Source organism: Coloeus monedula (genome assembly GCF_965178545.1).
Source record: "Coloeus monedula genome assembly, chromosome: 3".
Lineage (NCBI taxonomy): Eukaryota > Metazoa > Chordata > Aves > Passeriformes > Corvidae > Coloeus > Coloeus monedula.
The window spans coordinates 42,106,907-42,395,264 of record NC_138783.1 but is presented as its reverse complement, the minus strand read 5'-3'; the positions used below and the strand labels follow the sequence as shown (position 1 = coordinate 42,395,264).

At 40.0% G+C, this 288,358-nt stretch overlaps 1 protein-coding gene across 4 annotated transcripts; it reads left to right on the top strand.

Moving 5' to 3' along the window:
- Window positions 1-116,241: 116,241 nt before the first annotated feature.
- Window positions 116,242-260,424, top strand: PDGFD (platelet derived growth factor D). 4 transcript variants are annotated; one of them, XM_082277508.1, is made up of 8 exons: window positions 116,242-116,759; window positions 198,175-198,361; window positions 202,125-202,305; window positions 202,973-203,014; window positions 227,130-227,189; window positions 232,459-232,660; window positions 245,402-245,616; window positions 256,939-260,424. In XM_082277508.1, exons 1-8 carry the CDS (start codon window positions 116,630-116,632, stop codon window positions 257,071-257,073), a joined length of 1,152 nt encoding a protein of 383 aa, XP_082133634.1. In that variant the 5' UTR covers window positions 116,242-116,629; the 3' UTR covers window positions 257,074-260,424. The 4 variants fall into 4 exon arrangements, with proteins under 4 accessions (XP_082133634.1, XP_082133633.1, XP_082133636.1 ...); XM_082277507.1 differs by having other exon boundaries at window positions 198,157-198,361; XM_082277510.1 differs by lacking the exon at window positions 202,973-203,014.
- Window positions 260,425-288,358: the final 27,934 nt, after the last annotated feature.

Below are 288,358 nucleotides of genomic sequence, written 5' to 3'. Positions count from 1 at the left end.
AAACATTGCCTTGAGGTTCTTGAAAATAGACGGCTTCTTTAAACCAAGATAGAACAGATGGAAACTTCATTGCTTAAACAAATGGCTACAATTTTCTTCAGGGCACAAAATAGTATTATGAACTTGACTGAGAACTTAGGAAGCTTCCAGAAGCTTTTAGTCTTTCTTTGCTGGCAGAGGATAGAATTCACAAATTCTGTTCAAGATACATTTTACAAAAATCCCCTTGTGTCTTTCCATTTTCTTTTTTTCCTTTTTTTCTCCTGCTTTGAAGGAGAGCACTGGCATTCCTGATTCAGATGACCTTTTGGATTAAATTGTTATGGGATAGATTTTGCATGACAATACAATTTTCTTGTTAGCTGTAGAAATTAGAGTGCAGGTGCAGCAACCTAGACTATTTTAACAGACTTCACATTACTCAGTTACCAATTCTTGCAATTTAATCTAGCAAAAAAGTGCTGTGAAGTACTGATATGAACTGCCAAATAAATGTATCTTTGTAGCATTTTTCATCCTTGAAAGAATGCATAGAACTTATTCTTGCATAGCCTACACCAGGCAGAAGCAGGACTATCATTTTCCCATAATACACATTAACGTAAATCGCAACACATCCTCTGAGTCAGGGTCTTTATTGATCGTGGTTCAGAACATGCTTGTATCTTTGCGTGAAAGGGAGAATAATCCTAGTGCTTTTACAGCTGTTTTAATTTAAACTCCACTGATAAAACACATCTATAATAAGGTCTGCTGGAAGAGTTCCCAGCCCTGACAGTTATCTATAAATTAATGGGAGTCATATACTTGTGCTTGTTTGGAAAATATGTACAACAGCCTAAAGCAGATAACAGAAGTCACATCTGCTGGAGGATGCTTGCAACAAAGGTAAGCCCTTGTTACAAGTCTCTTATTCTGGCAACACAGTCACGGTGCTACTAATACAGTCAAGAATATGGTATGGAATTTAGTCAGAAAATCAAGCTCAATATATTTCTGTGAATCAAACATAATGAAGCTAATTACCTATCTTTATGATACTGTATTAACTTGATTTTGGCAAAGGTCCACACTAGAATTCCTTGAACCCTCAAAACATTTGCTAAGGGTCTGTACATTCCACGTTCTCTTGTCATTGCTTCAGCACCTGCAAATTAGTAAAAATAGATGAATCCTTGGCATCACATAGAACAGATTTCCCAGGTGAGACTTAAACACCAAAGGTTTTTACCTCTGTTAATAAGTTTTGAGGGTGGGGAGTGTGACATGGCAGCTAGATATACCACCTGTGTTTGGATCCTGCAGGCTCATTTCTTAGAAGTGACAAAGCCAAGACAAGCTGTGCTTATAAACCAGGAGCAAAGTGTGAAGTGAAAACTGAACAAGGTGACTCTGACTACAAGTGTTTACACAGAAGACAACAGGAAGGCACAAAGGGAGTGTGGAGTAGTGCTGGGAGAGTGCTGGTGAGCAAGGTGGGAACTCATCATAACATGGTTGCAATCTAGTAAAATATATGGGTTTTGTAAGCATCTCTACAGGGTTTTGGGGAGGGACTGGAAGAAAGATAATGAGGCAACTTTGTTTAAAGGAAGTTGCTTACAAGAATGAAAGGCAAAATTGGAGGAAAAGCTACATAAATTTGTTTGGAAATTAACCAGTGCATAAGGGAGACTGATAGCATAAACTGACTGAAAATGGCAATGTGGCTTCCCAAACCCTTTAGGATTAGGGAGAACATAGTCTGTGAAAAACTGTGAATATGAGGGTAAGTTACATATACTTAATGACGTAGTTGTGTGCTAGTGGAAGGGCTATATAGCCAAATATCAGGCTGTCACTGCAATGGCATTCTGCAGGGATAACAGGAGGACAAACTTCATTTATTTAGGGCAAGAGAAAAGGATATAGTAAGAACTGAGTCATAAAATCATGTTAGTATAGACTAATTTTAGCTATGAAGATGAGACTGTAACCAGAATTTCAGAAAATAGATGAGCATGAACACTGAAAATCTGCAGATGAGTCTGACCCTGTGACAGTGCCTCAGCTTTGAGTCCAGGTGATGGGCAGGTTGATGATTTCCACACTGACAAAGAGGGCAGTAATAAAAGATATGTTGGATAAAGACAAATTAATATGAGTTGAGCAATTTTGAGATTTAGGCTTTGACTAGTCTCTCTGTCAGATGTGGGAAAGGGGCTGAGATTTTCCCTTCAGTAGATTTGTGCTTATTTATACTAGGGGATTATCTGACTCATTAAGATAAAAATTGTATAGTGTTAATCTTTCCTTTGAAGTGCCTACATGTAAGTTCTGTACCACATGAACAAGAGTTCAATCCAACCAAAACACATTGAAATACATTAATGTACACATGCTTGTTTATATAATGATTGAGATAAAAGGCTGTACTATGCAGAGCACCTTCAACAGTATCTCTGAGTATTCCTTTAAAATGCCCCACAGTAACAATTTTCATTAGCAGTTAATTTGATGTTTTCTTTAACTCAAAGAAGACCTATTTCCAGTCTTAGTTTGTATAACAGCTTATTAAACAATCCTGAATATAGTGACTCCCTGATTTTTGCCTCAGTTTCCCTTAGTATGTACGAAGAGAATAGCAGTGCTGACTTCACTTGTCAAACATTCTGAGAATAGCTGGAAAGCACTGTGTAAGATGTAGGCTCATCATTAGCAGCTTTTTCCACACATCACAGTTGTATTTGCACATAAGGGGAAATGTCAAAGAAGATGAGTTTGTTTCTCATCTATTTAAAAAGGTTATAATGGAGCACATAAAAGAGAGTTTGTATTGCAGTTTAGACATAGAAAGAAAAACAGAAAAAAAAAAAGAAGTCTTTTTCTAGTCCATGTGCTTATTTCCTGAAATGTAGCCAAGTCCTAACACTAAACTCTCTGGTTTATCAAAACCAAACCTCAGTCATTCAAAAAATATTCAGTAGTCAATGTTCTAGTGAAAAACTTCATTTACATTTTGAAATGTTATCTTTTTCTCTCTCATCTATCAAAATTTCCCATGATCTCAAGACCAGGCTTTCCATTGCCTGTGTGCACAATTTCTAGTCAAATAAGCATTTTGGGGTTCTCTAGGTTGTATGGCCTTACGGAATAAACATTTATCCTCCCAAAATCTAAACAAGTTAATTGTTTTGACAAATAGACTGAAATGGTATTCCAAAGAATACATAATAGTGGATGTTATATTCATTCTCTTTCAGTCTGCTGCCTGCATGAGAGAGCACTGGAAACTGAACTAGCAGGCTTGTGTATGTAGGTGGTGATGACAGAAGGAATAGAAAGGTGGCCAAGAAAAACTCACATTTTTTTTATTTTGAATAACAATTAGAATTTCAGTTTTAGTGAAAAATCACAATTTATTATACTGCCTATAATTTTGCAAAATGTGTCTCAGAGAGAATTATGGGGTTTATCCAAGATCCAGAAAGTCAATGAAAGGACAACTGGGGTGGGACATTTTTGCTTATTGGCAAAAAAAAAAAAAAAAGGAAAAAGAAAAAAAACCACTTCAGATACTGCGCAGATGGTAAAAAAGGTAATACTACCGATCCCCATGCTAGTTTGTAATTTTCATTACATTTGTACAAAACCTTGTCAATAACACGGTTATACAACCTTCAGAGCCTGTACCCATGTTACCTGCCTTGTACGCCATAATAAGACAAAGTCTTCACAATGCAAACGTCCTCATTTCCCCCTGAACCCATGCATAAACATAGAAAAAATAGAATTTTTACTCCTTAAGAACAGATTAGTTAGGAAAGCCAAAAGCCCATGATATCTCTAAGGCATGGAAGAATACTCTCAGCTGTATCCTGCTATCCACGTCCCTAGGTAACACTCGCAGACACTTTTTATCCAGAGGACACAGTAGCAATCACCTCAAGGGCATTTCTGACTCTTCCCTTTGTATTAAGTCATTATGTTTTTGAGAGACCTTCTTTAGAGAAAGAGGCCAATGGTATTTGCTCTGTGACTGCCAAGGGATAAGAATTCCTTCATTCTTCATGAAATGTGACTAATTTTGGCCCCTTCTTGTCTTCCACTATGGCACACAAAATGTTGGAAGCACAATGATTTGCTTCACCAGAGCAAAGAATGGAGGCATGTCTGGGACCTCTCTTTAGAATAACCATCACTTTTTCTCAGAGACAGGGAGTGAGTATCCAGTGTTTATCTTGTTATTACTGATCAGTGGTTTTTCTTTAAAGGATTAGAAATTGTGAATATAACGGTTTTCATTCCATGTTACATTTGTAATAATCCCCAGCATCATTCATCAGCCATCGAAGGGCTCAAGTTCATCAAAGAAGGAAGTAAATAATAACAATTATTTTGTCCAATGTTACTTAATAATAGCAAATCTACTCCATGGAGCTGGGAGTAATCGCCACTGAGTGTATTATACAGCAGCTGAGAAAAACTGATTTATAGACCCAGATGCCAGGCTGCAACCTAATGGTGGAGGCATCATGCTGTAGAAAGCTTCAGTAATTTGGGATATGACCCCACTGAATATTTTGAAAGAGAGCTTGCTGTTATCAGTAGCTACATCTACACTACTCTGTATATCACTCTCAAGAGCTGCCCCCAGCCCTGGCTTATGCTCTTAATTTCTGTTTCAAACATGTACTCCAAATGAAATGTCCTTGGGGCTGTCAGCTCTTCTGCAAGATTTTGCCTGCTACCTTTTTGCTGCACAGGACCTTTATCTGCCACAGTATCTCTGGTAAATATCACTGTCTTTGTTCCAGACCTACCTACAGAAAAAGGGCATCTTTTGGCATCCTGTCAAACATGGCATTAAAACACCTGCACTGGAATGGTCCAGGTTGCTCAAAATTTTGAAACCTTAAGGCACAGTAGAAATGCCACTCTGTCCTTGGTCTATGACAGTAGGAATCCCTTTCTCTAGAGCAAGACTATCATTCAAAGTCCAGAAGAGAGTGAATAGTGTCACTTTTGAAAATTAGCTATGCTACACCCTTAGATGATGAGGTATTAATATTGGATGATCCCTCTCTGCCTTTACTCATCCTTATCGCTGTTTTATCTTCTATCCTTCCTTCCAACCCCTCTTTTCCCACAACTCCATTTGTGGACAATAGTATAAAGCTGTAACCTCCTCTGAGCTAGGTGATAATTTGGGTTCTTTGGCCAGCTGAAGGTCCCTGAGTATTCCTGGCTGCTCTCACAGGTAGCAGCTCTTATTTTTGATCACAGTCACTTTGCCTTGTCACCTTCTTCAGCTCCCTTTAAACAGACTGGAGATTCTCCCATCTGGAGTGTCACTCCGTCCCTGGAAGGGCAATCCACTCAGGGCACAAGCACTATCACCCACATTTTCTTTACCGTCTTTGCAACACTTTCAGGTCAGAATGTACTTCCTTTGGAGAGAGGCTAAAGGTCTGCCAAGGAAATGGCAGGTCTGTGTCTCTGTGTCTACCCAGACAGATCTTTCCTGGCCAGCACACTCTGGGCACCCATCTACAGCTCCTGGAGGCCAGCAGGGGATAGAGCAAACCATACCCTGAATGGCACAGGTATATGGAGACCTGCTGTCCTGTGTACCTTGTCTATGGCAAAGACCAAGGTCTGACAGCTGAGCCTCGACTGGAAGAGGTCCTTTGGGTAGCAGCAGTCTCCCATCAGCTTCAGGACAGAGGAACCCCTTCAGTCTCCTCAAACAGCAGTCTGTGGCCTGGCCTAGGCCATCCATATTTCTGTCTGAGCTATCTTTACCAGCAAGTGGTGTCCTGAGGGCATGAGGCTTGGCCTCCCGGTACAAAGAGGTCACATAGAGTTATTGTCATAAATGTAGCCTCCCTGTACCGGGTCTCCAGAAGATGGGTGTCCAAATAGGATTGGCTGGCCATAAGGGGGATTGGGACATTTTTTAACAGTGTGACTGCAATCTTGTAGGCTCATCACAGTGCAAATCAGTTCATCATTTTTACGGTCATGGATGAGCAGGCCACAACCACTCTGTCATCCATCCAGAGTGGTCAGGTCTTCAGTGTCACAGCTGACATCTTTCCTGGCTGCTGGGAAACAGTATATGAGTGATACAAAACAGCTTCTGAGGAGCCAAAAAGTGTAATTTGACATTATTTCCTGGTTAGGTGGACTGCAAAATCCATGAGCGTCTCTCTGGGAGCTCCTTATGAGAAAGCCAGGCCAGGGACACTCAGGGTGAGCATGGGAACAGACCTTTGGAGGGTACTCCTGTGGCTGATCAGCTTGAGCAGTTGGCAAACTTGAGGTTGTTTCTACAAAGCAATTTGAATGTTTTCCGTTTGAAGGTAATATTACAAGCAAATTATAAGGGACTATAATGTCATTTTTAATGACTAAAAATAGCAAAGCATAGATCTCTTAGTTTGTGGAGACAGAACATGCAGAAAGACATTGCAGTCATTGCAATGTGACTCATTTGTGGTAACAAGGAAAAGAATAACATACTTTTCAGACGAACCAAAGTTATTGCTGCTGTTCTCAAACAGAAGCAAACTTTCTTAGGACTTATTTGGGAAAGAAGGAAGCTTCTCACTTTGTGATGCATCATTAGGAAAATGTTGGACTTTTTGGAGATCTCTCAGCCTAAATGGACAGTATGACATTTTTCATTGTGACTGTTTTGCAAAGATCTCATTGGCTATTTCGCCTAAGTGTTTTTTGGTGCCTTCAGTTGTTTGTTGTTAATGGTGCCTTTTGCTCCAGTTCAAACCCATTTTTACCCCACTGAAATATCTGTGCTGAAGCCCATGCCATCTAAGGCAGCAGGGTATGATACATCAGCAGGAAGTTAGAAGACCTCATTTCCATTCCTACTTCTGCCAATACCAGCTACATGACCCAAAACACCAGCTCCCAAATTCCCTCACACAGTCCTTCTTTAAGGGAAAGTTTACAGTGTTAGATGTAGTGTTTTTCTCTCTCTAGAATTTGCAAGTATTTTACATACTACTAACATAATATAATTTGGGATAGGGTTAAAGGTTGCCTTCCCTGAGCATCCTCATTTTTTCCATGCCAACCAAGTGACATCATATATGTTCAAATCCCCTAGTGTTCTGTGTATGATTTCTTTTGTGAGAATAAGAGTAGTATATGTATGTCTATTGATGCTACCTATCTCTTATCAATTGCTCCCTCATGTGGGGATCTGTTAATATTATGTATAGTTCATATAAACCTTTTTTTACATACCATGCAAAATCAAGAGCTTACTAGCTGAGGATCCATTTTAAATGCAAATATTTGAGTAATTGGGTGTCATAAATGTTATTGCTCATTCCCCTCAAGTGGGCCACCCTGTTCCACAGCAGAAGAGATGCTTTGCAATACTGATCAGTCTGGGAAGTCTGCAAACCAAGCAGTTACCAGAGTGTTAATGTCACTGCATACTGTATTTGGCATCACAGTGTGGCTACTCCTGCTGTGTTTACAAATGCATGTTTCCTGTAGATGTGGCACCGAATTGTGGATGCCACAATAAAAGTTCCTGGTCTCATCATTCCATCCCATGCACATATCTGATAATGAACAATAGCTGGCATTCCTTTTTGTATTCCAGGTTTGTTATCTCAGTATATATGAGAGAGATAGTCAAATTTCAAAGGAAAAAAATGCCATGACTGTAAAACTTGCTGCAGGCTATAACAGCATGTCTTGCGAGCAGTTAGGATAAAACACACAGCTGGTACGACAGGCCAGGAGATGAGTATAATTTAGTCATTATTTCTGACCAGTGTTGCCCTGGGCCCACCACATCAACTCCTCCCAGAGGCACCTCTGATTGCTAGCACAGATCTACCCTGCATCATAACCCTGTATCCTAAGCATGAAAAATGGGCTAATTCTGCCAATGCTGATGTCTCAGAAGGCTTATCATATCATAGAATCATAGAATGGTTTGTGTTGGAAGGCACCTTAGAAATCATCTCATTCCAACTCCCCTGCCATGGGCAGGGATGCCACCCACTAGACCAGGTTGCTTAAAACCCTCCCTGTCAACCTGTTCTTAAACATATCTAGCAATGGGGCATCCACAATTTCTCTGGGCAACCTGTGCCGGTGCTTCACCACCCTCACACTAGAGAATTTTTCAATAATATCAAATTTAAATCTAACCTTTCTCAGTTTAAAGCCATTCTAAAATTTCCCTTTACTACGTGCCCTTGTAAAAAGGCCCTCTCCAGCTTTTCCCTCAACTACCAGTGCTGTAGCGCCATCCTGGAACATAAATTTTTTCAGGCATAATTTTCCCTTAGTAAAGTCATGTTGGCTGTCACCAATCACTTTCTTATTTTCCAAGTGCCTTTGTATAGTTTCCAGAAATACGATCTTTTCCCTTTTTAAAAATGGGGATTATGTTTCCATATTTCCAGTTTGTGGGAACTTCATTGCCACAACTTCTCAATTATTATGAATAGTAGCTTCAGCACTTCACGTGCCAGTCCTTACAGGACCCATGGACATATTTCATCATGTCCCATGGATTTCTACACCTTGAAGTTCCTTAGATGGTTCCACTTCTGCAATTTCAAAAGATTTGGCTTCAGTCTTGCCTAACGGGCCAAAACTTTTGCTTTGAATAAAAATAGGCAATATGATGGTTTCAAGCATACTTTTAAAAGGCCATATATTTGTTTGCTTTTTACTCCTTTTAAATGTCTTTACATTTGTATTTTTATTTTAGTGTCTAGGTAAATCTCTAATTTGTAGATTCAGTCTCTCTGGGATTTTACTTTTCTATAAGTGGTATTTATTTACAGAATATTTGACAAAAATTAATGAAGGCATTTTATGCACAGCTTCATCTCATTGCTTTAGTAAGGCAAGTCTGGTGAGAGATTAGATAAGAAAACCTTGAGTATTGAGGTGAACTCCCATGACTACAGAAAACATACAAAATTTGGCTCATATTTAAGGTTATTGAGAGGAGACTGTGTCCTATACAAGGATATATTTGATACAGCTGTATTTCTAAATGTCTCAGTGTCTTGTATGCACTGCCATACAATCAGTAACTTATACATATTGGTAATTTATATATATTACCTTACATATAAAGACATAAACTAGACATTTTTGTTATACTAAATAACCTTGATTCTGCAATTTGTAAATGTTTCAACAAAATAAAAAAAAAATCAGATCTTTACTTTTTCCACCTGGCAAGATATGTAACATTGACACGCTGCATGGGACATTTCAGCTTTATTTATGTGATGGACAGCTTGTATGAAAATTTCTCTCACCGATTCAATCTGAACGTTTTATTGCTCAAGTAGGAAGGAGAAAACTCAGAATGACCTTTGAGTATCACATCTTCTTTTAAAGTCAGATTGATGGCTTCCCTTCTTTTCACTCTCCTGTGCCTTTTTCTCAGTGATGCATAAAAGCCTGGAATAAAATCTCCAGTGTGTAACGCATAACTAATTTTATTTTTTTACACCAAACCCTAGCAATTCAAAGCCAAGTAAACACCAGCAGGCTGCATTCACTTACACTATGCATGTTGATGCTAATTGCAGTTCCCTAAGCATTTTACATTGTTTGCACAAAATAGCATTGCTCTGCCTTCAAACAGTCAGTTCAGCGACAGCTGGAATGAGTTTATCTCATACTGCTTAGTGTCAGGTGCATTCTTACAGCTTTCCTGTCTCCTTTTGAGGGCTAATTAAGGCATTCTTCTCTCTTGTTTAACATTTACATTTAAACAGCTGCATCTCATTTGGATATAATGCAAAGATGGCACCTGGCTTTCTTTCCCCGAGTTAATTCTGGGAGCATTTTTTTTGCTCCCCCTCCCTTCACCAAAGCTCCAAAATGGTTATTTTTGTGCTTATGTAGGGAAACGAACCGAAGCTGCTGTAAATGGAAAGAACTGTTCTTCATTCACAAACAGGGTGCATCTTCCCAGGATCCTTCACACCTAGTCTCCTTAGGATACTCGGGATGAGATCAGAATGCAAAGCAGAGTCCTTGAGCCTTTCATCAGTCTGCTGCCTTTGTCAGGCTCTGGTCACCTCAGGGGCTTCTTTGTTGTTCCAGTCCCTTTTGCATCTTGGGTTGTTTGGTTGTTTTTTTCCCACATGAACAAAGAGTTTACAGGAAAAAGAATAAAAGAAACAAATCCTAAACCTTATTCCAGCAGAAAAGCATGGCAAATGTAACCATAGCAGTTCCATAAAACCTCTTGTTAAATGTTAGTAGGAAACGGTGCAGAGGCGCAGCTCACTGTGCCTTCAGAGGTCCACACAGGTCCAAGTTCTTCCAGGAGCACACCTTTATACAGAGAAGTGGCCAGGACTGCAGCCCAGCCTTCAGGCACTAAACATTTTAGAAGATTCAGCAGCACCTTTCACAACAAACTTGGTGCAAGGTACAAGCCTGTCAAATGTAGCACCTTTTGTGGTACTCTCCATATTTGCAGATCTCCATCTTCAATAAGGTGACTTCTTAAGATTATGAAAAAAATAAAGAAATAATATTTCCAAGTAGTTATGGAAGATCCAAGGGCAAAGATAGATCTCCATACATCTCTGTGGGACAAACATCATCATCTTTGCTAAACTTTTTATGATTTTTTTTTGCCAGTAAAAAATTACTAGGGACATTAGATATTAATTCTGTGCTTTAAAGAAATAGTGTATTAGATGCAATAATCCAGATAATAATGATGGTAAACGTACACGAGAGAATTAATGAAGTAGGAAAACTAGACTGTGATCATAAGTTTAAAGGCCATATGTTTATTGATACAAGTTAAAAATGTCATGGTTTTATTTCTGTGCAATTGATCTTCATTTCTCAAAAGGAAGGGGGAAAGAAAAGCCTTTTGTCCTTGGAAAACATTATAATGGGAAGACAAGGAATGCAGGAGGTCTGTGCTACCTGTGCTGCCATGGGCCAGCAGGACTGCAGTGATGATGCTGCAGCCTTGCCCACCTGGGGACCTCGGATAACTGAGGGCAGCAACAGGCCGTGACTCCAGCTGCCAGCTGAAGGAGAGCAAGGCACACTCCCTGCCAAGGAGCTTCACAGATACTTGGTGACAACAGGAGGCTGGGGGGATTGGTGCTGTTCCTGGGGATTACTTCTTTTCCTGCCTGGAAGTGACCAGCCGTCAGCTTGGTCCTGCTCTGTTGTGCCCGAGGCCTGTCTCTGCCCTCTGTCTTTGCCCTGAAGGAACCAGAATTGATGCCCCCTTTCTATTCTTCTCCTATTCTTACATTTCTTGCCCTGATACCCCATCCTGCTTCATTAACTCTAATTTTCCTAACCTAATGTGATGACTCCTTGGAAAGCTTCTTTTGCCATCCTACCAGCTTCCACTTGACGGCTTGACTTTGCCAGTCAAGAATTTCCTTTCTTCATCCCTCAGCCAAACTACAGCCTGCTTGCACTGGTATGCTCTTCCTAATCACACCTTGTTGTCTTCTAATTTTAATGAAATAATTGACATAATGTCTCTCTTTTTTTTTTTTTTTTTTTTTTTTTGCCAGGGATTGGTTTGGAGAACTTCAGGAGACTCTTGGCATAGGGACTCAAGAAGGACTGGAACAATAACAAAAATTGAAGAAAAAAACGGAAGTCCCAAATAACACTCAGTATAGGACTGCAAACAGACAGAACTTTTCAGAAGACTTAATTGTGAAGCTATAGCAATTCTCAGTGTGTGTAAATTGTATTTTTTCCCAAAAGCTTTATACCTGGGCAGGTTTTCAAAAATGACAAATGGCACATCTGGTTGGGAGGCTAGACCCCTCCAATAAAATTTTCAAGTTTGTATATGAAATTATGGGACACTAGAGCATCTAAAGATGAAGAGTAGCAAGTGAACATTCCTCTGACTATGTATGAATGTCTTTATCTGAGCTTGCAGGCACTGAACATTAAAACTACTAAAGAAAGAAATAGGCACTTCTATGACAGACTATTAAAATAGTCCAAGCTTTCATTATAAAGGTGTCCTAGGAGGATTATGTCACATACAAACCTCTAAAGGTTTGTATCTGAAATAAGGTGAAATTGATATCAAAATTCAACTTGAGCAGCCTCCTTTCCAACCTTCTACTTAAAAACACCCAATGGATATTTACTGAACCACTCTGTGCAGAGCAATGTGAGTCTTGAATATAAAACATTGCTGGAGCAATGCATATGGAATGCGCCAAGCAATCCTGAGAAGACAAGCTGCTTCTTACAACACAGAATTTTATTATTCATTCCTTCACCTAAAAAACATCAACCTTTTATGTTACAGCAGAAGTATACTGCCTCTGAGGAACAGGAACGCACTGAAGACAGATTGTTGCTTCTCATAACCCATTTCTGCATACATTAAGTTTTCTGTTCCTGAAATATATTAATGGTAACCCCACAGGGGAACTATCTACATTGATCATTGTGTAAAAACTGAGGCTTTTTAAACAGTCTATCCTTGCACAAAGGCTTATTATCAACTTGGACAGTAGTGCAACGTTTGGAACAAGAAGTTGGGTTTATTGCCAGATTTTATCATGAGAAAAAAAGAAGACTAGATGAGGTGGTTTTCATTTTGTTCTGGTTTTAATGGAATATTTTTCCTCTGGAAGAGTCGGCTCCTTCAGAACCTAAATGTGCCTCAGGAACTTATTGATTTTAACAAACAAGTATCAAAAGGCAGTCTTTAAATCTCTCAATTTAATTCAAGTGATGTTAAAGTACTTCATGGAGACTAAATGAATAATTTCATTGAATTTGAGTACTTGCATTCAATAAATGTTTCTCTGAGAGTGTAAAAGTATTTTACTTGGGTTTGTAATTTTTTTTTCCCATTCAAGTTCTAAATTACAGCTTTCATACTGTGGCTGTACTTTACATTTTCCTCTATCCAGCCTGGCTGACATCTTTCACTGTAAGTCTTTTTTTCATTATTAATAATGGATCTTGACCTTTTCTCTTTTTGAAAAACATCTTAAGATGCCTTAAGAGGCCTCCTCGACACAGAGACTAGACAGGAGTAAGGGAATAAAGGTAGGTATTTATTTGAAAGGCCTTCAAAGCTACACTCTGGGGAGCCAGAGGCTACTGCCAAGATGGACCCCAAGATGGACAACAGGTCACGAGTTTGTCATACTTAGGTTTGGTTCATTTGCATATCAGGGTTAATTCTCCAATTAAAGCTTCAGTTTAATGATGTAATTCCCCTCAGCTTACCCCCCCTTAGAGGCTCTTTGGTTTATACTTTTTGACCTATTACAGTCTGGGTGTCCTTGGAGAGCAGGCCTGGGGAGGCTTTGTTACCTAGCACAAGAGAGCTGAAGTTAACAGGCTACAAGAAACTTCAGAGTTACACACTAAGCAGTACAGAATTTGAAAAATATAAAAGTTAAAACCTAAGTTATCAAGTTCAACCTGCACTAAGGTTAAAGCTGGGAGAAATAATACATGATCTCATCCACGTTACAAGATCATGGTGGTGTTTTCTTTGAGCAGCAGTAAAGCTATTCTATAGGGCAAGAGCTTACATCCCAATTAAAATTTAACCAAAAAGAACTTTTAAAAATTGTTCTTCTCACACACTAAAAGATACATTCTTGCATGTTTCAGCTCCTGATGCTGTCTGAGCCATATATCACTTCCCCACCCAGCAAAATTGTTCATTCGTCTCACCAGTATAGGGCAAAGGGATGTTAGTGCTATGACCAGAGATCAGATGAGCACCATGCAGTACCAGAAAGAAACTGGCACTGAGTTTGAGAGATATTTTGTCCTTTCTGTGAATGTCTTTCAGGCACTAGAGTTCTTCAGAAGGAGAAGCAGGTTTTGAGAATATAGAAGAGCAAAAGCAAGACGGGGAAAAAGGAAGAATGGGAGGATATTCAAGTGTGAAGAGAAACAGTGACTTGGGCAGAAAAGAAATTACTTTTAGGTGTTAAGAGGAGAGGAAATTGGACAGAGGGAGGAAGAATAAATATTGGATATGCAAACTGGGACTAAAACCATTGGAGTGATTCTACTGCCAGCAGCTGATGAAGGTAACAGGTTATATATGTAGTAGGGAGAGACAGGGCTAAAATCCCTGACCGTTCATGCCCTCTCATAAAATACATGGGCAAATGGTCCGAAAGTGCCAAGGAAGTCAATAAAGACACAAAGAAACAAGAGAGAAGATGAAGCGAGTGTGATGGAGTAAGACAAATACAGGGTTTGGGCTGTGTGAAGAGAAGGTCAGTAATCACACTGACAAGAGCAGCCTGAGAGCACCATGAAGGTTGCTTGAGCCAGGAGATTTATGCAGAGATTAGGAACTTCTGTGGGGTTATATGATGGTGGCCTCTAAGGATGATAGAATCTATGGAGGCAAGTCCCTTATCTGAAGTTGTGTGCTGAGTTCTGGTTTTCCTGCAGCAAAAACAATACAACAGCAAAAAGTTAGTCCCAAAGAAAATGGTTTTCAGGAACCAAGAAAAAATGAAAAAATAAATGCGACTATTCTACTGGAAGATAAAGAAAAGATAAATAAGAAGGTCCAAAATAGAGACATGCAAACTAATGAGGAGCATTCAGGTGGTAAATTGAACACTGCTCTGTACTTTGTCTGTTACTTCATTGTAATAGGGGGACACCTATGGAAAGGCAGAAGATGTAAAACCAGTAAAAGGAAGTGTGTTTTTCCTGCTTGGGCTCTAGAACACCTTTTCATGAGGCAGTAACACAGCCAGGAGCTCAGTACGACTGAAAAAGGGATTGAATATTTGCATGGAAAAGGCCATGCAAAGTTGCAGGCTTATAAACTGTAAAAAGATTAAAAAAATTTGGAAAGGATAGAAGCCCCCTGCCTCAGGCTATTTCCCAGCTTTTAAAAAAAACAATGAGAAATATGTTTCTTCCTTAGGAGCAGTTTATGAGATTTCCAGTCTCATATAACTCAACTTTATCATATAACAACATTAAATTACTCTTTTCTCTTTTTGGTGATTCTCTATATTTACTGTCAATAATTATAGACTCTTTTAGATGGCTGTCAGTCATGTGCACATTTCTGGCTATGTTTGGACAGTCCCTGTGGTGTGCCAGTCACCAACTGATAACTCTTGTCTAAATGTGAGTTTACAGAGTCTGCTGGCCCATGGTCACTCTTCCTAGTGAGGGCCTTTAACACACCATTAAACTGGCTTGTACCCAAAGGTAGAACTGCTATTGCTAGCACTCTGGAATAGGTGTTAGTCATGCATTGGTTGAAAATCTGACCTCCCTCACTTAAATTAGGACTGGCGATCCCATGCTGGGGGCAGACTCTTACACAGCTATCTACTGCATGGGGTGCCTCTGCCTTACCCTGGGGAAAGCTTAACACTGCTGCAGGCAGCACATTGGCCTAGCAGGCTCCCTGTTGGTATCCATATCTCAACATACAGCCAAATTCACAGTAGGGATAGATAAGTGAGGACTACCACAGAAAAGCATTATTGTAGATGCCCTAGCCTTTAAAAGTCTGAACTATCACGGACTCAGATTCAGTAAAGAACTAAATAATGTAAGCTCTAGGAATTGTGCATCCTTAGGTACATTCTTAAATCAGTGTCTTTCATTCCAGCTCTCCCACCTCTATTTCTAGCTGCTGCTTGCAAACCATAATGAAATAAGAATATTCCTTGCCGCTAAAAAACAAGTCATTCAGTGCTTCAAAATGATATATGAGCTCCTCAGTGTGTGCCAGTACAGGAACTTCTGTTAAGTTAGAAACAGCTCATTCCACCCAAGTCCCAGAGGGGTGCCGATGTTGGTGTTTCAATTTAAAGGAAGATAGAGATTTTGAAACAAATTGCCTATTGTCTCTTTTTGCTATGCTTTGATTTGCATCACAAAATGGTCTCGGAGTGCATGACCTGGATTCCTTCTGGATGAAACTAAACTGGAAGATGTGCTCTTGGGATTGTACTTAATGCACTCCAGCTGCAAAGGACACTCAGGTCATGGGACCAGTTTAGTCCTAATATAAACCTGCTGAAATGTGCATATCACAAATGTCAGGCCTAAACATCAACTGTTACTTTTATAGATCTTGTCCACATTACTTAATAATATAGACTTAGGAAAAGTCACGAAATGACCCAGACAAGTATAAGAGAAATAACTACATAAAAACTGTTGTCCTGTTCTTCAGATTCAATATTCATGCAAAATTACCACATACTGATGATCTACTTTTCCTCAGAGGTACCAAGGCATTTATCAACATAATATCTAAGCCCTGTAAAAGAGGAAAAAATGTTATGAGCACTATTTTAAGACTCTAGTTTTTCTTTTCCTCCTTTTTTCCCCTCTTTTTTTTTACCCTCTTCAGTTTGTAAATTTTTTTTTTTTTAATCTTACAAACATCTGCACTTATGATTTTTATAGCACTCCCTTAGCAGGTATACATGTCTAACTATTAAACAGGATCTTCAGTTTAGATATAGTGCTTGGGAGATGCAAAGCATTATGTGACTGCTAAGTATTATTAAGATGAAGAGAAGGCAGATTAATGAGGAAGGCATTCTGCTCTGACATGAAAGGGGCTGTATTAGCTTTTCATGCAAAACCTTGTAGGGAAATCCTGTTTTTGTCAACATCACAAACTCCTGATAATTTGTGTCTGCAATGCCATCGGAACCAAAACACCTTCCCTGTTCATCTTTAAGTGATTAAGCAGGTTACAGTAAGATGTTGAGGAAGATAGATGGTATAATACTTCATAAGACAAACAGAACAGGAAACACTGATTCTCGGGAAAATAAAGAGAAGAACTTTGACTTGACCTTATATCAATATTGATGACACTTAAGATTATCACTGAAGTTTTGAAGTTTTTGAAATTTTGAAATTTTTCTTAAATTTACCATTTTTCTATGTTCTACTCATACTAAGAACAAATTCTAATGTTCCAGGTTGCAAATGCAATTAGTTCAAAAGACTTAAAATATGAAAACCATATGAAAAGCATATGAAAACCAACCCACATTAAAAAAAACCACATTTCCTTTAATACTTTGTGAAGATGTTTTAGACCAAACTGCTTGTGAACAACACTGTACAGTCAGATGGGTATAAGAGAAGCATTTGAATTAACTTCTTGCCTTCTGACTTATCTTTGGATTTCTTTAAATCAAAGCTCTGCTGTAGCTCAATGCTCAGCCACTTCTCACAGCTTTATAAAGGTACAGCTGGGCACTGTCTCAAGTGGCAGGTCAGAACCAGACCCATGTGGTCCTGTTCCAATTTGACCCTAATATTCTCACGGGCACTGTGGAACCTGGCATAGACTGAAAATGCCAGAGAGAACCAGAGATGGGCTGCACTATACTTATAAATTATGGCTATTCTTCATTGAAAGCAGAGTCCTTTGGAGCATATGAATATGTGCCTAAAATATGTCAATATTTAGGGATAACTGCACAATATTAAACTGAAGCATTCTCCAGATGTATCTGCAAATAGAGTTTATTATTCATAGGTTTCCCCATGTGCAAACATGCTTATTCAGTATGGAATACACCACACTGATATTTTATTCCCAAATACCTTTACGTAGGCAAGAATTTCATGAAAACAAGATGGAAGCCTCAGTATCTGAAAGGCAGAAAATAGCAGTGTCTAAACTTAATGATGACTCAATTTCAAGTCAGTGGTACTGGGTTTGAAAAAAAGAACCAAACTATTTTTCTCTACAAAGATCAACAAAAATCTGTTAATTGAAATGGTGAGGGGGGTGGGAAAGAAAGAATAAATCACATATTGTAGAGACCAGAAAAGGCTTTTTTCACACAGTCTTGCAGTAGTAAACACCTCAATATTTTCCAAAGCTACCCTTGCACTGCACCTTTGACTTCAAATATTCTTCTATCCTTACCGCTAAGAAAGGATTAAATAATCTCACTCTGAGCTGATCTGACTTCACTCCAATGGAAACACTTAAATTCTGTTATCAAGTTACTCTTAAAATTTCTCTGAGGTTGGCCAAATTGGGTGAGTGTGTTATGACTCTGACTGTAAAAAGAGCCTCACTGGAATCACACTGCACGTCGTTCAGGGAGCCCATGACTTGGTGCATCTCCTTGCAGTTCTTGGCCACAAAATGGACCCTGGGCTCCCATTCCTCATGTTTTCCATACAGAGTAGCAGTACCAGATCTGTACTCCTCCTCAGTCATACTTTCTATGTGCATGTTAACTCCCTCAGCCGTAACTGACTGCTCCTTATTCAGCTGACTCTTTTTCCAGTCTGCTGCTTTCCACAGCACAGTCTCCCACACTGCAAGTACAGTCTGTGCTGCTTACAGATGTGTGATCTAGCACTAAACTGTTACAAGTTTTCAAAACTAATAAAAGTTAAAAATAAAAATAAATAAAACTAATAAAAGGCTTTTATATCATCTTCTGGAAAATATCTCTGTGAATATTTAATAGGTATTAATTTTAAAAAGAAATTTAATTTGCTTTTCCTGAAAAACATTCTGTGTGATCTCTGACCTAAAACTTTTTATTGTTATTGTAGAAATGAACTTGAAAGTAGGTAATTCATGGTAATATCCTGCTAGTGCTGCCAAGATATACATCCTTAAACAAATACAGTTTTCATTCCAAACCTTACTTTGGAATTTCAGACAGTCATGAGTCAGATTTTCCATACTGCTAACACCCAGGCTGTTCCAGTGGTTCAAACCTTGGATGCAGCTGTGCAGCCCAAGGACCAAGTCATTAAGTTTTCAGTTTTCAGTTGGGCCAGTGCTATACCATTTCCTATAATCACTGTCCATCTGACAGGCCTCCTACCTGCCATAATGCTGGTGTGGTCTTTGTATCATTGCTGAGATGCTTTCTCAAGAGTCTCGTTACACAGCATAGCTTCTGATTATTCAGGCTTGATAAAACTCGATATTCTGTACTACAAATGGCTGCTTCTGGCAGCTGCTGCTTAAAGTTCTTAAAAGTGCTGGCATTAGACGGGAAAACAGGCAATGGGAAAAAACATTTTCTCTCACCCACATTAACACAGCAATGTATTATAGCAGTGGGAAGTTCTTTTTGGCCTTCCAAGTGATAATACAGAAGAAATATTAGCAATTTTCTTTGAGCATTAATTGAATTGATCTAGTTCTGATTATCACAATCTACAAACACCTTCTCCAATGTACATAGGATCTAATTCCCAGAAGAAATGTCCTGTAAATCTGAGATATAGTAAGTATGTGAATAGATTAAGTATTCTTGCAGTTCATAACCCTGTAGGTATGTCTCTTTTTATATGGCAGAAGAGTAAGCAGAAACATCAGAGGCATAAGCAGAAAGAACAACTAAAAAAGGGTTGTACCTAGCAGACAAATGTACACCATGCAGCCCCATGTGCTTCTCTTTGAAATCTAAAGATGCTTGAGGTTTTCAGAGCGCTGCAATGAGAGTCAGAACAAGGACACCAGGGCACCTCACAAGGCTTCAGCAAAGAACAAATGGTTAAAAAAGAGGTTCCAGATTATCTCCTGCTTGACAAAGACAAGACTGTTTTATAAAGGCAGCATCTAATGCCATGTGACTGAGGATAAAAGAACAGCAAGAGTCATTACCACAAGTAGCAAGTCATCAGCTTTCTCAATATGCATGCCCAGTCCTGTAATAATTTACCACACACATGCATCTTAATGGGAATTCTGCCAAAGTATCAACTGTTAGATTAACTGATACAAAATCTTGAAAAATTAGAGCAAATGGTCTGTGCAGGAATGGTAATGCACAAACAATATCAATAACGTGCATTGGCAGCTGAGCCAGAAAAGCCATGAGCAAGAAAACAGTAGGAAAGCCACTTGATTGTGCCATTTAATATGCTCACTTTTGCATGGAATATTTTCTGAGATACTCCTACCATGTAACCTGATAAAAGAAACCCACCCTAAATGTCCTGGGCACAATATCAGGACTGAAAAGGAACAGTTTCCTGTACTTGTCACAATTAGATTAGTCAGACAAAATGATCTTTGTTTCGTGGTTTAATAGCACGCTACTGATGTTGTTTCTATAGTAGAGTTTATGTAAACCAGCATGGCATTTCTGAATTCTTTAGTGTACTCTGTAGTGCAGGAGTGACTACCATTGCTCACAAACCTCATTTCAAAACTTGAGGCATCTGGTATACACACCTCTCCAAGACCTGAGAGGAAGAGACATCAAGAGCAGCACTTGACAAGAGGGTTTAATTCCCAAACCCCCTGTTGCAGAATAAGAACTGGCTGAACATTGAGCTGAGATCCCATTAACATCCATTCCATCACATCTTCTAGCCTGCTATTTCCCATATTTGGACATTTAGATTTCCTTCCATGACAACAAGGCTCCAGACTGCTCCTAACTTAGTGAGCCTACAAAATGATAAACAAAACAATATTCCTATTTTAGGAGCTTCCCCACAGAGATTAAAACAAATTGTACTGATATTAATACTGCTGCTACTACTAAGTACCTTCCCAGGGGATTAGGATCTCACAGAATCTATAAAATGCCAAGAAGCAAAGTTGCTGTGAGCACACTCATCTGTGCTTTTGGATGGTAGATTACTAGTGATTACTAGTGATTACTAGTGATTGCTGTGATCCACAGCAAAGTGAACATTCCTGAGGCATGTGGAGGGAGAATCTAACCAAGGCAGTCTATTTCCAGACATCTGGCCTCCCCTCGTAAGCAGAGAAAGCCAATGAACAATTTTAGGGAGTAATTGGTAGAATTTAGGCTATTAGTATGGACCTAATGTATTTCACCATAGAGGTGGCTATTTCTATCTAGTGTCTTGACCTTGGAATAGTGCCCTGTAGCAGCACCTTGCCTTCCTTCCCTTATGCAATGATGGGCTGTTTTGAAACTGTCAAAAATCTCCCTCTCACTTCCAACAGATTTAGAAGAGGACATTAGATGTGCCTACTGCTGGGTGTCTTGGTAAGCTTGAAACACAGTCAGAGGCCAGTTTAGGGAACCTTTGCTCACAGCTGTAACTCCTTACAGCCTGCTCTCTCATGATCCAAAAATATCAGTCAAGTGTTTCCTTAGAGCTTAACAACTAACCTTAAAATAATCTATAGAAGGCATCACTGGCTGAGGAAAGGGCATAAAATAATTTCACTTAGGAGATTTTTGTAGCTTGTTATTCCATACAAAAGCAAAGTTTATAGTAAATGTAATTCATACTGAGTTTGATGTGTTGTATTCATAACAGTGACTGGTGTGCTTTTAGTTCAGTCTATATACATCATAGAAATCTCAATAAACACACAAACTATATAGAATTTCCTGTGCTGTACTGAAGTGTCTAGTTAGTTCTGTAAATAGGGACTTGTGGTAGTGATGACAATTATTTCAACAGGATTTCCTGTGAGAGCTTTCAGAACCATCTTTTATTGGTAAACCCATGACTTCAGTTTGGCTACCAATGATGACTTCCCACCCAATAATTCATAGGCCAACAGGAAGATACCATTTTTTTTTCTTTGCCTCCCCAGAGGCCAAAATATGGTCATGTGAGTTATTCTAAAAACTTTTTTAAATACAGTATATGAACACACTCTTCATTTGGGCAATAACACAGTAGTATGATTACTGCATGTTTTTCCATTTCTAAAGCTTTGCTTTTCATACACCTCCATCTCTGTGCTGTAGTCCCAGCCTTTCATAGGCTTCCAATAGGTAAATTTAAATTTAAATGGCTAAGTTATATATCTGATGGATGCAAAACCAACTTGGTATCATTATCTTCCAAAATACTTCTTCCTGAACAAAGACAATCAAGTTTAAAGAAAACCAAACAATTTTTTCCTTTCTAGGTGTTTGTCCCACATATTGCATAAACAAATTCAAATCAATGATTTCTTACAAGTATATATCCATAAAATTGGTAAAATAAATGTTACTTGTATTTTTTTTCCTGAAAACAGGGCAACTGGAATGAAAATCCAAGTCAAAATGGGACAAAATCAGGGTACTGAAACAGGTAGCCGGGATTTCATCCTTTTTGCATTGAAGTGAAAAAGCCAACTCATCCAGAAGAAGCAGGAAGAGAAGAGAGGATTGGAGGGGCAGACACTTGTGATTTGTGCCATTGTAAAAGAGACTCTGAAGTGTCTGATCCACTTATAGCACCACACATTAAATTTAAAGGGGACAAAGAATCCCTCCTGACATGTTCTCTCATCTCTCAAGAAAGCGGGAACAAAGATTTTGCAGAAAAATCTTACACCAGGTCCTGGCCAATAGAAAGAATCTGGGGCTAGATTTGCTCACATCTCAGCTGGAAACAGCCCACTGGGCTGGACAGATAGAACTGCTCTCACCTCTGATGGCCCAGGGACACCAGTTTTTCCCTCAGGCTTCTTGTCTCGAGTGCTTGCCTCCTTCCCTTGGAGAACTCTCCTATGTTCAGGGAGAGTATTTTCAGTATTTTCTTACCATCTGCCCCCCATTCTGCCTTGCTTTCCCTTCTGCAAGCTCTGCAGCACAGGTGTGGGTGGGAACACGGCCTCTGCCAGCAGCCCCAAGGAGGAGCAGTCCTGACTTCTTGCAAATAGGAAGTCAAAGACAATATCAAGGCCTTGTTCACAGCAGGAGACCTTTCTCACCCTAGAAGAGCACAAAGGCATTAGTTATATTATACACATATGGAACTCCTGCATGGGTTCAGCTTTTCTTCCTTTGCATCACTGAAAAAATCTACTTTTTCTGACATCATGCCCAGACAGTAACTGCCATTTGGCTCCCAGACAGATGTAGTCTCTCTAATTCTTAACATTCTCAACTTCTTCTTTCTGCAGTGGCAACAGTAAAGATCAGAAGATTAGCTCAAATTCTAAGAGTAACATAAAGAGCAGATGAATGCCCAGAGGTGCAAGGAGAGGCATGGGGAAAAAGAAAGGAGGAATATCTGGGTTCATGGCAGCATAGTTGAAGTGTTTCACTTTAAAGTGATCAAAAGAATATAATGGTGATCTAATTAAATGTCAGTCTTACCTTTCAAGTCCTCAAATATACCCTGAAGCAGAGTCAACTTTCTTTATTGTTAAAGTATCAAAAGACCTGTTGTGTGTTTTTGTTGGGGTTTTTTTTTTTGTTTGTTTGTTTTTTGGGTTTTTTTTCTGAAGTGAACATTAGTTTTCAGTGTACAAAAATTTTTCAGACTGGGCCTCACAACTGTGCTACTGAAAATTTTTTTAGACCTATGTTCTCCAGATTAATTTGCAAAGGTTGATTTGACCTTCAAAAGACTATGTTATCTGTCTTTTTTTTTTTTTTGTCATTTGATCAAAGAGGCTTTTCCTCTCTCTGGACAAACAGAAATCACATAAATGTTCCTTTCCCTTTTTTTTTTGGTGTCTTTTCTGAGAGGTTCCACCTTAAATTTTGCTTTCTTGCCTTGCTAGGCAAAAACTGGTGTATGTATTCTATCTGCTGACACCAGCTTTCACAACCCTCCTGAAATTTATTCAGCTAATCATGCCTTTTCAGTTAATACACTTACATGGAACTAATAACATAATCAAATTAAAACACTGAGAGGTTCCTTGTAATAAAATATACCCTGCTTCACTGTGTTTCTAGACTGACCTTGACAGTGAGCTTTTTTTGCTTAAAGTAATTAGTTAGATGGCTACTACTACTCTCGCCAGAAATTCTGTTCCCTTTTGTGATCTGAGGGGTGTGTGAAATATTGCTTCCGTGTTTTGTCAGTCTTTCAAATCATTTCCCAACTGGGCTTTTTCTTTTCTTCATGGACACTCTTGTAAAGAACTAATTTCTAATGCAGACGAGAGCTTCTGGGTGAGGTGAGCAAGATCCATGTCAGTGGTCATCAGTAAATAAATGTCATAAAAATCAGGACATTTGAACCCCAAAATGGCACAGATGCACCCAAATAACAAGAACCTGAGAGATGACTAAGAATGAAAAAGATAGAACTTTTTCCACGGAAATTTTCTTTTAGCCAAAAGTAAAAAAATATTATGTTGGTTAGAAAACCAAATGATACACATTAACTTATAAGGTTTTTTATGGCTACTCAAGACCATTACTGGGAAATGAGTCACAGTCTCATTTTATTCTACAGTCTGGACCTCCAAATTGGACCACACTTTCCATGAAGCACTATGAGGGAAGACAGTCCCTCAGAGCTTCAGAGCTGGTGAGACTGTCAGGGAATGCAGATAGGGATAACCAAACCTCTACCCTGAGGTTGTGTGACCACAAAATGTTTCAAATTATCTATGATCTTTTATCATATCTATGATCTTTTAAGTAAGAATTTTTACTTTTTTTCCCCAGAGGAAAAGAGTGATATTTCCATGGAAAATCTATCTAAAACTGTTTACTGTATAAACAGTTTCATCATATTTTTGTCTCCCTACCTTACTCCTTTTCCCCCTTCTCAAATTCCTCAGGGAAAAAGAGCCTTGAAAATGGAGAAGGTGAGCAAGACTCACTGATCATATTCTTTCTTTTTGGTGCAAGAAAATTTGAATTTTCTTTAGCAACTACTATTACTTCCAGCTGAGGGTCTTTTAGAAATATGTTAAGCGTCAAGGAAACTATATGTCCACATGTAAGTTAAACCTAGTATTTTACATCCTTGTAGAGAAATTTGCAAAATAAACTGAAATTGTCTGAAAAAACGTCCTCTAGAAAATCAGATTTATGAAGCATGAAGCTTCAAGCTAAAGCATCAAATATTTTAGATATTTTAGAAAATTTTGTCAGGTTGGACTAAGACAAAAGGTATCCTTAGCTTGCAAAACTTAGGGCCAGGAAAGTACATCTCATTCTTTTCTTTCTTCTTTATAAACCTTTTTAATTTTAGAGTGATTCCTAATATGTGACCCCATCATCTAATGTTACATAACCTGAAACTATCTCTTTTTTATATTGAACATCTCTAGCCAAAGACTTGAGGAATACTCTCCACTGTTGGATCTGCAATGTAAATGACCTTTTTTCTTTTCCTGTGCTAAATTTCTGATACAGCTGGTGCAAGTTCTGTGCAGACAGGAGAATAGAAATCTGTTCTTACAGAAAAAAAAATGCTGAGAAATGAAGAATATTTTCCTTAGCATTATTTTACATGAAAATGCTATGGTATTAACAACAGGATATGTTAACATGCACAAAGACTCCAACCCCTTTAAAATTTTCCCTTTACAAAAATATTTTTGAAAGATGTTTTCCACCACTGAGCCTTTTTTAAAAGGATCTTTAGAAAGGAAATCTAAAAGAGTTTGATCATGCATTTCAGAGAATATAAGGCTGAAAAAAATTCCATATGCTGCATTTTCAAAACAGCAATAAAATCCAGTTCACTTTCCATTTTTCACTAAAGATATATAGAAACGAATAACACTAGATAGTTATATAAAGGTTGTGCCAGTAAAGCTTTTTTTTCTGCTTTTCTCTATGACTTATTCTATATAGGTCATATAATTTACCAAAAAAACTCAACCCAACTTTCAAAATGTGTCATTTCCCAAAACATTTATCAGGTCTTTTCATATCCTTCTTCATTTACAGATCTAGCTAGTACCATAGGTCTGCCTAGGTACACCCCTGAGAGACAGAGAGAGAAAATCAAAATATAAGTTATATGCTTGAAAAATTGTGAACATCTATCTAAAACTTGGGTTATCCAAGTAACACATGCATTTAACTTTATTACAAGCTTTCATGAGATAATTGCAGCATTGGGAAGCTTTTGAGATGTTCCATTAAACAGAAAACAGTAACAGCTTTAAAATCTCTGATACGGGCTAATGTTGACTATTGTTACAGTGTTCACAACATGCAGCAATGCTCATGCTTCACATTTCTGTGGTTAATTTGGACCATGGTGACTGAACAAAGCAGCCTAAAACTAAAGCTAAGGATAATGCCATTGTGAGATCTCTGGAGAGGCCAACACGGAAAAAAAAAAAAAAAAAAAAAAAAAAAAAAAAATTAATGCTATAGAAGATACTCTGAAGACAAGCTGACACTTTTTTTTTTTATAGAGGATATTGCCTCTGCCCTAGCTGTAAGTTATCCATTTCTTGTGTTGTACATGATGTGTAACTATTTCTATTACAGACACATATAGTCCAAAAAGCAATTCTGGACTGAGCTAAGCATTCACCTATTCAAAAGGTACTCATGTTTCTCCCTCCAGCCCCCACCACCCCATTTCAGACTTTAATAATTAAACACTGACAGCTTGGTGAATCTGAAATACTATTCCAAGAAGGATTGAAGCTGAACTGAGTGAACAAAGTTAGGAGTCAAAATCATCTGTCTTCTAGCACAGGCTTGTTCCTGAATGACAAAGTTATCTTCCCTCTCTGACACCAGGTGTGAGGTGAAGTGGACTCTGCTTTGTTGCCAAGCTCTGATTAGCCTGTGAATTTTGCAATTCCAGAGGCTTGAGCATGTTTGTGTGATTTGCACATAGTATGTCTAGTAAATAGAGAGTATACTGAGCTCATGGACAGGCTCCTGTTATTGTTGCATAAAGCTATCTAAATAGAGGTTTTTTTTCAGCACAGAATTATTAATTCCTTCCCTGTTATTGTGTAATGTGAGGAACAGAATGCCTTTATCTCCTTTGTTGGCTGCAAGCTTTCAGCACAGTTTAAACACATGCTCTGTTCTGAAAGTACAATCTGGTTCAAAACTAAATGTAAACAAATTGAAAAGGTTGAAAAATGTTTTTAAAGAGAAACTTTCTCTAACAACCATCCTTCCTCATAACAATTAGTTCCTGATTAGGACTGACTAGTCTTCACTTTTCATTGTGGATGTTGGAGACTGATCTTCCTCTGCCTTAGTATTTTCTGTCTCTCTCTGCAGATATGCCAAGCTTTCCTTTTCAGACACATCCTAGTACTGTTCTCCTCCCACTGAAACTGGTGTAAGACATGCAGCAGCCCCATGCCCTCAGCCCTTCCCACCAACCCAGGCAGCTCTGGTCCCAGTGTCCCTGTCCCTGTCCCCAGCAGGTTGTCTCCATTACTGGAGAAGCAGTACTATGGATGAGGGCACTAGCAAGGCTCGAGTTCTTTGGGCACCCACCCAGCACTGGCCTCCCGCAGACGTGCAGACCTGAAGGAAACCCCTCTGGGTTGCTAAGAAAAGGATGAAAGGGAGTAATCCTGCCAGCACATCAAAACAAAAAGGGGGGAAGATGCAAAAATTGTTTAAGGGAATAAAAAACAGATAATAAAATATTTCCTCTTCCACAGAATCCCTTTCTGGAGGCTTTACTCTTGAACTTCTAGATTCAAAGCTGTGTTCCAGGTAGTTTTTTGGCCATTTGACCTTGATACATCTCACCCTGCATCTTGCTGGGTGCGGGCCCTTGTGTTTGTCTGATGGGTAAATAAAAGTAAGTGGCATTGGCATGAACCTGAAATAACTGCAGATACCACCAGTATATGTGAAAAACCACATTAAACTAATTTTAACCTGTGACCCTGCCCTTTCTCAATGGAAGTTCTCCCTCTGCTTAATGAGGTGTGTGTCTAGAGAAATCTGCAACAAACCACTTATCCAGTTAACCAGTCAAAAGGTATGGGAATTAAATACCAACAGTTATTTCTTCTCATGCCTCAAGCTTAAACATCCTACTCCCTACCCTGAAATATACACTTTAATTCTGTATTTGGTGAGAACAGATGACAGTCTCTGCAGTAAGACTGGGAATCTTGTTGGTAACATAATGCTTCCAAATAGCCAGGAAGCTGCCTTCTGTTCTGTACTGGTGAGGAAAGGACTCAGTGGGCTGACATACATTTCACAGCTCTGCATATTAAAACTTCAGATTTCAATTATCACTTCAGGTACACATGAATGAGAAAGAGGGCAGAACTGTAGTAGAAAGCTCTTGCAGGTATAATCTGTGCTTCTTAATGTGCTTGGTTATGAAAGGGAAGTACAGATGGCCTACACAATACTATTTAGCAAATAAGAGACTAAAAAGTAGGTGTGGTGATTAGCCCTTGGTTTCCTAGCAAAAAAAAATCTCCATTACTGTATCTTTGTATATTTTTTCCCTACACTTTCAGACCGTACAGGAGATTCAGATCAACAACCATAAACATGTCATGGATGACTACCAGATTTCACTTTGACAACCATCAAAATCAAAGCTCAGCATCTTGTGAAAGAAAAGTGAGTACAGAATGAGGCCCAAAGCATTTTCAGCATTACTTCCTTTAAATTAATAATACTCTGATTCTTACTAATACTCTGATCAGTGTAATCACTGATCAAAGTTTGTCAAACTTCACCTTTGAGATCAAGGGTATGGATTTTCAAGAGAGCTTACACTCAAAAAATTTTCATAAGTAAGATGTGTAATTATATGTATGTTTCAAAGGGAGGGAAAATTTGAAAATATCTTTTGAAAATTAGTAGTTTGCCTAATGGTGAGATTAGATTTCCCATTTGTTTCCATGTGATTGCTGGCATACCATAATACAAAGATTCTACACTAATTTTCTGTTCTTTGGTGTTTGTTACTAAAGTTAAATGAGATCTCATAAAAATTGATTTCTTTTTTCCCTTTGTTCCTACTTCATCCTACACATACTTTGAACTGAAATCCATAAAGAGACAACTGTTGAACAGTTTCAGCTTGCAATGTAGGCTGCCAGAGCAAATAAGCAAATCAAATGAGGAGAAAAAATAATATAAAACCCTACTGTTCATAAACGTTGGCATACCCCATTGTTTTCCATCAGTTTGACATAACTGTGTTGGTGCTACACATCTTCATTTTTCATGTGAACAGCAGTTACGCGTCTGGCTCCCCATCCTCCAGCAAATGCACTGAGAGCAGCTGTGATTTGCCTGACTCACTCTGGGTGTCCATGATGCAGGCAGGCACATCTGAACGGAAATCACGGATTTTTTACCATCAATAGAAATTGAGTTAATGCAGTCAGTGGAGTTTAAACGCAAATCATTGTCTGCCAAGCTAGTCAATAAAGTTTGTTTGATTAGACCTTCACTATAAAGCAGAACAGGATGATTACTTCAGATACAGATCTCCAGTGCACAAATTCACTTATGTAAGTATAGATGTCTCATGTCATGTTAAGTGTAATGGTACATCTCCTGGTGCCTCACACAGCCATTTCAGAGGGGAGCAGATCTATTGGAACTCTTGTCTCCAACATGCCATCTTTATTTGTAATTTCAGGACCGTGTAGAACAGCTTCAAACAGACCCAGATACTGCTGGTCATGCAACTGCATCTGGACCCTAAAGTCAAGCGAGATGAATCCCAACTGTCAGGGCAGGAGAACAAGTGAGAATACACAGGGCTTTTTCATCTTAGCTCCAAGCCCTGGAAAAGAGTCTTCATGTGTCACACAATGGTAATCAGACCTGAGCCCGTATCATACTAGTGGCTTTTGGGAATTTTCCTACAAAATGTAAAAGAAACCTTTTTGAACATATTTCTATCAGGTGCTGTTGTTGTTGCAGTTGTTGTTGTATTTTGATTCTGTCTAATCAAACTAGGCAGGCACTAGAGAAGAAATAGAGGCATCAAGACATCATGAATCCAAAAGCTAAGTGTTACATCAGCAGAAAGCAAAGAGCAGCATCTGGCTTTCTAAATCTAATCTGAAGCCCAGGCTCTGGGCCACATGGACTCTGTTCCTACTTCTTCCCACCAGTTTCCTATTCTTACTCTTTTCCTGAACACCACAGCAGTGAAACAGCAACAGAGAATTAGACCCATTCTTCTAACTTTCCTGACTTTCTTTCCTGACCCTAGATGAGTACCCTTCCTGTTTCTAGGTTGGGACACATTTTTTGAGAAGTCATCCAGCTCTTCCTCTCCACTGAGCCCTTCCTGGCTGCCTGCTGCTGTGTTTGCCTGTAAAACACACTCTCCCCTGCTGGGTGCCAGCAGGTTAACTGCTGGCACAGATTTTCACATTTTCTGTATTGGATAATTACAGGGAATTACTCCGCACAACAAAAATTACCCGTCTATAAAGATTCTCATTTTTGTGGGATGCTGAGGCTAAAGCTGGACTTCCATCTATGATCCCACAGACTGAATGTCAGGCTTTTTTCCAGTTCCTGCCCTTTTGTAATCCTGGCTTCTCTTGCTGTATGCAGGTTCTAGATCATTCCCTGGAACACTTGCTGAGGACAGCCTCAGACAGGCTCTGCTCCATTTCTACATCAAAAGAAACATTATTTCTTGAATGAAATTGACAAATTCACCCAAGCATCAAAAATATTAATTGTAAGTCCCCAAGAACACATACAGGGGAACTACACACGTCCCTCACTCCCAATTTAGATGTCACTCACTGTCATAACTGATCTCACTGCTACAGTTATGCACACAATTAGGATATCCTTGGAATTATGGTGGTAGAATATGGAAAACACTGAAGGACCGATAAAAAAATATCTTATTTGGTTTAATATTCCTAGATTTACCTGTGCCCCATAATCTGCACAGCCACTGTGATATACAGAAGGTTCATGGAAAATAAGGAGGAATAAATTTTGGGGTAGGGTTGCTCTGAAGAATTTCCAATTTCAGAAAGGAAGCTGAAGTATTTAGACACTAAATTAGGAGGAGCTCTTGACTCCCTTGAAGGCTGAGAGGCCCTGCAGAGGCACCTTGACAAATTAGGGAGCTGGGCAATCACCAGCCTCATGAAGTTTCACAAAGAGCCAGATTCTGCTTGTGGAACATGGCAACTCTGACTGTTTGTACAGACTGGGGAGGGAGATCCCGGAGAGCACGGCTGAACAAAGGGACCTGGGGGTCCTGGTCAGTGGCAAGTTGAACACAAGTCAGCAGTGCCCTGGCAGCCAGGAGGGCCAAGTGTGTCCTGGGGGCACCAGGCACAGCATCACCAGCCGGGCAAGGGAGGGGATTGTCCCACTCTGCTCTGCACTGGGGCGGCCTCACCTTGAGTGCTGGGGGCAGATTTGGGTGCCACAATGTAAGAAAGACATTAAACTATTGGAGAGCATCCAAAGGAGGGCAACGAAGATGGGGAAGGGCCTTGAGGGGAAGCCATACAAGGAGTGGCTGAGGTCACTTGGTGTGTTCAGCCTGGAGAAGAGGAGGCTGAGGAGAGACCTCATTGCAGTCTATAGCTTCCTCATGAGAGCAGAAGAGGAGTTCAAAGTGTTTGGACTATGCTCTCAGGCACATGGTGTGATTCTTGGGGTCCTGTGCAGGGCCAGGAGTTGGACTTTGATGATCCTTGTGGATCCCTTCTAACTCAGGATATTCGGTGATTCTGTGATTCTATTGACCCCACTATAAAGAAGAACAAAAATAGAAACCCCAGAAGTTTTTGTGAACTATGCTTCTGCACAGGCATGGAGCACACACCATGACATCCAAGCTATGGTAAAATCACAGAACAGTATATACAATTTTTGTAAGGAATTACTTTAGTACAAGATTGGGATAAGACGGAGACTTTAATATGAGATTTTGCTGTGGAATTTCTTGGTAGCTAAATATATTTTCCTCAGTGAACTATGACAGTATGACAAAGTTTCATCATTAGATTAAGAGCATTTTTAAGATGTGAATCTTTGAGTAGCTTTTGGGAGACTTGCTCTAAAGTGATAAGAATAATGAGCCCATCAGTTTTGTATGGGCTGAAAAACATTTCAATCTCAACATTAGTTCTCATAACAAAAGAATGTCATAGAATTTTCTGAACTGAGGGTAAAATTCTTTATGGGTTTTTTATCACTGGTCCAGGAGACTTCAAATTATGCAAGAGCAGGGCATGATATGTTGGGATGTTCAGAATTTGAATGTAGAATTGAATGTAGAATGTACAAGCCTTACAATGGAAATGACAATATCAATTTAAACAACAAATATTTTTTCAGTGAACATGATAGCAAACTAATAGAGTGCGGTTCACCTCACCTTACTTTAGACATGGCTGGAGCACCTCTCCTGTGAAAACAGACTGAGAGAGTTGGGGTTGTTCAACTTGGAGAAGCCTCTGGGGAGACCTCATTGCAGCCTTTCAACATACAAAGGGGCCTTATAAGAAATAAGGAATAAAACTTTATATCAAGGCCTGTAGCAATGAAACAAGGGGCAATAGTTTTAAACTGAGAGGATAGGTTTAGACTGGACATGAGGAAGAATTTTTTTTTTAGGATTAAGGTGGTGAGGCATTGGAACAGAGTGCCCAGAAAAGTCTTGGATTCCCCATCATTGAAAGTGTTCAGAACTGGGTTGGATGGAGCTTTGAGTGATTTGGTCTATTGAAAGAGGTCCCTGCCCACAGCATTGGGGGTTGGATTACAGGTGCCTTCCAATCCAAACCACTCTAAAATTCTAAGGGAAAAGATGAGAGTCCTATTTGTCTTCATAAATAACCTGAGTGCACTCTGGTAGTGCAAGGAGCTGCAGAGGAAAATACATAACTGTATCTGAAAGCAAAACAGGAACAAGAGACTGGAAGTTGTTGAAATATTTGGTGGCCAACTCTATTTTACATCTCAACCAAAATGTGACCTCTGGATGTGCACAACTTCCCCAGTAATGCACTAAATGAATCTGAGCCAAAAACTTTTGATCCCAGAGGCGGCAGGCTAAATGGTAAGTCATAGTGAAAGTTAAAGTCATAAAGAAAGTTAAAGTTTAAGGTCTAAAGCACTTTATTAGGACCCAGGATTTTAAAGGCAGGCTCTGTTCCCTTCTAAAGTACACTGCTCTCAATGTTTAAATACTTTCCATTATCTCAGTGCACAGTTTCCTATTATTTACTGAAAGTTTTGAGGACTCCTCAGTTTGGAGGGGTTTTTTCCATGCATTTCAGTGGATTTCTAACAAAGAGAATTTTGTTTGCCATAACAGAATATACACACAATCCAGGTTGTGCTCTGTGTTGCATAATCATGTTGAAAGGTCACTTGACTGACAGGTTTTTAAGATTATCCTGCTAAATAATCCTCCCTTGAGTTATCCTTAATAGAACAGATTTACACTTCATGTATGGAACAATGATATTAAGAAGGTGGCCATACAAAGTTTCAGGAGTATGCTGATATTTTTTATAACGAACATCAAATAAATCTGTCCACTTACCCTTCTCTTGAAATGCCTTGGATAACTACCTTCAATATGTCAATTGTTTAAAAGAAGTTGTATGACCTTGCAATAATCCAAGCATTCCACAATTTCATTCCACCCTCTCTCTCCCTGGTTTTTAAAACAGTGTTTGGTCATGCCTGGATGTCAGATCAGTGCAAGGCAGAAGGCCGTAGCTGAAGTTACCAAAGGCTGGAGCTCTTGGCTAGGGCTTTTCTACTTCAGTATTTCTTTCTGTACATGTTATATAGGCCCGTCACAAAAAACCAAATATACTGGATATCACAGTAATAGTAACTCTGACACAATGTGACATTAGGCACATTCAGAATCATGATATGCTGTCTGCTCTGACCACATTGCTCGGTGTCATATGAGGCTTTCACTCTCTACCTATTGAAGTATTAAATATTGATCAAGAAGCATCCCTGTTTGCCCCAAAGGCTCCACAGCCTCTGAATAGCGATACACTAGGATCTCTGCACTCCAACAGCTATTAGGCAAACTGAGAACATCAACACCAGCATCTCAGTCTTGTGAAAATTTCAATTACGGATCTGTTTTGTTTTGAGGGGGGTTTTAGGTGTTTTTTTTTAATCTTCTCCAGCTACTTTTTTCTTCATCCACCTTAAGGTAATTTCTGTATACAGTTTATGTTCATGGAAAAACAAATTTCAATTTCATGCATCTAAATTTGCTTCTGTAACTGTTTATTTGATAACTGCTCACATACTTATCCAATCAGAGAACAAATATAATTTCTTCTCAGTCTATGAAATTAAATGGTGAGGCCTAAATAACTAAAATGAGCTAGTTTCAGATCCCTGGTCCTGTTAGATCTTGAATGAGGTACACTAAAGTGAAATATTAATACAGTGAAATAAGATGTCCAGAGATGTTGGGAGGGAAAAAAATGGCTGTTTGCTAACATCATACAAATTGAGTGCAAATGACTTGGTACTTTTTAATAACAGGTACAGCTATTCACAGACACCACTGAATCACTGTGACACCATACAGGCCGGGCTGAACCCCTTATAGATGTTTCAGTCAATACAGATTACAGTACAGATGTCATGCAAAAGCAGTCCTTTACATATCAGCTGTTTGGTGACTTAAAAAACCGCACAAGAATTTGGGATCGGATGCCAAAACCACTGTTCTCCATCTTTTCCTTGATGTGATCATATTGGAAATTACAAAAAAAAAAAAAAAAAAAAAAAAAAAAAATCATTGGGATGTCAAACTACATCTTTATTAACTAATATTAATTAGACCAAGAACCAGATTTACAATTGGTATGCTAATTTCACACAAACTGCTAAAATTACTTTTTGAAAACTGTGCAAAAGATTTGATTTTAATTTGCTTATCTGTAAAGAGCTCACATTTTTCCTTTCTTACTGGCTTGCTCACTGTTGGAATGCCACTGTTTTGTAAACATCCATCTCCAGAATATGTTATTACCACCATCTCTTTCATTATCATCTCACAGCACAAGATCTTCTACTCCCAAATATACCTATAAAGAGTCCTTCCTGTTAGTGTATATTCAACAATAAAAGTTGCTGAAATAAGAGGATGTGTCCCAAGCAAATGGTTGTAACCGTATGGATCAGGTAAGCAATTCTAGTTACTACAGCAAAATACCAGCACAAAGTAAAAGCACATTTATATATCAGGGAACCAAATCTGACAAAGACAGAGCAATGTTAGATGTGCATAGCTCCAGTCTGTGCCAAAACTGTAGGAAACTGCTGTGCAAGTAGGGAGGAAAAGGCTTCACTGAAAAGTGTTATGAAGGTGACAAATTTTTATGAATTTACTAACATATACTCTTGCACATTCAAAGGCAACTCCTACCTTCAAAGTAATCTCAAAATCTATTGAGTATTCTTCCCTTGTGTTCTTTTAAGAAGCCTAATTTTGTTTCTGTCTGGCCTGTTTTTACTGTCCCAAAAGGCTCACACCTTGTGTTGCAAGTACTGGATGCAGGTAATACCTTAGCTCTACTAGTAATCTGTATCATTTACACTGATTTAAGACAGGCAAAATTAGAAGGGTTCATGTTTGTAGAAAACATTGTTTAGAGTCAGCTGGCCTTGATTTTCTTATTCAGAAGCTTCCATTTTCCCCTTATGCCTCCCTGAGCTTAGTGGGACAAATAGGATATAACTAAATTGTGTTATCAGGTCAAACAGACTAAACATTGCTATTCATGGGTCAGACAATTGTTCTGAGAAAATTTCATTGACATCTAAGCCTGGAAGCTTTTAAATTCCATTTTTTACTTCTGTTCTGCATAGAAGAGAATGAATATTACATACGGGCAGAATGAGCCATTAAAACACTGTGGCATAGATGTCTCTTTCACAGACCTGTCAGAAGAGACATGAGGTAACTGGTAGCCCTACCTACCGGAGGCATCATCTCTCTGAAGCCAGCAGGCTACATGTCAGGATGGAGTGCAACCTGGGGAGGCAGAAATGAGGTAAAACTGTCTTGCCCAACCCTGGAAGCTACTGCAGCAGGATGCAAACTGGAAGAAAGCAGAAAGTCCCTAAGCTTCATTGCATGTCCATGCCTAGTGGTGAAGCAGCTGAGAAGAAGGGAAAGAAAAACAATCTCTAAGTCTGCACAGTAAAAGAGGGAAGATCTCAAGCATCTCCACTCTTCTTCCTTCTGTACTTGGACACAAATGCATTGCTTGCTCATGTAAAGCCACAGTTCTTTGTACCCAGACCTCTCCCACAGTTCATCATTGTTCCTGAGCACAAATGTATTGTGTACACATCAGAAATTGCATTATCTTGAAATAGCTACACTTTTCATCATCCTCCCTTCTCCCATCTTGTGTCTGCCTTAATTGCTTCAATCAAAACTGCTCTTAGAAAGAAGCATCAGCTAGACTTAAGGTACTTAACAAGATTTAGGTCCTTCTGTTTCCTCCCACACAAGGTAAGCCGATGAAAATAGACAGCCTTCTACAAACAGATGATCCATGTATTACCTGACAACATATTCCACTTTGTGACCAAAATGCAGCTGTTTGGGGCTTTTTATTCCCAAAATTTTAAAGAATGCTAGTTTTTCCTGAATCTTGTATTTTATGAGCGAGTTACCATTCCCTTAGGTCAGAAAAAGGAAGCTTTGATAGCCAGAGACAGCTGCAACATAGCTGATATAGTATAACCATTATGAGTTTGGTTTAGTCACACATAAAAGTTCTGTTGATTTAAGTATTCATGTGTGTCTAATTCTGCTGCGTGAGACAGAGTTTTCAGGCATCTGTGTGCAATATCAATATATCTTTCTATTTACCTTCCATGTGAAATGAGGGAATAGTTTGTCAGTCTTGATCCTGATTTTTTTCCTCTGTAATGTTCTGCTTTGCCTTTTGCCATGTGCACATCCCTGCATCCCACTTTTCAAAGCCACTTTATTTTGGCAAGGAAATCACCTCAACTGTCATTTACAGATGGTAAGAGGACAACTGGCACTGAAATTTTTCAATTTGCACCACATGCAAAGCTCCTGGAAGCTTTACAATTCCAACTTAATTTGAATTACATTTCCTAGATATCAAGTAACATTGCACAGTAATTAAGGGAGGTTCCTGGCTCCTTCTAAGCTCATGCAACTCTGATAAAGTCAAACAAGCTTCCCTAAATTTAGATCAGCTGAAGCCTTGGTCCTGAATTTTTCTTCTACAAAAAGCTAAGAAATTGAATAAAAGACATAAAAAAACCAGATTTCTTGCACAAACAGATGGAATTTTTAGCCTTTAATCTGTCCAGGTGTTGAGTAAAACTTCCTTAACTCATATAATGCACCTATTTAAGTAGTAGAAGGGCCTGGAAGTAACAGCACTGGTCTGGCAAAGTACACTACAGGATTCACCACATCATCCAGCTGTATCTTGGGCCACTGCCACTTGAGAAAAAAATTAACTTATCCACATACCTAAGATTTCACACTAAATTTCATTATATTCCCCATGAAATCAGTGCAGTTACTGGCTTTGATAACTGCACAGTGGGCATTCATAGAAACAATGGTCGTAACTTGGTAGCACAAACAAAAACATAAGTCTATCAGACATCTGTTGCCTGAATTACACCTGTTGACATCCCAAAAATCGCTAATTAATTACAATATATTCAACACAGCATCTTACACAGCAATGGGTCAGAGGCATATAGGAAGGCTGTGGAAACTGAGCAATGAATTAAGCAAAACATTCATAAAATAATATTATATATAACTCCATACATGTTAGGGACGAGCTTCAGACAATAAGAGTAAATGTAAAAATATGAAAAAGACAAGGTAAAAAGAGAAAGCAGTAATTATCCTAAGTGACATGGGGTTTGTTAAAAATAAGATTTTTTGTATAGCAGGAATTGAAGAGAAAAAAAAATGGCACTGGATTTGATTTAGAACAGGCTATGAGGGAAAATCCTGTATGTTAGACATACAAAATGAAGTGAGAAGGAAGTAAAATGACAAAACAAGCGTATATGGCACCTGGTACTTCCTTCAGCTCATTGCAGTTGAACCCTCTCTAGCCAAAGTAATAATTTACCATGGATTCTAAATACAGACTTCAAAGAGGCAATCATGGTACAAGAGTTCTTCTCTTACACAGCCTTTACTTATTTTTAATAACATTTTAAATTAATTTTGACTTCGTATTGTCTGCAACTTCCATACTTTGGGTGATTTTTTCTAAAACTGGTTTAGCAAAAATATGCAATTTGTGAAAAACTATTTTAAAATCACAGAATGTCCTCCCAAGAATAACCATTACATGAAAACCTTAGTGCCTTTTTAAGGAGACAGTTCCTCCAACAGGGGCTTGATTTTTACTTCCCTTTTTCTCTTTTATGGAATGAAAATACTAAAGGACCACCAAAACTCATTCGCTGTATGAGAGCTGGCTGTTTTACACAATGTGAAATGGTGCTCAACTTAGTCATGAGATGTCTTGGATACTCTGCTAAAGCAATACATTAATACAGGACTGGTTCATATGATGCAACAGTCTGCAGAACTGTCTTGCTATACCACCATGGTCTGAAATTTATGGATACCACAGTCCACAGGGTTATTTCCAACATGAATTTCAAAAGCTTGAGAAAACTTTCCAAGTCAGAGGCTGTATTTTGATTGATAAAAACAAATAATAGCAGAGGTAAAAAAAATCAAAACTGTACCAGTACTACAAATGCACATTACACCTTAAAAAAAATTAAGTCTCTTTTAAAGTTACTGTAGGAAGTCTTTTCCCTTGTTCAAGAGAGAGTCATGTCAGCACAGCTGTGAGTGAATGGGATTGTACGTAGCTCAATCCTGTCAGCACAGTAACATAAAAGGATTGTTTTCCACATGCCACTTGGAAAGGGAATTATGGCTTCTGCCTTCGTATTCTCTTAAGAACTGCTGCACCAGAAGATAAAAACCTTGGGTCAGTTTTGTACAGGGGATAGATCTTCATCCCTTGACTGAATAAAGGACTTTAATGAATCAAGCTCTTGAGTGGAAATTTCAAAAAAGCATTAGACCTTCATTCATTTCTTAAAATGGTCATTTTCTGGCTGCCTGATTTCTCACATGCAAGACTGCAGAGAGATATATATGCAATCTGGTAACATGTTATAGTGCATTTATCTTATATAATGTTCTCCAACAGGTGCTCAGATTACGGCCTACTTCCAAATCATAAGGTCAATGTTTAAATCATGGGGTCACAGTGCGTATATAAATAAATAAATATATATATATATATTTTTTTTTTAATGAATGCAATTTATAGACTTTAAAGTTAAGATACATTTTAGTATGCACAGCTATTTGGTGTGGCCAGTAGAATTTTATGCATCCATCCACAAGAGCTGTAAATTGATTTTCTACTTGAACTCCCAAGGTTGTTCAGTAATTTCAAACTATTATAGAAAGATAATTTTCATTATATTTCCAAGGATCCCATTAAAGAAGAAATTTGGTTTTAACATCTTGCTCTTCATTTTTTCTAGGCATTTCTGTTATAATCTGCTATAGTATTTTTTTAAATGTAAATAATATGCACACTGATTTATAATTTTTGTGCATATTGTACCTATATATGCAACTGTGTGTGAAAAGGAAGAAATTAATTACTCCAAAGCTATAATTTATCAGTTAAACTTAAATGAGTTACATATGGATCACAGAACCAGGATCATAATTTTGTGTGAAACTTGTCTCAGTGCTTTGCAATCCGAGCAGGTGGCTGACATTGTTAACATTCTGTCAATTTGCATCTTCTGTTTTCAACACTCTTTTTTTTTTTATTACTATTTGTTACAATCAAAACAGCATCAGATGATCATTTACCTACCTTCCTTGCAGCCTCTCCAGGAAAACACACTGACTCCTGCACACTTACAAACAAAACTAGAGCAACATAATCAAACTGTTCCTTCAGATGAGAAAGCAGCAGAGATTGTCATGGCAAACGTGTTATTAAACTATTAAAAAGCCATGGGGAGAGCATGGTAAATTATACCAAGCCATTGTCTTTTAGATCAGAGAGTGGGCACAGATACCAAAGTAATCCTGAATGCAGGACTGCAATCCTGAATGCTGTTAGCAAACCACTCATTGCAGCACAGTTCTCTCTGCTTTTCACTGGTGTTAATCACCCTGGATAGACCCTTATGCTGCTTAGCCAGACTGCCTCCAGCTAGCCAGAGTTGTTTAGTCTGATGCTCAGGCACCTCTTGCCTCTGCAGCAGTGTGTGGTACAGTCTATCTTCAGAGGAACCAGAAAGAACGAAAATCAAGTGGAGTCACAAGATGAATTTATTTCTGTGATTTTTAAAAGCTTACCACAATTAAATCACTGTATAAATTTCTTCAGCATGTAAATGAAATGCAGCTATGCAACTGAGATTTTAGTCTTTAAACTTCCTAGGAAAAATGTTGTTTATATTCTCAGACATATGCAATTATTTTGGTGCTGAAATTATGGACCTATTATTAAAAAAAAAAAAAAGATAAATATCATTAGTAAACAAACTACAGCCTGTAATGATCATTTTGTCATTTAGATGACTCCAAAGTAAGATCTATACATTTTCTCCCCCTTCCCCCACATTTTTATATAATCCTTCTGTCAGGATGACTTTCCTTAAAGACTGAAATACACCTCAAGGTTTCATTTGCAAAGGTAGAAAAAAAAAATTTCTATGCACAGGAAAAATACCTTCATAGCATAAATTCACAGCTAATAAAAGTTTCTATTTAATATTTGTCTTCATATATATTAATCAGTATTTTCTATCTTTTCCCCTCCTCTTTCAATATAATTTTTTGTTTCTGATAAATGGTTTAAAATACTGTTCTGCATGCAAGCTTGTACATGTGAAGCATTGATTCTTCAACTGATAGCAAATAATTGAAATAATGTACTGCCAAAGTCCTGGGTAATTTGTATGCAATGTAAATCCATACAATCACTTGCAGGAGTCTGTCATGGGAAAAAGCAGAAGTCTAGAAGCTACTCAGAAGCCTTTTTGTCTAACCATCTACCTATCTGTTTCTACACTTTAGCTTACAGCAGTGCTCAAAATTATTGTAATGGTTAAGTCTGTATCGAAATTCCTAGTTTAAATCCCAGTGCTAAAAGGATGAGAACTCAGATAGAAAAATTCCCTCCAGGCTGGTTTGACATATGGTTTCTGACAATATTGCCAGTGCAGCATGGTGGAAGAAAGAACAGTTAAAATAACTTTCAGGATGAATCTTGTACATACCTAATCCCACCTAGGACTCCACCCGACAAGCTCAAGAACTGTGCTCATGGGAATCTTGCACAGTTTAAACAAGGCCAGCTACAAGGTGCAGCACCTGGGTCAGGGCATCCCCCAGTATGAGCAGAGGCTGAGGATGAGCAGATGGAGAGCAGCCCTGCTGAGAAGGACTTGGTGGTGCTGGCGGATGAGAGGCTGGACATGAATTGTCAATGTGCACTCACAGCCCAGAAAGCCAGAGGTGTCCTGGGCTGCATCCAAAGCAGCGTGGGCAGCAGGGCCAGGGAGGGGATTCTGCCCCTCTGCTCTGCTCTGGTGAGACCCCACCTGCAGTGCTGCATCCAGCTCTGGGGTCCCAGCACAGGGAGGACACGGAGCTGTTGGAGCGAGTACAGGGGAGGGACTGAGATGATCAGAGGGATTCAGCACCTCTTGTATGAGGAAAGGCTGAGATAGTTGGCGTTGTTCAGTCTGGAAAAGAGAAGGCTCTGGGGTGACCTAATTGCAGCCTTCCAGTACCTGAAGGGAGCCTACAAAAAAGATGGAGAGAGACTATTTACAGGGGAATGTAGTGATAGGACAATGGGGAATGGATTCAAAGTGAAAGAGACTAGATTATATTAGACATAATATTAGATAGTATATTTTAGTGTGAGGGTGGTGAGGCCCTGGAAAAAGCTGTGGATGCCCCATCCCTGGAAATGCTCAAGGTGAGGTTGGATTGGGCTCTGAGCAACCTGCTCTAGTGAAAATTGTCCCAGCCCATGGTAGTGGCATTGTAATTAAATGATCTTTAATGTACCTTCCAATCTAAGCCATTCTCTGCTTCTACTGGTATTGACTAAAGTAATTAGTCCTTTACTGCATGCTTTGCAGTGGATGTCCCTGTTGGAGTCTCAGACCTAGTCCAGGGTTTCACGATGGGAAAACTGCAAACCCAGGAGAGAGAGAAGTGAAAAAGTGAAGTCTTCATGCCCCTCGGGGTTTGCAGCTACGTCCCTTGGAATTTGATTTGAAGACTTCTTTCCAGATATAAACAAAGCTCCTTTTGGGGGGAATGGAGGGGGCAGGCAATAAATAAAAAAGGAGATAGTGGAAAGGCAGCAGCAGCATATCACAGAAAATAAGACAGTGTGTTTTTTGTACTTGTATCTTTACTGTACCTTGGCAGGACTAATTTTCAAAAGCACGTTGGTGTTTAAACAGGAAAGATGGGCAAGCACGTGGCTAGTCTGAGTAGGACCCGTACCTTTGCTGGGACACCTTCTCCCTGCCCACTTACAGGTTTGTTTCCTTTTCCTGAACCTCTATGGATCTCAGTTCTTGAGAATGGCGAGATACCTTCCTTCATGCAAATTTTGCACGTTCATATTCCTCCATATGGCTGGTCTTAGTAACCTTTCTCTCTACTGCATCAAACATTCTGTTTTCTTTTCCAGATGGTCCAAGACTCTTTCTTACTGTGTTTTCAGAGAAGCATTTTCATGCCTTCTCCATGACTGCTATTCCTTTTAGAAAGAGTTTCCTATGATTGTCAAAGCTACTTCCTTATCCTTCAAAGTTTTAAAATCATGTCTACGTGTCTTCTGACTCTATCACTGTAAAATGTCACTGCTTTCTTGCACCCTTGCATTTTGACTGTGTATTTACAATATTTTTAGATTGAGCTCTTTGGAGCAGGAGCCCTCTCCTGTGGTGGCACTGCAGTTGGGATCTAGAGCCATCAGCAGGTGTTTCAATAATACCATCAGCAAAAATATTATCACTGTGCTGAACCATTGTGGTGGAGTTTCTAAGGCTCCCAGAAATTAGCACAACATCCTCTAAGCCTTCACAGACACAGAAATGTCACTGAAAACGTAACTGCCAGTCCTGCTCAGGGCAAACATGCATTTTGCTCCCTGTATCTCACTGAGTTTACCTTGGTCTGAATACATGACTTACTCTGTGTACTTAAGGCATTAGGAACAGAAGCCTGGTTTAGTCAGAATAAACTACAGAAGGTTGAAATGCAACAGATAAATCATCAGTAATTACAACTTCATATCTCATTTCCCCTAGAATAACAAATGATTCCTCATTCTCATGTGGTCTAACAAGCCTTCAGGTTGACTCCTTATGAACTAAACTACAACTTTTCTTACCACTACAATTACTAATTTGTTCCTTTGTTGTTGCGGTCCCTTCCCCCCTGCCATGTGGCCCTGGGAGAGGGGCCCTGGGGGGAGGCACGGGGTGTCCCTGCCCCTGCTCAGCCTCGTTCCCCATGGGTTGTTTTGTGTTCCCCTGCGCGGGCAAGGACCCTCGGGTCCCGTGATTGCAGCAGTTCCTCGGCAGAGCCCCGGCCATGAGGCTGGAGAAATAAACATCTCTGAAAATATCTACCAAGAATCGGTCCATAGATATTTCTTTTCCACGGGCCTTGTTGTCTGATACACGTGTTGCAGTATCTGCACTGTAAAAAATGGTGGAAAAATTGCGGGCAGAATGATACCCGATCCCTAAGGACAGCGACTGATTTGTGAGTAAACTCTGGATTTCTCTTCTTGTTTTCATTTTGCTGTTCCATCTCTAAACTATGGAGGAACCGTAGAAAGACTTTTGGCTCTCTGAGCCGCATATGGACATTTATCTTAAACTTGAAAAGATTCTTGAGCAACTATTTGCAAATTTTAGCTTAATTCAAGCTCAAAAGGAACTGAAACACTTTCTGGCATGGTTGTTTAAGAACTTTTTCTACGTTTCTTGGGATTTGATTCTTACCAAACACTTTTGGAAGACAGTTTGGACACAGTTAATTTCTGAGTCAAAATATATGCCGATGGAAGAATATTTTCGTGAATATTATTTAATTACAGAGATTGTTGAGAAATGTCAGCTGTGTCTTGGCGAAGGGAAGCGTGCCTCAGACACTGTGTGGCCTCGGCCATGTGCACCGAGTGCTCTCCAAGCAGCAGCGAGGCAGGTCCCGCGTGCAGGCAGAGCAACGTGAGCTCCAGTGTTGGCAGCGGAGCCCGTCCGGCCCCACACAGCACGTGGTGGAGCGAGCCCCATGAGAGGAGTGGTGCGCGGGCGGAGGCTGGTGGTGGTGGCGGTGGAGTGGAGCTGCACCTAGCCAAAACGTGCTGGAGCAGGGCGTGGGGGGGTCGTCACTTGGGGCCCAGCCAAGACGTGGGCGCGGCCCCAGGCAGCGGCAGCGCAGCTGAGAGCAGAGGTGGCAGCACACAGGGAGCTGAGCGGCGCAGCCCGGCCCGCGCAGCCCCGAATGTGACTCCAGGAAGAGCGTGCAGGCACGAGCAGCCCTGACGGCTCCAGCAGCCCTGGCAGTTCCAACACAGAAGCGAGTGAAAGAGAAAGCAAAAATGCAGCAAGACAGAAAACAGCAGCCACTCAGAAAAAGGAAAAAATCATCGTAGCTAAGGTTTCAGGAATAGTAAAATGGTATAATGTTAAACAAAATTATGGTTTTATAACGAGATGTGACAACCAGGAAGACATATTTATTCATGGAACTGCTATTAAAAAGAATAACTCTGAAAAATACATCCCAAGTTTAGGAGATGGAGAAGTAGTAGAGTTCAAAATTGTGCAAGGTAGAAAAGGGTTACAAGCAGCAGAGGTCACTGGGCCTGATGGTGTTTCTGTAAAAGGCAGTATATATGCTAAAAATCGTAGTCATGTTAGACAATATCTCCATTATAAGCCACCCCTACAGTCTCCCTTTCCTAATCCCACCTTTCCCTTTCACCTGATATCCTATTACCCCGAGTGTATTCCCAATCCGTTTTTTCACCCATGGTTTCCCTCACAAAACCATGCCTTTCCCAATTGTTTCCCCAAAAATCCCTTTCCAATGCTGAGTGGGGGATGAAGAGGGGGAGGGAAGAAATTAACTATTGTTTAGAGTTCCAACAGGTACAAATGAAAGAAACCCTCTCCTGCCTCAGTTTCCCCACAAAGCATGCTCGGAGAGTCCTGTCTCCCTTCTGTCAGCCTTAAGATGTTCCAGAGAATCTGTTTGGACATTTAAAGACTCAGGAGGGTGGCTTGTTTTGTTTTGAAATTGTCCTTGTTATCTCATGTTTATCCAGTTGTTTTCAATGTTAAGTTTTAAATCTCTTTTTGTTAAAAATAAACGGGTGAAATGTCGGGGTCCCTTCCCCCCTGCCATGTGGTCCTGGCAGAGGGGCCCTGAGGGCACAGACACAGAGTTTCCCTGCCCGTGCTCAGCCTCGTTCCCCATTGGTTGGTTTGTGTTCCCCTGTGTGGGCAGGGACCCTCGGGTCCCGTGATTGAGCAGTTCCTCGGCAGAGCCCCGGCCATGCGGCTGGAGAAATAAACATCTCTGAAACATCTACCAAGAATCGGTTCATAGATATTTCTTTTCCACAGGCCTTGTTGTCTGATACACGTGTTTCAGTATTCCCAACACTTTGCATTGTACCATCACCAAAAAATGGTTATTCTTTCAGCAATCATAATACTGTAGTCATAAATATTTACTTACTACATCACCTTAAAATTTCATTGAAACACTGAGTCGTTACTACACTCTAAAATTAAGGAGATCCCCTCCCTGCCCTAAACAACTTTCAAGGAAATTTTCAGAAAGAAGACACCAGCTGCAGCAGAACAAATCAAACAAGAAAATATTAGGAGAAGCTCCCTTTCCCACTGTTTTGAACAACACATTTTAAAATGTTCACAAGACTTCACAGAGACAGATTAGGTCGGAAACTAAATAAAATACTGTTGGATATTTCACACCCAACCTTTTCTTAATTTTTTGAACTGTCATGGTTCAATACCAGCTGGCAACTAAGCACCAACCAGCCATTGACTCAATTCTCCCTCAGCTGGATGGGGCACAGAATTAGAAAAGTGAGAAAACTGGTGGGTTGATATAAAGACAGTTTAATAAGCAAAGCATGGTGCATAGCCATCCCCAGGAAAACAGGACTCCATCACACATAAATGTTGCTTAGGAAGACAAGTGCCATCACCCCAAACATCTTTCCATTCTTTCTTCACCCAGCTTTTTATTGCTAAGCATGACACCATATGGTCCTGAGTATCCTTTGGGTCAATTGAGGTCAGCTGTCCTGGCTGTGTCCCCTCCAAACTCCTTGTGCACCCCCAGCCCCCTCAATGGTAGGGAGGGGTGAGAGGGTGGAGAGTCCTTACCTCTGTGTAAGCCCTGCTCAGCAGCAATTAAAACATCCCTGTGTTATCAGCTCTGTTTTCAGCACAAATCAAAAATGCAGTCCTGTAGTAATACTATGAAGGTACCTGTAGGTACTATGAAGAAAACTAACTATTCCAGCCAAAACCAGCATATTAACCAAAGGAAATAATTTCCCTTTCTCCCCAAAAAGCCTGTCACACTTGGCAACCAGTAGGAAAAACTAGATAAAATTACAATTAACCCCCCACTCCTTTCCATATTTAACCATAAAAAAAATTAATGAAGTTGTAGCTATGGGAAGCCGTTCTACACAGCATAATGCTACTAAGTTGTTCTCCACGCATCAAAAACCAGCTCAGAATCACATGGGTCTGATTGCCACTTGCACAAAAGCCACTCATCGCCACTTTGGCAGTATAAAGGAGCTTTGAAGTGGGTACAAATTCTTGTTCTGCATTCTTATTAAGGTTCCTTTCATCTGTCAGAAACATCTAAAAAAAGACAATGATCACATCTCTAAAAACTTCCCATCTCATTGTAAAACACACTCAAACTCACAGTCACTGTTTATTGCAGTGTAAAATTCAGGGAACCTACAACTCAAGAAACTGCATCAAAGTAACTGCATCTTGTCTCCTCTAGCATTTTACACTGAACTGTCTGTCTATAAAAGCAGTGATAATCGAGTTTTCAGAGAAGGATATAAAATCCTGCATCTTATTAAATTCTATTAGATTTGAATAGGGTACCAAATCGTTATCCCTTGGTCTGGCAGTAATGATCACTTCACTATACAAAGGCAGGCTTTTTAATAGGGAAGGTCTCTGCATTTTAACCTTTATTTTAACCTTCCTGTCTGATTTCACAAAAGCAGGTATATGTTTTAAAGAGGAACATGTGATTAAATCTTTATGAAGCAGAATATTTATGAACCTTTATGAATGAGAAATATTAGTTGAGGGATTTTTGTTCTATAACAGATGTTGGTGAGGTGCATGTGTTGATATATCTGTAGATATGAGGCACACACCCATATATGTCAAAACACTTTCAAATTAAGTGGGGCATTAGGTGAATAACAGCTGATGTCACTGGAAAGAGTCTGAGTGTACAAGCACAAATAAATGCTCTTGCAAGAATCACAGGACTGACTATGCTCTAACTATTCTCTCATCTACCATCACAACCTTTCCTCAGCCTATGTTCTCTATTCATCCTGTAAAGTCTACAGGTCACAAAGCTCAGTGCTGCTTTCAAAGGTCTATTCATCCAGAGTAAGTTTTTCTAGTTGTACTGTAACCCTCTACCCCTGGTCGTTCACGGCTGAGACACCACCAAAAGATGAAAATAATAAACAGGAGGGAAAAATGGTTTATTTTCATTTGTCCTGTACTTCTGCAGTAAGACTGGCTTGGAAAACAATCTACAATGCACCAGCCTAACATTGTACCACGAGAACACATGGCAAATCCCACCTACCCAAAACAGCTTGAATTTCCTAGCATCACTTATCAAAGACAAAGAATCAATCCATTCATTAAAAAAAAAAAAAAAAAAAACCAACAAAGAAACAAACAAAAAAAGCCCCCAAAAACAACAAGAAAGTCCAGCCACCACAAAGCAGAACTGAAAGAAACCAGATGTAAACTTGAGCAGCAGTGATATTTGAATGAACTCTGACACCACTACAATGTTTGAGAGAGAGCTCTGTCTTTGTACTCTTGCATGATGAATGGTTTTAACAAGCCTGTTTCAGACAGTGCAGTGGGGTGTTCATAAAGTCTAACTGTAGCCTGGGGGGAATGCCACCAGCCAATAGTGTCCAGGGACAAAAAAAAATTACCCGAATGAGAACAATTCAGGAAATGAGTTTCTACATACTGGACTAGTCTGTCTTGCTGTGTTTCTCCCCCATCGTTAGCTAGAGTTCCTTTAGTATTAGCATTTTCAGATGATCTTTCCCTAAGCAAATATTGATTACTACTTTGAATATCATCTACTCATAGCTGGCTACTTGCTGTGTTTGCCAAGCTACTTGCTATTGCTTCTGTTTGTGCAATGGATGGGTTTGAATCCTAAGGTTTTTTAAGCTGATTTTTAGCTGTTACCAATACAAGGAGGGCATCTAGGCACACAAATGATATACTCCATTTATAGGAATACTCTGATATGAATATTCTATGAACTTGCTTGTCAAGGAAAGTGGTTTTGCATGAATCTTAATTTTAAGTGACTAAAGGGATCACAAATATTATCTTGGTTATTGGTTTTGTACCATTCTTGCAACTGTATTTCTAGTTATAGGTCCTTGGATAACAGTGAATAATTCATCTCCATCCAAGGAACATATGCTTCTCAAAAAATACCTGTAGATCATTATTAAAGGCATAGTAATTGTAATTTAACTAAGCAATATGTATAAAGTTATTTTAATCTTTTCTCATAAATCACTTATCCTAGACATTTAATCAATTGGGTAGAACTCCACTAAAGGTCTGCTAATTTGAGAAAAGTCTGCTGGTACAGAGATTTTCAGTACTTCAAAGTGTCCTCTAGACATTATCTTTGGAATGGCAGATTGAAAAAAGTCTTTCCCCCAAGTAAAAGTGCTGCTCTCTACTGCTTTCTAGAGAATTTGGTTGACTAGCTCACAGCTATCACAGCAAATGAAAGTGAGGGGAACTGGAACATTGTAAAACTACAAATTGTGGTCTTCCACTGCTGGCTAGTAACACAGACAATATATCCAAATAGTACCTCACTAGCCATATGCACTGCAAATTTCAGTTCCTGATCCCAAATGAGTTGAATGAGCTCTGACTATATATAAATATTTTTCCATTGGTTAGCAAGCATATAATCTTATTCTTGAAGAATACTTTGTCAAGATAGACTGAACAAAATTAAATGACTATTTAAACTTTTCAGTCATCTTTTCTAAATTTTGGCAGGCTATACTTTACTCAGAGATTTAGTAGTGTAACATGACAACTCTTATCACAATGAGGGTAACTTGCTTTTAACAGCAGTGTTGAGCTACTCAGGAGAGAAAACTTTAGTCCATAATTAGGGAAATAGAACTCTTTGCTGTCATAGCAGCACTGGAACATCTCACATCTCCAGTTTAAACAAATGCATGCCACTTATGTAATAGGAAATTTATCTTTATCCTTCTAGATATTTGCCAGCATGGAACTCGAGGGCTTGAAAAGTGAATCTTTTAGTGGTAGATAATCCTGGCACCTGGTGTCTTTAAAACCACTGCCTGTCAAACCAGCACAAACAGATGCTCCTGTCTGTTCGGCGTGCTGTTGCACACAGGTTAAACTATCTTTATAAGAGAGAAAATCTTTGTCATTTTTCTGATCATTATTTTTCTAAGAATCATTAATCTGCTCCGCAGTTTATATAATACAGAAAATACATGAGCCCTTCTCTTTGGCCATCCATATATTACGATGTAGATAAATTTGGTAAACATTCCTTACAGTAATTATCCAGGCTGCTTATAAGGAGAACTGACTTCAAATGATCTTCCACTCTTTTCCTTATTATCTTTCTTTTTTCTTTTTTCTTTTCTTTTCTTTTCTTTTCTTTTCTTTTCTTTTCTTTTCTTTTCTTTTCTTTTCTTTTCTTTTCTTTTCTTTTCTTTTCTTTTCTTTTCTTTTCTTTTCTTTTCTTTTCTTTTCTTTTCTTTTCTTTTCTTTCATGGTGTGGGCATGGATTTGTACACCTTGCCAGTTCAACCAAGGTTATCAGTCTAAACTATAGTCTCAATCAGTCAAGATGGTAAAATGCATAAATTTGCACAACTGGCTAATCAAAAGCAGCTGTCCTAAGAGGAGTATTAGCTATAACCATGGTGATCTACAAACACAATACCTGTACATTATCTTATAACTGTTGTATTAGAGTTATTCCCTTCTACATTTATATTTCATAGAAAAAGAAGCTTCAGCCACGAACTGCTGTTAGAGATGTCCCATTCCCCTGATCATACCAGTAACTTTTCCCAGCACATGGCACTATTGAATAAAGAGAATTGCACAGAGGCTGTGAGGGCAGCCAAGGCTTTAATGCTTCCCTGTCTTTACAAAAGCAACAGAACCAAACCTGTTCCACTATGTTCTAAATGCATGATTGCATTTTTGTAGTGTCTTCACTTAGGAATACAGACTCGTCCTGGTATCATCTTCTGAAATCCACTGACTCCAACAGCACTCAGCTGCTACTAAAGTGTTGTATCAAATGCGCATTCATTGGGGCTAATAAAATTAATTCTACAGCACCTAAAGAAATAGCTGAAGCAATATCAGAGCCCTTAATGTTTCTCTCTGAGAAATGAAGAAGTGAAAACACAGCAAAATCTTGGAATGTGGAAAAAAAGACTGAACATCATGCTGTTTTCAAAATAAGGAACCAAATAAGAGATGATGAACTATATTCTGACCATTTCAACTTAAATTCCCAGCAGATTATGTAATATATAAATAATCTAGACACTGGTAAACGGCTTGCAAATGACATGAAAAATGTCTATCATGGACTTTTCAAGAGCACCTTGTGTTAAATCAGTTTAACTGTCTTCTACAAGCAAGAATACACAGATAACAGATACTCAAGTCTGGATGTGAGCTATCTGATGTTTAAGAATTTTGACTCCAGGTAGCTCAAATGATGCTTTCACAATCAAGTTATGAGCACATGATCTAGATTTAAATATCATCCTCTTCTTTAAAAAAAAAATCTTATACCAGCAACCAAATAGAAGAATATCTAGCACGAAGTTTCACCTGGGTTTCTGTTTATGTTTCCTTTCATGACACAGATTATGGAATAGAGTTTATGCTTATGAAAACTGCAAGAAATGTGAAAGTGGGAGTGGAGGACAGGATTCAAAGTAATCTTGACAAATTTGACACAGGGAGTAGAAATAATAAACGAAATCCAAAGAGAGGTAAGGGGCAAGTTCTACACTTGTACAGGAATAATCCATTTAAACAGAATACAGAACAACTGTTTAGGAAACACAACTTCAGCGTAGGGTCTGAGATTACAGCAGATGACAGCTGACTATGAGTCAACAGTGCCACACTTGTGAAAAAAAGTAGCATCATCTCCAGGACATATTGAAAGAATAAGAATCTCAAATTCTTGAAGAAATTTCATGCTGAGGCAGCTGCAGCATTGGGATCAGTGTTGATCGAAACTTTCCAAATAAGAAAGTCCAAGAGAGAACTAGAAGAATGATGAGAGGACAGGAAAGTCACCCATCATTTGTTTAGTTCATGGTGTGAGCTAAAATCAAGAAGACTAAAAAAAAATTAAATTGTTTTGTCTAAAGAAAAGATTGAGGAGGTAGCTGATAACAAAGTATGGCTGCCAAACAGAGAGGGAATAAGCTGTCTTTCATGCCAATGACAGCTAGTACAACAGATAGGAATTTGAAATTGTACTAAGAAAAATTCAAGGAGGATTTTAAAGATATTTTTCCTTTGGTAAAGATAGTGAACTACTGAAATAAACTGCAAAGAGGAAAGGGACAAGCTGTTTAAGAATAAGCTAACTGAGCATTTGTCAAGATACATCTTTCTTAGAGGATACAGGGGACTACCTCTCCCCCTCCAACCACCAAAAATACTTTCTAGTCCTATTTTTGTTATACTTTTCCCTCATTCTATTGCATTTCCTCTGTCTGGATATGGATTAGACTATTTTTTCATTTGCCATATAAATGTTTTATGGTATTAGCTAAATCCCATTAAATCATCCCTTAGGATGAGTTATCGATAATAGTATCAGCTTCTAGAAAGTTAATAAAATGTCCATTTCTTTGAGATATGTCATTTCAGCTTTGCAGTTAACTATCCTGCATTTGAGCACTGCTGATCTGTTTACTGTTGTATCTTTGGGATTTGACAGTTTTTATTTGATAGATGGTGATTTATTCTTTCAGCATCTCAACATTATCCATTTAGCTAAATAAATAGTACTACAGATGAGTATTAAAATACCAATGCCTTACACTGCTGCGTGGATGAACCAATAGTTTTTAGCAGGTCACATTCTTGATATAAGAAGAATAAATTACTAACATCAATTCCAAAATTCCTAATAATTTACAGAATATATCCTGTGTTATCATTTATAGGGTGTAACTCTAACAAGGTTTCAGTATTTATGACCTGAAAGCAAGCAGTAAACTACTAAATATAGTTCATATTGTACAATGGAAATGTCAAGCTGGCAAAATACCTACCTCAAAGAAGAACATTCAAACCAAACCTCCCATTTGAGCAAGAGTATGTGATCTAGAATAATTAGAGACGTGGTATTGCTTCTTGTGCAGATCACTTCTTTTAGTATCAGTTATCTATTTTATTGGTACAATCACAAATCAGTGCAGAAAGGTAATGATGTCAACAGTTATTTACGCCTATAAAAACATTTCTGTAATAACTTTAAAAAGAGCAAAGTACTGGTCTATAGGGAAAGCTGTAGAGTCTGCAGTCCAGCAAGTAGAACACAGGCATGAGTGGCATTTAGATGACCCAAAAGGCTACTTGTTGGTGGTTGCATCACTTATGACATACAACATTAAACTCCCTTCTGAAGGCTCTCTTGAGATGGAAAAATTGTTCATGTGTGGAATTAATCTTAACTAATTAATTGATTAATCTAACACCCCAAAATGGGGTTGCCACAGCCAATTAAGCCAATGCTTACTGAGGGTGATCCCCAGCCCTTGCAAACTCCAAAATCATCCCTGCCCTGTCTGGCAGATTTCTGTTAGGCCTTGGCCCAGAGTATGATGGAGTCCAGACTGACAGACCTGGAACCGTGCCCTGTGACTGGCACTGGCAGCTTGCCTATTGCAGTCTTTACTCCATCTCCTGTGACACCACACGGGACTGGATTGGCCTCTGATTTCTGATCTCTGGACTGAATCTAGTTTAACTGAGGCATTCACTGAAAAACAGGAAATGGACAGAGATGCCTTATGCACAGCCATTTATGGTCACATATACTCCGGAACATGAGAGTCCAGACACCACTGTACTGCCATCACTTCCTTTTATTTACCTGAAGAAAGCCCCAAAACGCACATGGGGCTCCTCTGAAAACTTCCAGTGTTCACCACTGACAGCAAAAGAATGTTGGGATTGTAGTATAGATCCTCAATATCATCTTGCTATGCAGAGGCTGAGTTGGAGGTGCTTGAGAAAACACTTAAGGTCTTGCTTTAGAAAAATTATAAAAGAATAGTTATTCAATAGTTCTGAAGCAGCAGAGGAGAATTTGTGTTCAGGACTACTCTGGAGTTATGAGCCCTTTCCTGTGAGGCTGGTGCGACACTGGAACAGGTTTCCCAGAGAAGCTGTGGATACTGAGTTCCTGAAAGTGTTCAAGGCCAGGTTGGATGGGACTTTAAGGAACCTGATCTAGTGGAAGGTGTCCCTGCCCATGGCAGGGGGGTTTGAACTAAATGATCTTTAAGGTCCCTTCCAACCCAAACCATTCTAGTGATGCCTTAGGTTTTAACTTTCATATTTTTCAAATCCTGTACTGCTTAGTGTGTAAGTCTGAAGTTTCTTGTAGCCTGTTAATTTCTGCTTTCTCATGCTAGGTAGACATAACAAAGCCTCCCCAGGCCTGCTCTCCAAGGACACTCAGACCGTCCTAGGCCCAAAATGTGTAAATCAACATCTTTAGAAGGGGGGTAAGCTTGGGGAAATTACATCATTGACTGAAGCTTTAACTGGAGAATTAACCCTGATATGCAAATAAACCAAACATAAAAAGTGGGAAGAACTCGTGACCTGTCGTCCATCTTGGGGTCCATTTTGGAAGTAGCCTCTGGCTCCCCAGGGTGTACCTTTGAAGGCCCTTCAAATAAATACCTACCTTTATTCCCTGACTCCTGTCTAGTCTCTGTTTTTATGTGGCCACTTCAGGCATCAATATGACTCAATGATCCCACTTGATCAGAAGATACCTGAGAAATTGGAATAAACTTTCCCTGGGTATCGTTTTCTTTTTGTAATAACTACAGAAGGAGACTAAAACTTCACATATCTTTTAAATGACAATGTAAGGTTGTCATCTATCCAGTTTTAAGGAATAAAACAAATAAATTTAACCACTACATTAAGGCCTTGTTCTACCTATAGTTTCTCTGTACAAACCTCCTCTGCTATCCTCAGCAGATTTGTTATGGATTCAAAGAAATACAATGAACAGAGGTACAACCTGTTCTGAATCAGTGTAAAACCCCTGCATTAACACCATAGTTCCAGTTTTCCCTCAAAATACTGTGACTTTTCCCGATTGATTTCACTGAACTTATTCCTGATTACCTTCAGCACTTGAGAACCAAAGAGCCCTTTCTGAGCACTTCATAGTACTGCTTTCAGGGCTGCAAACCTCACATTTGCCATTCCAGCCTTACTTTACATGTTGATGAAGATCACATTTCATCACCCAGCTACTAATAATCCACAAAGGATTGCCTGCCATCACTTTGTTTTCAAAATTCTTTCAATAATAATTCTTTTAAATCTGGCCTTTCTTTGTATGCCTCCCCTTTAGTCAAGGCTCATATACAGGTGATATTAAAGCACACTATGCAATCCTTTCAGACTGCATTACCCATGGGTATGGACAAAGGAAAAGTACCTCAGTGTGAAAAATGAATGTAATATACAGTAGAAATAATCTGTGGATCTCAACTTGGCTTCTGAAGGATTACAGAGCAAAAATCAAATTTTATTTTATTTACTAATTTATTGCCTCCAGTTAGCATGTGCTGTTCCAAGATGCTTTGGAATTGCTGTCAATAAGAATTGAAAAATCTGTCTGTATAAGGTTCTATTAGGTAGCAGTGTACATGTTGGAGCAGACTGTTTTTCCAGAGTAGATTGTCACACTGGTAGCTTTTTTAGCTTTCTGAATGTTCATTCAGATAATAAAAAATATTTAAGAGAAACTGATAACCTGACAATATCCATTCATGTTCTTCCCATCCCTGACACTGCTGCAAGCCTGATTCCCACTTCTTCAGAAAGGCCATGAATCAGAGTGGCTCATGATCATATTTGCAGAAATCACACAATTACCCAGGTATAGATTTATTCAGGGAATGAAGCCCTCATTAAGAACATATAAGGCTCTAAAGCTACAACAGACAACATCCCTAGTAATCCAATGCACAGTGTCTATTTGATATGGCATGAAACAGCCTTGTAGAGAAGATGCACTTCTGACTGGCTTTAGCTATCTTTTTACCACCAGGTTTGAAAATAGGCCTGGATGCAGTACCAGCAACTTTTTGCTTTCATTCCTTGCATGATGAAGTCTAAAGATGACAGCAGTAAGTCTGAAATGCAAATTCATAAAAACCACATGGAAACAATATAAACTATATTATAATGTGTTAAAGATAACTCACGTAAGTGAATACTCTACCAAACTTCTGAAATACTGCTGGGAGTTGGAAGATCACATGATAAGCATTGCAGTATTCTTTTATTGCCCTGTCAATCCCTCCTCATCCTCACCATTAAGTCTTTCATTTATTCAGTTATCTCTGTTAGTCCCTGTATCCCTTTTCATAAAATGGAATCCAGGGATTTTTCAGGCTCTATTTATCATACGGTAGAGCTTGAGACATCATATCTTTCCCAGTAATTTATAGCTGTGTGACTAATAACTCTGTTTTCCAATGACAGTGCAAACTCAGCCAAGATAGAAATATCACTAAGTTATGGCCACTTGTCTGGGATACAAAACTTCACAAAAATGAGTTTATGGTTTCAGTAGACCACTGTTCTCAGCAAGACCCATTACAATAGACACTAATAACTCAAAGACCAGACTAGGCTAGCAAAATTATATTCCTTAGATAGTCTTCTTATGATTCCATGTCACAGACCTACCACACCAGTTCTATAGATCTGACAGAATAAATAATTCAGGCTTCATGGAAGTGCTATGAAGACGTGGTCTTTCATCATCTTACAAACACTTTTTCTTTAGGAGAAATAATTTTCAAAGATAAGAAGCTAAAGCAAATGCTGAATTAACGTTTTTAATACTGATGTTACTTGTATGTATAGAGGTAGAATTTTTCATGTATTTCTATGGCCATGCCAATAATCAGATATAATTTCCTTGACTAACTAGGTATGTAACATACTGAATATGTATACTGTATGTGCTTAACATCCACAGTATTGCATGTATTCTTACAGGTGGCATTGTGGTTTCACCTGCTAAACATTTGTTTTGTAGTATTCAGTGCTTGTACAGTCCTTCACTGAGTTGTGCCAAAAATCCTTTATGTTAACTATAAACACCAACCAGGATAATTAAACCTGATATGCAGCATACTGAATATCAACTTGCAATACAATTAGTAAACAGCACTTAGGTCTAGGTGACATTGGTTGTACTCCTGACTGCTCTCGATTCTGTTGTTCTGGACAATATCTCTTAATGTTTAGTCTTCCTGAGTGATATAATTACAGATTTATAACTGCCTACATAGGCCTTAAGTTTAAGGGGCAGTGGGTTCAGCTGGTTGCAAGTTCTTCTAGTCACAGATGCTCCCTGAGGTGGAATCATGTTACCCCAGAAACTCACTGTATCCCACTAGAGTTAAAGTAGTCAGTAAGAAAATTAAATTGCCTAAAGTTCCAAGGAGAAGTAGTGTAAGCAAAGGGGACTGGTAAACATAGAGGCAGTTCAGGTTTTTTATCCGTAATTCCAACCTTAAAAGTTATATTATTTAATCTAATTTAATAATTTCAGTGCACTTTCTATTATCTTTAGCTTTTAAAAAACTATTTCTATTTCTTTTGGAAAATTTTCAGTTTTATAGATGAAAACTTGCTTGACATACTTTTTTTTTCAAAAAACTAAGAATAGTCACTTTTTCCTACCTTCAGTCTCACTCACTGATAAATTGTGTTGCAGAAAACTAGCATGAAATCTAAAGAAGCACTAAGTTGTCCAAAGTGCAGGCATTAAGGGCTTATGTGCAAAAGAACTGGACAACTTTTCCCATGTCTCCTACGTACAGTTTATTTGTTTATGGCTTATCAGGAAACTAAGCTTCCTGAAGGTACTCGAAGTTGTGTTACTGAAGACAGGCAACAGCTGACAGCAAGCAAGCTGACAGATTCTTTGCTTAGAACGCAAGAGACAGCTTTTCAGCTGAATGATGGAGGTATCTGGTTCCAACATTAGCCTAGAATTCTCTCCAACTCAGCAAAATGCTTTAGTTTGACCCTCTACTGTGAAGTAGGAGGTTTAAATCCATCCAGGAAAATCAGGAATCTAACCTACATATATATTGCCAGAGAATGCTCTAATTGCAGAGCTCTTCTGCAAAAAGGCAGGCAGTGGCTTTTTCTCCTGCACAGTGAGCCTTTTACACACTTTTTACACTTATGTTCCCAGCTATAGTGGCAGGGAAGTCAAGGGGAAAGGTGGTTTACTGGATACAGCCACTTTGGCACTCCCTCTCTGTCAGTTTAGCCATTCCCGGTTTAGTCTACTAAACACTACCACAAATCTCACCTTTTGGCATCCACCTTTCCTCATTCACTCTCCTTCAGCTTTGTCTCAATTGTATTCTTGAAGCCAGGCGACTACATCTGTGTGTTGTGGCTGCTCTGGCAGGTAAGGCCCTTGGGGGCCTTCATGAAATTGCATTGTCCCTATTTGTATGTTTCTCCCTTTTCTCACCATTAGCTTTTCTGTTCACTGACTAGTTTCAAGCCTGTTTTATGGAAAGGTCAACACCCGAGAAACATCTGTACATACAACACTTGTAGCAGTGATCAAGCAGATCATCGAGCAGATGACAAAGCAGAGAAGAAAGAACCTATTAACATCCAAGTAAACAGTATGGTGATGCAGGAACTAAAGATGTCATCAGAGCTAGAAAAACTAAGGGGAATGAATTTCCTCTTTCTTCCTCTCCTTCCCCCACTTACTTACCATGAGAAAGCTTCACTTGGATCTCACAGAGAGAGACACCAAAATAGAACAGCCATGGGATACAAATCAGCGCAGAAGACAAGATCTTTTGGTTTCGTGTACTCAAAACACTACTTGGATCACTCTATTCCTGATAATAATTTCACACAAGAGTATCAGAAGCAGCCATCAGGCAGGCATAAGGACTAATTGTCAACAGATAATTTATGGGAAAGATTTTGATTAGTTCTGCTCACACATTGTCAATTCACAGCCAGATTCCTACTAAAGAAGTAATTCACCAGGTATTTTACACTCTTTAAGAGTGTACAGGATATTCACACTTTCACACTATAAGAGATTAAATGGTTGCTATCCCACAGTTAACTGTAGTGGCTCCTTTGGACAAAACAAAATCAATCAATCCCACACATTTTCACAGGAGGCATAAAAAGTTTCCTAACTTGTAGTAAATAATTTGAAAATGCCTCCCTGAATATTTTCACTTTTTCTGTTAGGGCTAGTGAAGCAGGATGTTCTGGCATACAGCTGGAAGGATGATGGCCAACACTTGTACTTTTGTGTTCTGGCCCCTTATAAACAGGTGTTCTAAAACAACAGATGGACTTTATAAACCCAGAGATTATCAGGGTTATCAGAAAGCAACAAATGTTAAGAAAAGTTGTATCTTATTTAGCAACAGCTTCAGTTTCCTATCTGGAAGAAAAAGAAGTAGACCTGTTAGGGAATTTAAGAACGAGATCAGAACAGGGGTTTCGACAGCAAAAACTGAAAGAATGCTACCTAGTTCCCACAGAAAAAATAAAAAATAGAAAGAAAAAGAAAAAAAGAAAATGAAGACATAAGAAGCAACTTTATGAAATACCAGAGAAAAAAGAGGTAGCATTTCAGTTTATTGCAGGCATAAAATCACAGAATCATAGAAAGGTTTGGGTTGGAAGGGACCTTAAATATCATCTCATTCCAACCCTCTTGCCATGGGCAGGGAATCTTCCACAAAACTAGGTTATTCAGAGCTTCATTCAGCCTTGGGATGGAAAGTCCACAAAATCTTTTGATGCATAAATTTTTTTGAGTCCAGATGTACAGTAGATGGTGAACAGGGAGGACACTGAGAAATCAAGGAGTTGTCTAAAAGCCAAGCAGCTATCACTAAATGTCCAGGGGCTTCACTAGACCTCTTCTTTTTAGGTTGGCCTGATGGATAAACTAATGAAAGGCAAAACTGAAGCAACAGATATACTTAATGTATACCCTAACAAGCTTGTTTACAAACAAACTGAAAATTTGCTTTCAGCTTTGAGCGGTGGAAAGCACAAATTTAGTAACGAATGATGCTTCATCATTGTCTTGCTTTGCTCATGAATGAGTGTAGGAATTACGTATTCTGCCTCAGATTGACATGGAATGTCTTCATTTCATTTTCTCAGCCATCATAATAAAAATATACTGAAAAGAAATATAATGTTTCTTTTCAGTACTTAGGTTTTTTCACCTTTATGCAATAATCGGTACCATGTAGAAAATCATCACTGTACCCCTGCTAAGACAGGAAACAAGGCCTTAAAACTCACTGTATTGAATTTTCTAAAAAACACCAGTGTAGCAGGTTGATTTTTCATTTAAGTGGAGTAGTATAAAAAACTAAGGAATTATTCACCCTGCTGAGGTTCTGCCCGTGCAGCGCAACAGTTGCCTGTAGTGCTTTGTTTCAAGATGCATCCTTGCAAAGGCTTCCAAGCATTCAAAACACAACCCCTTTTTCAATTATTTCAATTGCAGTAGGATCTGCTGTGCTACGTTTTCTTCCAAAGCCAGAGGAAAACATTGTTCTGCCTATAGGAAATCTACAAAAGTCAACAAGACAAGGTTCCTCTGATGTTGAATTACATTGAACTGGTGTAGTCATTACTCTTACTCTGAAGGACCAGGCAGATTCATTAGTGCATAATGTATGACCATTCATGATGCTCATACAGGGGGTTGAGGAAAAGCAGTAGCTTGGTCATTGGTGTGCTACTCTTGGAGGTCAGAGACCAGCTTTGGTCTGCTGCAGATTGAGATATAAGAAATCATTTAAAATCTGCCTGTATCTAGTGCCCATCTGAAAAGTTCTGGGCATTGGTTCAGACCATGGAGCCAGTGAGTCTAACCAGATCATCTGAACATCTCCTTAGGACCAGCCCTCTCCATTTACCTAGGAGCAAGGTAGCTGAAATGCCACCAAACTGGGCCATGGAAAAAACTGTTGAGCAGTACAGATGAGTGTCCCGGTGCTTCAAATAATGTTCTGGCTTTCTTGTTTAGTCTTTGAGTACATCGACAGACACATTGCCACAACAATTTGCTCTCCCTATCCCTGTAACCTCCTACAACTAAAGGAAAATTGGGAGATCCTACAGAACATTGATTATGAGCAGAGGCTGGGAACACAGGAGTCACGGTTCCATCAGCATTCATGCTGAGAACCACCAGTTCTTGCAAACCAGCAAGAGCAGATGTATAACTAAGTACTACTCCTTAATGCTGGGTTACTACTGAAAAAAAATGTTTGTTTTCCTCAAGGCTTCTTCTAAAGGAGTTAGGCCTGCCATATTTCCTGGAAGAAAAGGTTGCAGTTCTGTACAAGCCTTTGATAACTAAGTGGCCTACTGAGAGGATGGAAATAATAGAGAAGAACCTGGTTTCCATATCTCTTTTATCAATTTACAGAGACTATAAATATCGATTTGCAGCCACAGCTGCAGAATAAAAAGATGTCTGTTTTCTGTATCGGGCATCCTTCACCCATAAACTGTTCCAAAGCTAAACTCAGTGAAGACAAAATGAAAGGAAAGGTGTAACAAGAGGATTTCACACTAACGAATTTAAGGTGAAAAGTTTCAACCCCATTGCATTTATGGCCTGGTTTGGGGTCCCCAAAGCAAAGCTCTGCCAAGGGAAGAGCCCTTAACACAATATTGCTTCTTCTTGGGATCATCAGTACAACACTGAGGTAATTTTAGCTCTCCATCTAAAATAGCATAGGAATAATAGTACTACTGTAACTCATAAGGGCAGCAGAAAGAACAGGCACTCTGAAGCATCCAGATCCTATGTGATCAGACAGAGAAAGGAGGAGAATAAACTTTCAATTTTATTGTCAAAAAAACTAGAAGGGAGCAGAACTGGGTTTTCATTTTTTTTCCTTTCCTTTTTTTTTTGTTTTTGGTTTGGTTTGGTTTTGGGTTTGGGTTTCTCCTTTTTTTGAGAGTTTGTTGGGGTTTTTTTTGATGAAGCATGAAGCTTTTTCCAAGCTCTTCTTAGGAAAACAAAGCAAAGAAAACAAAGACAGTCCTTCCAATGCCACAGCTAGACAAGCTCAAACTTGGTAAAAATGCCAACCTATGTAAAAATCAACTGAGTCCTTTCTCTATTACAGTTTCGTGGTGAAGCAAATCATGTGCGCAGTGACCTCACTGAAAACGACATTTTTATATATATATATAGCCTTTGAGCTTTCAGTTTTAACTATCTTCTTACTGCTCTACCATGTTTTTTATCTTTTTTTTTTGGTGGGGGGGTGGGAGGAGGCACATATTTCCAAAAAACATTAGGGCTGAAGATGGCTGATTGGAGCCAAGAGTCAGGTGAGCTCAGCTGAATTTGTGGAAAAACAAAAAGTCCTCTTATGGTCACCACAAAGCGACTGAAAAACACCACTGGTCTTATAGCTCAAATAGAGCTCTCAGCAGGTCTTTGTCCCCATGCGTACTAAGGTTGCAGACCAATTTTTTTCATGCCAGAAGCCCATAACTCACCCAACAGCTATTTTTCTGCATGGGGCGAAGAAGGCGCATTGAAAACATGAGTTAATCATTGGAGGGGAAAGCAAAACAAAAAAAATGGAAGTGAGGTTTTGTTCAGAGTTTTAGGCTGAACAAAAAATGTTTGGGATTAATTATTTATAAATACTTTACAATTAGCGTCTTAGACAGTTTTCACTTTATGTGCTGTGCCACTGATTAGACATAACTTCACTGAAATAAAATCAAACCAGAAATTTAGCCCATTGTAACGGATCTTGTCATTCTCACAGGAGATTATCCAATGTTTCCAGTATATTTGATGTTCAAGTTTATTTTGTCATTCAATATAGGATGACCTTGGCTACCAGTTAACAAGCGACCTTGTCTACATAACAGAGCTGACAAATGGCACATAAAAGACACTGGAATATACATAGTACTTATTAACTATGACTAAATCCCACATGGCACAACTTTAAGAATGAGGACTCATGTTCTGTAATCTTTCATTATGACTGCAGGTTTTTATTTCTCATATAGTGTCACAAAAAACTGGAATGAGAAGCCTCTGCTGAAGTGTATAAATTTAAACGAAGTTTCCTTATGCACTGAGATTACAAGCTAGGAAAAAAATGGACAAAACAGCCAACTAACAAAATGGAAAATTAAAAGCTAGACAAGCTAGGAAAACGAAGAATGTGACTCTTGGCAGTATTTGTGACAACCACCCAAAAAGATGGTGTAGAAATTGGACGAACAGAAGAAACTCGGCTGCACCACAAATTCTGGCGTTGCAAAGGCAGGTATCACTTCTCAGTTCCACCATAATAAACAAAACAGTACACAACTGGATAAATGTGGTTTATACATATAAAAAGTTATTCAACAAGAGGGGAAATAATCTGCTTTGTGAAAGCAAGGGTTAAAGGATTTCTCTTCTCATTACTTCACATTATTTTTCCTGTGTGAAGAAGTGCATTTGAGTATTCCATGGATTACATTTATGAAGGGAAAAGAAATCTTTTGGATGTAACCCCAAATACAGAAGGAAAAAAGAATGTACAGCTGGCAGTATGTGACCTGGTTTCTGAGTGTAGAATGGGGGATAATAACTCAGAGACACCACTGGCTTCAAAACCCACATTGTTATAGCTGAAGATATAATTTCTGATAATTCAATTTTTGGTACAGCTTCTCTGGGCCCAGTGAAATCCAAAGAAGTCCCACTATGATATTTTATAACCTGAAGGGTATGTGTGAACTCCAGAGGTGCTGATGCCATTACCTGACAGAGTTGCAGAAGCTTGTTTTCCAAAAAGTGTGCATAATTTCACCAACTACTTTCCTGTGCTCTGTTTTCTACATGGAAGATTTTTCAAGCTTCAGACAAAAAGAGAACAAAAGTGTTTATTACACCTGAGACAGAAAAACCCTTTTCTACCAGATGACCTTTACACTTGTATGCATTTATTGCCCAAAAATTAAAGTGGGAAAATACAAATTATTTAAGATGCAGTATAACCAACATTTTTTTCCCTTCCCTAAGAGCTATTGTCAATACTACAGAAACTTGAAGCAGGTACAGAAATGAAGTTAATTTTAACAATGATTCCATGGTTCAAATGAGTGTGTTATCACATTGTTCTAGGCCCAAATTCTCCTCTTCTTAAACAGTATTTTCTGAACTCTGCTTCCAGTTCCATGAAGGCTGATGCATACATAAAAATTAAATAGTTGAACAATTAGCTGCATGACTGCAGCCCATATGAAGTTTGATATTACATTTAAAATGACATTGCAGTCAACATCTTTAAAATGCCTGTTTTCAACAACCTAGACTTTGAGAGTGTTTAAGATCTTCTAGTACAGCAAAAAGGGGCATTTTCCATGAGAAGCAGAGCTTTAACAAAAGCATTTTAAAAACTTTCATTCCTATGCAATCCTTACTTTTTAGCATACTTAGACATGCACATGAAAATATGCAACTTATTTTTTTCCAGCTTGCTCTTCAAGAGTGGCACAGTTACAGGTTTAACTTCCACTCTTACACTGAGACAAATTGCTCTGTCATTACTATTTTATTTTTACAGTCATTCCAACCTAAAATTTCCTCTCAGCAGTGTGGCTTTTTATTAGCCTTTTGAAAACATTGGGTAAGAAAATTCAAACTATAAAGCAGCCATTACTTGGTTATTGATGCTAACCCTTTGATAGGTCTGAGGAAGTCAGGTACATTATGTCTGGGCCTTTGAACATTTTTTTCCTTTTCATTTCAGCAAGCATTAACATCAGAGACATCAAGCTAATCCTTTCAGCTTCTAATCAGTGTTGTGGACACTTTTATTTCAGCTACTGAGCCTCTCTGCAGCTATTGGGAATTTCAAGTTGAAATGTTAATGATTATAAAAATGTCACTGAGATGACATAGTGCCCCTTTTTGCTGCCTACAGTTTTGTAGCAAAACAAAGTTACTGAAAGTAGCACTTGTTCATGCTGAGGAAGTACAACATTTCTGCAACCATCTTACATGTGTGCACTGACTTTTTAGAAAAGACACTATCTCAAAGTACTACTACTACTACTAATAGCATAGATCATGTCCTTCCATAGTGAGCTTCCCTTACGCAAGTGAGAATCCCAGACCTCAAGACTAGACTTTTGTTATGGTGTTATTTTTACCTCCTCTAGAAGATACCTGTGTTGTCCACCAGACAGATCCCACAGAGAAGTCAGAGTGAGAGAAATAAAATTTACTTTCTTACTGAACATGTTGAAAGTCAGTATTTGTTCTTAAATGATCAAGCTTAGCTTTGCCTTCTGTTCTTCCTCTCTTGTGACCAAACAGCATGAAATAAAAGTGAAGAAGGTGTTGAGCAACATGGAGCTGTTTGGGATCACACTTTAAACCCCCAGAAAAAACAAAAACAAACAAAAAATTCCTTTGGTACAAGCCAGGATTTTAATATAAGTCCCAAATTCCCAGATCTCAGAATCCAAAGAGAATATTAAATCTCATTATGATTAACCCCATAATAATTTACAAAATTAATAAAACTTGACAATACTGAAAAATTTAAAACTTTTGTCCATTGCAGAAGTAGACTAAAGAGCTTAAAAAGTTTTCTTATTTTTGCAGGGGAATAAACTCTTTCTCTTCCACCTGCAAGAAAACTTTGATTCGGGGTGAAGGGAGAGACAGTTAGGTACTTGAGATCTAAATGATACCAAGAACTCATTGTTCCTACTCATAAAGGCACAGGCACTGCTAGAAAGAATATCAAAATAATAATTGGTCAAGACTTCTAAAACCATTAACAAATTTCAACATGTTACTGTGTTCAAATATTGCTCAAATCTTTTTTGTTTACTAGTTGTTTTCTTATATTAACTCCAGAATACTTCAGTAGTGGTGGAATATTTTGACCAACCTGGCTGAAAGCATATATGCACAAAAATTTAATGCAGAATTATGCTTCCCAGAAAACATCATAAACTCCAGGATTCTCATCTCTTATCTGTGCTGCTAAAATATTTGCAAAAGGCTTTATCAATAATCTCTGCAGTCAACATCAGGAGCAAAACCATTTTTTCCAGTTCCAATACAAATTAATTGGTATAACATCTGCAAAGTCTTGCTAAGACTGAGCACTCATAAGCAACACCACTATCCCTCCATCACACTTTATATATAGAATGAATGTTTAGCAAAAACTGAATAAATAGTGAGGGTTATCTGCCATATTACAGCTCATTTTGATATATCATGATATGTTAAGCTCTTAAAATAGACCTCATGCATCTTAGTTTAGAAACCTCTAAAGTTTATGATAGCTTTAATTGATACACTTCTAAAGAACCAAGTCCTCATAATATCATTGACTTTATTATATGAACAGGTGGGGCTGAAACTCATTTCTGGAAGGACAAGTAAGGTACAGTTTTACTAAAACCAGTGGGTTTCCCTTCCACTCTACACTATGTATATTCTACAGCAGAAACTGTTTCCATTTTGTCTGCATCTTTCTAGATGGGTGATGATGTTTATTTAGTGACCAAATTTGGACTTTCCCATAATTTATGTACAAAGACTTCGGAGTTCTCAACTGAATGCTAATTTTTATTCCCAAGCCCTTCTTGCAGTAATTTCAAAGGAATATGGGTGCACAAATCACAGAATTATATTGATTCTTTCTGGTGACACTTGTCATTGGCCAAAGTGTGCTGCGGATTTATTCACAAGTTCCTCTCTAAGCAGGGGCAGGGCTGTTTTCACAAACCTCCTTGGCAAAACATAAGACACACAGACTGGATCCTTCTGGATTCATTCTTGAATTTTCTTGAATTGTCACTATTCTGACTTAAAGACAGATCTTGTATTTTTCCCAGGATGGATAATGTTGGATAGCTCTTTTCTGCCTTTTTTTTTAAAATGCACCTTGGTCCTCTGCTCATGAAACAGTCTATTTCAATTAGATAAATGTGTACATACAATGACCAGCTTTGTCTCCAGAGAATTTTGAGGATATTTTTTACAGACTTTCATTTTTCTAGCTTATGAATTCCAGCCTTTTAGAGCATTAGCATTTTTTTATTAATTTGAATTCCAGTATTAACACATGATTTATTGTTTTTTAAATAAGGAAAAAAATGCCTCAGCAATGTCTATGGACTAAAGTTTCCAAAATAATATTTACTTTCTCATCTTTGCAGTTAAATTAAAAGTCAGTAGTACTAACACAAGCGATAGTTTTCCAATAAATGCAAACTACTTTGGCCTTTCCTGGGTCCTTCTAAGACAGCTGACTCCTAGAATAAATGACAGTAGCATTTTCAAAGCTGCTAAATTATTCCAATCCTACTGAAGCAGATACTGTCTGGCATGAAGGATCCTAGGACTGGTGAATCTGAACAGACAGGAGTAACTGAGTGAGCAGAATTCACTGTGATAAAGAGCTTAAGATAAAAGGAGAGATTTATATTGAAATAGAAGCTTACAGTAGCAGATCACTTTAATTTTCTCTGCCATGTAGTAAGCAAAAAGCGTGTAAAAGGTGGGTAGACAGATTTGACTTGTGGATCAATATTCTGTTGATCTCTGGCCACAAAACAATTAATCTCTGCAGTGCAGAACAAAAGTGAAGGGGAATTTAATGTCAAATCAGTTAACCACAATCTGAAATTGAAAAAGGAGTATTGATAATGATGTTCCTCCTATTAAGTGATATCATCCAAAGCATTCATAGCAATGTAATAATTACACAGTGCAGTTAGCTTGATCTCCTAGGCTAACATCATAGCAATCAACTGCAGCAGCGTCTCCACCATTCTGTTAAGAGCTACATTTCCAAAGCCGAGTCTGAACTTCTTAGAGAAAAATTTAATTTCAGCTATCTGCCATAAGCTCTCTTTATCTACAAAGCTCACATTTTGGAGGGAACATAAATCTTTGGAAAATAAATGTAGACACAATACCATCATTATGTTAATATACGTGGAAATTCCATTTGGAAACCATCTCAATTTGTCAGGTCTCCAGACAACAATCAGTAGACTTTAAGAGACACAAATAGATTTAGTGTTTTTAAAAAAAGAAAGAAAAAACAAACATGAAGGGATTGATAGCGCAGGGGATGATAGTAAAAAAAGAGAAAAGGAGAGGAAACAGATAATTAAGCTCTTCCAAGAACAGGATATTTTTTAAGGAACAGACACAGCATGCCTATTAAATTCATAATGGCGATGATTAAAAAACCACTATGCAATGGTACTAAAATAATAACTGTTTGAAGTTACAGGAATATTCCAAAGACTAACATTCTTACTTCTGGGCATCCTCTCAAGTAGTTGAAAAATCATCCCTCATTTTAAAAAAGTCAGACCTCATCAGTTCTCTCCTGACCATTTGCAGTTTTACCATGAGTTGCTCACATGAATAGTTCAAACATTTTTTTCTTGTTCAAGATGAATCAAGATTTCTCAGTTTTCCTTATGAAAGAGGGGCAGACAAACAGACACACTGACCATGTTGGACTGAGATTTATCCAAGTTGATTTCAGTCAGCTATCTGAGCTACCTGAGCAAGAAGTATCACTGAGGTTCCAATACCACCATGGGACTCAGCATTGCACACAGCCAAAATCAGACTTCATGGCATCAGCTCAGTGCAACAGAGACCCTTGCTAGAGCCACATCAACTTGGGTGAATTTGGAACAGAACACCTTCCATTTATCACAGCCACTGCTCTAAAAGTAAGCCAGGTAACATCAAGACTCATGTGGTGGGACATCTCAGAGATGTCTGCTCTGAAACTAGTCACTCAAGGTGCTCCCTATAAACACATAGAAAAGGGTATTTTTTTAGGTTTGGTTCATCTGATCTATTTTAGCTGTCTAAAAGCTAAATCTCAGAAGCTCCTGTTCTTCTCCACTGACTACAAAACAAGGTTCAACAGCCAACTTAGGTGGAACTAACTATAAGAAATATGAATTTGGTCAGATAAATGCACTGCCTCCTTCTTTCACTGGCTCTCCATGTGTCATCCTGTATCCTACTGCAACTTCTCAATAAATGCATTCTTCCCTACCATGAACTCTTCTTTTTATTAAAGAACCAGTTATTTACTTGCAACCTCTCTTATTACTGATCCTTAACATCTCTTGACATGAACAGGACAGAAAAAAATATTATTTACGGAAGACTTTTTGCATGAGTTAAAATTATTTGTTTTGAAACGGCTTCATCAGTGACTGACATCATGACTGACTTATATCAGTCATCAGAGATTAATGAAAAGCTCTTAACTCACCGTAATTTATTGTCTGCATCTATAATCTACCCTGAGAAAGGAACATGAACCAGAGCTACAAATATTTGAAAGTTGTAGTGGAAGACCAACAGAGAGGGAAAAAAGATAATGTAAGTACATAAAGGGGCAGTACAGTCAATGAGAAGTAATTTTTCAATGAACTTTTTCAGCGTAAATAAAATATTCACAAGACATACAATATATGAGGCATTCTGCCTCAGCTATTAAAGAGAAAATGTACATATATGTAGCTTCACTGGGAGAGGTAGAGTGAAAGAATTGTTGAGCCTTCATCATAATCTGCCATTATTGACAGTACTAAAAATGAATTATGGCATTTTAAGATACTGATATTGGCAAAACGCTTCCTGACTGAATCACTGCACTAGAAATCAGGGGAGAACTATTTAACCAAGGCCACTGGTCCAAATGCAGGTAAAACCCAAATTAGTAATTTCTAAACTGAAGCATATTGGCAAGTCAAAAAATTAATTACTCCTGAATGAATTACAGGAGTAAAAATTTACCAAAATTAAAGTAATGCCACTGAGTACCTGCAAGATGTGAGCATTCTTAAGTACGTCTTGCTATCACAGCGATATTGTGAGCCTATTCCCACTTCAGAGGCACTTACAGCTTAGCTCTGCAGGGCATCTTTTTCCCCGCAGTTTCCTCAAAATGTCAAAGGAGGTGCCAAACGTACCAATACCTCCTCCAAAGTGCCAGAGGAAATGTTACTAGGGTGCCTCTAGAGCCAAACATTGACATCAGAGAAGTAACCAGGTTACTCAGTCAGCTCTCAGCAGAGACCAATGTCAAATAAACTTTTACCCTAGCCGTGTGTAGCCAGCGGTGATTAGCTCATCAGTGGTTACAGGCAATGTAGACTTTAAAACAGCTACACCCATACCTGTGCCAAAGGGACTTGAGTCAGATGCACACAGGGGATGCACATAGAAGAAACAGAGCAAACAGTTCAAATTCAAATCCATCTCCAACACTTCATTTTTAGACTAGATCTCACTGTTTATATTCCAAGTGTTTTCCCTTGTTGTCACAATGTGACCTGGAGACACCAGAAAACATGTGGACGGTTCAAATGTTCAATAAAATTAAGTGATGGATGTAGACTTCTATTCTCTGAACTGTGTATCAAACTATTAAACATTTGGTGTTACATTCTCTGCTGCTGTAAAGACAAGTAGCTCTACTTAATCCCAGAGAGTTGCACCCACTTAGACCTGTAAAACAATCTAACCCCCTTCAGTGATGAGTTTGCCTGCATATCACTCAGGTCAGAAGCACTTGTCTGTGTTTTCTTGGTTTCTACCTTTTAATGGCTGCACTTTGCCCTTTTCACCAAGAGGGAATTAGCAAGTGAACTCAGAGCAAGATTTTACTTTTGAGTATGAATAATGTTGGTGTCCCATCAGTCCAGCAACACTTCCTTTTACACTAATGAGCCATTAAAATCTGTGTAGATGATCACTAATCTTTCAGGAGGTTAACATGAAGCTCGTCCAATTCTAACACTTCCATCACGGAAGTGGGAATTTGGGAACAGATCACGTTTTATTAAAAAGAAAAGGAAACACATGGAAAGAGAAATGCATTGTCAAGACTTGGGAGTGCCTGTGTTATCTCAGATATTTATATTGGAATAAAAGCCTTCAGTCTAACCCCATTTTTTCCACTGTTTTGCCCTGCAGTGACATCAGCCTTCTGGCATGATTACAGCCTTAAAAATGCACAGTACTGTAAGTTCAAAGATGGGGCAGAGAAGCAAGCGTTAACAGCAGTGGCTCATCACAACAGCACCTCGTAAGAAGCATCTGCTGTGCATCTTCCAGACAATAAGCATGGACAGAGGGAGGCCCACTTTGGCACAATGGAGGTCACCAAGAGGCCCCCAAAAATGGGGGTTCACCAAAAGCCCAGGTCACCAAGATGCATGGTGCTCATACTCTGTAATCTGAGTTTTGGCAACCATGAAGAAAAATATCTCTAGTGCAAATATGAAACTCAGAGGGGTTATACAGTGCAACAAGCAGAGTGCATATGCTCTCAGCATTTATAGTAGTATGCAGTTCAAAAACCAAGTCCTCTGCAGAGATAAAGGTGGAATGTGCCCTTGTTTACAGCAGGAAAATGAGGGAAGGTTTGGTCTCCTGCCCTCTCCTTGTGTTAATACCTGTTTGTGCCCTTGGTGACCTCAGCAGACATATTTATCAACAGCCAGTGAAAAAATTGCCTCCAGGTCACAGCATCCCACACAAAGTCATATGCACTAAAACCTCCTTTCTCAAATGCAATCATTCCTACTTCAGTTACATCTCATCCTTTGAGACGGATCTTTACATTCTGATTCATCTGTGAAGCTGACTGGAATTATTCACAATCTACAAGAGAGTGCAGGATACCCAGTTATGCTGCACATAACAAAGGAAAATTGAAAATCAAATAGGCTTACCAACAGCTCTCTGCTCTCTACAGTAACCTGCCAGCACCGCTTCTCTGCAGCAAGTGAACAGCAACAGGAAATGATGGGATGCTGACTGCTCTGTGCACTGCTGGCACCCAATAATATAGTACTTCCTTTGTGGTACCAGAGGAGCTACCTAGACCTCAGAGATGAATTCTCTAAGGAACTTGCAAAATATTAGCAGCTTCTTTCTGAAACATTTGGAAAAACACTGAAAAAATAATTGAGTGATCTCCTGCTGCCTGTAGCTGATGCACAGTTTGGTGAGCCCTGCAGAACTATGCTAAACAGAAGCATCTGTACACTTCCTGCTTCTGCTATTCTAGCTTGGCTGTTTCACTGTAGCAACGTAACAAAACAGATACCAAATAGGAAAACTGACTGTGGCTGTTATGGAGATTGCTTTATTTTATACTACATTCCTGCATAAACTTTCAGTTTACAAATTATCCCTTAGCAGATCATGGAGTTTTTTCAGTGGTCCAGTTGCTACTCGAAGTTCTTTGTTAGATCATTTCCAATAATCTATTCTGAATGGCAATTAGGAGTGTTCAAAATAGGAATGGTTTTGGCTGGGTGGTGAGCACACATTCTCAGTTCCCAAACTACCTGATTTCAACTCATTGTAGGCACTCATCAGAAAAAATATGGATCTTTAACTTCTCAAAACTTTTACGGCACAGCCTGATTTATGCAGAAGAAAAACAAATCTCTTTATGTTGCAGAATAGAGAGGAAAAAGCATCAGTTAAAAAGCCTCTGCTTGTACTTTCCATATGGATATGGCAGTGAACAGTGTGGTAGAAAGAAGCCTCTGTTCTGCTGCCTTCTCCTGGTTTCTAGAAGTAAGGAGAGTTAAAACACAAGAAGAGCAACAGATCAAGGGGATGATAGTAAAACTCCCAGAAACTCATGAAGAAGGATGAGCAGATTTATCTCAGGGGGAAAAAGAAACAAGAGGCATTATAACAAAGCCATACAATCAAAGGCGGTTAAGATAGGGTGGATTACACTTTCCCATTCATGAACAAACCTGTGAACACCAAGTCTTTCCTTGTCGTGCTCAGCATCACCTGGGAGAACAAATCAGGGCTTCAGAAGCCCCTTTTGGTCCATGTGCAGGACATGGCAACAGCACCCTGCTCTTGCCTCTGCCTCCAAGTAAAACCACGTCATCGTTTCTGCAAATATCCTAGCAAAGGGCTATTGAATGAATACACATTAATATCTGGACTAGACCCTGTCCAATAGCTGCCCAGTTGCTCTGGCTACATTATTTTGCTGTTAAACAGCTCTAGTGAATCTTTGAGAGTTGCCCAAAACAATGAAAAGAATTTTTTAAAAGCACCAATAAAATAAACTAAACCCTCAACACTGAGCAGGTGACAAGGGTATTTTATATATTTATATATATATAAACAAGACTACTTTGTAGGCAGAAATACCTTCCGGTTCTCAGTTTCTTCTGAAATATTTTCCACAAAGCAAGCAGGAGTTTCAGCCATTTCTTATCAGTAACTGGAGCTGACTGAATCATTCAAAAAAGGTCTGTTTTAAAAACACTCTACATTACATTGTAGACTTCTGTGAAAAAATTATTTAAAAAATCACTTGCAACTGGATGTCTAAGAGATTATAAATCTAAGGAGAAACATACAAAGAGAGACAACTGTCTGTGGTTTAAGACTGTAGCTAATTTTGCCAAACCACCTGGCCATTTTGTTTGACACACACTCTACTAGTTACTGAGTTACAGCTTCCTCAGTATTTATTGATAAATAATCAAATGATTATTTAAGTTCACTCTAAGCAGCATTACTGTTGAAAGACTGTGAACTTCAGTGTGACTGAAACAATGATAAATTATTAAACTATTTTCTCCTTATTATGTAAAGGTTCAAATGTTATTCTTGCTCCTACACTTCAAAAATTTTGGGAAAAGAAAGCCAAAAAACCTTTAAAAATTGGATGGGGGGGTGGGGGGGGGGCAGGGGGAGGAAACCAAAGTGTAATCTGTCTAGAGTATCTAGAAAAAAGACAAATGCAGTGAGCTGGTAGCAGCTTACAGTGCAACTCCATAAACAGTTGGCATGAAGATAGCATAACAGTATCAGTAGTCAAGCATAAATCTATATGCACTATGTTCAAGACTGCAGCTAAGAAAATTTAACTATTAAGACTACATTGGAGAAACAAGAGTAGCTTTTACTGAAATATAAGCATCAAAACCTTATTCCTCCCCAAGAAGAAAGAAATCCTGGTCCTTATTTTACATTTGGTATGGTTTAGAATGGCTACAGTAGTTTTTCTGTGATTCCAGCAAATGCACTAAAGAAGACTCACAAGTGCTTCAAGCCCAGACACCTTGATTTACTCATCCACCTCACCTATTGGGACTGTTGAAGAGGAGACTGTCTCTGTATTCAATGTATTGGCAGAAAATATTCCAGTTTACAAAAAGTCATTAGCTGTTTATCAGAAGCACATGGTAAGCAGTCTTGAGAGGCATGCAGTGAATGAGCAGTCATTACATGTGAAGTAAGTAAAGCCAGAACAAGATATATGATCATCTATTCCAACCTTTTCCATAGCATATCCTATAATTCTGCTTCCCATTATTTACCTGAAATAAAGGATGCAGACTCTCAATATCCAAAAAGATGAAGAACCCATCACTCCTCATTGTAGTGTCCCCAGCCACTCACCACTTTTGCAGTCAGAAATGCAAACATTTAAAACAAAACTGTCTTTCCCTCATAACCTTTGGCTCTTACCTCTTCCCTGCATCACTTATACACATTAAACATGTCTCCCTGACACTGCTTCAAAACCGTAACAATCTGCCATCACCTGCTTAGCTCCTGCAACCTGACTGAAATTGTAATGTAACAGTAAGCACAGGTGCTGGGCTTTACTCAAGAGCAAGCCACAGGGAGGGAGGCAGGCAGACATTCAAAGCTCTGGCCACACAAACCAGCAGGCATCTCTAAGGAAAGGAACTCTGAAAGCACCAAGCTGTGACCCCCAGAGTCATAGGCTGTGCCTTCAGCAACCAACAGGCTGTGTTCGCCCTGGGATAACTTCCTGTAGACCCCTGGATTTTGCTGAAGAACAACCATCCCAGCTTCAAGGCATGATCACTCACCAGCTCACTATCAGAAACAGTACGAGATAAATGCAGCTTTGGGCAACACGACTACTTGGAAGTATGTAATTTTATCAAATTTTCCTGCTTTTCATGGAAAAGATACCAACAAGGTATCTGAAGAGATAATAGCAACTCTTCTGGACTTCAGAGAAGCTTTGAAAATGCCATACAGAGTCTGAACCAATCTACTTTCAAATTCATTACGTTTATACCTTCTTCAATAATAATTATTCTCACACTTCTCTAATATTCCTCCTAAAGCATCATTAAGTTATACTGGTTTTAATCTGGACACTCCAGGTACTTCATTCTACTGTAATTCTAATTCTTACATCTATGCTTTTTTTTTTTTAATAATAATTATTTTCTAAAAATGCATTGAGAACAGGTGTTTCTAGTTTACAAAATTCAGCAAATAACTGCATTTGGTAGGGGGAGGGAAGCAGGGGGAAAGACCCACCTAAAGGCATAGGAAGGGGGAAAAAATATTTATTTGTAGCAATCTTAAACAGCATTTACATGTTTTCAAACTTGTAATCTTGACAAGACTTGACAAGATAAAAAATGTAAATGGGTTCAAATGCAGTGAAGTTTTTAAATTTTTCTTGTGTTTTTTAAGGGGGTTGTCTATGTCAGGCAGAGTGGGTGTAGTCTAAAAAATGTCTGAGTAAAAATAGCAGCACCATTAAATTCAGTCTGAGATGCATTTAAAGAAACAAGATAAGGAGGGTTGATGCTTTTCTGTGTGGCTAGCAGTATTTTGATAACACAGCTTGTCTTTTCATAAGATGTGTCATGATCTCTTAACAGGCATAAATAGTCAAAGTCTCTTGCAGTCACTAAGGCAGACAGATTTGATTCAAGAGATATATCACAGCTTTCCTCAAGACAGCCCAGGAATACGGTGCTGGACACATGCAGCTGGCTGTGGAAAAGGAAAATCTTCCTTTGACCAAGGTAAAAGGAATATTTGTCATACTGTGTGTTCATTCCTAGTAAGAAAATAGCAGTCACTACATGAACAGTGCACAAAAAGCCTGACAGGAAGGCCATTAAGAAGTAATATGAAAATTTCATAAACAAGTTCCAGATCTCACCTAAAGTGCTTTTGAAGTCCTTGATGAGCCTCATCACTGGAATTCTTACATAAAGAGAATGACTGTAGATTTTATAAACATATATAAAAAAGCATAAGCCCTTCAAATTTTTTGCCAAAAATTTTGATTACTCTCTTGTACAAATTACAGTGTTCCCTTTCCAAAGTGCTTATGAAATACCAGAAATTCTATCAGAGTCATCTGATATTACATATTCCAAAGAAAAGCACCATTAATATAAACTGCAACTATACTGTCACTAGGAGCAGTCATTCTCCATACTCACATGATCCCTGAACTCCTCAAAGGTCATCAATAAAGAGACAAATAATGACATAATTCACAAAGGGAAGTCATGTAGTACATCCTGTCCCTGGGCACAATTATTTCTGCCTAAATCACTCCTGACCTATGTTTATTTACCCTGTTCTTAAAAATCCTAGTTATGGAGATTTCACAGTATCCCCAAACAATCTATTTCAGTGTTCAGGCTCCTTCACCATTATAATAATTTTCTTTCTCCTAGACTAAGCCTCTCATGTTTCTGTTTCTGCCCATCCATTTTCTTCTGCCCAAGTCCATTGTGACCATTTACTTCCAAGTGTTTGCTTCAATATGTACCATTTTAATAGTAATACATTTCCCCTCTAATTTAACTTCTCTCAACTAAAAGAATACACCTGATGGCCGTTTTTTCGATTTTTTTTTTAATGTCCATATCTAGACTACAAACTAATTCTAGCTGCTGGATAATAATTACCATACTTAGTTTTATTGGATTAATTAGCATGATATTCATATCATGCGTGTATTATCAATACCTTTTAGAAAAATCCAGCATCCATAAATATTTGAAGATCCATTTGTACTTTTGTACTACTAATAATTTTAAAAGAAAATCTCCCAGAAACAAAGAAACAGAAACATTATGGCATCAAAGACACATTTTTAAATTCTTTATAAGGTTTGTTTTGATGAAGTATTTTGAGTCATTGCTTTACAGCAGGAAAGAGACAAGGATGCCATACCACCACAAGCACACAGTCAATTTACCACTACATCAGTTTGGCATCAAATAAAGCCATAATAAATTAAGAGGAAGGATGAACTTGACCCAAAGCACACATGTATTTGGGATGGTAATAGGTCAAAAAGAAATCCCAAGCCTATAATTCAATTCAGTGCCAGACTACCACACAGTTGCGTGAATCAGGGCTGTTCTGTGCAACTCAGTGTTTCTACTGAAACCAGACAGCAGAAGGCTTCAGGCACGTGCCATGCTGTACAACTTGAAGCTTTTCTCCTTTGCCAGCATTTACTCAAAGCTTCTTGGCAGCAACCAAATTCAGTTTGGCATTTTCCCTGAAGATGAAAGACTGGAGCCAAACAAGGGTCAGAGAAGTGAAGGAAGGAGATTAAGAGAGAAGGGATGAAGATGAGACAGAAACCTGGAGAGCCAGACTCACTGCTCTGGATGTGGAGAGATGGACACAGTGATACCAGAAACTTTTCCATTCAGAAAGCATTACAACTCCAGGGCCTTTCAACAGTGCAAAAAGGAAGGTGGTTAGCCTGGTTTTCTTAGCACTGGCACAAGTTCAGTAGTTGTTCCACAGCTTATCTTACTCATGACTGGCAAGTGCTGTAAGCTACTACCAACTGTGACTGTACTCAGAGGCAACCAAAATGCAGACAGTATTGATGTTACTCCAATGGAGAAATGACACAGGGCTCAGAGCTGTGACTCACTTGAACATAAGGACAGGCTCTTGCCCTAGGAAACCTTCAAAGTCTAAAAAATAAAATAAATTAGTTATTTCCCAGATCTTCCCAAGCCTGAAAAGATACCCTGAGGTTATCAGATGCATCTCCTGATTAATATTTATAATATTTATAATATTGTATTTATAATACATTAATATTGCATATTACATAGTCATATGTGCCAGTTTGTCACCCCAAGACATCATATTACAAGACCAGAAAAACTCCTTTCATATTTGAGGACCATCTTTGGAACAAAAGCAGTCTGCCTTTTTCTTCTCTTCCCCCAGTATATTTATATACAGCACTTCCATATCCTCTAAGCTCTTGTTTCACTGGGCTAAAAGATTTTTCTGTCTCTGCTGAAGTGCTCCCCTCAATGATTTTTACCATCTTTTTTTCTTTATTCCAAGCTTACTCTGAGATCAGTTTACATATGCTAGCCAACCTCCTTCTCAGCTGCTTGAACCTGTGTTTCACTTTTGTAATACACCAGTAGTACATGATACTCTATAAAGCAAAAAGACACATTGCCCATGAGCACCATTCAATGTCATTCAGAGAGATATTACAAACAAATGAGAACCTACCTTCTCCACAGAATGAGAGTCTCATTTTAAATAATCTGGGATGAAGTTTCAGTCATGACAACTCAAGCACAGCCACATCTTCCAGTTTTGACTTTGCCAGCTAATTTTCATAGTGACTCTTTAAGTGCTGGGTCACTGCTAAGACTACAGTTATCTTGACTTAGTAGGTGTGCACACAGATGAAGTCCATAAGGGTACATCAACCCCAGTGAGGGATGTTAATAATAGTATACATTCCTACCAGGAGCACAAAGCATTGTGGTTCTCCAGGCTAATTTCTAAAGGCGCCACCTAATTGCAAAAACATCCAGAGCAGAAAGTCCTCCTTTAGATCTCACAAGAACTGACATCCTTCTCTTTCCTCTTTTGTGGATGAAATGAATGAAGTCATTACATGACAGTACATGTTTTTAAGAAGCAAAAAGATGTATACATGAATTTTTCAAAAGAAACTAGGATGTCTAAATTCCACATAATTTCAATTGAATCTATCTTCCTATTATTTTTTGAAAAATCCTACCTGTTATCAGTAGCTTTACAGCAAGGAAATAACTGTTCTCTAACTTATGTCACTTAATACAGTGAAGAGATGTAACGCTTCTAAGTTATCCAGCTTTACCATGAATTCTGTAGCTTTAGTAAGGATGTCAAACTCAGACAGTGACTATGTTCCTGTTGATGTCCCACAAGCCACACATTCACAGCTCTCTCTAGGTGACATTATCTCCAGTGTTACAAGGTCTATACACTATCTCAGTAACCTCTGTGCATAGGCACCCTGGTGGCTACAAAATAACAAAGAAAAGTACTAATTTTCTATTTTTAGAACATCTTGTTCAGTCTCACCTACATTCAAGAGCAAAGGCCCTTAGACTAAAGCCCAAGGAACTTTGTGCATGCTGCAGCCAGTCTATACCAGCTGGATACGTGCCTTGGACACCTTTTGTCTGGAGTGGGTTCTTGAACAGAGTTCAAGAGACACAGGATAGGGTTTCCTGGAAACTACACACACTTTCTGCACTCTTCAAGCTCCTTTTTCTTGCTAAGAATAAACAGAAAGTCTTGCTAAATTGCAGTAGTACAATGTTGCTAATTGTCATGAGTTAGCAAGCATAGTCCCAGAACTGATTTTCTTGCAAAGAGGTGCTTACAGCTTCCTCTATGACCTGACAGAACCTATCAACTGGCTAGTTTGAATACTGACAATTTTTTAAGCCACTTAAAATTTTCACCGCCTCTGTGGTCCACATTTAAGAATGAACAAACCCCAGGAAGCTCTCTCTTGCTTCCTACCTTGGGACAGGTAACTGGGCTCAGCCTGTCCGGGGCCCAGTGGACCTGGCCCAGGCCCTGCTCAGTCCGGGCCGGGTCCAGGCCGGGACCTGCTGGGCCGGATCCAGGCCACCCACGGCCTCCCCACAGCCCTGCTCTGTGCAGACGGCACGGCCCAGCTTTCATCCCCTCTCCAGTGCGGCCAAGATTCAGCTGAAGCTGCCCTGCTGCCCAGCAAAGATCGTGTGACCAACAGCGATAAGTGAATTCCAGCTGCAAGGCCTGGGTGAGATCAGCCCTTTTAGTGCTGTAAGTTTCCTCCAGAATAGATGAAGCCTGCAGACATTAAGTAAAGGACGAAGAGCTGAAATCCCGAGGGAGGAGAAAGAGGAGATGCTTAAAAGCTGAAATTCTGTTGTGAAGCTATGGTGGTGATAGACTATGATATATTAGAGTACCCGTTGTAATTTCATGGAAGCATGGGGGGTGGAGCATTCAAACTGTACTTCTGAGCAAAAGCACCTGCGCTGGAATAAGCAGCTGTAAGTTGATGAGAAGTTTGAACAGGGAGAGATGGAAGTGATGAGGACTCTTGCTCCAATCGGAAGGAGAAGACCTCTGTTCCTAGAGATGCTCCCAGAGATAGTCTTAGAGATGAAGATGATGAGGACCCTTTTTCTCCCAGGGAAGGGGGAGGGCCTCTATTCCTAGAGATGAAGATGCTCCCAGAGATGGGTGAAGAGAACCTTTGTTTCTGAACAGCTCAACCTTAAAATGGTACCCCAGTAGGTCAAAATTGGACCCTCGAAAGCAGTTGTGGGGAAAGCTGCAAGTCAGGGGAAGGGACTCTGGCATGCAAGCAGAGAACCAACCCAGGCAGCTGTCTTGTTGTGATACTGAGCCATGAGAGAACTTCTTGTGGAGATGTATCCATAGCATGAGCAAGAGAGACTCCTCTCCCTAAGTGAACTGAACAAGGTTATTATGGAAGTGGTGAACGGACTGAACATCTCAAGGGTTGTCTTTTTACATTGTCAGTGGGAGAAGGGAGAAAGGTAGGGGGAGGAGAAGTGTCCTGAAGGTGTGGTATGATTTTTTTTTTGGTTACGAACTGAACCCGCTACACTAATGAAAACCTGTTTGCTTCAAGTGGAAAAAAATACTTTATTGTCTGGATACTATGTGCTCTCATTTCTGCTGTGTTCTGGGCCAAAACAGTAACTGTGCCCAGATTTGAACACTATTATAGAAAGAATTCTGTCTTTTAAAATGACTCGTTTAATAAGACTGATTAAATCCTGAGAAGTAATTATTTTAAATTCTTTGGCCAGGAGGCAAAACTATGTGAGGCTAGGTCATGCTTTTGAGAAGCAGATGCCTGATGAAGTTGACTAAACCTCATTCATTTCTTCAACAAGAACTAGTGCAGGCAACACCTTTGTGCCACAGGCGTAGGAGGGGAAGAAAAACACAGGCTCAGCCTTGGCTGGAGCCATCCTGCTTCTTCAGTCAGGGAGAAAGCCCATGGGGAAGTCAGGCTCTCTGGGATGTGGATCACTTGGTGGGCGCTCAGCACCACATACAGAATGCCCTCCTTCAGAGTGCAGAAAAGTCAGCTGTGTCACATTAAAGCCTGGGATAACGCCAATACTTGTCTGGCACATCAAATCCTAAAATGAATCACGTGCTTCCAGTCACACAAAACGACTGGTATCTAATCTCCATTGAGACACCACAGTGTTCTATACCTTCTCTCCAAAAACTAAATCCAGGAGTGACAATTAAAACATACCAAGGAGCTTCCATTCAGAAAAGGAAATTAAATCTTGTGATTTCTATGAAAATAAATTGGGCAAGCTTCTGTCCATTTCACTACACTTCATGTCGTCCCATTCACTTTATTTTTTTCACTTGGTTTCACAATTTTCTCTCTTTTTTTTAGCATTTCATTTCTTCGTATTCGTCTTCTGTCTCTTTGTTTACCTTTCTTCCCTGATTTCAGGATTTCAATGGGAATAATTTTGGCAAGTTTTGGTCCTTTTCACTGCACCTCATTTCATCTCAGTCCATTTCGTTGTAGTGGCTCCATTTCCCAATTTCCTTTTTTTTCAATTGCATTTTATTTTATCATGTCTCCTTTCCAGAGTGTTTGTTCCACTTGGTTCTCTGATTTCAAGATTTCATTTCCTTTCTTGAAAGGAAGAATTTTAGTTTGTCATGTGTCATGGGTTAGCAAGCATAGTCCTGGAAGTGATGTTCTTGCAAAGGGGTGCTCACAGCTTCCTCTGTGACCTAACAGAACCTATCAGCTGGCCAGTGTGAATATGGACAATTCTTTAAGCCACTTAAAGTTGTGACCGCCTCTGTGATCCACACTTAAGAATAGGAAACTCTGAGGCAGAGCCTCTCTGTCTTGTTTCTGGTGCTGGGACAGGTGGCTGCGGGTCCCGTGTCGGGGCCAGAGGGCCCGGCCCAGCCCCTGCTCAGACCAGGCCAGGCTGGGCCAGGCCATCCTGGAGCCGATGGGCCCTGGTCCACCCACGGAACCCCCCCCTCCCCCCAGCTCTGCTATGGGCAGCCGGAGCGGCTCAGCTCCCCCTCTCCACTGCAGCCAAGATTCAGCTAAAGCTGCACCCGCTGTCCAGCAGAGATCATGTGACCAACAGCGATAAGCCACATTCCAGCTGCAAGGCTGAGGTGAGATTAACCCTTTTAGTGCTATGAAGAGCTGAAAACCTGAGGGAAGAGAAAAAGGAGATGATTAAAGCTGAAATTCTGTTGTGAAGCTATGATGTATCAGAGTACCTGTTGTAATTTCGTGAAGGCATGGGGGGTGGAGCGTTCAACTTGTACTTGTGAGCAAAAGCACCTGCACTGAGATAGGCAGATGTTGAAGCAGCTGTAATTTCATGAGAAGTTTGAACAGGGAGAGATGGAAGCTATGAGGACTTTTGCTCCAAATGGAAAAGGAGAAAACCTCAGTTCCCAGAGGTGCTCCCAGAGATAGTCCTAAAGATGAAGATGAGGAAGACCCTTTGCTCCCAGAGAAGAAGGGCCTCTGTTCTTAGAGATGAAATGCTCCCAGAGATGGGTGAAGATAACTTTTATTTCTGAATGGCTCAACCTTAAAATTGCACCCCAGTAATTTCAAGAGCAGACCCTCGAAAGCAGCTGTGGGAAAAGCTGCAAGTCGGGGGGAAAGGACTCACATGCGAGCAGAGAACCAACCTGGGCAGCTGTCTCGTGATAATGTTTTCATAGCATGGACAAGAGAGACTCCTATTCCTAAATGGACTGAACAAGGTTATTATGGAAGTGATAAGCAGATTGAACATCTCAAGGGTTGTCTTTTTACATTGTCAGTGGGAGAAGGGAGGAAGGTGGGGAGAAGAGCTCTGTAGTGTAGTGGTTATCACATTCACCTCACACACAAAAAGTCCCTGGTTACAAACCAAACCTGCTACATCATGTCAACAACTTTCAGAGTTACTGCAGGCACATTACACAGCTATATTCATAGCTATATCCAGAAAGTAAGGAGTTTGCTCCATTCTGATCTGATGCCTCTGAAATTCTCTCTGTGTGGCTGAGGATCAGTATGTGCCATGTCTGGTCCTGTCCTTTTCTGGGCATGGAGCTGTAAAAGGCAGAACAGACAACAGGGCACCCACACTCCCTGGCCATGGGCTACCCCAGCCCAGGGCTCTACAAGTCTCCCAATACCTTAACTTGGCATCAATGTCATAAGAGAAGGTAGTGAATCTCTGGCTGTGTGTCTAAGGACACATGGCTAGAGCCTTGTGTGGACCTCTGGCTCTGGAAAAGGAGGGGTAGCTGCCATCTGTCACACCATGGGCAACCCCTGCCTGCTGTGTGGGCTCAGCAAGCCTGGCCTCCCCTCCCTGCCCTCCTCCGTGCCCTCTCGCCTCATGCTCCGGCCTCTTCACCTCCGTTCTGGGCAGGCTCTCACACAGCCTTTTCTATACACACCCCGGGCCCCTGTGTCACAGCAACCACCAGCATTCTCCCTGCTGTGACACAGCCACCATATCAATGGAGGGAGCCAGAGGCAGAGAGAATGCCCAGGAGAAAAATGGCTGTTGCTGTTCAGCCTTGTTAAATGCAGTGAGATGGATAAACCCCACAGTTCAGGTCCAGGGAAAATGGCCAACAAAGAGAGCTGCTGTCACTCCTGTCTCTGTGGACAGCCTCTTAAGCCAGTGCTGTGGTCACCTCACAGTGGTTTAGCACTAGCGATGACCCTTTATTCTCTAAATAGAGTATTTCATCTCACAAGTCATAATTATATGAATGGGTGTTCAATCATTTATAACAATACTCCTATCTTTTAGTAAATCCTGAAAACACAATGACTGCCATGTTGGCAGCTACAGCACAGGATGAACTGTATTCAGTGGAAGAGTGATGACAAAGTGTTACTCAGTATACAGCTCGACATGTTTTTTCTTGGCAAGGTACTTCTTTCCTGATCCAAAGCTAGTGCACATATTTTCTTCTCTGGTCTTCCTGTGATGTTTGTCAAAATTATACAAATTTACAGTCTTTATAAACTCCTTCCAAGGTAAATCAGCACTAATTTTAGTCACAAGGATAGAGAGGATCTTTAGTAACAGAAAGTTGAAAGCGTCTGCAAATTTGGGATGCCCAGACTGAAAATCTTAAGGCCTGGTTTTACAGGTCTCCTAGCACAATATTTATCATTCATCCCATACTGACTTTGTTTTTGTAACATCTATGTGCCACCAAAATCCCTGGGGATTGGTATTCGTCTCCTTTCACCCCAGGAAAATATACTACTGACATCTATAGAGATGTCTGTCTCTATAGACACGTAGACAATTGAGTCAATGGAGAGTGATCAGTTAGTACTTCTACAGCGGATGACCCCTTTGATTAAGATGAATAGCAGCATTAAATGTTCCTGTTTCTCTCCACTGACTGTAACAAGAGTCTAATGCAATCAGTCCTAAGGACAAAGGATGCCTCTTCAGCATCATAGACTGTGGCTGTGGAGCAAGTCCTCCAACTGCATGAACTTTGCTGCTTCCCAAAGCCTTGATTCTGTACACCAATATTTTACATGCTCACACAAGAGGGGCAAGTTCTGGGTGTCACCAGGGCTATTTATGCAGTCTGCATGGCACATTTATTGGAAAATACATATAAACAGTAGCATCAAAAGCCTTTTTTTGAAAATATATTATTTATTATTCTACCCTAACGTGACTCAGGGTCCCAAACAGTAAGAAAATACTTCAGTACTATGTTTATAGTTCCCATGGGTATTTGTACCATGTAGCAACACCCTTTATTAGGGATAAAATCTGAGCAGGATGAGGATTTTATTATGAACAGATTTCCTCTCTTCATAATTCTGAAAAAATATTATTTCAGCAGTAAGGTGAATGCAAAGGTCAACAAAAATAAGCAATAGATTGCTTCTCAGACTTGCCAAATCTACTGTTCTCCCCTTATCATGCCCTCGCCTTAACAGCAAGAGAACCTATTCCAGGTTTTTGAAGCCAAATTCCACACAAAGAGGTTTAACAGAAAATAAAAGATGTATGCTAGCGTTTTTTGCTAGTAGTTTTGGTTCCAGAAAATTTGACTTTTATTTTCCTATGATCTCTTTTCAAACACCACCATTTAGATTACCCAAATCCAAGTTTCTTAGATTGTTCTACACATGTCAGCAAAAGGTGTTTCATTCTTCAGGCACCAAGCAATTCAATATCCCTTCTACCTTTTGCATGGCTCAAAGTATGTTACTGTGCGTGGTGCGGGTCTTATCTATTTCCACCTTTGCAAATCTTGGAAGACAGGTCCCTGCAGATTCTGTTTCTCTGCTGCTGGCATCCATCCCCTTGCACAAGAACATCAGCCTAGCAGTCATTGTCTGTAACCCCTACCAAAAAGAAGTCTGATCCCAAACAGCTTTGAAGATAAATACAAAGGATATTAAGAGATGGTGTGTGGGAAATTATATCACTCCCACTTTACAGAAGTCCACTTTTCTACTGTACTCTATTTGGCTGCAGTTTGACATAGGTCACAAAAATTTCTTGTCCTCTCACTCCCCATAGTTTTCCCTTCCCTTCAGGAAAAAGACAATGTGCTAGGAAATTCAAAAAGTCCATGGAACCCAATAGGTGTCATTGCCTTCTGACCTGGAGTAAGCCATTTCCCAGCACTTTTCCAATTCAGATCTTACCATTTAATTACTATACAACATCAGTAGCACAAAACAGTCCTCTTCACCATAATTACAAACACGTTGTGACCAGTTACTTGCAACTTATTTCATGCAAGCTTATGACAGGATGTCGGCAGATATATTTTGGTAGTAGTGGTCAACATGGAGGCTGAAGACACCAAAAATTACGAGAAGGAACAGAAGAAAGGAGAATATAGAGATAAGCATCAAGTGAGAAAGAAAGGTATCAAGATAGATAATATGTAAAACATGGAAGAATCACAGAACCATAGAATATGCTGAATTGGAAGGGACCCATCAGGATCATAGAGTCCAACTCCTGACCCTGCACAGAATACCCCAAGAATCACACCATGTGCCTTGAGAGCATTGTCCAAACACTCAGACAGGCTGGGTGCTATGACCACTTCCCAAGGGAGCCTGTTCCAGTGCTCAACTACCCTCTGTGTGAAAAACCTTTTCCCAATATCTAACTTAAACCTCCTCTAACTCAGCTTTATGCTGTTTCCTCAAGTCCTGTCACTGCTCATGAGTGAAGAGATCAGTGCCTATTCCCCTCGTCTTCCTCTCATGAGGAAGTTGAAGACTGCAAGGAGGTCTCCCCTCAGTCTCCTCCAGGCTGAACAGACCAAGTGACCTCAGCCACTCTTCATACGGCTTCTTCTCAAGGCCCTTCACCACCCACATGGCCCTCCTTTGGACACTCTCCAATAGTTTAATGTCTTTCTTACATTGTGGCACCCAAATCTGCCCCCAGCACTCGAGGTGAGGCCGCTCCAGTGCAGAGCAGAGTGGGACAATCCCCTCCCTTGCCCGGCTGGTGATGCTGTGCCCGGTGCCCCCAGCACAGGGTTGGCCCTCCTGGCTGCCAGGGCACTGCTGACTCGTGTACAACTTGTCATTGACCAGGATCCCCACGTCCCTTTGTGCAGCCCTGCTCTCCAGCATCTCATTCCCCAGTCTATACACACAACCAGCGTTGCCCTACCCCAGGTGCAGAATCTGGCTCTTGTCTTTGTGAAACTTCACATGGTTGGTGATTGCCCAGCTCCCTAATTTGTCAAGGTGTCTCTGCAGGGCCTCTCAGCCTTCAAGGGAGTCAAGAGCTCCTCCCAATTTAGTATCATTAGCAAACCTAGTACTCCTTCAAGTTCTGCATCCAAGTTGTTTATGAAGATGTTGAAGAGAACTGGGCTGAGGATGGAGCCTTGTGGAAACCCACTAGCAACTGGATACCAGCCTGATGTCACCCCATTCACTGTAACTCTTTGTGCCCTACCCGTGAGCCAGCTGCTCACCCATCACAGGAAATTAAAGTCATTCTTTTTCATACTCTTGCCCCTCATATGCATTTCCTCCTTTATAGACCAATATAAGACAGTCCATGAAAAGCTTCTAGCAATAGAAATAATTAATAATTTCTACTTCCCTAGTATATAATTCCCTCTTATTCACTATTCCTCCCTATTCCCTAGTGAGCTGGTACATCGCTGAAGGACAGAAGTATATAGGCAAACAGAAAGACTGTGTTCTTCCTCTATTTAAATTCTTTAGGCGTACTTATATTCCCTTTCATTCAGTTTCTTGCTCTTTCCCGATGGAAGATTCCAACTCATTAAGAGGAAACCAGGAAAAACTAAATGCTATTTCACTGCATTATTAACTGTCATCCAAAAATAATTTCATCTTTAACAATTGGTCTGTGCCCCTGGAATACTCTGAAAGTTTTTCTCTTGACTTTAATACAAGTAGTGCCCTGAAAAGCAGGCTGAGAGAGATGGGTATTTTCAGTCTGGAGAAGTCTCCAGGGTGATCTTATTGAGGCCCCTCAAAATGTAAAGGGAACTTAAAAGAAAGATGGACAGAGAATATTTAACAGGGCCTGTAGTGAGAGGACAAAGGGCAATGGTTTTAAAGAAGGTAGGTTTATATTGGCGATAAGGAAGGAATTTCCTATGATGACGGTGGTGAGACACTGGAACAGGCTGCAGAGAGAAGCTGTGCATGCCCCATCACTGCAAACATTAAAAGTCAGGTTGAATGCTGCTTTGAGCAACCTGACCTAGTTGAAGGCATCTCCTCCTATGGCAAGGGGGTTGAACTAAGTTATCTGTGGTAGTCCTCTCCAACCCAAACTATTCTACAAGTGTTAAGACATGAAATCTAGCACTCCATCACATATTTTATAGATTCACCTGTGTAATGCAAAGTACAGCACGTCAGTGCTAACTTGGCCTGTCTCTGAGAACATGAGATGCGACACATCCCCATCGGGAGACTAAAATTTACAAATTTTAGTACAAAAATTATACATAATGCTGTTTAGCTTCCCCTCAGAAGATGTAAATGTCACTACTGCCATGGTCAGCACAGATTTAGTCTTGAAAGTGCTAAACAACATTTTGGAGAAAGCCTGTGTTTTTTCAGATGCTCTAACTAGTTCTTCTGCTCATGTCACTATGAGGATTTAACCTGGCAGAAGTGGGAGGTCTTGAGGACACATTCTGAACCAAATTTCACAAAAAGTAAAAAAAAAGTCCTAGAATATTTAAGGGAAAGATTAGAGCTGTACCTACCACAACGATCTGGAAAACTGTCCATACTGTAATAATAACCTTCAGTAAAAAAATAAAACTCTAGCTCTTCTATTTATATTTGGCCTTTGTTACCACTATGGATATTCCAAGGCCTGCCCAGTATTTACCTGCCTGTCTCAGACAACAGGAAACAGCTTCACTAAAGTATCTGGCTGAGTACCCCATTCAGGAATATCTCTAATCTACATAGGTAAATCACTGTTACAATTCCCTCACATGGAGGAAAATAAACTGAAGCTGTAAGTGTTTTACACATGTTGGATGGGTACAATAATCTAAGAGTCATTGAATAAAGTATGTTGAGTAGTTCTTTAGCCATGTTTTGTGAAAGAAATTCGAATGAGGCACTTCATTTAATGAAATTTTTTATGATTATAAGTCTCTTTCTTCTGAATGAAGAAAGTTTCCTAAATCCTTGGGGAAGAAGAGTATAGTTTAAAGCAAACAGATCTGTTTAGGGAGGAAAATCACATTCTTGCTTTCCATAGGCAAGTTCCTGGTCAGATATGGACTTTTTCCAATCCCTTTCTGTTCCACCAATCACTACATCTGAGTACTGTTCTTCAGTGGTCATCTACGATCCTGAGAACTAAAATTCATAACTAATGGAGTCATAGACTGAATAGGGACATGGGTTCACAACCCTTTACAATCTTCCAGTCACTTCTTCCCTCTGCCCACAGATGGCACCAGTCTGTTTTTTGTCTGGTATAAAAATTATCAATTGTTCACAGTTGCACTTTAGTTTGATACTTACAGTGTTTCTCCTAGAGAAAAGCTTGTTCCTCTGAAAGCTTGTCTTCCTTTAGATACATATATATCCATACACATGTATATACACAAAAGCTAGACAAATACAAATATTCCTCATTCCCACAAACTTTTTACTAAGTGCTTTTCTCTCTTTCTGCTAGACAAATGAAACAAAGGCTTTATTACTCTACTCAGTGATTGTTTCAGATCATGGTTGTCAGCATGATTCATTTCCAAACTGACCCTGCACTAGGCTGTATTACCACAGTCCTGGGCCCTAGGGTATATCACCGTGCCCCGCATCCATAGGGAGGAGGAGGAGAGAAGATCCAGCAGGCAGGAATTGTGCAGCAAGATTGATTTATTTAATTATTTTACAAACTCTTTTATAGACTTTTTTCTTCATAGTCCAATTGGACAAAGGACCAGCCACCCCTTGGGGGTGATTGGCTAAAATCCTAAAACATCCATTGTCAAAATATTTTTCTACTCTACCATAAACAAGACTTTTCAAGGTTGCCGGTGGCTTGGTTGTTTACATTCCCTGCTACCTCTTCTGTGAGAGAGAAAAGTCTCTCATGGACTTAGAAAATAGCAAGAAAATCCTGGCTAGGAGCATTTTTGTACCTACAAGGCTGTAATTTTGTTTCCTTGGAGTGCTGGTTTCTGCACAAAATGGATACTGTTTGGTGTAGACAGGAATGCTCTTGCTCTGAATGCTCTGTGGATTCAGCATGAGGGTAACTCACAAATTTATACATTGATGTAGTTTTGGTTTCTGTTTTATCCCACGTAATTTCCTCATAAGGAATAATTTCTGGGACATGATCTGTTGATTTTGGTTTGGTGGGTTTTTCTGGTTTTTTTTTTATTTGTTGGTTGTTCTGTCGGGTACTAAATGCAATTTTTCCATGGATCTATCTCTCATAACCTCAAGTCTTACTTTCATAGCATTAATGATCACCTCAGACTGCATCATTTTATACAGGAAACTGAATGTCTTTCTCCTCACATGCATCAATTCACATTTATCTACACCAAATTTCAGCTTTCATTTTATTGCCCAGTCACTCAATCTCATAAGCTCCCTATGTAGTTCTTCATAGTGATCTCCTGTCTTTTTTATTTTGAATAGACTAATATCATCATCAGACTTTATGACCTCAGAGCTCACACACTCCTCCAGCTCATTTATGAATGTTGTCTGGAGAACAAATGTATGCTGTTCAGAGAACAGCTTTTAGTGGAAGGTACTGTGAACCTTCAACACTTTGGTACAAAAGCATCCACCTGAGAATTTTGTAGAAGTGACCATCAAATGCCAATGGATGGAGAATTGCACAAGTTGTCATTTGGATGTTCCCTGTGGAGACAGGTGTACTAGGATGCAGTGATAAAGGCAAGAGAAAGGTTTTCCACTCAGACACATCAGGGGAGGTAAGGAAATAGTAATTCCCAGATAACACGGGAAGGATTGCTCAATATGATGACTACATAGAGCTTTTTTAAAGTGCTGTAGTTATAATTTGTTAGAGGGAGGAAGGTGCTCTGGCCACTATTCAAAAGACCAGGGCCATATGCATTGCCATTTCATTTCATATAGTTGTTTGAAAGTAGACTTCTCCATTCTTTGAACTGCTTTCATTGAGAATTAGCTTGGGTTTGGTGTTTTTATTCTGCTATCCCATTGCTTTAAATCAAATAATACAAATTCAGAAGCAAAGAGCTTATATCATATTGAACTGAAGTTATTATTGGATAAATTATTGGATATATTATTATAAAAGGCATCTTCTTTATTATCAGAGAAATTAAATGTCTTTGAAAAACCATCAGTCATGAACTGAATGTACAATCCCAAAACGAAGCTGCAGCAGCTAACTGGGCAAATATAAACTTTGTCTCTCTAAGCAAGACAGTAACAAAGATGAAGGTGATTTTCCTTCTCTGTCTGGAGAAAAATTAATTTAATTTAAAAACATATGATTGAAAGTGAAAGGTATCAGAGATCACAAGAATGCAATCTATGCAATTCATGCAATCCTGCATTATACTAAAACTGAAACTCAGTATTTATGGAAAAAAATCTGAAAATTATAATAAGCAGAATCTGGGGGAAAAAAAAGTGAGAAACTCAGTGACTGGAAGCTCAAACAAGACAAAATCAAATAAAAACTAACCTTGATGCTTGAAGTGAAGTAATTGACTGTTGGGTCAAATGGACTGTATTACTTCATATATTTCAGTGGTGAGTTGGTATTCTTATACAACGATGATCTCACTGAAACAAGTTAAATTCTTGTTATGCAAGCTCGTTTGTAGTTGATATCGCCTTTGTCATGATTTAGGGCTTTAAAATAGACAAAGATACAGACTCAGTTTCAGACATGGGAGTAACTGTGTCTGAACTAATGTTTATGGAGAGGAGTTCAGAATATGTATATATATATACATATAAAATTATACTGGATACACATGCTTTATAAAGTGTCAGGGTGTTCACAGACCCTTATTTCTACATCTCTGTGGCCAAATTGCAAAGTCATCACAACTGCATGAACCTCTCTATCCATTTAATCACCTATTTGACAAGTAGATCCACATTAGAATGATCCTTCGTGCCAGAATTTTAATATCTAAGAATAATTTTATGCACAGTGTAAGGTCTCTGGTACACTCCAAGTCAGAAATATCTTGGATATAACAAAGCAATCATTAGTGGGGTTTCATTCTGCTCTCAGTTCTGGATCCAGTGTTTTCATCTTCTGAGCAGAAGGCAAGATACAGTTGTTGGTCATAGTGTGATGACTTATCTAAACAATAATTGAGAGCTTTATCTCTCATTATTCCTTAATTTTTCACAATTTCATAGACCTAAATAGTCCTCTTCCTGATGGATCAGTTTGTACCCAGCAGTCCCAGAACCAACACTGCAGTATCTTTCCCAGATGATCTCATTTAAAAGACTTGTTCCACTAAACTACTTAAACATTGCAGCATTATATGCTTTGGTACAGTTTCATAATTTCATAATTAGTCCATTCACTCTTGTGTTATATGATGTACTTCTCCTGTGAAAACTTTAGTCCTAAGGGACTGCAGTATTTGTATTAATATAATGGAAGTATGCACAATTTTGTCCTTATCTTTAGAATTCCACTGAAAAGTGCCATTTGGGAATGAATTTATTAGTTTTAATCACAGACTTGCATTACTAAATAATGTGTATCCAGCACAAACAATTATTTTGTTCCTTGGCTATTTTTTGCTGGTCATGGATAACGAATAATTCATCACTAAATAATATTTGTGGCACCAAAGGTAATGTATTTTTTACACAAAAACAACTTTTTTCATTGCTCTTATTAGTACCTGCAGCAACTTTTCAGTTCTAACTTTTGCTTGTGAGTTTAAATGTATGTAATATCTGCTGTGCTAGGCCTGCATGATGGCTCTCTTTTTGATCCAACAAATAATCCTGCACATGATTAAAGCTGTGTGCTTAATGCTTCAGGGCATCCAAGGGCTTTTTCTGTCACACTTAATCATGGCATTACTTTTCGGAGACTCCATTTCACTTGCAGGTCTAGGCATTGCCAAACCACAGCCTTTTTTCCTATGTGTATTATTGGCTTTCTAGACCTAGAACCAGTCGAGGTAAATTAGCATAGCTCTACTTTTATCAGTGGAAAACTTCTTTTTATTACCTAATCCATTCTTTCTTACTGTTAAAGCTTAGTAAAGTCATCCAGTGAAGAAGATCCCACATAGGAATCGATTCTCCAGCACAGTTATCAAACACTAGGGAAATTAAGCCCCAACCATGTAAAAGAACACTGGTAGACTCCAGCTGTTCAGAAAACCATTTGTTACAGTTAGATTATGTGTTATTCCCAGGTGACATTTATGAGCCTCGTGTTACTTTTTAATGTCTGTAAAAATCCAACAGAAGGTGCACTTGAAAAAATTCCACACTGCATTTTAGATGATGTTGCTTTCCTGCAAAAATTGTACCATACCTCATAGTTTACAAATATTTTTCTGATGTCTGACTTTTCCATTTTCTATTTCTAAACTAGTATCTGTGAACATTGCCCCTTTTTTTCCACCCACATATTTCCTCTGCTTCTTTTCTGCACTGGATCACAAAACCAGTGGTATAAAGATCAGGGCACTCTCACTTATGCTTTGGGAAGGCTGCCAACTGTCAGGTGCAATGATCAAATTCAAATATTCTTTCAAAAAGTCTTTTTTCCACCCACCTTATAGAATCCAGGCTACCTAGGATATGATTCAGTAATGGGTGGTGTTGCGGTCACAGAAAGGCTTTTTTTCTTCTTCCTTGGATGTGAATTGCTCTCCTGACATGTGTGTTCATTTTCCTGTGAATCCTAAATAGACATTCTTAAGGACACCTAAACCCATGTCTTGGTTCTCTAAGTCAAAGTAATTTTGGCTTGAAATATAAGAAAGTGAATGCTTGCTATGAAACATATAAATCACACTAATAAAAAAGAAGCAATTCAAAGGATACAGGGGAATTTGTCTATTTATCCATTGGTTTTTCAGGACTGTGTACCCTAAAAAAAAGTCTTTTAAATATTGAGATCCTCTAACAGTAATTCCCAATGTTATAATAAAATAATATAATAATAAAATATAATAATAATAATAATAATAATAATAAAATCCAAAATATGTATTACAGTGTGATTTCATGAGAATATATTGGTGTCTTAAAAAAAGCATTCAAGCTCAGTGTGCAACAATAATCAGAATGAAACTCCTAATGTGATTTGCCAGGAAGTAATTTACATGGATATTGTAACAACTTAGAATTGTTAGAGGTTGGTTTTTTTTTTTTTTTTTTTTTTTTTTATTATGAGAGTAAATCTGATTAAAGAAAGTAACTTTGTGATTTAAAACTGCTTAAAAATGAGTGACTGGATGTTTTGCCCCAAAATCTGTCCTGTGAGTGGTGTTTTAGTGAAGCATTAGGCATGAGGCTTGTTTTCTAGAGGTATTTGGTGCCATTTGAAATGCCTTCTGTATCCGGTTGGGCCTTCAGATGTTACTGCAGAAGGCACAGACTTCTACAAATCCTAAGTGGTACCAGTAAGGTGCAATGAATTCTCTAGAACATTTCTAATCTTACATACATTTTAGATAACTGAATCATATTATGCATGCTCCAAACAATTAAAAAGAATTGGTGTGACATCGAGAACAGCTTCTGCATCATTTCCATGTCTGTGCTGCCAAGCTGTTAAAAGCATGAGGTCAGCTGAGTCCTAAGGAGGGACTCAGACCACTTCAACAAACTTCTCCAGCCTCTGTATCCTTTCCTACTCTCAGGCATATAGAAGAGATGCTACAATGATTGCTCTGTCAGTGGGGCAAGCTGCAGCTTTGAGAGCTAAAAATTGCACAAAGTACTCCATAACACAGAGTCACAGAGTGGCTTGGGTTGGAAAGAACCTTAATGAACACCTAGTCCAACATACTTGCCATAGGCAGGGTCGTCTTTCACTGGATCATGCTGCTCAAAGCCTCATACAACCTGACTTTTGACATTTCCAGTGGTGAGGCATCCACAGTGTCTCTCAGGAAACTGTTTCAGTGTCTCACCACCCTCATGGTAAAAAAAAAAAAAAAAAAATCTTCCTTACATCCATTCTGAACAACCCTTCTTCTGTTTTAAAACCATTGCCCCTTGTCCTGTCAATAGGGGCCCTGTTAAAACGTCTCCATTTTTCTTATAAGACCCCTACACATATGGAAGGGCCACAATAAAATTCCCCCTGGAGCCTTCTCCAGGATGAATAATCCCTGGACACATTACTCCAGGTGGTGTCTCATGAGAAGAGAGATGATCATTAAAATTCTATACATACTCTGTTCTTCCCTTTCTGCAGTAGCAGCAATGAAGGAGTTGTTTTGTAAAATGCTTTCCACTACTTAAAAAAATTCTCTTTCACCCTTTACTTGATAACTTCTCCTTTCCTAAGAAATCTTGATTTTATGCTTGTAAAGGATGATAATTCAGAATTTTTCAAGCAATTAAAGCCCCAACCTCTCTGTTTTCTAAATCTTGTCCTATCTTTTTGTTTTAGGGGGAACAGTGTACCCTTTTAAATATAGCTAAGTCAGTGGATAAAACATTCTCAAGTCTTGTTGTATGACCACAGAGGTCATTTGTTCTGCTGTTGTGCTGATTCTGTAGATCCTCTGGAGGGAAGTTGAAGGCACCCCTGCTGGGCTGGGCTGCTTACGAGTAGAGACTGTGGGAATGCTTGCACTCTGGAAAGGGCTTGTTACTGAGTCAGGAGCCAAACATTTCAGCCCTCATTAAAGACTGACGTGTCTGGTCTTGCCCAGGACAGGAACACAAAGCATCTGCTGGATGTTACTGTTAGAGGGATGGGATTACTATCTGCATTTCTGCACTGGAATGTTTAAATTTCATGCAGCCTTGAGGAGGTGTCCCAGACTTCCATCAATATTTCCATATATCAGTTTCACCTGAAAAATACTCAGGTGCTTCTCTTAGAACCCCCATGTTCCAAAGTTGTACATGACATACAATACTGACCTGATGAAATTCATAAAAAAAGGTAACAGGGATGGATTTTTTCCTCTCATAGCAGTGAGACAGCCCAAAAACTTGGATCTTGACAGTGGTATCAATCAACCACAAAAAAAATGGAAGTTATCACTTTTTATCTCATAGCAAATTTTGTAAAAAATCTATAGGAAGACTAAAATGAAAAATAGCAGAGAGATACACTTGGCGCATCTAAAAGAGCACCTGGTAGATTTTCAGGGAAATTTGGAATTGGCTTAGCTCTTTGAAAATAATCCATTTTTAGTCACTACACCTTTTTTTGTTTTAATAGAACTTGAAATACATTTCCAATGCCTTCACATTCCTTAAGATAATTCTGTTTCACATAACATGTATCTGAAAAATATAAAATATTTGTTCATACGTATTTTTAATGTTTTTCATAGTAGCAACTGTGTAAATTTTTTTTATTTATTTTCTCCCCCAATTGTTTTCTGGGTGATTTTTTTGTTTTTGTTTTTTTTGGTGGGCTGGGGGAGTTTGTTGGTCTACACCCTTGGCGTTACAATACACTGAGAAGCCGGGGCACAGAGCAAAGCTCTGTTAAAAGCTTTCAGTAAGATTTCCCTCCCTACTACTTCTGTGGCTCATCAGCATTCCCATTCCACAAAATAATTAAGAGGGTGCTTATACTTAGGCTTGTAAAGTGGTTCAATTTGAAGATGGATGCCGCAAGGTTTAAAATAAGGCTCAAGACATTTTTCAGACTCAGGGACTCATTATTTTCCTTATATCTGAGGCATGCCATATCAAAGGGTCCCAGAAAATCGTCCAGCAGTAATGTAATCATAGCTGCCTGAGAATACAGGCATGGAGAAATCTGTAAATAATGGCAAAGCTTTTCTTTAGTCAAAATAGTACAGCTGGAAAAGCAGGAAAGATGAAGAAGGGCCTTTACATAGGGTCTTTTACAATTTTATGGCTTGCCAGTGCTGCACGATTTCTGCTTCCCTTGAGTGGATATGTAATGAGAGCACATGGGGTACTTAGATATCACTTACTGTAACGCAAGCTACTGCAGCTGAGCAATACATATGACCTTCTTCTAGAAACTACGTACGGCTTTTCTTTGCCTATACAGAAAGTTCAAAGAAAAATGCTTTACATGTGAAATTGTCTTATGCACCTTGTATAATATATATAGCTCTGAATGCCATTTAGCATTCAATGATAAGGTACTTGGCAATTTAGGTAATTTGTAGTATCTCTTATAGAGTGAAAAAATAGAATTTTGTATCTTTCCTATTTTATTTTGTATCAAATAAAGTAAATTTTGCCATGTCTAACCTCTGTCAGTGTCTTCCTGCTGTCATCCATAAAGCAAAGATAACTGCATAGAACAGCTCCATATTCTTTGGCAATAATGATTAACAAATCATTGCACAAAAGACTGAAAAATACCCCTGATAACTAAAAAGTCACAATAAACTCCGGCAGCAAGATGAACTTTGGAAAAATCCCATTTACTTATGCCTTGGGAACTCATACTGAAACTCATATTTATATTTCATTTGCCTTGGCTTCTAGGAAACCATCTATGTATTGAATCTCAAGTACAGGAGAATACTACAGAGAAATATACTAGAGATTAGAGAGTACATGAAATACTATTAAAGTGCAAATTTTTGGGGCTTTATATGATATACAGGCAACTTCATAAAGAAATTTTGAATGGAGAGGACTAGAATTTAAGTCTGATAGGTACTTGACACAGCTCTTCCACTGATGTGCCTCATCATTAATTTAGCTCCTTTGGACTTGCATGTGCTTGTCTTTAACACAGCTGCCCTAAACTCTGCCAAACTCACAGGGCCCTGAGAATTTAATAAATAATATTTACAAAATAGATACCTCTCTTAGTATAGGAAGTGTTTGCTACATTAATGTGACTTGATTAGGAAAGTCACTGGAGGACACAAGGGTAGGAATTTGTGGCCCAAATACTTTCTAAAATCTGTCCCCTGCACTATATGCACTATATGTGTATTTAAATGTAGATGTTTATATAGTGACTGAGACTGGGACAGTGATTGTTTTACCAAGTCTGACAATATAATTTCCCAGAAAAATAAGACATGCTAAACTGCACTGAAGGAGAGAGTAAGGAACTTCTACTTTATGAACAGCAGTTCATTTTTATTTCCTTACATTTTTCTACTTTTAATTATACAACCAATCTGATACTAAATCTGAGCTACTTCTAATTAGGAATATTTTCTGAAAGACCAGTTCTAACCACTAGCTTTATATCCCATTCCACAGCAAGAACTAATTTTATATAATAATTCAGTCTAACAGATCTTTTGCAGTCCTTTTCCACAATATTTTGGACACATCCTATCTTCACAGAATTTTCACTTCAGTTTTGCATAGTAATCACAGATTAATTGATTAATGAACTGAATCAACAATTTTTGACTTAAAAGAGAGCCAAATTCCTCACCCTTTTAAATCTTGAATAGAAAGCAAAGTGCAGAGCAAATTTCTTGATGGAAAATACTGTAAAAGCTATGTTGTGAGAAATAAATAACACTAATGCTCAGGGGGTGTTACAGAGCTTGCAATAAAAGCCTGTATGCTGGCTTGAGATGATATTATACATTCAACTTCATGGTGGATCACACTGCTTCTCTGTGACTTATCAGTCAAGAATTACAAAATCACAGATTAACTTAGGCTGGAAAAGATCTCTAAGATCATCCAGTCCAACCGTTAACCAAGCACTGCCAAGTTCTCCACTAAACCATGTCCCCAGTGCCACATCCAACCTGGCCTTGAACACTTCCAGGCATGGGGCATCCACAACTTCTCTGGACAACTTGCTCCAGTATCTCACCACCTTCACAGTAAAGAGTTTCTTCTAATATCGCCTCTTACCTTGACCTCTTTCAGTTTAAAGCTATTCCCCTATGTCCTCTCACTACATGTCCTTTTAAAAATTCCTCTCCACTTCCATCTAGGTCGTCTTCAGGTACTAGAAGACTGCTATATGCTTACTCATGAATCACCCAGTGTTTTCTGTTTCCTCCTGAATTCTTAGTTTCAGTACATTTTCTAGCAATGATTTACACTGGTGGATTGCTTGCTTATCTGCTTTTCTTTTTCTTTTTAATATCAGCTTTACTCATGTTCACATGTCTGCAACCACATTCACTTCAACATCTCTTCAAGTCCTGTGAATTTGGAGTCAAACTCTGAAAATTCTCCGCAGAGTATTACGTTAGGTTGGGAAAGAATAAATTATGCATAAAAGCATTATATTCTTCTCCTGTGCATAATAATGCTATCATGAGAGAAAAATTAGCTTATTCATGTCACATGAAGTCTAAGAGTTTTAAGAGATAGTCCAACCTGGTATCACATTCTATTCCTCCTTTATGCTGAAGAAATGGTGTTCTCTGATGTAATGCTGCCAATCTGCCCTTACCATTTTCTGTTACAGCCAGACTAATTTTTATGTATCTCATGCCCTTTGGGTCTAAAATCTGCTTAGTAGTACTTAGAAGCCAAGTTTCTAGGTGCCTTTGAAATGCTAGAGAAGAGAAAGCCAGAAAGATTGTCCAGGGTTCCATTTACCTTGTATCTATTTTAAAAGCACATTAAATCAAGAGCTTAAAGCACCCTTGCTAATTACTACTCACCATAGCTAATCATAGGACAAGATGGCAAAATAGCCTACTGAATCATTTGGACAGACTGCACAAGGATTTGATCTTCTGTAATGCTATGTCTTGAATTTCAAGTTGCTCAGAAAATTCAAATCCATGATCTAAATCAGCTAAACACTGCAGCCTCCGGGTTCAGGGCTAATACCTGTATACACAGGATTATAATCTCCTGCCTTCTAAGAATGTTTTGAACACTAACTGGAAAGTATAAATTGCTTCAGTTATAGGACAGAAAGCCAAATATCTACAATATTACTATGGGATATGGAAATAGAAAATTTAATTCCCTATTTTATCACATACCCCCTTGTGTGATACAAGGCAAGTCATGTAGCCTCAGTAATGGAGTCTTTACTGAACCTGAGCTGTCTGGTCCCAACAATGTCACATGCTCATATACTCATACTCTGGTTCCAGGTATCTACCTTGCCCCTATAAGCAGTCAAAATGAGGACTGACTGAAAATCCCACTCTCTCTTGCAAATGGTAAATCAGTACCTTCTAAGAATTTTGTTCTCTCTTGCATGCATGATATTAGTCCTGTGATGCCACGGCAAAGGCAGGCAAGAAATATGAAAACGGCCAGACACATTCTGCTGGGGTCGATCTGCTGTCACTGCAGATAACAGTGCCTTTGGGTGCACTTTACAATGTAGGAGGCACTAGAAATTTTCCTACTGTGTACAGCAGCTGGCTTACCCTAAACCTGGCCTTTGCATCACTCCTCATGAATAACATGGTCAATTAGTGAATCTACATTCAAAGAACAGTGTACACAGAATCTCTGTTTTCCAGTTCTTCTGTAAAATAATGTCAAGTTATAATTAATAATGCATAACAGAGGTATTATGGAGATTAACATATTTGGAAAATGGCTCAGATATTATTTTAGATGGGGACTGATTGTAACTGCATCAGTTCCACATAGTATATTACATAAATTGTATTAAAGACATGATAATTCATTATTATTTTTAGTACTACTAAAACAACCCATGCACAGTTACAAGGTGTTACCTGCAAATATTAAGTTTTGCATAATGACACAAGAGGAAATCTAATAATCCAGAAATGCATCCAAATGGTTGAATATACAAAGCATTCAGGCAACAATCCTTCTATTTGGGAGAATCAGATCTCAAACTTCTAAACGTATGTTCTCCAGTACTTACAACCCTAAAACCATAGACATGGAAATCATAATCTTGCTTACAAAAAGAATGTAATAAACTGACTTTTTCACTACTTGAATAGCTAGGGTCTGGATGGGTTCATTCATGAAAGCTTTTCCATATGCAATCACTGATTATGTCATGAACTGAACACAGCAGAAGATGGCTACAAGATCTTCATTAAGTTGGTGATAGGCATCTGGCTGATAATAAATCCAAAAAAAGAAAGTTTGTGAAGCCCTCTGCTCTAGCAAATTCTTCATTTATCAATGTCAACCTGGCATACAGGCCTATTAGTAATCATAGTAGTTCAACTGACTGAATTAGGCACACATTTTTGGCTAATGGAATGATAATGCACTGTGCTGAATAAGGCTGCTCTACTATCCAAGGTTGCATGGTCTGAAATGAGAAATGGTTTGCTGGAATTTGGATTAAAAACTAAAAAAATGTGTATTGAGGATATTGGTTATATGCGATTTTCTCCTGGCCCACAATTAAATTGAATTTTATATCTTTTTTCCTCTGTAGATCACTGCTGAAAATTCATAGCAAGATACCAAAGAACTAGTTTTCTTCTATGTTATCTAGAGCAGAGCTCCTTTTGCAACAGATGACACATGAAGAAAGAGCTGGACTATGTAAAAACAATCAAATACAAACAATGCAGAAATTCTCTGTTGTCTAGGAATAGCTTTTTTCCTTCAATCAAAAAGAAGTCATGCATATTATGAGCCTTGAAGTCATATATATTATGAGCCTTATAATGAAGGTGAAAACACAATGGTCCTCAGTATAAAACCAAGATGATTTTCCATTACATTAAAGCTAATTATAAAGTCATCTCTTTTAAAACATCTTTTACAGAAATCATAGAATTGTTCAGGTTGGAAATGGTCTCTAGGATCATCAAGTCTAACCCAGCACTGCCAAGTGCTCCACTAAACCATGTCCCTGTGTGCCACATCTACACATCTTTTAAATACCTCCAGGGATGGTGACTCAACCACTGCTGTGGGCAGCCTTTTTCAGTGCTTGGCATCCCTTTTGGTGAGGAATTTTTTTCCTAACATCCAACCTAAACCTACCCTGGCACAGTTTGAGGCCTGTCTTGTCCTGTCACTTGCTACCTGGGAGGAGAGACTGACCCACACCCCACACACTGAAAACTCCATCCAGCTCCATAGATTTATGTGTGTCTAAGGAGTGTAGCAGTTGCTGACCACTTCCCCTTGGGTTATAGGGAGTTTATGCTGCTCCTCATCCCTGTCTTCCAGCTCAGAGGACTGGGAAACCACCGATCTTAGTATTACAGACTGAGACAAAGAAGGCATGAAGTACCTCAGCCTTTTTTCTCGGCCTTTGTTGCTATGTGTTCCCCTGCATCCAATAAAGGATGGAAGTTCTTCTTAGACCTTCTCTTTTTGCCAATGTATTTGAAAAAGCATTCTTTGTTGTCTTTTATGGCAGTAGAGAGATTAAGTTCTGGTTGGGCTTTTGCTTTTCTAATTTTCCCCTTTATAACCTCACGACAGCCTCACAGTCCTTGTGAGCTGCCTGCCCCTTTTTCTGAAGTGTTTCATAAACTCTCCTTTTTCTTCTTGAGCTCCAGATAAAGCTCTCTGTTTAGCCAGCCCCTCTGGCTCATCTTTTGGCACATGGGGACAGCTTTCCCCTGTGGCTATTAGAAATTCTTGCAGGATGTCCAGCCTTCCTGCACTACTTTGCCCTCCAAGTCTGCCTCCCGAGGGACTCTATCAACTGAACTCCTAAGAAGTCTGTGCCCTATCATGTCAGGGCACATGGAGGGGTAGAGCAGTCACAGAGGAGCTGCCTCATGAGAAGCCTATATGGGACCATGATGAGAGTACAGTGTTCTGATTATGTATCACATCCTTTTCTTTAATAAATCAAATATAGTGTGGAAAATACAAAGTAAAATGCTGAGAAAAAAAAAAATAAGGCAATTAAATAAGTTCACCAAAGCACTAAATCAGAATAAAATGAATGAAACCTTTAAATGTCATTTTAGTAACTACATGCAACAATGGCCTTAACGAAAAAGAGTGGAGAAAATATTTGAAAGGCCAAGCATGGGGATCTCAGTATTTGGAAAGTTTGCCCTTTGTACCTTTTACGCTGGAAATTTGAGGGAAGAAGGGGCAACACTCAAAGGCTAAAAATATGGTCTCTCAGCACAAAAAGAGCAAAAGGATAAAGAGAATGCAAAAGATGACAGCTTTTGGATAAAAGCCAGCCATATAAAGATATCAGCACAGAATAATAGGAGAGACTGGCACACATCCCAAATCAATTATGGAAGATTAGTGCAGCATAGGCCAATATACTTGCCTTCAGAAAGCCTAAGATGTGCATAGCAAAGTTCAAGAATAGCTACAAAAAAAGGGAAGAAAATGTGAATTTTGGGAGATAGGAGGAAAATGAAGGCCATGCTAATTATAAATCAAAGGAAGGCACAAATGTATTATTATTTCACTACACCTGTTTGTGACCTCTGTATGACCACACAAGGTCTGAATTTACTGATTACAGACTCTACCTAAGACAGTTATTCAGTGGGTGTGGAACATTTGAGACACCTCATCCTGTTACCAGGTAGATTGTCACTTGATGTTCAGTACTTCTGAAAAGATACAAATTACTGTAAGCTCCCAAAAGCTTAATTTACTCAAAATGTGAGATATTCTTACCAAACCAAGCATGTCTAACATGATGGATTTCCATTTTTTAAATTAATAATATTTTATGGAGACTAACAAAAAACTTAAGTAAAGTACTGCTCATGAATCAGTTCTGGTTGTAAATGAGCCCAAGGCCATTTCCATCACTCCCTCAGAAAGGAAAAAATGATACCTTGGGTATCTTAAAACTCAGGGTGAAGGTAAAGTAGCACATAAATGCTATGCAGGGTAGTTCAATGTACATTAATAATTTGTTACTGGGACTACAACTAACAATTACTTACTTGGACTACAGCTCACAGCTGTCAATCTCATTGAGACTGTGTCTGAAAATACCGACAGGAAGTCAAGCATTAAAATCACCTACTGTTCAACTTTTATGAACAGCAAACTACCATTGCTGATTTACTTCTGTAAACTACAATTCCTTCCTCTGCAATTATGTACTGAATTCCAAGCTAAGAATGATCATCTTCCTTGGATTCATCTTTTCTTAAGTGCTTCTCAAACACCTAATATAAGAGCAATCCTTCTAATTTTTCTTCTAAATCTCTGTTTACACTATTTAAAGTGTAACAGACTTTGAAGGGCATTTTCAGAAAAACAGAAAATTGTCCCTTCCACCTCATTTGCTTTTTCTTCTGTGAGTTCAGCAACAGAATTTAGAAGAATTCATTATTGCTTCTGTAGAGAGTTATTATCCTTATTTTGTTATGAAATTGTTAAGAAAATGTGATATAAAAATAGCCAGACTGTAAATCTTAGACTGGTTACCTGCCTCACTGTCACAGAGCTACGTTACTAGAACTGAGGTCCTTTTCATTACTTACTAGATCCAATGAGGAGCATAAAATAGGATCTCTCTCATGCAAATATACGATTCTCTGTGTGTTTCTGCAGGTGTGTGCAGCGAATTAGTCCAACAAACAGTAAACAACCAGTACTGCATGAAGAGGTAAAAGTGTCAGCTCTAAGAATACAGTAAAAATAGGCACGTAACTGCCAATAAAAAATCTTACACAAACAATACTCTTTTCAATTACCTAATAAATTCCTTCTCTGTTAAAACTGTGAGAATTGATCAGAAAACATCGAATGCTTTTGTAAAATGTGCAGTAAACCTCTTTTATGTCTTTTAATCCAAGAAAGAGACCGATCATTTTTCCTTTTACAAATTGTCTTTTCAGATCTCAGTGACTCAGCTGATTTTGCTCCAGATTAGTTTACTTTGACACCTGACTGAAGACCAGAGCTGCAGATTCTGTAGTCCTGTGTTACAGTGGGGATTCTGTTACACGATGTATCAAACAACGAGTCCCGTGGAAAAGAGATATGTATGGACATATTCGTGGTAGATGTTTCAGAGATGTTTATTTCTCCAGCCGCATGGCCGGGATCTGCCGAGGAACTGCTCAATCACGGGACCCGAGGGTCCTTGCCCACACAGGGGAACCCAAACCAACCAATGGGGAACGAGGCTGACCAGGGGCAGGGAAACCCTGTGTCTGTTCCAGGGCCCCTCTGCCAGGGCTACATGGCAGGGGGAAGGGACCCCGACAGTCCTGAAGTTTTAAGCTGGGATATTTCTTTCATATGTAAATATCCGTAAATTTCTTTGTTGGAGTTTTTGCTTGGTGTCTTAGATCTGCACCAGCACCATGATATGCTCAGTCTAAAACACCTTTCTGTGTATAGCATCCCCGTGTGACTTTTTGTCATGCAAATTTGCATAGGGTAAATTCATATGTCAGATTGATAAATAAAATTCATTCCCAACTCCAGTGACTTTTGATATAAAGTAGCTGTCACTATAGCCACACAAATAGCAGTTCTCAAAAAAATCTTGGTTACTCAATGAGTCGTCCAATCGTTCTTATTTAACCTGAGTGTAGTATGGTAGTAATGCAAATACATCTAATCTTGTGCTGAATTGGTCAGTGTTAACAGAATGACTAAAAAGTTCATGGTCCATTTCTCTTCTTCCTTCCTAAATAAATCTGCAACTGCAATAGTGATAAAATTGTAATGCTTGGATATCTACTGTCGCTGAAGATGGTGCCCTCTTCTGAAAATCAGATTTCTAAAATTAGTAGGAAGCTTTGGAAATAAAGGTCAAAATCAGTTTTCTGGTGTCCTGTGGTAAACTAAATCAAGTTAGGCTCAGAACTGAGCCTCCAAAGCCTTTTCACAATATGCTAGATGTTTATGCCCTGCCTAGGAAGGTCACAAATTCTCATATACCGTTTAGTGAGTTAATAATGGCTAATAAGGAGCTCACATGGCCTAGCCCTGCTTAAAGTAAGTTTTCATTGCAATGCAGCCAGAGTGAGCCTACAGCAGAGCCTCTAATGCCTGATCTTACTGACTTCCCCCATCCAGAGCAGCTTCTAAGGAAGCAAAGTTCAGACAAAAGAAATTTAGGAAGTACATACAATGGTAGATAATGCTGTTTGGTGAGATCAAAAGACTTTTTCTTGCTCATAAAATATCCACAAGACTTACACCAGGAAGACACATGAAAGATGGCCTTGTAAGTTTAACATAAACTGTGTCTGAGGAACTGTGAAATAAGCAGTACAGTCATCTCCTGCCAAACACTGTTATCCCTGAGCTGTTTTAAGTGATCATATCACACAGTTTTCAGTGCTTAGTCAAGGTCCTTTTCCTTTTAGACAAGCCTGTAAAATCAGCATACAAAGTCATTGCCACATGCAATGGGACAGTGCAGCTTTGCCAGGAAGAAACAGAGAGAAAACTTTTTAGGAAATGTTAGCCTAATGAGTTAAACACTGACTTGTACTTCCATTTGTTACCTGCTAATTTTGTTCAATGTGACATTGACAAATAATTGCAGTTTATGTTTTCCCCATTTCTACAGTGTGAACATTACCAAACACCTAGATAGCTTCCAGAGAAAGGCTCTGAGGATTGGGCCATTTTTGTGAAAACTCTTGAAAATGAAATGCCCTTACTAACTCCAGAGGAATGCTGAAAAAGGTGCTAGAGCTGAGATATGCACAGGCTTACAGGGCTGCCCTGCAAGCTCTGTGGCATGCCACAGGACTGAGAAATGATGCAAGTTTCTCAGGGAGAGCTGGTAAAATACCTAATATTAACTTGCTCTCCTTTCCCACTATTCAACTCTCTTTTCAAACTTTAACTGTTTGAACTGAAATGCAACATTCCAAGCGTCTGCTTCAGGCTGATGTCTTTTCATTCCCACTGAATAACTATTATATTGCTATTAAGATTGCCATGCCAAACTTTCAAAAGACATTTTGTGCAACCTTAGTTTGGTCCTTTGCGCATAGCTATTATGAAGACAACTAACAAATAACATGACCAGAGACTATATTTTCTTACAGTCTGTGCCTCCTTCAGGGCCCAAAATGGAGGTCAGCATGGAAGGCAGGATTCACCTGCACTGCCTTCAGATGTCTGGAGCCCTGATGTCTGCAGCTGAAGTAATCAGTTTGTGTTTCCCTTAGTTTCACTGAAAACAACAAAAAAAAGGTACTTCCAGGGTGCAACTCAGCTTATTCTTAGATAGACACATTAACCCTGTTCAAAAACTGTCAATTTTTGTCTATGCTACAGACATATCTATGGTTAGATGCAGGATTTTATTTGGCAGATCATGTATCAGTCATTTAATTTGGTTGCTACAGTGTATTGTGAAGTACATCATCATCCCTTTTCTCAAATGGGATTGGGGTGCAGAAAGGTTAAGGTAAACAGTTTCCATTAGTTCTGGACACTAAGATTTGTAATGCTTGGTATTATATAGCTCTAAATATATTCAAGAAACAACGAACAATATCTGCTAACTCAAATATAGTTATACATGCTCTGAACTTCTTCTAATGAGACTTTACTGTCTCCAGCTGGGCATCCAGAAAATGAGAAACATAGAGCTGAAGACCAGCTGTGAGAAATCTGGTTTGCATCATCCCTGTAGCAACACGTGTGGGTGTAGAAACCTTTCCATGTCACTCAACTGCCTCAGGGATTCAGTTTTCTTTTCCATCTATCTCCTGCCCCAATCACTTCATAACTTTAAGCTCTGCAACAAATGAAGTAAAGGTTCTACAATCTCCCTTTTTACCGCAAAATCATGATTTATCTCCTTCATTAGGTGTATTTAATCCTCTGAAAAAGGTACTTTTCACACATAGTAATTGCAACATATGCCCTACATACATAAAAGGAGGCAGAATTAAGTGTCATAAAGTATTTTATTTCAGGAATGTTCTAATTCCTGATTGGTAACTTAGGTTTTCTTAAGTTAGACATCTAAGTCTAGGTTAATCATCCCTAGTTGTCTTACCGGGTAAAAAGAAAGCCATTGGAGGTAGGGGAAGGGCAAAGGGAACTCAACACTTCCTAAGTTAATTATGAAATTGGCATGCTAGATCAAACACCCTCTGGTGGCACCTGCTTCTCTCTCACACTCTAAAGGGAATCTAACATCTACATCAGATTTAGCCCTCAAAGTTTTTTTTACCCTTCTAAATTTTGGTTTTTAAATCTATGTTTAGAGCAGATTATTCCGACATTTGTTTATTGAGTACCTCAGTATTTCAAAATGTCCACAGTTGCTGTAGGTGTGCACAAATCTTTCTTTTCCTTGTCTTTTTCTACTGCATGTTTTTATCTTGTTCTGCCATTCCAGTGGTCTCTGGAGAGGCCTTGGTATTTAATTTAGAACGTACTTCTGAAATAAAATCGAGCCAGATAAATGGCAAAATATGTTTTACTGTACATGCTGCTTCCTAGGAATGCATCGAATTAGTATGCCTTGTTGGGTTCTCCCCCAGGAGATTGATTTAGTCTAATGATAGTGCAAGGTCATTAGCAGAGTATCAGCATAAATTCTGCTTAACCAATGCCAGGTGGTTAACTGGTTTGTGTTAATGTGTTGTGTGAATAAAACTGTGAACTCAACTCATCTGTATGACAATGTGATCTCAAAAAGATTTGGGCAGCCTGAATGTATTCCCACTAATCTGGAACCACAGACAAGTCATTTTCACTGGTGCCCCTAAAGTAAGTTGAAGACAGTCATGCATTGCATCCAAAGCAGATTCAAAAGATTTTTTTCTTAACAAGCTGATTTACAAACTGTATATATTTAAAAGAAAAACTTAAATATGCTTAATGTGCTTTCTCCAATTTTTATAAATAAATTCAATTTGAAAATCTTATATGCTTATATGTTTTACTCAATTGTATATGGGTTCTGTTTTTCCTTATGATCTAAAATTATCTTCGTTAAAAAAAAAAAAACAAACGGTAAGTTCAGAGTACATTTTACAACACGGCTGAGTGGAAGACTGCATGTGGGTCAGGACAATGCCCAGCATGAATATGGACTGGAGGAATGAATGGATTGAGAGAAACCCTGGGGAGAAAGACTTGGGGATAGCGGTGGATGGAAAACTGGACATGACCAGTCAATGTGCGCTCATGGCCCAAAAGCCAACCATATCCTGGGCTGCATCAAAAGACATGTGGCCAGCAAGGCAAGGGAGGTGTTTCCCCGCCTCAGTTTTACCTTTGTGAGACCCCACCTGAGGTGCTTCATCCAACTCTGGAGGTCCCAGTGCAAGAAAGACAGCAACCTGTTTGAGCAGGTCCAGACATGGACCCTGAAAATGGTCCAAGGGCTGGTACATCTGTCCTATAGATGAAGGCTAACAGAGCTGGGATTATTCAGCATGGAAAAGTCTCAGGGAGGACCTTATTGATGTCCTCTGATAGCTAAACAGGGTTTATAGGACAGATGGAGAGAGACTTTTTACCAGGACCTGTAATGACAGGACAAGGGGCAAAGATTATAAAGTGAAAGAGGGGAGGTTCAGATTGGATGTAAGGAATAATTGTTTTGGTTGTTTTCATTGTGAGGGTGGTGAGGTACTGGAACAGGGTGCTGATAGAAGTTGTGGTTGTCCCACTACTGGAAATGGTGAAAGTCATGTTGGATGGGGCTTTGAGCAACCTGATCTAGTGAAAGATGTCCCTGCCCACAGCAGGGGGGTTTGACTAAAAGATCATTACGGTTCTTTCCAACCCAAACCATTCTATGATTCTATGATAAAAGCTCTGTGCATTGAATTCTGACCCTCAGCGTTTTGGATTTTTGACCTTTCTGTTCTGGATTTTTCCATTTAATGATGTCAAATTGTTGATTTTGAAACAACTGAAAAGGCTTCATTTTGCTATATCTGTGAAATACAGGCATATCAAGAGGAAATATGACAAATTTACTTTCCAACAACATAACCACACACAGTACCAAGAGTGTCAGCAATGGATAAAGGGTTCACCATTCTGCATTGAACATTTCTCACTGCAAGCCAGAATCTTCCCTACGTATAAAGCAGTGTGGGAAAATTCTTGACAGAGGAAGAAAAACGGAAAAAATAAGGGCTGAAGTTTTTGGATGATCAGATTTAGGAAGTATCTCCATTGCATCTCAAAGAGGAATGAAATTACCCACAAAGGAATGACAAAAAAAAGCCCAGCATCATGGCTTGGCAGTTCTGAAACACTGTCAACAATATGAGTAAGTGGTGTTCTATTGAACTGAAGACAAAGGAATACAGGCAAGCTGTAACTCAGGAGGACAAGAAGAATTTTACATAACTAGAAGGTTCAGTCCCTATAAAATCCTTAAAATATTTCAATAAACTTCTGATCCTCTAGGTGGCTGAGTAGAGGAATTTACATGGGACCTGTATGTATGATGGCTGCTCAGAACTTCAGCCTTGGGAAATTGAGGGAAAATCTTCAATCAACAAGGGAAGATATTTGATCTCTTACATGTTTTCTGACCTGAATACAAACGGTAACACAGTGGATAGCAAGAAGTTCATGTGCCATCTTTGTGGTGCCAAGACATGAGTTATTGCTCCCAGGCTCCAGTATCGAGATGCATTTCAGTCTTTGCAACAATGCTCAGGTGGTATCTCCTAAGTTTTTTACAAGACAATAATTTACAGAATTTGAAAAATGTTCCCATGCTGAAAACGTGCTGAAGAAAACAAATGCTGACGTCAGAGACGGGAAATGCATCTTGCCCCAGAGGAGAGAACACAGAGTAGTCCAGAAGGAATGTCTGGGCAGTATTACACGCACAGGAACCTACACCACACTGTTTCTCTGTCTTACTTAAACTTGTTGCTTTTTTTGTAAACTAGTATCTGCAACATGCAGAGAGGAAGCATGAATTATCATGAAAAATTCTGTCTGAAACCTCAGATCCTAGCGATCTCACCTTACCAGTAGTAAAACATTCCCAGAATTTCTCTAAAATTTTAGATGACAGTTTTCTAACTCAAATGTATTGAAGGCAAACAAAATCTGACATAATTTTGACAGATGCAAAGAAATTGATCACAGAAATAACACAAGCAGTTAGGCAGTAGACACAAGGGTTTGAGGACAGACCTTTTACCAAGTCCAAACCAATAGTTTCAGATTACTTGCATCCAAATATTTAAAACTAAGCAGAGGATCCTGATAAACCATTGCTGTTCATTCACAGCACAAGATCCAGAGGGACAAAAAAAAAAAAAAAAAAAAAATCTTTAAAATCAGTCATTAATCACTTGAATTACCTAACATTGATGGTGGGTGATTCTCTGTCTCAAGATACTGTAAAATTGATTTCCTACTATTTTAAAATCAAGTTTTTATCTTTTCTTTTTCTAAAAGATACCATGCTTTTAAGCAGGAGGTCAGACAGCAAAATGGTTTTAGAAATGCAAGAAATCAAACTGTATCATGTCAGAAAGGTCTCTTTATCTTTAAATCTATAAACCTGGGAACTGGGCTACAGAAGAAATGCAGTCTTTCTGAAGCTATTACTTTCTTATTATGACAAACTTAGGAGAAAACATAGCACAGTATTTTTAAACCTGAATTTATGTCTAAATGCTGGCTCCACTGATACAAATGGGGGGTAAAAATCCTACTTAACTTCAGAAGGGCCACATTTCTTATTTCATTGTGGCTTATACCCATTTTTTGAAAGCATGAGTCTGAATATTGCACATGCACTATATGTCAATTGGTACTGTCACTAGGTACCAGTGAGACAGTCTGAATGATATAGTGGTTTCTCAAAATTTAATATATCAATGTGTTCAGCTTGGGATATTGTTTTTTCTTTCCCTCCCTATGTGCATGTTGGTGCAATATTTGTCTCTTAACATTTGCAGTGGAGAACTATCCAAAAGTTACATAAAGTCAGCAAAAGTCATGTAAGAGTTGGGAAGGGAGGAGGGTATACACTGAAAGGGAGAAGGGCACAGCATCCTGCAGCGGAGCAGGCACAAGAAGGAAAATCAGAAGACAGGATAAATCAAAGCTACCTGCAGCTGTTCTCAAGAATGGGCCAGACAAGTGACCTTGCACAGCTGGTTGCTGGAGGAGGACAAACAGCAGCACCACTTGCAGGTCTGTGGCTCATATCTAATATTCAGCATTCTAACATGAACATCCACAAATCAATGCTATGTTTGTATTGATACCAGGCAGCAGTACTTGTATTTTATAGGTCTGATCACCTAAAGCGATCAGTTTCACTGGGGATTTTCTATGTGTGTTGTTGAATCACTGCCTGTAGCTCAGGTAGTAAATCTGGCCACGGATCCCTGTGCTGCACTTTTTTTCTTGATGTCTCAAGAAAAATCGCCTGGGGTGATTTTCTTAGTAACACATAACTCTGCCTGTGTTTTCTAATTCCAGACATATAATTGCTTGGTCTAATTTTCCTTACATTCTTTTAGTCTTCCATCATGGTTACAGTTGTTTGCTTAAGACACATATTTTAGCAATCATGAGATGTTTCTCCATCCTACTCTATGCACCTCTGCTCATTCTTATATCTTATTCACAGATTACAAACTGGAGGATGAGGTCATTGCCCTCACTTGACTACCCTCCTATATAACAGAAATCACAGTGCCTGGAATTAATCCCTGGAGGCATATTGTTTTTAGTTGCTGTTTTCCAAGAAACTGAAGAATCACTTAAAATTTTATCTGTGGCTTGTAGTATTGCACATATGAACATGCTTTTCTCTGTTGCCTTTACAGACTTTCTAAAAGTGATCAATAGACCCAATGAGCTCCTAAGCACAGCTTGAAACCACTTGACTGGTTTTAGGAAAACACCAAATCTTGCCTTTCAGATTTTCAGTGGTGAAGAACTTTGGTATATCCATAGCTTTCCACAGCGAAAAGTGCGCCTTTTACTTCTAACCTTAATTTGTCTATCTCCAGCATTCACCTTGATACGTCATTGTCCACTGGACAGAATAGCCTTCTAGAATCAATATCCTACCTCTGGGAGGTAGCTGTGACCCCTCTGATTTTCTCCTTGACAAGCTAAATGGCTTTTGATTTTTTAAGCTTTTCCCTGAGTGGCATGTTTCTCAACCTCTAGCCAACCCTGTGGTTTTCCTCTCAGATTTTTTTCACTTTATTATGATCCTTTCTAAGACTTTATGCACAAGAACTCCATGCAACAGTCTAATAATAACAGAAGAAAGCAAAATGCCCCTACTCTAATTGATATTCCCTTATCTAATTAAATATTCAGGGATCCCAGAGAAAACTCAAAGAGTTGGGTTCTGCTACTTAATCAACATAGTTCAAATGTTCTGAACAAACAGTGCATTTGTGCTCCACAGACAAACTCTATGGCACTGGAACATCTCCCAGACAATAAATGGTAACAGAGATGGCTACAGCCCATTGACTTCCTTGATAATCCACCCCCATCATTTTTTCCTGCATCAGCGCTTTCTAGGATTAACTACTCTATCCTACAACTATGAATGTACTTGTTCCCTGCACTCACTCCATAGTCAGTGGAGAGAAACTGGACCTTCCAGTCCACCCCAGTACAGCTGCCTAAAACTGCTGGGCTAGAGTGCCCTCTGATGGGTATCCAATCCTCTCCATGAACAATGAGAATCAGTGTGACTGGCTAACTCTAGGCACCTTCAGAGGACTAAAATGAGGTGAGGTGGATAGCACTGCCCAGTCACAGGCACTGGGCAGTGCTGCCAGTGGCTATTTTAAAGCATGAGCTGTGTCAGGGCTCAGCTTTACAGCCATATCCAGCATCTACACATCTGTCTCTAGATAACACCAATGCTATAAATCATCCCATTGTTACTCCCCCAAAGTTTTTGTCATCTTCAAAAGTCATCAGTAATAGCTGCATTTTTCACAGGTCATTGTTGGAAATGCAAATCAATGCAGAATTAAAAAATTAGCCTAAGTGGCACTCTCTCAAAGAGAATCCATTTAACAATGTTTCCTCTTTTCATAAACATTTTTGAGCCTGTCATTTAAGAAGTTTTGAAAACATTTAGTATGCATGGATTTCATTTCATATGATTCAAATTGTGCAGTACCAATTGGTACCTTATGAAAGCCATAATTTGACACTATTCTGCTTGTCAACCAGATTTCCAAGTTAGCATGATAAGCTTTTCCAGGTTGATTAACAATAATTATATTATTTTCTTTTTAATTTCTATTAATTGAGCTTCATACCAACTGTGAAGACTGTTATTAGGATCCCAGCTGAGCAGATAAATGTACAGTTTAGGTTATCACAGTTATACATCAGTGTGCCCTTTTGTGCAGTAACCATGACTTGCTGTAGGTCTTCCTGTAGAAGCCACCTGATGCTTTAAATTGTCCCAAGCACTTAGAATGCAGATTAGCCAATGTGCTAGAATGTTTTCCAGAAAGGAAAGACCCAGTGATGTGTTTATAAAAATGTCTGAGTATAATCCAAACTTCTCACCCTTTGACAGGGGGTTCTCTGACACTTTATTATAAAGATACATTTCTGGGTTTTGGTGGGTTTTGTGGTTTTTAAAGTGAACTAAGAAGCTGTAGCAACAGTCATTGGAATAGAGGCCTTTCCTACAATGGTCTACCAATGCATGTTAGTCTTGCTTCTCTGTCCCAAAATCTTTCTGTACACCAAATTGGAAAATCTGAAGGTTTTCTGATACTAGGGCTAAAATAAATACCTGGTAATTCATAGAACTAGGTCTCTGTTTTGGACCCCACAATATTACTCCCTGTTTTCTGAACTGAGAAAGACACTTGTCTGTTCTGCTACAAAAATATTTTTTGCTTTAAGAAAAAAGAGTGGCACCATCCCGTGTTTTGCACAGAGAGAAACAGAAATGTACTGTGAGCATATGACAGGAGTTATACACAGTTCCTCTCAATGTATATCAAAGCCACTGGTGGTGGAATCCACTTGCTGTCTCCATCATCATCTAGTTTATGAGGCCTCATGCTGTTTTGCTTGAGAATTCTCTAAGCAACCAGGTATCTCTGCTACATAAACAGAAACTTCATCTTATGTACCACAACAGTATGTACTCTTTAAAAAAAAAAAAAAAAAGTGCTGAGGAAACCTCAGTTCTGTGCCCTGGTCAGCCTGAGGAAGTTTAAACTTATAGTCTCTATAAAGCCAGGGAGCACATCAGCCAAACAGCTGTGAAGTGTGTAAGACAAAAGCCTGTTCTACTTTTCTGTTAAAGTTGGACCTTTGCAGCCAGGGAGGCATGGGGCCAGAGAGACTCTGTCTCCAGACCCAGGTCTTGGGAAGACAAATGAATTTTATATAAGAAAATTTATATGGATGAAGTTGGATACAGAAACAGCCTTGGAAACAGTGCCCTTTCTTGACTGAATTGTGCAACTGCTCAGATACAGTCAAAACACCTTTTGTCTGACTTTTGGTTGGAAGGTAATCCATCCCTCTTTCTCTTTCTCTCCCTCTCTTAAAATGGCCACTCCCCCAAAGAGAACCAATGACTGGTTCCAGCATCCTGAAACTAAAAGAGACTGAGGGCCCAAAGGCACCAAGAAAGGCAAGACTTCACCACGGGGTTGTGGTAAAGGTCAGGGTATTGACCACCTCCTTTTATCTTAAAAGGTACCTCCACTCGGAAGAGAGCTGGGGAGCTGGGATTCTATTGGCATTTTCTGGCAGTTCCTTGTAAGGTAACTGGAAAGAGGCAGACACATTGACTGAATGAACAGAGAACATCTCCCAGGCTCCCCCATACTCATTTGCTCTGTGCCCTCTATTTGACTTTCTGCTTCCATTAGGATGATTGAATTGGCCACCTTCCCTCTGTTCACCCAGCTCCCCCCCTGAAATGGGCACCTAAAATACAGGCACATCTGCTCACAAATGAAGCACTGTTGGAGCCTTTCCATTATCTACCACATGGGAGCAGGATTAGGTTCACTGTCAGTTTTGGGGAACATGAAAGGGATAAAGAAGCATGAATTATGCATAACAGAATTGCACCCTACTGTTTCTTAAGACATACAAGATGTTTCAGTCCCATTGTCATCTTAGCACACTCTTGGAGAAAATGCTTCACACAGCCAGAGGCAGTACTCAGACTGTAGCAGGACTCATCCAAGACTCCTGATACAGCACCATATTGACATTCTTCTGCTAGTGACGTATGTTTCATGTTGTTAAAGATCTGGCAGCGTGTAACAGTTTGTTAGACTGGCTAAGACTGCATGAAATGTTGTAAGAAATAAACTGAGTAGGGAAGAATTTATTAGAAAACTGTTAAAATCTGAGCGAGCTTTTTTCTGCATCTTCTTTTTGATTATTTTCATTGCAGCTAATGGAAGGAAAAAGAGTATTAAACTAGCAATCTGACCACAACCCTCACATGCCTTTGGTTTAGACCTAAACTCTTCCAGGCAGTAATACAATCTTTTAATACCAGACCCAGTTTAGAGGGTCTAAATTGGTAAGAACTAACTTTTTATGAAAGGCTTTGGACAGTGCTTGGCATGACAGAAAAAGCCCGTATGTTTCTCCCAGGGACAACTGCGGGTTATTCACGAGTTATCCCACTAAGTCTCTTCACACGCCGTGGAACAGCTCGGAGATTTGAGTCATTCGGCCCAGGGATGACTTTTACGTGGCCACCGAGAGCCTGAGGGTGACGGGACCTTCGGGTGCGTGGCCCCTTTGCTGGCGGAGAGCCCTCGGCACACGGCGCCCGTCCTACCCCACTCGCCGGGAGCCCGGCGTTCACTCCGCAGCGGGGACAGCCCCCTCCTCGCACCACCCCTCCCTGCCACTTTTTGGCCAGAGTGGAGACGGCGCGGCCGGTAGCTCAGGGAGGGCCCGGGCACGGCTCCCACCCCTTCCCCCGGGCCCCCTTCCCCCGGCCCCCGGCGCGGAGAGCGGGGCGCTCCCGGCGCTGCAGCCCCCGGCGGCGGCTCCCGCGGCGGGCGGGCGGGGCGGTGCGAGGCGCGGTGCAGCGCGGCGGCGGCCGCGGGGGAGCGCGGCTGCGGCAGCCCCCGCCTGCCACTGGGGCACGGCCGTGCTGGACGAGGGGAGTGCGCGGCGGTCCCGGCCCGGGAGCTCCGCACCTCTGCTGAGTTCGGCCGGCCCAGAAGGGCAGCCGAAAGTTCAGCATGCAGGAAGTTTGGAGGCAGCTCGGAGAGTAGCGCGACGGCGGTGACCGCTGCTTCGCGTGCTCTGGGGTTCTGCTTTTTTCCTTTTTTTTTTTTTTTTTTGGCGGGGATCGTGCCTTTTTTTTCCCCCCTGCATACAGCTCCCCCAAACACACAAGCAACCCTCAACAACCAAAAAAAGTCCGGTAAGGGGGAAGAGAACACGAGTGAGGGAAGCACCCTCGGCGGGAGAGCCCGTTTCTTCGCAGAGGCACGGTCCCGCTCGCAGCTGGTCCCAATGCAACTGCTCATCCTCCTCCTGCTCTACGCCGTCGTCTGTGCGAACTTCTGCAGCCGTCAGGGCACCACCGCCCCTGCCCAGAGCGGATCTATAAAAGCCCTGCGGGCTTCCAACATCAGGCGAGATGGTAAGTGTCCTGCTGCTTTATTTATTCCCAAGGGCTACTGTCGCGGGGGATGCCCTGAGCGCGCCCCGGGGCTGCCGTTCCCCTGTCCCGGGAGCGAGGGCCGTGTCCCGAGAGGACGACGGGGGTCGGTCTAGGTGGGGTCCCGTTCCGGGGGGGATCGGCCAGGGCGTGGGGGTCCAGGAGCGTGTGGCCAGGTGGCAGGAGGGAGATGTGGGTTGAGGGGGCGGCTCTGCCCGGCGGCTGCATCTCCGGGCGGTCCCAAACTTCTCGAGGCAACTTCGAGGAGGTTTCCCGGGAGTCGGCGGAACCTCCAGCATCTCCTCCGGGCTGCGGGCGGCACCTCGCCCCCGACAACGCGGAGTGCTCGGTCCCGGCTGACCAGGCGGGCCCCGCCGGGCGTCCCTCAGCACCCGCGGCCCGTGTGCCTGTGATGTGCCGGCGGCGGGGCAGAGCGGGGCGAGCGCCGGCTCCGGGGCGGCTCCGGCCGCACAGGCGCCGCTGCGGGGGCTCTCAGGGGCCGGGTGTGCGGGGCGCCGCCGTCGCCCCAGGGCTCCTTGGCGGGAGCGGGATCGTCTCCCGGCCCTGCCACAGCCTCGCCGCCTTCGGCTCCTGTAAGGGCTGTCGGCGTGCTGCTCTCCTGGGTAGGGGACTTTATCGACCGGAGGGTCTGAGCCCAGGGCTCGATGCTCCTCTGGCTCTGCTGGACACTGCCCCACCAGGACTGGCCTCGTCCCTTGTGATGCCCGGGGATGGTGAGCACGCAGCAGGGCTGCAGCGAGCCCTCGGACACCACCCGCCCCGTAGGAAGGGTGTTTTCAGCCTGAACTCCGGTGCGGTTCCCTCCGGGAGCTGCCGGCAGAGGATGTCCTGGACAGCACAGCCGAGGTGCTGCCCAGGGTCTGGAGCGCAGCAGTGCGGGACGCAGGTGCCTCGAGTGAACGTGGCCGTGTGCTGTGGCCCCACGGGGAATGAATGGGGAGACTGCATAAAAACAGCGCTGCTGCACTTCACCTCTAGGATCCACGATTATCAGTTTGGGAAAAGTGATGAGCCTCTGGCCTCGGAGCAGCCTGATGTGTTCCAGCCTCACGTGGGAGAACCTGCTTTTGCACGTTGCCATGTACCTTGTTACATGGCGAAATGCAAAAATGCATCTTGAAAATGAACACAGTTAACATCAGTCTTCTTGTTAACATCTTCCAGTTGACAGCATTTATATATTCTATAAACCCTTTTCAAAACCCCAGTCACTTGAGCCATTTCCAAGACTGTATTTGCCAGTGTTTATTTTCCAGCATGTATACAATGCATGTAATGGGTATACAGTTGATTTGGGAAGATGTTTTTGTTTAAAGTTTGGAGCCATATTGAACTTAATAATATTTTGTATGCCTTTCCTAGTCACTGAAAGAAGACTTAGAGAAGGTGGAGGATTTTTTTCTTAGAACTGAAATGTTAAGTCAGGAAACAGGACAGAATTGCAGTTCCTTCTGATACAGAAATCAGATTTATTCTCATTAAAAAAAAAGTATGTGTTCATAATAAAAGTATATATTTGTTATTTCTGTTTCATTCTTTAAAACTATTTTGTGTTTTATCAAGCTTCATGACTTGTTAGCCTGCCATCTTAAACTTCATAGAAGAACTGAGACCATCTCTGAACTAAGCTAAGCAAGCTTCCGTCCAACTCAAACTTCAAACAAGCTTTTTCTTTGAAAACTTACATACTTAGAACATCAAAATGTGTGTTACACTGATCTTCTCTGTATAGTCAATGAAGAAATCATTAACCCCTAATATAAATAAAGTTTTCATGCTAATGGCAGTATGATGGATGTTTTACTCCTGTGGTGTAAATTGCTTCTTGGAGTGATGAAGAGAACAAGCATCTGAAATTATTAGTTAATTGCTCTCTTCCTAGTTGTGATCATTCAACATTGTGATTAAACTTTGTACCTTTAAAATTACCTGAGGCAACCTATAGTGGGTGATCTTCATGGGTACCAGGTGGACTAATACTGGGGCTGTTGGAAAGTGGCAGATCTATATGTAATTACATCCTACTTTTCATCTTTGCTGGGACATGTGCTAGTGAGCCCTGCAGCCTACAGTGAAAAGTGCCCCTGCTGAAGTCAGACACTTCTGCAGTTCTTGAATGGATGTTATGGACATTCTGAGGAGGTCACAGACTTTGATGAAGGCTAGCATGCTGCAGGCTTGCTCTCTCCCTGTGCTTGGGAATCCTGTTGCTTTCTCTCTGCAAAGGACCATGAGTTCTTGTGTGACCAGTGGAGCTGGGTGTGGGGTTGCAACATTTAAAGCAGATCAGTTGCTGATCCCCCTGATTTTAGTCAAATGAAACTGTTGCTTGAGTTCCTTGAATGAGGATCTATATTTGTGCAGCCAGAGGTTTTGAGCAGTATTCCAAATGTTGAATGCATGTGATGAGCTTACAAGCAAACTGTTTAGACCATGGTTGGCTGTAGGCCACTAATAGTATTTCTGTCTTTCGTAATTCGCAGTGGTGTTTTTGTGTTGTTTTGGTCTGAAGCAATGATATGGAACAGCATGAAAGACATGTGAGTTGCATTGCTGAGTCAGACAGTATTTTTTGCTTTGTAAATATTTGCAGACATGACAACACAGAATGGGATCTGAGAGCACACAATGCATTGGGGTAAATGTCTTCCAACAGTCTTTCTCAAAACACACAGCAAGCATAAAAAGTTTAATGTTATGTTCTGGGTTGATGATCATGATTATTGGGTTGTGAAATTAAAAGAGATACTGAAGAGAAAACAAGGCCCATTCAGCTTCAAAAAATATCTTGGCAAGTGCAAGACCACCTGCACATTTTATTAATTTTTTTTTTTTTTTTAACTTCAGTTTTCAGTTGCTTCCAAGCAGGATAAACTCTGCATACACAGAGTTTAATATGGAGGCTTCTTCTTGCTTCTGGCCAAAACAAACCTTTGCAGTGTGCATGATTCAATATTGCCTTTCTTCTTCCAGACTAAAAGAAGTTGGCCTATTTGTAATTGCTCTTACTTAAGACTGAAGTTGTTCTGATAAGAATCTATAGATGAGGGCAGCACATACAAAAAATTGCCATTTAATGCTTACCAAATCTAACCAGACTGTACTTTCTGCTGAAGATACTAAGAATATAAATAACCTGCTTACAAGACATCCTCTTGTCCTAGTGGAAGGACGGTCATTGATGACTCAGCAGTCCAGTGTAGCACTAATCAATTTTTTAAAGTGTCCTGGAGGTGCCAGCAACATTTATAGCACAAGTACTGCTGTTCACTTAGAGCGTTTATTAATGCTATTAAGTACTTTGAAGTTCATCAGAATAACACACAGGTCTTCCAGATGCCTCCATTGTTCTGTTTTGACTCAGTTTCCCAGTTTGCAGTTTGGAGGTAGTACTGCCTAATTACAAGAAGTCTGATGTTTTGTTTCTCTTATTTTTGTTGTTTATGTGTACTTGGAGATGAAAAGTGGGAGATAACAACTGCTAAATAATATTAATTACTATATAATCTCTATCTGAAACATCACATGCTTTTTCTTATCTGTGATTGAACAAACATCTGTGTAGTCTAGGAAAGTATGCCTAGTCTGTATCTTCAGGCTAAGCGTCACCATACATATTTTAAACTTCAAACTCCAGAGTTTAAAGAAAAGACACAACAGACAGCATAGTGTCAAATCATTTTAGTATATAAACAACTGAAAGACATGGAATCAGTATCTTCTGATGTGGATTTGAAACCATAACATCAGATGACTGGAGATAAGATTCTGCACTCTTGTGGTTTTCATTATGAATCCAGAAAAAAAGGAATTTTCAAACTTTGATTTGCTTGTGCACCACTAAAATACAAAGGAAAAACTGTACTATATCGTTCTGGGGAACTGCCAGTAGCTTTTTGGCTCCTTAAGGGCCAGTCCAAATGGATGTGTGCCATTAACTCTGTCCTCTTCTTGCCTGTATTGGCTGATGCCTAATCACAGGGAAAAGTATATGGTGATTTGGGCAGTATTCTCTCACCAAATAAGTGTTAAGTGTCTGCTCTTGGGAGAAGATGGTGCTGTTTTCTGGTTTTGGGTTGTTTGATTGGTTGGTATTTTAAAGAGGGTGGGTTTAGATTAGGTGCTTTAACGTCCCTTCCAACCCAAGCCATTCTGTGATTCTATGATTTTATGGTATTGGGAGAAGTTCTTTACTGTGGATGTGGTGAGGCACTGGTACAGGTTGCCCAGAGAGGCCTGCTCAAGGGGTTTCATCAAGCTAATCTAATGCAAAGTGTCCCTGCTCTTGACAGAGGGATTGAAACTAGATGACCCTCAAGGTTCCTTTCAACCCGAACCATTCTGCGATTCTATGATTTTATGTTTCCATGATTCTATGAAATGTCTCTGGTATCAGTAGTAGTATAGAACATCAGTTTTGGAATGAACTTACTGAGTTCTTTTATAATAGGCTCGTATACATTTTTTAGAGGACTCTGGTAACATAAAATTGTGTCAACTGTAAAATGGAAAAAATAAATTGGGTTTTATAGCCTTCATTTCCCCGTTTTCTAGATTTTATATAGAAGTGTGTATTTCAGGCTTCATCAGTTTAAAAAAAAGTCTTACTAATTTCCCTGCAGTAATGCACTTTGGTCTACAATTATCTGACTTTGATGATGTCTCTTATCTGTATAATTAACAGTTTGGGCTGAAATATCAAAGGATATTGCATGAGAATTCCAACCCTGACTCAGCAGCAAGCAGCATAGAGGAATTCTCTAAAGGAACTTGAAATATGTTTTATCAGGCAGATGTATATCATGTAGTGGAAGTCACTGTAAATTCTTCAGTCTCTTGAAACTTCTTGGTTTTTGTTTGGGGCTTTTTTAAGTATTAGTATGAAGCTGAATTAGGCCAGCTAATTTGTAAATGGCCTGAGGAAAAAACTTGATAATTGTATTGCTTTGATTTGTAGAAACTGAACAGTGCTGAAAATCTAAAATAATGTGGGGAGTTCTTTTCCACTGTCATGCCACGGAAATGTTGTGTTTTATAAAACATCTAGGGATAGGCATACATAGAAAATTCACAGGGGATCATTAGTACAGTAATAATTATCATGTGCTTTACTTCAACCATCTTCATAATTCCTTTAAAGTTAAGGGGTTCAAGTCATACAAGACGGTGTAATAAGAAAGCTGGAATAGCTTATATGTAAATGAGGTGAGAAAAAACCCTATATTTTATGATGAACCAAGAGAACCAAGTATTTGCAAAATTAGGAATTGTAGAATTGTTTAGGTTGGAAAAGACCTTCAAGATCATCAAGCCCAGCTGTTAACTCAGCACTCATACAGTTGGCCTTGGGCCATCGATCCAGCCTGTCCAGATCCCTCTGCAGAGCCTTCCTACCCTGCAGGAAACCAACACTCCTGCCCAGCTTGGTTTTATCTGCAGACTGGCTGAGGGTGCATTCTCTCCTCTCATCCAGGTCATCGATAAAGATATTAAACAGGACTGCCCCCAGTACTGATCTCTGTTGAACTGACTTGTGAGCAGCTGCCAGCTGGATGTAACTCCATTCAGCACCACTCTCTGGACTCAGACAATTGGGCAGTCTTTTATCCAGGAAATAGTGCACCCGTCCAAGCCATGAGCATCTGGTTTCTCCAGGATAATTCTGTGGGATATGGTGTCAGAAGCTTTACTAAAGTGTCTTGGGTCTGGCTGAGATGGAGTTAATTTTCCCCACAGAAGCCTTCACAGTGCTGTGGTTTGCACTGGTATTTAGAAAGGTGTTGATGACACAGCAGTGTCGTGGCTACTGCTGAGCAGTGCTGGCACAGCATCAGTGCTGTGTCTCTAGCATTCTGTCCCCATCAAGTGGCTGGGAGTGGAAAAGGTCCGGAAGGGGACATAACTAAGCCCAAATTAACCAAAGGAGTATTCCATACCGTATCACATCAGCTCAGATAGTAAAGTTAAGGGAGGGAGGAGGAATGGCAGGCATTCGTTATTTTACAATGTTTGCCTTCCAGAGCGATTACTACATGTGTTGAAACTCTGCTTCCTGGGATGTGGCTGGATACCACTCCCTGATGGAAAGTAGAGAATAAAGTTTTTTCTCTATGCACACCAAACTTCAGCTTTTTTTTGCTTTAGTAAACTGCCTTATCTCAACCTACCAGTTATTTTCCATCTTCTCTCCCCTCTCCTGCTGGGAAGGGGAGAGATAGAGAGGCTTGATGGGCACTTGTTGTCCAGCCAAGGTCAACCCACTACATAAAGTCCAGGCAGACAACATCCACAGCTGTTTTCCCTCTTCCACTGAGTGGGTCATCTGGTCACAGAAGATCAAGTTGGTCAAGTCAGGACCTGCCTTTCCTAAAGCCATGCTGACTGGGCCTGATCCTCTGGTTGTCTTGCATGTTCTGTGTGAAGACACTCTGTTGATGAGCTGTTCTATGACTTTTCCTGGCACCAGGGTCAGGCTGACAGGCCTATATATCTGTGTATCCTCCTCCTGTCCATTCTCGTAGATGGGTGTCACATTTCCTGACCTCCAGTTAACTGAACCTTCTGGATTTGCTAGCACTGTTGGTAAATGGTGGAAAGTGGCTTGGTGACACTTCTGCCAGCTCTCTCAGGACCCTTAGGTGGATCTGACCATTTCCTCTTGGATTGTGGGGGCTTCATTCTGCTCCCTGTCCCTCTCTTCCAGCACAGGAGGCTGGAGACCCAAAGAAAAGTGGTTTTACTATCAAAGCCTGAGGCAAAGAAGGTTAAGTACCTTCAGCTTTTCTACAGGCTTTGTTGCTATGCTTTTGTCAGTTGTATTTAGTCTATCAAAATAAAAAAAAAGTATATATATCATAGGCAAGAGTCTTTTGTACATGCCTTTGCAGAATATAATTTGTATCTTTAGAATATTGTCTAGTATAGCAAAATAGATATTTACCTATCACAGAATCACAAAATATGTTGATTTGGAAGGGACCAAGAATGATCATTGAGTCCAGCTCTAAGCCCTGCACAGGATATCCCCAGAAGTCACACTGTATGCCTGAGAGCATTGTCCAAATGATTGTACGGAATGCATAAATTAAGGACAGAAGTACAAGGAAGTGAGATTAAGCACACTTGATATAGTTGGTTCCAAATCAGCATTAAAATAATAAAAATATTGTACCTGGGAATTTTTTTTTAGAGTACAAAAAAAGCCCCCATACCCCAGGTTGAATATAATTTTTTGAAGTTCTAGTTGAACAGTGAACTATTAGACCAATATTTGAACCTAACTATTAGTTAAGATCTTTGCATGATTTTGGTAGCTATGTAATTTATGGAATTTGGGTTGAAACCAGTTATGTTTAATAATGTCAGGTTTTCAGGTTGCTAGTTGAAATTCTGAAAGAAATTTTCACATTATTAAAATTTTTATTAATTAAAAAGGAACTTATTAGGAAAAGGATTATCAAGGCAGAAATTTGTTGAACAAAATAATATACAAATTAACTACAATGTATTTCTGTCACTCCTTCTTTAGACTGTGTTTAGATTACGTAAAAGGAATATAGCCACAAATGTATATTATTTATACAGTAAGAAACTCCTTTGGGGAGCTGTAAATTAGAAGGACAGGGAATGGCTTTTATTTCATAACTCTAATATACTATATGTACAAAAGATACAGCAGGAATTAATGTGTTTTATGCTCCAGTCTTTTCCTATGGATCATCTTGCTAATACTAAAATATATCTGCAGCAAATTACAGACTGATCTCTTTAAAAACAAAATATCTTGCAGGACTGGCACTCAACGCAGGGTAGGCATTTACATGTGATACCAGAGTCCCAAAGGCCTCAAAATACCATCTCCTTGTTGTCTCCAGAGCAGTAATTGCAATTTCTTGAGGTCAGTTCCAACCTCAGCCATTCCACAATGGCATCTACCACAGCTGAGAGAGGAGTGGTGATGGGTAGAACACATTGGTCCTAAGAAGTAGAGCTTGCCTTTCCCATCTCTTCCATCCTGCTCCTCCTTTTTCCCACTCTCTGCTTCCCCCATGTGCAGCAGTAGCAGGAACATGGAGTCCGGTCCTTTACATCTCTGGGGCCAGCTATGCCCGTTTTCCTTGTCATCCTCCTCCATTCCTCATGTAGCTGCACTCAGTTTTGCTTACCCATCTGAGAAACCTTGGGTTAACTCTCAAAGTTTGTAGCATGATCCCAACCCTAGAGAATGGCTGCCCTGGCTTGCTTGGGCTTTTGTGCACTTACAGGGATTAGACATCAAGATATTAAAGGAATCCTAAGAAATACTATGAAGGCTCTGTGTTGGCATTCTCTGTAGTAAGAATTTGCCCACTAATGCAGGGAAATTTAGTAGTAATCTTTTAGTCAGTTGATTCAAGCTGTAAAGAATTGCCTCCAAAATCCCTGCTATTGTATTTATGAGGTTGATTACCTTATAGCATATTTTGGATAAAAGAGAGCACTTATATCACTGCTTCTGGTGAGGTTCTCTTGGCTAAAGTACTGGATTGCATATGTTGTTTGGCACTTTGTTTCAAATCAGTCTCCTGTTTACAAAGCTAAGGAAGTGTCCTGTTTACAGTGTGAAACTGGTGATACTTTCTTTTGGGAGTTTTGGTTTGGCTCTAATATTTTTGGTAGTGAAAAAATCCTACATGATCTCAAGCTTCCTGTTGTAGTTGAGTAATCTTCAGTTTCATGTTTCCTTTTTGATCTGTATCCCATGCTGTGAAGGCCAACATTCCATATTTCTGCTTTGGCAGTTAGAGCTCTGCGTATCTGGAGATGGTGGAGGAGGACACACTTTTACCTTCTGATCAAACTTCCTGCCAATGTATTTTAGCCCTGCTTTGCCTTGGGACTTGATGATATTGAGACTCTGTAAAACTATTCATTAAACACTAGGTCTATGAAGAACTTGAAAAATAGCCATCTTGACTTTTCTTGCAAGACAATGACAAAACTTCCATCAGCGCTTCTTGTGGAAACACCTGGCACATAGTTCACATGAATTAATACAGGATAAAATAAAATGCTTAGAAATTCAGTGATGAGTTTGTAATAAAATCAAAGACTCACAGAAATGTTTAGTTTGAAAAAGACCCTACGATTGAGTCCAACCATAAACACAGTACTGCCAAGCCCACCACTAAACCATATCCCTTAGTGTCACATCTACACATCTTTTAAATCGTCTAGGTCTAGTGCCTCAAACGCTTCCCTGGGTAGCCTGTTCCAGTGTTTGACAACCCCTTCAGTGAACAAATCTTTCCTAATATCAAATTAGAACCTCACTTGGTGCTGCTTGATGACATTTGCTCTTGTCCTATTGCTTGTTATTTGGGGGATCAAACCCCACTTGGCTACACCCTCCTTTCAGGCAGTTGGAGAGAGTAATAAGGTCCCCCTGAGCTTCCTTTTCTCCAGGATGAACATCCCCAGTTCCCTTGGCCACTCCTCATCAGAGTTGTAGTCCAGACCCTTCCCCAGCTTCGTTTCTTTTTGGATGTGCCTCAGCACCTCACTTTCTTTCTTGTAGTAAGGGGCTTGTGTAGGTAAGATTTACAATACTCACAGTTAAGATGTTCTGTTAGTGTCCATACACTGAGAAAAACCAGACAAATCCTTTGCAGTGATAGAGACAGAGGGGTAACTGATGTATTAAAAAAAAAAATGCCCTAAGGTATATTACCGTGTCCCGCAGCCATAGGAAGGAGAAGATCCAGCAGGCAGGAACTGTGCAGCAAGATTGATTTATTTAATTATTTTACAAACTCTTTTATAGACTTTTTTCTTCATAGTCTAATTGGACAAAGGATCAGCCACCTCTTGGGGTGATTGGCTAAAATCCTAAAACATCCATTGTCAAAATATTTTTCTACCGTACTATAAACAAGACTTTTCAAAGTTGCAGGTGTTTGGTTGTTCACATAACTCTGATACCTCTTCTGTGAGAGAGAAAAATCTCTCACGGGCTTAGAAAATAGCAAGAAAATCCTTGCTAGCAGCATTTTTGTATCCACACTGATGTAGTTACAGATTGTGTAGCAAAAATACAGAACAAAGCCTTGTATTCAAATGTCTGCTTTCTTTTTCTCCTATACTGACTACCTGATGTGTCACACACAGGATATCCTACAAGTGACTTCAGCTGCAGTACATTTCTAAACAAGGCCGTAAGGAAACCTGTCAGTATTTTTCAGTGTCTTGCATTGTTTCTGTTTGTTTTTTAAAGAGTTTCCAAATGTAATATGCGTGGGTTTCTGTTATTGTTTCTTTTTGGATCAGTTGCAAAAGATTTTTCTCATAGTTGAATGTATTTGTAATCTGATGTGACTCACGAAAAAAGTGGATTGAGGACAAAGGAGAGACGCAGACTGGTTAGAGAGAAGGAATAAAAATAGCTACAGAGAATGTTGATCACCGGAAGTACTGTGGGATCTGGACACCCTTTATGTACTGTTCTGCCCTTAATTTTTCAGCCAATTTTCTCGAAAGATAAATCCTTTGCCTTAACAAACCAGTGGCAGTAATGCTGAGTGAGAACAGCAAGTAGGTGGTGATAATGCCTTGAGATTCTTTGTGGAGATGGACTAACACAGCTTCTTAATCGCAATACCACAGCAGGGATAATCACTGATAGGAGAAATTTCACTCACACATCCAGATGTCAGTAAAAGGGTTTAAGACCTCCTTGCAGAAGCCTACAGAGAATCTGCTGCTTTGAAACTGATAGAAAGCCCCAAAGTTAGGGCACTGTTTCTCTTAGTGGATCAGGTTGTAGGTCTGTTCCCTTGCTCCATTAGTCACATTCACGTTGCTTTGTTAGGTTTCTGAATGTTTGGCAGTCGGCACAGGGGGATGCTGCTTTGCTTCGTCACTATCCATATGGTGTGACATGGGGTTCCCAAACCCCCAGGTATGCATGTTATCACTGTTAACTCTAGAAAGATTTCTTTGAAGTCGTGAGAAGGTGAAAGGGATTCTTTGCTTCTTTCATCCTCCTAATAGAAGAGAACTGTTCTATACCTCAATAGGGTTGGTTTTATTTTTGTTTGGAAATAACACTTGTCACCCAGGAGAGCTTAATGATATGGCATGCATTTCTCACCAGTTTCTGTCATTTATAAGATCCTGGAAAATCAAACTCTTCTTTTAAACCGAATATAAAACTTGCATCACATAGCAGTGATCTGGCTGATCCTAGTACGTGTGGTCTGCTGTTACATAATTAGCATGTGCAAACATTTGAACCTCCAGAGTCAGTTCTCTGATGGTGTACACCCTGTTAACTCTGCAGTATACTTAGGGTGTCTTGAGTGGGGCCTCTGAGAGATGGCTGCAGTGACAACCCCACCGTTGCAGCACCCTTGAGTAATGTTGAAGTGTCTTGGGTCTGTCCTTGGACCTGCATGGCAAAGCCCCATCTCCGTACATACAGCCTGCCTCCCAACAGACTTCAGGAAACAAGTAATTCCCTTGGCCACATGACAACATGGAAACAAGCATCACTGCAGAAATAAACTTGTTTGCACTCTAGAGGAACCTCATGCTACACTCTAGCATGCATCTGGGGACTGATCCTGCACCTGTGTTGTTCCCACACTGGCAAGCAAAGGAGGCTGAGAAGTGGATTATCATGGCTGTTCAGCCTGCTCTTTCCCCAGTCTCCTGACTGGTCACAGCACAAGATTTTCCTGGGCAGTGTTCATGCATTTGACAATATTTTCCTGCAGGCAATATCACTATATGTAAATATCTTTAGTTTCACTGTAGGGGTTGAGCCCTGGCAGCTTGGAGAGGCAGAAGTGCCACCCACAGCCACTGTTGCATGTGGGAGATCGTACCAGGGTGCAGCCATCCTTAAAATGCTGTGGCCTTGCCGTCTGTGCTGTCCTGCCTCCTGTCTACTTTCCTTCTCAGAGCTGCCACTGTTTTTGCAGACTGAGAGCTGTGTGACGCACTGAGGTAAAATAACAGGGCACATGAATAGCCAGTTTTGGGGAACAAAGAATTACACAAAATGACAGTGTGATGTCCTGTATAAAAATCAAATATCTTGGTTTTCACATGCTTGCCTGAATATGATTTCAGTGGCACGGGAGTTAAATAGCAGTCTCTTCTCCAGAGAAACCCCAGAATAAAACAGGGAAAGCTATTATTCTGGTGTTGTAACTTTGCACTTTTGTTCCCTGGGTTTGGTTTCATCTAGTGCATAGGGAGGTAGAGGAAGGTCACAAAAAAGAAATCATAATGACTTGATATGTCAGTTCAGTTTATTTTTTTGAAGAATGACTTTAAAGGCTTTTTTATCAATGTGTGCAGGATATTTTTCACTGTTTGCAGGACCTCCCTTTTATTTTTGTACGGGGATCTTGTCTCAGGATTTGTCTCCAATGACTATGCCATTTCCTGATTCTCCTGCTGTCTTTTGTGCCATCGCCAGCCCTTGCAGGACCTAAAGTTAAACCTTGTCGGGCAGATTGCTTTTAAAGCTTACCTTACGCAAGGGAAAAAAAGTGTCACCTGTTTTTCTTATCAGAAGTGAGACAGAATGTATTTGTATCTATGCTTTTGCAGTGAACTGATTGCAAATTTAAGTACATGTTGTTGTAGTTTTGACAATGAATTCCTAGCATATCATTTTCAAAAAGTTATTTGAAGGTACCTTCAAAGGTATTTGGCCAACCCAGAACAAAAATACTGTGAGCTGACTTTTTCTTTCTAGGGAGGTGCCCAGACTAGTTACCTAATGCAACTTCTGCTTCCCTTCTGTTTTCATGGGTGAGAGAGAAGCATTTCCTTTGGTTGTTCATTATAAATCAGTATTGTCGATTTTTTTATTTTCATTTTACATTCACCATGGCTAAAGCAAAGCCTGTTCTTAAGAGACAAACCACCGTGAACTCCACAGTATTATCATTATCTTGCTGACTTGCTGTTCTTGCCAGTTCAAAATTGCTTAAAATTGCCAGATAAAACAGAGGATCTGATGCCAGCATGTGAAACCAGGCAGTTTTCTAAACTGGTTTTGACAGAGGTTCCTGTGCAGCCAGCAGCAGCTGGCAAAGCTTTTCACAGAGCGTGAGTGGGCCTGGTGAAAGAGCCGACGTGAAGAAACCCAGAGAGCTCCCACTGGGGACTTGGCTGAACCTCTGTCAGAGAGTTCCATATGACATGCAAGATACACTGTGCTTCTTTATGATGGATACTAACAAGGAGTTCTTGCCCATGATGATTGATGAGTAATTTCACATGGAATGTCCAATTTCTCCTGCACATATGCAAAGCATTTCTGTTAAAAAGCTGGTAAATTTTGACTGTCTGATGCTGTCATCTGATGCCCAGAAAAAGAAAATTGAGAATAGACTGGCAGTACTCAAAGCTGAAGATTTCTAGAACTTGTCAAATCCCCACATATTCTATATTCAAAACAAAGTACTGCTCTCACAAACTTTTCCCTAAATATATGCTTTTAAAAGAAAGCAAAGGAAAGCAGTCAGAAAGAAAGAAAGCATCAGAGACATTTTCATGTCAGTTTTTGCCAGGACAAAAAAAAAAAAAAGCTGTCAGATCACTAAACATGTGGGTTTAACTTGAAACATACTTTTTAAAAGAAATTCAAAATCACATTAGGTACAAAGTTGAATTGACTATGCAGCCTTGTTAAATGTTCAAAATAAAGAAAACAGAAGAACCAAACGTGTAGGGGTTTTTTGTTGTTGTTATGGTGGTGAATTTTTGTTGGGTTTTTTTTGTTGTTGTTGTTGGTTGGTTGTGTTTGTTTTTGTTTTTTGTTAGATGCATTTTAGGGCCAGACACAGCAGGAGTAAAGGGTGAAATCATGCATGTTCAGCCAGGTGCATCACCAGCTATGTCCTGAGTGTCAGAGGGAAGATGAGGAAGCAGCTGCAGACCTGCCTCACTTTCCCAAATAATGTTCCCCTTGGGTGTACAAACAGTGCAGTAGAAGGGGAGGTCATTGTAAATAATGAGTTGGATAGTTTGCTAAGACTCCTCCTTGCTCCCTGCTGAAGTAACTGCTCCAAGTCTTGCGGGTGAATGTGGAAGGGCATTCCCTTGTTTCAGTGTGCACAGGATGGAGCTCCCTCCTGCCTCCCTGCCGTGTCTGTATAACTGAAGACACGGTTTAGCCCTGTGTCAGCAAGCAATCTGATACCTTGCTGGATTTGACTTTTCACAGTTCCTCCATGTGGTACTGAAGTTCTTACCAAGAAAAAGATGCCCCTGCTCATTTCAGGGTGGTTGGACTAGATGATCTTCAGAAGTCCCTTCCAACCAATTTATGGATATATGATTCTCTGAAAAACAAATGATGTGTTCAGACTCTGTATTCCTCACTGAGCTGTGTGGGAGAGACAGTCCATGTGCACCTCATGTGAGGTATATTTTGTGCATCTTTTTGTCAATGCGTGCCATTTTTGCTTCCTGTGGAAAATGGACACTAAGTGTAGATCCTGTCTTCACCTTGTTCCCAAGACTGGTAATAATACAATTTTAAACATTGTGTGATTGTGTTCAGTTTGTAAAAAAGTAATTTATTGTAATTTTGAACTTATTAATATAGTGTGATTTCAGCTGCTGCTCACCTCTTAATAATGAGGGGTAAATAAAATGCTAATCTGTTTTACAGTTTTTGTGTTGAGAAAGTTCAGGTACTCAGATAACTTAATTAGCACTAATTTTCCCAGTACACTGATTAATTTCTGAAATTTGTCAGTTTTTAGACATCTTTGCTGAAAGTAGTCAAACTGTAATGAAGCTGGTATTGCCACTGTGGCTTGAAGTCTGTCTTTTCAGTATTAACCGGTATCTTTACATTCACACTCTGTGAATCCATATTTGACTTTTAGTAGAGAAGAGAAGGAATAGTGTATAAAACAATCATGGTTTTTCTCCCTTGTGGTTGGCAGAGGAGAAAGGAATATTACAGAACACATGAGAGGGAATGTCTTCATGCGTGCTCCTGTCTAGATCTGGTGTGTGAATCCTGTCCTGTATGCAAAGAAACATTTGACTGAGGAATACAGTATCTAGCATTGTGTCTTGTAAATCCATCAGGATCACTCAGTCAATACTGGGGCAGCAGCTGATACTGTCTAATTTTAAATATAAATTATGAGTTGCTCTTTTACAATCTGTATTATCCTTCAGTAGTTACTGTCTCTGTCCCTATGATTATTCTGGTAATTTCTTAACTGGAAAAATGAATACCTCAGACAGCTCCTCACAAAGAAATCCTCTGCTGCAACATGATTCAGGCTTGCATTTATCATGCCACTGCTGGGGGTATTAAATGGAAGTCTTAGGGATTCTCTAGAGTTCTCTGGTTTCTAGTGCTCTCAAGGATCTAGTTTTAAGACCTTAATCAAATTCTGCCACCTTCTCCCATATCCTGTTTGTCTAAGAGAGGTGGTTTCTGTGCCTGTGTGCATAGCAGGTAGCCTGTATGGAAAGGTAATCAAACACCACGCAGTCTTGCTTGATTCTAGTGCAAATATCTGTTTCCATAGAGCATTACAAAGATAATATGCAGTCTCTATGCTGTAACATTTGCGTTTTTTCCTTTGTCTCTTCCTGCCGGAACAGTTTCAGAATAATCCTTTTCTGTTTTCCTCTGTTTTGCAAAGAATTCCTGCTATGGACCAAGCGACATTATCAGACAGTGAGAAAGTTTATATGTCACATACAGTTAGGATTTCTCTCGAATAAGTGCAAAGTTTTATAGATTCATTTCATTTCAAAACCCCTGGTAGTATGCATGGATTTAAGCTGATGCTGATCTCTCAGGAGCTGGGACTTAACTCCGAATTCAGGTGTCAAAATGGTATATTTTTGTTAACCCTACAACCTCCTATTTAAAATCTATGCAGGACTTTTTATTGTTCTGAAAGACATTGAAAAGGAGGTCATGCTTTTTTGCTTCTACAGTTTTAAAGTTATCTGGACATAAAACTTCTATGCTACAAAAATAAATGTGTTGTTCTTAGATATAATATCAGTTTATATTTCAATTAAAATCTTTCTAATCCTATGATGTTTTGAAGAATTGATATCATATGATCTTGATGAAATTAGTAGCTAGAAATTAGTCTGTTTACTTTTTCTGTATTGTTTACATTTGTTGCATTGAAAACTGAATGGTGGTGGTGCTGCTACACTCTGGAGATTATTCTGCACAAATCTCCATAAAATCTGCAAACTTTTCTTTGTGATTAAATATGAATATATATTTTTTAACATAGGGCTCAATTGTGTAATAAAAACATTCTTAATAAAAAAATGCATGCTATCTAGTTTGAAAAAGAAACCCATTTAAAATCATGGCAGCTTATTTGAAGATGTGAGCAAAATGTAATACTTTGCAAAATGTAAGACATGGTGTTGGATATCTGCAAAATGCTTTCATTGAGATCTGTCAAATTCTACTTGAAATATTGCTGTTTTCTTAATTATGTATGGAATTGAAGAACTATTTTTATCTCTTGAGGTCAGCTCAAGTTTTGGAACCATAGCACAGTGGGATGCAGTTCATTAAATATCAGTATGGACCACATTTACAGTAGATTGAATAATGGTGTTGGCTTTTTTTTTTTTTCCAAAATCTACAGTCTTCAATTGCTACTGTACAGAAATTTTGCTTTCATTATTCCTGGTTTCAATTTACCTGACAGTTGTAGAGTGAATACTCATTTTTCATTTTGTCCAGTTCCCTCAAAATTGAGAAATCAGTTTGGGCTTATAAAAGTCCCCAAACCAAACAGATCACAAACAGAACGACTAGTTTTCTCGTCCAGTCCATAAGTAAAAAACAAATATATGAAGTCAGTGCTGCAGAGAAAAACATCCAAAATAAAAACAGGAACACACCTGAACAGATTCTTTCAAAAATATTTAAATTTTTGTTTTATTTTGAGGCCTATGAATCATTTCAGAAACAGGGCTGCTTTTGTGTGAATAGGAGCCATGGGAGTTGACTAATAGGTAGATTTTCTATGTTTACTAAGTCAAACATGTTATGATACTTCTTTTTCTGATACTTTTAACACAATTAGGTAGTTCTGTAAAACTAAGAACTATTTAAAGTGCTGGGATATACACATTTTAATTGAATTCTGATTTCTGTCTAAATGGGGCTTGATGCAAACCGTAGTCAAAATAACTTTCATTATTATGAATATATTCTCTGACATCTTAAAAATCATAAATTTCAGGCTGCACAGTACATGTATGATGAGACAAAATAGCTTTAAATACTATCAATCATAGTTCATCTTCTTGGGGAGCAGAATTAATTGATCTTATGCTAGGTTATATTTAATTGCAGACAGTGTGTTCTTGATGGTGGTGTCTTTAAATATTCTTTTAAAACAAGCAATCTTGAAAATTAAAAATGAAAACTCAGAATAAAATTAAAGATATAAACATAGGTTTCCTACCAGTACCTTTAGAACCCAGCTGAAATCTCAGATGTGATTCAGTCCATCTGCCCAGCTCCATAGTAGATCAGAAATTATGTCATGAAGTCAGTCACTTTATTTCAGGTCCTGGCTGCAGGTTTTTGAAAAGTGTGTGTGTGTGTGTGTGTGTGTGTGTGTGTATGTACAGCCATCTGTATGTACGTGTTGGTTTGCCTTGTGCTTTAGGGATTCATACACATTTACATTTAGATTCAGTCTGCCTTACCCTTTAAATGAGGCTGAAATGCAACTGGTAGAGAAAAGTTCATTTTAAAAGACTTTGGTGGTTTGAAAAATGGGGCATCTTGCTAAAGCTTCCCTTATAATTGAGGGGGAGAGAGGGACACCTGCAGAGAACTGCTCATCCCATTTGTTTTAGATGTCCACCTTCAGGTGGGATGAATTACCTTCTGCATATGTCTTTTTGCACTCAACACAGAGCAAGTCTAGGGCAAGTAGGTCACTAGCACAGCAAGCTCACAAAAGTACCTAAAAATGTTCCAGTTTTTATTACTGTCTGAGAAATGTGGTTTGAATCTTCTTAATCTCTTTGAAACGCTGCATCTTTAGGATAAGGTTAAAGATTTCTTTAGAGTGATGAGCAATGGCGTTACACTCGTTATTTCTGACTAGCAAGTCATAACAGTCCATTACTCTGGGAAATGTGAGCTTCAAGAATAAATGTTCACTACCACTGCTTTTGGGATAAAATGGGGAGAGTGACACTACTGTTGGAATAAGAGGAGATTTAGGATTAGATTTGGTTTCTCTTTTTGTTTTTTTTTTCCCCCCCCAGGATCCCAGGCAGTTATTTAATAGACTTAGGCCAGCATATACTTGAGAAGATCTTATGTTAGCAATTTTTTATGTGTACAGAGGTCAGCTGAGATTAATATGTCTCACTCCTGCCAGCTGGTTTAGACCTCATAATGGCATTAGGGTCTGACTCATGGAGAATGAATTTGCCAGAGGTTTCTGGCAGGGTCTGAAATCACTGCTTGTAAGGAAGCAGCTCTTGGCAACACCTGGTTGAAGGTACATAGTCACAAAAGTTGAACCAGGAGTTGCTGCAGAGTTGCAAGTACTGAAGGGAAAAGGGATTGATTGAATGCTGCAAAGAACATCATAAATCTTGTGGTAACATTCGTAGGAAGATACTTTGGGTGTGGGCTGGTTGCATGAACGTGTAAGTGCAGACATGAATTTACATTTTTTGAGCCCAGGAGCTCTCTACCTTCGGAATCTTTTCAGTCGTGTTTGTCTCACTGCCCAACTAGCTCTTTCCCTTTCCCTCTCCTCACTCATCCTGACTAAACCCACTCAGGCATAATGCTGTCTGAAAGATCTGTGTCTGCAGATCTCCTCTCTGGGGCAGCTGTAGTGCATGTAGTCACTGGCTCCTACATGTGTTTGTGCACCTCAGACTGTGTAGTGGGAGATATTTGGTAGCTATCTACTGCTCACATGTTGTAAGATACTGTTTTCCCTTGTTGATCAGAAGATGCAAAAGCAAAGAACAAAATAAAAAAATCCAGAATATATTTAGAAATTTTAAAATCATTTTCTTGCTTAAAATAAACCTACCTAAATGCAGATATAAAATGTCTAAATCTTACTGTGTTAAAGCTTAAACATTATTTAATATATTTCATTGAAATCAAGTGTAGTTCTTTGTACAGTAGAAGTATTGCAACCTTAAGGCTTTGTACCTCATTGGTAGGCTGCCTGACAGAGTTCAAGAAGTGTTTGGACAATACTCTCAGGCACATGCTGTGGCTCTTGGGGACAGTCCTGTGCAGGGCTGAGAGTTGGACTCCTTGATCCTGGTAGGTCCCTTACAACTCAGTTTATTCTGTGATTCTGTGATTCTTTGATTCTGTGATTCTTTGAATGTGAGCTGTAATCTAAACTTTTCCCAGTGTTAAGGCATACCGTAATGTTCTCCCCCTGGATTGACTGCTGAACAGTGAGGATGAGGCTCTCTCCAGCTCCCTGGGAGACATTAATAGTCTCTCTTCTCTCTGTTTTCCTGCTAGTCTTCAGAAAGCTTACAGAACTGAAATACCTTTGAGGCTTTATCCTCAATTTAGCCAACAGGTTCAACAGTTATTAGGGAAACTCACAAATGGGAATATAGGCGTAGAGCAAATCCGCACTGGTGATGTTATTGAGTGCTTAAGGATTAAAAAAAAAAGATTTTGTGTATACCTAGAAGTCCATTTATGGAAACATTACAGCAAGAAATCAGGCCCCCGTGCTGCCTAAGCTCTCATCTCACAGGAGTGTGGAATAAACTAGCAGTGACTTCAATGGGAACAGAGTACTGGGAGCTTTCAAAATTCCCCATCCAGTCATATTTTTATTTCTCACAGTGCTATGAGTATTTCAGATACTAGAATTTAAACACATAAAGGAAGAAAGTCAGAATCATAGAAAGTAGAAAACTTCTCTTCTTTTTCAAGAGAAAATTAATGTCTCTTTAAAATGGTAATATTTAAAAGAAATTAATGAAAGTAAGAGTCTGGACAGATCTGTTCCATTAAGAATGAACATAAGGTTGTATATCTAAACTTGCCAGTAAAGGTTGGTAATGTATACTTCCTATCTGAAAGTAGAACATAATTTTATAAATGACAGTTTGCATGGGAGAAGTAGTAGAGAGGTAAATCACATTTTGGATATTAGACTGAGATTTATATTGTGTTAGGAACACCATGAGTCTATAAGGTTTGTTTAGTACTGTGCAATGGCTCTGAAGCCAAAATAATTGCAGCTAGAAACTGAGTATTTTCTGACCATACAAATACTGTTTCTGGTTCACACATACTGAATTTACAACACAACTAAAACTTCATAACTCAGCATGCCCCATTTCTTTCTTTTCAGGAAAATACCCAGCCAGTTTTTACCCAGGCTTTACATTATTTTCTTTCAACTGCTCATGTTAAAAAACCTAATTGCAACTTGGATGTTTGTCTCCACAAATAATTTGTAGTTTAAATGGTATAACTATTAACTAATTGTCTTCTCAAAGTTAGGCTTGAAAAACTGATACACAGAAACATCCAGTGGGATCCAAGTGTTGTTTTTTTTTGTCTTACTGCTGTGGGGCATCTTTTATTTGGTTAAATGAACTGCACCCAAAAAAAAAACCCCAACATATATATATATATATATATAAAATAATAAAAGAACTAGTAAATAGAAATGCAGAAGTGAGAGGATGTATGAATGGCACAGTTCAGAAGTACTAAGATGGGAATCTTTCCTTGACCTTCTTTGGGAATATGATGGAACCCAATTTAAATGAAAAACAGTATTTCTGTAGAGGTCTCATAAGGATTTATTTACTCAATAAATTCACTTGCAAAAGTTCATGTGGTAGAAGGCTTGATTCAGAATATTTCTAAAGGGTACTTGATTGCATCTAATGTGAGACAAATGGTTTAATATGTTTTGAGTAATGCTAAGACACTTCTGGACTTGACCATATGCCCTGAAAGATAATGACATTACTATCTTTGTTTCCAAAGTTCAGTGCTTGACCCTGAATGAAATTGAATAGAAACTGTCATTAAATTAACCGAATGTTTATAGGGCTAGGAATCCAAATAGAATTAAAAAATAAAAAAAAGGCTATGAACCAAAAGATGTTTTCCTTTGTTATCTAATATTACAGAATTGCTTATGCCTATTGTTGCTTTAAGTTGCCCTTTGAGGAACTTGGCACAAGCACTATCAGAAGAGAGATATCAGACTGAATGACTGTTTTGACCTGTTTCAGCAGAGTTCTTTCTTGGCTTCTATTATTGAGCTTAGATTAAACAGAAAAGCAAAGGCAGATGTGTGTAATATGTTGGAGATAATGGTTTGGACAAGATGTGGCTGGTTTTCCTCTCCTCTGGTTATTATCTGTTGACACACTGAAAAAACTCACTTGGAAGTGATCAGAACCAAGGCATCTAAGCATCAGTCCTCTCTTGGACTGCGTATCTGTCCACTCGGGGAAAGGCTGGTTCAGAATGAAGGAACTGAAGAGAAAATAGCATTTTCTACCTAAATTTTAGTCTGCACATTGAAGGCTTTCAACATGCATTAAAAGTAAAGCTAAAGTCCTCCTTTCTCTTCCTGCAGCTCTCCATCTTTTCACTTGACATCTTCATGAGGCTCACAACTGTTAGGTGGCTTTTTCCTCCTCTTTTCTGGCTTGATCTTGAAAATGCTGAGAGTTGTGGCTCAGATACAGCCACAGATTTAAATGTGTTTAATCCTGGGAGTAGATTACTCAGTGTCCTTTACGTTTTGCAAGCCTGTGGTCTCTCTACCCTAAGCTATAGTGCACTTCCAGAGGCTTGTTATGCCTTATGCCCAGAGTCTTCTCATCTTGATTGTGCTTTCCCATTCTTTGACCGAACTATTTGTGTCCTTCATTTTCCTGTGCTGTGCATTCCACTTTGTAGCCCTCAGTAGCCCTCAACACCCACAGATTATCTTTCTCTTCTCGTGCCTTTTTTATTATGCTGTATTAAGCTAATTTTTCTGGGGTCTGAGGCTTTGCCCTTTAACAAAGCTGCATCTGTCTTCCTGATAGGCAATATTCCTAAGGTAATTTCCTGCTCTTCACACTTTCTATGAAATCCTTTGCTAAAATTCACATACTTCATTCGTGTCAGTACTTCCCCTTTGTCCTTTTTTAGCTTACACTGCAGTTGAAAAGCTTGCCTCAGTCCAAGTCTCTGTATACAGGTCAAGTGAAATTCATATTAAAAATAGTATATTCTTTTCTACTACTGGTACTACTTGGGGGCTGTAAGAAAGCTGCTTAGCAACCTTCCTGCCATTCTGACCATGATTTGGATGTGCCAAGTTTACGTCTGTTTGCTCCCAGATGAACTCTTCCTTCCGTGTTGGGTGTTTCTCTTTCTTTGAAATTAACACCGTGGTGTATTTATAGAAAATGATCATGTTGTGTACTGATAAACTGACCCTTGCTAATAGGAAGATGTTCTGAGTTGTTTTGTTTCCTACTCCCTTCTGGAATGCAGAATTAGCATGCTGGTCTCCAGTTTTAGCACACGAGGGCTATACTGCTGTTAAAGCAGTGGCCAGTGTATTAGGAGAGGTTGAAGACTTACAGAGATGACAGATGAATTAGGTTTTGGGTGCTAAGTTATTAAAATGCTTTTCTGAATAACAGTAAGTAGTTTTATGAGCAGTGAACCAATAAACATTGGTTTCTTTAGGGTTTTCAGCCTTTATTATGAGAGCCACTGTGGGTTTCCTGATACCTGGTAAGGGTCCTCCAATTGTGCAGCCTTTTCCTGAGCCAGCGTCATTAGCGGAGTCCCTTTTTCTAGCTGGTGTCCTGTTTTCTCTTGACTTGCAGAAATACTGTACCTTGCAGCCTCTCTTCCTACCTCACCTTGGTTCCAATTGGCTTGAAGGTTAAAAATGCAGTAGTGGGTATTGACAAGGAGGCCTGGAGACTTTGTGGGCTTCCAAGTTTGGTAGCCAGCTCTAAAATTCTGCCTGTAAATGTACTGCCTTGTAGAGGATCCTTCTGGATATTGAATGCTATTGTTCATGCTTCAATCAAAGTATAATTATTAAATTATGGCTTACCAAGTGCACATCTCACATACTTAAAAATAGTAAAATAGTTTGACAAAAAATATATATGACAATTGTGGAAACAGTTTGAAGGCCAGTCTCCTACCTGGATGAGCTCTGTCTGTTTATCACAGTTCTTTGTGGCAAGTGGAGATAATGTTGATGCTCTTGAAATACCAGGCATCCACAATCCATCAAGGTGGTTAAGTATTAGAGCTCTAAAGTTTTGCACCTCTTGGATTTTCTGTTTGCTTAAGTGGAAGAAAGTGAGCAAGAGCATTTGACTCTCATGATTTACTGTGTATTGAATACTTAGGAGAATTCTCCATCAGAGTGAGTCCCAACTTTCAACACCCATTTTTTTAATGTCTTGCTTTCAAGAGCCTTATTTTTTGGCCCTGAATCAAGATAATACTCAAGCACATCCTTCCATCCCATTGACTTCAGTAGCATTAAGCTTCTTTGTGCCCATACGTGTACATCGTAAACAAAGGGCTGATTGCAGAAGTTACATGAACCAGTGGTCTAAAGGTGAAAATCTCCTTCTGAGATGCACTGTCATATCCTCATACTTATGAGATCACAGTGCTGCTATGTGCCAGCAGCTAGAACAAGGGGGGTTTTCAGCAAAAGTTTCATGTTACTGCTAGCTGAAATGTTACCAATACTTGAAATAATATATTCAGTATTATTAGTTGGTGGGGTTTTTTTTCTGTTGAGAGGGACACAGTGATTTAAGAATGAATGAGGCTAACACAAACAGTACAAAGAAGAAACCTGAATACTTTTTTAGGGTGGAAATACTTCAAGGAATCTTTCTCTTACGCTGAAATCTCTTTCCACTCCATCTGTGTATTACCATTATTCTCACTGTGGTTGCTGATCGCCATGTGGATGTTGAATTGAAAGACTGCTCTCACCATCTCTCTCATTTGTAAACAAAGGCTATGTTTTTTTGAGTCTTCAAGACCTTTTCTTGTTTCATGCTACTGTAGCTTGAATGATTTCAGCAGAAGTAGGGTACTACAAAGGAGAAGCCTGATGCATTACATCTGTAATGCTGACAGTGGCCTTTCAAATAATGCCATTGTGGTGGGCTCACATTATTGTTATAAATGCAGGGGGTTTTATCCCAGGGTAGTTATTCTACAAGAAGAGTTCTTTCAGAGCTGGTTAGCAAGTTATAGACCGGAAAAAGCCACTAGATTGATTCTGGAATTCTTCATTAAACAGAGTGCAGTATTTCACCAAATGATTACTTCATTTCAATGACATCTTTCTGAATAGGTTTAGAGGAAACTTTTGTTTCATTACTTAAAAATACTATTTTAAAACATTTAAACTTTCTAGAATCCATTGTTAAGTTACTCCACTGGTTTGGAGTTAATTTAATCTTGTTTTTAGTCTGAATTTGTTTAGGCTTGTCTGAACTGTAGCCGTTTGCTGTGCCTCAATATAAATATTTGTGATAATGCTAATGAGAATAGAAGATGTGTACTGGCTAAGAAAATTTTCAGTCTGTGAATTTGCTTTATTGTAAGAGACTACTCCCAGCATTTTAAAGCAATAAAATAAGTTGTTCTTTATGTCATTTTTATACAGTTTTGTCACTTAAGAGACTGATTGGAATTCAGATTTTTCAAGATAACTTTAAACTTTATTACTAAACTTTAAAATAAGATGTGACATGAAGTCAAATAGCCCTGCTATACTTATGTGAGGTATGTGTCAGGATGATTTCCAGACTCAGAGCAGCTTATGATCTACCAGTGAAAAGCATGGTCAGAACACAGCTGCTTTGCCAAAAATACATTACTTGCTTTATATCCTGGATCCTCCATGAAGGTTGTTGTTATGAACAGATTTTTTTCCCCCATGATGTTGGGTCTGCTCCTTTCCATATGGGAGAACTCTTGAATTAGCTATTTTCTGGCTGATAAAAGGGGACCTCTATCTCCTGTCTTCTACCTGTTAAGGCATCTTGTGTTCCCTCTGATGTCTGGTCTCCTCTGCCCTCCTTACTGCTGAAGAAAATGTCACATAAAATTTTGAAACTGTGGACCCTTATGATTCATGCTTATCAGTCCCCAGAAACCTGAATTGCTGTGAGACAGTGACACGCAGTTATTTAAGTTGTGGCGTCTGGAGGACATGATTTTATGTGTAAAGTCTTTTTTTTTTTCTTTCCTATCATGAAGAGACATGTTTAAGTTTTGTTTGGGAAATATCTGAATGCAGCCAGTCTCCGGTGTGGTGATCCTTCAGATCTGGTGTAGCTTCATGATACTTTATTAGCCCCACACATAGCTAGTCTGAGCTGTTACCTCTTGCTTAACAGAAGCAAGGGATTTTGGTTTAGGATGTCATTATGGAAAAAGGACATTGTGAACTTAACTGGAAATTATATTAATCTATTAATTGTTGTAATGAAGCTTTCAAAGATCAAGATAATATTCCAGAAAGTTTGAGAGTCTTGCAGAGTCAAGAAAGAGTGAATATCAAGTAGTTTTCCAGGGGAAAAAAAAGAAAAAGAAAGAAAAAAAAAAAAAAAAAGAGTAGATTGTGGAAGTGGCAAGCTTTGTGGTTGGAGAATATTTCCAGCATTACCTAACAGGCCAATGAGACAGTGAAACTTTGGCAGGGATCTCTCGGTATACAATTTTAAATATTGTGCTGAAAAATGCTAACGTGTTGTCAGTTAGTGACTGCAGGAGAAGTGCTGATGAAATAGTTTGTCAGAGAGGATGAAAATGGAAAGTGATATCATCTTGTTTACAGGGAGATGCGGTAGAACACAGACTTGCAGTGGGTTCAAAGTCACATATATGCACAGATGTTCCCTGAAGCTGCCTTACAGATTTTTTTTTCCTCACTGGGGAATGTCCCACTGAAATGGGGCAGAGTTGGTGACACCTTTGGATTCACCTCACTCAGTGATTTAAGCAGTGTGTACATGAAACGTGTCATCTGGGTTCTGTCTGAGGGCAGTGAACAATGATGGGCTCATCCTGAGAAGTCTTTACCCCACCTCAGACTGATGTTAAAGCAAGGTGATACTAATCCCCTCTTCTTTCCTTTTTTTTGTGTAACCTTCTGACTGTCCCGTGGGACTGGTTTTGCAAAACAGAAGTCTACATCCCACTATTAGCATTTCAAAGCAGGCTAGCTGTTTCTGAATTTCCATTCAATTAAAAACTTTGGTTAGGGCATTTCTTTGATCTATGACCTGTCTTCTTCCTTCTTTTCCTTATTTTATTTGCCCTAATCCCCAGGGAAAATACACCCGTTTACATTATTTTTTCAACTTCATTTCTGTCTCTTTGTTAAAGAATAGGCTAGGGCATGTGTTGCTCTGAAGAGCTTGTAGCACATGCAAGATGTTGCACAACTGGGATCAAAAATGGCTGGAAAAAGTGAAAGCTGTGATAATCCGCCAATTTCTTTGTTTGTGTCTTGTTGCTAGAGAGAAGTTAATATATTTGATATATGATAAAAAATCTTGTGAAAAGACAGTAGAGGATGCACAAAAAATGAAAAAGAAATGGGAATCTAGAATATTTTCTGAGAGTCCATCTTCCCCCTTACTCACCCTCACCCCCAATAATTTTAATATCTTAGGTTAAATCTGACTTCCCTTGTAATTTAGCAGAAGTAACTCTGGTGACTTAACTCTTGCACAGCACAGGCTGGAGAAAATCATGCAGCAAAAGTGGGTTAATGTGAGTGGTAGCAGAAATTGCAGAGTGGAATGAAGGGACTTCAGTAGGTGTGATCATGAGTGACCTCACTGCCTATATTTCTCTTTCCTTCACATCCTCAGGAGAGCCACACTATAAACAGAATGGATGCAAGATAGTTGCATAAAAGTAATTCTTAATATGGTTTTTTTTTCCCCAAGGGAGAGTGAACTGACCTTTCATTCAGAGGTCTGTCACTTGCTGGTCTACTACTATTGTGTAGTACATATGTATTTCTTTCTAAGTATACCAATGATAATAGCAAGTAGCAACATTCAGCAAAAGGTCCTGAAGGTCAGGAAGCAATGAACTGGAGAGGGAATAACAGTTGCCTGTGCCATAGCTGGCCTTGGTGAGAGAAAAGGAGCAGAGCAGGAGGAGAGAGGAGCTGCTTTCTGGGCACTTGCACAGAAGATGGGTGTTAGACCTGACTGTCAGCATCTTCAGGTGCCAACTGCAGTCAGTGTCAGGGCTGGGGAGAGCTCTGCTGGGTAGAGGATATGCTTCTGCACCCCATTTGCTACAGTGTGATGTTTGTCTGCTAGAAAATTCACTGAATTTGAAATACTAAAAAGTTCATTAAATGGCTGCAGTGGCAACACTTTCCTGTGAGTAACAGCTGTGCCTTTGACATCATTCAGCAACACTGCAGTCATTCAATTCTCTCCTTGCCTTTTGCATAAAGGAGAGGAGATTGCTGTGCATTGGGGATGAATGTGGACATTTCTCTTCCTTACCCTTATTGATTTCCTGTTATAACTTGTAGCATAATAGTGGTAATAGCTTGAATGCACTGTTTTTCTCAGCAATAAATGATGTGATAAACTACTGGTCCTTTTGTCTCTTAATTTGCTCTGGCAGCCACATTAAGGCTTTTTACATAGCACAGTGATAGTTTTATTATTTTATTCAATTAGAACAGCAGACAACCTGAGAGAAGGATGGAGGTACAAATGTAGTTCGTATCTGATACCCAGAAAATTTTGTGTCCAGAAGTGGATATTTATTATTACACACAAAATGTCAGCTTTGGGTCTGTGCTTGGACATTCCAGCTCTTCTGACTATGGAGGAAACCCAAACATTGCATTAGACTGGGTAGGAAGCTTCAGATGGCTTAATCCCACCTAGTAAGTTCCTTGACTGCAGGGACTGCATTTGTGTATGCCCAGTATAATGTTGGACTACCTTGATTATGTTTTGCCATCAGCATATGTATAGAGCTCAGGATAGCTGGGGAAGCTTTCCCTAGGAACTGGGCAAATGCCTTGTAGTTATTTCACCTTCAGATTTATGGTGCTGCACCTGTACTGTTACAGGTATCAAGATTTAGGTAGTTTGAAAGATCATGCAGTGGTTTCCATGAGTTGCCATTGCAGCAGACCATGGCATAGTCATGTCTGTGTTCTACAGTCTCTGAGATGAGATCGACCTGGAAGATAACTGCTTTTGTGATATCTCTGCAAGTTTCTGACACCTGGCATGTATCCTTGTAAACTTAGTGTTGTGACTTTGAAGCTAGTACTGTGTAACAATTGAGTAGAAGTGGCTGTGTTATCTGCATCTCCCCCTCAAGGCTGTGCGGCATTAATATGGTATTTTAATAGACTGGTGATTTTCTTTTTTAAATGCCAGGTTGCTGTGCTAGAAGCTGTAACAGTTACTTTATTGTACAAGTTCCTAAAGAAAATGGGTTTTTAATAAATATTTTTCTTCGGGGTTTGTTAAGTGAGATTAACTGATGATACGTAGAATATGATATGTAGGGTCTTTGCACAGATGTTATCAGGGCTCATTGAGTGACCTTTAACTAGATTTGAAGGGGGAAAGGATTAAAACCAGGGTCACAATAGATAAGCCTGGGGACATCACACCGATATGTGAGAGATGGTGTGCTAGCAAGGTCCTTCTGTCTGCTGTCTCAGCGGAAGTTGGGGATCGGGATCCAATCAGCAGCAAAGATGCAAGGGTTGATGATGCGCCTGAGAATGGTCACGTAGGAATTAGGACTTATCCCCCAAGAAATGCAGTGGGATCAGAAGCCCATGAAGTGCATCTACAGCAATGGGCACACCATGGGTAACAAGCAGGAAGCCATAGTGTAGCAGGAAAACTGTGACATTGCTGCCATCACAGAAATGCAGGATGACTCCTGCAGGACAACTGGTGTGCTGCAATGGACAGCTACCAGCTCTTAAGAAGGGATAGGCAAGGAGTGAGAGGTGGTGGGGTAGCCCTGTATGTTGGGGAGTGTCTCAACTGTCTGGAGCTTAACGATGGTAACCATGGGGTTGAGCATTTATGGGTAAGAACCAGGGGGAAGGCCAACAGGGCAGCTGCTTTGGTGGGAGTGTGTGGTGGGAGGCCATCCAACCAGGATGAAGAGGCATATGAAATATTCTGTAAGCAGCTGGGAGAAGTTTCACAATAACTAGCACTTGTTCTTGTGGGGAATTTCAACTTACTGGATGTCTGCTGGAAGTACAGCACAGCAGAGAGGAAGCAGCCCAGGATGTTCCTGGAGTCTGTGGAAGAGACCTTCCTGACAGAGCTGGTGAGGGAGCCAACTAGGGAAGGTGCCCCCCTGAAGCTGCTATTTGTGAGCAGAGAAGGGCTGGTGGGTGATGTGGTGGTTGGAGACCATCCTGGACACAGCAGTCATGCAGTGACAGTTTTTGGTTCCAGCAGAACTTCAGAGGGCAGACTTTGATCCATTTTAGAAGCCCAGTTGACAGAGTCCTTGGGAGTGAGTCCTGAAGGGTAGAGGAGTCTAAGAAGGCTGGATGTGCTTTGAAAAGGAAATCTTAAAGATGCAGGAGCAGGTTGTCCCCATGTGTCAAAAAATGAGCCAACAGGGAACAGAGAGAATTGGATGGCTGAATGAAGAGATTTGGATGGAACTTGGGAAGAAAAGGAGAGTTTGTGACCTTTGGGAGAAGGGGAAGGCAACTCAAGAGCACTACAAGGGTATCATGAGGTTATGCAGGGAGACAATAAAAAGGGCCAAAGCCCAAGTAGAACTTAGGCTAGTGCCATAAAAGACAACAACAACAAAAAATGTTTTCAAATACATTAGCAGCAGAAGAAAGGGTCAAAGAGAATCTCTATCATCTACTGGATACAGGGGGAAATACAAGCTCTCCAGGGAAATGGTAGTCACCACCCCAGGAGGCATTTGAAAGACATGGCGCTTAGGGACATGGTTTAGCGATGAACCTGGCAGTGCTGGGTTAATGGTTGAGCTTGATGATCTTAAATCTCTTTTTAGATCTAAATGATTCTATAATTCTATTTTAAGTCATAGAAACATAAGGTAATTAGTTATTGACAAACTACTTGCAAGTTGGTGACTGCAGAACGAGAACAGAGGTCACATGCCTTGCCCAGGGCCATAAAGACATTCAGTGCCTAATACAAAGTAGTTTCTGGCTTTCTTGGTGTAGCCTCTTGCATGCAGAGAGGCTATTTTCAGTTGCACAAAGACTGCAAGAACACAAGGTCGAGCCAAGGAATATAAAATCAGAAGAAAGCTGGAGACATTTTCTCTGCTCTACTCTCCCAACTTTAAGTAATCAATAGCACTATGGAGACTTGCTGAGCCATAGTTTGTATCCAAACCATCATATTTTACAGCTTCTGATGAAACCATCCCCTACAAATGTCTAGTACTTTTTAAACTCATTTAAACAGTTAACCTTTTCCATATCCTGTAATAGTGAGCTCCACAAGGTAATTATATGCTGCATGGAAGCTATTTGATTTTGCTGTCTGTAAATGTTCTGCTTGTATTCCACAATACAAATTTTCCTCACTGTGATGCGACTTTCATCCTGTCCCTGTGCAGATGGTAAGAGGTTTTGAAGAGTGTGGCTCAGGGTACCTGGCTATGCATGGGCATGTGGTCACCATCCTTTTGCCTCTTCTGTGCCAAACTGTGCATGACTGGAGTGATTGGCCTCTTCATGTGACATTCCTTGGCTATAGGAAAGCAAAGGAATATCCTTTTCATTTTAAGTTCAGCCCAACCATTTCTTGGCCTGCTTTCTTTTGGCAGAAAAAGGTGTCAGTGACACTTTTGCCGACTTTCTGGAAAGTGACTGAAGTGAAGTCATGTTCAGTGAAGTGTCTGACCTTCCCCACACCCTCTGTGTTGTAAACATGCTGTCCCATTTTCAGCCTAGGAATTGAAAAGCATTTAATTCTTAAAACCACCAGGCAGTTATTTCAGTGAGTTTTAGTTAAATCTCCTAAGTGCACTTACTCCTGATAATTAAAAAGTCACATATAAAGTATTTTTAATACACAACCAATTGTACTTTAAACAGTGGATAGCAATAGTATGCAAGGTGAGGATTAATATCCATTGAGATCTGAGTGGTTTCTATTGTTTCTTTTTAATACCAAGTTGTGGGGGAAGGGTGTGTGTTTGGTATTGTGTTTGAATGCCAGACTGGTTTCTTAGCTTTCACAGAGAAAGGAGCAGGGAGGAGGCTGCATTCTCTCCTAAACTCACTGTGACTGTGATGCTTCCTGCAGAGCTGGTGCACCTCTTTGTGCAGTAATGGGTCCCTCTGGGAGGAGATGGACACTGCAAGTGCAGCAGCATCAGCTTTGCAATACATCATCTTCCCAGCTCTGCCAGCATTGCCCTGAAATTCTCAAAAGCACTAAATGCAAATTTTCAAGACCTTTTTGCATGGTTCACTTTTTAGGTGGAATTCCCTTTTGTCTGAGGATGACACTTTTTCTGATTCCTCTTGATTGTTCATTGGAGGGAGACCTTCCCGTATGTCTTCCCACAGCAGCCACCTGCAGTAGCATGTCTATGCAGCTCAGCTCATGTTCTTCAGGATCAAAGATTCCCCTTTCTCTCCTCCTTACAGAAATAGGAGGGAAGGTGGCAGGTGCTTCATCTCTTTCCGGTGCTGGGCAGCTAGCCAGCCGTTTGTGGAGAATGTATCTCCTTTGGCAGAGATCTAACAGATCTCTTTGCAGAGGGAAAAATGTCATCCAGAGACCTTTCAAGTGGTGTTGGACCACCACTGGACTAACAGACAGGGATCTCAAATAAATTGTATAGGAATAAAATGCTTGCTGAAAGCTCATGAAACCTTTAATAGAAAATAAGAAAAAAAAAAGTTATATTGGGAACAAGCTCTTTAAAGCTGCATACCTGTTGTATTTTATATGTGATAGGTCAAAATGCTAACAGAAGGTTTAACACCTTTAATAAATCCTGTGGCTTTTTAGAGTAATTCCTCTTGAACTCCTAACATTTCTGTAAATCCTGGATGTGGAATACCTGATCTGTAGGACTGCTCTGCTACAGCCTGGCTTGCTTTGTAGTGTTTTTTTTTATGGTGCACTGATTATCCATGGTGCTATCTCATGGCATCTCTCCCAGTAACTTTTTCCCTACCTCAGAGACTAAATTCTGCCTTAAGTTGATGATCCTCTTTGAGGTAATTGATGATCTTGTAGGGTAGAGCTTGGCCTTGGGAGGTAACTGCTTTTTCAAGCTCAGGTGGGCGGAGCAGCTCAAGTGTTGGCCAGGAGTGGCTCCACACCCACCAGAAATAGCCTCAAAGGCCCAGGAATGTTGTTTGTGTTTGTGCAACTCCTTGTGCTCAGGATGCACAGGGCCACCCTGAAAGAAGCCAACCAGATAAACAACACAGCTAATAACTCCTGCTTTGCCTTGGGAAGCCAAGATGCTTTTGCAGCTTGTTATCTCACTGAGGACTTGGGAATTAATTAAGGATGCTTGAGTTCAGACCTCCTGCGTCGCGGGGGTAACACTGCGATGCTGGAGCTCACAGGAGCAGTGAGCGGGTCTGTATCAGGTACCTGGCACTGCCAGGTACTGGTTGCCTGTGGTGGCAGAGTCAGGAGGAGTTAGGACTATCCAAGATCCACAGTTTTGGGGCTGTGACTGGCTCTGCACTGGGAGCTGGAGTCGATCGATGAACCACTTGTCCTCCTTCTGACCCCAAAATGGAAGTGGGCAGCTCCGTGTGCGGAGAGCGGTGGGGTGTGTGGGCACTGTTCCTCTCCTCTCCAGCAACTCAGGAATAGCAAAGTGGTGTTGCAGTCGTATGCTGTGAAGTAAAACCTCTTGTTTTACTTTTCTGGCATGAAACATTGAAAGAGATTGTTTATACAGGTATGGCCCTGAATAGTTTCTGGTTTCTGCTAGTGGAAATAAAGCAGGCCAGCATTGTTTGAGCTTTTGTGACCCACCACTGACTAATTCTTGCTGCTGTTTCTCTTCTTGCAGTACAGAAAGGGGTTGGGATTTTTCTAGTGCCAAACCATGGAATTCAGGCAGACTTTCTGTCTGTCACAACAGCAGTCTTTTTCTTGTGCCCAGACAATGTTTGACATGACCAAACTTCATTTATACATTGAAGCTTTAATGAAGTGGCCTCTTTGAAGAAAACTGTTTCGAGTCTTTCCAGCAATTGAATCTCTGCAGATAGTGGGCAGGCGCTCCTGGAGTCTGCCAGCCCTTCATTTCCAGCATGACGTTCCGAGGAAGCTGGTGTGAGGCTGTTCAAAGACAAGCACCCAGGAGGCTGTTTGCTACACTGAAGTATTCAAAGCTTCCCCACTGATGGTATTTTATCTCTTTTGTGCAGTAATACAGTAGAGCTAAGAAAAGACTACATGACTGAGTGTCAGGTGAAGCTTTTTTCCCTTCATTTCTTCTGGATGCAAATTAAGCGGCATAAATTTGTTTTCTGAGTGATAAAGGACATGTGATATTTTAAATTTACAGCTTGAAGAGTTTTAACAGAAAGCAAATACTTCAGCAACATGATCTCTGAAAGAGGACTCCTTCAAATTGACTTTCCTCATTTTCTTCTATTTTTGCACTTAGTTATAATGATCATTTACAGGTATGAATCTGCTTCTAAGGGAGCAAGAAGCAGTATTGAACACCTCCTTCTGCTTCTTTTTCCAGTTCATTTAAGTACTGTTTTTTCAGTCAGTTAAAGTATATGACATTTTCAGCCATGCCCCCCAAGCCTCAACTCAGTCACTTTCCTTGCATGGCTGCAAGGAAGGTGGGGAAACATAGCAGAGGAGGGCTGTGGTGTTGGGTGTGGTACAGTTGTGTGTTGAGCATGAGGTCTACAGACTTGGCTTACACTTGGCAGGAGCTAATCCTTCTCAGATCCTGGATCTATACATTTTAGTAAAACAAACAAACCGAAAGGAATAATGCAATTCTTCCTGCATAATAGTTATTGTCCCAACTTGCACAAGAACAAAATAGCGGATTTACTAAATAATGTTCAAAAGCAGCATTCCTAAAGTGTTTAAAAGTCAGAACTACTATATTTCACTATATGTGAAATATATTTTGCCTTTCACTATTTTTTCTGCAAGTTGTATCATTTATAACAAAGTAATTAATTAAATAAAAGAACAGTGTAATTAATGAATTGATGTGTTTATTTCTGCTAACTGCATTTGAGGCTTCAGAACTGCAGTGCTCATCCTCTCACCCTGTGCTTTTATTCACAAGATGAAATTAGAAAGCAAGCTCTCTCTGAAGCTTTTTGTTTTGGTTCTTATTTCCTCAACTCTTGGAATGAATTATTCAGTGAACCAAAAATTCTTAAATAAACTGTCAAGCAAGATACATTATCTGTATTTGCAGAAGAGACTAGTGCTGTCAGAATCGGTTTCAGCACTTTGTATTGTAGGTGCTTAACCACTGTCTTCCATTTCACATGTTACTAATAAACCACTTCCGGTATTTGACTTGTTTTGGACCTTTGACAACAAGCATGTATTATTTCAGTTATTCACTGTAAGTAAAACAGTATATTATATGTTTTAATAGACATAATTGTTTTCTTTTTGAGTTTAAATAGGCTTATTAGAGACAGATGAATTAAAATGCAATAGCATAATTTAAAAATATAGCAATTAGGTTCTCCTTGGTCCTTTTTTAATTGACCCTTATTCACGTGTAGTTGGACAAGACACCCTGGAGAGCCAAGTTCCATCTAGTTCATAGGCCATAGATAGCTGAAGCCTGTGCAGAGGCTTGAGAACCTTAAGCATCCATTCATGGAATCACAGAATCATTTAGGTTAGAAAAGATCTTTAATGTCATCAAGTTCAACAGTTTACCCAGCATTACGACGTCTGCCACTAAACCATGTCCCTGAGTGCCACACATGAAAGTCTTTCAAATACCTCCAGGGATGGTGACTCCACTGCTTCCCTGGCCATCCTGTTCCACTGTTTGACAGCCCTTTCAGTGAGGAAATTTATGTTAACATCTAATTTACACTTCCCCTAGTGCAACTTAAGGTCAATTTCTCTCATCTTTTCACTTGTTACCTGGGACCAGGGACCAACTCCGACCTTGCTACAACCTGCTTTCAAGTAAGGTTCCCCCCGAGCCTCCTTCTCTCCAGGCTAAACACCCCCAGCTCCCTCAGCTGCTCCTCACAGGACTTGTGCTCCAGACCCTTCCCCAGCTCCGGTGCCCTTCTCTGGACACGCTCCAGCCCCTCAATGTCTTTCTGGCAGTGAGGGGCCCAGAACTGAACACAGGATTGGAGGTGTGGCCTCAGCAGTGCCGAGTACAGGGGGACGGTCACTGCCCTGGTCCTGCTGGCCACACCACTGCTGATCCAGGCCAGGATGCCATTGGCCTTCTTGGCCACCTTCTTGGCACATTGCTGGATCGTGTTCAGCTGCTGTCAGCTAACAGTATCACGTTCTTTTCTACTAGACAACTTTCCAGCCACTCTTCCCAGTTCAGTTTTTAGTGATTTTTTTTTAGTCAGTTAGTGGTTTTTATTTCGATCTCCTCTTTGTTGTAGCCTTTCTTAGCCTTTATGAGGCTTTAAAATTGTTCTGTTTCAGGGATCATGTATCAACTCCAGCTCACTTTTTTTTATTATACATGTAAACTACTCTCAAAATGTATGTATTCTACAAAGCAGTCTGCATGGTAGTGCTCATTCAGGGTACCATTTTAGCCTTTCTTAATTGTTTCTATGCATGGAAAAGAGAGGTTCTGAATCTTGTGGCCTATGGTTTGGATGAAGCCACGTCTTTTGGCATTTTTGTTCTTTTATTTTGTACTATATGTTGTTCTTTCTGCTGCAGTACATTGCTAGGGATCCCAGATGTTCATCAGAAATGGTATTGTTGTCAGAGTCCCTGCAAAACAGCTGAGCTGGGAAAACAATAGTTGAATAAATCTGATGGATTGGGCAAACATTTAATGAGGATCAAGGGAGCAGAGGAGTGAGTCTGCAAGGAACATCTAAAGTAGTGCATTTCCCCTCTGTCTCTCTTCTTCATCACTTTGCTTGGCATGAAAGAGCTGAAGCCAGCTGCCTTCTAACATCTGAACACAGCAAATTATAGCAGATGATTCTCATCCCAGACACAGTCTGTGTATGCTCTCCTGTCAGCATGGAAGTGTCACAAACACACTGCAATAGGGCTAGGAGAGCAATCCTCTGACACAGAAACAGCTTGGTAGCTTTGTCACATCGCCACCATAGACCCCACTGTGAAATCCGGAGAGCTCCTATTCACTGCTACAGAAATTCCTGACCTCATTTGCAGCTGGGGATTACCCTGAACTGATGCAGACCATTTTTATTTTAGTATTATTTTGGCAACCATTTCTCTCCTCACAATTGTCTTATGTAGGAAAGAAGTTACCTGAAAAATGGCACACTTAGTCTGGTGGGAATTTGTTGTCCAGTTTTGTCCATTTAAAAGTAAATACCTCCCATTCTAAGATGCATGGAGGTTGAGCCCCTTTCCAAGGCAGCCTCTCTTGGCTAGCTACAGAAAAAGCCTTGAGGTGACAGAGATACCTCAGCTTTAGATGGCTGTACTTGGATGAACCTCACCTTGGGTAATGTAACATGTATTTATTTTCTACTACTTTGAGGGAGAGAGGAGAGAAAATTATCTGTGTGGGTTCAAGCTGGTAAGTATCTTGGACTCAAAGTGAGAAGAGAGGGGAAGGAGTGTCCCATTCCCCTCTGGGAGACTTTTGGGCCAGATATGATTGCATGACACAAAGAAGCCAGTTCAGTCTTTCTGATCAGAAAGCATCAGCGACCAAGTAAGTGTCAGCTTTGCCTTCTTTTTCTGGAATTTGTTACTTAGAAATCCTGGATCTTTGCAAAGGCCTGCATTCCTCTCTATCACAATGTTGATTCCATTGTGGCTTTTCTTGTTGAGAAATTTTATTGATGATCTTTCTGTTTCCAAACCTATGAGCAAAGAGTGGCCAAAATATCTGTTTCAAATCTTGTTTAACTGCAGAACTGCCAGCTTTGTCATTGCGGTTGCTCTGGAAGCTCCAGCCTTTCCACCTCTGTCATAGGCCCCAGCTGTCACGCCTGCTGCCGAGGTCTCTGCTGGGGTCCGTGCCAGACCTGAGCCTTGCAGGGGGCTGGCAGCCTCTGCTTTGACCTGGAGCCAATCTCTGCCGCCACACTCAAGCCCAGTGAGATCGAGAATGAGGAGAGCTCAGCTCAAGTGAATTTCCTTTGGCCTAAAGGAGGCTTTTGGGGATTTTTTGTTTTACCGGAAGTATGCCACTTGCGCATTTTGATCCCTGGATGATACCAGATAGTTGCAGTGAGTGAAACCACAGAAGTGGCCAGAGTTAGGAGAAGCCTGTCAAAAGCAAAACAGTATCAAGTTGTGGTACTTTGCCAAAATGTGTTAGGCTCAGATTTTATCTAAGTCAATATAAAAGATGAAAGTGGGGGTCAGGCACAAGGTCAGGCACCAGGCTGGAGGTTTACTTTAGCTAAAAAGCAGCAACTACAGCCTGTCAATATGCAGAAAGGACTTGCCAGACAATTCAAAAGCTTTATGAACAAACCATGGCTTGTTCTCAGAAGATTATGTGTTTCAATTTTTGTTTGTTTTTATATTCATGAGATGAGAGATTCTTCACATCTTGGTGAGTAATTGGAGTGAATAGTGTGTCTTGGGTTTCTCTTCATTTAAATATATAGAGCTAAACACTCTATATAGTATATTGTCAGATATGAGAAATTTAGCACTGTTGCAAGGCACTTTCCAGCCCCCTAATAAACTAATCATAGGGCTCTCACAGCCTCAGACAGCTGGAATGGCTATGCTACTCTTATAGACATCTTCTTTTGCATTTGGTGTCAAGGAAGTGACCTTTATTTGTATGACCGACTCCTACTGTAAGGGAGTGGCCTCACTGACATGATGTGAATTAAGCTTATTTGGAGAGAACAACACAAGAAACGGCAGGACTGTGTTGGTACCATTGACACCCATTACCTGTGCTCCAAAAACACTGGTGTCAGTAGCAGAGTGAATCAGGGGGGTCATGGTCCATGGTTCAGTTATATATTAGCATTTGGGAGAGGAAACCAGATTGTAAAGACGACACATGGTGAAACAATTGTGGATAACCAAGGAAGGATGTAACTCACTTGAGGTGTAAGGGTTGTTTTTTTAAGGACCACACACACCTTTTTATTGAGTGTCTGCTCTACCCCACCTCCCTCTGTGGATTTCCTTAAGTCGTTACGAATTTGTGCTGAACAACCACTGTTTCTGAGAAGTCACAGCTGTAAATGCCTCAGTAGGGCTGGTCCTTTCCCAGGGAGTGGAGCCCAGTGACTGTCCTGGGCCTTCCACCAGCCAGTCCTGTGTGACTGCTGTACTCTGACATTCCTTTGTGACAAGCACCAGATCTCTTTCCTGGTCACTCTGGTATCCATGTGGCTCTGGAGATTTTAAAATTACGCATCAAAGCTAGGGAAGGCTTCTTCAGTCTTTCTCCACAGCTGATGGAAAGAGCTATCTACCTCTTTAAAGGGGTCCATCCAGTCCTAGCATCAGTATCTCTGGTATTTCTGGTGCTCTGGTGAAGCAAGGGAAGCTTCAGCTTGATTTCATAGGACTTAGGTTTATCCTTGAGTCTCTTTGAGATGACAAGAATAAAGCTGGGTTCTGGTAAGGGCATGAGAGTATGGCTGTGTGGGTGATGTAGAGCAATGATTTAGATAATGCCTTGCATGGAAAGCAAACAAAGCACAGTCATATTTAAAACCTGGTTTCAGAGGTAGGTATACCTCTGGTTTCCTCTGCATTTCATCAAGTGCAAGGTGAATCAATGTTAAATATATTCAGTTTTCTTTCCTTTTTTGAGTAATATTTTCATTGTTTAAGGAATTAAATGCTTAAATGGTTTTATTTATAATTTAGTCTTTTAATAGGAATAGGTAGAGATGTTATAATTAAGTTTTGTTTGCTACAAGTTTTTTTTGTTCAATTTTTGAATAGGAAATACTCATAAGTTCCTTACCATTTTTGTACTAAAATTTAATACTACTTTAAATGGTTAGCTGTGATCAAGAAGAAATTGCACCTACTGTGCAAAAACTGTTATTCCAAAGCAAAAGACCAGTGTACTTAACATCTTTTGACAAAGCTGTTTTAGACACAGGGTAGTAAAAGCGGACTCTGTTATTGGAGTCTGAAATTCTATAGCTGCATTTAAAAATGTGTGTTAGAACTGTGTCATCGCCTCAGGCAGAGGCATCCCCCTGCTCTGTGACTGATGAATGTCGTCTCTGCCTGCCACGTCCTGTCCTTCAGCCCCATAAATGCACTGCTCTAACACAGTGGATTTTCAGAAGTATTGTGACTGTACAAAAAGTATAAATGTTTGAAATATTTGAAATATCTGAATTATATTATATGAGACTCTGCCAATGTCTCCTCTGCAAGAGGGTTCTGTTTTATGTTCCCAAACACATGCCAGACTTCAACCGCAATACGTTTTTCTTTTATCCTTAACATAACCATGCTATTTAGATATGCACTTTTTTTTTTAATGACCTAGCTTTTGCCATAGTTTTTGACACCTCAGACAAAATATCCCTAATGCATTTAGGCAGTAGACAGTAACTGAGGTGCAGCCTTTTTATTTTCTCTTTTAGTGTAGAAACAGTCATTATAAGGCAAAAGATGCCAGACATAAATTAGAAATAAAAGTACAGTTCCATATTGATTTCCTAGGTTCTTTCTCCTTCCTCATTAAAAACTTACAAGAGCCTTGAGTTCCTGATATGAGTTCCTCTTTCTCTTCTTAAACTGATAATTATGGGGGAGCAGTAATTCTGTAGTAATAGTCTGCTGTGAAGTCCTATGCAGATGGCAAATATAGGTAGCCCAGAAGAGGTTCGAAAGTAATAGGTCTGCATAAGTAGAGTGGAAGAGGAATATGGCTGCTTGTAAAAGGGAATGCCTGGATGGTTGCATTCAAAGTTACGGCCAATGCCTCAGTGGCTCAGTGTCCCAGAGGAGACAGTGGGATTTAGTGCACTCTCAGAAAGTTTGCTATCAACACCAAGCCATTTGATGCTGTTGACACACTGGAGATTTCTTTTCTTGTAGTCTTGTATAATGACCTAACTACAACTGCGCTTTAAAAACAAATACCGTGTTTTGTGTCAAGAGTAAATGTACATTTTATGTTGAGATAATGTCAGTGTCTGATCTGTGGTGTACTGTTGCTGTGTAACAGAATGAGTTGTGACAGATCAGACTAGTTTTATGCCATCAGAGGAACTATATTGATACATTTATCTGCAAGGTTTTGTTGGGAACTAAGCAAATTATACTAGACGATCATGAAATTCAGAAGCTCCAAGTTAGATTTCTGTTTGGAACTTGAAAGTAGATGAAGCAGTGCAGGCAAGCAAAATCATTCCTGTGTTGTAGTTTGTCACGTCATTGATCTTAGTTTAGTTGGTAATTGTTTTTAATGCACTGAAGATTCCCTCAGTTTTTTTCTTCAGTCTCATATAGTGTTCAATATTGCAGTGTTCATCACCCAAAATTTCAGTGATATTCTTGTAGGGCATTGTAATGGAGCGCCTTACTGAACTAATGTATTATTTTGTCATTGATAATATTTTTAGAAGTTGAAGCTGTTATGTGAAATAAAATAATTTCATTTTCTCTGATCACAATCACAAAACATTTAACAATTTTAAAAATGTCTTGAAGCCAATGGCTAATATGGCTTCGATTTTAGAAGAAGCTTTTGCAATGTTAAAGGGACAATACCAGTTTAAATTTTTTGTTTCAGTAAAGTAGTTCACTTTTTACTGCAGGTAGCAATAGACATTTCAGTCCTCTAGGAATGTGGTTTGTAAGTTGGTTACATTCTGCAAATGTACTGAGAGTGAAAGGATCAATGAGAAGGATCAGTCCCTGGTCAAAGTCTGGCCTCTGGTTCCTGCACAAGAGAATAATGTTGCTGTGCTCATGTTCTTTATACAAGAGAAAGAAGGTTAATAGGGTGCAAAATTTCTCGATAAGAAAAAGTAAAAGCTGTTTTGCTGAAGTGCTTGAAACAAGCTGACATGAAAATGTACCGAGGTTTTATAAGCTCTTCTCAACTTCAAATAAACCTACAAATAGACCTTCTAGTTTTACTATGGCGAGTGAGTACTCTTGGGCTCAGATTTGTATACTACATGACATGTCTGGAGGAGTTACAAGCTCTTGAAATGGGAATGGTTTGCTGTTTATTCTGTGTGTACGTATTGAGGGGTGTAGGTAATTGCACGTTGACCTTCTGATATAGCAGCTCTAACAACTGGTGCTGTAATAATCATCCTCCTTTCAATTCCATGGCAGAATGGAAATTGCAGTTCTACAGATTGCTTCTAATTTTATATATGAGCTTGTTTAGAGCCATCTATCATTGAAGAGCATGCTGTCTCCTCATTGTGGCTTTTAAAAAGTCTGTAGCACGTGGAGTGTATTGGATGGCATATGATGCTGCATGCAGGCTGACCAGACCGAGCCATCATCACATGTGCATCCTGGCATCAGCCAGACTGAGTTGCTTTACTTCTCTGCCCATGGTGAGAGGTAGTGGTGAACACTGCTGCTTTTCCAGGTGATGGTGAGTGATGGCCCTGCCCCAACTGCTGGTCAGGGATGGAGTGGGGCTTCCTTCTTTAAGGATTGTTCCCTACAACCTTCCTTAAAGCACTGTGGTGACTGGAAATTAATTAGTTCCTGCTGTTGTGATGTGGCTTGAAAGGTCAAAGGTATGGTATTTCCTGTAGGGGCACAGATGTATTTGAGAACAGTTCTTGACTTGTCAAAAATCTGCTTTGGTTTGGTTTGGTTTGCTTGAGTTTGATTTGGTCGGGTTGGGTTGAGTGTTTTTGCTTGTTTAAGTTTTCATTTTGGAGTAAGGAGAGAGAATGTTCTGATTGTCTGTGGTGACAAGAGAAATTGGTGTCCTGTGACTGTAATTCAAGAAATAAATTTTATCCATGTATCAGGTTTAGTGTTTTGGCTCTGTGGCAGAATCCATGAGCTGGTTGCTGCTAGAGGTGTATAATCTCAGTGAGCAAAATCCAGGGCTTCTGGCAACACCCATATTCAAGTCCCATGGCAGAAAGGATCTAAGTGCCAGGGGGCAGGAATGGGGGTCCATGAGGCTGAAGGAGGGCTTGGCACTGGGACTGCACTGTTTGGAAAATTGAAGGCAGAATTATTAAAATGGTGGGATCAGGGAACAGGAAGTCGTGGGCACATTTTGAGAGGGATCAAAGACAAGGTGAGAGAGTCAACCATGGGAGAAAACTTTCAGCAGAAGTTAGTAATAGGATGGAAAAAAATGATGACTATTTTATAAGACAGAAAATAACAGGGATGTGCTACATCATGCTCAAGGCACAGTAATGCTGACATTGCCATATGCCTCACTTCAGAGGCCTCAACCTGAGTGATTACAGGCATTTCGTTATCTTTGTGCTCTTAGAATTGACTCCAGTGGATCCAGGAGATAGTGTGTTCTGGGGATATCATGGAGAAAGTTTGCATTGTGTCTTGTGCACACTGCCAGTTGAAATACAAGCAAAAGTAGTTAATCAATTTTTGCAGGTTATTGTTTTAAATTTCAGGCTATTTTTCTTTTCTCAGCTTCTCAAAGTCTTCATCTGTCTCTATGTCCACCTTTGGACTCCTGAATTAAGAGTGCAAAACTGGTCTTTGTTTCCCTGCTATATAGTGAGTGTGTTTGTAACAAAGAAATAGGTACTGCTAAGAGGAATCCAAGGGAACAGCTCTTTCCACACCTTAAAAAAGCTAAAGCAAATTCATACTAAAAAAAGATGCTGAAAGGAATGTGGAGGACTCAGAAGAACTAAGTGAAATTTGGCTTCAGTGATATTAATGGTAAAACTTAGATAACCATGGAGCCAGTGTTGCAGCTTTGGATTTAGTTTCCATCACTGCCATTAGTGGAGCTGCCGGTTCCCCTGATGTAAAATGAACACTGTGGCACTTTCCCATCGTTGTACAATGCTGCAAGGGTCATTGCAAAGAAAGCCCACACTAAATCCAGGTATTTCCTTCATTTACAAAGCTCTGTTTTATTGCTGATTTATCATGGGGTAGAACGTGTGGGGAGGTTTCCCAGCTGTTTCCAGACACTTCCTGTGGGGACTCTCCTGTTCCTGACAGCTGAGGCCACATCACCCTGTCTGGCATAACAGTTGTGCTGCCAAACAAGAAAGATAGCCACACAAAACTCAATGTCTTTAGTGTGTGGCCTTAATTCCCCATCTGTCTAGCATCCTGCAGCTATTAGAGATGGATAATTTTCCTGTGGGGTAGAAAATATTCCCTGGATCATAGGGGATTAGGGGTGCCATTATGGGGCCACTAGCTGGAGAGATTATGTACATCTTGGACAGGCCCTTTGGTTTGTTATCAGAAATGCGTGGGTTTTTCTAGGGACTTTGCTGATACAACTTAATTTATATTGTTCTCAGTTACTGTCTCTCAAAGTTTTTCTAGCAGCTGTTTATCATTGTGGAAGTGTATCTCCAGTGGAGAAGAGCAGATGGACACCTCACTTCATACTCTGTGGGGAATTAGCTTTGTGAGTCTGTCTTACGAGCAAATTGGCTTTAGGACCTGGAATTTGCCTTTGTTTTGAAAGCAGACTAACACATTTGTCCAGAGTACTACCCTGCCTAGGAATGGTGAAGTTAGCACGGGCATTTCTGTACCTGTGTGTAGTTATGGCACGGTGAGTTTGTAGAATCTGAGTGTCAAGTACATTTTGCTGTGATTGTCAGTGTCCAACACATTCTCTCCTGGGTCAATCAAGTTACTAACTATATTTTAATATAAACTGTGATGCTGTGTCTCTTCTGTCTAATACTGTGTATGTCTGTGTATCTAGATAAGTTTGCATGCATTGGTGGAAAATTACCTCATAATTTTGCATAGCTATATTAAAGTAAAATTAACCTGGAAAATGGACTTGAGAGGACAGGAAACTGCCAGTAAAAGTTATTAACAGTCTATTGGTAGAGAAAAAGTTAATGCCTCTTCTTCCTATTTATAAGATTCTTCCTGTTTGCAGGATTCAATCAAAGCACTGAAGGTGCTTAAGCAATATCATATGTCAAAGTGAGTACATAAGGAAGGAACGTGCAGGTTTGGAAGAGGCTTGCCAGACTGGTAGCTCCATCCTTCTGATCTCCTTACATGCATGGTTGCATGGCAGAGTGGCTGCAGTTGTGCATGTACCAGAGAAGCTGGGCATCAACCGGGGCAGGGAGGTGATGTGCTCACACCTGAAGTGGGAAGGTGGGGAATTAAATAGCATAGGACTGTGATATTAGAAACAAGGCATTTCATCACTAGTGCTGCTAGAAGGAATTTACAGAGATGTACTTGTGCAGAGTAATCTTAACAGCTGGATCCATTCTGTGTTATCCCAGAGAGGGCTACCCCATTTCTCCACCTGAAACACCACCCACTCTTCTAACAGCATCTTCCCATATCCACACTTCCTGCACAAGAACCCACCTTCCCCACCACCCCAAGGCAGCAGTAGGCATCAGCAACCCACTCACACCTTTTCTCTCCTTAGCTATCCTGCCCACCCCATCAGCAACCAAAGATTATTCCCTCTCTCTCACCCCAGAAATAGCAACCTCTTCCTCAGAGCCAGGCAGCAGAGCCTGGAGGCCTGTGAGCTGGCGTGGGAGGAGGCATTTGGCTGCTCAGCCAGCCATTCTTTGTGCTGCCCAGGGAGAAGGCAGCCAGATGAATGTAGGCACTGGGTTTGATGTGCCAGCTGCCAATTGGGCCATGCTGCTGCAGCACATTCCAGCCGTGAGCAGTGTAAAATGATACACCAGGAGTACAGATGTGGTTTGATGGCTGGCGCTTGCTTCCCAACATTCCTGGTCTGTGCAGCATGCACATCACACTTTCTCTCTTTTCCTTTGATTGAAAAATGATGAATAAGGGCTAACTGCTTTTCAGCTGTGTAGGGACTTGGGTCAGTTCTCTCTCTTGGCCAAAGAACAGAGGTTGTGGTGCAACTTCCATGCAGTATTGCAGGCCTTTAAAGGCATCTGCTGTTCTGCTTGTGTGCATGCAAGCATGTATGCTCTCTTTTCTGTTGTGCTATTAAAATGCTGTTTACTTTCACACTGTGCAAAGCCAACTGTCAGGATACTAGGAGAAACAGAATTACAGTCACAGAATAGCTGAAGTCAGAAGGCACCTCTGGCAATCATCAAGGCTACTCAAAGCACAGCCAACTTGAGCAGGTTACCTAGGGCTGCGACCAGTTGCATTTTGAATATCTATAAAGAGGAAACTCCACACTTCCTGTGGGCAACCCTTTATAACATTTGACCATTCTTGAGACTAACTGGTTTTTATGATGTCTAAATGAAATTCCATGCATTTCAGTTTGTGTCCATTACCTCTTTTTCTTTGACTGTGCACCAGTAAGAAGCTTCTAACTCCATCTTCTTTACCTGCCCATCAGGTATTTACATTCATTTATAAGATCCCTAGAGCCTTCTCTTATCTAGGCTGAGCAGAACCAGCTCTTACAGCCTCTCATCATATGACAGGTGCTTCAAGACCTTAATCACCTTTGTATCTTTGCTGGCCTCTTTCAGTATGCCCATGTCTCCCTTAAACTAAGGACCCCAGATTTGGACACAGCACTCCAGGTGGGTCTTAGCAGTGCTGTGCAGAGGGGCAGGGCCACCTTCTGGCGGTGCTCTGCCTGATGGAGCCCAGGAGGCTGTTGACCTTTGTCACAGGGACACACTGCTGGCTTATGTTAAACTTGGTGCTTACCAGGACCCCCAGGTCCTCCTCTGAATAACTACTTTCCAGCTGTTTGATCACAGTCTGTCCTGGTGCTTGGTATTATTCCCTCACAGGTACAGGACATATAATTTCTGTGTTGAGCTTCATGGGGTCCTTGTCATCTGATTTCTACATTCTCCTAAAGGTCGCTCTGAATGGCAGCATATCCATCTGATGTACCATCCACTCCCCCCAGTTTTGTATCATCTGCAAACTTGCTGGTGCACTCTCTTCCATCATCCAGGTGATTAATGAGGATACTAGACAGTATTTAGTAGATGCCAGTGTAAACTATAGGGTGCACCACTAGTGACTGGCTTTCAGGCTGGTCTGAATTTCTTGTCACTGACCACAACCCCATGATCCTGACAGTTTTCAGTCCAACTCACTGTCCACCTACCTAGACTATACTTCATCAGTTTATAGGTAGAAAACACAGTTGCTTCCTTTTCCTTTGTCAGCAGGTCTCAATCCCCATTCAGGAGCAGGCTTGCATTTTCCCTTGTTTTCTTCCTGTTGAGGATATACTTGTGGAAGCTTTTGCTGTTGTCTATACCAACTCCAGATTGGCTTTGGTTTTTGCAATCCCATCTGTGCATGTTCAGGCTGTTTCAACATTTCTCCTGTCCTTGCTTCCACCTCTTGTATGCTTCCTTCTCCTGTTTGAGTTCAGTCAGCAGGACCTTAATCATCCATGGAGGCTGCCTGCTGCCTGAACTTGACTTCCTGCTTTTTAAGAATGGACTAATTTTGAGCTTGGAGGAGGTAATCCTTGAAAGTCAACCAGCTCTTGAACACCTCTTTGCTCTAGGATGGTATCCCATGGAGTTCTTCCAAACAGATCCCCTAACAGGCCAAAGTTGGTGCTCCCAAAGTCCAGGGTTGTGATCCTGCTGTTTGCCTTGTTCCATCTTCTCAGGAGCCTGACTTTTATTATTTTATGGTTCTGCAGCCAAGGCTGCCCCCAGCCTTCACATTTCTGATCAGTCCTTGTTGAGGAAGATCAGGTCCAGCAAAGCTGGACATAACTGAGGAATCCTTAGACATCAGGGTTTTTAAGCTTGCGTGTGAAACGAGTTACATTTTCTTGAGCCATTGGTGTCTTTTATTTGTTACTTTTTATTTTTCTTGAGTGACTGAAAATCCACAGCACCATTCTCCTCAAGTCTTCATCCAGAAGATTTGCACTGTGGCCTGCTCTGTTTTTGTAGGTGCCGCTGCATGAGCATTACTTCTCTCATCCACTAAGTATTACCCTGTATTTCTATGCAGTGGCTCTTACAGAAGCAGAGCCACAGTATTCCTGGCCAAAATGTTCAGCATAATTTGGAGACAATGTGCCCTGGAATGTGGAGCATATGAGCACCATTCTTTCTGCAAAGCCTTTTTAAAGATAAGCCATAATTAAAGATGTACAGAAAATCATGTCTTTGTTCCCTCACATTGCAGAGAGCTTAAGTTGGTTCTGTTGTCTTTTGTGTGTGCTTGTCACATTGATCTCTTCCTGGCCTGTTACGTGTGCCAGTATGGGCATGTCTTCCTGAAAGTGGGATTTGGGAAGAGACATTAGTACACAAATACCTCTAGTCTTGCATCTGATACTGCTTTTACCAAGTTTAGTTCGACTTTTTTTCCTAGACTTTAATTCTTTCCCAAGGACAAGCTGATGTTTGGCTCTTGGCTTTTTCAGAAAGTGCTGGTGGTGATATAATCAGTTCCTTACTGTCAGTGTGTCACTTTTCAGTTGGCTTAGCACAGCAATAGATTAAAAACTTAAGTGGGTGGAAAAACAGATTTAATGAATTAAGATGGTTCATAATTATTTCTAATGTTACTATTCTCTGAGGACGTAGTCACCCATGAATATGCTGCATTAGTTTAAAAAAGAGTAATTTCTCCAAAAGAGAAAGATAATTTTATATTAAAAGTTAACCACTAACTGTCTATGTAGATATTTCCATTTATTTTTTTTATTGCAAATGGATGTTGTTGGTGTGGTTCATAAAAGATGAGTTGCACTGAATAACATAGTCCTGCCTTTTTCTGAGTCTGTCTGAACTCATGGACCTCAGCTGAGTGGCTTTGGTGAAGCTGGGGACAATATTTGTCCTGGATATGGTCAGGTAAGTAAATTTGTTATTGGTAAGAAGCTATGCAGACCATAGGACAACATGAAATACTGTGTTATTCAGTGTTATCCCTTTCCCACAGAACATTTTTATGACTGTCCAAGCTTTTGATCACCATCTTTTTACATGATCAAATTCACTTTCTGTGTCTAGAGGCTACAGAGATTAAAAATCTGATATCTCTTAGAAAATTAAGCTTCAACATTCATCTTTAGTATCTCATCCTAGATCTGTGGCACTCCCTCTGGTGCATACTTGCCAGGAATGCTTTTCATGGGTATTTATAGCAGTATTTCTTTTTAAAACTAAATCTTTTATGATAGACTTTGGCTTTTGGGCTCATTTTTATTCCATATCTCTACTTCAGTTGCACAAGACCTCTGACATGTGGTAATCTAGTGGAATGAGAAGAGTTTTCAGTTTAATATAGGTTTACACAAGTTTTGAGGCTTTGTGCAAGTTTTGGGATATAATTCAAACTTTTTTCAGTATCATTATTGAAGTGTTCCGGATATTTCATAATATATTGTGGTAATTCTTGGCTTCATAATGTATTGATCATTTAAGTTATTTAGCTAAGGAAGCAATCTGGGTGAAAATGAAGATTAGGTGCATGAGATACTGAAAATGCATCAGTAGGGATTTTTCTTTAAGAAAAGTAGATAGATCAAAAGTCTCAAAACTTGAGGAGCAGGAACTGACTGACAGCTCATCTGTCTATTTGTACTCCCTTGTGTGAAGATCTCTGATCCAGAACACTGGGTCACTCAGATAATGGTTTAAGTCAAACAAGGCTGACCAGGAAGAGATTTCAAGAGTTTGTTTAGGAGGTTGGTCTGTCATTTCACCTATATTCTTTCTGTTGTGTACATGATGCCTGATACAGCTTTCCAGATGTGGGCAATTTCCCAGCACTAATAAATTGGAAATGTGCTTATCTTGAAGAAATAAGTAATAGTCTTAGATGTTGCTTGCATCATACCTGAGGGCCTCCCTCATATCCATTCATCCTTCTTATCAGGACTACATCCCTCTCTCACCCAAAAGGAAGCCTATGCTTTCTTATTTCCTGGGAATATTTCAGCAAATGTGTAAGAGTCCATTACATAACTGCGAATTTAGCTTCTTTCAAAATCCTAAGTTTTAGTAAAAGCAAAAACTTTCCAAAATTCTTAGCATTTGTCATCAGATTTCTATGTAGTTTCCAGCATTGGGAAGTCACTCTGCCTGATAGTGTCATCCCATTCATTTTGTTTGTGGTTTTTTTTTTTAATTTTTGGCTGTTGACTTCAATTTGAGCAGCTCTAGGCTAAAAGATTCTTTTACCTGGTAATATGGTAAAAATACTACTTAATACCTGAATAATTTAAGGGATGAAGAAGCCTGATTTTTTGTTTTCTTCCTTCAGCTATTTCATGTTGGTTTTCATCCTTTATTCTCTTTCTCTATTTCATTATCCTCCCTGCTTCATTTTTGAACTTATAGTAGCGACAGTAAATATGAGGGGAAAAAAAAGAACCCCTCATTAGAAATGCTGCTGAGGTTGTAGCTCTCTTAGGAATACCTGTGGTAACTTTCAAGCAGCTGCAATATTTGGCATGCTGTGATGTGCTCTGTGTTATGATAGCTACCCTGCTATCAATACTGAGATAGCTAATTTAAAGATAGCTCAAATATGTTCCCTTGAGCTCTGGTGACTCCTGGAGTGTTGACTGTGAATAAGTGCTCTGATTACACAGTGAATGAGTATTCTATATAATATATGGGGTATACCCAACAAGATAATGGAAAATGGAAAAGGAAGAATGCTTTTCTTCATTTGCAGGTATTCAATTTGACTGTAGGAAATAAAAAAGGTGAAGAAAATTATGTGAGGGAAGGGCAGGACACCATCATGGTAAGAGTCACTCTGTCCATTTCTTCTTGTGATAGGGCAGCATTAAAATTCAGACCATCCCAGCAGCACACACAGCATTGGTGCCTTTCAGGAGCAAGGAAATGCAATTCAACAGTGCTTGCATTTGTCAGCAGATCATGCTGTTGGGAAGGGGGAACCCACATTAAAGATGTCAGCAGTTCTGCACTGCCTTCAGGCTCCAGAATAGTGTATTGTCTCATAATTATTTCCTTTATATTCGATCCAGTGAACTTTCCTCCACTTCTTCCTTCTCACGTCTGTTTTGTTGCACAGCTGTAACTGGTTTAGAGTCATCATAATAAAAAGGAAACCTCTTTTCTTTCAAAGCAATCTGTAATTTGGCAGGGAATAAAATGGCCACTTCAGCACTGGTGACAGAAAAATCTGCCTTTCATTGAAAGAAATAACTTTCTCCAGACTCTTGTTTGGGCACACTGTCTGCAAATATATACCCTGAAGTACACGGGGGGTTAACATGTAGCATAGAAATACAGTTTAATCTTTTATACTTTGTAATAATTTTCTTTCCTGTGTGTCTCTGTGAATTCTTCTCCCTCTAATGCTATAGCATTTCATTCAATTTTATGCATTGCTCTGCTGCAATGCTGTATTGCAGCTTCACTTCTTTATCTTTTGCAATAAAGCACTTACTTTTCTTTATAAATAGACTTTCACTGCTAGTATTTTTTCCAGGACCCTCATTTCCTATTATGACAGAAATTGTATGTAGCAGGGTGGTTTTACAGTCCAAGAAATTCCAGAGGCCCAGACCTGACCTGCAAAAATTTCAGGTTTGTAACTCAGAAATATAACAGAAATACCTTTGGAGAGCAAAATGTTATTTGATGAGCCCAACACAGTCAGCATAGCCTCTGAGTGCTCTCTTCCTACTCTCAAACCAATGCAGAAAACAGGGACAAAACACATTGCACCATTTTTATCATGCATCCTGAAATATTTTTCAAATCTCTAGTGCCTTCTGAATCTGCAGACTTAGCCTTTGGTGAGAGAGAACGTGAAGTTGCCTCTGGGCAGTGGGATGGCAGATTTCTGCAGCAGTTGTCTTCTTCAGCCATTCGGCCTCCCTCTGTTTTCCACAAGTTCACCTCAAGCCATTCAGCAGGGAATTTACAAGCTATAAAACTACATTATTCAGTTATGAAGTAATAACCTCATCACCATGACTTCAGCAAGGGCTCGTAAAAGGCAGCGTCAGATGTATAAGCAGAGGAATTGCCAGCTATGTCTAACAGATGGTTTGAAATGACAGACTTGCTGGTTTTTGTAACTCAGAAAGGTAAAATTCTGGTTAGGTGTATTGTTGCTAGTCTTTCTTTGTGAATTATTAAATGGATTAAAAATAAAGCCAAACACTTCATGTGGAGCACTTCTTTTGGGGACATGTTCCCCTTGGATGTGATGGTCTACACTGCAGATGAACTTTCAGGTTCTTTATTGCTCTTGCAAAAACAGTCATGATGCAGAAAAATGCTTCTTCTTCCATGTCACAGTTTGGTCATTGTCCCATGTATAGTTTGTCAGTTTTCTGTAATTTTGATTCTTCTTCAATATGACACCCACGCAGTGTGTTCACCCTGTGGGTTAAGTAGCGGGCTGGGGACTCAGCTGCCTGCCTTTGGAAGGGCCAGAGACACATTGCTTTGCTCTTCAGGTACTTGTTAACTCTGTTTTTGAAAGACAGAGGCCACATTTCCCTTTTTCTCTTTTTCATTTTTTTTTTTAGGAGCTCACCAGATTTATGCAGTCTTTCAAAACTAGTTGCCAGTGGCTCAGAAAATTCGTTTATTTCCCTCTCACTTGAGGCTGTATTTCATAGCATTTATTAGTAAACTGCAAAATATTAATGAAGGCATCAGGCCAGGTTTTTTTCCCTCTCAGAAGTATGAAAAAGGGTGAAAGACAATGAGGTCCCTTACATCACCCACACATATTAGACTGAGTATTTGGAATATCTTAGGAATTGTTCTAAGGCACAAAAACTGTTAGTGCAGTCTGGACCTACTATTAAGGACAAGCTGGAATAGAGATGTTGAGAAGGCTTTCACATTACTTCAGAGTAGCTGTTTCCCATTAACCCTACCAGCACCCTCTAATATTGCAGAAGGTGTTAAAAGGTATTTAGAGATCATTAAAAGATTAGGCATTTAAAAATCATTTTGAAGGCACGGAGTCACCTGCAGGAACCTGGAGATCTTAATGGGTCTGTGTCTGCCTGCATGGACACTTCTCTTTTACAAATTAACCCTGTACAATTTCAGTAGCCATGAAATTATGACATTTGTAATTAGAAACATTGAGACTTCATGATAATATCAGCATAATTCCTATCATTTTGCCTGATTGCACGAAATCCTGTAGCTCATGGAAGAGAGGGATGTTGTCTCGTTTTGGCACAAGTGGTGTTCTGGTGGCATGAGTCAGCGACAGTTTAAACAGAGACCATATCTGCTTCTGCTTGCTGTGATTGCCCATCTGTTTCTTCTCTATTATTTGCAATTATTTATCTCCAGTTTGAGGAAATACAAAGATGGCTATTCTGGTTTTGTAATAATGGTATTCAAAGTCTGATTCCACACCATTCTGAAAATCATAGAATGCTGAGTATGACATTATACAGTGGCAGATTACAAAGAAGAATAATTCCAAGGAAAACACTCAATGCAAAACGAACTTAGAAAAGTTAATAGTTGCTGACATTAATGTTTGCCTGAAGGTCACAGTGGCACAAGTCTGGCTGGACAGAGGGACACTGTGTGTCATCATAAGCCGGGCGTGGCATGGACATGTCGATGCTGCCAGCCCATTGGTGTACTGCAAATTATTTAATACTGAGGTTGCACAGGCCACTACAGTGTGGACCTGATGCTGAATTATGTTTCGAAAGGAAGAAAGATTTGGAACATGAAAGGGGGAGTGGAAGCAGCTCTTCAGCAGATGGCTTCAGAGGTGGGAGCTGTGAGACACAGATAGGGCAGTGCTCCATGTTTAGGGGCATTGTGAGCATTGCCTTGGAAGTGGTCAGTGTTTGATTTGTTCACTTCTTGATGGATGCTTGAGAGAAAAGGGTACAAGTCTCCTCTCCTAACTGCTCCTTTTGAATAGCAATATCACAAAAATACTTTAACCCATAAAAAATTATAGTATTAAAAAAAAAAAAAAAAGAAAAGGAACAGCTGTGTGAAAATTCATTAAGGCAGTGACATGCCTAAAAAGACCTTGTTAAATCAACAGCATTTCTTACCAATGCAACATGAAAATGTGGTGATATTTTTAACAGCTAAAAAATTACTTTGATACTTCTGAGTATCCGATAAATGCTGTGATAGTCCTGGAAATATGGGGAGATGTTGCTGAAAATCTGAAGAATAATAGTGAGCTGTACACTTTCAATTGCTCATTGTAACTTAACAGATTTTATGTAAGGAAGGATAACAAAGTCTTTTGCAGCCCTGTCAGGTTGTACTGTCATTTATTGGTTCCAAATTACTCTAGTACTCTTTGTGGGGCTTGCAATTATTAATTATTTATTAGGATTAATTGAGATTATATAATTCCATAGATATCATAGCACTCTAGTCAAAGGTTGAATTAACAGGTAAAGAGATCATTGGTGCAAATCATAGAATCACAAAGTCATTAAGATTGGAAAAGACCTCCAAGATCAAGTCTGACCTGTGGCTGAACGCTACCATATCAATTAGACCATGGCACTAAGTGCCACATCCTGTCATTTCTTGAACAAATCCAGCGTGTTCAAGACTCAGCCACCTCCCTGGGCACCCCATTCCAATGCTTGTCAACCCTTTCAGTGAAGAAATTCTTCTGAATTCGACCTGAACCTCTGCTGGTGCAGTGTGACTCCATTTGCTTTTGTCCTGTCGCTGGTTGCCTGCGGGAAGAGGCTGACTCCCACCTTGCTGCAGATTCCTTGGGTTTGTGCCAGGTACACAGGCTGCTTTTGCACATGTGGAAGCTAAAGCTTGTTAGCTTTTGTACAAGTTGATGAATGTGATATGGGCATGGGCCCTGCTGGGTTTGAGTACAATTAACAGTAATGATGCATGCTATTAAAGCCTGACATTTATTAAGCACACACAGACTTCCAAGTCTGCTGCAGCTGTGGGCTTGGGTGTGCCTGCTCCTGTGGGATGCATGTCATCTTCCTGAGCCACACCAGCCCTGGTGGGAAAGCAGGGGAGGCTGCAGGCACTACCAACAGACCACTTCAACTCTCTTTCCAAGACAGTTGTCAGGATCCTGGGACCAGGGAGCTCAAATCTCCTCCCAGTCCAGAATTCCAGGTAGATGCCGAACACATGCATCATTGAGTTCCAGAATTTGTCTCTCTCATTAATTTTTGAAATTGTTAACTGCATTTACCTAAAAGATTGTATGCATTTTCTATTGATTCTATCATGTCTTTCATTTCATATAAGACAATTCCTACTTATTTCTTTCTGTAGAAATTGCTTAGAAGTCAGTTTTATGCTGGCACATCAGAAAATGAGACCAGTTGTACTTCAAAACAACACTTCAAAGATTTTATTGATTTTTGGGTTTTTTTCAGAGGAATGTTTCATCAAGGGCTTTCAGTGAAGTTTTTTCTTCAACACTTCTTTAATATACAGTGCTCTGAAAAGTCAAAATACTGTCTTCTTAAATGATTAACCTAAAAGGGCAAAAGCATGAATGCCTGAAGAGTAGAATAAGTTGAGACTGATGTATATTAGCTAGTAATGCAGGTTTTTCTACTTAGATTTACAGCATTTAGAACTGTATTCTTTCAGGAGGCAAAATATGAAGGCCGTTTTCAGTTAAAGACATCTTCTCTTGGAGTACGTGTTCAGCTTCTCGTTTTGTGCGGATGTGTGTGGATGTGAGTATATTTTATTCAGTCTTAATCTACAAAATCTGAATGTTGTAATGTGATCAGCATATCATGGTGGTCTTACTTTTTAAATTTTATACAAGATTACACTCATGAGTTGTGGGTGTTTATAGGTAGAGAGAAGGGTGAGAGGGAACAAGGAAGGTTGAGGGGAAAAAACAGTGTTCTTTGGGATACGGGACAAGGATTTTATTGTGAGTCTTACAGGATCTGTCTGTGTTACTGGATATGAGCCATGGCACAGTTATGCACTTTTCTTGGAGGACTGCTGATAAACCCCTGTGTCACACCAAAGGAGAGGGGGATCTGTGGTGGAGATGGATCAGGGAAGCTCCTGGATAAACAGTTATAGTGCTCTTTAAAAATATCTGTAGGATTATTGCTCGTGTTCATTTGCTTTTAAAGCTATACTCGATTCACTTATATGGCCTGGAGTTTATCCTTTTAATTCTGTACTTGGAGAGAGAGCTGAAATGCTCACCACCATGCCCCCAAGGGCAGCCACCACTCAGCACACTCCGGAGCTGGTTGGCACACCACCCACCATGTGGTTTGCACCACCCACCAAACACCACCCAATGTGTTTTGGAAGGAAGGATTGGCTCAGCTCAGGTCCACTCACAGTCCCACTGAGCACTCTTAGGAATGACATCTCTTAGGAAGACTTCATTCACTTCCTCCTTTGTCTTTTTTTTTCTCCCCTAAGATTAATGACTGTGCTGCACTTTGACAGCTTGGGATGAGTTTTTCCAAGATGAACATCTGCCCAAAGCCATATTATATTAATTATTTTCTTTAGAAAAATGGTGACCAGAAAATGTCAGGAATTTGTGGTAATAAAGCAGGGGGAAAAAAAAAGTTTGTTTTCCGATCTTGATAAATGTGTTGACTTTGAGTAGCTGTAACTTCTCTGTATTTTGGCGAAGGCTTGAAATTTGTCAGGGGGTGGTTGGTGGTGTGGATGAGGGGCTGAATTTCTTATAAAAAGGTCGGTTTTGTTGTGCCACTCCTACACATATCCATGAGAAAAGCTGTGTGTTTGTCTGCGCTCAGTGGATATTCCATGGAGCTCCTGTGAATTCAGCCACATGGAGCATCTCCTGGTTGAGGCAGAGGATGACTTTCCCTGTGGTCACACCAGGGCTTCCAGGGGAACACAGGGCTGCCTGTGCTTTCTATGACATCCCAGCTGGCTGAGCAGTGTAGAATGTTGGTGTTTTGTGTAAGGGAAGCATTGTATTTACCAGTGATCACCGGGGGGAAGGGACTGCTCAGGAGGGAGCCCCATGCTCTGCTCCTCCATCTCCAAGCAGTGGGTGATGTGCCACCTCATGTCAGGTGTGTTGTCTCCAGCACATGAACTGGAGCATGCACCCATGCATCATCAGCTGCTAAAGTGTTTGTTATCTCTGGTTCATTCTTCACAGACTCCTGACTCCCAGGCCATGAAACTCAGAATACCCAAAACTGGCAGCATGAAGTTGGAAATCTCACTCCTGCCATTGACCCCAGCCAGCACCAGCCACTGATGGTGCCACTCTTTTTTGTGTGCCCTGTTAGGTTTGTTTCTAACCTATGTAAGTGCTTAGTGGCTTTATCTACCGCTGGATGTTTGAGGGTGAGGGAACTCTGATACACACCCCAGGCGTGATTTTAGGTGAACTATGCACTTTGTCTCATGTGTGCAGATGGGGTTTTTTCTTACAGAAAGAGTGATAACATGGCATGGGGGCTAGCCATCACATTTATCTTAATAAAAAAAGAGACAAAGAGCCAAGGTTTGTGATGCCACAGGGGCACCAAATGGTGGTAGGAAAAAAAAAAAAAGCGCTACTCTTTTTAGCCTCTTTGTTCCTGTTAAGCTGTGCTAGTTTGGGGAGGCTTATGGATAAGAAAAAAGGAGAAAGAAATGCCTGCAGTATCTAAGCTTGTGCTACTTGGTGAGAGCATAGACTCAAACCTTCTGGTTTTCAAAGAAGAGATAGAAACAGTATATTCCTACAAAATCAGGTACAGTCGTCAGTGTTGTCAAGTATTGTAGTGTGTACCAGATTGTGTCAAGTCTGCTAGAGGCACGAGTGCTGTCTCTCTGGTTTTGAGTTAGCAGAGGGGAAGAAGAAAACTTGAGATATATGGTCTTGTCCAGAAGAAAAAGATAGTGAATCTTTTTTAAATTTCTGCAATCCCCAGTTAGGTGTGATCAAAGTACTCCTGAGGTAGTTTAGCTCTCTGCCTCTCACTAAAATGTAATACAAACCATTCCCTTCAAGCTGTCTGTGAGAAGCCCCCCTGTTACTCCAGTGAGTGCAGTGTATTGACAGCAGGGCAGGCAGACCAGGAAGCCAATTAATCTTTCCTGAAATATGACTTGCTGTTATTGAAGCGATGTTAAATTCTAGTAGCTGGTTAAAACTTGTGGCAGTGGTCCCCAACGTCCTCAGCCCTCTCGGTAACACCAGATGCTGTGATGGTCCTGGTTAAAATACCCCACTGTGATGAAGGAGATTGAAGCAAAGAAGGTTGTTGGACTTTGCCCAGGTGTGAGCAGGTCCTCAGTGGAGGGGAGTGGGTGCTCCCCAGAGTCCCCAGAGAGGAACTGGAGAAACCAACAGCCCCATGCCCTCACCTGCAGCCTCCTACTTCAAGGTGGGCATTACCACACCAAAAGATGAGCATCCTAAAGTAAGATGATTCAGGTGCTCCTGCCAGCAGATAAATTATTAATAAAATTAATAATTATTAATTATTATAGAAATAAATTATTCATTAAATTAATTAATCTTAATTATTTCTGAATCTACTGAATGTAAATGGAGCCTATGTGACAGGTTTAGTGGGATGCCTTATTTTCAGGCAGCAAAGACATGACCCTCTGCAGCATGTTCACATCCCAGTTTTGATTCTGCTTAGGTCACATTCCCCCAAAAAAAACAGTCTTATCCTCTGCCACCAATTCTGTTGGGCATCTTTTTTGTCCTGAGTGTGGCATGATGAAAATGGAGAGGAGGTTACTCTGACCAGATGGAGTCCAACACAAGCAGTGTCAGGTTAAATTTACAGACTGTTAAGAGCTGTCCTACAGAGAAGGACTTGAGGGTACTGGTGGGTAAAGAATTAAAAATGAGCTGGTAATGTGCACTCAGAGCCCAGAAAACCAGTTGTGTTCTGGGCTGCATCCAAAGCAGCATGGCCAGCAGGTTGAGATAAGACCCCACCTGAAGTGCTGCATCCAGCTCTGAGGCCCTGAGTCCATAAAAAAAAGCATAGATCTGTTACAGCAAGTCCAGAGAAGGGCCCTGAAAATGATCAGAGGGGTGGAACACAACTCCTGTGAAGACAGGCTGAAAGAGTTGGAATTGCTCAGTCTGGAGAACGGAAGACTCAGGAGAGACATTACTGGAGCCTTTCAACACATAAAGGGGGCTTGAAAGAAAGAGAGAAACTTTTTACCAGGGCCTGTAGTGACAGTTTAAGGGACAATGGTTTTAAACTGAGAAGGGGGTAAGTTTGTATTGGATGTGAGGAAGATATTCTGCAGTGAAGATGGTGAGATGCTGGAGCATGCTGCTGAGAGAATTTGTGGATATCCCATCACTGGTAGTGTTCAAGGCCAGGTTGCATGGAGCCTTGAGCAACCTTATCTAATGAGAGATGTTGCTGCCAATGGCAGAGGGATTGGACTAGATGGTCTTTGAAAGTACCCTCCAGTGCAAACCATTCTAAAACAAGTTAGCATAGTAAGCAGCATCTGGTCTGATGTGGTCATTGTAAAGTTTCTGTGGGTATTTTATGCAGGAGAGTGTAAAGGAGCATAAATGAGTTCCTCAGTGGCTGATGGGGGCGTGGATCTTTCTAAGTTACATCGCAGACTAATTATGCCAGTCAAGGACTGTGGATCATAGGACATAGTTTATAATCAAGAGTTTGATAGCACGTAAGAAGTTATGAGTAAGCCATAATAAATTATACAGCCTTTGGAAGTCAGGACAAGTGCTGTATATTTGATATGGCAGAGCAGAGTAGGTCAGTAAGTGATGTATAGATGATGTGATGTGGTCAAAGACATAGGCCTGGGAAAATGATGTCTGCAGGAGTTTCCAGTATAGATATGAATGGTGCACAAGTCCATGTGACAAAGGTAGAGATGACAGCTCAGACTGCATTTCAGCTCTACAGCTTGCTGTGAGACAACAGATACAGCTTATGCATAGCAAACATAACAAATACAGGACCTGGAGTGAAAAGGTGCTGCCAACACTACAGAAATATGATGATAGCACCCCAATAAATGAAATGAAAGGGACTACCCATTTCTTTTTCTCCTTATCAGTACATCTTTTGTCACAGATACCTACTTTACTGGATACAGCAAAGCTCGTCATGTCAGCTATTAATTGAAATGAATTATCCCAGGTTTGGAGTAAGCAGCAAGGCTTTGATGTCTCACTGCCTGGCAATGATGGTTTCTTAATGGCTGCTGTTGTATTATGTGAAAAAGTACGCAGGGAAGTATGTGAACATTGCAGTGTCAGGTTTGGTGATTTACTCCATTTTCTTCTTGTTTAGTACTGCAGAATATTGATGGTTTTAGTCCTCAGAAATGTGACACTTGTACAAGATTTGTGACTGTCACATCAGTAAGGAGCTTGGCACTCTGTCAGTTTGGCACGCTGTTGACTCTGCAACTTACTCTTGAATGAGGGAAAGCAGGCAAGCAAGGAATTTCAGACTCTGGCACCTGAAAACTATGAACACATCCTTTTAAAATAAATGTTTGTCATACATTTGGTTTTAAAGCACTTCAAAAGGACTTACATGACTAATAAAACTTGAAGTCGTTTTTATTAGAGTTTTACCTTTGGAACAAAGCAAGTCTTCCATAAAGGTCATATTTGTTCCTGAAATCAAAAAACCAAATCCCCTTCTTTGGGCTATTTCTTACCTTGGAAAAACTTGTGTTGTAGCTCTAAATAACTTTTTTAAAGCTGCTCTTCTTTTTTGCTTACTATAGCAGATGAGAGATCCTGAAGTCCCCCATGCTGTTCACTTCCATTATAGAGCCTTGCTTGCTTTGAGTGCATGTGGACATTGGTGTGCAGGACCACATGCTTCCAGCAAGACAGCTTTGTCACATTGACATCCTGGCCTGACTCTGGACCTCAGGACCCAGAGCAAACCAAACAAATTGTGAGTGGCAGAGTGCCGCCATCGCATGGTCCATTGCAGGGGTGGCTGAACTACACACAGCTCTTCCACCAAGCATGGGCTACGGATAGGGTATAGCCCATTATTTAATTTTTGACAACCAAAGGCACACCACCTTATCTCTGCTAGGACAGATGATCCTGAGAGGGCAGGGAGTTAATTTTGCATATATTATTCATGCTTGTTAGAAAACAAGGAGACTACAGTGACACTTGTCTTGTTCCAGGCGTTTAGGTCCATACTAAGTAACTTCAGAGACATGAGAGGTTGCATCAAGTGCTGTTGAGGGACTTCAGATCCCTTTGGAAAAGGACAGAACTCCCTTCACCTCAGTGTATCCCTGAGCATGGGCGAAGCTCTATGAATGGCCGGCTCTCAAGCACAAAAGTGCTGCTTATTGAATATAGACTTATGAAAACAGCTATTTGAAATAAAAATGTTTCCCATGCTATATGCCTGACTAAATATAATCTGAATGTCTTCAGAATATTGAGGAGCAGCATCTGGGTCCCGTAACAGTTTTATCTGACTCATATTATAAAGCCAAGGTGCTGCTGCAAAGAAAAATCCTGCAAGGTTCCTGGATTTTTTTTTTTTTTATAGTGTCACAGAAAACTGTCTCCCCTGTAATTGAACTGTTCATATTTGTCCTGTAAATTCACAATTTTTGCTTTATTTATATAAAATGGGGGGCTTGGAGGAAAACAATAAAACTCACAAAAAGACTGCAGACAAAACCTTCCTCCTCTCATAGTAATGGACATCTTTATTGCTTGTCTGCTGCTACTACTGCTGTTTTAAGACATTGTCTAGATTGTGCAAAACTTTACAATGTTGCCACCAAAACTGTGAGTTAGGTTATTTGTTCTAACCCTCTTTTCTTTACCCAATATTGTAATTGGCTTCTTTTGTTAAGTTGACATTTTCCTAAATGTGGGTTCCCTGTTAAAAGTACATTAAAAGTACCTATGACAGAAAGATAGACAATACTTTGCTAGCAGCTGCTCGTTCTGTACACATTGACCTTTTCCATCAACAGAACAACCAATGACAAACACACTCCTTCCAATGCTTAGGATCCAAAGTGGAATAAATTGATACAATTGCTGATCTATTTTTCTGCTTTTTTGATATGTGTGTACTTTCAAAGCAGCGAGTAGGAGAAGTGGTTGGGGTCCATAATGAATGGTGACAAGTAATGATCCTCATACCTGTCAAACACATAAATATGCTGTCACACTGGATGAAATGGAAGTAAAGATGTTGCCTGCTTTGCTAGATAATTTCTGGGAAAGGTCAGGGTTAGAAATTAATGTAGCTTGGAACTACTTTCTCTGAATTCCTTTTCCATCCATTATTTTGCCGACTTTTTGCCGACTGTACCATGTACAGTCCCTGAGATGAGATTATGTCCTTCTCAGAGTCCAGCATTGACACAGCATTTGGAGAATTAAAGTCATACCTGAATTTAGTGGAGAAAGAATGCCATTACTTTTTTGATACAGTTTTGATTAGTTTTGCTCATTATCCCTGGAGGCATCTAGAACAAATCAGACTCATGAATATATATTCCATCCTGCTGCTGGAATCAAGCTGGGAGACACCTCTGTGTTGTTAGTACTTCTCTGTAAGTAGCCAAGTGCCATCTCTCTTTCCCATATGCAGGTATCGGTTACCACAAGGATATGCGTCTGCAAGGCTGTTCCTCTCACAGGTTCTCACTCTGCTTTTCTCTGGCTGCAATTACATTGGTGCCATAGCTTCTTTTTCTTCTTCTAAAAACGTTGTTGTAGAGGCATTACCATCATTTTTAATTGCCTCAGCCTTGGCCAGTGGCACGTCTGTCTTGGAGCTGCCAGGGATTGGCTCTGCCGGAATTGAGGGAAGTTATCTGGCAGCTTCTCACAGAAGCCACCCCTGTAGCTCCTTGCTACCAAAACCTGGCTATGCAAACCCAATACAACATTTTTTCAGTTAACTCCTGGTCTTTGATCTTAACATTTAAGGTTAAGAAAAGTCAATTTTGGCATCATCTTGATCCCGCAGATCTCTCTAATCTCTATTATTTAAACACTCAGTCTGAAACTGAGAGTGGGGCTGGCCTTGGAAAATACTCACCATGAGCCCTTGAAGGTAAGGTGCTTGCTCTTCATGTCAGGTTATTCTGCCCATTCTGCCAGTGTTTTACTGCATGACCTTGAAGAGATCAGGGAAGTGCTGCAGCCATAGCATCTTTGGGACCTCTTTGCTGGACTGCTGCCAAATGATGTGAGGTAAAATTTGTAAGGAGAAAGGCAAAGATAACAGAATATCTTAGTATAAGTCAGCTCAGAAGCTGAGCAAGCAAGAGAGAGACAGTAGGAAACCAGTTTTCATTTGTTCTGCTGTTTGCAGAACCACTGTTTCTAACCTAATACATTTTGACTGTGGGCTATAGCCTGTATCCTGCCAAAGTTAAAATGGATGTTCATTATGCTCTGTTTTGATTTTATCATCTGTGAACTCATTGTCTAACAATAATATGTTTGTTGGTTCTTGGTTATGTATCAATACTTACCTTGTCCCCATTTTTCTCTTTCCTTTTTTTTACTGACACTGGGATCTGTAGATCACAGATTTAATAATGATTTGGGTTTGGCGTGATTAGTTATCAGTTTATTTATTAATTAGATAGCTAACTGCTGCCTGTTATCTCACAACTGCACTGAAATCACCTCTTCAGTGAGGTTTGAGAAAAGGGAATCCCAAATTTTACTTCCTTTCCCCATGGTATTTTACCCTGTCTTCAGCCGTGGACTTTCTGAGTGAGGGCAGTCCTTTGTGTCCCTAAGACCTCTCTAGATATTACTGTAGCATATATTAGCACCTTTAGGAACAATTAAGAGACATGAACAATAAGTCTCTTCATACATTATCAAGTTTCTTCTTCACAGTAGTATTCACCAGTTTTTGAGTCAGTGGCGCATATAAAACACAGAAAACAATACTGCTCTGAGTTTTGGTTGCAACTAGATTGTTCTCTGCAGAAATTCTTTCTTTTTGGGAATTATTTATCTTAGTGCTCCATAAATCTTGTTGTTTGTCACAAAAAATATTTTTAATCCCTATTGTTAACTTTTATTCCTGGAAAATTGGTATTATGCAGAGACTTTGCTGAAGCAAACGGTGCAGGAGAGAGTGCATCAGGTTCAGATCTTGGGTCCCTAGTAAATTCTGAGTCTCTTTCTCTAATGTAATTGCAATATGCAGACATGGAAAATTTCATCGAAAATGTTGCAGAAGAGCCTGATTGTTATAAGAAAAATGCTCTGAATGATTTGAATCCAGTTGCAAAATGCAAATACTTGTAAAACTACAATAGGCATAAGATTTTCACATTTTGGTGATGAAGTTAAGAATACCAAAATAGCATTGCCTGTGGTTTCTCTCTAGGAGAAATGAATGAGTATTGCATAAAAACATTGTATTCTGAAGAGGAGCAAGTCCTTCTTCTTACACAGTGCATAATGCTTACACAAGATCAGTAATTTTTTGATATTATGAATTCTGTCCACTGCTTCTCTTCTCTTTAATTTCTTTGCCTGTATTTTTTTAAAGAAAACTTTGCAAGATTTTAAAAGAAATTCAGAGATTAAGATATGTTTTTTGCAACCACTTTCTAGTGGCAAACTGTTCACAAAAATGAAAAAATGGTGAAATAAAAGTTATTGATGTAATGCTAGAGTTTGTTCCTTTATGGGTTTATGAAAAGGTCTGTTGAAAACACGGCTTTATAACTAATAATTGAATCTTTTTATTCAAGATCAGATGCCACTTTAAAAGGGGAAATGTTAGCATTTTTTCTTCCTATCTTTCTCTAACTACTTTTGCACTGCTTTTACCATAAATACAGACCCATTTTTCAGCCTTTTTCCTTCAAAAGAATCAAAGTCAAGAGTCGATTGCATCCATACTGTTGCCACGGCTGGAATGCAATTTTTTTTTCTTCAATATTTTAAGCATGTGCTGCTACCCCTGAATGGACACAGATTATTGAACAATAGTAAGATAATACAGAGAAATCTTCAGTCTCTCATTGTGTTGAAAATACTGGCTTTATTCTGCCTTTAAAGATTAATAGTTTTGCTGGGATATATTCAGTTCCTTTGATGTTTAAATATTAGAAGCTATAGCTCTTTCAGGTAACGTTAAACAGAAGTGATAAATCTGTTCAAATCTTGATGGTTGGCAGAATTCTCTCACTAATATGTGCACCAACTGAAGGGACCTTGTGCACCTTCATCTGATTCTCATACTAAAACACTTGGGTCCAGAGAATCTGAACTGTATAGTGGTTGGATTTTAAATGTGCTTTGGTCAAGGTTTTGGGTTTGGATTTGATTTTTTTTCCTTGTTTTCTTGGTCTGTCAAATTCCCAAGGGAGTTTTTGCATTGACTTCAGTAGCATTTGAACAGAGCACATAGGAGTCTGAAAAACACAGTTACTTTGCCAAGGAGTTGTTTTCCTTGATGTGTTTGACCAAGCATTGATTTTCCTCCCCCATGTGCTCTGAATGCACTTCAGAATTAAAGTCTGCTTTTATTAGCAGCTTTTAAGGCAGGGAGCAGTGTGATGTCTTCCTGAGCATCTTTAGAGAACAGCAGCATCACAGCTGCTAGAAGAGCTTTGCTATCTATGTGTGTTAATTACTGCTAAAAATGCTTGTAATAAAGTAGGTGTGATTCTACTTACGGGTTTCGTTAAAAATGGAGTCCGGCCCTGACATCTCACTGGCATGCAGTGAGAAGCCTGTTGCTTAAGTCAGGAGTGGTCTAGCCCTTCTCCATTTTCCTCAAGGTGCTCACTTCCAGGAGAAAAGTTCTGGTCCCAGTGGTCTGGAGACTGTATTTCATCTGCCCCTCCTGCACTCCCCAGTCTGGCATAAGAAGGAGGGAGACCTCAAAAAATCCACTTGTAAACCTCACCAGTGGGACATGGACGCAAAAAAAAGAGAGGATCAATGAAAATCCTGTGTGCCCAAAGGCATTTTGATTTTTTAAATTCAGTTAGTCTAATTTAAAATGTTACTTTTTCTTGCAAACTTTATTTTCTACCCTCAGACCACATAGAGTTTTTCTACTGGCAAACACTGAGCATATAATTAGTAATGGATGTGAATATGACTTGCTTTTTATATGTTCTTCCATCACTTGTCATTGTTGCAGTTACCTGGTTTTTGTGCTCCATCTCCAGTTCTTTTCCTGTCCTGCCAGTTGTCATCACGGCAGCTTTTGCAGAAGGGATTTGTGTAACCATATGGTGCCTAGCTCAGGGAACACCTTGAATCCTGAGGGCTACAGGTTGCTGCCATGATGCATTTTAAGAGCAACAGCCACGTCCTGAGGAGACATCTCGTCACTGAAGGTGTCCCCAGGCAATTGTGGCGTGCTCCTCTGCCAATCCAGGAGGAAGGCTTCCAGGAAGCCGTGGGCACGTCTGTCCTGCATTGTACCCTGCACAGCAGAAACCAGCGCCACTCTTTTGTCCTGAGTATTGTGTATCTGTGGTTAAGTCAGGTGTAAAAACCTTCTGTAGACCTTATTATGTTCAAAGGGGGGAACACATTGAGAAATGTGTTGGCTGTCATCGTGACCAATGATATACAAGCAGTCTGCTGGGTTTTTTTGTGTGATTGTGAAAGGAGGGGATGGAGGAGAAGGATGGCTCACACAGCAGATGATGTGATTGATCAACATGTTAACTAGTATAGCAAAATCCCATCTGTTTATATGGTTTACGTCTTTCCCAGCTATGAAGCAGTGATGAGAAGAGAAGAAGCACAGAAACAAAAATCCATCATGAATGAAAAATTGGAGCCCAGTCCTGTTACTGATGAAATTAGCACAGTTTCAACAAGAGTAAGATCCTGCCTTAAGAAGGAGTCTACATGAACATCCACTAATACTGTCCTCCCCTAATTCTGCTTGGCAAGAAAATGAGGCTTTTTCTCTCCACATCTCTATTTTTTGTTCAAAATGTGGTTAAGCCATTGGATGTCTTCTGCAGTAATCAAACAGAATCTAGAATAAAGGATATTATAACAAGAGAGCCTTTCATAATGACTAATTGCAACTGAATTTTTGTTGGAGTTTTTCAGTTTCTGTCTGCTTGGTTTCTCTTGTTCGTGTTGGCGATGGAAGTGAGCAGGATAGTAAAACGTATTGAGATCCAGACCTATTCTGATAATTGCATTTCTTCCTGTTAAAATACGACGACACTTAAAAATTATTTGTGCTGTGAGCAGATTCTCTGGAGTAACAGCACCACGTCTGCCTCTTCTTTCCGTAGCTTCTACGAAAGAAGTAGCTGAAGTGGCTTTAATTCTGAATGAAGCAATGTTTATGGTTTCTTTAATCACTGTTTACTTTCAGTAAGAGAGCTTTTTCAAGTAATGGGAGTAAAATATATTCTTCTATCAATCTGTCTAAACATTAAGAATGCTATGTAGAAAACTGTTATAATTTAATCATAGATGTACTCATTTAGGGGGAAAAAAATCCCCAGAGGCATGCATGCAGAAATGTCTTAGCTGTGTATGCAGATTCTCAAAAAAAGGGCTGTGAATGTATAATTCTGCATGCACAGAAATTCAGACTATCAACATTTTGACTTCTGTCACGGTATGTGATGCTCCATGGCATGCCTGATGAAAAGCTTTTGTAATCTGCCAGAAGAGAACTATTATCTCTTACAAACACAGAATCAGGGGCAATTTGTGTCCAGTCAGTCAGTATTTGGGATCTCCTGGAGGTGGGCTGGGGCAGAAGGTGAAGAGTAAAGACCTGCAGAAGGTGTGGTGCTCACAGGTTCCTAAGAAGAGAGGTGGAAGTTTCACAGTGAAGTTAAGAAATACAATTCTGCCAGAATTGTAGCACAAATGTGATGCCCAAGTGGTATTTTGGATGTAGCCACAATCTGGAGTACAAATAATGTGAGTAATGATGAATGTATTGATTCTTCTTATAAAGCAATCCAGTGTCCAGTGTCCCTGAATTGCAAATTTTGTCTGAATCCCAAGGAAATTTAGATTGCTTTGGTAATATCTATTCAATACATGGCCTCCTAGGACTACAGTCGTTTCCCCATTTGTCAACACCTGCCATAAGAGAGCCTTGGTCTTAGTCTGCAGGAAGTAACTATATATTAACAATATTTCTGCTACTACCATGATGCTAATAATTTATAGTGCTAACATGTCTCATATCTTTTCCAGCAGCCAAGAAAACTCCCTTCTCTTATCTGCCACTGTTGAATTTGGAGAGTAATACTTTCTTTCATGTCCTTCCACTAACCTTAGATATTTATGGTAGCATCAAGTGCTTTGACAGTCGTCGTGTCCTGCTCCTTTAGTTTCTGAGAGAAAATACAGTCTTCTGGCTTCCTCATAATCAGCCATGTGTTAAGTTCTGGTAGAAAGTCGTTCTCTGCAAACTTTCTGCAAACAGTTGGTGCAGTTTATGAGTTCTTGTCTTTTTGGGGAGAAAGAAGTTAATCCCTACATCCATTCTATTCATTCTCATTTAAGAAAATAAATCCCTGCTTTTTTAATTTCTCTTTCCATTGTTTTTCTTTTTCAAACCTGTAGTTGGCTTGACTTTTTTCCTTTAATATTTCTTTCAACAAAGTGCTGTTGCCAATGGACTTTTTTGAAACCACCTCCTCCAGATTTTTTTTTTGAGCTGTCTCCTTCTGCCCTTGGATTTCTTCATTAATTGTTATAGTACACAAAGACTGATAATTCTGCATCTTGACAAAACAGCAACATGTATTTGGAGAATGTGAAGACCTCAGCACATATGTAATTGATTCCTAGGCTTTTAATGACTAGTTAGCATTTCTTTCAGGACTTGCTTCTTAAAAGCAGTCTTTTTATAGCCATATGGAAATACTTGACATGATTAAGGAAAGGGGAAAAAAAAAAAACCAACCCAAAGTCAAGTATCATATACCGGAATCTGTTACTGACAAGATTTTAGGTGAATTTTGAAATAAGGCCCTGAAAGTATCTATGTGTTTATGTCAGTAACAGACATTACATTAGCTTTTTAAAATCCACAAATGGTATGGCATCTGAGTGATTTTATAAACAGTAAAGTATGTATTTTAATGTCAAATTCTTACTTCAAAATCTGTGTTTTAGCTCTGTGCAGTAGTGCAAATTTTGTTCATAAGGTGTGACCAGGAAAGGAAAAAACCATGACAGGAACAATGTTGTTTGGGGGAAAGCTCTGTTTGGGTCACATGAACAGTACTGGTTTGCACTGGTTGATGAGCTGACATTCTCTTGAATCACATGGGAGTCCCCAGTGCACCTAAGTGAGACTTTCAAGGGTGCCTGACTTGCTGATCCCAGCAAATTCTAACATCACTGAAAGTGTGAAAAGAGTGAATGAAATTCACAGATTTTGCTGAATTCAGCTATTACATTTATGCACAGAAGATAATTTGAAAATTACAAAAAAATTAACAATGTATTAATACTTGTTTCAAAATAAATGGAAATGTTTTCCTTTGAATCAAACAACTCAGTCTATGTTTATATAATTAGGAATCTTCCCCAACTCAACCTGCAAATAAAAAACATGCATAAATTCTTAACTCTGTTTAATACGTCAAGCACACGTTGAATTTTCCCTGTGAGCTGATTTAGTTCAGTTTCTCATGAGTTCTGTGTATCACTGCACTGGGCACTTAACTGCTGCTGCTCCTGCTTGGATTAGTTTTCTCTTCTCCTTTTCACCTGCTGCTCTGGTAAGATCCTCAGCTGGTGTAAATAGTTGTGATCACTGTTGGGATGCTGCTGATTTACACAAGCAGGTGGTCTGGTTCCAGGTTGTCTTACTGCTCCATGAAAATGGATTTGGAGAGCAAGCTTCTTCTGTAAATGTCTGAGCTGAGTTTATTAACATCTTAGTATGCCTCAGACAAGTGAGGGTATTTTTTAGAGTGTTTTCATTTTATTTCTTAGGAGAATGTTATGTTTATTCTTTCTTGATTACTTAAAGGCTGCATTGAAGAAACAAATTGTCCATTGAGATGGGTTTAGTGGGGCATTTGTTTTGTTCTTGACAGAATGGTTCTCTGCATCCATTAAAAAGTAGGAACAAAAAAGAAAAGCCTTTTATTTAAAGCTTTATGTATGAAATAACCAAGTAAATGTGTATGTGGCTAGACTTGAATTGGCAGGTAGGGGACCACCAGTCCCTTAATTAAAGTGAATGAATCAGGGAAGACTCTCAGCCTTTACCGTGCAGCTGTGTAGCAGACAAACCTTCAGTCGGTGGGAACCTGGGGTTCTGCTGGGTTTTCAGGGTTTCCTGTGGCATTTTGGGGAATGCCACCACCTTCTGCCAGTGCATGCAAGGCAGGACTCACTATGCTGCTCCTGGGCAGAGAGGGAGAGAGAGAGAGAGAGGGAGGGAGGGAGGAAGGAAGAAAGAGAGGGAGGATTGCCTTCTCCTTGGCAAATATTTGCTGCACAAATCTTGGTAGTGTTTGCATATGTCAGTGTGGGCTTAAAAAATGCATACAGACCTGTAATTGGGAGAAAGAGCATGGATGTGGGCAGCCTGTGCCATTGCATACTCCATCCTGTTCATAGCCCGTGATGCAGCGAGAGCGATGGCTCTGAAACGGTGCCCCACGTTTTGTGCAGTGAAAGGGCAAGGACTGGGCTGGCAAATCTGCTGTGTGGAAAGGAGGTGGCATGAAATGTCTCACTGTGATTCCACCAGTGCTCCGGCAGCCTCTCTGAGCTGGTATCTGCTCCCTTCCCCTACCGCTGTAGCCAAGGCCAGCATCTCAGTGGTCCTTGCAGCTGCCCAGGGCAGCTGTGAGCAGAGAGGATAAATAGCCAGTCATGGAGTGTATCAGTGTCCATAACCGCTCATGAGGTTTACCAAGCAGGAATTTTGTTTTAGTAACAAATCAGAAGTGAAGGTCTGAGAAGGATGGAGCTGATGTGAGGTGGGGAACACCACGAAAATGCAAAAAAATTAACAACTTTAAGTAAAGTAAATAAATACAGAGGCCAGCAAATGATAGGTAGTAGTGCTACTTAGAGTACTTACACTGCTCACAACTGATTTTAGTAACACACAGTAAAGCTATCATTTACCAAAGTTGTCAGTTACTTATAATTTTTACCAGATGATATTTAAGGTCATAGTTGTGGTATTTTCTTATTTACAGTCTAAACTATAAAAAGATCCAGAACATTTCACCCCAGGGAATCCAAAATTGGTTGCTGCCGTTCCTTCTGACAGAGTAATCTAGAGTGTCTGCTGCTAAGTAGGACTTCTGAAGTCTCTAAATCAAGAAAGGTATAAAATTTTATCCTTTGATGGACTATTCTTCCATGTCTTCCATAGAAATAAGACTGAGATAAACTAAGCAGGAATAAATGAAGCAGGTTGGAAGTGCAAACAACAAAAAGGTCTCTGGAATTCTTGCCAGTAAATAGAAATGAGAAAAATACAATTTTGACACCAAATTTGTCATTAATTCAACTTTCATATATGTTCTGCAAGATGGATTTTTTTCTTTCTTGTGTCAAACACATGAACTAAAACATTTTTCTGACATTGTCTCTTCCATTGTTATAAGTAGAGATGTTTTTTGTCTTACTGGACTGTAATCCTAGATGCCAAAAAATATGCAAAGACAATTGAGTAAAAGTCACTTGTTTGGGTAGTCCAGAAAGTGACAAGGTAGCCATCTGTGTTTCAAGCATTAGTGTGGAAAATAGTTTTCCTAGGAAATGGTGCAGTATGTCCCTGTCTCCCTTCAGTAGCTCTGATACAGAGTGTTCGTGAAATTAAATGATGTGAGAGTACTGTATTTATTGGACTTTCTCACCCTTTTTATCTCAGTGACATAAGCTTCTTATCTGACTCCTCTTTGGCCAAACAGCTGCTTGGAGCTGTGTTTAATAGTCAACACACAGCTGTGCCCTCTGAGCAGACAGGACCTCAGCACATTCTGTTCACCCAGATGTGCAGCATCAGTATCAGCACAGAACTGGGGTGAGGCAGGAGTAAAATAGTCCCCTTTGTCCAAAACAGATGGAGGTTAGACCTTTTCACCTGCAGGCTGCAGGGCTTGGTGGCCTAGCGTTGATCTCTTGGGTTCCACATGCTCTTAGGGACCTACTCTGGTTATGCCTCAGCCAAGCAGCCAAGTCCTCCCTGCTGTCCAGCCACATGAGTACCACCACTGAGTGCATCTCTCCTTTTTTGCAATGCAATCTACATCAGGAAGTGTAAAGCAGAACCTGAGATTGCTCCCTTAAATCCTCTGCCATGATATCTACAGGCATTTGTCCTCAACTTTAGGCTTTCAGCAATGTGGGGGCAAACTGGGTTTGATTGGTTCACCATTTTCTCTGGAAGCTTTAATGTGAGGGGGTGCTGATGGTGTCTGCTGGTTAATCTTAAGTCATCTCACATGTCTTCTGAAAGTTGGAGGAGTGAAATGTGCCTCTTTGTGTTCCTGCTGGTGAAATCTGTAGCCAAAGCTGGATGAATTTTTCATTGTAACTGCTCAATTCTTTTTTTTTTTAGTCAAACATTTCACTGAATCCACAGTCAAAGGACAACTTTGAAGTTTGGCTTTGTCTCCAGCGCAATTGCACGGGGGACTCCAGATTTCTGTTTAAAAGTGAGAGTTCATTGAAGGTCCATGAAAGTGAAGGATTGTTTAATTACATCATGATTTTCCAACAGTATACTCAGCCCTGCTCAGAACATAAAGATACATAATGTCTGCTCCCCGTGGAGTCTTAGCGAAGGCCTGGTTATCATTGCCTCCACACAGGTTTCAGTGTGTTTTCATCTGCCCACACGATATCTTGTGCCTCGAACTTAACAAACCTTAGAGTAGGTTAGGCTCTTCCCTTTTTTAACAACATCCCCCCGTACAACCTAGAAGGAATGTTTCCAGTCGCTTCCTCTTGGTAACAAGCCAAACAGCTGTTTTTCCAGAAAGGGCTTGGGAAGCTGAGGTGTGTAAATCAAACCTTTGGAACCAGCTCCATTTCCAGTTTTGGTTTTGGCTTATGGTGGTCAGGATGTGTCTGTACTGGCATGAGAGATGGTTGTGCCTATGGCACAACAGCTCCTGAGCTTGTGGGCTGTGGTGATACATGCCAGTATCATCTTCCTGGCTGCTGGTCCCTATATATTGGCAGTGAAGGAGCTCTCCTGCACTTTATCCACATGTAGTTTTGTTCCTAGGTGAAGGACTAAGGAAATGTCTAGATGGTCCTTTGGTGCAGGATCATAACAATAAAAGAAGGCCACAGCCAAGAACTTTATGTGCCTGGAAACTTCGTTGAATTGCAGTATCCATCCACATGACAGCTCTGCAGCGTTCTGATGCCAGACCTCCAGAGGAAATCCTAAGCACTTACAGGAAAGATCCCCCGCACTTCAAGTTCTCAGTACTTTCAGTGTGCATGACTTAAATTACTTTCCAGACTGGGAATTTTGTTTCGCAACACGGGTTTTATGTAAATGATGTAAAGCCACCCCTGTGGCCCAGCTCATGCTTTGCCTTCATGCCGGGAAAAGATCTCAGTATCTTCTGCCCTTTTGCACCAGTGCTGTGGTTTTCAGCAGAAGAAAACTGAGGCATGGGAGCAAAAAGGGGGCCATGGCATGGTCTGCTCTGGTCTAAACTGTCAGAGACTCATGACAAAGTACCTTGGAGTAGAAAGTAGAAAAGCTTCTGGGTCTTTACTCCTTTGGCTAAATCTTGAGTCCTGGTCCTTGTGCCAAGAATTTCTTCTGCATTTTACCTCCATCCATTCCTTGGAAAATGGACAAGCCATCTTTGAAGCAGCATTCAGAACCCATCCATCCCCTGAGAGGAGACAGAAGTGATCTGAATTCTCTGAAGCAAATAGAAGAATCACAACACAGGCTCCTGTTTCCTTGGAGGAGATTAAGCTGTGTCCTGATATTGACTGGAATAGAGTTCATTTTTTAGCTGTTAGGCTACTGCATAAAAAGGAACAGACTACCAATAATCATATTTTAATACAATGAGATCTGCCTTTTTTAAAAAAGATTTAGGTAATTTTAAGCTATTAGATATTTAGTGCACCGGCCTTAGAGGAACTGAAATATCCCCATAAGCATTTATCTTTGCGCAGTTGGTTGATATATGGACTCTAAGAGACAAAAAACATGCCCATGACAAACACAGTCCAAGCAAAGGATGTCTGTTGGAATACTATTGCCAGATTTTCCATTATAAGAAGCGACCTTTCACTCCATTTCAGAGATTTCAGATCTCCAGTGCTGACATAGAGGATAAGGAAATTCACATCACAAGAGAAAATGGCTTTGATTTGTCTTTTGAAACAGATCTTCTTTTACTGCCTAATGTTCCAACATGTGACCCCCACTCTAATTGCCTATCTGCTACAATATGTTCAACATGAGAAGCCTTTTCCCTTTTGACTGAATTTTCTTTTTCCTTCTGCTAACATTTTTCTTTCTATAAGGAAATTCCATGTCTTTTTCAGACTTAGAAGTGCTTGAGTGAAACAGTTTCTAAAACAATATCTTAAAAAAATTTACCTTTTAAGTTTTGAGCTATGCCAGACTTACGAGGCAAAAAGTCCTTGCTTGGTAGTAAAAAATTGAAAAATAATGAAAGGAAAACAGAAAAGGAATAAATTTTCATTGCACCAGGAGAATTAGAAGGAAGCTTCCCATAAAAGATTACTTTCTTGAAGCCACTGCCTCAACAGGAAGATTCTGAGTGTCTAAGTCCACAATGTGCTATTTCTTTGCAAAACGGTATGAGCCAATATCCAGTGTTGCTATTTGTGTTTAATAGCAATTGTGTCTCTACTTGGCATCATCTTGTCCAAGGCACTACACAAGTTTTATGTACCAGCTTTCTTCCAAAGACGTTGGCACTCACTGCAAACATCTGCTTCAGTTATCATGTTTCTCTTAAGCTCTTTGCAGCACCAGGAGAATCATTTCCCTCTGTATTTTTTTCTCACGGTTTCTCAAGGTTTTATGTGTTTTTATGCTCATGATCATGGGGATATATGCATTAGTCTTACTGCACATCATTAGAGCTACATATTCTTGATATCCACATTTTCCTCTTTCATACTTAATTATGAAATCCCAAGAACAAAATACATTCAGTTTGCTGTTGGTTTAAGAGTCCAACAGAGAGATGCACTGCAACACTAACACCCATGATGAAAGAACTAGCAGCTGAAAAAGTGTTTTAGATGTTGACCTTACACATGTTACTTTTCTAAAGACACTTTTGATTTACTATAAGATATTCAGTATGTTCTTCTGTGTAGAAGAAAATCTCTATCAAGCACTCAAATAAAAGCAAATAATATAAGTCACTGCTAAAAGCAAACATCACTGAGTGTGGTATCTTTGAAAAAATAATTAAGGAATTTTTTTCTCAGTATTCATCTGTGGAAGACTGAGCAAGGCCCCCACCAAAGTGGGCAAAAGGAGAGTTACAGCCTTCACCCCACCAAAATGGAGTCCCACCTGTTCTTCATTTCAGGACTGTTTTTTAGTTCTGTATGCAAAGTGCAGTTATGACGGTGACCACTTCACAGGGAAAATAGTATTATTAAATGTAAATAAAATCATGCTTCTTATAGTGAGAAACATAGAGACAGGCCGTCTCTTTGAATGATGTGCCTGGACTTCCTTATCAATTGCTCATTTAATATTCTCATAAGTGGTCTTTGCTGAGGTCATGTTCAACCACAGATTGACCAAGATAGTGGGGTTGCTCTGCACAGAACCACAGGCAGACTACTAACCATTATGTTATCAAATGGATGATGGCTCTGAATTGAATTTTAGATGTCTGGAGTGTTTTCATTCTTTGATGCCTTCTATTCTGGTGTTGTGCACTGGCTAATTTTGCTTACTTCGAGTACAGCTCAATTTTTTGTTTCTTTGGTAAATCCTCTTTGGATATATTCTTCTAGCAATGATCTGCACACAGCTCAGGGACTTGGAGGGAGCTGATTGCTTGTGAGGTCTGAATTTTGCTGAGATCATCTTTTGATATTGTCTCTGTGACAGAACAGGTCGTGCTTTAGATATGAACTCTGATGTTGCCTGGAGTATCTTTCATGCTCCTGATAAAAAGAAGAGGCGTGTTGATAAGAGAAGGAGAAGGTACCTGGAGCTTCTTCTTTGAAGTCCAGTGGCAAACCAATGAAACTGATAGTTTTTCATCAACTCCAGTGGGATTTAGGTTCACTTTTTAATTGCTCATCTGCTGAGTGGTAAGTAACACATGAGGTGGTGTTAAAATGCTGTTCTTTTTTTTTTGGGTCTTGATCCAGCAAACTCCTTAAGTATGAGCTCAACTATAAGTTTGTTGTGTCCTTGAAATAAATGGGGTTATTGAAGTTGTATAAAGCTGAAAGCAACTTGAAGTGATGTTTTAGATGGATCCATTATCCCAATATACTCCTAAATATGCATCCTTATACCAGATTGGCTGTTTCTCAGTTTAATGCTTCCACAAGAGACAATTTGCAACTTTTAGCCTGGCTGGGATTGTGCTGTGCCCGTTTCATCACTGACCATCTCAGTTCTTTCCCTCCCTTGGTTTGCCTTCTTGGAGTACTGCTGGTGAATTGTGGTGGGAGCAGAGCTGACTTAGGTGTGTTAGGCCTCTGTTGTTAAAAGGGCAGAGATGTCTAGGACTGGTACTACCACATGGTATTATATTCTGCATTAGAGAGCAGAAGTGTGATGTTGTGTTCACTGTCGAGGATTTATTTTATTGTTTATGTCAACTTAAACAAACCCACAAAAAATAAAAAATGCAAATCCAGAAAACCTCCATTTTTAACAAGGAAAATGACCTTACAGTTTTACATCTTCCCAACAAGATGTGACCAGCTATGGAATATGATATTTTGACAATGAACTCTGTCATCTTTTCATCTGATTTACACAGAACTTTATGGATAACAAGTAAAGTTTCTGCTTATTGCAGGAGGGTGGGGTATGAAAAAAAAAGCCAGTGAGTGTCTGAACAGGCTGCCATAAATACAGCTCACTTGGCATGCCTGTCCCCGAGATGAACTGATTTGTGGTCTGGATTCAAAAGTGTTTTACTGTTCTTTGCTTCTCTGTGGATTCAGCTATTTAGATCAGGCTAATTTTCAACTGGAGGAACTGAAGAGCTATTATTCTCCCTGAAGGTTATCTCATTTGTTTAAAAACTGGTGGCAAACCACTGACTGCTGTATTTTTTTTTTTTTTTTGAAGACAACAGCCATGGGGGTGGAGAGTTATATCTGGAAAACTCCCACATGCAAAATCCCAAGGTCCTTTCCTGAAATAACAAATACTTTCACAAATAGTAAAATGAACTTCACCATGGTTCTCAGAAACTCTCTCCTCAGCTGTACCAGAGGATGAGCTCATCAGATTACACTCCATGGCATTTCAGAGGGTGTATTTCTTGTCATAAAACATGTCAGAGTGTGGTATTTTTTCAGCCTTTACCACTGTATCAGTGTTGGTTAGACAACTTCCCCAAGGGGAAGAAAGACAGAAGCAAACTTACGCACAACACCTTAGGAAGTGAAGCAGAAATTCCAGAAACCTTAAGTGAAACTAAGTATTCCATATTGTTGGTTAGGTCCTCAGACAAGGTTATTTTCTGAATTCTTCTTCTTTCTAAAGGAGGTGACACTTACAGACTCTCCTTGCTGGATATATCCTAGAACAGATGTCAGATTAGCTATTATCAGGTAGAAATTGCCTTTTGAGTTGGCTGGGGTTCTTTTTGTATTATTATGACTATTGTTTTAGTGAAGGAATTCATTTTCTGTTGAATGATGATGATGATGATGCAATCAGACTTCTGTCTGTAGTAATACACATGTCATGACTAGGAGGAGTAGCTTTAAGAGGAAAGTGTTGATACTCTGCTAAAGCTCCAAAGGAAGTGCAGGCATCCAGAGAAAACACAGGATGAGATTTGTGTTTCTGATTGTTGCTGTTCGTGTAGCATGGCGTAGCTGGGAAAGGGAAACATTAGGTGTGCTGGGCACCTGTGGTGGGGACAGTTTTGAGACAAGCACATTTTCCTGAATATTGAACTGTACCTCCCAGTTCCCACTCTGACACCCAGCTGCACTCCTTGCAGGGGTACAAAGGCAAGCACTTCGGAAAATGCAGCTGCCTTGAGCACTTAAATGGGTGCTCCTCTAATTTGGACAGCTGGACTATCACATATGCCAATATGTTTAAAATTAGTGGTTGCAAAAGAATTAAGAGAAAAAAAGAGAGATTAGTTCAGATAAATAAAATACAGAACAAGCTGCTTCCCAATTAGCTCAGAGTCTCTACAGGGAATTGCCTCACAAAAAGGATGTCTTCTAGATTCCTTCCCACTCATCTTCCTTATGAGATAGTTTTTCTCCCCCGGTGCAAGGATGTGTTTGTGCCTCCTGCCATCTAGAATATCTTCTTCCTTCTGTGTATGGTCTAAATGGCCTTTTTGTCTTATGACTTAACACCTGCTTTTATTCCTTGTGAAATGATTTTATATGCTTTTTAGTAAATGTGACAGGCAGTGCATTATGCACTGTCATGTTTTATTTACTCCCATGAAGCGTTATGGAATACAGTTAGAATGTGACATTGAGGACACTGTGTAGTGCTGCACTGTGTTGTGTTGCAGCATGGGACAGTTCAGTGCCTTGAAAGATGCACTGTCTCTCCCTTTGCCTGTATCTTTTATTAAGTGTTTTTTATCCTGACTTTCCCCTTGCCTAATGTGTAATTTCCATGAGTTCCCCCAGTGTATCTGATGAGGACAATGCTTGTCTGCTTGGAAAGGTCTTATTTTAGTCTCATAGCTTTGGTGATACAAAAAGTGCGGGAGTTGCTCGCATCTCCTCAAGCTGTTTCCCAGATGCCTGATGATTCACAAGGAGCCAACCTCTCGAGAGTGAGTCTGGATTGACTGTGTTCTATCTAAGACTGATTACACTGTGAAATCCCAATGAAAATCCCCTTAGAAGATTCTAGTGTGTTTGATTCCAGAGCTGGCTACACCACTTCAGGTTGTAATTTAGTGCATGGTGAGGGAGGTGAGAGGGAATCAGGCTGTTTCCGAGCTCCAGAAGAGTCTGCTCCAGTGTCAGGGGAAGGCTCCAAGTAGCTTTAGATTTCATCCCATGTAGGCTATAGAAACAGTACATATGGTCATTCTCATCAAACATACTTTCTTCCTTTGTGGAACAAACTTTTCCTCAGAGTGCAATATTTGAATATCTCTTATTTTACTATCGTGAGCATTTTCTCCCCATGCTTCTCTCCAGCCTTTCCTCTGAAATGACTTTATAACTGCTGCATTTACCATGATACAAATAACAAGTCACTGTGCTTTGATTTTTAAGCTTCATGACACATGCAGCTCTATTGCTCCATGTACCTGTTCAACTTGGATACTGCAGAGCTGTGCCAGCCATGACATTTCAGCCCTGGTCTTGGTCAGGTGTGATTGACTTGCAGGCGGAGCACCATGGTCTGTGGGATTCAGAGTTGAAGTTAAATGAAAAGCCATGACAGACCCTCTTCTTGGTGTACAAGAGCGCAGGTAGTGTTCATTCTCAGCTGGTGTGCTGTGTAAAGTGCACAGATGTTTTGTTTGGGGGTGTATGTATGAGCACATTTAAGAGATACTGTCCCCAGAACTCTAATTTCAGCAGCTGACGACACCAGGGTAAAGCCTGTGCTAGAACTGCCTGGGAAAAGGAAACTTTTCCCTCAGAATCATGAACCAGATTGAACCACACAGTGAAATGCATGGTGACAGAGGGAAAATGGCAACAGTTTGCTGTCCAAGAAAGAAGAGTAAAGGACTCTCAGGCACAGGAGGAGTTTTGGCATGTTTTACTGCAGTAACTTTTGTTCTGACTTAGGGAATGGTTGTTTCCACTAGAATTTGTTATCATCAAGTCTGTTTTATTTTTATCCCTTTTCTTGGAAATTTTGGATAAAGTCCTGTGAAATATCTTGTCCTCTTGGTGTACTGGGTGTTTTCAGAGTCCAAAGGTCCTCAGCATTTCAGTAAGAGCTCAGTAGTGTTGGCTGGACATTTTGTTTCATTCCAGATTAGGGGAAAAAAACCCCCACAGATGTCTTTTTTCCCCTTTTTTTAGAATAAAAGCAAATACAAAACAGACTTCAGCATAGATGTCCCTGATGAAAATCGCAACAAAACTAATAGGTGGGTGGTCTTTATTTTTACCAAATTGGTACTTTTCCAATGCAAATTGTTTGGTCAAAGCAGAACAAAACAAAATTGGCTAGTTCTGTACTTTGTGAGGTAGGGCTTTATTTGCTTTGAAAAGGTGACTCAGGGTGTGAAAGCATCTTAGAAAGATGTCACAATTAGATCTGTGGAGATAGTTTTATAGGAAACATGGACTTTTGTCTTCTGAGTTTCGGCTTGTTTGGAAGCTAGAATTACTTCCCTGTCAGAAGAGTACAATGAACTGTTGTTAGACAACCATGCTTTGCTTACAGCTGTGTGCAGGGAGGTATTTACAGCCAGGAAGCAGTGAAAAGTAACCTGAAAAATAGATGTGCTAATCATGAAGTTTGTACCATTGGTCTGGATTCCTGTTTTTAATGAGGATTCATAAAACAAGTATATTTATTTTATATAAAGAGCTTAGAAAACTTCAGTCACATGTTAGATTTTATTTTCAGAGTGAAGACTTAGATTAGTGTGTGTGACAGATGGCTGATGCTGGTTGGTTTGGTTTCATGTTTCCAGTGTTCACAGAATGGCTTGAAGGAGATATTTTTCCCTCATTTATTCTTCCTCAGTAGCCAAATTCAGGAGAAGGCACCAGTTTTCTATTTCTATTGCTTGCAGTGGAACTGGAGGTTGACCTGGCATTCAGCAGAGTGATGTTCAGTTTAAGATAAAGACACCAGAGTTGGGTGTTTACATGAAAACAAGTGTCCAAATTCATGTTGATCCCCAAACATTACATGGGGAGGGAGCACAGGTAGCTGTCCCACAGGTGGAGGCTCGGAGGTGTGTGTCTTGACTGGGAACTGAAACCTGCCGTGATCTCCATGTTGCCTTGGAGCTTCTAATCCTCAACATTTCCCCATACTAAAGCTGTTAATGCACGGAAGAGTGGTTGTTTGCAGTTCTTTGATGCAAACTGACCCGAATTCCAGTGTCAGAAACAGCTGGGCCATGCAAGTGTATGGTGCAACTGAGAAGACATTTTGACTTTTAGAGAGCTGGGTCTTGCCAAAGTTCCTGTAATCCTTGGAGCCAGGGATTTACAGCAGCAGAGGCTTTACCTCAGTATAAGTAAACTTTAGGAACAATTGAATATTTGCTCAGGCAGAAGCTGTGGAATTTTAATTAAGTAAAGACTTGGCTATTTGTCTTGAAATTACTGAGTAGGATGATTGGTGGGACAGAATCTGGCCTCAGTTACATCGGTATAAGCATGGAGTATCTGTTTGTGTTAATGGACGATAGGCAGCAAATGCTTCACACCGTATAAATAAAATCAAAACGTGACCTGACACGTGTTTCTGGGAGGAAATACTTAAACACAGTAAAGATATTTAAATTCACCCATACTCACTTTCCTGCAGCCCTTCATTGCTGCTTTTGTTCAGAGGGCATTGCTCCCCAGAGCACAAAATTTGGGAAGCAGGGCTATTTACCTTTTTTATTTCAGTCTGTCTTACTTCATTGTTCTCAAGCTTGCAGCTTTTATTAAAGTTTAATTCTCTTTTAAAACCAAAGTGGTGAGAAGGAAATTATATACTCAATATAAATGTAAAAATAATGATACATTTCTTATAAAATAAAGAGTCTATATACTTGAGTTCTGGTGTTCTTACTGTTTAATAGGGGATTGAATTAAGAGAAAATACACTGTACTTCCTATTTAATAATAATTGCTCCTAGACCCAACTTTTTATAGACTTGAAATGCAAATAATTGTGCTGTATTATAAACTGTTGTGTTTTTTGCCTTCCTGTAACTGGAACAACATACTAATTTCTACAAGTTGTGACTACTAACAGAGAGCAATCACCTCACAGACTTGTACCGAAAAGAAGAGACCATCAGCGTGGCAGGGAATGGCTGCATCCACAGTCCTCGCTTCCCCAGCAGCTACCCCAGGAACCTCCTGCTGACGTGGCGGCTCCACTCCCCAGAGAGCACCAGGATCCAGCTGGCTTTTGATAATCAGTTTGGACTGGAGGAACCTGAAAATGAGATCTGCAGGTGAGTAGCAAGTGGAAGTTTGCAAAGGGCTCCTTAAGACCTCATTTGAGTTCACTGGCATGAGACTGCAGGGCAAAACCAGGGCATCTCTGGCTGGGTCTAGGATGTCCTTGCAAAGAGGACAGACCTTTAAGGGGCCCTCCCAGCTGAAATTTATCATTGAGTTTATAAATAAACTGAGCTTTCCTGGACCTGAAGCAGTTTTCTCAGGTTTTAGTCCTTCTATAGCGTTTTAAGCACACGGTACTTGTATGCTCAAATCCAGCTATCTGACAACACAGGTACTACTTTAATAGGATTTTGTCCTCTATCACTGCTGTCATGTTTCAGCCAGGCAAGAAACATCTTTTTCAGTAGGTGGAAGGCTCTAGGAGGTTTGAGTGAGTAGGTAAGCATTTATATTGGGGTGAGAGGGACAGATAAAAATGCATTGAGAAATATAATTATGTTCAAAGTACTTGCTTGTCTTTATTGCTACTCTTCACTGCTACAGTTCCTTTTAAAACTATTGAATATAGGTCCACAAACATCAGTGTGCTAGTGCATGCTGATATATATAAATCTGTTTAAGCATGCTCTGCTATATCCCAGTTACTTTGGTTCCCCTTTTAAGCAAAAGTGACCTTAAGCTCAGCTGATCTGACTGATTAACCTAGGTGGATAAACTGCTTTGCATTAGTAGAGTACAGAGGTGAATCTTGCCAACACTCACTAAAACAGTATAAATCCATGTGTTTATATTTCTTTTTTTCAGCTCTCTATTCTGTGGGAGAAAACAGGCTCCCATGCCCTCCAAAAGGCAGATTGCTGTGATGCTACTTATATAAAATGCTCAAGTCTCAGCCTCCAATTCTGCCTGATCATGTTGTTACTTACACCTTATCTGTGCAGAGAACTGGGTTGTTAGTGTTTCTGCACACCCAGCCTCTTCTTATCTTATCTTTGTCAATTAATTTGTGTTTGTAGGGTTTGGCATCTCTGCAGGCATCTTACAGGGTGGACTTTTTTTCCTTTATTTTTCTTTGTTAAATTTTCTGCATTACTGACAGAGAGAACGGTTCCTGCAGGTTTGTTTTCCATGTAGTAATAAAAGAATGCAGCCTAAAACTGGCTCTCCTTCCCTACTCTTTGGCAGGTCTGCTCTGCTCTGGTGATGTCGGTCCAAGATCAGCAGCAGAGTCAGTAACAACAGTATCCTCCCAGTACCCCAAATGCTTTCCCAGATTCAGAGCCTAATGCACACAGAAGCAGCCTGTTAATATTTACATAGTGGATAAACTGTAGCTGACCTTAAAGCATCACAACTTTGAAACAGAGGGCTAATTTACTGTGGAAAAAAGATGAAGTATTCACTGTCAAAAGCCATGAAAGGTGGTGGCACAGTGAGGGAAAGTCAAGCTGTTACTGGCATTATGTGCTTGGAGAACATCTTGGAAGACAGGCTGCCTGCTTTTTCCAGAGCAGCTAATTTAGAATGCAGGGAAAAGCAAAGACCTTCCATCATCCATAGTGTCTATAGAAGCTGGAGAAATACCACATCCTTTTCTGCCATAAAGCTTTCCCTAGAATTTCTGGAAGACCTTTATTTGGGTAGTATTATTTCCAGAGTGAGGAAGTTTTTGGTCAGATAGCTTGTGATAGCTTTAAATCTGCTAAGTACTGTGTGCAGTTAGATTTTTTGCTAATCCTCAATATATTTTTCAAAACTAGATCCTTTCTGCAACTTCAGTCCCTGACAATCCCTGCAGTGCTGCTTTAGAGAGACAGCCAGGACTGTTTTAATTGAAATGAATGCCGAGAGCTGAGCATATGCTTGAAGGCTGGGCATACTGAACAAGTAATTCAGGACCTCTGCACCTTACCTTGCTTTTGTATTTGCTTTTGACCTTAAGTTTTTTCTCCAGAAAATTCCTAGTGTTTTCTTTCGATTTTTCATTAATGCTAATTATTGTAATTTGCATACTATTAAGACTGAACTGATTGAAATTCATTCAGGCTGAGGAATGAAAAGGTATATTTTAGCAGAGCTATATTTCTTCACAGCTTCTGAAGAAGGAGAGGAAATATTCAAGGTCTTACAGAATGTTCTAGAAGTGCTGTTAGCATTTCCACAGATTCTTGATAAGAGATGATTCTGAGAAGCAATTAAATTACCCAGCTTCTGAGGCTCCTTGGATGCACAGAAGCAACTGAGAATACACCTACTTCCATGATCATTGCAGCAAAACCTCTGCTGTTGAAAGAGATACAAGCCCATCTCAAAAGTCCATGGATTTTCCCTGGTTTTGCTAGTTAGTGTGGCTTCTGGCTTCCAAAAGTGGGGAGGCCAGTCAGGACAGCTTTCACCAAAGCTTACAAGGTTATCTTCTGCTGAACAACCCCTTGTGTTGCAATAGGCGTTCAGTTTTGTGCTGCCCGGGGGGTTGGAATGGATTATTGGGAGCTCTGCTGGGTACTACATCTGTTACCTCCAGGGACTGGGAGCTGGGGATAGTGGAGAGAGATTGAGACAAGTTTACCCTTGCCTGGAGCTAAATTTTGGTGTGTTACAAAGAAATAATATTTCAGCAGAGTTCGGGCAGGTTTAAGTGATTCGGTCACGGTGGATCTGTTATTTTCTGTTCTGTGCAGTTTGGGGCTGGTGAATATAAAAGCACCAGGGTCGATATTCTCAAACCACATAGTACTTATGGGTTTTTTCTCGTGGGCTCTCAGCAGAAAAAGAAAAGCAGGTCTGTTATTTACAGAGCTATTCAGCTCCCACAACTGGGTAAGGAGGAGGGTACTTGGCCCACAGACCTGGGGGTGGGAAGCAGTGCATTGCTAGCAAGAATCACTTAACAGTCCTGAACTCCATCTTTGGAGGGAGCAGATGCTTTGATAATAGAAAACATTCCTGATAAAGATCTCCAGAGTTTTAAAGCTTAACTGTACTGTGAGGATGGCACTCAACCTGCCCCTCTTGTAATCACCTCTGCCTCTCTGGCTGCAATGTGTGGGGCCTAATTCTGGCTCCAAAGATATTGAGAGACATTTTGTCATAGATTTAGTAAGATCAGAACTGTATTCTCTGTCCTCTTTACTCTCCAGCTTAATAACTGTACTCCGCACTGCAGCACACAGAGCGGCTGCATACTTTCCTGCTTGAAAGCTAGACATAAATCTTTCCAAACCAACTACAGGAGCAATGTGACACCTACAAGGAAGGTCCTAAAAAGCACCTTTCAGTAGCATGCACTGCCCTGTGTCCCTCCAGCATCCCCCTTTGCTCCTGGCACAGTGGCTGCCCCGCTCTAGCCCTCCTACTGACACAGCAGGCGGGAGCCTGTGGCTGCTGCTGCAGGGAGCTGGGCAACCACCAGAAAGTGCACAAGTGCTTGCAGCTGCTCAGGTTGGGCAGCCTGCCTTAAATAATATTTTATCAGGTCTCTAAATTATTTACCCACCACATGAAACGCAATGTGTATGCTTACTGTATACTAAGCACATGCAAGTGCCTCTTACTGCAATTTTAATGTGGTAGCAAATACTGTCATGTTCCAGAAGCACAGAAATCAGTCATTTGAGCACTCAGGCAGTAGTTTGCAGCTTAGTTTATTTTGTGCCACGTGACTGTGTCCACCATTTGTAATATTTAGTCTGATGTTTTGGAGTAGAGAACAGGGAACAGTTGTCTTTGTGTCTCCAGCTGTGCTCCTGTAAATTTGCAAGCACCCTCTGTAACCAAAGTTAGCAAAAACTAATTCTTCATACTCTTTTTAAGGTATGACTTTGTGGAAGTGGAAGATGTATCAGAGACCAGCACGGTTATTCGAGGACGGTGGTGCGGACACAAGGAAGTACCTCCAAGAATAACATCAAGAACAAATCACATAAAGATAACCTTCAAATCTGATGACTACTTTGTGGCTAAACCTGGATTCAAGATATGTTACTCTCTTGTGGTAAGTCTCCTAGGGATAATAGGGGTGAGAGACAGATTACAGTGTAAAAGAGCATCAGTTCTTGAAGACTGGATGGTGTAGCTAACCGTGGTATCAAAACACTAAATGATTGAAAGTAATTTTATTCCAGCAACTGCATTAATGCAGATCAAAGTACTTTTGACATCATGTCATTAAATATAAAATAAAGTCAAGTTCAGTTCAAGATTTACTCTAATAACATGTTTCAGAAGCACTAACACTTTCTATGCTGAAACTGCACTGCCACTGCCTTGAGAGATGCTGCAGAAATAGCAAAGAAATGGCTGCCCTGTGAACCTATTTTTCATGTTAATTCGAGGTCAAATGAAAATACCTTGAGGGGTTATGGCTGTGATTCTCAGATAAAGAGTAGTTTATTCTGCATGCAATAAAATTCTGCATGCAAGACAATGTGCAGGCTCAGACTGTATTTTTAACCAGATGTCAACATACCTCTGTATATGCAGAAGCATTAGCAGTGTATCATGTACTGTTTCAACGAGATGAAAACCTCCTCTTTTTTTGTTGTTTTTATTTTGGTTTTGTTTTTAGGGAGCAGGAATGCTCAGTACTCTTAAGTAGATTTTGATACAAATATGTATTCCTTTATATTGTCCTGATTAATATTATAATGCTTTTGGTGCAGTGTAGCTCGAAAGAGGCAGATTTTGCAAACACTCAGGAAATGGTAAGCATTAATTTATTATACTGTCATAATTTTGTTTTCCTATCCATCACACTTCTTGCTCCCTTTTTATTCAATCCACTGTCCTTTAACAAGAATAAGAAAACCTGGAATAGCAATAATGTTGTAACAGGAAAGAGTCACTGTTTGAGTCATTTCACTTCCATCTCTTGGCTTTGCATGCATGTATGCCTTTGTATGCTAAAAAGAGTTCATAAACAGCACATTCTCAAGACAGAGCAAAACTATAAAGATTTTGCTCCCTTGCATTTAAATTGTTAGGCTTCTAGTGGAATAAGGCATTAAATTGTAAGTACATCCTGAGCTCTAATTTGAAGGTAATCTACTAAAACTCAAATTCAGGCAGAACAGTCTATGAAAGACCACTGGGCATAAAAAATGAGACAGTGAAGCATCAGCCTTTCTTTATACTGTTTGTATTTCAGCACAGTCACAGAAACACTGCTGAATTTAGCATGTTTTATTCCAAAGAACATAAAGATAGGCAGATAGTATTAGACTTTTCAAAAAGGAATGTTATCACTCATAGGACACAGGACTCTGCACTAAAAAGCTCAGGAAAGGCTGCTGTATTTATCACATTTCAAAACTATGAGTAAACAGAGAATTTGCAATCTAGAAAATCTATTTACAAGAGTAATCTCTAAGTACACCTCTGAATGAAATACTTCTTTACTTCAGAGAAGAGCCCTGTACAGGTTATTGGTGGTATTTGTGAGATGGGGGATGATTTGTACTTAGCTGGTTTTCAGATTCCAAACTGTCCAACCTAAAACTGCAGGGTTAATACTGTGCAGAGTCAGCCCTTATGCCATAGTCCCCACAGTTGCCTAGAGCACAGTTCATAGTTGTGCTGAACACTGCTGACCCCTGAAGGTTGGACTCAGTGTGTTTCTAGTCAGTAAACCAGGGAGCATTAATGAAGCGTGCAAAAACATATGGTATTGTGTATGAGATGAAATGAAGGACCTTTACACTGCCTTTTTTCCTTCCCTTCGTAACCTTCTCCAACAAAGGGCTACTTCTGGGGCCTTTCTTGGAACATGGTGCACAAGATACATGCAAATCTCTTAATTCCCTTGCTTTTTCTTATGTTTGGAGTTTGGATCTGCATGGTAGTTGTTTATTTGTATACCAGACTGAAAATTTTCCAGAGAAAATAAAGCAAGTGATTTGGAATTTATTGATCAGCTCCATCTCCTGTGCATCATGCCAGAATGACTGGGGGAATTTCTCACTGTTACTCACACAGCCAAGCAGCCTTGCAGCCTGACTCCTCGGCTTCTCGTTTATAAATCTTCAAGGAAGTCAGTGAAGTTCACTACATTTGATGCAGATCAAGCTTTTACTTAGTTCAGCACTCTACATGAAGCACAAATAATGCACCACAGAGCTTAGCAGAAACATCCTTCATTATCTTTGTGTACTTGCGGTTTTTGTATTAACTTCACATTTCAGTACCATTTAGAGAAACAAAAGGGGATTATTTTTCTGGAGAATAATTGAAGTAGATTTGTGTCACTTGTAGCACATTTGCCCTTCTGAAACAAGGTATAGATAGTAAACAACCCATGTCGGATGAAAGGGTTCAATGGGATTAAAACTCAGACTGATTCTGGAAAATTAGACCAAAAAGATACAAGGATGGTCTTTAACAGTATAAGGTTGAAAACTATACATATACATGTGAATATTTAGCTGTCCCAATATAAGATAAGGGACCAGGGACAGGGGAGAAAAATCGGTGAAATAAAGTCTGACCATCTAGTTACAGCATTTAGCAACTTCGGCTTGCCAAGGCTGTCGCCCTCCACCTTCTTCCTCCTTCTCTTCCCACATCCGCTGTGTCTTGGCACCTCTGCCTCTGCTCTCCCCTCTGTGGGTCTGAGGGACTCGGAAAGCTGGAGGGGGAGCAGTGATGGTGGTCGTGAAGGCACGGGACAAGTCCAGCATGCTTGTGGCCAGCTGCCTGTCCCAGATCTGCTCTTCTCTCACAAAGTTATAGCACTCCCTGGAGTGGGAGCTCCAGGGTGGACCTGACTCCAGGAGTTTGTTAGTGAGTCAAGTGTGTCCTGCTTTCCTCTGCTGACCTCAAGTTGCCTAGGAGTCAAAAGTGTCCTAACCTCTCCGGAAAAAGTCCCTCCTCCTCTGTGCTGGTTCAGGAGGAGGTCGGTATGCACAGTTGGGGTCTGGTCTCTGCACTTGACACTTCACATTCAAAGCCCCCAGTTGTAACTGTGCAGTTTGTTGGCTTAGTCTGGGTATCTGCATAGTAAATTGTTTCCCTCAAACCTCTTTAAAAATTGCCTTTTCTTTTAAGCTTCACAGATCTGTAGAGCAAAAACGGTCTGGAGCAAGACCTAGATAGCTATTATGCATGAGCCTCATTTGATTGCAAATTTGGTTGAAATTCCTTCCTATCATTATCACTTAAAGCCATTATTTCTTGGTACTTTTTTCATGCTTTTCTTGATTGAGTTGCCGTAGAAACATTAAATTGTATTATAGAAGGCACTGAGGTATTCTAGTATTTTTTTGTGGTTGTTATATTATTTTTTACTCTAAGGACATAATTACTCACAACAGTGTAGAAATACATGAAACAAAGGATGATAAATAATCATTTCATATATTCCCCTTTTTCCTTCTGAAGTTTTTCCAATGTCATAATTCTGGAAGGGAGTGTTAACAAGATTGGATCCCATGTTTTACAACTTCATTTGCATGGGCATTTAGTGAAATCATCTAGGAACTCATTCAGGAACATGTTTCAACAATAAAGGTGAATGTTTTGAATTAAAATTCTCAACTCTTCACCTAATTCCATTTTAATGAGACAGATAGAAAATGTTGGATTCCATTTGCTAATTACAAACATTATTTTAAGTTTATTGTAAAAGGCACTTATTTATTATACATTTATAACAGTAAATTGCTATTGCTTTACTGATTATTCAGTTAATCCTAAATGAAATCCATATTTTGGAACTTTTGACTAAAATCATTATTGGGAACAAAGGCTACCAAAAAGCTAGGAACATATGTATATGCACTTTTATAAACATGCATATATATATAAAGATATAAGGTTTCATATATGTCTTTTAACATACATACACATACACGTGGTATTAAACAGGAGAACATAAGAGCATTTGTTCCAAGATGTCAAAATATGTATCAATGTGTTAAATCCAAAATAATTTTGCCTTGTTTACAATGAAGCTTTTTGGATGAGGGAGCCATAAAGAAAATGGAATGGAATGGAGGAGGGAGGAATTTTGAGTTTGGATCCATATTTGGAATTTTACAGGAAAATAGTTTTCTGCTCAACACCCTGTATATAGGTCACCACTCATATGATCAAAAAGAGACCATTAGTCACAAACAGGGGTAAGACACCACAATAAAATGCAATTACTTTCTCATGCAAAGAATATTGACCAGTCAAAGTTTGCTCAAATTCTAGGCTTAAACTGTTTGATACTTGCCTGTTAAGTTCAGAAGAGAACAAACAAAATTGGAAGACCAATCAGAAAATGAAAATGGGAAAAATATGAATCTGATCCTGATACTTGCACTCACTGCTATCACTCTGAATTAAGCGACTGGTACCCTGTATTTTACTAGACTTGTCTGCGCAAGTAGTGCAGCAGCAGGCTTAAGGGGTTTTTTAAATAAGTCAATAAATAAATGCTCTTAAGAGTTAACAGGATCACAAAAAGATTCACCAGTGGGAATACAGATTCATAAATATCATACGGAATGATTAATTCTAAGCTGAAGCCAGTCTGGAAGCTGCATCAGTCTGCTGCTGTGCTTCTGGTTTAGCTTGTCACTTCTTTCACTGAATGGATAGATAATTCATTTATATATCCGGGACAAAATATTCTGCCTAAAACTCCATGTCATATATCTCATGTGACACCAGGAGTGATAATAGTGCATCTATACTTTCCTTTCTAGTATATAACCCACAGAAGGAATCCAGTAAATTGCTGGGAGTACATAAGGAAAGGAATGGGGTGGAGTGGTATGTCTTGGTTAATAAAGGGGTGGAACATGAAATAGATCTCATGATGAAGAAAGAAGAAATTAATCAGGGACCTTTTATCAGTTCTTCTGCTTTCTGTGATTTCAGTTTTGATTGCCTGTCTATGCTAGACAGCAAAGATTTTTTTATAAATACAGCCCATGTGCAAAACGGGTAATGATGAACCTTCTATTTTCTTAAGTTCTGACAGAAAACTATTTTCTGTTTTGCTCAAGGCATACTATCCTCATAAAATTATCTGCCAGAGGCTTATCTTTCAGGAGAGAAGTAATTAGGTCCTAGCTTCTAATTAGATAAAACCTGCTCAAAATCTTTAACATTACTTCTCCAACTTCACATAAGCAGGGAATTCAGGAGATTATCTATGCACAATTTTTTTTTTTTTTTTTTTTTACTTTGAAAGGTGTTAAAAATTTTAAACAGCAACATAAAATGACAGCACGTTAAAAAGAGATGGTACACCTCGGTGCATCTTGAGACATGGAGTATCTCAGAGTAATTTTATATGGAAAGGAGGAATGCTTTCCATTTAATAAGGGGTGCCTGAGAATCCAGCAATCCTCAAGCTTCTGCTCAATTCACAGGACCTAACCTGTCCTTCAGCAAAGTTTGAGGAAGAAAAGAAGATGGTGTGTTAGACAAGCAAAGCAGTGTGGTAAGGCAGGCACATTTTGGTTCTCCCAGCACTCAGAGCAGAACAAAAGATAGTGAAGGATACAAAAAAAGTGAAAGTGGGAGTCAGCTTGGCAATAAGGAAAGGGTGTTCTTGGGTTTAGAAGGCACGTCTGGATGGTCAGTTTCACAGGCAGCATTGGCTGCTGCAGGGGCAGCCAAAGTTTCTAATTAAAAGATTCACTCCTACATTTGCATCAAACCAGGAGCTTTTTCTCCCTTCAGCATCCTGTCACACTTTCCAAAACCCTAAATGTTTACTGCCTAACTCCTAAGTCTTGTCCACCCAATCTCTTTTCCTCCAGGGTGAGAAAACTTGCAGATTTTCAAGTCTGAGATGCACCAGCTGAAGGCAGCATATGAGTCACAGGAAGCCTGAGGGCTGCAGCCAGAGCAGCCAAACCTGACGTGACCCAGATCTTCACAGTCAGTTGTCCCAGACTGCATCGTCCCCCACTGTTCCCTAGACTCTGGTCTTAACGTAGTCCTTCTCTTGGCAGGTCTCTTCTGAAGGTCTGAGGCCCCTTCCATGTTTGCTCTTGTCTCAGACACAAAGATTGGCCCCAATCCTTCTGCTATGTGACTGTCCAAATTTTAAACTTCATTAGGAGTTTCCCTGTCTTTTGTCTTAATTTCAAAAGCCATTCAAAATTCAGAGATTTCAGGGAGAAGAGGAATCACCTATCAGCTTAGCATTAGAGGATGCTGCAAGTGCTAGAGGGAAGGACTAATATAGGGTCATCCAGGAATGGCAACGAAACAGTGGCAGTAGCAAAGACAAAGGAGGACAGTTAAGTGTAGTCCAAGATCAGAAATAAAGGTTTTTGTGGGTAAGGCAAACACACATAAGTAGAAGAGTCAAGTCCACAGAGAGAGAGAAGGCAGCAGAAACACCAAAATATCATGGTCAGAGAGGCAGGTGAAGCCCCAGACAAGCAAATATTCTTGAAAGTGAAAGGGAAAATTACAAAACCGAAGGACGGAGAGGCTGTGACTAACAATATCAAACTTGGCAAGCACATCATGATAGAAGGAGCCTTCCCTCTCTACTAGGAAGGCATCCACATGTCAATTGTTTGTTACAGTCACGAGTGCAGTTTCAGTTGGACTCAAGAGGGTGAATGGCAATAAGGAAACATTTTTAGCAAGGTAATGAAGGGAAAGAATGATCTGTGTAAACGAGAAGAGTCATGGCAGCCTGGTTAGGAAGGAAAAGAGGAAAATGAATGGGAGATTTTAAAGAGGCAGTGGACTTGAAATAAGAAAAACTGTGTCCAGGAAAGGAGGGCGGGCAGGTATGGATCAGGTAGAAAGCAAGACAAAAGTAAGACCATTTCACTAGATCAGCCTCTTTTGGCAAAACCTCTGACTGTGAACTTGAGGACTGGATTTGAATATATTTCAAAAGTGAAAAGAGTCAACTGGGAACATGACTGAGGAATTGAGTTATGGCCAGGGAAATACAGACCTTCTTGCAAGGAAGATACCAGAACCAGAAGCAGTGGGACCATTTAAGCACACAGAAGCTCCTGGAAGCTGTCAGACTTCAACTGATAAAACAATTGTTTTAATCAGAAAGGAAAATAGACCTTAATACCTATGTTTTCTCAGCTGCAAGCATGTGTGCCTGGCAGTTTTGTTGTTTGAACAGCATGAGGGAGAACTGGCCATTTGCTCTGCTCTGTCCTTGATTTGTTGACAGCTCAGTTAAAGTGTGGCTTCTTTGCAGGATGTTGTCATCGATCTGTCTTAACATAACAGCTGTTATGTTGTTAATGTCCAATTCCTGCTGAAAATGCTGCATCTTAACCCCAGCCATGTGCTATACACTGGATGAGAATTCACCAAACTCGTGGCATTGGCCAAGGGCAAGGAAATGCAGCACTTTACACCTTCAAAGGATTGTACAAATACAAGTGTGTTATTTTCAAATCCAGTATCCTGTCTCAAATAATTGATACTAACAAGACTTAGAGGCATTGTTCATTTAGGACAGCTTTAGATTTTGAAGGACTGCATTTCCTGCAGTCAGAACTTACCTGTTTAAAGAATTCCTGAGGAAATTAGTGACCCAGAGGAAATTTCCACTTTTCCAAGATAAGTTAGATGTACAAAAGACACCAACAGGAAAAGGAAAAGATCATCATGTGCAGTACAAGAGGGCTACTTATCCATGTTAGAAAAAAAAAATCAGAGGCTCAAAAGCCTCATTCAGTATGAACATGATTTCTTGCAAAATACAGCAGAAGCAAACTTGAAGATGCAAATTCCAGGAAGCACACAATCATATTAGCAATGGGATCACAGCATGTAAGAGTAGCTGGTAAGAGCCACAGGGATGTTGCAGTTGTTGGGAAGTGTGTAACACTGGCAGAGTAGTGACTTCAGTGTTTTAACTGAATGAAGGGAGCCACGGTATCATAGCAACTGGCCATGATCTTGCCACTGTACTTGACTAAGTGAGGGCATGTATGAAGATTCATGATGAATTGTCTGTCTCGTTAGCTTTCGTGCTGTTGTGGTTTAAGCCCAGATTGAAATTAAGTGCCACACAGCTGCTCACTCACCCGCCTCCTCTCTCCACCCTGCTACCCTGGTGGAATGGGGAGGAGGATCGAAGTAAAACTTGTATGTTGAGATAGGAACAGTTTAATAATTGAAAATAAAGTAAAATACAATAATAATGATGATAACAAAAAGGAAACAAAAAGTGTGGTCTGTTCAGGTCACCTGTCCCATCTCCATTCCAGTTTCTTTTGCATGCCTCCTCACTGGCAGAGCATGAGACTAGGAGGGAAAAAAGAGTTCTTGACTTAGGATAAACATGACTTAGCGAAAACCTTAATCGGTGTGTTATTAACACCATTCTCTTTCTGAATCCAAAACTCAGCACTGTAACAGCTACTGAGAAGAAATTAACTGTACCCTAGCTGAAACCAGGACACATGCCCATGTTGCTTCCTGGTTCATAGTCATGTTTTAGTCATAATAGATCTGGATACATAAAAAAGTTCTATATGAAAGCTAATTTTTTTCCCCGTTCTTCATATGTCAGTTACAGTCAAGCAATCTTTGTTAAACAAAAATACAGATTACACAACAAATAGTGTTCCAGTGAGCCAGAGTTCACAATACTGGTGTATGGCAAAATTGTTCTATTGGACAAGTAAGAAATTAAACCCATTTCCAAACTTGGGAAAATCTTACCTAGTTGTTTTAATTAGGGAAACAAATCAATGATTCCTAACGGTCTGGAAGTCTTGAGAATGAATTGTGGTTAGAAAATGGATGAAAGGTATTCAAGGTATTTTGTATTAAAACTACTCTGGGCAAATCAGTCAGTTTTAAAAAAAAATTTGATACTTAAGACTTTTTTTAGAGCTTTTCAGTGTTAAAACCCATAATTCTACTTACCAGGTGTGTTGGACAGCTTTCTCATGGTATCTATAAAGAAATATTTTAATTAACATTAAATATGCGTCGGTAGCAGAAAGTTAGGATGGATCCAACCACCAAAAATCATAATGCATGAAATAGAAGTGTACATTTTATGTGCCATAATGAGCATAACCTGGGAGAGGGAAAAGGCCACCCTGTTCCCTGACTTTGCTTCCCATGTCTGTGCAAACAAACAGAAAATACAAGTAGCTTGAACCTGGTGTTTTGACACCATACAAGAGACACCAGTCACAGCTTTAATGCAGTTCCTCTTAGAAGACAGAGACCTCATAGCTAATTTGTCTGCTTGGAATTGACCATTAGGAAGACACCAGAAGGAGAGATGGCAAATGCAGTAGCAAACTGAGCCTGCCATAAACACCCAAACAGTGCTGCTGATAGACGTGTGATCCTCTCTTGCATCTGCACTAAAGAGGAGGGTTAAATCCAACCATTCTCCCATAAGTTAACCCTCAACAACACATCAGTATGCATGAACATGAGGTGAGTTTACACTGTCAAACTTTTTTAACAGCGCTCATTAACCTGTAGATTACATTAGCTGTTTGTTTGAAAAGTGAGACTGTTTTAGGCTGTTGACTTGAGGATATAATGCTGTCTCTGTAAATCCATATTCTGTCCTTTACTTCCACTTCAGCAACAGTTGAAGAATGTTAATATGTGAAATGATCATAATATATGAAGAACTTATTTTGGTTTGATAAATTTGGAAGGTGTTTTCTAAAAATTTAGTTAAAATGTCAAGATTTGTTCGGAGAAGAGAGATGCCATGCTTGATTCTGTAAAAAGTTTAATTGAGCACATTGTATTGCAATGCTGCAAAGAGGTGTTAATTAACTCCTCCTGGTTAATGTGGCAGGACTAATCTGACCTACTACTGTGGCCACAAGGGAGGCGCAAATGAATGGCCTGTTCTTCCCAGGCGCTGTTGCTGTTGAGCAGCCTCTGCTCTAGATTTTGTACAAAAGATGAAGGTGCACAGCTTAATTTAAGTGTACCAACTGCGTTGGAGAAGAGTAGGAAGTCAGTCTGCTTCCTCTGGAAGTCTGTCAGAAGAAAATACCAAAAGTGGTATGGTGCATTGAAACATGCTAGACCTCCAACCTGCACTGAGGAACTTGTGAAAACCCATCACAGCAGGTGTTGGTTGCAAGTTGTCTGTTAAATCAAAACAAGGATTGCGTGTCTTCACAGCCTTGTGTGTAGAGAGGGTCTCCAAGGCACAACTTCATGTTCTGTACTCCTCCAATGCTATTTATTTGACTGTGTGTCAGCACCTTGCAAAGCCTGGCAGCACAATCCTGCTCTTGTACTGTTCCAGCCAAGTTTGGGTTGCAGGGTTTGTTTCAACCTTAGCGCTGTTCAATGTGTTTTTGTCATTCTTGGCAAGGAATGCAATTGCATTTTCAATGCATTGTGTGTAATGGGTGTTTAATTGCTTACATAATAAATCTTTGCCTTGTTTGTTGCAACAGCTGTAACTGCTGTAAACTGCTTACATGTCTGGATCAGATGATACTGATTGTTTTAAGATTACTGAATCTAAATTTAGGCGCTTTTTTTCCCCTGGTAAAGTCTGATGCAGACAAACCTAGAATTCTGATGGGAGGTCATGCAGTCAATTTTCCTTCAGGAGAGGAATTTTCTGTATTGTAAATTCATTGCATGATCTCTAGTATAATTTTTAAATATAACAAGTGCATACAGAACATTTAACCATGGACTAATAAATCACTGTTGCAAAGACATTTTTTCTTTCATAATAAGTTTTAATTTCCCTTTTTTTTTTAATGCCATACCATTGCCTGCAATTATATTCCTTCCTGATTTATGATAAAGTCTGTTCTTTTTTTGTGGGTGTATATCTCCTTCAGATATTTGCAGTGTACTTTCACACTTCTTTGCTTTTTGCTTAGTCAAGCACTGATCTCCATATTTAGCTTTTAATCTTACCCAAAAATTCAGGCTATTCAATCCCCTCAGAGTTTTTGATGTTCTTTTCAAAACTGCCCTGTATTTTCCTAACTTTTTACAATGCCTCTGTGGTAGTGAATGGAACTAAGTCTGGCAGTTCAGGCATCACCAGGGCTGTTTTATGGGTGGTGGTGTTGCCAAAAATCACTTTGGCATCAGTGTCACCTGCCAGGGTAACCTGCTTAGGCAGGTCTGTATGACAGTTGCCAGCCTGGCTGCCCTAACACTGGGAATGTGTCTTTCAATGGATTTTCTTTGTCAGCTCAGTCCATCTTTGGGCTCCCAGGTTTCCTAGACTCCTCCTTCTATCCAGCATGTAATTCAAAAACACGTTAGGTTGCTTCTTTCCACAGCAAACTTTCTTTGTGCTGGGTTATGATAATATTAGTGATTTTTGCATGTCCTCAGTGAAGATGCTTGGGCCTGCAGTTGCATTGTCCATGGGTTTGGATGCAGCATTGTGACCTCAGGGAGGGTGCTGGCTTCCAGGCCAGGCTCCACCACTGCTTGCCCTGACACCTTCTTATAGCCTGAGACCTTGCCACCTCAAAGACAGGCACAATTGTAAAATGCCATGAGATTAAGTTCTAAAAGACAGTACAGAAGCAGATGGTGGTGTTCCAGCTTCCAGTCTGGGACACTGTGCCAGCAGGGTGGGCTGTGTGGCTAAACCAAGAGTGAACAAAGGGGTTTGTCTGCTGTGCTGTTTTATTTGGATGCTCACTTTTCTTGTGCCTGCCAGATTTACCTGAGATCCTCTTTAATGTAAGAAATTGCATGTCTACAAAATGGAGAACAACAATCCCAGATTCCAAACCAAGACGGTGAAAGAACAAAAATCAGCTTCAGACCACACTGAGCCACTGGTCTGGTGGGTGTGAGAAAGCTTGTCACTATTCTCATCCCTCTCCTCCTTCTTAGGTGGCATGATGACTGGAGCTCATGGGATCTCTGCACTTCCTTTTAACAATTCTTAGTTTTATTCTGACTCTGTAGCCCCAGGCACAGGTCATCCTTCCTCCCTGCTGGGGAAGCTGGTTTGCTCACAGGCTGCTGCTGTTGTTTGCTCAGCACAGGGGTTCTGACTTCAATAACCTTCACACTCTACACACATTTCCAAAGACAGTCACGGTGCTGTGTAAATCATACTCGTGTTTTCTATGCATACACCTTTATTAAATTTAGAACCTTCTGTTTTGCTCTGAGCACTTGATAAAGTCCATGCATGTCTTCATAATAAAGTGGGTGACAGACATGGCAGAGTGGTTTTGGTCTTTCCTTACTCATATATATTCACACACACATCTTTTATTAGTTGCAGTTTTTATTTTTAGTTATTATTTTTTACTTATATTTTATTTATAATTTAATATTATTATATTTAGTTATTATTTTTAGACCTGATAGGATAAATCTTACTTGTAAATTCCTGGCTAAATGACACTGTTACATAAAATAACCGCCTGCATGGTGCTGAGCTTTGTGCTACTGAACTGAGCACCTCCTCCAGCCCAGGGTCAGATTTTGCAACTCATCTGTAGCAATGAAAGCAAAAAATAGTTTTTAGGTTCCTGGAATTAGTGTATCTTCCTGTTAGATCATTTTCGGCAGAATCAAATAACATCCAATTTTTCTGTGACCCGTAACTATCACAGGGGGTCCGATGCTGGTCAGCACCGATGTGCCGCGACCTTCCTAGACAGAGCATCCTGCAAAGAACAACTCTTCCCGGGGCGGTGGCAGGCCTCCCTGGGCAGCAGGGGATTCCAGCAAGTGTAGCAACTTCTCTACTACAAGTGATATCAGCTCTTTCTGAAATCACCCAAGGCAAACTCGGGGACAGAGAGGCAGGAGCCCCATTTGGCAATTTCACGGACGTGGCTTTTATTGCCCAGCAGCCCCTGTAAAGGGAAGGCCAGGGACAAAGACTCCCTCCTGAGGGGCAGAAACAGGGGCTTTTTCTGGGAAAGGCAGGGGGTGGAGTAGAAACCAATGAGCCCGCCGGGTATTAGCATAGAGAAACAAGGCATGCTGGGGGTGGTTCACTTTGTCACCATGACCCAGAGGAAGGTTGCTTATCTCTGGGGAGAGTCTGTTTGCGCTCAGGTCTCTCTTCTCCTCGGGAGTGCAGAGGGCTCTTGTGCCAAGGGCTCACAGCCCTCCACACATAACAACAGGAGTTTTTTTAATTTTAATAGTTCTTGTTTGGGAATATAGTTTAATTGTACAAAATGGTGTTTTGTGGCAGATAAAGCTTATTTTCCAGGTCCCTTTCTTAACCTGAAGGAGCCTTTTTTTTTAATAATGCTTCTGATCTTGGCAGCTATAAAAATGCTTCCTTTTAATCAATATTTGTGTCTTAATGTATTTCGTAGGTCATATTTTGTAAAAAACAATATTGAAACTCTTCCTCGGACTATAGGAATTAGGCACCACGTTGTCTCATTATGTGTTCCTGATTCTAGGCACCATTGTTGTCCAGCCATGAATCATATAAATGAAGCCTAAATGCAAGCTCTTCCAGGATCAGACCCTCTGATAAGGATGTCTGTGTATCCAGAATTGTCAGTAGTGACTTTTCAACAGGATGGATATGAGCCAAGGCGTAGGCACAAGGTTATTTGCACGATTCACATTTTTAGCATGGCTAGTTTGGAGCCAGCACAGGCCTCGGGCTGTTTCCAGTGTGCAGTTTGTTGTGGCCATTCTGTTTTGCAGGGTAATAGTTGTGTCTGAAGGCATGAATCATGCTGTATCTGATCACTCTCTACCTCATTATACCACTTAATTTAGATGTAGCTCAAAAGTTCTTACATGGAGGTTGTCTTTTCTTTCATTTTCTCATCTCTCCTCACAACACTGTGAGTGACAGAGATAATGGCATTTGTGAGCCCTGGGATTCATTGTTTGCAGGCTTATGGGTAAGTTTGAAAAAGAATTTTATCTTTGAGGAAAGAAAAATGAAAATAACAGAAAAACCCTGAAACTTGAGAAAACAGCTTAGAAAGTATGAGGCTAATTTTTCCACTGCTGTAGGGCAGCATAAAATAAACCACCTTGGGACCGCAAAAATTTATCTCACACCAAGGTCTGGCCAATAAACTTGAAACCAAAAAAAAAATTCTTGAAAGAACCTGGGCACCATGAGGACAAGTAGTCTGACTGCTCTGTGTGGTTTGTGTTGAATGCTGAAGAAGCTGCTAGTGATGGAAATAAGCTGCTGAAAACTTTGCTTTCTCTACACGTAAAGAGAAATTGGGAATGCTGTGTAGGTATGGGAAGCTAAACCAAACACAAAGCAATTGCTGTTTTTTACAGATGAGCTGAAACTTTTGTGCCTGACTGGAAATGAGATCCTATTTCAGAATGTGCATTGTATTTACATGTGTGTATTAGCTCTGAGCTGCCTGTCTTCTCAGCAGGCGTGGTGTACACAAAGTCTTGTGTGCTTATCTTACGCTGATGGTTAGGAAAGAACCTGGATGTATCAGTCATGTTCTTATTCAGGCCTTCCACCTCTTTTTGCATATGCATGAGTTTATACAGAAAAATTGGCATTATTAAGCTCTGAAGAGAGAGCAAAAAAACCAACCCAGAGGAGATAATGTAAGGCAGCGGAAAATAGGACACTCTACTCTCTATACACATAATTTATCTCCATCAGAAATATGTGAAAGTAAACACTGTTTTCCCACCTTAGCAGCAACTTTGTCTACTGACAGTGCTAGCTCAGTGCTGGTTCAGGTACATTTCCAGGTGCATTAAGGGATAGATTAAAAGCAGAGACAACAAGCTTGTAATATCACCTGCTGAAATCTGGAGTCTTACATGGGTGCTGGCCTACTGCTGGTGCAGTGGCTGCCCAGGACGGCTGGTATTCCTGGACAGGGATGAACAGGGTGGCCAGGAGGGCTGTACTAAAAACCAGCAGTGGGAACTAAACACAGCAGTGCGTTTGGTACTTTAAAAATGCTGTCTGGTGTTCAGGAAAGACTCAGAGTTTTTGAACCACAGAACAAAGTGTCTCTGCCAGAGTGTGTGAGAGCAGTCTCCCTGTGTTTTCTCCTCATAAGCCTGCATTGCTGATGGAGGTGGGCTGCCAAAAAATCTGGCCTGCGCAGACCAGCATTGCAAGGCCAGGATGGCAGGAGTTTGGTGTCAGCTTGGTGTCTCCATAGATGGGGTATGTACCTACTTCCTGCAATTTTATCAATACTGATACCACACCCACATAGGTTAAACCTGGCTTTGCCTGTTACCTGGAGAATACCATCATCAGTTTCCAGAAGAGCTGCTTGCACACACAAACGTCACGTTTTTTCTGACCATAACCCTGTTCTGCATTCGTGGGAAGGTAGTGAAGACATGCAAATGCTCACACAAGCCTGCCAGTGAGGAGAGGCCCCACCTGTGCCTGTGGCCCCCTGGGAGGTGGTAATTTGTGGTCATGTGGCATCCTCTTGGTGATTTGTGGTAGTGGGTGTCCCCTTGGTATGGGGAGAGCATCTCCTTGTGCCCTGGGGAAGATCTGTTTGTGCAGGTGTAAGTCACCCTCCATGCTGTGCCACTGTGTCACATTTCAGAATAATTTCTTGGGGTTTTATCTTTGTTCCATAATGGCTCTTGGTACCAGTTCCTTTCTGAGTCCATGTGTGCCATCAGATGGAGTTTATGGCTTGTACCTTTTTCTCCACTTACATTCTTTTAAGTGAAAGCTTGTTTTTCTTACCTGCCACTGCTTCTGACCTCTGGTAGTCCTACCATATTTCTTTGTATTAAATGATGTTTACAACTTCTTTTTATTTTTTTTCCAGCTTCAATTCTCTGTGACATTTTCCAGGTCATTAGTATAAAACTGAATTAAACTGCTTGTCTTGATTTTCACTGCTTGAAAATATTTAGCCTATTATAATTCTACAGCCATCCTTAGTCTATTTGGTTATGCTTGTATTTAGTCAGAATTCAAATAAAGTATGTCATGCACTAATCGTGGCCCAGTACACACCTTTCTGGTCCTGAGATTATGGCCTCAGTTTGGTGTTTAGAAGGATTTTCAAGGCCATTTTTTGGTAAGCTGATCCCAAAACTGATAACATGGTTTAGTTAGATTGTTTACAGAAAGGTGGCAAATGTGTTTTTTACCTGGTCTTTATTCATGGTGTCACTTACAATTGGTGTTTGTAAAATAATGCATAAGAGAAATGAGAAGCATAACTGCTCCTAAGGTACTTGTATTTAGCTTTAACAGCAGTGGTGTTTCTGAGGAGTAGATCTGGGTCTGGAAGTTCAGTTGGAATACTTTGGTTTTTTCCTTAATTTAGCTGTTCGATGAAATTCAAGTTAAACTATATCCCCAATAAGCAGTATCCTGTGCTGTGTGCAGTAAATCGACTGCTTTTGATCACATCAAAAACCTGGAAAAGCGAAGAGAAAATGGTTCTTTTATTCTTCAAAGATTAGATATCCTTGCTATTTTTATGATTATTGAACATCTTAGAAAGCTTGGATAGCAGTCCTTTTTTGTTGTCCTAGAAAATGCAATGCCTTCCAGTCAAAGCAGGAGGGTGAACAAATTGCTTTGTTTTGCATTATCTGTGAAACACAACACATGCTCCTGCTGCATGCTTACTGCAGAATTAAACAGCACCCTCTGTCAGAGAGCTCAAAAACAAATGGATCCTTCACAAAAAATCAATTGGCTGGGATTGCTGCTAGGGTAGCTAATATCCCTTACCAGTACCCTTCTACATTGTGTCCTCAGCTTTAGAATTAAATTTGCTTAGCTGCATTAGAGTTTTTCGTTATTACTATTATTGCTTCCATGTTTCTCCCAAATCACATCTGAAAATCTAAATGTGCATGTCGGAGCACTTAGCAGATTCTCCTGGTAGAACAATGGAAAACTTGGAATATGAAATTAAATTACACTGTATTTGTTAATATTTTTTTTCTCTGATTATGGACCGTGTTTAAATCTATAAAGTATGTGTAGAACTCAAGTGGAAAGAAGTCAGAAAATTAATACCTTGTTCCTAGGAGGTTTTCTCTCAATAATATTTTTCCTTCTATCCCTAGTACTGGGGCCTTTCAGTACATTCCCATTTGGTATGAGTCACACCAAGAAGGAGGACCTGAAATAACCAGCTGTCACTGCCTTCTGTTAACTCTGAAAGAGTTTTTTGCCCACCTGGACACTGCCGGGCAAGTGAAGTATCAGCTTCTTCAGTTTTGCTCAGGGCAGAGTCACCTATTACCAGGGAGGCTGCTTCCAAAACCCTGCCAGTCAGCATGGCAGAAGTTCACCAAAGTCCTCACAAGGGCACTAGACACTGACCTGACAGCAAGTTTTTGGCCCATGGGATCACTCTTCCCAAGCTCTTTTCCACCTGACAGCCCTGGACACCACTTTGATGTGCAGCATCACCCTGATCAGGACCCCTCTGGATGTTTGTTCCCCGCTGCCCTGGCAGAGCCAGCATGGGGTATCACAGGGGGACCAGAAAGCCCTGCAAAAGGGGATGCCACGATGGCCCAGATGTGCTTAGACATGGACCCAAGGTGAGCAAGGAGCCCAGTTGTCTTCAGAACTCTCCACTGTTGCTGCCAAAGGATGGGCACTGCAGACCGTAAGGCACGAAGAGTCACTTCTGAAAGCAGGTCTCCTTTATACGCAACAGGAGTAGAAAGGGAATAGGGAGCAGATGCAGTGAAAGCTTAACGCACCTGGATTGCATCCCTGGATTGCAGTAAGGTGAGCCAGGGCTCACGTGGAGACGGTGAATGCAGTGGCAGCCTAAAGCATCAATGACAGGAGAGTGGCCAGGGCACCTTCACACTTGTAAGTCTGACCTAGAACGCTTACAGGGCACTTGTCAGTAAAAAAAGTGGTTAAGGATGCAGGAAACCAGAAAAAAACTCCACATCTCTTTATCAAAGAAACTCTTTCCAGACTGAAGGATAGCCTGGAATGGAAGGAAATGCTGTCCAGCAAGTATAGTTGCACTTCAGAGGAACATCTCACCCAGTGTCATGCAGGAAACAGTCCCTTGTGCTGGAGAGGATGGCATGAGGCAGTCAAAGGGAAGGCAGTGTCTTGTAACACAGAAGGGAGTATCCAGCCAGGGACAGCTCGCTAATGGGAGTTTCTAAAAGATTGGTCTTATGGTCAGTTTTATTTCTGGGATGTTTTAGGGACCAAAGTACAACCTGCAGAGTAGCATTTTAATGGCATTTACAGCACACACAGTGCTGAAGTGCATTGCTCGTGAATGGGAAAATCAGAGTATCAGAGAGGCAAGCTGGATGACCTTGAGCAGCACAGAACTGATTTTCAGTGAAATGGAATGGCCCAAAAATGAGCAAAGAGGTCACTCATGTAGAGATTAATAGCAAAAGTATTTGCTGTTAAATGGCATCTCACTGGTTAGTGAAGAGAGGAAAAGAAAATTTCTCAGTGTACTAGGCATATGACCAATGAGGCTGTAGTTGCATCTTTTCTGGAATACTTAGTACAGTTCTGGTCTCCATGGTACAGAGCAACCGCATTTTTCTTGGACTGAGTTCAGGGACAATGGAGGAGAAAGGACATTTCTTACTAAGGGCCAAGACAGCTTGGCTTGCTTAGTGTAATAAAACGGATGGTGAGAGGAGATATAACATCTCTTCAGAATTACTGCAGGAAGCAAACTTGGGAGGGGAAGAAAAGGATAAAGCTGGTACTTACATAAGTGGAATAAAGATAAATTTAGCTTAGAAACAGCCAACCAGTCTGAGCTATTTGGAAGAGACAGCCTGGGAGAGCCTTTCAAGTTTTGTGTCCTGGTGTTTAATTGCAGAATCAAAATTCGCTATTCAGATAAAAATGGCAAAGGAGGAATTGCAGAATATTTACAGTGAATGTTAGTTGATTTGTATTTTGTTTACAATTGCTTAACTGCAGTATGCAGCAGATTAGCTATTAGCAAATCCCTTGTACATGGAGATATGAGGACTCTGTGATAAATGGAAAAAATAAAGGTAATGCACAATTTGCACAGCATGGTAATGAAGTCCTGCACACTTTCTTGTGGGTATGTGTAGCAAACAGGATGTTCATGGGCATAATAGTGCCAGATGACATCTGATTTTTCAAAGGCATAACTATTGTCTCATTTGAACAAGTACTATGTGACCTTTTAGACAGATCATTTAAGTCAGTGTCTTGGACATTCTTCCAGTATGCACCCAGCAATGCCTATTTCCAGAGCTAGGTGAAGGATGAAGAGGAGTATTGATGAAACATAACTGTTATTAAATATATTCTTCTGCTTCATTTTTACTTCAGCTTTTCATAAATAAGTGCAACAAACTGCAGTTAACCTAAGTCATTATTACAGCCTTAAACTTTTAAAATTTTAAGTATCTTATCTTTCCTGTTCATTTATAGCTAGTAAATGTGTCAGAAAAAATCAGGAGGGATTTTATATATCGCCTTGCACTAGTATTAACTTCACTGATAAGGTTGTGGCTACTGATATGTAGTGGCAACTGGGCTTCAGAAACTCAATTTATGTCTTTCTTGGGGTGTAGGAATCACACTACTACATTTGAGATCAGACAGTTTGGTGGCCGGCTGACCTTTTTTACTGACTTTAAAATACTGTTGTCATGGATGGCCTGCCTTTATGGGACTGCATCAAAAAATAGAAAAGACAATTCAGTATGATTACAGTTATTTGTTAATTTCTTAGCTGTTTCAGTAATAGCTGGCATTAGTGGTAAAATTTGCTCGTACTTCCAGTTTGGATATTGCTGCCTCCACATCTCAGCTACCTGAATTCGTTAATGCTTGCACTGCCAAATGAAAGACATTGGTAATAGGCTCTTTTAGCAGAGTATAGATTATTATCTGGAGAGACAAGGTCAAGTCACGTCTAACCTTCTTGAAGGACACTGGCCTCCACTTAATGTTTCATTACAAGGCATCATTCCCAGATTACGAACCATCATTGTTGCACACTTTCCAAATTCAGTAATCTTTATTTTAACGTCTGGTCACCAGAGCTGAACAGAGCAGTGGTTTGACCATTACTGTAAGAAAAATGCAGCCTCTGCTTCCTAGTGAGTAGTCAGCTGTAGGTATCTTTCAGCATCCTTAGTAGAAGCGTTAATAAATACTATTCTGATACCAAATTAAAACCTGGCAATGTGACAAAATGAAAGTATGGTACATGAAAAAGATATTTCAAAGGGTAAATCTATATGCTTATATTTATAGAAATTGGAGTGTACTAAAATGCTACATGAGAAATTAATCAATTAAAGTGTACAACCTTGAGTATGTATCACAGTGTTTTTTTGAATGGAACTGTGATTTTTCTTTTGCCTCTAACTTACATAGCACCATTTCTGTTATACGGCATGTTCTGAGTTTGGAGTTTATTTGCTTGAAATCTGTGTCACTTTGTATAGGAAATGTAATGCCTATAAATTCAATTGTTAGCGAAAATATAGATACTATTGCTTGTGGCAGAAAAAAAAGAAGGAAAGATTTACAGGTTATTATAATTTGTTATTACTATATACAAATACAAGTTTATCTGCTTATCAGCTACCTGTCTGCACATAACTGAATGCAATAGATACATGTTGACCGTTGTTCAACAATGGGTACAATTGAGTTTCTGTTTATTAATCTAAATGTTAGGATAATTTTGTCTCTTTTTTCTTTGAGATCTACCCTAATTTTTTCCTTAGAGACCTTCTTCCATTGTCCTTTGTCCCTAATTCTTACATTCCAGGGAGAGCTTACAACTTCTTTTTGTTTTTGTACTGGACCTCTTTGAACATGCCCCATTTCACCCATGATTTGTTTCTGCAGGATCTACTGTGTGCTTCAGTGGATCTCTTAGTCCCATTCTTCTGTAAATTTCTGGAAAACATTTCTCTTTCGGATCATTTATAGTCTAAATACCACAAATGGGGTGACAACAGGCAGAGCCCAACACTTCAACTTCTCTGCCTTAATTTTTTCTTAGTTTTTTTCATTCTTTCCCTTTCTCAATGCTTACTTTCCCCAAGATCATGCCTGCATTTTGACCCTTTCTCCCTCACTTCTCCTCTGAATAGAAGGGCACAGTAGAGAAGGTGGCTCCTTTAGGACAGGACCTTATTGAACCAGCAGGCCCTAAGCATCAGTCGGGGGTGCTGCCTGGACTCTTCTTAATCGCAACTCTTTTGAGAACCTTTCCCACACACTGAAGTGGAGAGCATCACCTCAGCTTTCATTAGCAATATTTTGTAGTTGTTTTGTCAGATAAACAATTTTTTACCAAATCTAATCCAATCACCCTATAAACCTACAGATTAAGAAAAAGAGTGGAGAGAGAGAAGCTTACAGAGATATGGGGCTTCTTTGCACTGGAGAGAGCTGTCAGTGTCCTGTGCCAGTCCTGTGGTGGTTATTGCCTATCCCAGGCATCCTTCCTCACAGTAGTCATGCGCCAAGATGGCAAAAAACTAACCTACAGTGATAACCTATGTGAAGAAGTAAAGAATCCCAGTGCTTCTTGCTTTTAATTTGAGGACCAGGCAGTAACTCAGCATAGCTGGGAGGACTCGCATGTTTTGCCACGTGGGTGGTACAACAAAGTGAGTCATGACAACATGCTTCTTCTCAAACTGGTGAGCTTCCCAGCCACATCCCAGAGGTTTTCCTGATGCCTCTCTGTTCCTACTGACCCTGCCAAGCCCCATGGCTTCAACACAGCAGAGCCTGTGCTGCTGCAGGTCATGGACCCCCAGGCTGCAAATCATCTTCCTCAGAAACCAGTGCTATCTGGCTATGCAATCCCATGGATCATTAATAGCTGTGATTTTGCATCATGGTCTCCACTTGTGAAAGTCCTGGGTGAAACACGGATTATTCCCTGCAACTCCTTGTCACTTATTGGTGATCAGTGGTGGGAGACAGGCTATAAAGTCAGTCTGCAAAGGAGAGAGTAGCTTTTCTTTGTCTGAAACAGAGCCAAGAACAATATATCAGTGTCCATACATATTTAACTCGGAGGACTGATTCAGGATTTGTCTTGCTGAGGTGTAGTTTTGGAAGTTGATGCTTGGAAGTCATTTTTCTTCACTAAATGTAGCTGCTATCAGAAGGTGATTGGTAGTCCTGTTGTTTTGCCTGTATTTTTGCTGCTTGTAGAACAGTTTATTCAATGCTTTCCTGAAGTCTCTGGTAAAGTTTTTATGTTACCATGACACAAATACAAAAATTGAAACACTGTTGTCAAGGTGATGTAGCCAAATTATTTCCACCTTGTTGTTCAGGATTCAGTTATAAAAGATGTGAAAATTTTGGTGTTTTTTTAAATGTTTTAACTAAAAGTTCTAATATGTTTTTAAGTAATGAAGAAACAACAGCCAAAGAACAGCCAAAGCAATCATAGACAAATTCACATGAACGAGGTAGTATGAACTGAATAGATAGCACTGAAAATAGATTTGTCCTTCAGCCTCTGCTAGGGGCAATGGTGAGAAAGTAGGAGAGGGTTTTGTAATGATGAGAACCACTTTGATACTATTATTTGAAATAGCTGCAAGCAGAAGCCGTAGATAATAATAATTTCCAAACTGTAGAGGTTGAAAGCACCAAGGAGCCAAGAATGACTGCAGCTGCCTTGAGTGGTAGTGGAACAAAGCCATAGAGTTGTGAATAGTTTATGCAGATTGAATATAATCAGAGTCGAAATGTGCAGTCATCAGGTTTGGGATCCAAGAAGCAGGTGGTACACGTGTTTATATCAGGATTTTGGAGGGGTTTCCTGGCATGAACCAACTCAAAGAATCACAGGCTAAAGAAACAGTTTTGATATCCATGTTTAGATAAAACAAGTGGACCATCCCTTTGAACACAAGACTACAGTCTTCTCAAAACATCCAGTGAAGGAAATTGTTTCTGTTTTAAAATAATGCTTTAGAACTCAGTGCTACTTTTTTTCCTGGAAGTGCTAAATAGAAGCTAATGACAGAGAGGAAATTATTTCCAAGTTTTGCAACTGGCAGCCTTTACCAGAGGATTCATGAGCTTTTCAAATACATTTTTATTTAATTTAAATTGTGGCTTGTCAAGAACTGGGCAACCAGATGTGTAGACAGTGTGGCCAAGGTAGGCATATTCAGAATTATATATGACCTGATTATAGCATTTGCAGATTTCTTTACTGTTTTTAAGAAAAAAAAATCTGCATTCAAAATTTCACCAATGTTTTGCTTCTGTATTCTTAGCAGAAAATGATCACATAATTATTAATGTTTTAATTGCCATGCAGCTTCAGTGGTCTCTTAGTGATGGGGTTTCTTAATTTCTGCTAATATTAAATACTGAAGAAGAAGAAACAGTATTGAATAAACAATCTTGTGACTTTTGAGGCATTTAAATATTTTTCTATAGCAAATGAAAAACATTAAAAAGCCAAGTATATTGATTCTGGATCTGAAAGCAGCTCTGTTCCTTCTTGACTAAAGAAAAATTTTATTGGTGAATTAGCAGATTATGAGATCAATTTTCTGTTTTCCATTCCTAAGAAATAATTTAATATATGCATATATGTATGGTCCAATCCAGGATCAAGTCTAGGAAGCATCAGCTGTGCAGTTTCCCTTCCATTTTCTCTTTCCCTTGCCAGCTTAAAAAAAGCTTATCAGGTACTGAGTCACTATGAAATTGTGAGCCAAGGCATTGATCCATCTTCCTTAAACCTTTTCATTATAAATTATATTATTAGAAATGAAAATCTCGGTATGCTGTCACTTCAGTCCACTTTCCTTACCTGCATATTCATTCTGATCATTAGCTATTCACTGCATGTGTGTGTTTAATAACCATTCTGTAATGCTGCCTTTTTTTTTCCATTTTTCACAGTTTAGTTCTTCCAGTTGAAAATGAGTGAAGCTGCCAAAAGATTAAAGAAATGGGTTCTTCTTTATTTAAGTAGTGGTTGTTCATCACTGGTCAGACAAGTGGATTGGGATTTAGGTGACCACATGTCAGCTACAGTTTTGACATCTGTATCTAAGCTCATCCTCCCAAGTTCCCTTTATAGAGATAATGGAGACCAAAAAATGCATTTTTAGGGTGCACTGTCATCTCAAGTTAAGCTTCTAAAACAGATCAGATGATTTGCACCCTGGAAATGCCAGGTTTAGTTGACTGTAAATGGAAACAAGACAAACTAGCTTAAATGTTGGCTTTGTAGATGTCCAAAGATAGATGATATGAATCCCATCCCGGTGCTCAAATTAATAATAAATGCCCAGAGATTCTGTGCAATGACACTGTTAATGGGAATGTACAGTGGCTGTGCTTTTTGATGTGAAGGACACAGTGCAGTGATGATCATGTACTGTTCAGCACAAGCACCAAAAGCAGTACAGTCATGTTAGGACTACTTTTCAAATGGATTAGATTACCCTGCTTTTCACCTTGACTAAGTAGTGCCAAGGAATTAGCATGTTCACATTCTTTCCAACAGATCAGTTTGGCAACTGCATTAATAATCTGACTGTTGAAATACAGAGATGGTGTTTAATATTTATATTGGCAGATGAATGTAGTATCCTTGACCAGATTAGGTCCTGCTATGCAAAGCAGCATATATCAGATTGGTATTATTATTGTTGTTGTTGCTGTTGTTAATAATAACAATAATATTAACAACAATAATAATATTCACCCATTCTTGTTCAAGCAAGCTCACAAGGAGTTTATAAACATTGAAAAGGGAGGAACCTGAATGGGAGTAGCTTTATTTAGGAGTGACTCATGGCAAGGGACTTCTGCCTTAAAAAGGGTTAGAAAAAGTAACAGATGTTGAATGCTGAAACATTTTGTAGAGTCTGTAGTTAATTTAGGATATTGCCATAATGGTGATTTTTCCTGTGTGATTTCCCCCTTAGGATGATTTCCAGCATGCAGCCTCAGAAACCAACTGGGAGTCAGTCACAAGCTCTGTCTCAGTAAGTAATTTCTCACTGTTTTGCCCATGGATGGATTGGTAGGGTGGCTTGAATCCAACTCAATAAAATGGCACTTGCACAGAGAAACCTCTTTCACGTTTGAAAGAGGGTGAATAAAGTGTTTATCCAACTCATACTGGAGTGAAACTATGTTTTTAGGGATAAAAGATTCAGGATATGCCATTAGCTGTTGTAAACACACAAGACAGCCATTGGGAAACATTTCTTGCTTTCAAACTAATCCTGCCAGTATGAAAATACAAGATACAAACTTAAAAATTTTAATCATAGAGTGTCTTTACCTACATGGAAGACTATACATAAAACAGGCTGGCAGGAAAATGTGTCTAGCCTTTCATTGTCAATACTGAGAAATTCTTTTTAAGTGTTTCCAATAAAATATAATATATGAAGTCAGATATAGTTACTCTGTATTCAGCAGTGAATTGCAACTTGGAAGAAAAATTAAGGAAAAAAAAAAAAAGAGTAATCCAGTGTGAAATTTTATTTTTTTCTTCATTACATTTGATTCGTGTCATTGGCAAAAAATGTGTCTTCTCTTTTCATTTCCCAGTGCTGGGGAATGGCATAATAGCATGAGAATTCATAATATGGGCAGTCCTCTTCTGTGTGCTTTGCTGCCTGATCTGCACCGCGTCACAGCTCTTGTTAACTCCTCTTAAAACACATGAGATGGGGATAAGTGCTTAAAGCAGACTTTATACCAGTGTCTGGAGCATTCATGGAAGAGAGCTTAGTGATAGCACCTTTGCTACAGTAGCTACCAGGAGTATCTGGTGAAGGAACGATAAATAAAATATGGGTAAATTCTACTGATCAGGGTTCAATCAAGGCAGCAAGTAGAGAGAAAATTCTGTGCTGCCAAAATTAGAAGGTACTAAGCCAATCACACTTGTGTTTACTCTTGAATTTGCAAATGGCACTTGCCTTTCATGATACAATTCACTGATTGCCTGGAACCAACTGTGCTGAAAGTCTTGAGGAGTGATGTTAGCAGGGCTGAGATCTACTGGATGTGCCAAGCAGGAGATGCTAGAGCAGTTTTACTAAAAGATATGAATTCATTTGTCATTCTAATATGGGCTTGGGAAAAAAAAATCAATGTGACAGAATATTTTGTTTAAAAATATGGTAGGCTGATGTTTGAAAAAGTAAGCCTAGGGCTCCCTCATCAGGTAACTATGTAAATCAGACTAAGCATATGGTAAACGCCATGTTAGTTAACATCCTTAATATCATAAAATGCACAATATACCAAACAATAACCCAGTCTCCTTTTCATATTGAAAAATTAAGTTCATTTTTGCATCCTTTTTTTTTCTGAAAAAATTGTTTTTGATGTGTTCATTACAGCTAAGAAAGTTCAATACAAATATTACAGGTATCAAGCTGATGCCCAAGGTCACATGGGAACCTACAGCTAAACCAGAAGCAGAACCTCTGTTTCATTGGTTTTCCCATGCCATTCCCTATCTAATAAAATATACTTTCTCCAGCACATTGCACATTGCACCCATAAGTCCTTTTTATCCTCAGAGAAAATAAGGTTGGGAGATTGAGCAATTTTTTACAAAGGCACCAAGGAGAATGTCTGAGGACATCCAAGTTCTTCAGGAGAGAAAGATTCAGGGATTCTGTTAAGGTTTTGAGAGGCAGAAGGACAAACTCAGACCTGTCAGTGTTGGACAAGATGACATACAATTCTGCTGATGTTCATGGCAGGTCTAAGTTTCTTCTCTCAAGCCCACAAGTAACCCAAAGACTCATTTTAGGACCTAGACACATTACAACTCTCAGAATTTTAGAGTGAGAAAATTCTTTCTTCCATGTCTAAGGTCATATTACGGAGTTATATTTTGTTTTGGTTTTTTGTTTGGGTTTTTTCTCAGAAAGTTAAAACAAATGCTTCTTTCCTTAACCCATCGTGGCAAACCCAGAAAAAAAAAAAGAAACAAAATCCACTCCTTATAAGGTTAGTTTCCATTATATGTAAAGTAATTTTATGAACAACAAAAAAACTGTGGTGCACATTGAATTGCCTGTCAGGCTCACAATAGAGATAGGAAAGTGAAAATAATGAGCAAACAGAAATTAAGGGCAAGAGCACATACCAAAAAAAGATACCTTTGTGTTCCAGTAATTGAAAAATTTATTCAGTGCTTTCAAGAAATGCAGAGGAGGTACATAATATGGAAAATCTTTGCTCTTCATTACTTCTTACATTTCACTCTTCCTCTTGCTCCCTCTTTGGATGTGATCTCAGAAGTCAGATTACGACGAGCACAAACTCTCCTAAAGCCAGCGCCTCATTCTTGGCAGGACAAAAGAGAGGCAGTTGGGTTGGCGGCTTTAAAGTTGCTTTTGGGCCTGTCACATGATGTTGCTGCCAGGAGGCTATCTGAGCTGTTGAAATAATTCCTCTTGATTTGGCTGTCACTGAGAAAGAGTTAAGCTTTCTTCAGTGTTTGAATGAGGCTGCACAAATCTCTTGAGTAGGAGCTTTAATATGAAAAGAAAATGGGGAATCCCAGCTGCCTGTATGAGTGTGAAATGCCCTGCATATTCACAGCCTGACCTCCACTTCTGTAATGAAATGTACAGTTGAACATATGGAATTAAAAACTCCTGCATTGAGTAAGCCACACACCTGTGGCCTGATTTTTATGCTCCTGTTTTTTCAGCATCCTTGCACTCTCTCCGTCGCTTTTGAAAGGCAGTCAGGGTCTGATCTTTCCCTGCTGATTGCCATCAGCTCCACCAAGCTCTCCTCAGTAATAAAGTAGCATTTGGGTGCCTTTTCCTTTTGTAACCTCTGTGCCTGTGTTAGCACACTGCATGACGCTGGCTGCACCATTGCTTTAGATAGCAATGCTGTGTTCACTTTGCTGGTGTGAGCTCTTCCACTCTTGGGACTTCCATCTCTCTGACAGTCTCTATTCCAAGCCACTTTGAAGTCAGGAGAGAGGCTTTCAGGTATGCCTTCCTTTTTAAGGGGTCATGAATTTTTACAGGGCTCTGCACTGTGTCTTAGCACTGCACTAGAGAGGCACTGCAGTCACAAGCAGGCCCTCTGAAACGTCTTAGGGCTGTTGGTGGTAAGCAGTAAAGCACACCTATGCTTTCTTGACTGCACTATTGTTTGTGTTTGCTGTTTCTTCTCTTTCTGAATTTTAATAATTTGGACTGTCCATATTTTCAGCAAACATATGCAGGAAAATGTCAAGGATTGTTACTTATGTGATATAGCTTACCATTAGAGACAAGTGTTTAATTTTAAAAGATATATATGCTGTAAAACTATTATAGTAGGAATTGAAGGGCACAATCCTGCAAACGAGCGAGTGAATTTACTCACATGAGTTGACCCTCCCATTACGACCCAACTGAGTGAAGTTAATCACAAAGATTAATAGTTTAACATATGCATTTACTTGGGAGATGAGGCAAAACAAATATTTTGGGAAGCCATAAATTTTAATTGGCATATTTCTGCTGCATTACTTCAGAGCTGGGTTTTAATGAAACAATTTAGGTTTCTAGGGGTTTCTCCCCAGTGTTTTAACTTACAAGACCAAACAATTCTTGTGCTATACTATGCCTGTTGTTGGCCAAAATCATGTATTTTGATTGTGGTCCTTCAGAAAGTAAGAGATCTTCATTAATAGCTTTTCTTATACATATTTTACATAGTATTTGCATACTATTCGGCCTTGTGCTTGGACAAGGGAAAAAGTGATATCAAGATAGTGAATATTGTGATTCTAAATAAAGAATCTTAAAAATGTTTCAAGTCCTCTCCAATAAAGCTGAAATTGCTGCAGTCATTCTTTCAAAGTCAAATTGTGCCAGAAGTTCGGTGGGAACAGTCAGACAATGGTATTTTGTCCTCCATTTGGTATTATGATATAATTGTGAGGATATTACTATATTGGTCATCCAAATATTCATTGTTACATTGCTGAGATCATAGAATTATAGAATGGCTTGTGTTAGAAGGTTCCTTAGAGATCACCTAGTTTCAAACCCCCTGTAATGGGCAGGGATGCCTTTCATTAGACCAGGCTGCTCACAGCCCCTTCCAACCTGACCGTGAACACTGTCAGGGATGGGGCATCCACAGCCTTTCTCAGCAACCTGTTCCGGTGTCTCACCACCCTCGCAGTAAAGAATTTCTTCCTCAAATCTAATCCAGACCTACCTTCTTTCATTTTAAATCCATTCCACCCTGTTTTATCACTACATGCCCTTGTAAAAAGTTTCTCTCCATCTTTCTTGTAGGCTCCCTTCAGACACTGGAAGACCACAGGTCACCCTGATGCCTTTTCTTCTCTAGACTGAACAATTCCAATTATCTTAGCCTTTTCTCCAGCCCTCTAATCATCTTGGTGTCCCTCCTCTGGACTCTCTCCAACAGGTCCATGTCCTCACAGTGCAGGGGACCCCAGAGCTGGATGCTCTGATCCCCGTGGGGTCTCACCAGAGCAGAGCAGAGGGGCAGAATCCCCTCCCTTGCCCTACTGCCCACTCTGCTTTGGATGTAGCCCAGGACACCACTGGCTTTCCTGGCTGCAAGCACATTGCCAGCTCATATCCAGCCTCTCACCCACCAGCACCCCCAAGATCCAAATATCATGTTTTTTCTGTTTGCTTAATAGGTTGTATTTTTGGTAAAAGAGGCCAATTCAGTGTCAATTCATCAGTGTTTTGTAATACATTTAATTTTGGGGAATAAAGGGCCATTTTTTCAAGTCTCTAACCATGCCAAATTTGTTGTCCAAATTGACCAGAGAAAGACAGTCCAGTGAACTTCTTGCATTTGTCTTTCTGTGCTGTGGTTTCTGATCTGCCTCTTGTGAAATAACCAACAGAGCTGGCATCTCCATTTCTGTGGCCCTGGCCATCAGAGGGCTTTCAGAAGACATTTGCATTACATCTTTGTATACGTGCAAACCATCATTCCTTTTGAGGAGTGCATGTAAATACTGACAGTCCCCCAGTGGCAATGCTTTTGCTCCCTGCATCTCCTCTGGGATTTGCTTGGGAATTTCTTGGTATCTCTTCTCCTTACAAAAAAAAAAAACAAACCACAAAAAAAGGTAAAAGAAAGTCCTGGCCCAAAGACTTGCAAAGATGGCCTGAAGTAACCATTTCACTCAATAATGAGACAAGTTTCTCAATAACTGTTTTCAGTTGTTTAAAGTGGTGCTGTAATTTATTCCAAGTACACTGAGATGTATGTCACTCTTAGGGGGTATCCTATCCCTCTCCATCAGTGACTGACCCTACGCTCACGGCAGAAGCACTGGATCAGACCATTGCTGCATTTGACACAGTGGAGGATCTGCTCAAACACTTTAACCCAGACTCCTGGCAAGAAGATCTTGAGAATCTTTACACCGACAGTGGGCACCATTATCGAGGCAGGAGCTACCATGACAGGAAGTCCAAAGGTAGGAAAAGACACTATATGCATACTTTGGGGCAAGACCAGGATATTCCTTCAGTCCTCATAGAAAAGTCCGTCAGTCAGGTATTATTACATTCTGGTGCTCATGTTCCTGTTGGAGTCACAGGGCAAGGTACCACCTATAAAAACCATGGATGTGTTGTTTAATCCTTGATCAATTTCTAGGTAGAATCTCACTTGAGAAATCAGACTGAAAACTGCCCTTTTTTAGGATAAATTCACAAGTATAAACACAGGTCCACATGTAAAGACAGATGGTTCTCAGCTTTACCCTCTTAAGCATTGCTTTGTGTGTAAAGCGTGGGGCTCCTAATTACCTGTGTTATCATCCTTCTTTAAATACCCTGTTTAGGGACTGTTCTCTGTTGAGTGAGGAATAATCACTTTTATCACATTGTGCTTAGGGAAGCATCTGGTGCAGACACCTGTATGTACAGCTGGTTTTTTTAGGATGTGAATATCTCACTGTTTTTCATTATGTTGGCAGGGAACATTATTATGGTTTAACATCTTCGTCTGTAATTGAGCAAAGCACACATTTCTGGGTTATGTTTCTTGTTTCCTTCTGTTAGTTCAAATCATCCACCAAATGGTAAAACAAAAGGGCGTTCAGCTGGCAGTACAAAGCCATAATGATAAAGAAACAGAGTTGTGCTCTAGGGTAACCATGCACTGAAGGGTCTGATGAAATTGCCCTTCATGTTCAATATAGATGTAGGAGGTCCGTTAGGATTCTCCAGGATGACAATCGCTGTAATTTTCACAGAAGAGCTGAAGTGAAGAATTTTATTTGATTTCTCTTGTTGTCATCTATTTTCAAGTTGTGTATTCACATGCATTCTTCTTTATAACTTTAAAATTATACTTCCCAAATCACAGTTCCAATTCTGTGCAATTTACCATTTATTTCCCCCATTTATTTATTTATATCCCCTCATACATTAAGCATGTGCTAAGGAGGGAGAGAGAATTGTAGTTCCATGTTTGTAACTTATTACTAAATTATGAGGCTGTGCTCTTAAAAGGGATATATAGACTGTATCTGTATTCAGGAAAACTGTCAGGAAGTGTTCCCAGGCCCTGAAATACAGTCACCATGTTGCTAAATTGTCAGCCTGTTTAACCCAGGTCATTGCTGGGTGTGAACCAGGATCTGGCAGAGGCCACCTGCCATTCATGTGTCCACCTTGACTTGGAGAGTAAGAGGTGAATGGTAGGAATGTGGGCTATCACATGGGTGTTGTCCTTTGAGCACAAGAATAACCTCAGGCACATACAGTGTATTAGTAGACACAGTACTGGTGTACGATTTCCAAGACAGGTTGGCTTTCTTTGTTTCTGGGCTCAGTACTTCAAAGGAACCTGCGATAAAGCCCTGAGCTCCCATCCAGCAAAAAGTGAACCCCTTTACTTTGCTCCCTTTTGGCACGTCAAAAATTTCAGGCAACCACAACAGCCCTTGTTGGGGAAAAACTTCACCTCAGTGACTTTCAAGGGTGGTTTGATCTCTGGGGGGGGGGCCTGTAGAACATGATCTCTGTGTCCTTTATTCATCCAGGCTGGATTTGGCACCAATAGATATGTATAAAAAAGAAATAAAGGGCCTGTTCTGTTGTCATGGGTTAGCATAGCTGCGGAAGTGATTTTCTTGCAAAAAGGTGCTTACAGCTTCCTCTATGACCTGACAGAACCTATCAACTGGCTAGTTGGAATACTGACAGTTTTTTAAGCCACTTAGAATTTTGCCTGCCTCTGTGGTCCACATTTAAGAATGGACAAACCCCGGGAAGCTCTCTCTTGCTTCCTGCCTTGGGACAGGTAACTGGGCTGGGCTGGGCCCTGCTCGGTCCGGGCCGGGCCGGGACACAGCCATCCTAGAGCCGTGTGGCCCTGTTCCACCTGCGGATCCCCCCCACCCCAGCTGTTACGTGCAGACGGCAGGGCCCGGCTTTCTTCCCCCTCTCCAGTGCGGCCGAAGATTCAGCTGAAGCTGCCCTGCTGCCCAGCAAAGATCGTGTGACCAACAGCGATAAGTGAATTCCAGCTGCAGGGCCGGGTGAGATTAACCCTTTTAGTGCTGTAAGTTTCTTCCAGAACAGATGAAGCCTGCAGACATTAAGTAAAGAAGGAAGAGCTGAAACCCTGAAAGAGGAGAAAGGGGAGATGCTTAAAAGCTGAAATTCTGCTGTAAAGCTATGGTGGTGATGGACTGTGATATATTAGAGTACCCGTTGTAATTTCATGGAAGCATGGAGGGTGGAGCGTTCAAACTGTACTTGTGAGCAAAGGTACCTGTGCTGGAATAAGCAAATGCTGAAGCAGCTGTAAGTTGATGAGAAGTTTGGACAGGGAGAGATGGAAGTGATGAGGACTCTTGCTCCAAATTGGAAGGAGAAGGACCTCTGTTCCTAGAGATGCTCCCAGAGATAGTCTTAGAGATGAAGATGATGAGGACCCTTTTTCTCCCAGGGAAGGGGGAGGGCCTCTATTCCTAGAGATGAAGATGCTCCCAGAGATGGGTGAAGAGAACCTTTGTTTCTGAACAGCTCAACCTTAAAATGGTACCCCAGTAGGTCAAGACTGGACCCTCAAAAGCAGTTGTGGGGAAAGCTGTAAGTCAGAGGAAGGGACTCTCACAAGCAAGCAGAGAACCAACCCGGGCAGCTGTCTTGCTGTGATACCAAGCCATGAGAGAACTTCTTGTGGAGATGTCTCCATAGCATGAGCAAGAGAGACTCCTGTCCCTAAGTGAACTGAACAAGGTTATTATGGAAGTGGTGAACGGACTGAACATCTCAAGGGTTGTCTTTTTACATTGTCAGTGGGAGAAGGGAGGAAGGTGGGGGGAGAAGAAGAGTTCTGAAGGTGTGGTATGATTTTTTTTTCCCCCCTTTCTTTTAGATCTGTTAATAAACTTCTTTATGTTCTTTTAAGTTTTATGCCTGCTTTGTTTTCTCCTAATTCTTATCTCACAGAAAGTAAGTAAGTAATGAGTATTTTGGACCAAAACCACTACGTCTGTTTAAAATAGAAGCCGATTACAAACCGGGATCCTGTACTGGTTCTGCTCTCCAGATTTCATTTCATTCTCAGATCATATTTGGCCTAGTATCCCATATTATTTAAATAACCACATAAATATAAAATAGCATTTGATGCTTTATTGATGCTAATTAGGCAGGCTACAGGTATCAGTCTGATCTGGTAGTGCTCAGAAAATTCAGATGCATCAAATTTTCTCCGTTTATTATAAATGTAATTCAGCTTCTTGCTATGCAAGAAGCTAAACATTTTTCCAGTTACAATTTTATTACTTGATTTATTTTAGTAGGATTTTTGGTGGTGGTGGTTGGATACAGGAAAAAGAAGAAAAGTTTGATAACAGTTTTCCTTTTGTCTTCAAACTAAAGGCCAAATTCCCTGACTGTTAACAGCTCTCTAGGCTAAAGTACCTCACCACAATGAAATCTTTTTAAAATTTCAGTTAAGAATTTTTATTTAGTCATAAACTTCTGACAAGATTAAAGGCTTGTTCTTGGATGATGTGAGGAGTAGGGAATAGCTTTAACAAATCCTTAAATTAGAAATGCTTGGTGGCTTTTAAACACAGACAGTGTGGATCTCTGACGAATGTTTATAAGCACTGGGATAACCTTGCAGCAAAGAGAGCAATAGATTATATCATAATTTATTTCAGATACCTATCTGTTTCTGCTTCCAGCTTGGGTTTTATTTTTTATCCTAAGTTAGAACAGCCCTGAGGCAGGTAAGAACAATTTTATGTAATCTCTGCCTATCTTTCACAGCATTTTCAGATCATGCCATATAAATGGTATAAATTAATCACTAATAATTTCGCTCCTATACAACCTTCTGCCCTTACCAAACTCTGGCTCAAAATTGAGCTAAAGAGGCAGTATTGCTGAATACTAGTTCTGATAACAGGGATAGGTGATAAATGATATTTAAACGGTATGTTTTCTTAATTTTCCAATTAATAATCTACAAATATCAAGGTCAGGCAAATAAGAAGACAGTATTTTATCGTAGCTGAAACTCACAGAATCAGGGAATAGATGAAGTGGGAGGACACCTCAAGAACTTATATGCTCCTGCCCAAGGCAGGATCATCAATAGAAGGTTGATCATGTCAAGTCAGATTTTTAATATCTCCAAGAATGAAGGCTGCTCAATGTCTCTGAAACCACTTTCTGAACAAAAGAAAACAAAAAAAGTAATTTTCAATATTTGAATAGGTTTTCCTATATTAAAATTTGAGTCCAGAACCTTTTATTCTTTCAAAGTAGATTCTGGTTCCATCTTTACTTCCTCACATCAGAGCTGCATTGATGGACTGAAGGAAACTATATGAGGCTCAACAAGGCCTAGTGCAGGGTCCTAAACTTTGGGTCACAGCAACCCCAGGCAGTGCCACAGGCTGGGGGAAGAGTGGCTAGGAAAGACCTGTGGGTGCTGGTCTGTAGCAGCTGAACATGATCCAGCTGTGCCCAGGTGGCCAAGAAGGCCAATGGCACCTGGCCTGGATCAGCAGTGGTGTGGCCAGCAGGAGCAGGGCAGTGACCGTCCCCCTGTACTCGGCACTGCTGAGGCCACACCTCCAATCCTGTGTTCAGTTCTGGGCCCCTCACTGCCAGAAAGACATTGAGGGGCTGGAGCGTGTCCAGAGAAGGGCACCGGAGCTGGGGAAGGGTCTGGAGCACAAGTCCTGTGAGGAGCAGCTGAGGGAGCTGGGGGTGTTCAGCCTGGAGAAAAGGAGGCTCAGGGGGGACTTTATTGCTGTCTACAACCACCTGAAAGGAGGGTGTAGCACAGTGGAAGTCAGTTTCTTTTCCCAGGCTACAAGTGACAGGACAAGAGGAAACGGCCTCACGTTGTACCAGGGGAGGCTTAGATTGTGTATTAGGGAAAAGAATTTCACAGAAAGAGTGGTTAGGCATTGGAATAGACTGCCCAGAAAAAGTGGTGGTCACCGTCCCAGGAAATTTTCAAAAGGTGTGCAGATGTGACATATGGGGATATGGTTTAGAGGTGATTTGGTAGTGCTGGTTTTGTGGTTGTATTTTTGATGTTGGAGGTCTTTTCCAGCCCTAAGGATTCTATGATTTTATGTATTTGTACACATTAATAAATACATAGAAAGATCAATCCCTTCCTGCATATCTCTTACAAGTACCTGAAAGTTGAAGAGTATGTGGATTAAATCTATAGTTACGATAACTCCATTCAGTCTACAGAACCTGATCTCACATCTCTACAATACTGATGCAATTCTATTAAGTGCATTTCTTTCTATTGAAATCAAAATTGCATTTCTATTGAAATTTCTATTGCATTTCTCACTATTGAAGTCAGATATTGGCATGAGATGTGTCGGTGTCGCACTAATAACCACATGAAGTTTGAAATTTAATTCTATATATGTTCCGCAAGGTTTGCTGTTAACCACTCCAGTGAAAGCTGACTGTAAAATCACAGTGCAACCTGGACTGGCAGAACAGGACAGGAAAGGAAGACGCACATTCAGATTTTCACAATCCTTAAATGAGGGCCCATGTATAAGCTATAAACTATGGTGTACACCTACATGAAAATATGATAGACGTTTCAAATAACCTCAGCAGTTGTAAATATACTTATAAAGGTTTGCTACCAATTGCTGCATTTTGGAAACTCTGAAAGTATGAATATTCAGCTTTATGTTCATCCTAGGCTATTAGAAAAAAAGCAGGTCATAACAAAGTATATACTTTAAAATAATTCCTTTTGCATTGATGTAATATATTGCTGACCTCAGTGTCACAGTAATTTGGTTATTACAAATATTAAGCATCTCCAAAAAGATATCACTGGCTATTGGGTTATTTAATACTGTTCATGGAAAGAACACAGGTAAAGAAGTAAACATCCATGCTCCCAATTATGTTGAACTTCTCCACAAATAGGTTTCTGTTCTTTTAGAGAGTCATAAGGAGAGTTCAGACATGTTTCAAGAAAGCATCTTCATCCTAGTTAAATTTCTGAACACATGAATTTATCTGGTTAATAATGTTAGAAGAGCTTCTAAGAGATACTGTTGTAAACAGTTCCAACCATCAATTAAACATGGTTTAACTTTTCCCACATGCTTGTTTGCATTTATGTTTTGCTGTTGTCTCTGATTTTTTACCTCCCATTGAATAAGGGGTTTTAATTAAAAAAAGACCTCTGCCTGTGAAGTGGTTTGTGTACAAATGAAGAAAGAAAGGAAAAAGAACAAGTTCACTGTTTCTCATCATAGAAGTAAATCCAAATGTGATGGTGCTGGTACCCAAAGAAAGGGATTGTCTTTAGAAAGGGATGGGGTGTTCTGTTTTGTTTTCCCATAAATAAAGCTAGGAGGCAGGAACACATGTAGATAGACACATTCTGGTAATTAACAAGACTACCCCTGCCTCTGAGCTCATTTTCTTTTTTGGAAATGGTATGCAAGAAGCCTTTGGCTATCAGAGGAAATTAATCAGGTGGGACATTCTTGCAATAGCATCTGTCTGCAGTGACAGCTTTACAAGTTAAATAAATAAACTCTTGCTGGCGTAACCACACTGCTCTCTGGAAGGGGAGTAGTGAGCTCAGACCAGTGGTCTTCATGGAATGTTTCTGCTGTTCATTGCCAAATGGGTTCCCAAGATCAGGCAAGTTTCACCATGTCCTTAACAATAGTCTCTAATTGTCATTACATACAATGGTCTAGCAATAAGTTAAAATTTTAATGTAATTCCTCAGAGGCTTGCAAGCAGTGGTCAATAAATTACTGTGAACGTCCAAGCAGTCTTCCTTGAAAGATTCTGGGATGGCTGCCAGCAAGTTTCAGTGCACCAGACAGGGCATGCAGGCATCACAAATGCTGAATGCTCACTCATTCATGGCAAATTTGAATATTCCAAGTACATGGAATACCTTCTTAAACAGCTGATAATTTAAAGTATTCCCTGTGCTTAAAACCCAGAATATTTCTCCCACCATTCTTCAGTTAGGAACTCAGTTGTCTGTTGCATGCAATCTGCGCACACATTCATTCACTTTACAATCTAATTCCAATCTACATTCATACCTTCCCCCTCTGTGACAAATGAGATTTTCCCTCGTGTGTTACGCAATGTAATTGTTGGTCACTGCAGTGAAAGATTTTCTTATTAAACCCTTTTTTAAAATGCACATAGCATGTTATTTATCACTGGAATAACCTGCTCTTTTTCCATTGATTTCAGTGAAGCTGTGTCCAATAGTTTTGCCTGCTTTTGCTACCTGACCTGTACCACAGCTGGTAATCGGTTTGCCAGTCCATAATAGACCTATATATTTTCCACTTTGTTCCATGAAAACAACTATAATCCTACTGAAATTCTGATCTTTCGTTCCTCTAAAATAATAGTTGCTGTATTGAGGAGGTTTGTCTCGGTGCTCTGATTCTGCAGTAAATGCAAATTGCAAGATCTTCTTAGCGCTCATGAGAAGGATTTAGATAGCTCTCCAATTTTCCAGGTATATTCAACAAATTGCTTATTGTGATATCATTAAGCCTGTGCAGTAGAACAGTCAAAACCATCGGCCATATGTGTTGAAGTCTAAAAGCCACCGGTTTTGGTCAAAATTTGGTATGGAGAAGAATTTTTTCATCAGTGTCAGCACATTTAGATGATTTAACCAGTAGAAGATGCAACTGGAAAATAATGTTTCATGTGTTATTATCATATAATTGTGAGGATATCGTTATGTTGGTAATCCCAATATTCGTTGTTACGTTGTTGAGATCACAGAATCATAGAATTGTCTGAATTGGAAGGGACCTTAGAGATCATCTAGTTCCAATGCCCTGCCACAGAGACACCTTGCACCAGACCAGGTTGTTCTAGGTTGTTCATCCAACCTAGAACACTTCCAGGGATGGGGTATCCACAACCTCTCTGGACAACCTTTTCCAGTGTCTCATCACCCTCACAGTAAAGAATTTCCCCCTAATATTTAATCTAAACTTACCTTTTTTCAGTATGAAGCAATATCCCCTTGTCCTATCACTACTTGCCCTTGTAAAAAAGTCCCTCTCCAGCTTTTTTGTGAATTTTCCAACTCAAGTTCAGCCTCACCATAGCTTCAGTCAGCTATAGCACTGCTCTGAATGTCTTTGATGGCTTCTGCAGTACCTCTAGTCTACCTGAAGATCTTTAGCAGTATTCACCCCAGCGTTACTCTGTGGGGAACACAAATAATAGCCAGCTTCCAGTTGTACTTGGAAGTGCTGACCATTTTCCTCAAGTCTCTCCGATATTCCAGTTGTCTATTGAATTTGTAGTCCACCTATTCCATTATATCTCAGCAGTTTGGCTGCAAGGATACTATGGATCACTGTCAAAAATCAGCAAATGCCTCTGCTGCTTTCACCTCATCCAGCAAGACAGTTGTCTCATCATAGCAAACTCTGAGGTTGGTTTTGTTAAATTTGTTCTGGATGTTCCCAGTCATCCCCTTGTCAATTATGTGCCTGGGCATTGCTTCCAAGTTGGATTTACCCCTTGATTTTATCATGGGCTAAGGTTAGGCTGACCAGTCTGCAGCTGTCCAAATCCTCCTTGCCTTGCTTGTAGATGGCCTTGACATGTGGTGTAGGAATACCATGGCAAGGTGGCTACCATCTCTTACACCTTAGCTCCGCTCTGTGACTGATGCATGAAAAAGTGTAAAATGTTCAGATAGTGTTAGGACCATGTGTAAGTTTGGAACACATAAAGTGTTAAAAGCAACCCTAACAGACCACCTGTCTTTTTAAAATTAATCAGTTACCAGCAGCAAAGATTTTCTCCTCAATCTTTAAGGCCTCCCTTTTTCTGAATAAAACATGGCATTAGCTGCAGTCTCTTGATTTCAGTGCCTACCTCTGATTAAGATCACAGAATCACAGAATATTTTGTTCAATGCTTCAAGGTAAACACTTGTCATCGAGCTATGTGAAATGAGGATGGTTTTAAGCAGAGGATTTCAGGGAAGGAAGGGGTAAACATTGGACCCCAAGTATCCAGCTTAGTGCTCCATTGCATCTCTTTTATGTCTGCTTTACCTTTAAGCTGAGTCTCTGATGCAGACATTCTGTAATAATACTTGGGAATTTTTTGCATCCAGTCTAAAGAACCTTTTAGTTCTATTTTTAAATTAAGGACTCCAGTGGTTTCAGTCCTTGATAAGTAAAGCAGCTGGATTTCACACCAATCACACCAAGGCTCGGTTACATTTAAGTCACAGCAGTGAAGTGATGCATGAAACTCATTGTTATATGGATGAGGAAATGGACTAGCTCCAGACAGTAAAACAATCCAAAGACAGGGAAAAATGCATATTGAAGCTTTCAGCAGAGAAGATTGTTCAGAATAAAATATGTTCTTTTGTTAGGAGGCAATAAACCGTGATCTAGAGCTTAGGATTTAATTAGGCAATGGGAGCTGTTCTTGTGCGTCAGTGTGGTGCTAGCAGAGTACAGAGTACGTTGTTCACAGTATACACTGGGTGCTCACCTTATCCCACCAAGCACTGCAGTTCTGCAGAGCAGAGTAAAAGAGTGTAGGTGTTTTCCTCCAAATGAATTTTAATGGAGGTTGACTTGTATATCTCTTAAATATATTTATTTAGGCTTTTCTTCTCTGCTTGAAGTTACTTATTTTAATTTTTCAGCCTCACTAAAATAAGACCTTTTTGCTATTGTACTAGTCCATTTCAGCCTGGACTCTGATACTTTGATACCCTGACATACACAAAATGGAGAGAATTCACATCTTAACTGATAACTCTGGGATTTGGCAGTTCTAAAAACTGATAGTAAGTCAAGCTCAGAATTCCTTGAGTATGATACCAAGAATTCACGCAATTTTCCACTGGAAAATCTTCTATTGGTGTTTCAATTATAGTTCGGCATAGAAAAAAAATACACTAAATAAAATGTATTCTGCTACTGGTTGATTTCAGAATTCCTGAAGAATGTATTCAGAGAAAGTTTTGAGCCCTCATTATAAATGGTTTATTTCTTCATACTGCATAGAGAAAGAAAATTATGCTAATTATCTTGTTATCCCCTCCTATGCTTCAAGCAAATCAGCAGCTCTCAACAGCCCTGACTCAGCTACAGCCTAAGAGACCCTGCAAAGTGACTTTGGAAGGTCATCAAAACTGTGCATTTGAAGGCAGTGAGCGGAGCCTTCCCCCCAGTGAAAGCCTTTTGCAAGGTCAACCCTTGCTGTTTGAATTGAGTAGTTAAGTACTGAGGCCAGAATGAGTAACATTGTGATGGATATAGTCTGCTCTCTGCAGGAAAGCTCCCCCACCCAGGTCCTTTCCTTGCTAGTGCTTTCCCTCTCTTCAAGTCCCCTTGCAAAGACTCATTTCTGTGGTGATAACACAGCAGTGCCAATAGGTATCAGCTCCATGCAGGAAGAAGGAGTGTTGAGCCTGAGGGGAAATGTCATCTGTGATAGAGCAAATTTTGTTCAGTCCCCCAACTGTCTTCTGGATGCAGATGTCAGTTCATGTGAGCTGTGTCTGGCCCCTCTTTACTGACCATTTTTTTACTGGAAGCCTTGTTTCCTGTGTTACCTCAGCTGAATTAAGTCTGAATTAAGCCTTTGAGCATTTTATTCTAATCAGTAAAAGCCATCATTGTCCATAGCCAGTTTGTCCTGATAGCAGCCTGCTCGTATTAGTATTCATTCTCCTGGATTGCTGCAGTGTCAGAGTGTGGATGATCCAGGCTTTCTTCTCAAGAAATCTCATTAATGATGAAGGCAGGAAATTTTCAGCCCTCTTCTTCCTTTGGTAGATTTTTTCTTCACATCAGTCAGCTGAAATGAATACAAGCCAGATAGTGCTTTGCTTTACCAGTTAGAAAAGCTGACACCAAAGGTCCTGATGAGAAGGTTTAGAGGAGTGGGAAACACTTCCCTGTGGAAGGAATTAGCCTGAAAGCCTGCAGTGAGAAGAGCTGGCTTTGAAGAATGACAGTGGAGAAGAAAGTACCATCAGTTAAAACAAAGAAATCAATATACCCTGGACTTTGTCAGTCCTGGCTAAGGACATTCGCAGTGTATTTTTCTCTCAGTGCATGAGTATACCACCAGCCCCATTGATTTTGTGCTTATAGCAGGAGGATGATCTATACCTCTTTTGGAGAGGTGCTAGCTCTCTGGAGAGAACCACTGAGATTTCATGGGGGAATGTATCATAATTGCTATAAAATAGCTATTTATCTGCTAAATTCCCATTGACTGAGATAACACCTTGCCAGGAAAGTGGATCTGCTACGATTTTCTATAATAGCACTTCTAAAATTTATGCACCCTTGCCACTTGCATATCAGCCCTGTGGATATCTCCAGGTCAGAATGTAAAGGGTGCATGATACTTAAAAATCACAGCTTTTTCCACAATTAACTTTGTCATGTTGACAAGGTCTGAGTCACAGAAAGCATGAAGTGTCTTTGCTGTAAGTTTTCACATATTTGTATTAAAGCACAAGCGTAAGTGTTCTCAGAACCAGAGGTTATGTTGATCTGTTAAACAAGCCCTTAAAATCTGATATGTTCACAAACACTAGACTGTTACCTCAGTTCTCATTTGAGACATCCCTATTTTCCTATTGATACTTCTGTTAGCAAATACTGTTTGGAGTCGAACTCAACACAAGTTCATGTCCCCCACTCCTGAATGAATTACTGAGCTTTTGAATACCTGGTTGGTAGACAGAACCCTAAGGAAAGAAAAAAAACAGAAAAGGAAGGAGAAAGAAATCAAAAAAACTTCTATATAAACAGAACTCATTAAATTTGTTACTTTTGTCTGTGTTACAATTGTGGAAATAAAAGAGGGTTTTTGTTTTGTTTTAGCTTTACAAGCTAAAGCTAGAAACGGCACTTAAACTCACATTTGATAGTCTATATGTTATTTTTATGGCTGGCTTTATTAGTTGTTTACATGACACATCTCAGATACTAGGCATTTAAACATCAACCAATTACTGGCATTCAATAAACCTATTAATTTTAATTGTATTTATTTGTATGCCTATTGTAGTAACTTTTACCAGATTAAATTAATATTTCTTAGATTGGTTTCTCCATCTAAAAGTGAGTTATCTAAATTGTATTTATAAACAATACAGACAGGCAACTTGAGGAAGAAAGTCATGCAGCCTGTCCTAAGTGATCTTGCAAGGAAGGGATGAATCACTCCCCAAAAATGTTTCTCTGCTGACCACAGGAAGGACCTTGTTTTTGCTAAAAACAAAATAGATCTTAGCATCTAAGTAAGCCAGGTATAAACTGAGGAAGGAAGAGGGTAGCGGTGGTGGAATCTCTTGCCCAAGGACCAACAGGTGAGTGACAAAGCAAATAAAATGACCAGTCTTCAGCTTTCAGGCCAATATTTTACTGCAAACCTTCCCTTCACCTTTATAGTAAGTGTGATCTCTGCTATGGCCGTCAGTGGGAGAAGGATGACAGCCTGGATGGCCACCTGTAATGATTTAAAATTGGTAGGTTTATGTTTATTTGTTCAGAAATCACCGCTATAGTTCACATATTTTTCAATCAGCACCCTATCACTCTGTGTTATTGACTGCCTGGGGAGCAGTATAAACCAGAGGAATGTCCCGCTCAAACCTCACTAATGAAACTTCTTTTGCATTGCAGTTGACCTGGACAGGTTGAATGATGATGTGAAGCGTTACAGCTGCACTCCAAGGAACTACTCTGTCAATTTAAGGGAGGAGCTGAAGCTGACAAATGTAGTTTTTTTCCCCCGCTGCCTCCTTGTCCAGCGCTGTGGCGGAAACTGCGGCTGTGGGACTCCGAACTGGAAATCCTGCACCTGCGTGTCAGGGAAAACAGTAAAAAAATATCATGAGGTATTTTCATTTGTTCTTTGTTACTCCTTTTGGGTATGTATTGCTTCCACAGATTCTGAAGTCTTTTCTCGGAGCTGCGTGTGCTGCTTGTTAATTGGCTATGTGTGTGTGAGAAAGGGGTGTAGGCAGGTATTTGTGGGTAAGTTAATTTAGGAGAAATTGGACAGAACTTTTGCCACCTCTGAGTGAATGCCACCACAGCATCCTAGTGACCTTTGTCGCAAGAATGAGCCTTATGTTGGACTGATTTTTCCCAGTGAAGGACAAATACAGAGTAAATGTATATACCACTGGAAATACACTTTTTGGAACATGTGTTCCTTGAGCTATTTGTCTTCACTTCCTCTTGCTTTAAACTTATGCTCACACTTGGAAATTACAATTAAGTCTCTTGTAAACTCTCTTCCCTTCCAGATTTATTACTTACAGGAGGCAGCTGAATCATTCAGCTTTAGCTTTTTTCCCACTCAGCAATTTTTTAGGAAGGCAAAATTTTTGCATAGGAACAATGCCCATTATTTTAATCCGTTCAGAACACATTTAGGGAGGAAAAGCACAAGGAAAGAGCATTTTTTGTTCTTGCCTCTAATGCAGTCTTTTCAGATCAAGACATGAGCATTGTCCCCTAAAGTGAGCATATCTAGGGAAGTTACTTGGTAGTTGCCTTTCAGTTGTCAGAAGGTAGGGTAGCTGCATGCCATGCCACCTTATTTCTGACACATATCTCTCATAAGAGCCTGATTTACCACTTGGCTTAAGTCCCAAGGGAAAATGAACTTTATGGACTTTAAAGCTGGATGCGATGTGGGCTCATAACATTAAGGCATTGTCTTGGGAGATCCTGGGGCTGCAATAGCAGAGGGTTGGTGAAGGTCAGAACTTGCCCACACTGTGAGCAGTGTGGTTTACTCTTTTCAAAGGTAAGAGATATTTTCTCACATGTAACTGCAGAATACAGCATACTCCACGTGCTAGGACTAGAGAATAATATTTTCTCTTAATTTTAAAGAAGATGCAGGGGATGACCCTAGTAATGACCCTAATTACAGAGCAGAAACCCTTATCTCAGTGGTAGAAAAGTTAATTGGAAAAAATATTAATAGGTATAAAGCACCTAGATGATTATGAGCTGATAAAATTAACTCAGAACGCCTTATATGAATAAATATTTATACAGCACCACAACATTGTACAAGAATGCTAAAAGGACTGGCACCTCCTGCAGAGAACAAACAGTCAGCCAGACAAGATCAGACATGGATTAGAAGCTGGTTAAGAGATAAAGAGCAACGAGGTGGAAGAGATGAGCAATTTTCTAAATGGGAAAGGGCTATCTGAGGGTGCCCCCAGTACACAAATTGTTATTTCATGTGTTCAATCTGGAGGGAGGTGCACAGGGAGGTGGCAAAAATGTCAGGTGGCACAGGACATAACATACTTGAACAGCAGAAAAGGCTGTGAGGAATTTCAGAAGGCCTTTGTAACTGCTTATAAATGCAGGTTAGAAGAGCAGCAATCATTAGGATGAGTGGTCTCAACTATTTATTCATATAACACTGGATGTGTGAGGGGAGGAGGGAGAAATGAGGGGTGGAAATTGGGCTAAAGGTTAAGTAGTGAATCACTGTGAAGAGCTTCAGGAAAACAGTTGTTCAGTGCAGTGATAAGAAAAAGATAAGTGACAGTCTTCTGCAGGAATGGAGATGAATAACACAGCAAATATTATGGTCAGGATAAATTTGTGGGGGACTTATCCTGGGTTTTGACCATTGGTACTTAAAAGGACAAAGGCAGGACTAGAAAAAATAAATAGAAGCAGCAAATATACATCATGAGAGATGTAGGGGAAGATATAGATCAAAAATATTTGTAAGGAAGGTGGCTCAAAAGTTTTGGATAATTTCATTTAGAAAAAAAAAATGGTAGTAAGAGAGGACACAGTGAAAGGTAGAAAATAATGAATAGTAGCTAAAGGAAAATTGGATCTTCCTAAATGATATTTTCCTTAAGAAAATAACGAGAGGGAGACTGAAAGGGAACTAATTTAAAATTATAAAAAGGAATTGTTTTTTTCCACAGTAAATCTGTGCGGAATTTCAACACTTAAATATGACGTGTGCATAATTCAGAAGATTTCTGAAAGAACTCAAGTAAAGAATAAACTAAGGAATCCTGACTTACACCTGTGTCAGAATTTAAGTCAACTGTTGACAGCAGCTAGAAAGAAAAGTGCTGATTATGAGTATGTTATCAAGCACTTACTTTTTTTCAAGTGTTTGGAAACAGATAGTGCTGGTACACCAGAATATCAAACTAGCCAGGTATTGCTCAGCACCAGGATGTCATGACTTACAATTGCCCCAAATTAATCACTAAATTCAGGAAATTCAACATTCACACTTATACATCACTGCTAATTTATTTTCCTACTCATTTCTTCTCTGAGAACCATCTGAATTCAAGACAGTGTTTCAGCTTTAACATTAAATGGCCTTTGTAAGTTTAAATTTAAATTTCATCCCTTAGGGATGAATAAACAGCTCACTGAGTAGGTATTTAGCCAGGTATCTCCCATTAACATGAGTGGAAGTCATGCAGATAAATTCATGTATGACATACTAAAGATGTATCCATTAATTTTAGTCCAAAATGTTTTCCACTTTATTATTATTATTAGCCACGCACAGTTAATCAGTTTCATTCTTGTTCTCCTTTGACACTTTAATTTTACTTAAATACCAGGTAGAAAAGGCACTGAGCAGAGGCTCTGCACATGCCAGTTTTAGAACCATGGAGCCAGTTTGCTCTCTTAAAAGCCAATTTGAAACCCACTAACCTTAGCCAAAGAGCCTTTAGTTGCATAACGAAGGATGGAGCTTCACACTTTATGAAATCCCCAGCACCTTTAATTTGGTTAAAAAGCTCTGCCTTCTCCTGCAGGAGGCCAGAGGCCAGATTCAACCACAAGTCCCAGTTAACTTGATTTACAGAAGACACCAGAAGGAAATATTAAGTAGTGGCACAAAGAAGGTGTTTGAAGTAACTGAAACTGAGTCCTGCAGACCCCAGACCCTTTCTCTTGCCAGACTGATTTTGCCTAACCTCCATCCTGGAGCTTCATCTACTGAGCTCCTGAACCTGCAAGAGCTTTGTGTCTTGCACATGGATATGCGTATCCTCAAAAGTAAAAATGTCTCTGGAGATCACTTAAAAGTTCCCTGGCATTTCTGAGCTACTGAGTATTTCTGGGTAAGAAAGACAGGCAGGCAAATTTTACAAAAGCAATAGGCTCCTTTTTGGCTTGGTAGCAAGTGCTGGAGTAGCTGCATGTTGGTAGCTGTGGGGACCTTAAAGTCCAGGGTGTTTCTTGAAAGAGAGGCTTATAGTCCAGAGAGATTTCAAGGTTATCTTCTCCGTGTGCTCTTAATGCTTTTTAGTTCCCTCTTAGTTCCTGTTCAAAGCCTCCCACTGTAGTCACTGAGCGCTCCCTCCTAGCCTAGCCTCTCAGGACTAATAGCTATCATGTGGAGCCTTTAATTTTCCCAAGCTGAGACTGCTGCTCCAGTTCCCTGAATGGAATGTACAGCTCTTTTCTGTCATGTCCAACTATAAGAAGTGATGCAACAGCAGGGAAAATGCGAACATGAGAATGCCACAGAAAGGGGTAGCTTTTTCTTTATTGCCCTGGGAGATGTTAATCATGAGCTCTCTGGTCTTCTTTATGGCCTGGAAGTTTGCCATGACTTTACCAAAATACTCAGCAGTTTTCAGAAATGAATGGGGTCATAATTTGGGTAAACAGTTTTATTGGTGGGTTTTGTTTTTTTTTTTCTTGCAGGAGTCTTGCAATGCTCTGTGGTTTTCTGTGGCTTCTGGGTTTGCTTTAGAGCAGAGCAAATACTCTGGACAAATACTCATGACTTACCACATAGTGTCACAAACCCTTCAAACCAAACAGGCCAAGTCCTGGCAGTGTCTGAGAACATCTCTAAGGCATAGTCTGCCGTAGGTGATACAAATGCTCAGCCCTACTGCTGTCTGACTTTTTAAAGGGGACCTGAAATAAAAGTGTGTTTCCCACTGCAGTTAATTTCCTTTAAAATGTCTGGAACTGTTCATTGAAGAGGCACAGGCTCTAAACCTGGAGATTACTCAGCACAGAGAAGGACTCAGACCAGGACTCAGTTCAGCTGTGGCTGTGGCTGTGCTATCCAGCCAGCATGCACATACCTCAGAGAAACAAGAAATCAGTTTTCCCATCTCATTGCTGTAACTGATGAGATGTGAAATGAGTTTCCGTGGGGAATAAGTGCTCTTAAGGTAGCAACCAGAATTTGTCAGAATGTGTAAACCTCCGCAAACGCAGTGCTGAGCTGCACAGCTAAAGGGCATATAAGAAAAAAAGAAAAAAAATCAGCTATCAAGCTGATTGCATCTTTTACCTACTTATTTGTCTCTCCTGTAAAGACTGATGTGTTTTTCACTGTCTATAAGGTGCTTCTTCCCCAGCCCCCATCCCACCCCTTTTTGAAGCATTATGTCTCCATTCAAGTTTGATGTTGATTGGAGCTTGTCTGATGCCTTCACAGGACATACATTCAGTTAATTCTCAGAGACGAAGTTTTGATTAGTGTTAGGGTGGCAATTTCATAACCTCTGGTTGCCTTGAGAGAGGCAGTAGGTACCCCAGAGCACACAATACCATATCTTGGCACAAGTTGCTGGGGCATAGAAACAGCTTCAACTGAACCCAACATTGCCAAGGGAAAACAAGACTGAGGGAATATTATACGGGAGAAAAGAACATAGGAGCACAACAGAAAATAAAAAAGTGGCATGGAACTTCAAGAAGACAGAGTTACTGCAATGGAGTTAAGAAATTTAACTATCACAATTCGATGCTGTGCGGGCTTTTTTCTTTTTTTTCTTTTATTTTTCAGGGAAATGAGAAGCAAACCTTAAGGAGGCACTTGAGAGAGCAGACAATAATTCTCATCCTGTCCTTACACAGGGTAACATAAGATAACTGGTCAAAAAATGATCCAAATGATGCTGACACAACAAAGGGAATTTGCTAAGGGATTAAAAAGAGCTGGAATCATCAAAGCAGTGTTCAAGGAGTATGGTCTGCTGTTGTATGTCCTGGAGTTGATAGTACATGTATAAAGGAGATAAAAGGTTGTTATGGTAATAAAGGCACAGAATTAGCCTGACAAAAGAATTAATTCATGGAATATTGTACAAGAAGCAGCAATGGGATTTATTTGGAATGCAAGTACAAGGAAACAGAATGAGTCAGAAATGACTGCTAGGTCACGGGATGAGCAGAGAGAGCACAGAAGTGCAGTGAGAAAAAAAAGGTTCATTTTTAACTAGATGAAAATGAAAGTTCTTGGGTTGACATGTGGAAGTTAAGCAAGTGAGACATCCTGTGATACGTGTCAGGACAGAGAAACAGTTTGTGAAGGAGGAACATCTGTATCTAGTCAGTGATAAAACAATAGCTGTGTCATAATGCACACCTAATTCTTGACAAGATCAGCAAAAGTGAGGGTCTTGTTGATGTCACATATGTCAAAAATATCATAGCTTTAGTAAGTACTTGAGGTACTTGAGTTTTGAGCCAATTAATCTTTTCCCATGTTTGTTGTATTAAAACCAGGTGTTTTTTATGCATAAAAATAAAAAAAAAATTATCCCATTTATATTCAGTGATCCCTTAGTTTGCCTGCTGCCGCTGATCAGCAAGCCAACTCTTTTTTCTTGTCCCTGATACCCTGGGTATTATCTCTGGTAATAAAGAATACATCTTTGGGTCTATGTCATTGGTTTAGGCTGTGTTCCTAGTAGAGTAAAGGTCCTTGTGCTAAATTATTAACCACATTCCCATAATGCTTGGCTTCTTAGACTCAGAGCACAGCTAAATTGTGTGTGACCTTTGGATTAGATAACTTTCAAAAATTGCAGAGTAAGATTTTTTTATGTCTATCAGAACTTGGATCTGTGTTGAATCTTTTGCACTTTTGATGCTTCCTCTTTCATGAATCTCAGACAACTATAATTTGGTTTGCATGCTAGAATGGTGTTATTTTTAGATGTGCAGAAGGAGATTAGATAATGCTGTTTAGCAGAATTTTAAAATAAGTTCTGAAAAGTACAAATTTCAGTATCTAAAATAGCATCCAGAGTTGCTCACCATCCTCTGTCACAAGAATGTGAAGCTAATTAGAATTGGGTAAGCCATAGTCATGTTATTGATATTCTGTAGCCTTCTTAAGCTAATCAAAAAGAAAAAAAAAAAAAAAAAAAAGCTGATTTTTGAGTGGGACTTCATTTTTCTATTGGTGCTCAAAATACTGGTCAAGAATTCAGAAAACAATTTCACTATTGTTACTAATAAGTAAGTGATAAGTCAGAAATGCCTATGGGAGACCTTTTTTAAGTTTTGACTGGGTTTGGTATCACTCTTTGCTTTTTAATAAAACAGAAATCAGCCGTCATGTACTGTCATGGCTAAATGTTGCCTGACTCCGAGGGTCAGTGATACCTGGCTAGGACCATCAGCAAATGCTGAAGGGATGCTTCACCTCATCTGGCTCTACCCATCTAACACTGTGAGTCCAAGCTTTGGGCTCCTTTCCTAGTCCCCAGAGCTTGCACCACCAGAGGTGGGTGTTTCAGGTGAATCATTCTCTATAGTCGCTACTTTATTGCAGCTTCTACTGGAGACATGCCATGTATGGAGCAGGGTGAACAGATTATCTCCAGCTGGGTCCTCTTCCTGGCAGTCATTGCCACTCTGCTCTCCTCAGCCCCTGATGTTGAGGTGTTCTTAATTTTTGCTGTGGTGATAGGGGCCATCAGCCCTGACCCCGTGTGCTCCACAGGCCACTGGAGAGCACCTGCTGCCCCCAGAGCACAACCCAAATTGGTACTGTACACCTCCTGGAAAGGCAGTCCTCAAACAGGCTGGAAACCCCACAGTTCCTTGGAGGGCTGTCCTGGTGGTGAATGGGCCTCACTTAAATAAGTGTGCCCTAATTCCACTTGAAGTTTTTCTGGCTTCAACTTCCAGATCCTGGCTTTTGTAATGTCTTTGCTCTCTGGTTTAAAGAGGGTTTCAGAAGCTGGCATCCAAATTCAGTACATGATCAATGAGCAAGTTTGCTGGCAAGGAAATGCATGTAAGCATTTTCTTTATATTTCCTACAACACTGTCCCCAAGGAAAGTGATGCAGTGGCTACAGTCATCTCACCTTGAAACTTCTCAGATGCTCAGGCATATCTACAAATTAAAATGCCATCCAGCATATTGTGTGCTCCTGTGGGGCTCTCCACACAGAAAATGCCCTATTGCACTTTTTTTTTTTGTATTACCTATAAGCACCAAATCCAGCTCAGAAGCAAAATAATGTCTTGATTTTATTTTAATTGTTTTAATAGTTTTATGACCATAATTTGCTCGGTGTTTGATGAGAGGGGTATGACTGTAGTTACGTGCTCTTTGTGAGGCAATGATCTGAATAGCTGAGGCACTGCAATCTGATGAGAAGTGACAGACATTGATCCTTTAATTTGAAAACTACAAGGTTGTTCTTTTTCACCCACAAAAAAAAAAACAAAAAAGCAACCTTTTGAGCATTCTGGACCTGTCATATGCATATTTTCTTACAGCTACTGATCCTATCAAAAAAGGAGTGATAAAATGCCCTAAACAGAATTTATTTGAACTATTCTCATTAATTCAGTAGATCCTCAGCTTTAAGGACCTGTCCATGGAATAAACAGCAGCTATTTGCAGAATAAAGGGTTGTCTTCCATCAACTGCGGTCACCAGAAATGGCCTTACTTCCAGATTCCCTTTTACTTAGATGAAAACAAAACTGTTAGGCAGAAGTAAGACAGAGAGCTTTGAATATCAGTTCTGTGATCAGCTATTAAAGTAGCTCTGCAGAGGGGTTTGGACAGGTTGGATCTGAGACAAATTGTGTGAGGTTCAACCAACAATGCCAAGTTCTGGGTCCTAAACTCGGGTCACAACAACCCAGGCAGTGCCACAGGCTGGAAAACTGCCTGGTGGAAAAGGCCCTGGGGGTGCTGGTCTGTAGCAGCAGAACATGATCCAGCTGTGCCCAGGTGGCCAAGAAGGCCAATGGCATCCTGGCCTGCATCAGCAGTGGTGTGGCCAGCAGGACCAGGGCAGTGACCGTCCCCCTGTACTCGGCACTGCTGAGGCCACACCTCCAATCCTGTGTTCAGTTCTGGGCCCCTCACTGCCAGAAAGACATTGAGGGGCTGGAGCGTGTCCAGAGAAGGGCACCGGAGCTGGGGAAGGGTCTGGAGCACAAGTCCTGTGAGGAGCAGCTGAGGGAGCTGGGGGTGTTTAGCCTGGAGAAAAGGAGGCTCAGGGGGGGACCTTACTGCTCTCTCTCTCTGACTGCCTGAAGGAGGGTGTAGCCAGGTGGGGGTTGGCCTCTTCTCCCAGATAACAGGTGGCAGAACAAGAGAACATAGCCTCAAGTGGTACCAGGGGAGGTTTAGATTGGATATAAGGGAAATTTTCTTCATTGCAAGGGTGGTCAAACATTGAAATAGGCTGCCCAGGGAAATGGGAGTCTCTGTTTTCCTGGACGTATTCAAAAAGCATGTGGGATGTGGCATTACAGGACAGAAGTCAGTGGTTGACTTGGCAGTGCTGGGATAATGGTTGGACCCAATGATCTCAGAGGTCTTTTCCCGCCTAAATGATTCTATGATTTGATAATTTCAGCTGTGTTCAATCACTGTTTTCCTGTCTTGTCAGGGGAACTGCCTGACAGTTCATTTTCTTATCAGCAACGCCTATATACTGTGTTCATGCTTCCTTATAAAAAACACAGGGAAAGTCCCCAAGCTGTCAGATGGTCTGTTAACTTAAATACAGTCCACATCCCCTTGCATACTTTGATTTGCTCTCAGCTGGAAAAATCAGATCTACCTACCCATGATCTTGCAAAATGCCAGTCATCTGGATTTGTCAGATTTTGCTGAAAGACTTCTTTAAATAAAGAATTTATCATGGGTTCAGCATCAGCATCTGTGCTTGATTTTAGAAGTAAGTTTTCTTTAAAAAAAAATCTTTGAAGATGTGGTCTATTTTTATCTCTGTAATAATTGCAGCAATATGATTAGGTTCAGTCCTTTTGTGCTTGGGACTACAGTGTGGTACAGCAAATTTTCCTAGTGTCCATCAGGATTTATTGCATATGTGGATGCAGCCAGTGTTTGAAATCAATTCAGAGACACTATATTTTTGTTGCTTTAAAAAAATAATTACATGTTTCTGCATTTCTAACAGGACAAAGTGATTGTATTTTCCAAACACAGTACAGCAGCATGAAGGACCTTGCTTAGGCACAGTCCTTACTCTCAGTATTACATAGGCAAAATATAAATTCCATCACAAAAGGGAGAACAAAATAATAGACTGCGTTCAGTGCTCACCACTTTTGTTACATTCCATTACTTTTCTAGCGTCAAGGCCTTAATGGCAGAGAACAAATGGGCTCGTCCTGAGAGCTGCTAACCTGCCTGCCCTTCCCCACCCACCGTGTACAGCATCTCTGGTTATCCTTTGGCAAGTGCTTCACACTTAAGTTTTGGGACTTTCTAATTCTGTTGAAAATGCTCACACGCTGTTGATCTGGCACACAGTCTCTTATTCCCTGTCCTTTACAAAACCATCTCAACTCTTGTATGGTGTTAAAACATCAGAAAGTACTTTAAAAAAAAAAAGGTTTGTTGAGTAACAGAGCGACCTGTTACTTATAAATCAGTATGATCTGTTAGAGCAGAAATGTGGGTGCTTCGGTGGTTGAGGTGTTTGTTTCAGAGGTTTAGGTCCCACTTGCCAGTTGGCCACTAGCTTTGGGAGGTCGTGCACTTAACAGACATCTCTCCATCCTGGAACAAGCAAGAGAAATCCAGCTGATCTAGCAGTCACTTGGCCAAGCTAGCATGAGTCACATCAGCCTGCCAGGAGGTGAGACCTGTTAGCTCTAATGCCTTACTGGTGTGTGGTTTCTGGACTCAAGTGCTTGAGGCCGCACTGCGCAGAACCAACCCACCTGCTTCTGCAGCTGTGCAGCTGCAGCCTTGCTATCTCCGTGTCCTCCCTGTCAGTAAATTTCTAAATGGAAAGGACCGTATACTGGCACTGGTAGTGTTTCTACTGATGTGTGGCATAGTCTTGAGCAAACCAGTTTCAGATTCTCCATGTACACAAGTCTGACAATTACACATCTCTTTCTGGCCAATGTGCTGTGAGATTTGGGAAGATACAAGATCTTTTTCAGGGAATCAGATTCATATAATGATATGGGCTGGAAGACGTCTCTGAGGGTCTCCAATCTCTCATAAAAGCAGGAAAAATGTTGAAGTTAGATGAGGTTGCTCAGGGTCTCATCCTGTTTATTTTGACTGTGTTGAGGGTTTCTGCAGCGTTTCTGGACAACCTGCTCCAGTGTCTAACCACTCTCAGTATTTTTTTACTATACCCAAATAGGATTTTTTTGTTGTTGTTGCATCTTGTGTTTATTGCCTCTTTCTCATATTCTTTACAACCTACAGCCCCCTTCCTCCAGGTCTCAAGATCACCTTGCCTAGATAGCATTGTTTTCAAAAGCATCTTGTACAATGTATACTTCCCTAGGAAGTAATTTTGTTTGCTTGTTTGTTTGACATTATTCACAGTAAATTCTTCAGAAATCATTTAGGTTGGTTGAGCCAGAGATTTTTAAGATAAGCCAACAAAACTCAGATTCCACAGAAGCTCAGAGGGATCTGACACATATTTTGTGCAAGCTCCTTCATCTCCTTCTGCCTCCACAAGTATTTAATTTTTGGACCAATTCTAGTGATACATGCTTCAGAAATTTCAAATTGCATAGAAAAGTGTTCCTTGTTCTTTAGAGGAGAAATAATGCACAAGGAAGAGGAGGGACAGGATGCTTCAAATATGTATGGGACTGCAAAGATGAGCCAAAGGAAACATGCTGGATAATTCACATGCAAAGGAGCAATTTTGGACATAGTTAGGAAACTGCAAGATATAAAGATACCTGATGTAGGAAATAATACAGTCTGTCCAAGCTCCAGGACAAACAGTACAGCAGGATGTCAAAGGGTGCAAAGAAAAAGCTGGAAATAAAACAAAACTGTGTCCAAATTAATGCTGGTCAGGGCCATTAAGGGCCATTGTTGCCCTTGGGGTCCCAACACTCATATCTCCTCAGATCTCCAACAGCGTTTTCTAATTCATTGTGTTTTTGTTGATCCTCCCAGGTGCTGAAATTCGTCCCTGAGGCTGGGCATACCAGAAGAAGAGGCAGAATCAGGAACAACATGTCCTTGGTAGATATACAACTGGATCACCATGAGCGTTGTGATTGTGTCTGCAGTTCAAGACCACCCCGATAAAAAAGGAAAAGCAAAGAAAGAAAAGAAAAAGCCAGACACACTAATTTCATCTTACTGGACATTTACTTTCAAGCAGGATTGCTCTGAGGACCTTTACTCACTAATCATTTGAAATTCGCTACTAGCCTGCCTTTGCAATTAGCAAAAATCATTGCTGTGCTGATTAGTGCCATGGCAACTAAACAGGTATATCATACATTTATGTATCAGCATCCAAGGTTTTAGGATTGTGGTTATATGTAGCTAGATTCTGAGGGTTGAGATTTTAAAAGCTCAATTGCAGCCCTTAGGTACACAGTGCCCACCTGAATATAAATACCAGGTGTGTAGGTATTTGTGGTAGCTGGCAGTGAAATAGAGTTGTGTTTGTTTTTCACTCACCAGTTCCTACACTCAAATTCTGCTGCCATTTCTACCTCCTCAGCTCTCCTGATGGTAGGTAGGGTTTTCTGGTGGGTATAAATGAAGGGAGAATTTGAGCCTGTATGAGTGCAAAATGGTTTGCCCCACTCTCAGAGGGAACTTTCCAGCATTCTGGCCCAACAGAGTGAGATAGAATGCAGATAGTTTTCACTACATGAAATAACGCATCAGTAAAGGCAAATCTCAGTGTTCACACTCGACCAAATCATGTGCTGAAATTAGTAGATGCTTTGCAGAAGCCAGGATACTGAGGGTGGTAGTGGGGTGCAGAGGCTGGTACTTTTGCTGTGGTGGCTCCATAGGAGCCATCACCCAGGTGCTTCTGCAAGAGGGGGCTCCTGCCAGGCCCCCAGGTAAATACCTGCAGGCTGGAACTGATTTTGGTCACTATCTACCTGATCTGGATTCCTGCCCCTTGCCCAGAGTGGCCGCACAGTTGCCCAAGAGGAGCCCCCTCTACACAAGAGGGGCGAGAGCCCTCTGCTTGGATCCTCCTCCCAGCAGTTCGAGGAGTGCCGTGTTTTCCTGTGGTGGGGATGAAATAGGGCACTTGTTTGTTGAAAATATTGATTTGTTTTGCAGTTGTGTTACTGGAAAACAAAACTGTGTTTGAGATTTAATTATCATTATTTGGTTTGGGGTTTCTTTATTTGTTTGTTTTAAATATGGATTATTATAACTTTGTCATATATGCATTAATCTTAGTTATCTGAGGTTAGTTGTCTCATTCCAGCTCTGTGTACTGCCATGGTTAAACTGTTGACAGTGAATTTCTTTTTTTAAATTGCATTTTGCTGAAGCATATTAACTCATTAAGCAATGTCTGTCAGTCATGGAAGGTGTGCATCATTTATTAACTTCCAGAAGAATACTACTATATACCACCTCATAATAAAATTAGCACTTTAAAAGCTACAGCATAGCTTCCTATGCCTTTTAAACTATTACAGAAGTGCTCTAGCTGAAAAAGAAAAAAAAAATCTTTCCAAATTAGCTTTAAGGATTTTCAAATGCTGCTCCAAAAATGTAAAAGAACAGGCAAATTGAAGTCTGGCAAAGAAATTCGGAGTTTTGATCGTGAATGTAACAGAGGGAATAGGGTGGCACATTTAATGACTGAGGTTTTATGTTTTATAGTAGACATAGGCTGCATTGAATCATCTTGTCTGTGTTGGCTCTTGTCTTTCTGTCTCACTGAAAGAGTGAAGTAGGTTGACAATAATTATAATTAGTGGAAAATGGCATGTTCTGTAAAATAAAATAATACAAGGCCTTCAAACCAGTATGTTTTAGTACTCTACAGGTTTGTTACAAAAGCACCCTAATGTTCTTATTTTCTCTCTTCATCAGCTCAAGTATTTCTTAAGTACTTTTTTATCATTTTAGCAAAACTTTGCTGAAAGATCCCTTAGAAATGTGTTACTTTCTTTCCTGTACTTTAACCTTGGAGATTCAGAAAGTGTGGGGGTTTTATTATTTATATTAATTTTTCCTCTCTGGCTCCCAGATGTCTATTTAAAAATGCTCCTGAATGCTTACTCAGGAAGTGATTCATCATTTTTCAAAGCAATTCACATTAAAAGAACAGCCCTGTAACCAAAGATTACCACCTTCATTTTGTAGTTCAGGACTGTTTAAAGAACATCTCATTCTTTTTCTGTCTCTAGCTTAATAACAAGATTGACCCAGCCCTTCCATAATTTTTAGCTAAGTTTGGAAGAAATTTGCATGCAAGACCTTGGCAGTATGGCTTGTTTTTGAAACAGCACGCTCTTTGTATATCTCTGACTGAATCCTGCCTAAGCACTCTGACTTCCTAGCTAGTGTTGGTTGCAGGATACACAAGTTTCACAAGGCTTTGTGCTCTAAATGGTCCTTTAATTCCCACCCGACGAGGGAACTGTGCAGCAGGCAGTGCAGCACCAGGTGTGTGCCATGCAGCACTGCCTGCTCGCCCGGTCCCACCCCAACAGCCACGTGTTGTGAGGGGTGCTTTTGCCTCCTGATCGAGGGCATTCAGCCTTGTCTGGGAGCCCGAGTTACCCCTAGAGGCAATTGGGAGAGGCTCTCCCATAGTGTGCCTTAGTCCAAAGGTTGAAAGCACCCAGTTTGGGAGCTTTCTTTTCTGTCTTTTGACTATATAGAAAAATTCTAAATCTGATTTGGACATCTAAGTGCGATACACAAAGGTAAATAATATGGATACTCCTTTTAAAGTCTGAACAGCTGAGAATTCAGCTAGCTGAGTTAGTTAAAGGCAGCAGTGGATGCCAGGGTCCAGCAGAAAAATTCAAATGCAAAGTGAAAAACATCCTCTTGCTTAATGATGGGTTTACCTTCTTAAATATAAGCTAAGCTTGTCACAAAGTTTAAAGTATTACTCCTGGGACACTTACTAATGAATGCAACCATTCACTGCTTCCTGCTGCCATACAGACACCATGCTCCCAGCCAGTGCAGGAGGATGGGCTTCGTGTGGCAGTGTGGGGATGATAGCACACATGTGGACTAAGAAAAACTCCACAAAACCCAAGCCCCGAGCTTCAATGACCCTGGTGAATCCAAATATCAGCAAAAATTTTCCATTTTGTTTATTAGCAGAAGTTGCAAAGGTGTATCTCCATTTTTTTCCCCTCTTTTTTCCATGTATGGTCATTACATTGTTTACACACTTTTAACTTAAAGAGCAAAGCTTTTAAAAAAACGAATCTGGTTCAGTTTTATTGGTGGAACTGGAACACCCCAAAATAAATACATTTTCATTGGCAATTCAGAAAGAGTCCTAATTTCAAACCACTCAGCAGCTTTTTGTTTACTATATTCTTCTGGGATAAAGCCTACTTTCTCAAGTGCAATTTATGTATATTTTTTTGTTATCTCAGTAAATGCAGCTTTCCTAGCAGTACTTTTTTACTTTATGCAGTTTGTAATGTGTCTTATCTTGATGATAAAATAAATACTGCTTTTGAAAGAAAGTACTCTGAGTGATTATTCATAATTTGGATGAAGAAAAGCTGTTGTTTGCTGAAAGACATTGCCACAACATGACACCATCCATATTCACAAGGTCTCCTTTTGAATTTTAGCAGTCATTCCCAGGAGCATCAGGGAAGGACCAAAGTGCAGTTTTGGGATAATGGAGTTTGAACCCCTGAGCTGGCAGAGCTAACAGCTGCCTTGTGGCGCAGCAGCAGTGGGAAGCAGCACAGCATGTCTAAGAGCTGGATTAGGGCATCCCCCCATATTTGGTGCTGATCTCAGCCCCTGCAGTTTTGGCTTGGCTCCAGGAGAGCTGTCCTCACTTGCTATAGCTGCTCCTTACTGCCAAAGGAAGCTGCTGCAGAAACTCTGCATCTCACCTGAGCAAGGGCAGAGCTAAAGCATCCAATGTGTGCAGGGCAGCTGAAGGAGCCTAAGGCCTCTCAAGGTGGGCAAATTTGAGATGTGCTTCTAAGTTTGGGCATTTCCTCCAGCTTTGCCAGAAGCAAATTTTGCTGTGTTGTAGCAAATAATAGCTTTGGTAACTACTTTCAATTTAAGGTTCTTGTGTTAAGCTGAAGCTGCCTTAGGCCTTCACTGGACCTTGGACTGAATAAGAATATGAAGTTTTTCCCTAACTGATTATTCAAGAGCTAGATGCCCTGTCTGATAAGAGAAATACAGATAACATACAGTAGTCTGGGAACCCAGCTTTGTAGTCTTTCCTCATGCATGAGCACCTTTTTCTGTACAGTAATGCCACTGATCTGGAACAGTCAGCCATTCAGATGAGCATATTTGTCCCCCTTGGTTTGGTCCTTGTTACTCAGAGAAAAATATTACTATTTTTTTTTTCCTTTTTTTTTAAGGCAGTCGGAAGAGACATTTTCTTAGAAAGGAATCATTTCTCTTGAGTACAGTGAGCAGGGCCATAATTAATGGGTAGACGAGATATTTTTTGCCTTTTGGAAATGCACTGAATACACTACATAGACAGCAGCTCAACAGCTGCTAAATGTTCAAGGATGGCATAAAGCTCCTCCCAGCTGGCATTGCTACACACCTCTGTAACTAATGGCTAGCTAACACCAGTTTGTCCTTATGCTCACAGGACAAGGAGTGTGTGAGTGAAAGCTTTAGTAAGTCTGAAACTTTGAAAGCAGCTCTGTGTCTCTTCATTGTAAAAGTATGTGGTTCCCAAGGTCATTCAGAAACTCACCATTACCTTTTTCTAAAAATTGTGGGTTTTTTAAACATTCATCTTCTCCTTTTTGAAGAACACAGAATCTGCTTCTAGTTGATTTTAAGATCTGTAACAACTGTAAAAATACTTCCCTGCAAATTCAGTTAAGATTTCTCTTGCTCTTGTCCAGAGTACATTGACCATACACACTGCTGTAATGTAAATTCTGCAGATGTCAAATTTGTACTTAGTCTCCCAGGGACTCCAGTGCAGCAGATAATGAAAATTTAGAAATTAGCATTCTTGTCTCTCATTCTAGGAGCTTTAACTTTGTTTATTGACAGTCTTGGTCAAATATGCTAAAATACATCACATTCATAGTTTATTTGGTCATTCATTGGCAGGCCGTGAAAATCTGCTTTAAGTGTTCAAAGCGCAAATTCAATTTTCCATTCCTTTTCAAAGAATCATAGAATGGCTTGGGTTAGAAGGGACCTTAAAGATCATCTAGTTCCAAATACTTCTCCTAGAGGTGGAATTTCCAAACCAGCAAATGTTCTGCCATGACTAGTAGGAGGGAGATATTCTAGGTTCAGTCTGTCTTCTAAAATTGATTTGACTTAAGACGGTCTGAAATTCTTATAGCAAAAAATTGTATATTTCAAAGCTGAGTTTATATAACCTGATTTTTGAAACTGAGTTTCAAAACCTCATTTATGTATTGCTTATAGAAACTTGCTGTAGCACAGACATGCTTTAATAAAAATGGAAATAGTTATGTAATAACAGTAAGTGTATTTGATGCTCCAATTTCAAGCTGACAAAGATTTCTGGTTCAGTTGAAAGAATTTCAGTTTCAGAACTAATACAAAGCAAACAGGATAAAAAGGACAGGATACCCTCAAAGATTTTGACATAAACAGTCAAATTCTTTGACATAATAAAAAAACCCTTAACTTTTATTCATTGCATTTCCTTAGGAATATAAGAAGAGCAGACTTCTTAACCTTTTTGTTCTGAGTGTGGAGAATATCATCTCAAGTACGGGATACACTGAAATGAGCTCTCTCAGCTCAGTCTGAAATCAGTTTACCCTTTCTTGAGATGAAGGTGGTCTGGAGAACCACCCTTCATATCAGTGCGATTCTGTCAAATCTTCCTGTGTGCTCCCATTGTCATCACTTTTTGTCAAAGAATAAACAAATTCATTTGGTTTGATAATACTGGATTTCCACTTGTGTGTATTATGGGAAGAAAGAAGATTCCCTCCCCCAAAATGGGAGACCATTTTACATAGAAGAATCCCAGATGGGCTGAGGTGGGAAGGGATCTCTGGAAATGGTCTTGTCCAGTCCTCTGTTCAAAGCAGGGTCATCCTACAGCACTACAGCAGTTCTCAGACCTCTCCACTTGAGTTTTGAATTTCATCAAGGATGGAGACTCAGCACTTTGTGTAGAGGAAGAGTGAGGCATTAGTTTTGGCAAATTCTGCGGAGGCAGAGAAAAGTCTGACAAACTCTTGGAGCTCCTCTGAGGGCTGTGGCTCATGGAAGACTCTTCAGTCTATGACGACCAGGCCTTTCTCCCTGCCACATATATCCAACAGTATCACATATCTTAGGTGGTGTGAGGAGAAGGGCCAGACATCCATGCCAGAGGAGTTTTTCCCCCAAGGTACAGTAACAATGGTTTAGCTTACATGACTAAAGGCTTCTTCCCACGCACGAGACAGAGCAGAGGGATACATGGCACAGGAGGGAGCCCCAGTCACCTCACCAGAACAATGGAGACCCCAACACACTCACTCGGGGCTGTTCTGGAGAGTCTCAGGGATGTGGGATACCCCATCACCCCACAGAGGGAGGAGTGGTCACTGCCAGGGGTGCAAGGACCATCATGGGAGGACGATTGCATGAGCCTCCATCTTGCTGCCAGACTCAGGAGCTACTAACATTGTTCAGCAGGCCACCCCAGGGATCCCTCATACATTGTGGAAAGACTCTAGACTGCAGTATTTTACAGCTTTCAGATAGATTCTCTCATTAAGGCATAGGAAAGCAAATTGTCCAGCTTTGCCAGAATATACAGGTTAGATGCAGCTCAGAGCAGAGCCCCCAGAGCATCTTCCTGAACTTGTAGAGCACCTGATGTAAGAGGCCTTCATTAAACTGTTCTGATACCCGACAGATGGCATTCATTACAACCTTTACATCAAAATACCAACCCTTGGATTCTGTTGCTAATTTATTTCAAAAGGTCAGGCAAGGATTTGTGTGCCCTCAAGGGATTGATTGTGTTATAGGAAGCTGCACTTTCAGTATTCAAATAACCTCACATAGGCAAAACACTGAAATTTTCTCAGTTAAACTGCATCTGAACACCGATTACATGACTGATTATTAAATGAAGATAAGCCATGTAGGTTTGCATGAAGAAGACTAATTGTTTTTTTCAATTAAAATAAAGACACTTGGGTCCAAATTAAGACCCTGACAAGAAAAGGTAAGCAAATTAGTTTCACTGGGAAATGCAGCTACAGCATACCTGAAATCTTCAGCAGTGAACGAGTCAGCAATTTTAATAATCAAAATGGCAGTATCCCTTGAAAAGTCCTTCTACATAAAGCTAATTCAAGGAGCAAATTAAAACTAGTCCTTGCATTTTAATATCATAGCTGATTGCAATGAGCTATGGCCAGCATCAAGAGCTTTTTATTTTATCTGAGTATATAATTTCTTCTGTCTGACAAGCATTTTAAGAAGCTATGCAACTTTCATCAAATACCAAGCTGCTGTTCTTTACCCCTCAAAAAAGTGCTATTGAAAAACAGAGACCAAAGGGCATTCCTTGAATAGACCAGAGCTCCCATGGACACCCAAATTTATACATTAAAAAAAACACAGTATGTTTAGAATGATTTGTGGGTGTGTGCTGAGGGAGTTTCCTTGTGGCTGACATGTTTAAAGGCAGAAGTTTGCTTTTAGTTTCCAAAACACCATGTTGAATATTCATGTAAGACCCTACTGAATAATCAACAGTGGCTACAGGCTGGCAAAGTAATAACCCAGCTGAAAGTGATAACCAGCCTATAAACCATGTTTGTGAGGCATCTCCTAAGTGAAACTGTTCCTCCCACTGACACCTCCTGCCTTTTCCACTGCATCCTGACACTAAACCAGATTGACATTACACAAACTGCAATGTCTGGTCCCCTATGACATCGACCTTCAGGGACATGCAAGTAAACACTCGACAACTGCTTTGGCCAAAGAATCAACCTGACATTTTTTTAGCCTATCGAAGTGAAGGCTGACTCACAATATTGTTATTTACTCTTTATAAAACCTGTGTGAACCATACAGTTACATGCAGCATAAAACAGGTAAAAAGTTGCCTGCAGATAAATGCTGGAAATTTTAAAAGACCATGCTAAAGCCTTTAACTCAGAGAAAATTTACGGAGGCTGCATGCTCCAGGAAAAAAAAAATTATCTGGGTGGTCCTTGAAAACTGCAAAGGACCCTATGAACTTTCCTGCATGTAGACTACCTGATAGGGTACCAAATAACTGAGAAACTTGCTATACAATACTGTATGATAAATTACTCTTAATTTGTAGTGATTTTTCTGGTCTCAGGAAGTTTCCAGAGTAATTTCTTTAACTGTACCTTGTTCCAAGCAGCTGCTCCTCAGTTCAATAAAAAAATGCAACAATTCTCTGATCAAATGCATCTTGGGACTATATCTGTGTATGTATAAATATAGCTACACATGTATATAAATATAGCCACACATGTATATAAATAATTTTTTTCATATACAAATTTATAAAATATTCCATAACTCTACATTTAAAAATAAGCAGAAAAAGTTCAAATCCCCCACCAGGATGAAATTCATCAGCAGGCAAAGAGAAATACCCTTACACTACAGGTAAATTTTCTTTCTTTGAAAATCACTGAGGGCTTTTAATATGAGTACTCTGCAAGACAGTCTCATTTTTCTTCCAGCCTTCTCTTCCAGGCTTCCATTGTTCACACAGGAAATCCTGAGATGTCTGCTCAGCACGCTTACTGAAGGTTGTTAGTTGTAGTTCATTGAAACTCTTCAGCTGAATTTCTTTTTGTGAATTTTGCAGTCTGGCTTTTCTGCACAAGCCTTGAAAGATTGCCAACAGCTATGCTTTGTCTTTTGGGTGTTTAAACCTACAAGACATCAAAGAAATGTGCCTTTGATAGAGAAATTCAGTGCACGAGAAAAGAGGAAATGCTACATATTCCTCTGCCAAGGTCTTTGAATTAGGCATTGATGTTGACCTCAGATATCTGCTAGAAGAACCCTGAGGTCTTACTGTTCCAAGATACAGCAAGCCTGTAGATCTTAGGGAAATTGTGAACTTTATGAAAGCATGAACATCCTCACCTCATTTCACTTGCAAGCAACATCACCTTGAACTGTAACTCCTAGAAAACCCTTTAGTGCTATCATTTTCATATAAGGTGATAATTTGTCTCAGGTTCATAGGACCACACCTACGGAGAGAGGAAACCTCAAAGAAGTTATCCAGTATGTACTACAGCAGTCTTGACAGAATGGGAAAAGACATATAGAGGATGAATGATGAATATAAGCCTTCTTTCCTCTAAAAGCAGCAAGATTAGTCTGGCTTTGAGACTCTTTGCTTCAATATCATGATTGTATATTGCTTATCAGTTGTTAGCACTGGATAATTAACAGGGTCTTTGGCCCAGAAACTTAGCATTGTTAAGATGTCTGGTAAGACATCTCTGGCCTGGCCTTTCATCCTCTGACAGTCACAGGAGAGAATCAAATCCATGCAGGGAAGCTTCCCTGACCATAACACAAATATCTAAACCAGGTCAGGGAAGAACAGAGAGGAAGAAGCGCTCCCTTGTCAAGGTCACCCAAAACTCAGTTCAGTACAACTTCTACAGCTTTGTTGCTGTTGTCCCCAGGGATGGCGAGAAACTACACAAGTCCAGGATTGGGTTCAAAGGCCAGAAGTGGCTATATTTAATTATATAATTCAGCTTTGTTCGCAAGGGTGGCATAAAACCATTGAATGCTTGACCATCCGCCTCACAGAGGGATTGGCTGAACGGCATAACACCCATTTCCAAAATATTTTCCCAGTGAACCAAAACAAGTCAGTGCAGGTGTAAGATAGAGAGTTAGTTTACGGAAGTGTCTTCCACTGTTTCTCAGCTAAAGCATGAGAAAGGAAAACTTTACAAAATGCTTCAGCAGCTGGAAAATTCCTCTGTTCCTGCCTTTTAGCATCCACACAGCTTCAGTTCCTAATGCATATGGCTAATAAGCAGGTGGTACCACAAGAAGTAGGGACTTGTGAGGCATGGGAATAGCAGCTCATACAAGGTTATACAAAGGGTTACTAAGTCTTTTTGGTGAAGGTTGAAGGCTCGTCCCAGTAGACATATTTGTAGATGGAAAGCTGAATAATTAGACTGAGTTGTCACTGGTGACTAAACACACCTCTCCCTGGGCTTTGAATAAAGGTCATCTAGATTAACTGTTCCTACTTGATTGTGTAACCATTCCCCACCTTTTCCTTCTAAAACAGTGGTTTTACATGCTATTGCTACACAGGCCTGAACTGGAATACTGTGTTAAATGAAGTTATATTTGTTAAATATGGTCTTGAGGTTGCATTTATAAGACCAGACTGCAGATATGTTGGCATGCTCTGTAGAGAGTAAGGTAAATTCAAGCACAAGCACACTATTGCATTGCAAATAAACCATTTTCCTCGTTGAAGAAAATTACTAACACAATGCTGTTTATTCACACTGCCTAGACCAAGGCACTGTTTGCCAACTAAACCGATTACATCATCCATTTTTTCACACTAAAATCTGTTGAAACTAAAAATAAATGACAGATCACTGCAAAGTCCTCTCCCCTGTCTATTGGCAAACAACACTCTCTGTTCTTTCCAGTGATGACTGAATGGCAGGATGCAATGTAACAAAAAAGTCATAAAAACTGCAGAAAACAGAAACTTCCTGTCTATTAATTCTGAACTGTCTCAGTTCTGAACAGTTAGGACAGACTGAAGCAGTGGGCAATTATAAAGTACATTCCAACTAATAACAGGAAGACTGAGTTTGCCTAAAAGAATTATTACAAGAGAATGTACAAGTGGCTGGGAAACCTACCATGCCCTACCGTTGTTTGGAATTCAGCTGAAATGGATTGTGTGAGGCAGAGGAAGCTATAGAAATTCCTCTTTCCTTTGGGAAGGATGGCAGATGGATTTATCACGCTTGTAGAGTACTAATTCTATTCAGGCATACAATGTCATATATCATGTCATTCGTGGTGTGGATCATTACAATTGTTTTGAGAGGCAATTCTACAGCAAAATCCCAATCCCTAAGCTTCCAAGCTTAGTTTGGGTACATGCTTACAGCTCACAGCTTGGTATTTCTAAATATTATTTCTATTCCAATACAATCAGTTTGCTCCACGTTTTTCAGGTATCCATATCAGGTAGTGTTCAGAAGCAAGATTTAATTTCAAACCCATGTCCATGTCAGTTTTTTTTCCCACTGGATTCACAAGTTCACTGATTCTGGTCCACAAAGAAACAGTTATTCTTTCTGTCATAGTCCCGATGATTATTTTACATTAGATCTTTCTTGCAAGAAAGTTATTTTGGTGAAATGACAGGGCAAACCTCTGTGGAATTCAGAATAGTCATGCTTCACTTGAGCCAAACTTTTCAGCTTGTGCTGAATATTTATTTACATGCATCAATGTGACATCACCACAAGCTAGAAAAACATTCCAAGAGCCCACATCCAAAAATGAACACAAATCAGGGTTTCAGTTTCCCCAGATTTCCTGATGTATGATATTAGTTGGAAAAATAGTGAAACTTAGAATATGTTGATGCCTTCCTCACAAATACTTATATACTGTAGAGGTTTTCCTGAGTTGTTGAAGATAAAATCCCACCTGAAAACATTTTTCTGAGAAAAAGAGCCAATTTTTAAACAGGATCATTTCCAACTTGTGCACAGCTGGTGATTTGCAAGCCCTGATTGCACCTACTGTCCCTGCAGGAACATTGCTCAGTCATACCTCATTGTCATCGGCCAGAGCTCATTCCTGGACAATGGGTGCCAATAAAACCTGCCTAAAGAGGCAGAACTCCAGGGCACACAAGGAAACTCTAGACATTGCAGATGTAATGGCAGAAAGCTAGCACTTACAGGATTATGTTTAAAGAGACATAGATATGCTGATTCTGGTTTCATAAAAATAAAAATAAAAATAAAAATAAAAATAAAAATAAAAATAAAAATAAAAATAAAAGTATCTATCTAATAGCTGTCTAGTGTAGCTGATTATAAATTCCCAGTCACATTAAAGACAAACCAGATATTGAAAATCACCTTCAAAATTCAGAATTTTTGTAGACTCCTAGTATGTTCGTTTACTCAATATTGGGCCTGATGCCTTTTCCTGGTCTTAAAATCAAGAGTCAGACACGGTAAGAAGGCAAAAAGGGATTTTACCTTGGTGTTTATTTTAAGGATCCTTAGGTGCACCATGCCCAGGTCAAATGCACCTCAATGCCCACTGCAATGCACACCACACCAAAGACCTGGTATTACATTATAGGTCTTACTAATTAGCATATTTATCAAAAATTCCCCAATGAGAGGCTCAAATGAGCCCCCCTCCCCAAGGAGCCTTCCCCTGGATGGTTCTATCTTAGTTTACAGAATGTGTTCTGGAGGGGACCTTGGGGTCTGGGGCACACTGATCCCTAGCTATGGAGCTTCTAAAATGTTTAGTCTCCTGGCTGAACAAACAAGTCCAAGAATGTAGGCAAAAAGCACTAGGAATACAGAAGTTGTAAAAAGGTATAACAGAGGTATAAAAGAAAAGGCAAAAAATCATCATGGGATCAGGCCCGCTAGAGAGTGCGATTAGTAATGCATTAGTAAAAAGCCCAAAGAAATTATATATTTTATATATATATATTTATATATATAAATTCAGTGGGATAATATGGACAGGGTAAGCAAAACGAATTTGAGAAGAAATTTTAGACTGAGAAACCATGGTGCAGTAAGCCTGATGGGAACTGTGCAACAACCAAAAGCTCTGATGATTAACTCCCCATGACATTCAGGTATCACAGAGGGTAAAACTGATCTTACTAGTTGAGGAATGGGTCAAGGACCATGCTATAAATTATGCTTTTGCTTTCTCAAAAATCTTCTCTGTGTTTCTTACTGTGCTAAAGAAATCCTAGATTGCAGAGAAACAAATTATAGAAGCCTTGCAGGAATTAAAGTGCAAGAGAGTTACTGTGCCATCTTATTTCTAGTGCTGTATTTCTTAGCAGCACTGGCAGCATGATAGAGAAGATACTGTTTAATTTAGTGCTGCTTTCATACTGTAGAGAAAGTCTGGATTAATTTTGTTTTGATCTAGTAAACAGAGACAGATTCTAAACACTAAAACCAATTTGTGCTACAGTCTATTTCTCAAAACATTCTCTTAAAATTATAGACATATCATAAGTGAGCTTAAAAATAATTACCTGTGCAGTTTTTGAGACAGAAAACAACATTATCCAGAAAGACCACTTGCAAGAACTGTTCCACAATGAGATAGAAATAGTAAAACACTATTTATATGCAGAATATATAAAGCATCAGCTTTCTGCATTTAAAAAGATATTGGGTTTAAGGTATACCTTTAAAGAAAAAGAGAAGCATCAGAGGGGTAGAAGGGTTACAAAGCTGGAAGCTGAGAAGAAAATTCATCATAAGCTGGAAAACAGGTTAATTTGTGTGTTGTTAATTCTGATTTGGTTTCATGGATCTGAGTATGTCTAGAGGCTGCAGCTTCAACCTCTGAATCTCAAAGAGACTCGTTCACAACGGAATTTCAGCAAAGCTTGTGTGCGCATGCTTAAGTTAATTTCTTGAAGGTAACAAGGTTTGGTAATGTTGTCACTTTGATTTAGGACTGTTTGTACTTCATCCAAAAAGCTAAGTTCCAGTATTTTTGATATCAGTCTAGTGGCCTTTAACTTCTTCTGCTTCACTTCCACTGTTGCTAACACTTACATAGTCATGAAATGAGTTACACCATGGAAGTATCTGGATTAAAATTAACTGAAAAGAAAGAAAAACAAAAAACTCAGAATCACCACTTTAAGCTGTTAAGAAAGGCTGGCTGGGGAAGGCAGTATCACCTTGTTCCCTGACAGCGTAGTGCAGAGCTTAGTCAACCTCATGTTTTTGCAGTTGGAAGTAAATTCTTTATCATAAATAAGGTAATTTTAATAATTAATTGTTTTAGCCAGCTAAACTCAAGTTTACTGGTAACCATTTAAAGAGGAAGGAAGGAAGGAATTTGGAAGGAAGGAAGGAATTCGGAAGGAAGGAATTCGGAAGGAAGGAAGGAAGGAAGGAAGGAAGGAATTCGGAAGGAAGGAATTCGGAAGGAAGGAAGGAAGGAAGGAAGGAAGGAAGGAAGGAAGGAAGGAAGGAAGGAAGGAAGGAAGGAAGGAAGGAAGGAAGGAAGGAAGGAAGGAAGGAAGGAAGGAAGGAAGGAATTCGGAAGGAAGGAAGGAATTCGGAAGGAAGGAAGGAAGGAAGGAAGGAAGGAAGGAAGGAAGGAAGGAAGGAAGGAAGGAAGGAAGGAAGGAATTCGGAAGGAAGGAATTCGGAAGGAAGGAAGGAAGGAAGGAAGGAAGGAAGGAAGGAAGGAAGGAAGGAAGGAAGGAAGGAAGGAAGGAAGGAAGGATGGAAGGTTGCTTAGAAGGAGAGGGAAACATGTAAATAAAAAAAATTAAAATCCAATGCCTAAGGAAAGAGCTGCAACTGCAGGAAATTATGCATTGCATGGAGTTGCAATGGTACAAAGTGAGACACTTCTGAAAAACTGTAAAAATCCTGCAAGTTGAAAAAAGTGTTCTGAAAATGATCAATCTTGCTTTAATACCCTTTTGATTACAGATTTGTGATTTGAGCAACCACCTGCCATGAGGAACAATAGCCAGGCCAGGAATTAGTGTTATTAATAAAGTGTGGTATTTTTTCTTGTTTAAATTTTCACAGCAGAACATGCAGGCATTTAAATATGTAATTAAGTGTTACCTGCCACCCCTGCTGACTGCACAGTAAATAGTGCCAATTTCTCAGCAATTTTTTTTTGAGTAATGCTTTGCAGTCAGCAAATGATTCTTAAAACTCTGCAGTCAGAACAAATATGCTGTAAATTTTACACAGTCTTTCAAAGAGGTAGTAACTTTAACCACCTTATTAGTTGCCAAAAACATAAATTACCACTTTAGATTTTGAGGCAGAATTCAACAGCTTGCCAGAGAAGAAGTACTATCTGAGCAGTACACACCAGAGCCTTCCATAGAACCTACAGAATTTTACTACACCAGGAGTGGTGTGTTTTATTGCCAATAAAAGCATGATTTCATTAAGGAAGTTCATCATATGCAACACTACATAAACTATCTCTTTTTTCACTGAAAAAAATCCCACTAAGATCAATTGGGCAACTGTCCAATTCCCAGACTAGGAATTCCGTGTAATAAACAGAATATGAAACAGTAGAAAATAGTTTTACTTCAAACAAATTTCTAGCTAGTGTCTGGCATTGCCTTGTGAAGGATCCTGTTTCCCCACTGAAGTCCAAAGTTGTGGTTCCATAACACAAAAAGGCCTCTGAGTGCTCTCAGGATTGTGTCAGGGCTCTTCTATACTAGAACATTGCTGAGGATTGCAAAAGAAGTTCCACATCAAGCAAAAGCAAGGTTTTTTTGGGTAGCAGATCCAAAGTAACAGGAAATAGCTGAGAAAAAGTAAGGACTCAAGGAAGCAGCATGAAGCTGAGTTGGGGGAGGTTTAGGTTGGATACCAGGAACAGGTTTCTCACCCAGAGGGTGGTTGGGCACTGGAACAGGGTCCCCAGGGGAGTGGTCACTGCACCAGCCTGACAGAGTTCAAGAAGTGTTTGGACAATACTCTTGGGCACATGGTGTGACTCTTGGAGTGTCCTGTGCAGGGCCAGGAGTTGGACTCAATGATCCTGATGGGTCCCTTCCAACTTAGGATATTCTATGATTTTGTGATTCTTTGATACCAGTCATTACTTAATGCTACTAATGGTATTGCACTGTATTGTTTCTAGAGACAGCCTATTGCTCTTCCCACATGGCAATACCAGCAGGTATCTTCTTCAATCCTGTTAATATCAGTGATTCAAGGTCTCTATTCATTTGTGTACAGTTACAAGAAATTAAAATATTTTTCATGTATTCTAATACTAAAATGACAGCTATGTAACTGGCTTATTCATTGTGATGCAGCCAGTCTTGCCTAACTGAGTAAAAGCAAGGTTCATTTCATTTTCTATTTAGATACTGAATTTTGTTGAGTTCTGTCATCCCTCTAGAGGTTCCTCCTGACTGCTTTCCTTTCTCATTCTGTAAAAGATTTTTCTTTTCATCACCTGCAGTTTCAACTACTATTAGCTCACTCTTTATTTTATAGTTTGGATAAACCACATGTCTTTCTAGGTTGCATATTGATAATCTCCAGAGGTGTCCTCTCATCAGGGCTGTACAGGAGGAAGGATAACTGGTATTTGGAGGTACTCCCATTCTTACAATGACCAAAATGTAGAACAGAAATGAGTACAGCAAAGATGGATCTTCTAAGTTGCTACAAAGCATTTAGATGAGATATTTGACAGCAACAGATGAAATTTACTTTATCTGAGGTCAAGGAAATCAGTAAGAGACAGCTTTCATTTCATTGCAGAACATAAAAAAGGAACATATTTATTCAAATTACATTTAGGCATGGAAGTTTGGAATTTGTGTAAACCACAAGATCCTTCTATAGTCGACAAGGGTGAGACTCAGTTGACCAGGTGTAGATCCACAAGTAAACCTCCACAAGTAAATCAACAATAAGAACAACCCATGTATAACTGAGATAGTTGGAAGAATAATACCTTGAAAATGCTTATTTCCCTACGGCAATTTTAACAGCATGCTCAGTATCTGCACTGTAGAGCTCTAACAACAGGTGAGATGGATCCCACTGTTGGACTCAAAGGTGCCTTTGAGGTGGGACGAAGTACCCGCTGGACAAAGCTGTGTGGCTGGAGGTGTGGTTCTCTGTTCCTGTCTTCCTATCTTCCTTTACTGAATTTAGTAATGCAATACAGCTTCTGCCTTAGACATCTGCTAAGTATCTGACTGTGGAAATTAGTGCATTATCTGGAGACTGTACAAGCCATAAATTTCATGAATAATATGACATTTAATTGCAAAAATTTAGTACCTAAGTCCATATTTAAACTAGTGTTTTCTCTACTCTTTCAAAGTTGCTGAGTTCACCCAGCTGTCTTTGTTTTCTGCAGGAAGCATATGTTCCCAGCACTTAGACCTTAACTGTCTGGTTTTAAGAGGTCTATTGAGTTTAAGAATATGCAGTGCCAGTGAAATCTGATACATGTGAACAAACCAAAAAGTATTGACTGGGATAAAATGTAAACCAGATAACAGTTGTGAATTCTCTGCAAGACTGTAAACATGATACCCAAAGGCCAGTACGAAGGCAGTCTTGTTTAGTGTCTTCATCACTGTCCTGTATGTGGAGAAGTAAAAACTTTAGCATATCTTTAAATGACAACACATAGGAGTCGAAAAAAAGGAAGGCACTGTGCAGACAGTGCATTATAAAATCTCAGTCCAAAAGGACCCTGAGAACTGAGCCAGCAGAAATCATGTGGATTTCAGCAGTGAGAAGTGCAAAGCTCTGTGCCCAGGTGGACTAACTCTGTCCACCAGTACAACCTGGGAGATGACTGGCTGAGTAGCAGCCATGATCAAAGGACAATTACTGTTGGCACCAGGCTGAACATCAGCCAGCTGTGTGCTCTCAGTGCAAATAGTGCAAACTGCATCCTGAGATACATTAGGGTTACTGCCATCAGCTGAAGAGAAGGTGGTGTTCCCCCATGTTTACCACTGATGAGGCAACATCAGGAATCCCATGTCTAGATTTAGTCCCCCTAGTGCAAGAAAAGCATTGAAAGGCTGGAGAAAACATGAGATGGTGAAGAAACCTTGAGCTCATGGCCCATAGGGAAAGGCTGAGGAAGATGATCTTGTTTGATCTGGTGAAGAGGAGAGTGAAGGAAAAGCTAATAGTTGTCAGTGGCTGCTTGAAGGAGCCTTAGAGAAGCAGCAGTGTGAAACTCATTTTGGCATCAGATGGTGGAAGAAGGACCAACAGTCACAGTTCCTGGGATGAGACATTCTGCATGGACATGAGGAAAAGGGGTTTTTTTGCAGCAGTGCTGCCCTGGCACAGGCTGCCCAGAGAGTATTTCAAACCTCCGTCCTTGGAGGCTTTCAAGACTCATCTCACTAAAGCCACAGAGCCATCATCTAGTGTCAGCAACAATCCTGGTTTGAACAAGAGGTTGGACAAGAAGACTCCAGGACTTCCTCCCAACTATTTAAGTGACTCTCCAAGACTTCCACATAGTCCTGATGCATACGAAAAGTAGAAATGAGTGAGAAATTAATTTTCAGAAATTAGTTAAATAATTTCAAAGTTTTTTTAAATTGTACCACTTATGGAAATAGAAACTAAATTCTATCCTCTTCCTCTTTTTCTACCTTCCTTCCCCCAGGGGAGATCAACTGTTAGATAAGACACATGGTAAGAGGAGATCAGCTGCCTGAACGCTGATACTCAGAACCACATTTTTCAGATCTCTGTGGTATCTGACACACCCAGCTGGGACCAGAAGGTATGAAACAGGGTCTATAGAGTCCCAAGCCCTTCTGGAAAGGCAGATTGAAACCTGTATTTAGAAGACTGCATCCCACCCTATTAGTCAAATAATTTATTGTAATTCTGAGAAAGCACAGTGGCAGCATGGCTAGACCAGCATTTCAGTGAAGCTTTTTTCTTTAAATGTGTCAGTTGTGGCAGATAGTTAATGCTAGCAATAATTTGATATTGCATATTAAAACATAAAATTGCAATATCTCCTTTAAAAAAAAATTCAGGGTCTTAGGGTACTTCCTTCAAGTATTTGTCATCAAACACACTGAAAAGGATTTGTGAATATCCTGGAGAGCACTACATTTTAACCACTATTTTCCTTTAACCCTGAAATCTGTGTATTCAAGATTAACACCAGTAATTATAAATAACAGTCATCCAAATTAGTAACTATAATACTACAAATTTGGGAAGAAAAGAAAGATACAGAATTATCTGGACAGGGTTATAATTTGCTGGTGTGCAACTCAGAATTTGAAGGAGAAATGAAATATCCACAGAAAAACAGAAGACAAGCATAGCTATTTGTTTTCAAGATATTGTGTTGACAGGCTGCTTCAGCAGTTTTGAGCGTTAAAAAAACAGGAGTAACAACAGTTAAGACATAAAAAAATATTTATTATGAAAGCCTCAAATTCACAATGAATTAGACAAATAGCTCTTATTATGCCCATGCTCCACAGAGAAAAAGGATTCAAGAGTTGCCAAAGAAACTGAGGGAATATAGGGATTTAGCTGAGTCTAGGGACTTCTGGAACTTTTCATTATTAATTCCATGTTTAAACACCTGTACTGTTTTTCTTCCTTTGGTCATATTCGGGGTTTATTTATTTATTTATTTATTTTTCTAAAATATCAGTCATCCAGAAACAAAGACATAAAAATTTAACTCAGCCACTGCATGTTATACCCAGCAGGAAGCACAAATGCAGATACACTGGTGTACATTTGCAAGTTCTAGCTGTCAGTCATGCTAATTTGTCTTTCTGGGGTCTTTTTCCCAAACTGTTTTGGTTCTGAGTTGATTTGGTTAAATTAAATAGAAGAAGATATTCTCATGAACTCAGGTCTTTTGTTTTACCAAGTATTCACGGAGAATTTATTGGACCAAAATTATGTGAATGTCAGGCCTCTCAGTTTCATTGCCTGGAATGAGAACCTACAACACGCACAGCTCTACGGATGACTCCCAAAAGACACTAAAAACTTAGGAGAGGAAAAGACAACAGTGTACACTGAGGTGAAATCTCTTCAGATAGGGATGCCAAAAATTAAAAATCACAGTTGAAACATCAATATAAACACTTGAACCTGTATACAATCCCCAAACCAGTGTTTGCTTTTTAATACCTCTCTTCAAAACTACAGCCAGTGAAAAGCAGCTGCCAACTCTCAGTGATATTTAGCAACAGTGCTTCCATCTTTAGGGAATTGAGATTGATTTTCCACAGCTACCAGTGTAAAGACCTTTTGCCTGGGAGCATACAATGATACCAAGGTCAGAGGATTTGAAAGGCAGCAACTTTTACAGGGTTGGACTTCAGCCATGTGGTGATTACTATGACCAATTAATGTCTCCCATTTTACACCCTGATGTCACCTGCAATTTCAAAACAGATTAAGCAAAGTGGTCCCTGCAAATTCATGGGGACAATTCTCTAAAGTCAAGTATCAGACTCAAAAGAGTCTGGCACAAGACAATGCATAAATCAAAACTAATAAAAAATTACCACCGCACTTAGTGCTGGATCTGCAGTTGTCGCATGCTACAGCCAAAGTATATGCTGTTGTCTTTAATCCTTCTGCTGTTGCTTTTTGGGGAAAGTGAGCTTATGCAAACAAGAAAAGGAAGTTGGTCTGTGTGGTGGATAGGCTTCTGGCAGGGTCACATTGGTATTTTCTTTTTTAAGAATATTTCAGAGTCTCATTTCTCATTTTTTTTCTCAGGGTCCCACCTTCTCTGAAGCAATACTTGCTCTTAGGTAGACAATTTATACACAGCACCTCCTCTCCATCACTGTTTTCTCCACATATCTTTGAAATGCTGAGCCTCTTCTACTGTGAACCTTGAGTATCATTCAGCCAGACAAGAAGAAGGCAGCAGAAGGAAAATTTTGTATGGCACTGCACAAACCAATGCAGAGAAAATGCCCAATGCAGAGAAAGTGCTGCTCATACACAATATAATGAAACACCCAAGAGCACACAAAACCAATTTACTCCTGTACCATCCTTGTCTTGAAGTAAAACCCTTTGGATCTAAGATAGAGCTGAGAACAAGATTGCTGAATGTGGGGAGTTGACCCTGACTGGACACTGGGTGCCCACCAAAACTTCTCTATCACTCACCTCTGAAACTGGACAGGAGAGAAAAAATTATAATGAAATTCTCATGGGTTAAAATAAGAGCAGGGAGAGATCACTCACCAGTTACTGTCACAGGCTAAACAGACTTGACTTAGGGAAATTACTTGAATTTATTACTAATCAAAATCAGAATTGAATAATGAGAAGTAAAACAAATTTTATAAACACCTTTCTACCACCCCTTCCTCCTTCCTCGACTTCACTTAATTCCCATTTCTCTATCTCCTTCCCTCCAGTGGTGCAGGGAGATGAGAGAGGGGTTAATGGTCAATTCATACCATGTTGTTTCTGCTGCTGCTTCCTCCTCAAGGGAGGATTCCTTCCCCTGCTCCAGTGTGGGATCTCTCCCCCAGGAGAAAGTCCACTGTGAACTTCTCCAACGTGACTCCTTCCCACAGGCTACAGTTTTTCATTAACTGCTCCTGCATGCGTCCCTTCCACAGGGCACAGTCCTCCAGGAACAGGGTGCTCCAACGTGGGTCCATCACAGGATCATGAGTCCTGCCAGAAAATCTCCTCCAGCCTGGGCTCCTCTTTCTATGGGGCCACAGGTCCTGCCAGGGGCCTTCCCCAGTGTGGGCTTCCCACAGGGTCATAGCCTTCTTTTGGGCATCCACCTGCTCCAGTGTGGGGCTCCTCCAGGGGCTGCTCCATCATATATTTCCATGGGGAAACGGCCACAGCTGCCTGACCATATTCTGCACCAGGGGCTGCAAGGGAATCTCAGCTCTGGTGTGGTGCCTGGAGCAGCTCCTTCCCTTTTTCTCCACTGACCTTGGGGTCTGCAAGGCTGTTTCTCTCACATAATCTCACTCCTCTCTCTTCTGGCAACAATTACATCTGTGCAATAACTCTTTTTTCCTTCTCAAATCTGTTATTCCAAAGGCACTACCACTATTGCTGATTGGCTTGGCCTTGGCCAGTGGCTATATGTTCATCTTGGAGCCAGCTGTCATTGGCTCTCTCAGACATGGGGAAAGCTTCTGGGAGCTTCTCTCAGAAGTCACACCTGTAGTCCCTCCCAATCCCAAAACCTGTCCATGAAAACTCAATACACTGTAATACACTTTGGAGAGTTAGCCTCATCTTTCCTTCACTTCCTTCCCACCCTGTGCTGAATACCAGGCTGTCTGAAAGGGTGCATTGCCTCACACCTGAGAGCAAACATTGAGACCTTTCTATAAAATATTAGATACTGAAGTCAAGATAGGACTGAATACCTTCAGGGTCTCTCTATTGTCAGTGGAAAGAAATTTCATTGAAAGAGAATCAGAAAGCAATTTATTGTATTCATGCTACCACAAAATGTAAAACCCTGTAGGTGCAGGAGTTATATGACTGATATAAATGAATAAATTAATTTACATATGAAATGTGGCTTCTTTAATTTTGTGAAGAGGCAGTGACTTAAGGCCTTTATTATTCTTCTGAAGATGTTGCACTGGGCAAGATGTTTATCCAAAGTTATTGACTGCCCAGTAAAAGACTTTGAATTCAGAAATGTTAAGGGGGCAGAGAAATCCACATAGATATATTTTTGAAAATGAAGTCTGCCAGCTGTTAAAAAAGATGTAAGTGGAAAGGCTCAGAACTGCTAATTATTTGAACCATTTAAATGGGAAATGCTGGTTTTGTATTTAACATTTTTGCATTGCACTAATCTGTGCTGGCAGCAGAGTCAATAAAAGCTTTACAGGGAGTCTGAACACAATGTGATTTTTCCTAGCCAGATAAATCTTCCCTGCCCCCAGTATGGTTATTATCCTCCTGACAATGCATCTAACAATTGGAATAAAAGTGTAATTGAGATATATGCTGCAGAATGAATTTACTCTGAAAACATTTTGCAGGAAACAGCCACAAGCGAAGGCTCAAGTTTTGTATGAGTTGCGTGTAGTTCTCATTGCTCTGGGGGGCGGGAGTCTCATCTAGAAAACAGGAATGTGCATCAGTCAGGAAGCTGTTTGACTTCCAAATTCATTTCTGATTCCAATTCAGTAGCTGTAAGGCTTTCCCAAAGAAAAAAAAAAAAAAGAAATCCAATTGCTAACAGCTGTGGGATTATCTCAGGTGTTTATTGCCTCTGTTCATCCTGATTGAAAACAAGAACAACAAAACCTGATCACTGGTATCACTTTGGATGAAAAGTGGAAATGAAATGGCAGAAACAAGAGGCAAAAGTGACTGGATGAAAAATAGCAATTCCCTCATAATCTTCTCATGTAGGCTGCCAAGTCTTACCCCAAAGGAACTTGCTAAGATGATAGCTATAAGAATATAAACCAAAAAGTCTTCCTGATTCACTCAGTCCAGTCTCTTGATGTTACATTCAGCCAAGTTATAAGATTCTCCTAATTATCTTTAACAAACTCTGCCTTAAAGAGTGTTGACTTTCTTTCCCCAGTAGGAAGAGCTTTGGAAAAGTCTACCAAAGATTCAGTCTTTAGAAGTTTAGGAAATTTCTTGTAAATTCTAACCTATTTTTATTTATAACTGATTTATACCAATTAATTTTTCTGCCAGAGAAATCCTAGACTTCAAGTGGCTCTTAACCAATTTGCAGAAATATTACCCATGTTTTTACAGTGAGCCAGCATCAATTAATTTGCAGCCTACCTTTAAACCCTTTTCATACACAATAGCACCTTTGACCATTCAAAATCTCCTCCAAAGAGGTCTGCTTTGGAAGACTGCTTATCAACCGGATTGCTGCCTAGGGAAAAGAAGTTTGAGATTTTTCTCCTTCTCAGGCCTTGAAGGTTTGAATTCCTAGCTCTTGGTTCCATTCCCTTCCCAGAATGTGCCCTAAGTTCACAAAAAAAAAGCCACAGCGCTGGCAGAACTGGGGGTATTACACAAGAAGGCAAGTAAAATTCCTCCTGACAGAACAGAATATGTCTGGGAGAGAGCCTGACTCCTGCTTGTATCCTGATTGATGACCTGAACATCAGCCTTTCCCTTACCCACTGATAAGGAAGACTGTTGTTCAAAGTCAGGACAACCACCTGTGTCTAACAGTAGCTGCGAAGAGTTAACACACCTCTCTCTCTTCTCTTTGACGGTCACTGTAGTTCTATGACTGATATCCCACGAGCTGGGGAAGTGTGAGACGAACACTTTAGTATAAGGTGGTCATAGAAGTGTGGGACAGAGCATGTCAGCCTCCAAATACCTCTCCAAACACCTATTTCTCAGCTGTTGATGCAGATACTGAGAGCTATGTAACCTTGTTACTGTCCTAGCTCACTGGGAAGACGGCCGTTTCTTTCAGCAGCACTACAGAGGGAATTTTTATATTTCTTTGTGAAATGGGAAGGTCTATTCTTTTGTCTATGCCTCTTGGAAATATTACAATAATGGGGAAAGTGCCAGTAGAGGTGAGTGAGTGCAAAGGAATGTCACGCTGGTCAGTGGAGACAGAGGTCCTTTTCTTTGTGGGAATTAGGAATTCTTGTTTTAAATGATTTGTAAACTAAGTTTCTGCATCACAGATATTGGCCAGTCATCCTCTAGTAGTCTGCTCTTGATTCTTTCAGTTGGATTAATTACTATGTAAGAAACAAGAGTAGAGAATCAAATTTGGTCTGTACATACCCCCTTCCAGCCACCTGACCCCCACTCTGTTTTCAAGGCTTATGTAGGAAGATCCTGTCAGTAACACAGGTCTGCATCATTTCAGTGCACCAGCCAAAATGCTGCGTTGCAAGCTATCTCATTTGATGAAATTACAGTACAATTAATGGCTACATTAAAATAGAATTTGCTTTGGGGTACTTATGACATTCCCATTAAAATCACATTAGTTCATAATGATTAACACTCTTTCATTGAGCACGGAACAAATTAATTTGTGGATGCTTCATCTTACCTGTGCCCAGGAAAGCAACTTGCAGAAGTACATAGGGGACATTGTCTCTGTTGTAGGTAACTATTCAGCACCTGTTTCCAATCAGAGCAGGTGGAAAGTGAACCTTAACAGGCCTCTGTGTAAACAAGAACACAAGAAATTCATAAGTCACAAGAATGGCTAAGTGAATCAAAGCCACACTTGCTTTGTCTATGACCAAAAGAGAGTCAAGACCATTTTCAAAATTAGTTGCATTATGTATTTTTTTTTTCAAACAGAGATGCTAATCATTTTGAATTTGCTAAAATTATTACTTTTCAGGCCTATGACTGTGGAGATCAATGCTGAACACACAAATCCTTCATTTCTTCAGCCAATGCTTAGATCCATTGGTGTGGTAGTTCTGACTAAGCTTTGCAGAGTGCAGCTCTTGAAAGTGAGGGGAAATAAAGCTGTTTTGGAGTATCTGTCATACTGGGAGAAGCTGAGTGAGCTGGCACTGTTCACCCTGAAAAGAGACTGGAAAACACGTGATGTCATCTACAGTTATCTGATGAAACATTACAGAGAAGATAGAGCCCAGAGTATTCTCAGACCATGATGGTTTTTCATTTTCCGGTCCAGATGGACATTAGCTTGTTAAGTCTGAGCCAAAATGAACCTCAAAACAGCACAAAAAGCTCTGCTAGCCACTAGCCAGCTCAGAAGCCTGTTATCCTCTGCAGAAAACGGTTCTTTGAGGCCATTCTTTTGCCCAAATGACTTTAAAGAAAGAGAATATTGTCTCAGTACTTTTCATTTTGTTAGCTACTTGATGATAAAATATTCAAGGCTACTGGTGGGAAAGGGGTGTTTCCTAGCTGAGCTGTATTGTTTCTTCTCTGAACCAAATCCTAAAGAATTGTTAAAATGATAATAAAAAACCTCACTCTGAGGCTAAAATAAGAAGCACAGAGCTCTACAACTCAACACTTCAGGAAATCAATACTGTTAATAAAGGGTGGTTTGTTCATCTCCATATTTTTTGAGCTAACTTATTATTTCCTCTCACGTATACTTTACAGGAGATTTTTTAACTGGTCAGCAAGAGGGATCCTGAAAGATTAACTCCCTGAACATGGAGCAGAATACACTTTGATTAGCAGGTTGCCTTGTTAACAAAATAATTAGAGACAAAATATTCATAGATGCTACGGAAGCCCATTGCAAAGACACAAATGGCAGCAGTAGCATAAAAAACCAGTCTCCTTGATCATACTTCAAGATACACTGCTGGTGAAATCAGGATAAATTTATTCAGGGCAGGGATAAATAATGTGCATGGATTCCTTGTACCCAACTAATTTCACCTTCTGTCTTCTTCAGTAGCGAAACAAGCATCATGATGGCTTAAACACTGTCACCCACTTGAAGAAATAGAGCAGAGAAACACTCAAAAATTACCCATAACCTAAAATGTGTTTGATAAAGACTAATCAACTTCAGGAATCACCTTAATAAAAATATAATTATATTCATAGAAGTTATGAATGCAAAGATGCAAAGGCAAATCTGTATTTTCAAAATAAAAATAGTCCAAATTTCTTGAAAAAAGCCACTGTATTTGAGGTTATGAATCTGGGGAAACAATTATCATGCACTCCTCATTTTTTCTCAAAAAGCTGTCTAAGAACCTGGAGCTTCCTGTATTTATCTCTGACAAGGGGGGCATTTGGAGAGAGTTTGAGCTAAATCACTTCAAGGTCATTAAACAGCTGTTGCTATTAGTTTTGTTTTATTATTAAAATATTCCATTCATATAAAGCACTTTTAAAGAGATCAACATTTCTAGGCATGATTCTCGATTTGTTTCATGACAAAGTTTAAAAGACCATATAGACTATAGACCAGTTTAATTCCTCTCCACAATAACACACTTCTGATTCATCAGAAATTTAGAAGCCACCCAGGCAGCAGTTGTCTCTTTCTTTTCTCTGTTGTCTTTATTTTTGCACTAGAATTTGGTATACCTAATTTGTATATATATGATGTAACCATATATTGGCATATATAATACAGAAAGACGCTTTCCTTTCTTCAGTTTTCTTCTTAACTATTCTTCTGTCCAATAAATGAGGGTGTTTTTGTTATATACGTCCTCATGAATTTACTAAACTTGGCTGCAATGTTTATAGTAAAATTTTCTGATTATTTCTTTGGATCACTATGTAGGTTATGTGAGCTCTTTAAAAGCAGTTTCAGTATTTCAGCACAAGTTCTGAAAGTTGTTTTATTTATTTGTCATAATGAAATCAAATCTGCAAACTTCTGTCACCTAATTCATGTCCCATTTCTTAAATAGCATCCTCTGTTAATGTTTCTGAAGATATTTTGAACATTTTCCTCTGGGTATGCATGGAAAACTAGAAGATTTTTCTCCAAGAACACTAAATATGTGCTAGTGTACAACTATGCAGTAAAGCAATGGTCAGCCTTTACTTAATCTTATCTACCAGTGCATTTCTAGGTGATTTGGATGTGTAAAAAGTGGAAGGATAGTTTCTCAGGACAGATTGTAAAGGACAGGCTAAGGGATATTTTGTCTGAGAGCAATTTATTAGCCACTTCTTTTGCACCTGTAACTACTAATAGGCTACAGTGACATGCCCTAGGGAGGAAAAACCTCCAGTTCTTGGGACTGGCACACATTTTTCTGTAAGGAAATGCTGCAAAGCAAAAAGTGCAGGTGCAGGTCACCTCACAGTCTTAAAGGTGCTGCAAAGTGTGATTACTGTGCTTAGAGGTGCGTGGGTACTTGAGCACCCGTCAGACTTGGCCTATATTTCTTCCCACCACCACCCTTAATGCACTGGCCAGTGGGAAAGTCTAGGACAGCTGAGTTAACAGGGGGTTCCCAAATCACCTGCAAAGACATGGGAAAGTGTAGTGTGGTCTGTAGTTTTTTACTCACGGGAGTAGGTCTAGTTCTCATATTTTCTCTGCTGCAAGCATCCTCAATTATGAGGCAGAACAGTGACAACCATCACAGCAGTTACTACTATCCAGTGAAATTTCCACTTGTTCTAGAGGAACAACTGATACTTAATGGAAAACAAATGTCCAGTTCTGGTTTGTATGACTGAAAAAATCCTCACAGAAAAGGTATTATCATCCTGAAATATTGTGGCTTTATAACTCTTGCTGTTGGATTTTGCTTTAAACCAGGGTATAACTCCTACAACAGGCTCATCACATCATTCTCTGTCCCCAGTGGGATGTGCCATCAGACAAACAGTGCACTCTAACAGATAAGAATTATCTCACCAACATCTACAAAGAGGAGAGTGATAATATTTTGCAAATAACAGAAGTGAAAGAAATGCATTTGAGTGTTCATTATATTAGCATCCCTGTTAGAAATATGCCTCAGCTCCTAAAAAATCCCTCAGTGGATGCATGATTACAAAATATGACACGGTGTCAGTCTATTCTCCACAGCGTAGTGTACTGCTTGACAGCTAATGTGCTTTGCTGCACTGTTATTAGCTGCCTTGCTGCAATGCAGTATGTCACACAGAGTAACTCTGGTCTCTGCCACTCTGCCCTGCTCAGCCTCTGAATTCACAGAGTTAATGCTGGTTATCTTGGAATGGTAATAACATGATTTTCCAGTACCCGCCGAAACAGCGATCATATAGTTAACAGGAGCTGTGACTGTCAGCCAAATCACATACTGAGCACAATTATTTGAGCCATTAATTGCAGTATAGCATTTCCTCTTGAGATAACAATGATTAAAATTTATGCTGATAGATAACTCTGGAGTAGAACTGAAAAAAGAGACTTCTGAATGCACATGCAAGTCACACCTTCGGCAAGAACTTGCTGATAAGCCTGACAGTTTATCACTGCTGTAATAAGAAGAAGCGAAAGCAGCATCGATGTGAAACAGCAGCATCCAATGGACCGAACACCAACACTGAGTTTTCTAGGCAGCTCTGGAAAGATTTGTGCTGCTGTCCATCTGCAGATGGTCTGAGCACCTTTTATGTAAAATCAGCAGGCATAATGAGGCATTATTAGACACTCAGCAGGAGCCTCTGTCCTTGTTTTTCAGACCAAAAGCTGTGCTTTCTGAGCTGATGAAGCTTTAGAGTCTATTGGCCCGGATCTTCAGAGCTGGTCAGATAACTAACAGGTATTGATTTCAGTGAGCTCTATGCATCTGGACACCCAGGCACTAAATCACTGTCACTGTATAGTCTTTCTGTCTCTAAGGGTCATATACCATCATCTAATAATGAATCTGAGAGTGCCCATCGTGGCAATACCAATACCGTGAGCTAAGATTTTGTGACTACATAAGCTTCATCCCCAACAGCTACCAGTGCAAAGCAGTCCCTGCCTCTCTATAAAAGGTGATCTAAACCCTAGAATATCACAGTCTGCATTTTCACAGCTTGCCCTGCTCTAAACCAGATGCAAGTTCAGCTGTGGCAGTGCAAGCTCAACTGCAGAGGCCTTGTTGGTGCCAGCAGTGCCCACTGCCCCTGCTGCTGTCTGTGGGTGGCCAAACCATGGGGCTGGGGGCAGCACAGTGGGGGCTGGAGAGACTGGTGGTGTGCACAAAGGGCAACCCCCCTCACCTGAAATACTGAGAACATCATGGAAACTCCCCAAACTGAAAAAGCTGCAGAATTAACGTATCATTGTGCCCTTGTTGAAGTGCACATGGATGCAAAAAAAATGCAGCCATGAGCATGGACCCACACAAGTTGCAGCAGTCAGCAATACTCAGCACAGTTAGTCCGATCACTCTACTGCAGGATGGGGATTGGTAGATTAACCTTGTGCCACTTTTACTAACCCATTTTAACCTTCTAAACTCAAAGCTCTGGCAGTCATGAGGAGTCATCATGAGGAAAAACGCTGCTGAAATTCAGCTCATGTTCCCCTTTGAGAAAAAAACCCAAAAAACAAAGACTCTGAGACTGATGTATTCAATCTTTTTTTTTTTTTTCCGTGAATGACATTTTGGACCCAAATCTATCCTGTAACACAGCTCTGTGTGAATTCTAGTACCCAAGGCCTTTAGGTGCTGCAAACTGTATATTGTTTTTAGGTTTGAGTAGCTAACACCAGAGAAGAGAAAGCTTTGCTGACCTTCTCTCATGGAATGTACAGATTCTGGGAAGTCAGGACAAGGATAGGCAAGCATGGCTGTGCTCTGCGGCAAAGCATTTTTCTTAAAGATATTGCATCAAAAACCTGCAGGGTTGTAAGAAATTGCTTTAAGTTTTAAATGTTAAACTACATTTTATAAAGTGTGTTGTCTACATGAGGGTCCTTGGCTCCTGTTCATTCCCTTGCCTATGCTTATAACTGAGCACTGCAGTATTGCACCACTATACAGTAAATTCACCACTGGGTGCATAAAAGGCCCATAGCTGCCACACCTTTTCTATTTTTTGGCTTGTCAAAGCAGCATGTGGCATGAACTGCATGGGAAGTCCAAGTGCCTTTCCCACAAACAACATCCTACTTAGCAATAAGCTGAATATATTGCTTACTTGACCCTTGCTGCATTTGTCTTCAAAAGGGTCTATCAACCAGCCCCTTCACCTTTCTTCAGTCCATAGTTTAGAATGAAGAACAAAGGTTTCATGGGTTTGGATTTCTCTGGGCGCTGTAATTAAATAAGAAAACCACAACAGAGTAATCAAATGGCATGTCTAAGCACATTGTTACAAGTTTGAAAAATAGTGCTTGTGAGAGATACAGAGAAATAATTAAGAATATGGAATGTCAAAGTGATGCCGTAGGGTCAGGATTTTCTCGTTATGGTGGACAGAAATTATCCAGAAATGAGGATTGCAAGGATAGGGAGATACACCCCACAGCATTGTGAGACCCTGAGAAACAGGAAATCCTTGTCCTTTAATTTTAATACTTATTATTACATCACTGAATTTCCACTGCCCATTAGACACCAATTACAAATTAAACCAGAATCCATGGGCCAAATCTCACATATAACTGCATGGTATGTTATTCAGCAACCTGGCTTTACTGGGAAAGAGATGTGGTGAGTCTTCAAACTAGCACCAAACAATGCATAAAATGTGCCTATAAAATGACCCTCTAGAGCTTCTGTTTGGTGTTTTACAAAGATTTTTTATAGATGTGTATCCCAGCCATCTGCTGGTTCCTTCTCTATTTGTTTTCTCTCTCTTTGTATGTTGTTGGTATTCTCCCCACATTGGCTCTGTTGCTCAAGCAATCCATCACAGCAATCTGTCTCTCATGTCAGTAATGTTTTTGCCATTCGGCAGCAAGACATGGGTAGAAATACGAAATAGAAAGTGACCCTCTTATGTCAAGGAAAAAAAGAAACTGAAAATTGGTCATTGTCTAAGTCTGGTGTTTTCAGTCCCAGGAATCATGCCCCATTGTCTGGTGCAGAGGAAGTTGTCACATCTGTACAGCTTAGGTACAGGACCGAAAAAAAATCTTTGATAAATGTCAAGGCTGCATTGACCCAAGAGTCACCGTCTAAGATTTCAGCTTTGTTTCCCAGCAATTACTGTAACTCTCAAGACAACTATTTGCACTGACT

Bases quoted from the DNA above. Each gene is read 5' to 3' on its own strand.
- PDGFD (XM_082277507.1), top strand. From the start codon at position 116,630: ATGCAACTGCTCATCCTCCTCCTGCTCTACGCCGTCGTCTGTGCGAAC. The intron at 232,661-245,401 runs GTAGGAAAAGAC...TTTGCATTGCAG, and splicing joins CCATGACAGGAAGTCCAAAG to TTGACCTGGACAGGTTGAAT. The intron at 245,617-256,938 runs GTATTTTCATTT...TGATCCTCCCAG, and splicing joins CAGTAAAAAAATATCATGAG to GTGCTGAAATTCGTCCCTGA.